The sequence below is a fragment of the Schistocerca cancellata genome, chromosome 2 (genome assembly GCF_023864275.1).
Source record: "Schistocerca cancellata isolate TAMUIC-IGC-003103 chromosome 2, iqSchCanc2.1, whole genome shotgun sequence".
In the NCBI taxonomy this organism is placed as follows: domain Eukaryota; kingdom Metazoa; phylum Arthropoda; class Insecta; order Orthoptera; family Acrididae; genus Schistocerca; species Schistocerca cancellata.
The window spans coordinates 666,158,113-666,435,815 of NC_064627.1; the positions used below are offsets into that span (position 1 = coordinate 666,158,113).

At 39.0% G+C, this 277,703-nt stretch overlaps 1 protein-coding gene across 2 annotated transcripts; it reads right to left on the reverse strand.

Moving 5' to 3' along the window:
* Positions 1–9,011: 9,011 nt before the first annotated feature.
* LOC126162372 (sorting nexin-14-like) lies at positions 9,012–226,562 on the reverse strand. 2 transcript variants are annotated; one of them, XM_049918827.1, is made up of 19 exons: positions 226,326–226,562; positions 216,934–217,002; positions 198,708–198,888; positions 160,138–160,269; positions 157,688–157,965; positions 155,469–155,676; positions 153,696–153,810; positions 148,991–149,146; positions 129,064–129,188; positions 112,429–112,487; positions 101,983–102,018; positions 94,545–94,689; positions 87,957–88,110; positions 74,699–74,865; positions 69,677–69,918; positions 59,065–59,246; positions 33,072–33,236; positions 27,072–27,256; positions 9,012–9,604 (listed from the first exon to the last, which is right to left on the reverse strand). In XM_049918827.1, the coding sequence occupies exons 1-19, from the start codon at positions 226,436–226,438 to the stop codon at positions 9,515–9,517; spliced, it is 2,802 nt and encodes a 933-aa protein (XP_049774784.1). In that variant the 5' UTR covers positions 226,439–226,562; the 3' UTR covers positions 9,012–9,514. The 2 variants fall into 2 exon arrangements, with proteins under 2 accessions (XP_049774784.1, XP_049774785.1); XM_049918828.1 differs by lacking the exon at positions 101,983–102,018 and having other exon boundaries at positions 9,013–9,604.
* Positions 226,563–277,703: the final 51,141 nt, after the last annotated feature.

The window sequence follows — 277,703 nt, forward strand, 5'->3', positions numbered from 1 at the left end:
TATGCCTTACATGTTGAAAGAACAGTGACTTTAAAATTTAGTGTTTTCTGTTCATTTTGGTTCACAAATGCTGTCTTGTTGCTTTGACAGCTTGACATTTACAGAGGCATATAATACCTTTGTAAATGGCAAGCTGTCAAAACAACAAGAAAGCACTTTTGAACCAATAAGAAACAAAAATATAAGGACCCTGACATTTCAGTCTTCTACTGTAGAACCACAAAATCACTTGAGAATGTCCTAGAAGGATGAAACTAGTCCTGACCAAATAAAATTAATACAGCAAAAGTGGGAAATGCCACCTTCTTTTAAGAAATTCATTGCTGTGGTACACACTATAGAAAAGAAAACAACTTTCATTTTAAGTTTGCTACTATACTCACCTTTTTTTACAACCATCCATAGCCTTTTGACTTACAAGGACAGTAATTGTAACTAAACTGAAAATATTATTTATGTGAATTGAAGAGTTTAAATATATTTAAATTTTATAATAATTATTTAACACTGTGAGGAATAAAATAAAATATGTTACATGCAATTTCAAAGAAAGATATAGACCTATTGCTGTGAGCAATGTAGCATTCATAGTGTCGGAAGGGGTGGCATCACATCAGAGAATATGCAATCAAAAACTCACAGCAGCATCTCTTCTCTGAGCTGATTGTAGTGCGGTTGACCATTCTCTCAGCACTCAAAACTGGTTTCTAGTTACCACAGAGAGTGCACTTGAAACATATTTCTATCCATTTTATTTGCATATCAGCACACAATCAAAGAGAAATGGCGTAATTTTAGCATGATTTTGGCTTGCATTCAAAAGAAATGGCGTAATTTTAGTGTGATTTTTGGACTGCATTAGAACAGGAATGGCATGTTTTTAGTGGGATATTTGCAGTATTGGCAAACAATAACCAGCCGCCACTGGAACAGAACATACAGCTACCTGAATTTTTGCCTACTGCATCCTAACTCTGTGCGCTTCTAGGTTTGCTTCCACTAGTGACCAACTTGCAATCATTGGGTGATTTCTTAATTTCTTGCTGTGTCACTGGGTGTTAAGAGAACTGAAAACCAGGAGTTATTCAGAAAACCTCAACTCTGTTCCACTGTCACAACTCCTGGTGATGAGCGGAGATGACCCTGCATACCAGCTGTTTACTGCCACCACTGCCAACTGCTTGCTGTCCTGTGATGGTTTGATTCTGCTTCCAGAAACTGTCAAATGCTGCCACCATCTGCCAGATGCTCAGGAACTATTGCTTGTTGACTACTAATAACACTGCGCCTTTCTCTTGTTACCTTAACACACTCCTGCACTATTTAGCCAGTTTGTAAAACAAACAAATCCCAGAAATGCGAGTAAACCCTTGTTAAATACTTGCCTTTCTTATAAACTTTTCGGTATTCTGTCAATTCAATGGTCTTAAGTGCATGACCAATTTAATGTTCATTAGTTATGATGGTGTTTAGGTGATGGTCACACACCTGTCATATGCCCCAGTAAATAGTTATGCTAAAAAAAAAAATTTAAAAAATCTATCAAACACCAGATGGTTAATATTAAGAAATAAAATATTTATTAAAACTTTAAGAATGGCAGACAAATTTACTTGCAATTATGAAAGTAATAAGTGCAACACACCTCACTACAGTTCAGTGTTAAAAGTCCTTGAAGCTTACTGATAAAATTTTTTACAAGTCCAGTGGTTCTGCTCAAAAGTTAAAGTTCACTACGCTAGCTACAGAAACCTTTACATGACCAAATGCATAGCTGTTCAGTGCTAGATACACAACAAACTATTAAGACTTACATATGGTTTCAGAGCTCCTGCACAAAATTTTACAAGTGCACAAAGCTGTCGTTCAAAGATTTCAATCACCTTAATCTGTGATGGACACACTGCTTATGCAACATACATCTATCATTGGTCAAATTTAAAAGTGAACTGCCAACAGTCATTATGGAAACCACCGCTAAGTAGACACGATCTGTCATAAAGAAATTCCAAAATTCACATTTAATTTCTTGCTACTATAGATATTACTCATGAAAAAAGGAAGGAATATTAGTGTTTAACACTCCATCAACAACAAAGTCGTTAAGAGATGGAGGCATTTGCTTTAAGTAATTTACAAAAGTCAAATAAATACTAAAGCTTGATGGTTGGATGGGGATTTGAACCATTGTCCTCCTGAATGCAAATCCATATTGCATAGAAATTAGGGCCTGAATTTCACCAGCTTTCCCTCACTGTCCATGTATCTTAGCTGGGTTCCTTAGTTTTGTTGATATTTTCATAATAATCAGTGAGCTAGCTTTATTTACTCTTATTTGCTATTAATTATTACTAAATGTAATGAAATATGCATGACTATATGGAGCTACTATATTGTGGCGTCTCATACTGTCATTACTTTTACTGATTTATAAGCCATTTGCATTAAGTTAAATTTTTAGTTCTAAGATTGAATGCTCCAACTCATAATTCAAAATGTATCTCATTAAGAGAAATTTTAAGATTATATTTTGATGACGCTGTCCAAGTGCTAGCGGTGCACATTTGGTTCTTTAAAACTGATTAAGGCATTTAGAAGTTATTAATTTACGAAGTTGGTAGATATTTTCAAACTTCACATGTATAATGCTGTTCTGTCTACCAAGTGAATGTTTAGACTCATTTTCTTGTCTCATTTTTCTCTATTATTCAGTGTTCCTGCAAGAGTTATAAGTATAAAGGTTTAGATTTTATGTATTTTGTGACTGTGAAAGGAATTTTCAGCCTCTGAGACTGCGCCATGTATGCACCTCACTCCACCAGATTTCTGCAATGACCAAACAGCCAGGTTTTACCTGCTGTTGTTAATTCTCCATTTATTAATTAATGCTGCCCTCCTGTTAAGGTGGTTTACTTCACAGCCTCTCATTCAGTCAATTGTAGAGTATGAAAGTGTCATCTGTTGGCAGCAGAAAGCTACAGTTGCTACCTCCTCACAAGCAATGCTTGCCTGTGTCAGAAATCGCATGCCACATCCTGGCATGTGTCAAACCAGTGCGCATCTAGGTTCATCAGTGTCTCAATTGGGCATAAACAACCTGACCACTGTGTTGCAGAGAGTGCTACAAAGTAAAAACATGGCTGTTTGTTTCATCAAAACTGTGACTGGGCTCTTGGCACTATGAACCTTTCAAGTAATAACTTGCTCTTAATGCGTGCTCACATCCCACAACAAAAGGAACCTTAACTTTCGCCAAGAAGCATATACAGGGTGTCCCGTTCAGCTTGATCATCCCAAATAACTTTTTGTCCAGAGGAAAAATTTTAAAAAATATGTATCAAGCAAATGTTATTTAGCTACCCGAAGGACATTACCCAGCATGACTGCTTTTCTTGTAACTTTGTTCATTATCATTTTCAAGAAACAAATAGCTATATGTGTTTTTTTTAAAACAGTATCCTCCCTCTACTCAACAACTGTTCAGTAATGTAGCTCAATGTACCATTCATGTAAAAATAACATTATTAATAATGTAATCCCAAACTGACTTTTGACTGTCTTGTACTACACACAGTGCTGATAATCAGGGAAAGATAACACATCTCCTTGCTGCAGTTGACAATAAATAGATGGAAATACATGGAAAATGCACACTGGTCATTCAGTCAACCTTCATTTGAATGTTTATGTGAGCACAATGTACAATTGTGAACTATTACTGATCACAAGAGTATTAAGTACACAAATATAGTGCAAGGAGCAATGAAACATTCAGGCGGTAATAGACCACTAACTCCTAAGTTAACAGCAGTAAAGTAAAGGGGCCTTATTAGCAAAATAGAATGTACTGTCTTGTTTAGCCTAAGGTCTTTACAGAGAGCGTGGTGACATGCATACTACAGTAAACTTGCAGGTTTTTCTTAAATTTTCTTATTGAATGGTAACAAATAGTTTTATACAGAGATATGTATACTTTACAGTGATGATTGATTAAACATGTGGTTGGGTTGGTACATAATCATAATTTTTAAGGGCGATAAGTGTAACCAGGAATGGAGTATACTCACTACCTACATATCTGTCTTACTTGTAGGGAAACAGTAGCAAGTAAGAGGTCAGTATGATTTTTGTAGTTTGAAGGTACCATGGAAATGTAATTGAAAGTAAACATGTAGCCCCTGGAGCGAGCATAAAAAGTTGAAGAGTAAAAGTTCAATTCTCTATATTCAGTTCGATACGTCCTGGATCATGACCCTTTGACCAGGATGTCAATTGTTTTCTGTCGCTAACATTGTTCGGGTTGACGTAAAGGGGTGTACAATTGTAGCTGCTTCTTTCTTGTCATTATTATTATTAAACATTTGTGTGTGCACATTTCTTAAGTCATGTTGTCATTGTTTTGACTTTCCTCCCAGACATTGGGTCACTAGGCAATAATTTACTTCTTGTTCTTTTGGTTAAACTTACTATCATCTTAACCGTATCTTCCTGATTTGGGATATTCTTTTCATTATTCATGCTATCTAGATTTTCCCCAAATGATAACTGGTTTTCAGTAGCCCAAACCCGGTACAAAATTTCTTTATGTACATAATAGAGTAGTTGTATCACTAATATTTTAGCTAAATGAACTGTGTCCTGTTGTTTGTCTAAATATTTAGATTGTGTTAAATGACACTCATTATACTTTTTAAAGCTTCCCCACGGAGTATTGTAGTGCTTTTGATCGAGTAATTCTGAAGTTTGTTTTTCTTGTATTGTTTGTGACCAGTATTTATGACTAAATTTCTATTGAAAATCCTTCCATGAAGTAAATTCTTCCAAGTGAGCATTCCTCCACTCAGCAGCATCCCCTACTAGGCAACTTCTATTTTCCAAGAATCCTCCCCCACTTTTGAGGTAAAGATCTCAAAAAAGAAACTTGTAAGAAGTATGTTGGGTATACATCTCTGTTAGGTTTAAGCTTTTTGGGAAATGCTTGTATAGATTCATGCTACTACATAATTGTAGTCCTTCTAAATAAAGTATTTGCATCTAAAGATTTCCCTCTACACTGACTTTCTGTGATTTCTTGTTTCATTTTAGCTAACTGATCCTACAATTGTTTAAATTCATTATTTGGATGAGTTACTTCAACCCCAGAAAGCTGTACACTATTTAAAGTTCATGCGCTCTTGAAATTTTTGATCTACTAAGGCCTGTACTTTTTCCTCCAAACCCACAAAGGTATCATGTGAAGAAATGGAATCTCCATTCTCCCTCCCTTGCTCTAAAAGTTCAATACGATTTTGCTCATCTGAGATCTGATCCTTTACAAGTTTACACTTCTTTACTGCAAATTCTTTGCAAACTGTCTAAATCAGTGTGAATTTCCTTAATTTGTTCTTGAATTTCATTATGTACAAGGTCACACTGTTGAAGCATTTCAGTATGAATTTCATTTTTTAAAACATTTAATTTATGATCTACTGTATTCACTAAACGTTTCTCCAAATGTTCAAGTTTCTCATCAAATTGAGTAAATCTGCATTATTATTGTTAAGTACCTCCTCCTTAGATGAATGTATTTTATTATTAATCTCTTTAAATCGATTCTGTATCTACTTAATAAATAAATAAAATAAATAAATTAATAAATTCATCGAATTTTTCCAAAATTGTTTCTAAATTCTTTTCTTCTGAGGTGGTCATCTTTCTTGTGATGACAGGCATAAACAATTATTTTATTTCTCATCTTAACACTCTTATTGTCTTAATTGTTTTCTACACTTGTCTTACTATAAAACTCACAACACACACAATTTTTTAAATTGGTTGCAAGCACAGCTCATTGTTAACTTTATACTGTGTGCTGCCAATTGACTGCATGTCGAATGCTAGTTGCTCACAGCTGTATGCTGCCAACGAACAGTGTGTACGCTGCAATGTGCCGATGACTGCATGTGCGCTGCATTCTTTTGATGACTGCTTGTAGCCTGCTTGCTGTCATTGGGTGAATATTGGTTCATTTCTCCCCAACAAAGTTCTTCATTCTTTTTCACTCAATTTTATTATTCATTTCTGATTCAGTTTGACGTCTGTACTGTAGAGGATGTCTTGTTGTTTTATTTCCACTGCCCTTGGCAATGCGTTTTCTCCTTGGCAATGCGTTTTCTCCTTGGCACTTTCTTACGAAATTTTCTTGAGAACTGGTTTTTTGTTAAATTTTATCTGTCTTTTAGGTGCTAAGGTCGCCACGTGAAGTGTTTCAGATTGCCTTGGGCTATGTGTTGGTATGTTATACTTCACCTCATGCACCAAACACTTAAATAAGTTGCCATCTGAACACTCCTTTTATATATCATGAATGTTGCTTACTATATGTTCAATCGCTGTTAAGTATTATTAAACGGGGTCCAGATTGTCTGTGTCCTGAATCTGTGTGCTTCTTCTGCCAACCTGGCTCAGACTTTGTATCCTTACAGGCTGCAGATAAAGCTGCTGAAAATTAACTTCTCATTCTCATTTACTTCACCACATAAATAAGAAGTGAGTGTCAATTCACCTTCTTATATTATCTTCAAAATTACAACTCAGTATATGATAAATGAGGACAGCTACCAACTTGTATACTGCCTCTCTGTACTACATATGTAACAGATCTGATATTCAACTTGATAATTAACAATTACAATACATTTCTTGTCTTTGACGTTTCATGTTCTTAGATTTCATGGAGCTCTTTCTTCTGCACCGCCCAGTCTGTAGAACTCCTATCTCCACCTCAGCAGGTAGGGTTGTCTGACTGCGACCCACTGCCATACAGTCACTGGATCGTTAGCTGTGGTATGAGCATCTACGATTTAAAACACCTCCCAACAGTGGGGTGCTCACCACTTATCAGCTACTCTTAATCAAGAACATTTCTCTGACATTTGTATTTCAGGAGGTGATACCTCTCATTCCAGAAATGGGATGTGTCACTACAGTGTTTATATGAATGGTATGCTCTGATACACTACAGAACAGTTCTTGGGAAGAGGAAGTACCAGGATGCTACTTTAAAAAGACTTGTTGTATGTTATATGTTAACCAGGGACCTAGAAACGACGGAGAGGCTCCATCTCCACCACAGCTGCAGTGGTCCACAACCCCACGACGACTACCACAGTCCACTTCACCCCTCGGCCGCCCCACACCAAATCCAGGGTTATTGTGGGGTTCGGCCCCCGGTGGACCCCCCCCCCCCCCCCAGGGAACGTCTCACACCAGACGAGTTTAACCACTATGTTTGCATGGTGGACTAATGGTGGTGTAGGTGTACGTGGAGAACTGGTTTTCGCACCAATCACTGACATCGTGTAGCTGAGACGGAATAAGGGGAACCACCCACATTCGCCGAGGCAGATGGAAAAGCACCTAAAAACCATCCACAGACTGGCCGGCTCACCAGACCTCGATACAAGTCTGCTGGGTGGATTCGTGCTGGGGACCAGGCGCTCCTTCCTGCTCCGGAAAGCCATGCATTACATCGCTCGGCTAACCGAGCAGACCTTAAAAAGATTTACTGCTGTTCATACCTTTCCAATGAAAATAGTTACAAGAAAGACAACCCTGGTGCTTAATGGTCTTCTGGTAGCTAAACAACATTTGCTTGATACATTTTTTTTAAATTTTACTTTTGGACAAAAAGTTATTCGAGGCGCCAAGATAAATGGGATACCCCATACAAAAGTGATGATATTATCCTAGCTTTTGAAACTATTAATTTCTTCCTTGGGGTCAGGTTAGGGAAAGTTAAAAACGGAGGTATGACCCTTGCCCCTTATTCTCATTGCTCATGGCATTTCACCGATTCCCTTAACGTTTCGAGTCTGGTGTGCATGTGCACTGAAGAGATCATTGGCCTTCCTCCTTGCTGTGTGTGTGTGTGTGTGTTCTTTTGTATGCGTCCAAAAGAACAGACACCACATATATACAATTACAGTGAAGATAGCCAATGATCTCTTCAGTGCGGATGCACACCAAGTAAGATTCCTTCCCGTCCGAGATTCCTTCAATGCCTGCAATGTATTTTACATGTGTTTGTTTACAGTAAAGCTTTTGCTGAATTTCCTTACTGTTCTGGTGACAGAACTCCATTAAATTCTGGTACTGTATTAGAAAATGAAGCTTTTAAATTGATCCATAAATTTTGTGCTAGCCAACCCTAATCACATTAATCGAATATCCATAGCCAATCACTGCAATGATTGGATTGTTCAGGTACAACTTTGGTTTAATGTCCCTCACACAGACAACACAATAGCTCAAATAATGCTGAACATACACATAACCATAGGGATGAAGTAACTTATCCACCTGGAAGTCTTTTCTTCCAATATTTCTATTTCATATAGGATTTTCCACTATTATATTTTCATATTAAGTTTTTTTCCTCAAAACTATTATTGCTGATTGCCTCTGTTTAAAATTATGTTGCATCTTACTATCATTAATGTATCTTTCTGGAACCAGAATTTTCTCTCACAATTCCAGAATTCTAGACATTTTATAACAGTCCACACTGTGATATCAGTGGAATAATGAATACCGGTACACCTGGTACACTAAACTTTCTCAATGGGTAATGTGGATGCTCTGAAGAGTTTCTGTTAGTCATTGAGGACACTATATATGTGATGTTGGGGTTGTTTAAGGAACATATCACATGGCAGAACCCATTAAACAAAAAATTCTGATTAAAGTACTCAAACACACACTAACCCTTATTCCTTCCTTTCTTTCCTATGTGTATATGCAAAATCTAATGTGGGAAATTAGAAAATAAAAATTGATCAGTAAAAAATAAAAGTTCATTTTTATTGAAGATAATTTTTTATATAACTACTTTCTAATTTCACAAAGTAGAAATGGCAAAATGCAGAAATAGCGGACTCAGGGTCAAAGGGTGACAAATATTTTAAAAAAAAAAATAACTTCCTATACAGTCAATAAATATCTGCGTGAAACAAAATGAGAGATTCATATAAAAACTATATAAAGAGCTAGATTTTCCAATAAACTGATTTTTTTTACGTAGGTAAGATGTGTACATAAAACAGTAATAAATAACAAATTTTGCATGTAAAAAGCTCAAACTTAATTCAATAGTATGCCTTTTACAACAATTTTTTTAAGATCAACAGTTTCTGGAACATTATGATTAACACTATTATAACAACAAATATTCTCTCTGCAAATATATAACAATAATAACAACCAGTCTGAAATATAAATGCTTCCAAAACTTTGGTGTGTAGGTACTTGTCAACAAAATAAACGTAAACTGATACTCATCCAAATGGCAAGGAACTACAGTATTTAATTATATGACAGCAAATGCAAAAGAACATTGTTTTCACATCATCTGAGTATTGTTTTGCATGGAAAATGCAACACTCCTGATTACCTTTCAAAGGTACATTTGTAGTCACCAGCAACAAAATGAGCAGTCTCAGAAAGTGGAATGTTTCATTCAATATACCTGTGATATTTATTTTTCCATAGGTTGAGGTGACAGCTCTCCAGTCAGGCATTCAGGAAAGAGCTCTAAAGCAACAATATCCAGAAGAGTATATGCAAGCTGCAATAAAATAATAGTTCATTATTTAAAACACTGTAGACTGACAGAGAGGATATAAACAATGGTTTTTGTAATTAAAAAAAGGGGGCGTGGATATATGGACACACATATCTACAAAAGTGATTGAGCAGAAAATGGGGAGAGAAAAATGTCTGCAGGTGAACTGTGAAAACAGTGTTCTGGAAAAATTTAATGCAAAGTAAAAGAGGAAAGAATCAAAGCTGGCAAACCAAGAGAAGTACAACAAACAGAAGGAAAAACAAGTAATGATGAAACGAAAAGATTTTGGAGTTAACACACTAGGAACTCCAACACGAGAAAATTGAGGAACTTAGATTCATATATAATGGGCATATGAAGAGAATGGGGGAGACAAGGAACAAGTAGCTAAAAGGAGTGGAAGGTAACATTCAGAAGAGAGGAGAAGACTGGACCAGAGTAGTAACAGAGGGGTGGTGTGCAAACTGGAGAAGATAGAGAGGCTTGTGTTTCAAGAATATGAATAAAAGGATGAAGAAGAAGAACATGAAGAATAAGGTGGTGGTGGTGATTAAGATTATTGTCAGCTTTCAGCATAAAGGTGTGCCCCGCTCTAGGTGAAATATATCTGGGATTACTGATCAACACAAAACATTTTCAGTATAGTACATTTATTTATTGATTTATGTGCTTGCTTTGTACATGACACGTTACACAAGCAGAAGGCCTGTTACTGAGTATTCACAGTTTTATGCTTTGTTTTGAAGCATTCAGTTTTAATATATGCAAAAAATCACAATTTTTATTATACTTATTGGTGTTAACATATTTGTAAGAGGTGCAGAAAAATTGTCTACTTCTACATACAGATTCTATTGTTCACAACTCTAGTGTACGAAAATATGGAAATATGTTAATTTTCTAGAAAGAGTGAGAAGATGGCGTGAAAAATTAATTAGGTGGAAAAATGACTTGGCTACATATATACTTGGGAACTGACCAAAGACTTATAACTAATTATAAATTTATGAACAATTAGATAAAAACTTTTGCTCTGCGGTGATGAGGGACTTCAAGTAAAGCTGCATGAGAAGTTAAAACTGTCTGTCGGTCTAGGACTTGAATCTGGTATCTGCCTTTAACAGGTAGTATGTTACTGTCTCGACCACTAGAGAGGTAACTGGTCCTTGAGGTGTTCCCGGACGTGATTCTGACAAGAGGCAAAGGTCTGGGTTTCCGCCCCAGTCCAGTACACAATTTTAACTTCTCAGGAAGGTTAACTTCAAGAACTCTGTAAAGAGTTGTATCTTTATAATAAATTAAAGCTTTGTTTTTAGGCAGGATTTCTGCTTGATCTCAGTTCTTCATATTTTATGCACTGTGAATTTGGAAAGCTTGACTAGTAAAATATAACTTTAAAAGTACTTTGGTCCCAATTCAGTGCACAGTTAGAATTTTTAAGAAAAGTACATTTCTTTAAACATTCCCTTAGGCTGGTATTAAACTATCAAATTTCTCTGAGAAAGACATTTGATTGAATGTTTACCATATTTCTTTTACTAAGATCTTTGTAGTGGAGGAAAAAGGGGTATTACGTTGTTATCAAATATTTTGTCATATTTCTTTTAGAATGGCCAATGAAGACTTGTTACCATGCTTTGCAGTTGTATTCACTACAACTACACTGTGTTTATACTGGGGAGGGGGGGGGGGGGGTGCAGAAAGCACTGTGCAGAAGCAAGTATGTTTCTGTCATTGTGTCCATACTTGTACGTTGGAGGCTGTGCTTTTTTGTGAGTGCTGTCATTTTTGTGTTGTTACTTTCATCTAGGGAGTGATTTGCAATTGGAAGTGTTTTTAGTGTGTGCACACAATGCCAGGTTGTACTGTCATTGGCTGTAATTCTAATAACTGCAACACAAAAGGAATGGAACTTATGCTTCATGTATTTCAACAGCATGCTTCATGATGCCGTGAATGTTGCATATCATAGAATATGTTCTCATCAATTTAAAGACACTGATTATGACACAGAATTGTGTTTGGAACTGCTAAATTTACCATGGAAATAAGTGCTGAAGAGTGATGCATTTCCATCATGTAATTTGCCTTGCATTAGTAATGCCAATTTTGAAGGATGTTTTAGTGATGATGAAATTGCAGGCTGGAATACTGATTGACAGGGAATGTATTTGTGTTTTGTCATTTGATGAAATAAACACTGATAGCAGAATTTGTTATGATCAGCAAGATGACAGGATACTTGGACCCCATAGAAATGTCCTCATTTTATGGTGCGAGTGTTGTTTGCGACCTGGAAGCATCCTATCAACTTCAATTTTGATATTCAAATGACAGTGGTACTCTTGACCAAAATAATTGTTTCCCTGGCCAGTATTTTCTTTGCTGTCATGGCTGTAGTAGCAGACATGGGTGCAAAGAATACTTCTGTCTGGAAAGAGTTTGGCATTACCCACAAAAACACTTGTTTTCTGCACCCAAGTGATCCTCTGAAGTGTTTGTGGGTCTTTGCTGGCATCCTACATTTGCTAAAACTCTTGAAGATCCATTTATTTGATCACGGCATTACGTTGGAAAACAAGGCAGTTACAAAATCCATGTTCGAGAAACTGTTAATTTTGGACAGTAGCAAGATAAAAATATAACCTTAGTTATCTCAGTAACAAATTACAGTGAAGGGCAGAGAACAACAGCAAGTGTGCCCAGCAGCTCAATTACTATCTCAAACAACTGAACAGGCAATTCGCTATTTAATGCCTGAAGAAGGACACACCAGTGATTTCATACTGATGGCAGATGAGTTCTTCAGTGTGCTCAGTTCAAGGAGTCACGAAAGTAATAAACCACTAGCCTATGGATTTGGTACGGGCCCAAGAACAATGCCTACATAAATTTTATAAATGCTGCAAGAACTTGCATGTTGGCTCTTCAAAGCATCTTCAAAACTGTTCGGTTACTTCTGGGCCTGTCTGGAGAATTTTTCCCTTCCAAGAGGCCCTGAACATTTTATGATCATCCATCACCAGTTGTGATAAAGAGCTGGATAAGACCGTTGTTGTTGGGAGTGGACACATGCTGTATACCTCTTTCAAATGCATTATCTGTTGAGCCAGGTGAGGAAGGAAGATTTGTGACTGCAACAGTGTTTGGCAGCATCCAGCCAGATATGTCTGAGGCGTTGGCAATGGCTGAAGGACAGAAGGAGAGCGAAGACCTAGATCTCGCAGTTGCAGATTGGCTTCTGACTGCAGTGTCGAAGGATTCAATTATCTTACTGGATACATAGCATACTGGAGCAGACAGCATGACAGATCACTGGCCATATCCACTGGCAAATTACTCACGAAGCCAGAGGACACATGAAGTGGATGGCTGGGCATAATTTCTTGCAGGGATTTCTTTGTACCCTCAAAAAATTGGCTTGAAACAGCTAGCAAACTTGAAGTAATTTTTTCCCAGATCCAAGGACACAACAATTTGTCCAGGAAAAGTGGCACCATTAAGGACCTGTGTGCTATACTTTCTGAGTGTTTCCCCACTGTTCACCCAGAAACAATAAAAATTTATGCCAGAATGAAAATTTTTATTTGATTATTCTGGCTGTCATCAAAAGACAAGGCAAAGAAGACAGAGGCAGCTCACCATTGCAAAGCAAAGAAGTGGCACTTGTTATCACCTTAGGGTACAAATCAACAGTATTTTCAGAAATTAAGTTTGCATGAACCTAGATTAGAGACAGAAGGTCCTCTGACAGCATTTGTTTGACAACTACCTAGCAAGATTTCAAGACTGATGGTGTCAAGGTTTGACTTATTTCCTAACTTTGTTGAATAGTAGGCATGGTAAGTAAAATCGTATTTTGCAGTGCTATCAAAAAGTTCTTGATCTAATGTACACGACAGTGTCTACCTATTAACTGAAGTTGTTTTAAGCTTGTGATGCACAAAAAATGAAAATGAGCATTAGCTGTATACCTCTGTTTATTTGTTAAAACTTTTCCTTTGAGGCAACTTGGAAAATTGCATTTATTTTGACAGAAAACTTTAAATGTAGACTATACTGTGCACTTATTTTCGGATGGTTTGATTCGATAGGGGCTTGAATCTTTTTAAGTCAGCAGTGTCTGTTTAAAATTTGTAGAAGTTACAGACTGTAGCAATAATGTTCTAGCAATATGGGAATAACAATTTACATTTCATTATTCCAGTAGAGACTAAAACATACCACAAATACATTGCATACATGCACGGCCTGCATGCTATAGCACTGTTTTTGAGGCAGACGCTGTTCAATAGTGGTGTCACAGCGTCAGTCAGCATCCCAGCTTCCCAGAATGCTTACTGCCTAACCTTATTTTCCTATGGACCTTGCGTTTACATTTGGAAGAAGAATGAAAAAAAAAAGGAAACATACTTGAGTGAAGCCTTGGGTGTCACAGTGAGATGATAAAAGCACTCAACAAATTTGTTACTGGGGTTCAACACAGAGAATGAAAAGTTGTATAAAAATTATCTGCATATGGCAAGAGTACATTCCACTATGCACTCAGCAAAGTGGTTCCTCACATTATGAAGCAGGATACGCACCTCAGAAATGCTATATCCATGTTTATAAACAGTACATTAAACCTATGGTAAAATATCTTACGTGGATATCAATCAACAGTGAGCTTCTGAAGCCCTTTGTTGTATTACTATTATGTCTTGAATTTATGTTTTGTACTGCATATACATTTAGCTGGCTAAATGGCCGTTAGCTGCTGGAGGCAAAATAAACAAATAAATAATAACATTTAACTAATGAAGTTAAGTTTGTCCTTGCAGTAAACAGAAGACGATCACTTTCATTGATCAAATTTGAGGTCAGAAGACAGATTTAATTAAATAATATTAGAGAAGGAAAGTTGCTACTCATCACACAGCAGAGACGCTGAGCTGTGATAGGCACAACAAAAAGATTCACACAATTATAGCTTTTCGCCACTACGGCCTTTGTCAACAGCAGACACATATACACACACGCATACACACACTCACATAAATGCAACAAGCACACATGTCTGCTGTCTCAGGCAACTGAAACCACACTGTGCAAATGCAACTCGCACTCACTTCTGCAGTCTCAGGCAACTGAAACCACACAGCAGTGTGGTTTCAGTTGCCTGAGACTGCAGACGTTTGTGTGAGTTGTGTTTGTGTGCACGTGTGTGTATGTGTATCTACTGCTGACTTAATGGCTGGAAGCTATAATTGTGTGAATCTTTTTGTTGTGGCTATTGCGACTCAGCATCTCCGATATATGGTGAGCAGCAACTTTCCTTCTCTAATATTGTTATATTCCATTCTGGATTTTCCATTGTTTAATTTAATTAAATGAATTTGACAAAAGGCAACATTTGACAGAAGTTTCCTATTATGTTATGTCAAATATACTGGGCAAACCAACATTGTCAAAAAATTTGATACGGTAATACTGGCTTTAAGTAAAAAAGCGTAATTTCGTACTTTCTACACATAGCAGTTATTTTAGTAATGATCAAAGTAGTTTTTCCCGAGTATTCAATTCATATGTTATAAAAGTTTCTGCTCAGTCTAGAGCTGGTGGCACACACAATTTTGTTTTTTTTGCATCACACATTCCTCTTCATAATGAGGATGGTTGTCTGCCACAAACTGCAGCTTTCACAAATTAGCAAGGGGGACTGGAATGAACCTCCCTGACAAGATACAGCTGAATGCTGGTTCAGATTTTATCATTAGTTCTAATGTTGAGTATCAACTTTGATCTGTCAGAATAAAACCTATGAAAAATCAGTTGAGTGAGCAACAAACAGTGCACATCTTATCCCTACCAACTGCAGCTTTTCCCACCACCTCCAATTTTTAATGGTCTTAGAAACAGCTGCCGATCTCATGTCTGTACTGAATATGGCAGCAGGTGTTATCATTCTCTGAAAGCTAATCACATTTTCCTATTGGGCACACACAAAGATTTCCACTATGTGGAAAATATCTTTAACTTCCATATTTGTTGAAACAATAATAGTAAGACTATGGCCATGGAAGAAGGAGAAACCTCTATTGCCAAACACATTTTTGATTCACTTACTTACACTGAACTCCTGCTCGAAATTGTACAAATTAGTGACGCAGGAATGATCTCGTTTCAGCTTCAAATATGTAAATAAGAGAACTCTATGATAGGTGAGATAAATGATTTTTTTTTTACTTCATAGAAATTTGAAACACTGATGAGATTGGTTGCTGCTGTTGGTGTCATTCTCTGAAGGTGACAACAAATCATTCTGAATAATCTCAAATTCAACTTCATACATAAATATAATGCTATCATCTGAGATATGCAGTATTCACAGTGAGTTGTTGTTGTTGTTGTTGATGATAATATCTTCAGTCTGAAGACTGGTTTGAGGCACCTCTCCATGCTAATCTATCCTGTACAATCCACTTACAGTTACCTACATCCATTTGAATCTATTTATCCTATTTGTCTCTCAGTCTGCCTTTACAATTTTTTAGCCCCCATGCTTCCCTCCAGAACCAAATTGATGATTCCTTGGTGTCTCAGAATGTGTCCTATCAGCTAATCCTTTCTTTTAGTCAAGTTGTGCCATACACTTATTTACTCTCAAATTAAATTCAGTGCCTCCTCATTAGTTATGCAATCTATTCCTTTAATTTTCAGCATTCTTCAATAGCACCACATTTCAAAAGCTTCTATTCTCTTCTGAACTGCTTCTATTCTCTTCTGAACTGCTAATCATTCACTTTTCACTTTTAAACAAGGCTACACTTCAAACAAATAACTTCATGAAAGACTTCCTACTAATTCAATGTGTTGATGATACGAACAGGATTCTCTCATCCAGCTGTCAACCTCACCTGCACAGGGTGCACACTGCCTAGCAGGTGAGGCTCTGTCGACCAAGTATTGGTCATATAACCATGGCATCAAGTGCACAGCAATGCTGTACCATACTCACCCAGTTGAGTTACAAGCAGTGGCCAGTAAAGTTCAGAGATAGCAGCCCCCTCACCAGTCCTAGATGTGATGGGCCTATGTCCCATTCAGGGACTCAATAAACATATTTACAGTACTCAATTATCCTCAGAAAGAGGAGACAGATTACTGTGATATGATATGGGCAATAATGGGAATAAGAGGAAATGGTTTAATGAAACTTGGAAAGTTGCAGCTGGTACATTAGGGGAATTGCTCTTAAGGACAGGACACTGAATTAGATAAACATTTGAATGAAAAGGAAACAGATTTTTTGGCAATTACAGACACAAAGGAGAAAATGTGGAAATATGTAGATGACTATATAATGACCTACAGTGGAGTACAACAGGAGCAAAGAGCAAGTAAAGGTGTTGCCGTCTATATTCGAAGAAAATTGTAAGATGAAATACTGACCAATGAATAAGTGAATGAAAGCAGGTTGCTGGTAGGAATGAAAGGTCCAAGAGGATTCTTAACAATAATAGTGTCATATGTCCCTGAAGAGTGCAAAACTGACAAGTGCAAAACCTTGGATAAACAATCACAAATGACATTAAACAGATACAATAAAAATCAATTGTACTCATGAGATATCTCAATGCTACAATTAGAAATATACCAATTCCAAAAATATTAGGCACATTTGGAGAAAACACATGTAAATAAAAAGCTACAAGATCTGCTTCCTTTAATCATCCAAATATGACCAATAGCTTATTTAGGAAGAAAGACATAATCAAATTTAGCTGACTAGCAACACTATATACATCTGTTATATGTTATACAATAATAAATGAGAAATTTCCTGAAAAGGTTAGAGATACCACAGTTTATCAAGAAGAAGATATTGGATTAGATTACTTCTTATCAGTGTCAATAACTGACATCTATGTGGAGAACATCAAAGAAAGCAACTGGGGAACTAAAGGAACAACAAGTTTTTAAGGTGTACCTTTTGGAAGATAGCAGTATGAGAGATCTATACCAAGCTCAGATGATAAAAACATTAGCAAATTTGGAAATGGTACAAGACTTGGAAGAAGAATCAAAAAACTTAAAACAACTGTAACTAATGAGGTACAGGGGAAGAAATGGAAACACAGGAAATAATGAGTAGTAAGAAATGGAATCAGCAATAAAAGAAAAACAAGAAGTTTTCAACCTGTACATAAATAATCTCACAAATGAAAGCTATAATGCATATAAGGAGGAAAGAATTAATGTGAAACACTTAACCTGTAAACTATACGCAGAATCGTGGGAATGCTTTATTAGCAATACAATCAGTTTAAAGTGATTAACAAACTCAGTGCAAAAGAAAAGGATAGTACATTTGTCAGTAATATAGGTGATGAGGGATGGATAGACTACTACAAAAAATTATGGTGTGATAAGAGTGCAATTCAGACATTAGCTGAACTAAATGACATGAAAGACCTGGATGATGGTGATATAAGTTAACTGACGGAAGCTCTGAAAGTTACAAAGAAGAAGAAAGACACTGGTTTATATTGTATTAAAATAGAACTGTGGAAATATAGAGTGTTATTTCTACATGATGAAACAGAGTGTTATTTCTAAGTGATGAGAGATGAAATAGAGAAGACAGCAGAGATCAAACAGGGAAAAAGACTAGGCCTAGTAGAAATTGTTGCATATCACAGGAGATATTGAATTTAATTGATTCAAGGAGAAAATACAAAAAGGAGCAAAAGAAGCAGGCAAAAATGAACAGAAATGTCTAAATAAGGAGAGTGATGGAAAGTGCACAATGGTTACACAGGAATGGCTAGAGAACAAATGTATTGTTGTAGATATGTGCGTGACTAGGGAAAGGCAGATGCTGCCTTTAGGGAAATTAGAGAGATCTTTTGGGAAAAGAGAAGTAGCTGTATGAATATCAAGATGCTCAGATGGAAAACCAATACTAAGCAAAGAAGGGAAGCTGCAAGGTGGAATGAATATTGTAACTTCAAGAAGAATGTAATAATTCTCATTCCAAAGGAGGCAGGTGTTGACCCGTGTGAATACTACCAACTATCAATTTAATAAGCCATGGTTGCAAACCACAGACACAGTTTATTTACAGAAGAATGGAGAAACTGGTAGAAGGGTAGAAGCCAACTTGTGAGAAGATCAGTTTAGATTCCAGAGAAATGATGGAACACGTGAGGCAATACTGACACCATGACTTACCTTAAAAGACAGGTTAAGGTAAGGCAAACCTACCTTTACAGTATTTATAGATTTGGAGAAAACTTTTGACAATGTTGACTGGCATATAATCTTTAAATATCTGAAGGCAGCAGGGGAAAAACACAGGGAGCAAAAGGCTATTTGCAGCTTGTAAAGAAGCTGAATGACAGTTATAAGTATTAAAGGACATGAAAGGGAAGCATTGGCTAACAAGGAAGTGAGGCAGTGTTGTAGCCTATCCTCAATATTATTCAATCTGTACATTGAGCTAGCCGCGGAGAAAAGCAATGAGAAATTTGGAAATGGAATTTAACTTCAGGGAGAAGAAATAAATACTTTGAGGTTTCCTGTTGACATTGTAATTCTGGCAGAGACGATAGCAGGCAGAGAGCTGTATTCCTCCAAATTTGCATCTTCTAAGAAGCCACCAGTAATAATTACATCACAAAGGTAAAACCAAAGAAAAATCTGTTGATTTTGTGTGCACAACATCGTAATGCAGGAGTAGAAGTTGATACGCCAAAAAAGAAAACACACATAAGCCTGTACTATAATTCCACCAAGGGAGGAGTGGATACCATAGATCAAATGGTTAGGACATACTCTACAGAAAGGGGTATGAGAAGATGACCACTGTCTATGTTCTACAGCCTACTTGATATAGCTGCAGTTAACTCACACACTGTTCGAGATGAATGCGCCTAAATGGAATGAAGGGAAACCAAACGCCGGAAAACTGTATCTCCATGAATTAGGCTATGAACTTTTGAAACCATATGTAGAAGAGCGTGCCATGGATTTGAAAGGACTCCAGTTGCCTATTATTTGCACGATGGGAGAGATCCTAGGAAAGAAACTAGAGGCAAACAAAATTGCTGCAAATGAAGAACCAACTAGGAAAGCAAGGTGCTACTTATGCTTGAAGAATGCAAGTTACCAGAGAGCAAGACACAACATCACAAAAACCAAGTTAACATGTGGAAGCTCTGGGCACCATCTGTGTAAGACTCATTCAGAATCAACCATTTTGTGAGCATGAGGTAAATGTCATCTGTAAGTGAAAATATTCTCTCCAAGTGAAAAGGGTCTTCCGAGAGTTTTCAATGTACAATAACATGTATTTTAGCAAGTGGTTTCATTTCTGTTTTTGAAACTTTCTCTCAATAACAAAGCTGTATTATTCAGTTAATAGATCAAAGAGTGCATAGAAACTTTAGACAGCCTTTGTATTCAATTACAAACCTTCTTATCTTCTTTACACAAACTTTCATTGACCAAGATTTGACCATTCTTGGTTGTTATATTCACCCTATGAGTGTTAAAAAATTAAGCTTTCAATTATGTTGTCACTATTTCCTGTTAAACTAATGTCTCAATGGAAACAGAATTACATAAAATAAATACATATTACAACACATTACAAGATTTACAACTTATTGTAACACGGGCAAAATTTGCCCTTGGTTGGTGCTCCGTGTAACCTAAAATACCTTGGTGTTTCTAGGGTTAAATAATGTTAGCAACAGGCTGCAGCCATATTTCAAACCCTTGCCAACTACTGCTTCCCTTCTCAGGCCCCTGTAGTCTCATAACTGCAGTCTAGTTGCTGTACAACATGTATTAACATTTCGTTCCCTGTATTTTATCCCTGCTACTTTCAGAATTTCATGAATGTCTTCCAGTCAAAACTGTCAAAAGCTTTCTTTAAATCTACAAATGCTGTAAATGTAGATTTGGATTTCTTTAACCTACCTTCTGAGAAAGGTAATAGGGTCACTATTGCTTCGTGTGTTCCTACATTTCTCCAGAACCCACAATTATCGTTCCCCAAGGCCAGCTTCTACCAGATTTTCCATTACTCTGTACATAAAATGTGTCAGTATTTTGCAACCAGGCCTTATTAAACAAATATTTCAATAATATTCACATCTGTCAACACCTGCTTTCTTTGGAACTGGAAATATAACATTCTTCTTGAAGTCTGAGGGTATTTTGGCTGTCTCAGATATTCAGAGTTGGTGGAATAGTTTTGTCATGGCTGGCTCTCCTAAGGATCTCAATATGTATGACGGAATCTTATCCACTTCACGGGCCTTATTTTGACTTAAATCTTCCAGTGCTCTGTCAAATTCTTCTCTCAGTATCACATCTCCCATTTCATCTTTGTCTACTTCCTCTACCATTCCTATAATATTGTCTTAAATTAATCACTTTTGTTGATGTCATCTATACACTCCTACGTTCCAGCTTTCCCTTTTCTGCTTAGTACTAGCTTTCCATCAGAGCTCTTGATATTCATAAAATTGCTTCTCATTTCCCCAAAGGTATCTTTAACTTTCCTTTGCATGGTATCTATGTTTCCCAGAATCTTATATGCTCCTGCAGCAGTGGTCGTTAAACCTTGTTGCTGAAGAGCCAATACTGACATTGTGCAGCAGCACCTTGGGCCATTTGTGTATTCATCTTATTATTAACTAGTAACCCACATAAACTGGAGTGTTATGAACCCCAACAGACTAGTATAGTAAGGAAGTGATAAGCTGGCCATTGGCCATCAAGTACTGATTGTTAAATGTCGTCACAGTTCAAAACACTTTGTATCAACCGTTCTCTGACACCAAAGTTGTGGTGTTGGCTACTTGAGTAGATGATTAATAACAATAATTGTTCTTATATTCAAATGCATTATGCAACATGAAACATGATCACAAATATCTACTAAGCATCCTGAATGTGTTTTCTTGTACTCAATGTGTTATATTACAACAGCCTTAAGTTAATTTCACATTTCTTGCATTTGAGGGTGACTGACTGTGCAACGCACATTCACAATTCCACGTTATTTTCGTGTGAAAATTTATACCACACCAGCTGCTCAGTACGAGTTGACAGTACTGGAAGACAAGCATTCTCATTCTCTAACCCAGAAGTGGTCATGCTACATATCCCTCTGACCCTGAGGTAAGCAGCCAACTTCACTTAACTCAGGGCAGAATTCACCAAAAATTAAGCCCATCTTTAAAAGTTACTGTCTCATTAAGTGCTTTCATTCATATGTTATAAGGGTGGTTCATAGAGTTCTCAGAATCACCATAAGAGGTCAGCACTAGTGCAACAAGTCATTCACATGATATTCATTGGACTGTTGCCTGTGAATACGAGCCACGTCAGTGCTCTTGGAAGAGACGTGGCTCTATTGTTGTTCCCATATAGTGATTTGCGAAGATGGAAAGAATAGAATGATTAAGTAGTGAAAGGTATGAAAGCAAAGGACACTCATGCTAATTTCCAGAATACACCGGTGGACTCTGCTCCTTCATATTCAACTGTTGCCAAGTAGACAAATGAATTTAAATTTGGTCGGGAGAGCTTAGATGATGATCCATGCAGTGGTCGGCCAAGATGTGTCACTATTCCAGAAATTATTGCAAAAGTGCACAAAATGGTCAAGGAAGATCGCCGACTGAAAGTGAGTGAAATTGGTCATGCTTGGCAGATGTCATCTGAAAAGACATATCACATTTTAACAAAGAATTACAAATGAAAAAATTATCCTCAAGATGGGCGTGGCTCTTGATGCTGGATCAAAAACACAGGAGAATGGACAAAGTAGAATTACACGAACTAAGGCATGGATTGTTGCCACACCTGCCTTATTCACCTGATATAACTCCATCAGACTTCCATCTCTTCCCAAAACTGATTTTTTTTTTTTTGTGGACAGATTTATTTCAAACAAAGAACTGATAGCTGGAGTTGACAATAATTTTACAGGCCTGGAGGAAAGTCATTTCCGATATGGCATCAAGGCACTGGAACACTGTTGGACAAAGTGCATTAATCTACAAGGAGACTATATTGAAAAATAAAAAAAGTTTCAGTGATGTAAGTGCATTTTTTTTCTATTCCATTCTGAGAACTTTTCAAACCACACTTTTATTTAATGATTTCTACTAGGCTTTGGTTTTTTACCTAATTGATTCTCTGTTGCCTCTCAAAGCTGTCCATCCATCTTCTACTGTTTTCCCTTCCTCTGTTTCAGTCAAACTTTGCCTAATGTTCCCTTTGAAACTCTCATATCTGTCCTACCATAAAACAACCAATCTAAAACCTTCCAGTATCCACAGGGTCTCTTCCATATGCAGACAAGCTTCTTACATAATTCAAAAACTAAGTGTCAGCAATGATTAAATTATGCTCTGCACAAAGTAGTGTCAGTGAGGTTTCTCTTTCATTCCTTTCCTCAGTCGACATTCTCCTACTATTTTTCCTTCTCTTCCTATCAAATTTCAGTCCCCCATCACAGTTAAGTTTTCTTATCTATTAACTATCTGAATAATTCCTTTTATAGCATCATAATTCTTTCAATCTCTTCAGCTAGTTGGCACATAAACTTGATGTGAGTTGGTTTTATGTCTATCTTGGCTACGATAATGCATTCACTATGCTGTTTATAACAGCTTACTTGTATTCCTATTTTGTTATTCATTATTAGACCTACTCCTGCATTACCTCTATTTAATTTGTATTTATAACACTTACCTGATCAGAAGTGCCATTCTTTCTGCCATCACACTTCACTAATTCCCTCTATATCTAATGTCAACCTATCAATCACACATTTTAAATTATCTAACCACCATACCCCAGTAAGTGATCTGTTCTGGCTTGTGGAATGTCACTTTTGTTTTTCCTGATGACAATATCCTCCTGCCAAGAGATCCAAATGAGGGACTATTTTCTCTGGAAAATTTCACCCAAGAGGACATCATCATCATATAACCAAAAAGAAAAACTACACACACTTGAAAAAAAAATGATGACTAGTTTACCCTCACTTTCAGCTGTTCACAGGTCCAGCACAGCAAGCCCATGTTGGCTAATTTTATAAAGCAAGTTCAGGCAATCATCCAGACTGCTGTCCTTGCAAATACTGATGAAGACTGTTCCCCCTCTTCGGGAACCACATGTTTGTCTGGCCTCCCTGCAGACACCTCTTCATTGTTGTTACACCTATGGTATGGGTATCTGAATCTCTGAGTTACCTGAGCCACCCCACCTCAGCACGGTCTATGGGGGGTGGGGGTCAAAATATGAGTATTAAACGCTTTGTACGACACAGTATGTCTGTAGTAATTCAAAGCACATTATGTTAACATTAAGTTATTAGCTTCTGTTTTGAGCACGAGTAAGAAAGATCCTTTCTTTTACAGACATCCCAATTCGACCACAAACTGATTATTAAAAAGACAGTAGAATTCTGATTGGCTCATTGTCATTTCTGTTGTTAAAGTATCTGAGATATACCTATCAATAACATAAAGTCATAGTGTTTTGAAGCAAAACTAATAGATTTAATAATGAAATCTACACTAATCGAAGAAAACACACAATAGTGACTAAAGTCTGGTTCGGAGTCACTATGTAATGTTTCAGTTCTTCTTCATCTTACATGCAATTGGGAATCACACTGATGTGATGTGAAAGCACTTATTCATATTTGACAGCACACATTTGCATGTATCATCATCATCATCATCATCATCATCATCATCATCATTGCCATCATCATCTGCTGCAATGAAGAGTTACAGCTAGCTGCTAAGCATAACACAAAATTTAGAAGTGCTCTCCCTTTCAGATCTTGCTCAACCACTCTTCATTCTGCACTATTCCCCATTCCAGGTTTCTACATCTCTCTTTCGCATCTTAAGAGCATGAACGCAGTTTGAACCACACTGTCTGTCAGGCTCATCACCAGGCATCAGCCAAAAAATTGACTGGCAGCTTAGGCATAGTAAATCCAGCATCCTTTTCTAGACATTAATGGACTGGATGGCACAATGATTTTGTGTTTAGAACTAAGCCCTGACAAAACAGTGAGCTATTTAGAGCATTCATACAAATTCTGTAGTGTGCATGAACATATCTACATAAGAAATATCTTAAATCTGCATATTATAATTACAAAAAGTACTTCTCTGTCTATCTTCAAGTCATAGCTGGGGGCAGCTATACAGTTATAACAGTCGATGAAGGAGCATATGGAAGATGGAATGACAGCAGTGTCTTTGAGGGTGCTGCCATCTTATTTACTCCTAGCCATTACAGCCCATGTAAGGCCTTGACCCTTCTAATGATTGCAACTCATACTTTATGACCTTCTGTTCATTTCCTCCATCTTCTAGCTCCCACCTTTCTCAAGTCATTCTCTACATCATCCAGCCATCATTTCTTTGGTCTCCCTTTCCACCTTCTGCCACCTGAATTTCCTCTGTAGACTTTGACAATCTATCCTTTGACATCTGTTCTACATGGCCCAACCATGTTAATCTTTTGCCCCTCCAATTCCTTATTTTACTGTATTCTCCATTGCTCTGCTTCACTCACTCCTCCAAAAATCTTTCTTAATATTTTCCTCTCCCAACGTCTCGGAATTTCTCTTCTGTCACAGTCACTGTCCATGCTTCTGAGCCATACATTACCACCAGTCTTATAACAATTCGATTGACACTCACCTCTGATTTTCTGGTTATTCAATCATCTTGGAGAGCACATGAAAAATGTGAAATATTTACATATCACAATCAGTGCTGCAGACTTTGTTATGATTGTATAATTGTGCTTGTCACTGACAAATTAAACTGTTTTTTGAAATCATATACTAGTCACATTTAAACATTGTGCAAGACCGTTACTTGAACCTAGAACCTTGTATTTCGTGGGCAACACAGTTACTAATTGAGCTATCTGGGCACTATTCATGACCTGCCCACATGGCTGTACTTCCACCAGTATCCCTGTCCTACCTCCCAATTTTGTAGATGTTCTCCTGAATATCTTTTGAGACTAGCACTGCTGTTGGAAAGAAGGATAGTACTGAAAGGAATACAGGAGACCTTCCATGAAGTCTGGATGGGAGGACAGGGATACTGGTACAAGTACGGCTGAAAAGCTGGGTTATAAGTAGTACATGGGTAGTTCCATCAGTAAGAGCATTGTCGACAAAAGGGCAAGGTTCATGGTTCAAGCCCCACTTCAGTACACAGTTTTAATCTGTCAGGGAGTTTCAAAACAGTGCAAACCTGCAGCAGCATGGAGGATTCATTCTGGATACAAAACTTTACTTACTTTAATTACAAAAACCTTTAGAATGAAAAAAAAAGTTCAAAATGGTATGCTCCTGCAAAATTAACAGTCCCTAATTAACATTTTAGAGCATATGTTGCAAGTCTTTGAAACATGCAAAAAATTGTGAACCGTTTAATATTCTGACAGACAGGTGTCACATATAGGCAGTCTTCATTGCATGGAATGTACATGAACCCATGTTGTGTTTCTGGAAAGGTATTGGTGGAAATCTTTCGCTGCTGAATTTCCCTGAATTGTATTAATAACCATCAGATGTAACACTGCATAGTATACATTAGCAGAATGAATGCTTCTGAAGTGCAGTGGTTTGTTTGTGTCTATACAGATGAACGTCTGCCACTCATGGTCTCGCAGTAGCGTTCTCGCTTCCCGAGCACGGGGTCCCAAATTTGATTCCCGGCGGGGTCAAGGATTTTCACCTGCCCTGAGATGACTGGATGTTGTTGTGTCATCTTCATAATCATCATTCATCTCCAATATGGTCAGAGGAAGGCAACGGCAAAACACTTCCATTAGGAGCTTGCCTAGTATGGTGGTGCGGGTCTCTCACATCGTTCCCCTATGCTCTGTCAAGAAGCATGGGACTTCATCATCATCATACAGATGAATATGAAAAAGAAGTAGACGATGTAGGTGAGACACACTGCTAAGCTTGTCATCTCCCTCTGACATATCATAAGCTTCAAAAATGTTTTGAATGTATCTTAACAGAAAGCACTGATCCATAATGCACTACAAGAAACTGAATTATTTTTGACCTATCTTCTGATATCTAAAATAGGAAAACAATTGAAAATTTAATATTTAAGAAATGTAAGTTTTTCAGAAGTCATTTATGTAATTCACTGAGAAATTTATGATTTTTTATCATTTTGAACAATATCTACTTTAATCTCAGATGTAATTATTCTTTAATTTATAATTCATGAGATCACAGCACATAACATTCTTATTAACAATTACCCTACTGAAAAGTCTGATATGATCATTAAATATTTATGTTTATTATACATAAATATTGGTTGTGTTCGTTATAATTCAGCACTATGACAAGATTATAACTTCAAGTTTTTTATCTTGATGTCTTTTTTTACGTTACCTGTTTGTTGAGAAGTGGGCTCTGAAGTGCAGTGAAAATTGTCAAAATCCCATCCTTGTATCTGCTGCCAAGCCATGAGTTGAGAACCCCTGGCAACAATGACTGAAGCTGACTAAGAGTAAAGGCGGCTCGTGCTTTTAATTCCAGTGCTGTCGGTGAGGAACCTTTATGGCCAAAGACAGCTCCTGTAAATGAATATTCTATATCTGAGTGACAAAATGAAATATGGGCTAAAAGGTAATGGACTGAAAGAACAGAACAACATGTCAATATACGCAGATTACATTGGCAACAGCAAAATGTATCTGAACTAAAAATAATAGTACTTTCATGCTTAACAACCACAAGTAATTTTGCGCTTATCTTGCATCTTATAGTGTTGTATCTTTTGGTGGTCAGTCCATGAAATCTAGAAGATTGTGAGGTGACAAAATTGTTGTAGCACACTACAGGCAAATGAATTGCCTAAACTTATTACGTATCATCATTTAGGTATCAACCTGGACTTTTCGTAGTTTTGTCTGTTAGATAGGTAATGATGGATAGTACTTTGAATTATTATTGTGTTATTGGTTTTGTGCACGAAAAAATGTTGTTGTAGAAAGACGATGTACACTGGGACTGCAGTCTGAGAATGTACATATGTTCTCCAGCCAGGCAGAGTGTTGCAATGCTGCACACCAGGGAGCAAGCAGCGAGAGTGGGCTGGCCACCAGAAACATTAAACAACAGTTGAATAATTGTTAAATGAAGTAATGATACTGTTCATTTGTACCTTTTAATGGCTCAGGATGATTTTAAAATAGTCTTATTGGACAGAATTAGTTTGACTGAGAAGTGGACTAGAGGTAGCACCAGTCTGGACAAATGGCTGAGAGAGCTGTTTGCTCCATGGATAGCCAGGTGTAAGACTATGAGGTGGTAAGTCAACTATCTAGTTTTACTTTGTGTAGTTTAACATCATAAAGGGAGACCAAGAGATGAATACACTAAGCAGATTCAGAAGGATGTAGGTTGCAGTACGTACTGGGAGATGAAGCAGCTTGCACAGGATAGAGTAGCATGGAGAGCTGCATCAAACCAGTCTCAGGACTGAAGACCACAACAACAACAACATTAGTTATTGTGTCTTGGGGAACCTGGGCCTTTGAACAAAACATCTTGTATGCAGATTACATTGGCAACAGCAAAATGTATCTGAACTAAAAATAATAGTACTTATTCAATCTGTATATTGAGCAAGCAGTAAAGGAAACAAAAGAAAAGTTCAGAGTAGGTATTAAAATCCAGGGAGAAGAAATAAAAACTTTGAGGTTCGCCGATGACATTGTAATTCTGTCAGAGACAGCACAGGACTTGGAAGAGCAGTTGAACGGAATGGACAGTGTCTTGAAAAGAGGGTATAAGATGAACATCAACAAAAGCAAAACGAGGATAATGGAATGTAGTCGAATTAAGTCGGGTGATGCTGAGGGAAATAGACTAGGAAATGAGAGTAGTAAAGGAGTTTTGCTATTTGGGGAGCAAAATAACTGATGATGGTCGAAGTAGAGAGGATATAAAATGTAGACTGGCAATGGCAAGGAAAGCGTTTCTGAAGAAGAGAAATTTGTTAACATCGAGTATAAACTTAAGTGTCAGGAAGTCGTTTCTGAAAGTATTTGTATGGAGTGTAGCCATGTAGGAAGTGAAAGATGGACAATAAATAGTTTGGACAAGAAGAGAATAGAAGCTTTCGAAATGTGGTGCTACGGAAGAATGTTGAAGATTAGGTGGGTAGATCACGTAACTAATGAGGAGGTATTGAATAGGATTGGGGAGAAGAGAAGTTTGTGGCACAACTTGACTAGAAGAAGGGATCAGTTGGTAGGACATGTCCTGAGGCATCAACGGATCACAAATTTAGCATTGGAGGGCAGCGTGGAGGGTAAAAATCGTAGAGGGAGACCAAGAGATGAATACACTAAGCAGATTCAGAAGGATGTAGGTTGCAGTACGTACTGGGAGATGAAGGAGCTTGCACAGGATAGAGTAGCATGGTGAGCTGCATCAAACCAGTCTCAGGACTGAAGACCATAACAACAACATTAGTCATTGTGTCTTGGGGAACCTGGGCCTTTGAACAGTTTGACTGAAAAAAATCTTAAGATCATAGTAATAGGAAAGAAAATGTAATCTAAGTAGTAAGTAAAGTGTCAAGCAAAAGACTAAGTGATCAAAGATTATAGTCAGCTTGCATAAATGACTGAATGTGTTTGATATTAATCTCCAAAACAGATAATGAAGCACAGAAGTAATGAATTTGTCCTGTAAAAATTATATTAATTTTAGTTATGGTATTGAAGGATGAGAAGAAGTAAGCAATACAAACAAAGCACAAGAAAAGTTCTTGGGTAATATGCTAAGCAATAGGCAATAGGATGGATTATCTCTCTCACTCCGTAATAGAAATATCTTTGTCCAGTTTTGCAGTAAATTTAACACAAGTCAGTGAAGCCTATTTAATATTAACACAAACCAGATAAATGCATTAGCTCATAATGGGTAAGTCTCTTCTTTTTTCTTGCTTAGTGAGACAGTAATATGACCATTATTTAATATTCATGGTAGCTAGCAAAATTTGTCTCTACTTATATTCACAGGCAATTTGCATGAAATCAGAACTCAACATTAATAATCATGTTATTAACATTAATAAAGTATGTTATTAATATTAATAAAGTATGTATACCAGCCATATCTAGTGCTGAGCTTTTGTGAAGTGGCAGTAGTAAATAGCTATTTTAGTGTCATACTGAACTGATCAAAACTAAAAGCAAATACTGTATCTTTAGAAACCTATACTAAGTTATCTTAGACTGAAATATGCAAACAGTTGAATAGAAAATTTGTGGATAGTTGTGGTTCATAAAGCAGGGTGTGATTAACTAAATTCACATAGAATTCAGGCCACCTCAAGGAGATGTGCAGTATGCAGCACACATGCTGTTCCTGTTAGAACAGTGTGGATGTGTTCTTCATGTAATGTGGTGGTGGTGGTGGTGGTGGTGAGAGGATGTATGGGACAGGTCTTGCATCTAGGTCTGTTACAGGGATATGAGCCATGAGGCAAAGGGCAGGGAGCACGAGTTGTGTAGGGATGGACGGGGATATTGTGTAGGCTTGGTGGCCAGTGGAATACCACTGTGGGAGGAGAGGGAAGGATGGTTGCTAGGATATTCCTCATTTCAGGCCACAACAAGCGGTAGTTGAAACCACAGTGGAGAATATGATTCCGTTGCTCCAGTCATGGGTGTTACTAAGTTACTAAGTCCTGAGGGGAATGCTCCTCTGTGGCCTTCTTAGTATAGAACAGGTGGCAGCTGTCGAGGGGAGAGGATTGATGATGGTTGGTGGGTTTGATTTGGGTGGAGGTACTGATGTGGCTATCTTTGAAATGGAGGTCAATATTGAGGAAGGTGGCTTGATGGGTGGAGGAGGACCAGGTGACGTGAATGGTGGAGAAGGTGTTGAGGTACTGGAGGAATGTGGACAGGGTATCCTCACCGTCGATCCAGATCACAAAGACGTCATCAGTGAATATGAACCAGGTGAGAGGTTTGCGATTCTGGGTGGGTTAGAAATAACTCCTCTAGATGATCCGTGAATAGGTTGGCACAGGATGGTGCTATGCGGAAGCCCATTGCCATAACCTGTATTTGTTTATGTCTTCAAAGGAAAAGATATTGTGGGTGAGGATATAGTTGGTCATGGTTATTTGGTTTACATACATAATACATACTAGTGCATAGAAACACTATTTTCTATGCATACGAAAACAACAAGATGTGTTTGATCTGACACCATCTTGTGGTAGGAATGTTAATAGAAATGGATAACCCACTTACTATACAGCACATCAAAATATAACATTAAATATTTTGGGAAGGCAGCTAGACAACACACAGAACTATAAAACCAGTACCACATGCTTCTCATTGTCATTTGAAACAATGGGAAGGCACACACCAGCTCTCAGGACAGAAATTAAAACATGCTCATTCCAAATAGAATGTATCAATACCTATGTTTTAGGTGCCCTCCTTCTCTATTTGGAAGACAAGGAGAGCATCAAGGATATTCTACACGATACAGTTTGCTCGATACAACTGTCCAGTGAAAAGATAGGCACTCTGAAAATGAGAGAAAATGAAGATTTTTTGCTAACATGTCTCACTTGCTCCAGTGCCCACATGACAGCAAAATAATTATACACAGCAGATAGGAAACTTCTGGTAGCCCCAGCATGAGAACACATTCGATGAAGCAACAGATTAATTGCCCCAGGTTATGCCCATCCATGCAGACATTAATAAAATCTAAGTGCCAATTTAAAAACTCATAAAATGATTTCTCATGTAATTTGGAGAAAAGAGCTTCTTACACACCATCAGTACTAAAATTAACCTATTCCTCTCTAGCAACCAGGGGGATCCCCTACTCCATTCCTGGCTTAGGCATTAGTCTAAAGGCTGTCCCTCACACAGATCCCAATGGCCCAAACACCTGTAGGTGGTTGTTGTACAAAGATTCTAGTGATGTTCAGCATACAAAGATGGACACTGACAATTTGGGAGCAAACTCTGCCCTACATGCAGTGGTATAACTAGGGTAACTGGTACCCAGAGCACTCTTTGAATTTGCAAGCCCCTTCCCCCTGCCAACAACTCCCGACTATTTTTTTTAGATCTCATTGCCACTTGGCCCATTTATTAAGATCAGCATGACCTTTCTGTTAAGCAAAAGGCGCACATTTTGATAATAATGATAAACTATAGCTGACATATTCATCCCAAGAGAATTAGAAACTGTATTGATATTTAAAACAATTCTCACTTATTCTTCATTCTCAACAGCACGTTTTTAATTACATTATGTGTTTCAGTCTCTCTGGTACATCTTCAGATCTAAAACAAAGTAAAACTTAATATGTGCAATCTAATATTTTACAATGAGTAGCAAAGAACTGTACATAAATGTAGAATTTACCTAAGCTGTAGTGTCAGCAACCCATCTTGGCTGTATCAGAACCTCATGCTAGAGTACTGTTTTAAATAGAAGATGATCCAGAGAGATCAAAATATGGCATAATGAAAAAGTGCAACTGAGAATGAAGAATAAATGAGAATTGTTTTAATAATGAAACAAGTCAAAGCATAAAACAACACAGAGTCAAAAGTAGAACTGCTTGCAACAATATTGCAGTTCATTTTTGATTGTTTCACTGTTGATAAATGCAAAGCAATAAAAAAGCAAACTTAAAATATAATCTTTACGCCTTGCTCCCTTGGCATAATGAAAGTGGCTCTATCTAGCATTCAGAAAGAAGAAACAAGCGCCTCTGAACCAGGGAGAGGTATGTACTATGGAACCTTTGCTCAACACAGTCCAATTCAGGTATGCTCTTGATTTCCTTTTACACATCCATTTCCTTTCCCATTTTAGTGGCTTAAACATAAAAACACCATTCCCTTCTCCACCTTCTTCTCCCTCCCTCTTCCAGCTGCAGCCCCATAGAAACAGTGCCCAATTTATGTATCCCAGTTGCCATACCGTAGTTCTACCATTGCTTATGTGCTTGGCAAACCATGGAAAGAATCCACTGTGAGAATAGTGATGGCTTCCAAGAGTGCTAGTTCCACAAGGTAAGCAGAATTTCTGTGGAGTCTGGAAAGTAGAAGAGAGGTACCTGCAGAAGTAAAGCTGTAAGTGCAGCTCAGAGCAATGCCTGAAATGAGTAGTTGGTAGAGTACTGCCCATGAAAGGCAAAGTTCCCAGTTCAGTTACACATTGGTTTAATCTGCCAGGACTGCCAGTTTCAAAACAGTAGACACCCCCTGGCAGAGTGAAAGATTCATTCAGGAAATATCTTATACGATGGAAGGGAGAGAAACTAATTATTAATGTCTAAAGTACTTCACAAATGATTAGTAAAATAAAATATTAGCAAGTAATACTTACCCTGAAGAAGTCGTATTAAATGCGCAACACGAGGGGGCACAAGAAGATTCCGAAGCTTGGAATCCAGGTACACACAACATAAAGAATTAATGGTATTGTGGCATAAGGAACGTACGCCTAATGCAAGTCGCAGTACAGACTGCGAGGCTCCAAACACACGTACAACTGAAACATATCATTTAATTTCTGTATTTCTTACTTACTGAGTTTAGAAAGACTACAAAACATATTCTGTGAACAAAACTTCATTAAAATATAACATATTTTCAAGAAATACACATCTAGGATAGTCGCCCATTTCAACCTTCAGATTTGCTCATAAGCTCATTGCGATGACGACACAGTCATAAGGTGCAAAGGGAATGGGCCACCGACTGACATACCGTGCAGCAAGCCTGCGAGTTCCCACTGCTCTTGTAAGACTCATGAGACTCATTGACACACATATGCTGTTTGTCACAATGTTATTACAATGAAGGAGAATGTTCTATAAAAGTTAAGAGGCTGGATGTACATTCTACTGGAGACACCCAGAATACACCGGGATGGTTCCAGATTGGACAATTTCAAGCTAGTAGTTGTTTAACTTTGTTATAAATTTGTAACATTTAATGTCAGATGAATGAGGTACACAAGCCAATGTTATCAAATTTTTTTCTAAAATTTTCCTATCACCCATTTGAAATGAAATGAGAGTGCCTAAGTTTGTTTTCACAACTCATGCAGTTTCTGAATACTGGCTTGTTAAAATTATGAAGACTGATGAATTTCGTTTGACCGTCAACTTTAAGTTATTTCAGTTCCATGTAACACTAAAAAGCTCAACTGCAAAGGTTTGGAGATATTGCCAGATTATCACATTAAAAAATAAGGTAAAACACAAGCAGAAACATAAAGTAAGTTTTGCTACAGGATTTAGGAAAAGTTTTCTTTACTTCACCAGAAAACGTGAATAATTTTCTTATTTACCAAAGCAACTGTCCACCACATTTCATGTAACCATGTCGCCAACAATCAATACGATATTAACGATATTACCGTCTTTGATTTTTTCTTGCCGTTTAGTTTTGAAAAGTTGCTTTTTATTTTGAAGTGGTAAGAGAATAAGATAGGGAATTGTATTTGACAGAATAAATATGTTACTGTTATTTTTAATTTCAGATCAAGATGAAAGAATATTGTGTTTTATTAGTTAGAACATTAGTAAGGTTTTATGTTAAAGGTATCCCCATAAGACTGTCAAAGTTGATTTTTGGGGGAGAAGAGCTTAAGTTTCATGACCACTTGGTAGGCATAAATGGAATAAAAGCATATTCACACAGGATATGAGCCATAAGAGAATGTCCAGAACCTAAAAGTACAAAAAAATTGAAACCATTTCTGGGATTAGCAGGATACTACAGGAAATATATCCACCGTCAACCTAAAAATGTTGTTGTTGTTGTCTTCAGTCCTGAGACTGGTTTGATGCAGCTCTCCATGCTACTCTATCCTGTGCAAGCTGCTTCATCTCCCAGTACCTACTGCAACCTACATCCTTCTGAATCTGTTTAGGGTATTCATCTCTTGGTCTCCCTCTACGATTTTTACTCTCCACGCTGCCCTCCAATACTAAATTGGTGATCCCTTGATGCCTCAGAACATGTCCTACCAACCAATCCCTTCTTCTAGTCAAGTTGTGCCAGAAACTTCTCTTCTCCCCAATCCTATTCAATACCTCCTCGTTAGTTATATGGTCTACCCATCTAATCTTCAGCATTCTTCTGTAGTACCACATTTCAAAAGCTTCTATTCTCTTTTTGTCCAAACTAGTTATCGTCCATGTTTCACTTCCATACATGGCTACACTCCATACAAATACTTTCAGAAATGACTTCCTGACACTTAAATCTATACTCGATGTTAACAAATTTCTCTTCTTCAGAAACGCTTTCCTTGCCGTTGCCAGTCTACATTTTATATCCTCTCTACTTCGACCATCATCAGTTATTTTGCTCCCCAAATAGTAAAACTCCTTTACTACTTTAAGTGTCTCATTTCCTAGTCTAATTCCCTCAGCATCACCCGACTTAATTCGACTACATTCCATTATCCTCGTTTTGCTTTTGTTGATGTTCATCTTATATCCTCCTTTCAAGACACTATCAATTCTGTTCAACTGCTCTTCCAGGTCCTTTGCTGTTTCTGACAGAATTACAATGTCATCAGCGAACCTCAAAGTTTTTATTTCTTCTCCATGGATTTTAATACCTACTGTGAATTCTTCTTTTGTTTCCTTCACTGCTTGCTCAATATACAGATTGAATAACATCGGGGATAGGCTACAACCCTGTCTCACTCCCTTCCCAACCGCTGCTTCCCTTCCATGCCCCTCGACTCTTATATCTGCCATCTTGTTTCTGTACAAATTGTAAATAGCTTTTCACTCCCTGTATTTTACCCCTGCCACCTTCAGGATTTGAAAGAGAGTATTCCAGTCAACATTGTCAAATGCTTTCTCTAAGTCTACAAATGCTAGAAACGTAGGTTTGCCTTTCCTTAATCTAGCTTCTAAGATAAGTCGTAGGGTCAGTATTGCCTCACATGTTCCAATATTTCTACGGAATACAAACTGATCTTCCCCGAGGCCAGCTTCTACCAGTTTTTCCATTCGTCTGTAAAGAATTCGCGTTAGTATTTTGCATCCGTGACTTATTAAACTGATTGTTCGGTAATTTTCACATCTGTCAGCACCTGCTTTCTTTGGGATTGGAATTATTATATTCTTCTTGAAGTCTGGGGAATTTTGCCTGTCTCATACATCTTGCTCACCAGATGGTAGAGTTTCGTCAGGACTGGCTCTCCCAAGGCTGTCAGTAGCTCTAATGGAATGTTGTCTACTCCCGGGGCCTTGTTTCGACTCAGGTCTTTCAGTGCTCTGTCAAACTCTTCATGCAGTATCGTATCTCCCATTTCATCTTCATCTACATCCTCTTCCATTTCCATAATATTGTCCACAAGAACATCGCCCTTGTATAGACCCTCTATATACTCCTTCCACCTTTCTGCTTTCCCTTCTTTGCTTAGAACTGGGTTTCCGTCTGAGCTCTTGATATTCATACAAGCGTTTATCTTTTTTCCAAAGGTCTCTTTAATTTTCCTGTAGGCTGTATCTATCTTACCCCTAGTGAGATAAGCCTCTACATCCTTACATTTGTCCTCTAGTCATCCCTGCTTAGCCACTTTGCACTTCCTGTCGATCTCATTTTTGAGACGTTTGTATTCCTTTTTGCCTGCTTCATTTACTGCATTTTTATATTTTCTCCTTTCATCAATTAAATTCAATATTTCTTCTGTTACCCAAGGATTTCTACTAGCCCTTGTCTTTTTACCTACTTGATCCTCTGCTGCCTTCACTACTTCATCCCTCAGAGCTACCCATTCTTCTTCTACTGTATTTCTTTCCCCCATTCCTGTCAATTGTTCCCTTATGCGCTCACTGAAACTCTGTACAACCTCTGGTTTATAGTCAGTTTATCCAGGTTCCATCTCCTTAAATTCCCACCTTTTTGCAGTTTCTTCAGGGGGTGAGGAACCTAAGAATAATCCAAAGTTATTAATCTTATTGAAGAAAAACACTAAATGGATTTGGGGTGACGAGAAGTCTGAGGCCTTTAATGAGATTAAAGTAGCCCTAGTAGAGGCACCCATTTTAAAATGCCCACAGATGGTCAAACTTTTTAAGTTAAGCACTGACACCTCAGAGTATGGAATAGCGTGTGCATTGTTCCAGGGAGAGTGGGATATTAGCAAGTGAGTGAGAAAATAATACGCTACCTTTTGCGAGTCAAGCTCTAACCAAACATGAGTTGAACTACAAAGACAAATAAATTACTTGCTGTAGTGTAGAGTATTAAGAAAATGGTGCGTGAATGATTAGGTACAAACAGAAGGATGTGGAGTTCCCTTCAACATTAATTTTTTACCAATAAGTAATACTAATAATGAAGTACGAAACCTAGCCTTAAGAATAAAGAAAGATATGACTGATGATCCATATTTTGGAGATAAGAGAAAAACCTTAGGCCAAGGAGGAACAATAGATAATGGTATTGTAGAATTGGCTAGGGTAAACCATGTTTTGTTTTGGAGAGTACAGAAAATTAGACTCAAATGGAGATTGTGTGTACCGAAACCCATAGGACTTCATTTAGTTATGTTTGTTCATCATGGTTATGGACGCTTAGGGGTAGAAAAATGTGTTCAGCGTATGGTAAAATTTTACTGCTTTAAGAATTGAAGTAAAAATGTACTGTCTGTACTACATACATGAGAAACTTGCCAAAAGCTGAAAGACAACAATCAAGCAATAATATGTAAGTTATATCCGCTAATACCTAAATGTTTGCATGGCTTCGTGGCTGCTGATTTCTTTGGCCAATTATCAACAAGAAGAGAAGGAGTAACTTTTGTATTTGTACGAGTTGAGTGTTTGTCTAAATATATTAAACTCTACCCTATTAAGTATACCAACACAGAGGTGGTGATTAGAACAGGAATATTCCTCAGAGATAGGAAAGCCATATAGATTGTTGACCATCAATGTTCCACAGTTTGTGAGTAAAGTCTTTAAAGAGTTTCTAACATGGGAAAATGTTAGACACACTGTATCTTGAAATACCACACAAAGTAACCCTTGTGAACTTATCATGAAAGAAATTGATAGGTTATGTAGGAAGTACTGTTCAGACAGACATACACCATGGGCACAGAAAATACCACAGTTATGAATAATACTTAATGAACAATATCTGCAGTTTATTTCTCCTAAAAAAATGCCAGATAAATTCATAGGCGAGCCACTGTTGAAACTGTTTAAATGGCCAGACAATGATGATAATGTACATGGAGACAACTTAAATGATGTTATAAAAGAAAATTTACAATGAACAGTAGATAAAGGCTGCATGAATATTATTAAAAAGTTATGACACCTACTTCTGATGTGGATGACTTGGTACTAATCAAGGAAGTACACTACAGCTCAAATTTGAAAAAGGAAACACACAAGTTTTTCACTCAGAATATTGGTCCTTACAGTTTTAAATGTACCACATCCCAAAGCAGTTTTCTTTGTCAATCCAGAAACCGGTCAAGGAAAGGGATTATATAATACTGATATGTTACAGCAGTATGGCGAAACAGGCGCTGTATCATTGGAGAAAAACAGAGGCGAACGAGTATGCCGGGATTTGCCCCAGTGCACTGCTAGTAGTTCCAAGTCACCACAACACATCTGTGCATAGCACACAAGTATTGCACCATAATTTAAGAATGGAATTAAATGTTAAAGTTGCTTTTACAAACTTTATTAGTATGTGCTTTAGTATATTAATTTGTAAACTGTCAAATCTCAGAATGACCAGATCAATATTTTTCCCAAAATACGTCATTTTAAGAAAAAAATAACTGCTGCTAAATAATAAAGCTAGAAACCCAAAAATTGGTCATAATGTGCAGATGTATGTCAAAATTAACTGGTACAAGACTCAATGCGATAAAAGAAACATTTTGCCCAGAATCCGCATTTTTAAGAAAAAATGAAGGTGCTAAATATTTGACTTAGAAATATGAAAATTTGTATGAAGCTTCAGTTAAACATAGAAACATTAATTATGTAACCCTATTGAGCTACCTCTAACAGTTTTCGTGTAATTTGCAGAAAACAAAATTTGGAACTAAAATGTCCTTATTTGTAGTAGGTTAAGTATCTGTTATATTAATGCTAGAATGTTTTGGTTACAGCATGTGATGAAACCTAGTAAATAACAGAGCTATAACAAGTTTCAAGACCTGGATGTAAATCATAACAATACAAGATCTCTTAAATTTGTAGTTCAGAGGTGAGGTTCTACTGTCAGTTCTGTTCTGAAAATGCTAGATGGTACAGTTTAAATGCAGGTGAGCTAAAACATTTTCTGTCATTTTAACCAACTTAACTACATGTGTACAAAAAATATGAAGATTCTAAATTAATAAACAACAGTGTTATGAAATATTATGTGTCCGAGAAAGTGGCCGTTTAGAGGCTGTTACCATGTGCATAGGGCGGATGACAGCAGGTGTTCCCTTGGCCATCTGCTGCGCTACATATATAAATACAGTCCAAGATGCAAGACTAGGCTTCACTGGATCACTTGGATTTCACAGAAGTAACTGTTAGTGTGCTACCCGCAAGGTTAACAAATCCACATGGCAAATGGTGATACTTATTTTCCAGTTTTGTGGTGAGCAATTAATTTGAGTATCAAAAGCCCCCTAGGGTGAAAGACAACCTAATAGGAACTTACTGTAGATGTCACCTCTGAACTGCTCATAGAGCTTTTTAGGATAGAGAGATTTATTGTCGATATTAACATTATGAATATTACAATGTTGAGCATGTGAAACTTTACCAAATACAGCTATCAATGAGAACTCAAAATCTTCATTTACCATCATAGTCCTGATCCCACTGAGCAAACAGAGAATAGAAACATCTCTTTCAGTGGACTGGACAAGAACGTGGACTTGCAGACTGGGAACTTTGGTCAGTACGTTCTCCATCGCTTTCTGGTTGACCACAGAAATAGTTTCCAGGCTCTCGTAAAAGATGGCGAACAATATTCTAATATTTCGAATATTATTTCCTATCACTTGTGAATTATTATTACTAGAAACTTATCGCCCCGCAAGCTATTAAATACAAAACAAAGTTACTGAAAATTCTAATTAGAGAATATGTATGTTTGAAGTGATTGCTTGTTAAGTGTATGATCACATCTTTTATCTTGGTAGAGGAATATGTAGTGGTCCATACCATTCATGGAAGGGCATATATCATGTATGTCAAATATAGAGCTCAGAGTAGTTTGTAAACATCAGGCCCATACTGTGGAAAAGTATTACTCAACAGGTGCAGAGTCTATCTGTTGGGGAACATTTGTAATCTCCATGGAGCAACGAGGAACAAATATGCTCTGGTACCATGGAAGATCTCCAGCACCAAGGAAGATGAATATGATGTATATAAGTGATTGTCATTGTACACTATTCACAGAATGTTAAAGAGAGGTCCTTGAGACAATAATGTTAGTTGGTTCCCATGTAACGAATAACCTTTTTGTGAAAGTTTGTGACAATATACAGAGGTAAATTGGAACCAATCTACAATTTATTTAAATCGGAATGCAGTGTTTCATTTTATAACCACTTCACTTACAGAAATCTGCGCAGAAGAAAGAAGATCGCTGCTGAGGAAGAACAAGGCACAGCATAGCAGGGCCTTTAGGTAACTCACAAGAGTTGCAAGGCTGAATATCTACTCCAATCTAATAAGGGACTGGTAAGGCAGCAGTGATAGGTGTAGCTGAATGGAGTAATAGGTCTAGAGCTTTGCTCCAGCAGTCAAAACACCACCACAATAGCTAAATGCAGCAGTCATCATCCACTAACAAACACTCTTTATCAAAGTGCACTCTTCCATACACTGCTAATTGCAGATCCAATGGCTCTATTTAAGTTTTTATCACACAGTCTAATTTCCACTGCTTGTCTAACTATAGAGCTCCAACAGTTCAATCCACAGGCCAGAATTCTCATACGTTTTAATATAATCTTGTGTTTATTTAACAAGCTGCTCTCACCCACAGCTGATTTTTCAAAATTCCTGTATTTACAATTATATTGATGTTCAACACAATGACTGGCAATAGTTTGTAGACTGCTCCACGTAACTGCTGCCACACCCATCAGGAGTATTATAAATCCATGGTACTCTCAGGCTGAGATCATCTTTAACAGGTTGCAACATAGCCTTAACCTTACTGGGAGGGTGAAAGACTGGTCTGAATAATTGCCTGTTTAGATCTCCAGCTATCTTACTATTATTACATTGCACAATGACAGTTGCATTGTGTGTTGGTTCTCTTGACTTTGTTGAACAGCGTTGCATCTTGGGCTTCCTCAACAGAGTCGACATAATACCACGAACTGAATACCTGATCCTTCTGAACACCAATATCACATAAACAATCACAGAATTGAGGTGCTACTTGTCCAAAATAGTCCTGGCTCTGTGTATTAGGGTGTTCGGCTTAGCTCTCTTTAAGTTAGATGGTGAAAGCATTGCTCGTTTTGATGCAAGCCTATATGCATTGGTTTTTGTACAAAGAATGGCTTAGCCATCTATCTGCTTCGCATTCGACCAACACATCTAAGAAAGGCAACTTTCTGTCTGTCTCCATCTCTGTCAGAAATCTTATGTTTGGATGCATATTGTTCATATGGTCAATGAAATGTTGCGGCAACTCACTGCCATGCAACCAGATGAAAAATTTATATGGTAGAAGCAACATGGATGGAGGAGGCATTATTCACCACCTGTTCCTTAAAATGGTCCATGAAAAAAATTAGCTGTGGTTGGTGTTGACAGCAGAGCACAGCCTGTTAAATTAACGTATGATTATGTTTCAGAATATGAGAATTCTGGCCCATGCATCATACTACTGGAGCTCCGTACATAGAAAAGCAGTGGAAATTAGACTATTTGATAACAACTTCAATAGACACACCAGTTACGCATTTAATAATGCATGACAGATGCATGCACTTTATGAAGAAAGAGCACAGAGGGAGAATTCTCATAGTTTACCACCTGACACTAGAGGTGGTGCTGCAAGTTATGCAGAGCACAGGTGAATGTACACAGGGTCACCTACCTCAGTACATGCCATTTCCATGATATTTACATTTACATACATACTCTGCAAGTTACTATACAGTGCGTGACAGTGTGTACCCTGTACCACTACTAGACATTCCCTTGACCATTCACTCACAACTGTAGCAAACAAAAAACAACTGTCTATATGTCTCCATATGTGCCCTTCTTTTCATCTTCATGGCCCTTAATTGAAATATTCATTGGTGGCAATAGAATCATATTACAGTCAGTGGTATTTGTTGGTTCTCTAAACTTTCTCTATAGTGTTTTGTAAAAAGAACATCCTCTTCTCTCCAGGTATTCCCATTTGAGTTCACAAAGCATCTCCATAACATCTGTATTCCTGTCGAACCTATGGGTAATAAATCTAGCAGTACACATTTGAATTGCTTAGACGTCTTCCAATAATCTGACCTGGCAGGGATCCTAAATGCTTGTGCAGTAATCAAGAATGAGTTGTACCAGTGTACTATAGTGACATCCTTTATAGATAAGCTACATTATCCTTGTATCTCCCAGTAAACTGAAGTAGACCATTCGCCTTTCCTACTGCTTATCTTACAATCTTATTCCATTCATGTCACTTTGCAATGGTATGGCCAGATATTTAATCAACATGACTGTGTCAAGCAGTAAACCACTAATTCTGCATTTGACACAACAGAATTGTTTTTCCTACTCATTCATTTCAACTTACATTTTCCTACATTTTGAACAAGCCGCCACTCATCACACCAAATATAAATTCTTTCAAAGTCAATCTATATCCTCCTACAACCATTATATGACAACACACTCCCACACACTAAAGCTTCATCAGCAAAAAGTCACAGATTGCTGCTCACCCTACCTGTTAGATCGTTTATGTATATAGAGAACAACAGTGATTCTATCACACTTCCCTAGAACAATCCTGATAATACCCTTGTCTCTGATGAACACTCACTGTAAAGGACAACACACTAGATTGTATAACTTATGAGGTCTATGAGCCACTCACATACCTGGGAAACTATTATGTATGCTCGGACCTTCATTAACAGCCTGCATTGGTGCACTGTGTCAAATGCTTCCCTCAAATCTAGGAACATTGAATCTGCCTGCTGCCCTTCATCCATGGTTTGCAGGATACTGTTGCAAGAAAAGGGAAATTACACAAGAGATGCTTTCAAAATCCACTCCGATTTGCGGACAGAAGTTTTTCCATCTGAAGCACATTTATTATATTCAAATTTAAAATATGCTCAAGAATTCTATAATAAACTGATGTTAAGAATATTAGTCTGTAATTATGTGGGTTCATTCTTTTACACTTCTAATATCCAGGCACTTTTTTCCAGTTGCTTGGGACCTGGTGCTGGGTGACAGATATGCAATTAATGCAAGCTAAGTAAGGCACCAATGCCAAAGAATACTGTCTGTAAAAGTGAACTGGGATTCCACTTGTATCTGGTAACTAGTTTTCAACTCTTTCAGTCGCTTCTCAATGCCAGCAATGCCTATTTCTATGTTATCCATAAGGCAGCCTATGCAATGATTATGACTGTGGAAGTTGTACAATTTGCACATCGATTTATAGACACACGATCTATATTAGCTTTTGTCTGTTAACATTTCCGCATTCTATTTTGAATCAAGAGTGTAACAATATCTGCTTCTTTAGCATTTTCTGAATTTTGTTATTGAACAGTGGTGGGCCTTTTCCATCCTTAATCCATTTACTTGACACAAACTCCACCAGAGAGCAATTTAAAATCAGTTTAACTTTGCCCACATTTCCGCTATATCTGTTATCCGAATTAATTGATCTCCATTCAGTGTTTAAGTGGGAGGCTAACTTCTGCTTCTCTGCTCTTCTGAACATAAAATCTCTTCTAACATTCTTGATGGACTGATTAATTTTGGTAACCACCGAGGATACAATGACATCATGATCACTAATTCCTGTCTCCATACTGACACTGTCAATAAGTCCTGCACTTTTGTAACTACAAGATCTAAAATTCTTCCACTGTGTGTGTGTTGTCAAACTAGCTGCTCCAGATAGTTTTCAAAAAATGTCTTCATTACTACTTCACAAAACTGTCTACCCACACCACATGCTATGAATCCATAGGTGTCCCTAGTCTATACTCTGTAGACTGAAGTCACTTGCAACTAATGTTGCATGATCATTGTATTTCCATGTTACTGAGTGTAAACTTTGTTTGGATGATTCTACAACTATTATGGCACAATTGGGTGACCAGCATAAATGTTTCATTACTAACTTGAGTTCACACAGGCTGGTTACTACAGTCAAACTTAATTTCAACTTCTACACACAAATTAATTTTGTTGGCTGCAATGAACACTTCTCCTCCTATGGCATTTAACCTACCTTTTCGAAATATGTTGCATGCATGCCTTGTTAAATATTTTGAAGCTTTCTATTTCAAATTTCCTGGAGAGCAATAAATTCAGGAACTTTGTTATAAATGATTTGGCAATTTATTGCTAAGATTTTGACATTCAAAGTGTCTTTATTTTGCACATAGTCCGATTTTGCTCTCCACATATCTATTAGCAAATGTTGATCAGACAACCTCAAGCAATCACATAGCCTAAAAAGTCCCTATGTGCAAGTACTTTTCTACCCCAATAGTTGCCTCCTTTGTGTAGTACACTGCTGACCTATTGAAGGGAGTCTTACAATTCTCCAGCTCATACAGAAAAAATCTGCAGGCACAACCATCCCAGAATCGATGGAGCTTCTGGTTGAGACCCTCCCCTTGGCTCCTAAGCAAAATACTCCAATCACTTCAGGGTACAATACTGAAAATAGTGAGCTCTGCTTGCATCCCGTGCGTGAGGCCAGCTGTCTTTTCCACTTCCATCAGCACCCCATATGAACTGAGGATGGCCTCAGAACCCAAGCAACAGGCTTCATTGGTGCCAACATGAGCCACAGTAAGACGATGACTACCATCTGCAACCTCAATAGCCACAGGCAGGACCACCTCTAAACCTTGGATGAGGTTCCCTGACAGACATTAGCATATACTGGACTTCTTTCCACCCTTGAACATTATTTCCCTAAAGTGCTCCTTAATACACCTAAGGAGCTCCCAATAACTAGTAAACGCCCTCCCTCCATGTGCCTACTCAAACTCTGCTGAAGGAGCGGCCATTTGTCCACACACAGGGTGAATGGCTGGGGCATTGAAATCAGCTGTAAATCTCAGATACCAGGCTGTGTAGTCGGTTTAGTGTCCCCAGTCTTGCTGAAGTTTACGAATGGTGCAAACTGACATTGACAGTGGTGATGACTCACTGACTATCTACTGGCAATATGTGATCTACATTAATGGTGGCAATCTATAGTGTAATGGGCTAAGTGACTATAATGTCTAAGTGTCACTGGCAGGTGACAAATCAACAACTGAGCTAACTGCTAACAGAAAGACTGTGAGATATAAAAGGAGTGTTCAAAAAGAAAGGAGCCGGAGGCATAATTACAGACACCAGTACCTGTATGTTAGAAGTATTGACCCTGGCTGTTGAGACACTTGTCCCACTGTGACACAAGGCGGTGAATGGCTGTCTCATAAAATTCCCAGGACTGCGATGTTGACCAGTTCCGCACGTACTGCTGTACATCGTCATCCGAGGCGAGTTTGCCCCTCAGAGCCTATTTAAGGGGACAAATAATGGCATAATCACGAGAAGAGAGGTCCGGATTGTCTGGAGGGTGGCCGAGAACCTCCCATTTGAATGTCTGCAGGAGTGCTGCGACTGTGTTGGCAATATGAGGCTTTGCTTTGTCGTGGAGCTGAATGACCCTACAGGTGAGATTGCCTGGTTGTTTTGACTTGAGTGCTTGACAAAGGGTGATCAAGGTTTGTGGGTAACACTGGGTATTCACTGTTGTCCTGTGCTGAAGGAAGTGAATCAGAAGGGGGCCATCTTGGTTCAAAAAAGAACATTAGCAAAATCTTTCCTGCACTCATTTGGATGGTCTTGGCTTTTTATTTTTTGTTGGAGGTGATCCTGGATGCTTCTACTGGAGACTTTGTCGTTTTGATTCTGGTTCGAAATGATGACACCATGACTCATCTCCAGCCACCACTCATACGAGGTACGCATTCCCTTCCCGAGCATAGCGCCGCAGGTGAGCAAGACAGTGGGCCATTCGACATGCTTCCTGGTGTGGTTGAAGACTGTGGGGCACCCATTGGGCACACACACTGTGCATGTGCAGTCGTTCCTTCATGATGGCGTGAACACTTCCAACGCTCAATCTGACCATGGCGCCTAGGGCTTTCACTGTCACTCGGCAGTCCTGGGAAATGATTGCATGTGCCAGCTGGACGATTCCATTGGTAATGTAGTGTGGTGCTCCAGACTGTGCATCATTAGCTAACGACACCTGTCCTTCCCTGAAGCGCTTGTGCCGCACCTTGACCCTTGAAAGGGACATGCAGTGTTCGCCGTACACTTGCGACATTTGTCGATGAATGTTCGTTCCTCCTACTCCTTCCGCTGTCAGAAAACGAATAAAACCTCTTTGCTCTTCTGCTGATGCCTCCATGTCACTGTTTGCAATGCGGCTGGCAGCGTTGGACAATTTATGCATGCTGCTGCTGGCTCTGTATAGTTACGTGATGTGCACACGTGCCCTCTAGTGATGGACTGTGAACTTCCATGCTCTGGTTGGAACCACACCTCATTACTCACGCCACGATATTAGCTTCCCATCACTGGTTTGCGCATTCCTGACACTGGCACATTTCTTTTCGAACGTCCGTTATACTTTGGTGCCAGGATGAAGCAGTATACAGAACTGTGTCTGTATAAAAAGCTCAAGTTCAGAGCCAAGTACTAGTTAGATTGTTGTTTACTTTTATGCATCGTAAATTATGGTCATTAATTTGTGATACCATGTGAAATGTATCATTGGGATTTAAAGAAATATTAGCTCATGTTTGATCAATTGTAAGAATAATGCACACTCTCTCTCTCTCTCTCTCTCTCTCTCTCTCTCTCTCTCTCTTTCTCTCTCTCTCACACACACACACACACACACACACACACGATATTTATGAGGTGGGAAGCAAACGTGATTTCAGTTTGGATGAAAAGTTCTCAATGAACTTGCCGCGTCTCATTCAGATAAAATCCCAAGCTTTCTATGACTGCCTCCATCATCATCATCACTGTCATCAACAGGGGTCAAATCTGACTCACGAGTCATGAAACTGAGGCTCCCACTTTTATGCCAGAGGATGGCATCAGATTGGCTACATTAAGTACAAAGCTCAGTCGGATGCCACATGCAGTTCTAGAATCAGCAGAGAGCATATTATATCACTCGCTCCTTGGTAGAAGAGAGTTTACTTATTTAGCTTTTTCTATGCCATTCTGTAGCTGAATTCTCAAATTCCTTGCATGCTTCTGTGTTTCAGAGGTGTAGTCTTGTGTTTTAGTAATAGTGTGGTACACATTTTCACTGTCCACATTGCCACTGTCGTGTTTTGTTTGAACAGCCAGTGACTATTGTAGAAATCTCAGTGAGGTGCCAGCCTCCATTCACAAACCAGCAAGAGAATAGACTGTTTGCGTCTGTCATTGTGGAGTGAACTAGCATTAGCTGACAGGCTCACTGTTTTTCTAGTAGCTTGTATTTGTGTTCTTGTCAAGTGTGGTAGTGCAAGTCTTGCCTAAAAGCCAACAAGGCTCATTTTAATCTTTTTTTTACTTGCCTATCGTTTCCAATATAATTTTAGTAATAGGATGGATAGGGAGGGTGCAAGCAGTTGTGGATGCAGGAGGAGCTGTCCACAATTTATGAGCAGCTGGAAATGCTGTCGGTTGTGGTCAGCCTTCCACAGGCCACTGCCTTGGGGTGTAGCAGTGGCAGAGAAACTGCTGTGTTGCATGGAGCAACTCAGGTTGCATTTGTTTTTCTTACAGGCGCTGTTGCTGAGACATGTACCAGCATAAAAGACAGAGGGCAACCACTCTCACAGCAGAGTGTGTGGCATGTTGTAATGTGCTCGCATTGCTTGAGGCAGAGATTCAACTTGCACTTAAAATCGTTGCAAATACCGTATTTACTCAAATCTAAGCCGCACTCGAATCTAAGCCACACCTGAAAAATTTGACTCAAAATCAAGGGGAAAAAATTTTTCCCGAATCTAAGCCGCACCTGAAATCTGAGACTCGAAATTCAAGGGGAGAGAAAAGTTTTAGGCCACACCTCCAAATCGAAACAAAGTTAGTCCATTGTAATATGAGACACAATTTAGGTCGAATGAATGACGATACAGCTACAGTAGTTTGGTTTGAGTTGTAAGCTTAGCAGTTAAGCTTTACCAAGTAGCCATTGCTATGTGTCAGACGCTCTGTCCGTATTTATACGGGTACCATTCCTTTTTCACGTGCTTTGTCTGGTTTGAATTGATTGATTATTTTTCTTTGAACCGATAGGTGCCGTTCTCTTTGTTATAGGTGTTTACGTCACTCTAAGCTGAAAATGCATTACTGTACTGTGTCATGCATTGTCGCATTCTGATGATGAGTGTTTATGGCCTGTCGCCCCTTGCGGCATGGCTTGCTTTTGTGCATGCTACCGCCGCTTACAATAAAAAAAGAGAGGAATTGTCTCATAAGTGAAACAATGGCAAGAGACTGCTATTTGTTGTTACTTACACTGCTGCTTTCTTTGATAATGATCAACAAGAACCAAATAATAGAGTGCGTATGATAGAAGATGTTCTGAACGAGAGTTTAGCGAAAATATTTCTCCGTTTGAAAATCTTTGCAGACGCCTCTAGTACATTACATTCTACACAGAAATTACAGTCATCTTGGATTTAAAAATCTAGTCAATTGCCGTGCTTAATTTCTTACAGTATCACTATTAGGCATAAGAATAATACGAATATAAACATGACATGATATGTATATGTATATTCTTCCGCATTTGCTGTTGTCTAGGCAGTAGTTCATTAGGCAGACAGGATTTAAATGAGATAGCAGCAAACACGAAAGAATACATGGCAAAACATTTATATTCGTATTATACTTACTGAGAAGAGAATACTGCATGTGATTCACAATTCATAAAAGTTCTTATTAGCAACCATCTCTTCTCACAGGTAGGAAAAAATTCAGAACGTAGAGTTGGCCGTATTGACAAACATCCCAAACAGTCCTGCCAGTCGGATTTTCGTAATACATTGAAATGCTGTGACATTCGAAGATGAACAATACGGAATTTGTATTTACTTCGTAGGATAATGTATGAAAATGCAGTGGTCGAAACTCGAGGCGGAGAAAAAAGCTCATCTTCCATCTTTTTCTTTTTTAATTTATTTACTTATGCAGAGGTTTTGGCACCAGTATTTATCTTTGTGCCTGCAAAATGCCTGTGTAGCGCTACGTATATTCGACGGCAGAAGTTAGTTGTGGCGGCACCTACCAACATTTTTCAGAACTTCCGCTTACTTTGCACTCGATTCTAAGCTGCAGGCGGGTTTTTAGATTACAAAAACAGGAAAAAAAGTGCGGCTTAGATTCGAGTAAATACGGTATTGGGGAGAGACAAATCAGTAAGTAGACATATTTTGCACATTTTCATTCAATAATGTCATACAGAATAATGTTCCAGTATGTCTCATCTTTAAGAAAGAAAGTCTTCATTGGGCAAAAATGTGCTGTGACACTAATTTCTTGTAGACTGCATCGGAGCACATTTATTCCCTCATGAAGTTTGTTGTTAATAGCCCACTGCAGTACAAGAGGAACAATGAGGTATGTAATTACAATACCAGAAGGACAAATGGCATTCATTACTCCACATTAAGATTGTCTTTAGCACAGAAAGGGATGCACAATGCTGTAAAAAAAATTTTTTATCATTTACGCAGTGATATAAAACACCTGACAGACAGCAAAATAAAATTTGATAACAAATTGAGAAATTTTCTCCTTGACAATTCCATCTATTCTGTACAAAAATTTCTGATACGGTAATGTGTAAAAAGAGGTGAGAGGTGAGTAGGAATTATTAACCCATTTTTTCTATTTGTAAATTATATGTTCAGAATATAACAGTATGTACATATTAATTTGCAATGTGAAATGTATAATGACTTGTTCTGCATCATTAGGATCTATCGTGCAAAATGATCCATGAAACATGTTACTAACTAACTAGCTAACTAATTAACTCAGAAAATATCCTTGAACAACCTATGAAATTTTGTTAATGTATTTTAGGCTCATTACGTAAATTTTTAAAAGGCTTCTTCATGAATTGAAAGATGAAGTTACAAAGCACAAGTTTTCAAGCAGATGTTGAAGATTTTTGTCTATAAAAACTCTGTCTATTATTTGCACTAATACTTACAGCCCATGTCACTGCAATTTTTGTTACTTTACCATATTAAACTGAATGGATTGTTGCTAATACTATTGTTATACAGTCGCACCAGCAATGTTACATGGTCCAGCCACTCTTATTTGAGTTTTATACAGAATTCTCAAATCACTGACTATTAGTAATCTTACACACACACACACACACACACACACACACACACACACACACACACAACCACCACCATCACCACCACCACCACCACAACACCATAATCATAATCATCATCATCATCATCATCATCACCATCAACAACAACTCAATGTATTTCAGGTTTTTTGTTTTGCTTCATGTACTGCCATGTTCCAACATTAAAAGATAATATTATAAATGTCTCAAAGGGTAAAAAATAAAATAAAAGCAATGAACTTCATATGATATCAATTGCTGACTCGCTTTTTCAAGTCATTTAATCATTCATTCACACATTGTGTTCCATATATCCCACCACGACAGAGATGCAGAATGGATAAAGTTATACACTAACAGGCAGAAGTAGGCAGTGCTAACTTCTGTAAAATATATCAACAGATTATGACTAGTACTAATCTGCTCATATGACAATTATTGGAATTACTTTTAGATTACTGCAAATATGTATATTAGGAAACTAATTGCTATTTTATTTACTTTTTTAAGGCACTGCTCCTCTGCTTTCACTATTCAGTTACTGTTTTCACCCAATAATTCAAGCAAAGCATTAACCTTACACAGAACACTATCAGCTGGCTATCTACTGAATGTTCAAGTTCTGTTTAATAGAAACTACATCTAGAAAAAATTACTTTTATTTCTGTCAATGATCACAAAACTTTTGGTCCTGAAACTAATGGTTTTGGTCAGCAATGACCATCTTCAGATCTGTTTTACAATGTGTCCTAATATTCTCCTGAATCCCCCAGGATCACTCTTTTAATCTGCGACAATGTCTCAGCTTTGGAAATTATATTTACATTCTTGAGTCCCACTTTTCCAATAAATTTTTAGAGGAGTGGCTAATGAGATATTCTAACAATGGAAAATCCAGGATGGAATGTAACAATATTATGAGAAGGGAAGTTGCCACTCACCATGTAGCGGAGATGCTGATTCACAGGTAGAAACAACACAAAGACTCTCACAATTAAAGCTTTTGGCCGTAGGCCTTCGTCAACAATAGACACACATACGCACACGTGCATGTGCACATGCACACTCACGCAAACACAACACACACACGATTGCAGACTCAGGCGGAGGCCTGCAGCCTATGGTCGAAACCACACTGGTTTCAGTTGCCTGAGACTGCAGTCATGTGTGTGAGTTATGTTGTGTGATTTTGTGTGTGCGCGTATGTGTGTCTATAGCTGATGAAGGTCTATGGCCAAAAGCTTTAATAGTGAGAGTCTTTGTGTTGTGCCTATCTGCGACTCAGCATCTCCGCTATATGGCGAGTGGCAGCGTTCCTTCTCATAATAATGAAATATTCTTTTATTCTGTTTTTAAATATCTGGAGATTTTCAATTTCCAATTTGACATCTAAGTGCAAACAAATACAGACTTTTGCACAAGAGTATAAAGCTCCATTCTGACCCGTATATGGTGATGCGCAGTATTTATTGTTATTCTAGTATTGCAGCCATGTCATTTTTATTTCTTTGGAACTGCCCAATATGAATTTTTGTAAGCTCAATGGAAAAATCATGCACATGTTAATATGAGAGAAAGCTAAAGCATCGTATGTGGTAGAGATGATGGAGGTGGAGGTGGGGGTGGGGGTGGGGGAGATAGACAGGTCAGAAAATAAAACATATAGAAATTGAAAAGGGAGTGAAGAATGGAAACTGAAACTGAAGAAATTAACGTAAATTAAGACCAGGTGGGTGGTGAGAACAAAGGAAATGCTGTAATGCCAGCTCCCACCTGCAGAGTTATGTGGAACTGGTCTCTGGGGGAAGAATCTAGATGGCACTTATGGTGGAGCAGGCACTGAGGTCATGAAAGTCATGTTGTATTACATTTTGTAAAACAGGATATTGCGTGTTGCCAGTGTACACCATCAGCCTACGCCCATTCATCGTAACTGATAACTTGGTGGTAGTGATGGCAATGTAAAAAGCTGAACAGAACAGTGCTTACAAAGCAGTTGGTATATAACCTATCATTTCACAGGTTGCTCTCCCTCTAATAGTATTACCGTATATACTCGAATAATTCGCACATATTTTTTCCCGAATTTTAGGATGAAAAACTGGGGTGCGCGGATTATTCGAAACATTGTTGGTGCTGCTCCGCCTTCAACAATACATCCCTTTATACTATTGCACTGTTGCGGCCTCAGTCTGTGACGCATCAGTAGCACGTTAGGAGTGAAGTATTAACGTCTTCAAACTTGTTAATTTTGGCTACAAGTTCTCGTTATCACTCGTACACTGCTAAAGAAAAAGTGAAGATTGTTGAAGAAGCCGAGAATATTGGAAACCATGCAGCGGGAAGAAAGTACGACGTGAGTGAGAGTCGTATTTGCGACTGGTGAAAAAATAAAACACAGCTTCAAGAAACTAATAGAAATCGCTGGGCATTTCACAACCAAAAAGCAAAGCATCCGGACCTCGAGAAAAGGCTCTGCCATTATGTAGATGAGAAGCGACAATACGGATGCGCAGTGACGAGTGAAATGTGCCAACTTAAAGCATTGTCTTTAGCCAAAGAACTAGGCATTACCAGTTTCAAAGCTAGCCGGGGCTGGGTATCAAGATTTTTCAACCGAAATGGTTTAGGATTCTGGAGGAAAACTACTATCGCTCAGCGACTTCCAGGTGATTACGAGGAAAAAATAGTGAATTTTCATCATTATGTGATAAATCTGCGCCGTAAACAGTCCTATATATTATTGCAAATTGGTAATGCGGATCAAACGCCAGTCTATTTTGAGATGCCGCTCGACAACACAGTGAAAAGGAAAGGAGAATCCAGCATCATGATACGAACTGGCGGCAGTGAGAAACAAAGATGTACAGTGATGTTGTGTGTAACTGGCGATGGACGAAAGCTACCACCTTACGTGATATTTAAAAGGAAAAATATTCCGAAAGTATCAGTAAAAGGCATACCAGTATTAGTGAGAGCGAATCCGAAAGGGTGGATGGACAATGAACTTATAATTGACTGGGTGACACATGTTTGGCAATGTCATCGTCGTCCTTTTTTTGCTATTGTAGGTACACGTAGAGTCCCGGCTGGCGGTGATCATGTTCCCCGGCCGCCCGCCCATCTAATGGGCCAGCTGGCCAGCTGCACGCCACTGAATCGGTTGAGTTTTAACAATGTATCAACCTGTACAGCAGCATTGCTTCAAACCAGTAGTTGTTATACATACTTTTGAACACATCATAACGTTGGAACAATTTTTTTTGTAAATAAAACAAATTAAAGCAAAATATATATATATTTTTTTCCTCTTCCTCAAAATTTGGGTGCGCGGATTATTCGAGTATATACGCTATATGTCTTGCCATTTACAGAACTGGTATAGGTGGTGGTAGGAGGGTGCATAGTGCGTGTCTTAAAGTGGAAACGGTCACAAGGGTAGGGAATTTGAGTGCAGAAGGAGCATAGGATATTATGGAGATGGGGAGGATAGCAAAGAGCTATTCCAGGCCTGCTTGGCAAAATCCCATACAGAATGGACCTCCTTTCAAGGCATCATTTTAGGAATCACAGCCTTGTCGATGTGGCTGATTAACGCTTTTAAAATCAGGGTAATACTGAGTGAGTAACACGAGGTGTACTCTTAAGTTGTTTTTTGGTGGGATCACCAGTACCAGGGCCACCACATCCAATCCTAGTTCTGCTGAGCCTTCCCAAAAACAACTTAGGAGTACATCTTTTGTCAATCAGTATTATTTTCATCTCGAATGTACTAATCAGTTACGTCGGCAAGGCTGTGACTTCCTAAAAACACGCCCTGAAATTAGGTCCACTCTGTCCAACATTTTGCCCACAACACCTGGAATAGCTTTTCGTCCCCTTTCCAACCTCTACAATATCCTTTTTTTTTTTTAAGGGGGGGAAAAGTGTTGTGACAGTGCCACGACATTTAACAGTGCCGCCACGACAGTACGCGCAAATGGCGATATAGGCGCTCCGCAACTCGGCTGAGCGCGGGAGCGCCATGTAGCTACGAACGGCACCGGCCGCATGTCACGGCACGGCAGTCGAATAAGAGATACTGAGTTGTTATCATGTAACGAGCTATTGTTTCTAAGTGAGTGTGTTTGAATATCCACGCAATTATTGGTGATTAAAGGTTATAACACTTTTTGGCGACGAGGTCGGATATTTTCACTGCGTTGTGGATTTGTGCGTTCGTGACGGGGCAGACATGGAACAGCTTATACAAGCGCTCATTGAACAACAAACACAGCTGACAGCTGCTATGCAGGCACAACAAACACAGCTGACAGCTGCTATTCAGGCGTTGTCAACGTCGCTTACTCATAGTCTGTCTTCCTCTTCTCCGCCTCCATTTGCTCCTTATGACGAGGCCGCCGAAGATTGGGAGGATTATGAGAAGCGTTTGCATCAACACTTCTTGGCTTTCGGCGTTGTCGACGCTCCTATGTGTAAGTCGTAATTTCTATCTTGGATTTCCCCACGGATCTATCAGCTGCTATCTCAGTTAGCCCCTCTGCGGGAACCAGCCTCTCTGTCCTTCCAAGAAATATGTGACTTATTGTCTAACTATTCCCGGAAAAACACCCACGTCATTGCCGCCCGTGTGGCGTTCTACCAGTGTCATAAACAGCCCCATCAATCTTACCGGGCTTGAGCGGCGGAACTACACGGTCTGAGTAGGAAATGTCAGTTTGTCACGGACACTCATCATGAGTCTTATGCTGATTCAATGGTTAGGGATGCTATTCTACGGCTTGCTCCTGATTAAGAAGTTCGGCAACGTGCCCTACAACTGCCGAACCCATCTTTGTCGGAAGTTCTAAGCATCGCTCAATCCTTTGAAGTGTCTCACGCTGCTGGTGCGCAAATAGGCACGTGGTGTGATGTAGGCGCTGTACAGTCAACTTTCGACATGGACAATTTGCCTGTTTCACAGGAGAACGAAGATGTGGCGGCGGTTCACTCGCGTAAACGTCGCGTTGGGCAGCAACGCTCACAGCGAAAACAGCAACCACAGAAGCAGGTTCGTTCCACACTTCCTTCTTGTCCACGTTGTTTCGTACAGCATGACAGGGCCGCGTGTCCAAAATGTTGGGCCACGTGTAATTCATGTAGGAAAAAAGGCCACATTGCTTCTGTGTGTCAGTCCCCTAAAGTTCCTGTCGACGAGGACGAGGCATCGGACATGGATGTTAACTGTGTGCTTTCTCAAACAAATAAGTTGTTTGTTACTGTTCGTGTTCTGGATACAGACATTTGCATGCAAGTGGACACTGGCTCTGCAGTAACTCTCATTAATTCTCGCACGTATTTGGAGTTGGGCTCCCCTCCCTTGTCTCCAGTTACGCGAAATCTGAGAACTTATAATAAACAGAAAATTCCTATCATTGGCCAGTTTGATGCTTCCACTGCCTACAAGTCTGTTGTTTGGCCCCTCACGTTTTATGTGGTGGATCATGCAGGCACTGAAAACCTGTTCAGTTATGATTCTTTCCAGTTGTTCGGATTCTCCATTGATGATGATGTGCACCTCATATCTGAGGATATTCTGTATCAACAGCTGGATGGATTGTGTTCTGAATTTTCGTCCGTGTTCTCTGATGGTCTGGGTGTGCCAAGGATTTTGAAGCCCACATTACTCTAAAACCTACAGCTCGCCCTACGTTTTTCCGGGCACGCCCTATTCCGGTGGCATTGCGTGCACCTGTCAAGGCTGAGATAGGCAGGTTAACAGCTTCAGGGATTCTCCTTCCTGTTACCTCCAGCGAATGGGCATTGCCAATCGTGGTGGTTTCTAAACCAAACGGGAGTCTGCAATTGTGTGGTGATTTAAAAGCCACTGTCAATGCTCAGAGCCTCATTGACACTTATCCTCTTCCCCATCCTGAGGAGTTATTTACCAAGCTCGCCAGTTCTTTTCCAAACTTGACTTATCGGTGGTGTACCATCAGTTGCCGTTGGATGCTTCTTCCAAGGAATTTCTCGTCATCAACACTCCTTGTGGGTTGTATCAGTACCAGCGGTTACCATTTGGCGTCGCTAGCGCACCGGCCATTTTTCAGCGGTTTTTGGAACAGCTCACGGCTTCCATTCCCGGCTGCATAAACTATCTGGATGACATTGTTGTCACGGGGGCCTCCACTGAGAAGCACCTTCGCAATTTGCGTTCACTGTTTCGGATTTTTCCACAGATGATGCTCTGCTGCAATTTCTGAGTTCTTATCGCTTCACGCCTCTGGATGATCGCAGCCCTGCATGGCCACCAACTGCGCACTCTACTGTACCTGCTTCACCCTGTCAGGCCTTGTGCTGTGTCCCCTAGTGGGGGAAAATACTCGGTGGTCGCCGACGTGTGGGCACGAGGGTATGGATCTCGCCCTAAATGGATTCCAGGGGTGGTCAAGGCTCTTCGCGGCCGCCGGCTTTGTGAAATACGTACGGACGACGGCATGGTTGTTCGCCATTACGACCAGATGCGCCCACGAGTGGAGGCCACGCCGGTGCCACCGCCCCTTCCTTCGCCACCACCAGCTCGAGAAGCCAGTCCTGTCGCTGCTGCCGATCTACCGTACGTGTTGATGCATCTGACGTCGCTACCGCTTCAGAGTATGCCGGAACCGGTCCCAGTCACGACGCCGCCTTCTTCGGGACCCATCTCGCTGAAGCACACCCCCACAGGTCCACGACACCTATGGATGCTGCTCCGGAGTTTTCACCCATCATCTCGTCCAGGAGGCACGTTCCACGCATGAGCTTCTGTCCTGGACATTTTCGACCATACTCTCGTCTCTCTCCGTGGGATCTTCTCGGGGCCTCACAAGAGGCCATGGATGTCTCCGCACTGTCCATGTCTCCAAGGAAGTGAGTGTTTTTTCTTTCTTTCAAGGGGGGGGGGGGGGGGAAGTGTTGTGACAGTTCCACGACATTTAACAGTGCCGCCACGACAGTACGCGCAAACGGCGATAGAGGTGCTCCGCAACTCGGCTGAGCGTGGGAGCGCCACCTAACTACGAACGGCGCCGGCCGCATGTCACGGCACGGCACGGCAGTCGAATAAGAGATACTGAGTTGTTATCATGTAACGAGCTATTGTTTCTAAGTGAGTGTGTTTGAATATCCACGCAATTATTGGTGATTAAAGGTTATAACATATGCTCCCTCTGCAACCATTTCCTACGCTCTACGCATCCTCCTACCATTGCCTATACGAGCCCTGTAACTGGCAAAACATATACTATCAAAAGGAGAGCCACCTGTAAATGACACACCATGTACCAGTCGTTATGCAAGCACTGTTCAGCTTTTTACATTGGCATGATTACCACCAAGTTATCAATTAGCATGAATGGGCATAGGCTGAGGGTATACACTTGCAACAAACAAAATCTACAACAAGACAGTCATGACCTTGGTGTCTGTTTCTCCGTAAGTGCCATCTGGATTCTTCCCTCAAACACCAGTTTCTCATAACTCTGCAGGTGGGAACCAGTATTACAACATGCCCTTGGTTCTCACCACCCACCTGGCCTTAACCTTGGTTCTCACCAGCCACCTGGCCTTAATTTACGTTAATACTTCCATCTCAGCATTCCATTCTTCACTTCCTTTTAGTTTTCTACAGCTTTTCTGACCTGTCTATTCGCCTCCCACTCCTGCCTCCCCCTCCCCAACCTGTATCACATACAATGTACTTAGCTTTCCGCTCTTATTAAATCGTATATGATTTTTTGTCAGTAATCTTTGTATTGCATATTTCCCTATCTTCCACCTTTAAGCTCTCCAATTTTTAAATCTTGTCCATTGCAGTCTTTCGTCTTTCCTTCTCATCCTGTCTAGTATGTCTCCTTGAACTGGTTCTGGAAGATTTTTCCAAAGTCTCCCCATTTCCTAAACTTGACCAGACCTTTTCCTTCAACCCTCTTCCTTCCCTGTCGACCCTTCTGCCAAAGAAGTAGCTACCGGCTCTGAAAGTTTGCAAATTTCTGTACCTTTATATGTGTGTTCTCCTCTTGCTGCTTGGTCGGTAGATCTTACATATATTTCCTAAGATTCTTTTAAATAGTTTGACTACCTGAAAAGTAATGTTACAACTCAGAAGATTGTGTCTTCACTTTTTGTCAAGCTTTCTAAAAGATCAATGACAACATCTTATTTTCGACGTGTCACCTTCGGCCCCCCTCATTCCTGCACTTCTTTCTTACGATGCCATGTATCTCACACAGAATAGTGCTTATTTCAGCAAACTATAAAATGCACTCAATCTCCATCAGCGGAATATGACAGACCACTTGGAGTTGCACAATTCACTTTGTACATAAACTGATATAACATTTAAATTTTGTGAGGTGAAGAGCAATACATCTTTTGAGAGTCCACCAATAATTACTACTTTTTATTTACTTGTCTGACAATCAGCACTTCATTGTAAAGATGAGGAGTGGTCTGTCATTTCAAATACCATTCATCTCTGAGTTTATGGATTTTATTTGACGAGCCAATGGCAGAAGAGAACAAATGTGTGTCACAGCACATGAAAAAGATGTGAGCAGTATGAATAAACATAGCTAGTTTTGTATATATTCAACAGCCAAGTGGCAGTGAATCAAGTATATAACACAATTACCTTAAGTTACACTTCACAAATCACATTAACTGCAAATACAGCAACTTACGAAGATAGAGCACACAGTCATAGAATCCTTGAATAGGCAATGCACTTCCACCCATTCCTGCCCCTGCCAGAGCAAATAGTGGTTGATGACGGTCTAACCCAAAGTTGTCCCCAAATACAGGATGAGTGAGACAACGTACTTTCTGAGGCTCTTTGGCATTAACATCTTTCCATTCGTACTTGCTGAAACAGGAAATACAGGCTTACACAATGTCAATTGAAAAAGCTTACTAATTTCATTTAACACTCAATAAATTAAGACTTGGGTGAATGAAACACACACAAAATACATCAAATATGTAACCAAAGCTACTTATTCTTCGAAAGAAAGTAACAAATATGATACTTTTATCTTCTTTTAGAAAGAGGCATGTTTAAGAACTGATTTCCAACTTGCATTTTGTTGTTGCAGTGTTCCATCAGAAGGCTGGTTTGATGGAGCTCTTCACGCTAGTCTATCCTGAGCAAGCCTCTTCACCTCTGCAGAACTACTGCAACCCACATCTATTTGAACCTCTTTACTACAGTCAAGCCTTTATGCCTGTCTGCAATTTTTTCCACTCAAACTGCCTTCCATTACCAAATTGATAATTGCTTGATGCTCCAGAGTATATCCTATTACCTAGTACTTTTTTTAGTCCAACTGTGTCATAGATTTCTTTTCTCCTTAAGATTGATTCAGTACTTCCTCATTAATGATTCATTCTCCCCACTGAATCTTCAGCATACTTTTGTAACATCACATTTCAAAAGCTTCTATTCTCTTCATGCCTGAACTGCTTATTGCCCATGTTTCACTTCTGTGCAAGGCTAAACACTACACAAATACCTTCAGAAAAGACTACCTAACATTTAAATTTATATTTGATGTTGACAAATTTCTCTTTTCAGGAATCATCTTTTGCCATTGCCAGTCAACATTTTATATCTGCTCTAGTTTCGTCATTGCCTGTTATTTTTTAGTCTAATTTCCTCAGTGCTATCTAATTTGATCGGAGTACATTCAATAACCCTTGTTTTTCTTTTGCGGATGTTCACCTTTAATCTGTTTTCAATACACTAATCACTCTAATGGTACTTCGCCTGTTTTACTTAACTTGTATGCCAGGTGGAATAGTTTTGTTATGGCCTGCTCTCTCAAGGATCTCAATAATTCTGAGGAAATGTCACCTTCTCTGGGAACCTTGTCTCCACTTACATCTTTTGTCACCCTGTCAAATTCTTCCCACAGTATCGTATCTCACATCTTGTTTTCACCTACTTTCTCTTCTCTTTCTATAATATTGCCTTCACGTTTGTTTCCCTTATACAGACATTCCATATTTCCATATATTCCTTCTACATGAAGATCAGATTGAAAGAAAGTATGGTGAGATAAAGGAAATTATTCAGATAGTTAAGGGAGATAAAAATTTAATTGTCATGGGTGACCAGAATCCAGCAATAGGAATATGAAGAGATGGAAAAGTACTAGGAGAACATGGACGAGAGGAAGGAATGACGTATGAAGCTGTCTCATAGAATTTTGCACAGAGCATAATTTAATCATTGCTAACACTTGGATTGAGAATCATGAAAGGAGACTGCATACTTGAAAGAAACCAAATGAATTTCGAAGGTTACAGACTGATTATATGTACAATGGTAAGACACACATTTCAAAATCAGATTTTATATGGTAAGACATTTCAAGAGGTATGTATATAAGACCATAAATATTGGTTATGAATTGCAGACTGAACTGAAGAAATTGCAAAAATGTAGAATAATAAGGAGATGGGACCTGGATAAATTGAAGGAACCAAAGGTCGTTGATAGTTTAAGAGGAATCATCAGGCAATGTTGGATTGAAACCGGGGGAAAAAACTACAATAGATGATGAATGGATAGCTTTGGGAGATGAAATACAAAAGGCAGCAGAGGATAACACAGGTAAAATGATAAAGCCTGGTAGACATCCTGGATAAAAATGGAGATACTGAATTAATTTGATGAAAGGAGAAAATATAAAATTGCTTCAAATGAAGCAGATAAAACGGAATACACATGACTAAAAAATGATACTGATGGGAAGTGTTATGCAACTTTCTGAATATCAACAAATTTTATGGCAAGACAGTATTAATCAAAAAAGGAAAGTTGGAAGGTGGAAGGAATATTTAGAGTACCTCTACAAGGATTATGAACTTTAAGACTATATTATACAAATGGAACAGGAATAGATGAAGATAATGTGGAAGATATGATAACTGCGAGAAGAATTTGACAGAACACTGAAACACCTAAACAGTACAAAGCCACTGGGATAGGTATATTTTCATGGAATTATTGAGATGTTTGGGAATGCTAGCCACGACAAAACTACTCCACCTAGAGTGCAAGATGTATGAGATGGGTGAAATGTGCTCAAATTTCACGGAGAATGTAATAATTCCAATTCTTAAGAAGGCACGTGTTGACAGGTGGACTACTACCGAACCATACATTTCGTAAGTCATGATTACAAAATGTTGATACTAATTATCTAGAGAAGAATGGAAAAACTGATAGAAGTCAACCTCGGGAAAAATCAGTTTGGATTCCTGAGAAACGGAGGAACACACAAAGCAATACTGATCCCATGACTTATTTTAGAAGACAGTTTATGGAAAGACAAACCTACATTTATAGCATCTATAGATTGCTAAAAACCTTTTGCCAAGCCCACAATCTGAAATTTAAAAAGTAGCAGGAATAAAATAGAGGGAGAGGAAAGTTATTTACAACTTGTATAGAAACCAGACCACAGTTATAGATGTCATAGGACATGAAATGGAAGGGAGTGATTAAGGGGTAGTCTATCCCCAATGTTATTCACTCTAAATATTGAGCAAAGGTAACCAAAAAGAAATTTAGAAAGAAAATGAGAATAAATAAAAACTTTAAGGTTTGTTGATGATAGTGTAATTGTATCAGTGATGGCAAAGGTTTTGAAAGGTCAATTGAACAGGATGGATAGTGTCTTGAAAGAAAATAAGATGAACACCAGTAAAACAAGGGTAATAGTGTGTCATTATTATCATCACCACCACTATCATCTTGCGCATGTTCCATGGCTGGCGATGCTCCTCGCTTCCTACATTCCACTTTCTCCAATCATGCCAGTCTCCTTCTTGCAGTCCTCTGGCATCCACTGTACCCCGGACCTCTGATTCCATCTCCTTCTAGGTTGTCAAAACATTCTTTTGTCTGCTGGTGTCCACTGCCACATTTTCTTTGGCCAGAGGTTGCTGTCCATCCTTTCTAGATGTCCATACCATTTCAGACATTTCACCTCTATGGTGAAATTGATTTAAATCACAGGTGATGCTGAGGTAATTAAATTAGGAAATGAGAAACTAATAGTTGTAGATACGTTCTGCTATTTGGGCAATAAAATATCTGATTGTGACCGAAGTAGAGGGGATGTAAAATGCAGACTAGCAATAGCAACAAAAGCACTCCTGGAAAAGAGGAATTTGTCATCATCTAATATCAATTTAAATGTTAGGAAGTCTTTTCTGAAGGTATTTGTCTGATACATAGCACTGTGCAGAAATGAAATGTGGACAACAAGCAGTACAGACAAGAAGAGAATAGAAGCTTTTGAAATGCAGTGCTATAGAAGAATATTGTAGAAGAGGGCAACACACACCTGAGAGAGATAGAGAGAGAGAGAGAGAGAGAGAGAGAGAGATGCTGCAGATATTAACTTTCTGTCTGCCATAATAATAATCAATGTAATCAAATGTGTTTTCATTACTAATGAAGACTGCAATGCAAACGAAAGAAATCTTCATCCCTGAACAGAATCTTTTATTAGAATTATTCATCTTTGTGCAAGTATGGAAGTTATTAGTTTAATAGAGCAACGGCGATATCTGTAATTTGTATGTGGTCAAGAGGAATGCTTGCCGTACATCTGGGATTAGCCCAGTCAGTCTTGGTTTTTTTTAGTTCTGTCTGGGGTTGTAAAAATGTCCAAGGTTTGAAAATTTTATTACTAATGAGGTTCTCTCTCTCTCTCTCTCTCTCTCTCTCTCTCTCTCTCTCTCTCTCTCTCCCCCTCCCCCCTCCTCCCCTTCTTCTTCTTTTTAATTATCTTCGATCTATATGTTCGACAGCACATTTTGAAACATTCTCTTATGGCCTCCCCCCACCCTGCGCCCTATAGCTGACCTAGAAGCAAGCACTGACTCAACAAGGACACATAGCTAATGATCCTTCCACAACTTTTCACCTGGTCATTTCGCAACACAACATTGACAACGTGTTTATCTCGTTCCCGTGTGTGAGGTATCTCATCTACACGTTTCTCGCCATTTTATCTCTATTTGACTTTTGTTTCATCACATAGCAATGTATAAAAGAAAGTGTTTGCTTAATGTCAAAATGCAACAGGAAAACAAATTTTTGAAACTGTTTAATGACAGTAACAATGAATGTGTTTACTGTACACTATGTGCCAGAGAATTTTCTGTTGTACATAAAGGAAAGGATGAAATTAACTACCACGTCGAAACAGCTGAGATCTTTTTAAGACTAAAGATGAGAATAACAATGATCTGGAGTGTGCTGCTAAAGAGTGTACATTTTCGTAGCATACTGTTAGGAATGAACACCATTTCTGAAAATAGTCACATCTAGTGATAAATACACTGACTAAATAAAATCAATAATTCAGTAAAATGTTATAACTAATTTCAAAAGTGTGCCCTGACTGGATTATTAAATTAAAAACAATGATTCAATCAGGGCTATTAGAAAAATCACAGGATGAACGCTGGTAGCAGATTTATAAAGCAAACAGGATGGTCAGAAAATTTTTGTCTTTCTTGAATATACTCCTACAGCACTGAATCTTGTTTTCCATAAACCAAGCAAGGGTACAACTGAAAAGAACTCACAGGATTAAACAATATTGTGCTAGGAAGAGAGACCTTCCTTATTCAGAGGACATGGTATAGTGAACTGTTGAAATTCCATTACTACCAGTATCATAAGAGCCTACAATCTGTCATTAAAAATAAAACTTATTCACTATGTTCCAAATATAAAACATCCAAGAATAAAACAAAAGCATTCTGAACTCCATTAAAAAAACAAATGAACAAAAACAGTAATTCAAATGGAATTGAGTACAAATGGTCACCCAAAAGAAATTGGTGCCCCGGAAAGCATCTCTGGCAGAAATGGTAAAGCATTCAAAACACTGGTGATGAAATTCAATTACTTCCTTACAGTGGCAGCAAATATTACACCTACTAATAAATAAAAAAGCCAAAATATAGGTGCAACAGATTTACTTTGGCAGACACTACATGGACCACCAAGTGACATTAATTTCAAAAATACTATCTCAAGCAGAATTACAAAATGCACCAAGTCCCTAAAAAGTAGTAATGCTTGCTGGCTATAATGGTGTTTCTAGTGTAATACTAAAATCTTGTTCTGACTTGATAGGACTACCCTTAAGCTATCTTTGTAACCAATCAACAATGTAGGGAGAAACATATATTGCTAGTCACTGCAAAGATGACAGGCTGAGATGCAGACAGGTACAATGGAAAGACTGTTACACATTTAAATCTTGGCCAAAGCCTTCTTCAGAAAAGGAAAAACACACACACATTCATTCGTACAAGCAAGCACACCTCACGCACACATGACCGCCATGTGTGCATAAGGTGTGCTTGCTTGTATGAATGAACGAACATGTGTGTGTGTGTGTGTGTGTGTGTGTGTGTGTGTGTGTGTGTGTTTGCTCGTTTTTCCTTTTCTGAAGAAGGCTTTGGACAAAAGCCAAATGTGTAACAGTCTTTTCATTGTGGCTGTCTGCAACTCAATGTGTCATCTTTATAGTGAGTAGCACTCCATTTTTCTCCTTACATTGTTAATATTGCAACTGGGAATTTACATTGTTTGTAATCAGCCAATGACTCCCAATTTCCTGGTATGCTTAAATATTGTGTATCAACATCCACCTATAAATGACAAACAAGTAGCTCTAATTACACTTCTATTTCAGTCTTTAATCTTCTCAAACATTTTTGAGAAAATTGCTGGATATAAAATACTGATTCAGTTATCTGAGCAGAATTTGCCAAGTGCCTGCGATTGTCTGTCATTTAGGGGTCTTCATACAGAAAGTACTACAGGACTTGAGCAATGAAATTTTGGCAAAGCTAAAAAAAAAAAAAAAATATATATATATATATATATATATATATAATAGAGGGAAACGTTCCACGTGGGAAAAATATATTTAAAAAGAAAGATGATGGGACTTACCAAACAAAAGCGCTGGCAGGTCGATAGACACACAGACAAACACAAACATACACACAAAATCTGCTTTCGCAACCAATGGTTGCCTCGTCAGGAAAGAGGGAAGGAGAGGGAAAGACAAAAGGATTTGGGTTTTAAGGGAGAGGGTAAGGAGTCATTCCAATCCCGGGAGCGGAAAGACTTACCTTAGGGGGAAAAAAGGAGGGAAAAAGGGACAGGTATACACTCGCACACACACACATATCCATCCTCATATACACAGACACAAGCAGACATTTGTAAAGGCAAAGAGTTTGGGCAGAGATGTCAGTCGGGGCGGATGTACAAAGGCAAAGATGATGTTGACAGACAGGGGAGGTACGAGCGGCGGCAAATTGAAATTAGAAATTAGCGGAGATTGAGGCCTGGCGGATAGCGAGAAGAGAGGATATGCTGAAGGGCAAGTTCCCATCTCCGGAGTTCTGACAGGTTGGTGTTAGTGGGAAGTATCCAGATAACCCGGACGGTGTAACACTGTGCCAAGATGTGCTGGCCGTGCACCAAGGCATGTTTAGCCACAGGGTGATCCTCATTACCAACAAACACTGTCTGCCTGTGTCCATTCATGCGAATGGACAGTTTGTTGCTGGTCATTCCCACATAGAACGCTTCACAGTGTAGGCAGGTCAGTTGGTAAATCACGTGGGTGCTTTCACACGTGGCTCTGCCTTTGATCGTGTACACCTTCCGGGTTACAGGACTGGAATAGGTGGTGGTGGGAGGGTGCATGGGACAGGTTTTACACCGGGGGCGGTTACAGGGGTAGGAGCCACCCTCTGGCTCCTACCCCTGTAACCGCCCCCGGTGTAAAACCTGTCCCATGCACCCTCCCACCACCACCTATTCCAGTCCTGTAACCCGGAAGGTGTACACGATCAAAGGCAGAGCCACGTGTGAAAGCACCCACGTGATTTACCAACTGACCTGCCTACACTGTGAAGCGTTCTATGTGGGAATGACCAGCAACAAACTGTCCATTCGCATGAATGGACACAGGCAGACAGTGTTTGTTGGTAATGAGGATCACCCTGTGGCTAAACATGCCTTGGTGCACGGCCAGCACATCTTGGCACAGTGTTACACCGTCCGGGTTATCTGGATACTTCCCACTAACACCAACCTGTCAGAACTCCGGAGATGGGAACTTGCCCTTCAGCATATCCTCTCTTCTCGCTATCCGCCAGGCCTCAATCTCCGCTAATTTCTAATTTCAATTTGCCGCCGCTCGTACCTCCCCTGTCTGTCAACATCATCTTTGCCTTTGTACATCCGCCCCGACTGACATCTCTGCCCAAACTCTTTGCCTTTACAAATGTCTGCTTGTGTCTGTGTATATGAGGATGGATATGTGTGTGTGTGCGAGTGTATACCTGTCCCTTTTTCCCTCCTTTTTTCCCCCTAAGGTAAGTCTTTCCGCTCCCGGGATTGGAATGACTCCTTACCCTCTCCCTTAAAACCCAAATCCTTTTGTCTTTCCCTCTCCTTCCCTCTTTCCTGACGAGGCAACCATTGGTTGCGAAAGCCAGATTTTGTGTGTATGTTTGTGTTTGTCTGTGTGTCTATCGACCTGCCAGCGCTTTTGTTTGGTAAGTCCCATCATCTTTCTTTTTAAATATATATATATATATATATATATATATATATGGCGTAAGAGAGAGCAGTTTGCACTGACAAACTGTGTCACAGGCATGAAACAAACCACAAAGTAGAGGATCATAACATGGGGGGTCCCACAATGATAGCATCTGGGCCTGTTCTTGTTAACCTTCAAATACGATTTTGCAATGACTTTAAAGATGAAGATGTTTTGTGGTGAAACAACCATCATAATTAAGGCTCAAACAGAACCTTAGTAGACATAGTGCAGATGATATGATTGCATAGATTTTCCCTGGGTGATGATTTGTACTATGTTAGTCAGACTTGCAGTCAGATCCTCAAATCAATTTTACATAATGTTTCACTATTACAACCGGGTGCCATCTTCAAATGTGAAGCTGAACTGGTGAGAAACCAGAGCCACTGCACATCTATAGGCTGTGGAAGGCTCATAGTGTGTGTGCGCCGCAAGCACCACTGGTTATGAGTGATGGGATGAGTCATATATTGCAATAAAGATGTATGGCTCTAAGATCTGCTGCTGACCTTGTCAAAGCACTGTGAGGTCATACATGTTAAATGTCCACAGTATGTATGATTAGTTTGAAATGTGTACATAAAAAGCACGCTAAGGTGGTCTGCACACAATGTGAAAATGACAACAAAGGATGAATGTTTTATACCATATGAGGATTCTGCCTTTAAAAGTTATTAAAGCTTCATATCAAAAAATCAGTTATGTGAAAATAAAAAATTATAAAAATGTCACTGACACTGTCATCAGCCTTTTAAAGGGGAATAAAAATGTATATTTTACATAATTATTTCATGGAATGATGGAGACCAGTTTTCTTCTGTGTGATTTAGTTTCTTGTCAAATAAACCCAATGAAAGTGTTTGCATATCAAAGTATCATGTGACTACTTAAGGGTTAAATCTCTTTAAAATGCTCTCAGTTTTAGAGATGCTCCCAGCACATGGACGGAAAGCAACTGGTTTACATCCACCTACTGGTACAAATTCCGAGGCATGACAAATTGTTTATTAGAGTAAACCCTCTGCTTGAAGACAGACCTCGGGTATTTTTCTTCTGACAAGCTGTCAGAATTGGAGATTGCCTAACCCTTTTGTGCCAGCATCCTAAAGACCCCACTGTGGTGATGCAATGGATGGCAGCTCACTGCATGAGGATACCTCACAATGTGTATGTGTACAGATTTGTGATAGAAACTGTGACCTCGAGTTCCATCATCTCTTTTATAAACCAACACATCCAACAAGGAAGCTTCATGACATCTTCAAGTTTCACTTACTGCTGGGACAAAGAGAATTAAAGAGTTACAGGAACAGCCCGAGTCATCCACATACCTACGAAAACAGGTTGCTTTCCAAGCTGTCATCTTCAGAGTCCTATTCACAAAATCTTCCACAAATAAGTTCACAACTATGAGTGATAAATGCTTCTTCACCGGCACTCCTTTACACTGTTCCAATGATAAATAAATAAAAAGTAAGCTGAAGTCAGCATATGATGGCAGACCTTTGTGGAAATGTCTCAACTACAATGTATTGCTCGGATCAGCACTCATCATCAATGGCATTTTCTTGGTTAAATTTAGCTGGCATAAGCAAAAATGGTATTAAGTAATATAGTGAATGTTTGTTGTTAAAGCAACATACGGATGGTCTGCTTGCCTTCTGTTACTGTGTACATAGACTTGTTCCACTTCGTGATGAGATCTATGGAGCACCGTAAATGACTGAATTAATTATGTAATTAACTAATTAATTCAGGCACACATATAAAGCTATTTATGATGGAAAAGCACCACAAATTCAAATTTTAGACACCATAAGTCATAAAGAACATTTACAGGCGTATTCACAAATCAACTGAGCGAACAGAACACTACTTTTCCTGAAAACAGTATCATACGGGATATGCTAAACGAAATTTCTCATTTTCCAAAAGTATTATGGATGCCATACAATTCTGTGAAGGGTTAGGGCTGTAGTTTGATTTGTGTGGGAATGATGTAAATCAGAATGCTTGTTACAGCTTTAAGAGCACCCTGTGTTTCTGTAAACATACATGAAATTAGCTATCCGAAAATGTGTAATTATAACCTAACAATGGAAAATCCAGGATGGAATACCAACAATATTATGAAAAGAACATATCACTGCACACCCTACAGATGAGATGTTGAGCTGCAGACAGGCACAACAAAAACACTGTCTGGGGTCACTGGCCAGAGACAGGAATCATGTGTGTGTGTGTTGTGCTTGTGTAAATCTGTGTCTGTTTTCTACGTTAGGAGCAAGACATTTAGCAGAAGCCTCAAAACGTACAGCAACTTTTTTTGTTGTACCTGTCTGTGACTCAACGTCTCCTCTATATGGCAAATAGCAATCTATCCTTTTCATAATATCATTGTAATTATAGTCATTTTGCAGCATAGTTCAAGTTATTCAATAATTTCTATTTTTATTGATCCATTTCTCATCTGAAAGGAGTAAAGCACAGCAAAATTTAAAAAGAAGCAGTTTTAGCTTCCAGGTTACACATATATAATACCACTATTCCCACTTCTGTGGAAATGTCTTTGCTGATTGGCACATGACATTGTCAGTCTAGAAATGGTTAATTTTAATTTAACATTCCTTACCTTGAACGATTTTTGCCTGTTTCACAGGTTGAAAGGAATGTAGCCAGGAAAGCATCAAGATGCTGACCTCTCTCTTTCCGTAACCTAATGGGAACTGTTCGACGAATCATTCGACCTAGACCTTCTGGTACTCCAACAGAAGCAGGAACAAATTCAGAAGGAGAACGCAGGAAAGCATGTAGTAAATCACTTCCACGCAGAGTTGGTTTCTGTAGCAGACGTTGCAAAAAGTCCTCAAATACCTGTGCAAATGGAAACCAGGCAGTTCATTATTCTGATAATCACTTACTTGGATTCAAGGCCATTACTTACTTGGATTCAAGACCAGTCAGGTCACTGCTAATAATAATAATAATAATAATAATAATAATAATAAAATCACCACAGTAACAGAGTATTTCTATTGTACAACAAAATGTGCATAATACTTCAAAATGACTACATAACAAACTCTCAAAACGCTTAAAAATTATTAGTTTTGAAATGAAATGTATACTACTCTGCTTTATAATGCCACTGAAAACACATGATGAAGTTCATAATAAGAGAAACAGTGGCACATAGCTGTCACAATTTACGTGTGTGTGTGTGTGTGTGTGTGTGTGTGTGTGTGTGTGTGTGTGTGTGTTGGTGGGGACGGGGGGGGCAGGGGGGGAGGAGGGGGGGTTGTATGCGTGTGCTCATGCACACTCAACTGAATGATGCATATATGATAACAGATTCAGTATGTGGATGGAAGTATTTACCCATTCACTCTTCCACAACTTCCCAGTCTGATTATTTGATCTAATCTTTCCATTTAGATTTCTCTCCAAATATGCTATGTCCACCAATAATGCTCTTGCCTGAAGTAAATTGGTACTGAAATCAATCACCATGTAAAAGTAATAATATGCTATGCTATACCATCATTCATACTGTTGCCAAAATGGGTCATATTTGCATGTCAGACACTGAAAGAACTTATGTACTGGACAGTACTATTAAACACCCTATTTAACAGTGTGGGTTACAATCTCATGCTATCTAATTGATGCTACTGTTCTGCAAGAGGAGCTACAGCCAAGAATTACATGGGTATTTTAGGTGTATCCTATGAATACAGGAGTTGTTTCCTACATGGAACGCTAAGTTTGAAGATTACAATGTCTCTATTCACATTTTTAACTCTGCTTGTACAGAGTTTAATGAAACATAATGAATTTTACTTTCACTTAATTTGTCCAGTTACCTAACTTGAAGACTATTCAGCATGTATGGTCAGTTTTAGAGCAGATTCACTCAACCCCTCCACCCACCCATTTGTTGCATTCATTGTACAAGTCACAGCTGTAAGACAGAGCATGGTCACTTGTTGCACTAACCATATTTGTTCAGCCTTTACAATATTATAATTATCTGTATTTGTTCTTAGCAGAAGGTTTTACCCTTCTCCTTTCTTCTATAAAGTAAGGGTAGTATCCTACAATTTTCTGCCACAAAAAACTTAATTTCAAGTTGCTTGCAGACAAGCACAATGAAAAGACTGTTGCACATAATAGCTTTTGGCCAAAGCCTTCTTCAGCAAACACACACACACACACACACACACACACACACACACACACAGAGAGAGAGAGAGAGAGAGAGAGAGAGAGAGAGAGAGAGAGACTTACACACAAGCAAGCTGACCTTATGCACATATGACTGCTACCACTGGCAGCTGTAGTGTACCACACTTGTTTTACTGTGCCTCTCTGCAAGGTGCCACCTTTATGGTGAGTAGCAATCTATCCTTTTCCTAACAGGTTGATATTCCAACCTGAGGTTTCCCATGTTTTGTTATAAGTTGAATACAGGAACTGTAAGTCATCTGTCAGCCTTTCTGACACAGTGTTAATATCATCTGAGTTACTCAGACAGTGAACATGATTCAGGAAGTGATATAAACCATAAAAATGGTTCAAATGGCTCTGAGCACTATGGGACTTAACATCTTAGGTCATCAGTCCCCCAGAACTTAGAACTACTTAAACCTAACTAACCTAAGGATATCACACACATCCATGCCCGAGGCAGGATTCGAACCTGCGACCATAGCAGTCCCGCGGTTCCGGACTGCAGCGCCTAGAACCGCATGGCCACCGCGGCTGGCTATAAACCATAAACCTACCATTATTTTTCTGAAGCATTTCACGAACAAGTATGTTGGAAAACTAACACAATGGACAAGAGAATAGTAATAGAATGCTGGACAGTGAAGTTTATTGAAGTAGGACAGGGGACAGGGGCAGAATGAAATCTGCTCTCACCTAGCAAGCAAGATGTGACAACATGGAGGGAACAGTAAATCAACTTGGAGCAAACCGTAAATACCATCAACGGTAGAAATCCATATTCTAGGACTAGAACAAGACATACTGTCATTTTAAGAGCTACAAGATTGTTTCTGTGTTTTGACACTTCTGACCACACGATTAAATGAACAACATGGTTGGAGTGAGAGTGAAAATGTTATTTGCATTCTGGTATAACATGAGAAATTACCAAGACTTGAAACAATCCATATTTGCATCACTTTTTAGATTCACTACTATGACCAATTTCTGGGGTTAATGTAGCAGGTATTTGCACAATGGCATATCTACTCTAGACATCACCCTCTCCTGAAATACTAAAATTGTTAATATACCTGTGCAACTTGTAGAAGGAATTCTTTGGCAGTTGGTTCTCATGGGAAAGGCCAATAGCTTGCATCTCTACACGTAAACAATACAGCATATGTTTTTAATTACCGTATTTACTCGAATCTAAGACGCACTCGAATCTAAGCCGTACCCGAAAAATGAGACTCGAAATCGAGGAAAAAAATTTTCCCGAATCTAAGCCGCACCTGAAATTTGAGACTCGAAATTCAAGGGGAGAGAAAAGTTTTAGGCCGCACCTCCAAATCAAAACAAAGTTGGTCCATTGTAATACGAGACACAATTTAGGTCGAATGAATGACGATACAGCTACAGGAGTTTGGTTCGAGTCGTAAGCTTAACAGTTAAGTTTTACCAGGTAGCCATTGCTATACGTCAGGCGCTCCGTCCGTATTTATACGGGTACCCTTCCTTTTCACGTGCTTCGTCTGGTTTGAATCGATTGCTTATTTTGCTTTGATCTGATAAGTGCCGTTTTCTTTGTTATAGGTGTTTACGCCACTCTGAGCTGAAAATGCATTACTGTACTGTGTCATGCACTGTTTGTCTAATTCTGATAGTGCGTGTTTACGGCCTGTCGCCGCGCGCGGCATGACTTGCTTTTGTGCGCGCTACCGCCGCTTACAATTAAAAAAAAAAAAGAAAAGAGAGGAATCGTCTCACTCGCGAAACAATGGCAAGAGAATGCTATTTGTTGTTACTTACACTGCTTTCTTTGATAATGATCAACAAGAACCAAATAATAGACTGCATATGATAGAATATGTTCTGAACGAGAGTTAGGCGAAAATTTTTCTCCGTTTGAAAATCTTTGCGGCCGCTTCTCTAGTACGTCAAATTCTGCACAGGAATTAGTCATCTTAGATTTAAAAATCTAATCAGTTGCCGTGCTTAATTTCTGACTGTATCACTATTAGGCATAAGAAAAATACGAATGTAAACATGACACGATACGTATATTCTTCCGCGTTTGCTGTTGTCTCACTCTAGTTTCGTAGTTTATTAGGCAGATAGGATTTAAATGAAATAGCAGCAAACACGAAAGAATACGTGGCATAATGTTTACATTCATATTATTCTTATGGTGAAGAGAATACTGCATGTGATTCACATTTCGTCAGGTTCCTATTAGCAACCACCTCTTCTCACAGGTAGTAAAAAATTCAACACGTAGAGTTGGCCATATTGACAAACATCCCAAACAGTCTTGCCAGTCGGATTTTCGTAGTACATTGTAATTCTGCTACATTCGAAGATGAAGAATACGGAATTTGTATTTGCTTCGTTGGATAATGTACGAAAATGCAGTGGTCGAAACTCGGGGCAGAGAAAAAAGCTCGTCTTCCACCTTTTTTTTTTTTTTTTTAGTTTATTTACTGACGCAGAGATTTTGGCGGCAGTATTTATCTCTGTGCCTACAAAGCATCCCCTTGTAGCGCTACATATATTCGACGGCAGAAGTTAGTTGTGGTGGCACCTACCAACATTTTTGCTTTGCACTCGATTCTAAGCCGCAGGCGGTTTTTTGGATTACAAAAACCGGAAAAAAAGTGCGGCTTAGATTCGAGTAAATACGGTAATCAATTTCATAGTAAAGTATTTTACAGTTGGGGTTTGGCTGACAGAGCAGGAGACCAATTGCTCTATTGGTTGCAGTGTGTGTGTGTGTGTGTGTGTGTGTGTGTGTGTGTGTGTGTGTGTGCGCGCGCGTGCGTGTGCATGCGCGTGTTGTGTGTGAATGTAAAATTACAAGTACATGGAATGTCACCTCCTGAAGATAAAGTACTGCCCAGCTACACTGTCTATTTGTAATAATTCTGAAGTTTTCTTAAGTGCATTTTTCTTCTGATGTGTAAATATGACATTGCACTTCATAATTAATTGGCTGTATGAGCACTCATTATGATCATGTCTTAAGTGCAAATTTAATGATGGTGATCTGAGGTAGTTAGCAAATACACACTAGTCTGTGAATGCAGATAATATTACATGTATTTGACAAACTCAAAGACAAGTGATGTAACAATGAGAAGAGATCCATTTTTACTTTTATTTTATTAGTTTGCAAGTATTATCACACCCACACTTTTATTTATATATGGGTACATGGTAAATAATGCATGGGAGAACTTTCCAATCAGATAGTGCACAGCACTTACACTTCTTTAACGTAACACAGATGATATGATGTAACTTAAATTTTTTGAGAGAGAGGATTGTTGGCTGGTGCTTACAAAGGTGAATTTTCTATTTGACACAATATCTTACAAATCACATTTGTTAACCTTCATCTCTGACTGTTTGTGGCAATCAGTTATTAAAATTTGTCTTCCATCACCTGTCGCTTTGACTCCATAAATTCCACACCCCGTGGTCCAGATATTACTCTCTTTGGTGGAAGGTGTATGTCAGTAAATTCACCATGAAATTCAGTCAGCTTTGATTCAAGTACATAAAAATCATTATATCTTCTATCCACAGTCCAATGATATGACTCCGGATCATCTAAAGAAAAAAAAAGAAGACTAGGATTTTAGCACCTACATTGAAAGAAGTACATATCAAACATGAAAAATACCAGGAAAAAGGCACTTTAAATCTGGATGGGACAAGTGGAGTATATCCACATGTGGGAGTAAATTAAGGTAGTAAGTGAATAGAACAATAAACAGAAATTAGCAATAATGGAACAGAGATTTTGAAAGACAAAAACAGTAATGTCTGAATAAAAATTGGTATCAAAGATCAGAGAATGTAGGCATTTTGTACACAGATGGGCAGCAGGCACTAGGCAAGGCATTCCTCTCCTACGAGCCTGGATAGGAAAGTCTGAAGGCTCTTATGAAGTGCTGCAGATATTTGCCTAACTTGCAAAAAAAACTTCAGAAATTTGGGACTAAAATCATTTCTGTAATAACAGAATTCTACAAGTCTTAGAAAGTAAGGATATCGTATTTTATAATCAATATGGATACATAACAAAACAGTACCGCATAATGAAAGGAGTAAAAGTAACCACACATTGTATAGTTGTAACGTAGAGCGCAACACTCATATAAGCAAAAGTGATACTGAGCTTTTGGGCAATGTCCCTTGAAGTTAACTAATATAAACACACAACACAAACATGGGTACACTGGCCTCGCTACCTATACTGTCTGAGTGCTGAGAAATAATTGGTGGATGGGTTGGTTGGTTGATTGGTTTGTGGTGTAGGTAGTCGTGGTGGCAGTGGTGTTTAAGGGTCTAAACAGTAAGGTCATCCAACTCTTGTCCAAAGGATAGTCCACCTGGAGTTGGTGCTTCAATTATGATGTTGGAGTGGTAAAATCAAGGCACTGAAAGCAATACCAATGCCAGAGATGAGATACAATTGTATCCCCACAAGCTTATTTGTACTGAGAGGTACCTTCCTCCCATCTGACCTCTCTCTGCCCTTGCCTGTCCAATGCAATGTAAGACAGCAGCAGAATAAGTGAAAAGGCTACAACAGTAATGAACACCCATAGCACTTCCAACAGTAAAACAAGGCATGAGAAATAATCAGGTCAGTAGGTGTGTAAACACAATCAAGTGACCCTGGGGATCAGCATGGGGTGGGAGGCATCCCTTCCACAACTGTCCCACCCCAATCTATTATAGTCAATGTGATAAAAGATGAAAACAGAACCCATTCTCAGAGGGAGCATACAATCCTGTTCATCTCTTCTTTTGCAACTAGTACCAAGGGCAAGGAATCCTTAAGGTCTTGCCTTCATCAGAGTGCCATATGAAGGAAACTCCCAAAAGTAAACTAGGGTGCAGCATAGGAAAGGGATATTCACATCTAAATGTAATTAAAGCAGTGTAAAAGAGGGATGACCATGGCAGCTGATGGGAAGGTAGAGTCCAAGTCCATCTTCATCCAGAAAGGAGTTAAACACATTATAACTGAGAATAACTACCACTTTCTCCCTGGAAATAAAGTATCAGTTCAACTGTAGAGGCAAGAAGTCCAGAAGACCACACATGAGGTGGACAGCCAGAAGGAGCAAGCATTTCACTAAGATGTGTGTCAAGCTCCACAACAACTACACGAGGGTGGCTAATTAGATAAGATAAAACTACTGGTTAATCTGGTGTGAAGATGATATAGGGTTTGCATGTCTTCTGGAAAAAACAGAAGCAGGATAGGACTGCAGCTACAATCTCCCCAATACTATGGAGTTTATTGGAGGGGACAGTTGCCCACTAGATCTGTTCCCTCTCCAAATGAGTAGACACCTTATCTGATCCCATAAATCTGCACCTGAGATCATCATAGTAAATGTTGGGTAAGTAACTGCTTGTCTAGCCAGACGGTTGGCCAGTTTGTTCCACAGGATACCTGCCTAACTTGTGGTGCACAGAAAGACAACTGAGCAGGTAGTATGACTAAGGTCAGAGAGAAGATTATGAATAGTGGATATTATAGGATGGCAAGAATAATATTTGTGTGTAGCCCGGAGGCAATCAACTGAGTCACTACAAATTAAAACACAGCTGAGGGCAGTCTGTTTAATACAATGTAGGGCTCTGTTAATGGCCATCAGCTCTGCCCTAAAAACATATTGTTCATGACCGATGGGAAATGTAAAAGCATACCATGTCTTATTCATGCTGTTACAGCTGTCAATGTAAATGATGGTAGCACCATGGTATTCCAGAGGAACTGAGAGCAACAGACGCCAAAAGGTATAGGGTGAATGAAATAATAGGTCCTTGAATTGGTCCTAGTTATGGAATGGGTACCAACCAAGGAGGAGAGCATGGGAGTACACTGGGAGCCCACTCTAGAGGGGGCTGGGGGGAGGGTTTCGAGTTGCATTCCAGTTGGAGAAACCAAGCCAAGGGGAATGTTGGTATTAACACTTCCTGTATGAAAAAAGAATTGATAAGGAGGATGAATAGGAAATTGTCATACAGTGATTCCATAGTAAGTGGGCAATAGTTGGTACCATAGGAACTGAATAAACAAGATCCCTGCCCTGGGTAGGATAGTGCCTACGGGACTTGTCCAGTAAGTGCCACTGGCCAGTCTACTCCACAATCGTGTACTGCATCAAAAAACATGGCAACCATAGTCCAGTTTGAAAGAGACCAAGACCTCATAAATACAGAGCAGTGTAGTGCAAACTGCACCCCATGATGAGTGGGCAAAGAAGCATTACACTTTTGCCTGTAGCTAGTATTATGTTAATGAATGTAGGGAAGCCGTGTCAGCTTTTTATCAAATCGGGACTGAGTAATACGTCCATGTGCTCAGTCCCAAAGCAGAGTTCTGGGTCAGAACAAATCCTGATCCAGTGTCAAAAATGCACAATTCACATTTATGCAGGAGAAAACTGGAAGCAATTGGAAAGGGTCCAAGTGGAGGTCCTTCAGATGACTCCTTGGAGCTGGTGTTCAGCCAAGCCTAAAGCCTGGAGGCTATACCAAACACAAAAGTCATCAAGATAGAGCGTGGTGATAACCATTGGCCTGATGGAGGTCACTAGCCCACTGATGGCGATAAGGAAGTGTGTGACTCAGTGCGGAGCCCTAAGGGATGCTACTCTCTTGGACCCATGGGGACTGCCTGTAACCTAAAACTAACAGTGATATAAAAACTGACAGATTAGATTAGATTAGATTAGATTAGATTAATACTAGTTCCATGGATCATGAATACGATATTTTGTAATGATGTGGAACGAGTCAAATTTTCCAATACATGACATAATTAAGTTAATTTAACAACATACTTAAGTTAATATAACAACTTTTTCATTTTTTGTGTTTTTTTATTTTTATTTTTTATTTTTTAAATTTATATCTAAAAATTCCTCTATGGAGTAGGAGGAGTTGCCATTCAGAAATTCTTTTAATTTCTTCTTAAATACTTGTTGGTTATCTGTCAGACTTTTGATACTATTTGGTAAGTGACCAAAGACTTTAGTGCCAGTATAATTCACCCCTTTCTGTGCCAAAGTTAGATTTAATCTTGAATAGTGAAGATCATCCTTTCTCCTAGTATTGTAGTTATGCACACTGCTATTACTTTTGAATTGGGTTTGGTTGTTAATAACAAATTTCATAAGAGAGTATATCTACTGAGAAGCTACTGTGAATGTCCCTAGATCCTTAAATAAATGTCTGCAGGATGATCTTGGGTGGACTCCAGCTATTATTCTGATTACACGCTTTTGTGCAATAAATACTTTATTCCTCAGTGATGAATTACCCCAAAATATGATGCCATATGAAAGCAACGAATGAAAATAGGCGTAGTAAGCTAATTTACTAGGATGTTTATCACCAAAATTTGTAATGACCCTAATTGCATAAGTAGCTGAACTCAAACGTTTCAGCAGATCATCACTGTGTTTCTTCCAATTTAATCACTCATCAATGGACACACCTAAAAATTTGGAATATTCTACCTTAGCTATATGCTTCTGATTAAGGTCTATATTTATTAATGGCGTCATACCATTCACTGTACGGAACTGTATGTACTGTGTCTTATCAAAATTCAGTGAGAGTCCGTTTACAAGGAACCACTTAGTAATTTTCTGAAAGACAGTATTGACAATTTCATCAGTTAATTCTTGTTTGTCAGGTGTGATTACTATACAAATTAATATAAGAAGGAGGCCTCGAAAGCTCCAGTCTTGAAGGGTAATTAAAATACAAAGGCACCAAGGTGTGTCTTATTGACTGTGTAGGTGATAAAAAAACTCAAATGAGAGGTTGATGTTTAGAAAAAGCCTGTTGGATTGTCTTTTCCAACCTAAGCAGATGGTTGGTTGTGGATCATCTTTTCCGGAAACCACACTGATGAGGACAAAAGACCCCACGATTGAAGAATCCATCACAAAGCATAGTTGTCAGACTACCATAATTCAAGCAGATCGTGGATGATGCTGGTGAGGCTAACCAGTTGGTAGCTGTCAATGAATGTTGGATTTCTCCTTGATTTAAGAATTAGGGTGATGAGACTATCTCATCACTGTGAAGGGTAGAAACACCTTCTAACCAAATACGGTTGAATATCCTGCGTAGATAGAGTCTGTGAGTAGCATTCAGATGTTGGAGCATCTGATTATGGATTGAATCAGGACCTGGAACCATATCATGTGATGAGTCGAAAGCTTAAAGTAATTCCCAGTCAGTAAAATGTTCATTATAAAATTCAGAGTTAAGGGGGCGATGTCTTCGACTTCTCATTTATGCGTTCAAAAGGTAGCTGGGAAGAAAGAAGACAGCAGTGTTGTTGAGACATTCAGCAAGAATAGACGCATCAGCAGAAATACCACCACAGCGCAGGAGAGACAGAACAATTGTCGATCTCTGGTGACTCAGTATGCTACAGAGCTTGACCCACATCTGCGATGAGGAGGCATATGTTCCCACAGAGGAGGCATAGCACTACTAACAGTATTTCTTACCACATTTAATTATGTAGCCTTTGCATGGGACTGGTTAAAAGTGTAGAGGGCGGTCTGTGAATGATGCCACTTAGGTAGCAGCAAAGGTACGCTAACTGCCAGTTGGCCCTTCAGAGATTATGTGGGTGGGGGCTGATCCACATACCATGGTTGTTAAGTAGGGACAATCACAGAGTGGCAACAAAATATTTTTACATCAAGTAAATATCCTGTAGCCCATAGTATGATATCCTTTAGCATTCTCGTTGCGCATCCTATCAAACAGCTTTCAACAATCACTCATATGTTTGTCTACTCTCTATGTCTGCTTTACACATTTATTTGGCATTTTTGCCATTAATATTTATGTCTCAGCTCTGTCTCCAGTCTTTCTTGCAAGGCTCCCCTCCAATGATTGTCCTTGACTCCATTTACATTCTTCTTCTCTTCATACAGCTACGTACCACTTGCAATTGACACTTTTGTCCACCTACCTACGTATGTGAAGTCATTTCAGAAAAGAATCTGCACCTCTACCCAAAACTCAGTTCCTCATCCTGTCCCTGGAATGCTGTTTTCATGGAATTTCCCCAAGGGCCTAATCATAAAAATTCCTTTCTATGTATACCAAACCATCTTCACCTTTTTCACAATTATCTACAAGTTTTCAGATTCCACCAGCCACATGTCACCAACCCAGTAATACAAAACCAAATTTCCATGCTAAATGCAATCATAATCACCCCATTACTCAAATGGTAGTCTTTGCTCTCCAATAACTGAAGGAGCACTCCAAACTACACGTCCAAACGTTATTCAATCTTTTGTTACCTGGGCCCATCTTGCAATGCCACTGTCCAACAGTACCTATCCTGCTCTCAGTGAACCTTCTCACCTCAATGTCAAAGCACCCAGACCATCCCTAGCTGACTTCTAACGTATGCCATATTGCCTGAGACTCCCAAACAACATTCCACAAAATTCAGATAAACCCTGAATACTGTTGTCAGCCTATCCATCAAGAATCCCAAAACTACAGCAGTTTTAGTCCTTTGCAAAGATCTCACACCTTCAGCCTCACTCTCAGATTCAGTTACACCAGACTGGTCGAAGATCTACTCCCCTTCACCTGTACCCTACAGTGGAAAAATTTTCTTGCAAACCAACCATCTGACCAAAATTGAGCAAAAGCTAACACTGAACATGTTTCTCCCAGTTCATACCCCATTCAACCATGATTTCTTGGCGGAAGAAAGAGTAACCATCCACTGTGTTAAAACACTCCCTAGTTTGATCATGCTTCCTACTACAGAGGCTCCATCATTGTTGTGTGTGTTTTTCGTTTAAGATTTTAACATAATTGTCTCAGTGCCAGCTAACAAAGAGGGCAGATCGGCAGGTACATTAAACTCGGACCTCTTAATTGAATATAAAAAACAGCCATTTAAATTGTGGTACACTGAAACTGCCACAACAAGCACTATACACTGGACGATCATCACACTGCAGAAGAAAGCAATGGCTCTCAGGACTGTGTTCTACATGTAGATAAAAGGGGAGCAGTTCAACTTGCCTTTTGGGTAGGAAAAGGAAAACAATGGTCACAATGTTGACTTTCTAGCTGAATACATTATTATCCATAATTTCTCGCATGATTCTGTGCCTGAGCAGTGATATTATCACATGCAGGGGGATGGCCACTGATCCACCTAATTATCACTGTAAGCCTCCCTGGTTTCCATGTTTACTAATTAATTTCTATGAATTCTACGTGCCCTTGTACCCAGCAGAATGAAACCTCTTTCCCCAACATTTGCAGGTTGAGAAGGGCTCCCTGAATAATGTGGACTACATCGGTTGGATACCATCATTTTAAAGACTGAAGAACTCTCGGGGAGTCAAAGTGTATGAGGAATTTTGCAGCCTGAATATATCTAAACTGCTGAGTAGTGAACTATCCTTTTCATTATAATGTTGTTATTCCATCTTGATTTTCCACTGATACAATTCTGTGATATGTGTACTGCTGAAATTTATATTTAAGATTCTGATTTAAAAGCTGCATAATTGCTTTAAAGATACTTCATTTGTACATTAAGATGACCATTAATTTTCATATTTTGATTGCTACTGTAATGTGCTATCACTGAGAAAGCCTATTCTACAATATGTGGTCAAAGGCATATAAAGAATGTGAATCTGACATTCACACATTTCAGTAAAGTGTCCCTGGAAAAGTTTAACCTATCATAAAGACAAAGGACAACACACCACACATTTATGTCCACTAACAGATGACCAGATACTTTTGATCAGAAGGTGTAACTGTAGAAACCAATATTAAGTGTTCAGATGGTTTTAGCCTGAGTCCTATATGTTATCAACTTTTTATTCCTTGCTTAACTATTGATGACGATTGTACTATTGTGCAGATGTCAGTATATCTGTCTTTATCTCTTCTTTGGGTGCACAAGGTTTACTATCCATTGTTACCAAGTATAGGTCTCTATAGCTCCTTAAGGAAGGTTTAGCTACTGCACTTCTACGAGTGCAATTTTTTTCCCACAACTGGTCTCAGTGTCAATACGTTTACTTTTTGTGTCAGCTTTTCACAGTGGTCACAAATGATATTGCACAGATAGGTGCCTGTTGCACCTTATATTTGTCTTTTCTTTCTTTAATTTTTCCTCCACTTTGCTGGAAGGTACTCAATGTGTTACTTTAATTTCTTGTATCTTTTACATCTTCAAGTGATGGGACAATCTTGAATCCGGACTGTATGACTCTCATCCCAATTAACGTACGAGGGTGGAGATGATGAAACTGTGCTGGGTGTTTGGACATCTTAGTCACAATTTCTGTACGTTGGCTGACCTTTACACACCAGTAAAGTGTCTCCAAAATTGCTGAAATTTTAAGCACATTAAAGCGTTTGATATACCAAATCAGACTTTGAAGCATGTATAACCTGCTTTGATATATTCGGGATAACTGAAAGTCAAAATAAATGCAGCTAGTTGTCCTTTGCAGTTCCTTAATTATTTTTTTCATGTTTTGTACATCAGTCACTCCATTGGCTCCCCACTGTTCTTTTTAATTCACTTTTGCTGAAATTTAGTGTGTGTTGGGTACTCATCAAGTTGTTTCAAATTCTTTAGCAGTGTTGTTTGATGTGAAGCAGCAATTTCCACTACAAATTTCCCATTTTGGAGGCATTTTATTGACTTTAGCAATTTTAGAATCCCATAAAAAGTCCTCTGAATATAGAGAGACAAAACTTTTCTAATGTATTGTTGTCTCTCTTTATGATTAGAAACATATTCTGGCAGTTGATCTACATTCTGTTACTATTACCTGTTGAATGTGTGTGTTGAGAAGATGTTGAGAAGAGCTGAACTCTTCACTACCTCTACTGAGTTCAGTGTTACTACTATCCAATGGCCCAGCTGATCCACTAGTAATATTTTTATTTGCTGTAGGCAACATGGGCATTCAGAGCAGCTGTAGATATACATACTAACTCAAGCAGAGCCCTGATTACCTGGGCAAGTGTTATACAACCCCACAGGTTGCCTTATAATGACTGTTTAACCACAACAACCTCCCACTGTCTTAGCATGTGGTACAACTTTTTCTGTGATATTCTATGGTCCACTGCTGCAACCAACAGTGGCCACTGAAGTATGTAACGAACTTAAAATTACAGAGGACCAGCTATTCTGAGTAGCACAAAGATCTGTATTCAACAGACATGAACTCAGTCACCTGAGATTGTGCTCTCTCAGGTGCTTACCATTTAGAACCACCTAAGGGGCACATATAACTTACAAGTAACTACAAATACAGCGATAATTATGCTCTCCCACTGTCATTATGAACCACAACATCACCTTGCATAAGGCATATGCAAATTTTATGACTCTTCCACCTACAGGCCTTGCCACAATTATCCCATCCCAGATGTCCAGTATAATCTCCAATAACATCAAATCTCAAGGTCCAACCCAGAACAGCTCTCCTGACACAGTCTTCCTATTCTCCGCATCTAGGACTCTGTCCTCTCCCTGCACCCCACGTATCCACCTTCTTTGTGCTTCCTAATATCTATAAACCAAACTGTCTGATATCAAACCTGCAGAATGTCCAAGGGCAGCCTCATATGCCAACCTGCTTATTGATCATCTGGAATACACATTTCTAGCTACCCATGTAGAAATATGTCTAGTTCTGGTCCAATGATGGTTCTTTGTGCTATGAACTGAAGATGAAGAGTCACCAGTCTCATCCTTACAAAGCCGCAACTACTCCTATACTTACCATTTCACCTGATCCTATCTGGCTCAGCATTCTACCTACTTAAATATCACACTCCACCTGTTAGGTAGCTCCATAAATATCTATGTCCTTATACAGTCCATCAGCCACCAGTACCCCCACTTCTTTTAGTGCCACCCATCCCACATTAAACACATTAAAAAAATCTGTCCTACACCATCCAGCCATCTGTTGTTCTCCTCTCCCACTGTTCTATAACCCCCACAAACAAACATGACCACTTCACTATATGCCAGACACTTTCACTGCCTGTGCTACAATGGGTATATATATTGCCACATTTCAACTGTTTCCCTGCTGCCTCTACCTCACAGACATCAGTATCCCTTTCTCCACCCTTCCCTTCCTCCTCCTTGTTCTTCCCACGTCATCTGATAACTCCTCACTCCTGTAGGATTACAGTTCCAATACAATGTAGCCAATCAGGACAAATTAGCTGTGTATGGGTCTGTTTAGTGTTGTTTGTTAGCTCTGAAGGTCATTGTCCAAATGCTCAACAAGCATATCAGTCTTGTTTGTGTGTCTGTCGACCACTTAAAAACTCAACTATGGGATAAGAGGTTATTTTTACTCCTTTCATTATTTGCATTCTACTCAGAAATCTCTGTCACATAAATAATATGTGATAACGGTTATTCTAAATAAAGTTCACAAACAACAGTTGACTAAAAAATGAGTAGCCAAGCTGATGAAAACGTGGGGTACTGACGTTAACAGCTGTAATTTAAGTAGATTAAATTCATGTTATGTGGTAGCAGCAGACATCCACCTGAACAAAATTTGTTGGAACATTTAGCTTCAGAATTAGAGCCCATAATTTGAGAATACAGAAAAAATATTTAGTGACCAAGTACATGAGTCTTCTAGGACCTCAGATTATTGGATAAACAATAGGATAGCGTAAAATGGAAAAAGACAGATGGGCAAAGGGGGGAAAGGAAAGAGTACTAAGATATTTGTTTAAATTGAGGTGTTTACAAATCAAGTGTGTCATCTACAATGTGTACCACTTATCAAAGATAAACCTTTGTAACCCAAAGTTGTGAAATAGCAGTGCTTCTGCAGCTGAAAATTTATGTCCTGGAGATCTGTTTTGTTAATGTTCTAGAAAAGCTTTTGCCTTAAATCATGTAATTTTGTTTCACTCTGATAATACAATATATGTGGTATTTAATTACCTTGCAACTTAAATTATAGCTAGTATCTGAACCATATTATGTAAAAAGTAGTCCCACAGAAATGATCAGCTGGGTATAAAAAGATCAAGCCTGCTAGAGGATGGGAGACAATTGGTGAGTGACATAATAGTGTGTACACAGACAAAGCAACACATTGAAACTGTGGCTGTAGAAAAGACTGTTACACTGATGGAAAAAATCACAACACCAAAAGATAATTAATGTAGAGTAATGAAAGTTTGGGAATGCATTTGTCCAGGTAATGCCTGAATTTCTCTAAGGCTATAGATATTGTGATAAGAAATAGCTCAGTAGGCAGTTCAGTTGAAGATGATTGAACATCCCTAGAAAGGGCAATAAGAGAAGTTGGAAAGAAAAACATAGCAGGTAACTGTGAAAAAACCATGGGTAACAGAAGAAATACTTCAGTTGATCGATGAAAGAAGGAAGTACAAAAATGTTCAGGGAAATTAAGGACTATAGAAATACAAGTCACTTAGGAATGAAATAAATAGGAAGTGCAAGGAAGCTGAGGTGAAATGACTGCAAGGAAAGCGCGGAGAAATCGAAAAAGAAATGATTGTCGGAAGGACTGATCCAGCATATAGAAAAGTCAAAGTAGCCTTCGGTGAAATTAAAACCAAGGGTGGTAACATTAAGAGTGAAATGGGAATTCCACTGTTAAGTGCAGAGGAGACAGCAGATAGGTGGAAAGAGTACACTAAAGACCTCTATCAGCAGGAAGACCTGTCTGAAGTGATATAAGAAGAAATAGGAGTCGATACTGAAGAGACAGGGTATACAGTATTAGAATCAGAATTTAGAAGAGCTCTGGGAGACTTAAATAAGGCAGAAGGGATAGATAACATTTCATCAGAATTTCTAAAATCATTTGGGGGAAGTGGCAACAAAATGAATATTCATATTGGTGTGTAGAATGTATGAAACTGGTGATACACTATTTGACTTTCAGAAAAAATATCATCCACACAATTCCAAAGACTGCTAGAGTTGACAAGTGCAAGAATTATTGCACAATCAGCTTAACAGCTCAGGCATCCAAGTTATTGACATAAATAATATACAGAAGAAATGAAAAGAAAACTGAGGGTGTGTTAGGTGATGATCAGTTTGGCTTTAGGAAAGGTAATGGCACCAGAGAGGCAGTTCTGACATTGTGGTGGATAATGAAAGTAAGGCTAAAGAAAAATCAAGACACATTCATAGGATTTGTCGTCCTGCGGCCTGGAGGGAGGGGGAGGGGGGGGGGGGGGGGGAAGGAGGAGGAGAAGGAGAAGAAGAAGAATAGAAAGAAAGCATTCGAAAATGCCAAACGGTGCTAGATGTTTGAAATTCTTAGAAAAATAAGGATAAGCCATAGGGACAGATGTATAATATACAACTCATACAACAGCCAGGAGGGAATAATAAGAGTGGAAGACCAAGAACGAAATGCTCAGATTAAAAATGATGTATGACAGGGATGTAGTCTTTCAAACCTACTGTTCAATCTATGCATCAAAGAAGCAATGATATAACAAATGAAAGGTTCAAGAGTGAAATTAAAATTGAAAAATTACAATTTAATTTCCTAAACATGAAACGGTCATTAGAGAATGTGGACAAACTCAAGTTGGGTACGGAAATAGATGTATCCTTTCCAAAGTGGCCATCCCAGCATTTTCTTTAAGTGATACAGGAAACCATACAAGTCCTCTGGACAACCATTCGGGATTGGAACTGCCATCCCCCCCCCCCCCTCCCCCCACCACCAAATGTGAGCACAGGTTTCTTAGGCATGGTACCATCTCACTCGGTCACAAGCTCTTGAAATATTGTCTAGTTGAAAACCAAACTAGTACAGTTGATGTCTTTTGTTATTGTTCTCTGTACTTCAGTTTGTCCAGCTTTCATGGGCTGAGTTCCCTTAAACTAAAAATATTTGAGTAGCAGGCAACAACATTAACAATTAGTTTGAAGAATCTTCTACGTTACTGTTAGAACTTATCTAGATCATTCACTACAGGACACAATAATGTCAGAGAAATACTGTGCAAGCAAACGAAATCAGTAATCCCATGAAGAGTGTAGATAAAGCAAAAAAGCAATTTTTGGGAGCAGTACAGCCTGACTCAATGTTTATTTGAGAGACTACACTATCTGAATTAATTGAGAAAGTGAATATTTTTTCTAGATTTGCTGGTAAGTGTGATGAGAGCCTCCATTTAGTGTACGCACCAAGCCACTTCTTAAAACCAGATATATTAATTTTTGACTAGATATAAGCTACATTTAACACACTTTAATAATTATTATTTTTATCTATTATGTAACAAGATTTTTCAAGTTCCATTGGTGTCTCTGTGTGTGGCATGAAAAAGGGGAACTTACGCCTGAAACAGGAAATGCTTTCACAATACTGACTTCTTTCACAATGTTATGATAGTACACAGAATGGAGCAAGAATCTAGTCATTAACTGTCAAGAAGCATGATCAATTAATAATGAGGGTTTCATGTTTTTCTAGAGCTTCGAGATGTTTATGCTGTATAAAATTCTCTAAAAATATCATGTATGGAATCAAACACTTAAATAATTTTCTAATTATGATAAGCAAGTATATTAACTTAAAACATAAAAAAGTGCATATACATACCTTCTTCTCGAACATCTATCCGCTGAACATCAATACGGAACACAGGAAAAGATTTGCTGTTAATGTCTGTCTGAGTTTCGACAGAGGGTATTGATATCCTCCATGCACTCAGGTCACGGTACGTAGAAACCTCTGAGAGCTGGAGTTCTTCTGCCTGCCAGTGAATAAAAACAATAAAAGTAATTCATTACCTACTTACATAAAAATTTCAAAGTATGTACTACATGATAGTCCACTGTATTCCATTAATGATTGGGCAACACATCCTCTGGAATTATCATGGAGCCAGTATTATGCAAGTGTTCTCTTTACTGTCACAGCTTCTCACTTTCTATGGAATTGTCTGCATGACTTGTTACAAGTGTCTGTTTTCTTCAATTCCTGCTGCAACTTGGTGAATGATACCTGATCCAGTTTAGTGATTTCGATCTAGTTACTGTTGTGACAGTGCCACGAGATTTAAAAGTGCCGCTACGTCAGTACGCCAACATGGCGATAGAGGCGCTCCGCAGCTCGGCTGAGTGCGGGAGCGCCACCTAGCTATGAACGGCGCCGGCCACATGTCACGGCACGGCAGCTGAGTGACAGATACGGAGTTGGTAGCATGAAACTCACTATTGTTTCTACGTTTGTATATCCACGCAAATTATTAGTGAATTAAAGGTTATAACACTTTTTGGCGACGAGGATGGGATATTTTTTTTCCTGCATTGGGGAACTGTGTGTTCGTGTCTGGGCAGACATGGAACAGCTTCTGCAAGCGCTCATTGAACAACAAACAAAGCTGACGGCTGCTATTCAGGCGTTGTCGATGTCGCTTACTCATCGTCTGTCTTCCTCTTCTCCGCCTCCGTTCCCTCCTTACGACGAGGCCGCTGAAGACTGGGAGGATTATGAGAAGCGTTTGCGGCAACACTTCTTGGCTTTCGGCATTGTCAACGCTCCTATGTGTAAGTCGTTATTTCTATCTTGGGTTTCCCGACGGATCTATCAGCTGCTATCTCAGTTAGCCCCTCTGCGGGAACCTGCCTCTCTGTCCTTCCAAGAAATGTGTGACTTATTGTCTAACTATTACCAAAAAAACACACACGTCGTTGCCGCCCGCATGGCGTTCTACTGGTATCGTAAACAGCCCCATCAATCTTACCGGGCTTGGGCGGCAGAACTACACGGTCTGAGTAGGAAATGTCAGTTTGTCACGGACACTCATCATGAGTCTTATGCTGATTCAATTTGTTAGGGATGCTATTCTACGGCTTGCTCCTGATAAAGAAGTTCGGCAACGTGCCTTACAACTGCCGAACCCGTCGTTGTCGGAAGTTCTGAGCATCGCTCAATCTTTTGAAGTGTCTCACGCTGCTGGTGCGCAAATAGACGCGTGGTGTGATGTAGGCACTATACAGACCACTTTCGACACGGACACTTTGCCTGTTTCCCAGGGGACCGAAGATGTGGCGGCGGTGCACTCACGTCAACGTCGCGTTGGGCCGCCACGCTCGCAGCGAAAACAGCAGCCACAGAAGCAGGTTCGTTCCGCACTTCCTTCTTGTCCACGTTGTTTCGTACAGCATGACAGGGCCGCGTGTCCAAAACGTTGGGCCACGTGTAATTCATGTAGGAAAAAAGGCCACATTGCTTCTGTGTGTCAGTCCCCTAAAGTTCCTGTCGACGAGGACGAGGCATCGGACATGGATGTTCACTGTGTGCTTTCTCAAACAAATAAGTTGTTTGTTACTGTTCGTGTTCTGGATAAAGACGTTCGCATGCAAGTGGACACTGGCTCTGCAGTAACTCTCATTAATTCTCGCACGTATTTGGAGTTGGGCTCCCCTCCCTTGTCTCCAGTTACGCGAAATCTGAGAACTTATAATAAACAGAAAATTCCTATCATTGGCCAGTTTGATGCTTCCACTGCCTACAAGTCTGTTGTTCGGCCCCTCACGTTTTATGTGGTGGATCATGCGGGCACTGAAAATCTGTTCGGTTATGACGCTTTCCAGTTGTTTGGGTTCTCCATTGATGATGATGTGCACTTCATATCTGAGGATATTCCGTATCAACAGCTGGATGGATTGTGTTCTGAATTCTCATCCGTGTTCTCTGCTGGTCTGGGTCGTGCCAAGGATTTTGAAGCCCACATTACTCTTAAACCTACAGCTCGCCCTAAGTTTTTTCGGGCACGCCCTATTCCGATGGCGTTGCTTGCACCTGTCAAGGCTGAGATAGACAGGTTAACAGCTTCAGGGATTCTCCTTCCTGTTACCTCCAGCGAATGGGCATCGCCAATCGTGGTGGTTTCTAAACCAAACGGGAGTCTGCGATTGTGTGGCGATTTTAAAGCCACTGTCAACGCTCAGAGCCTCATTGACACTTATCCTCTTCCCCGTCCTGAGGAGTTATTTACCAAGCTTGCTGGGGGCCAGTTCTTTTCCCAACTTGACTTATCGGAGGCATACCATCAGTTGCCGTTGGATGCGTCTTCCAAGGAATTTCTCGTCATCAACACTCCTTGTGGGTTGTATCAGTACCAGCGGTTACCATTTGGTGTCGCTAGCGGGCCGGCCATTTTTCAGCGGTTTTTGGAACAGCTCACAGCTTCCATTCCTGGCTGCATCAACTACCTGGATGACATTGTTGTCATGGGGGCCTCCACTGAGGAGCACCTTCGCAATTTGCGTTCACTGTTTCGGGTTTTGCATTTGGCTGGGTTCAAGTGCAATCTGGACAAGTCACAGTTCTTCCAACCCTCCATTGTGTATCTTGGTTTCCACTTGTTCCGTGAGGGTATACGTCCTCTGCGTCAGCACATTGCGGCCATTACCGCTCTACCCCGGCCATCTACGGTCAAAGAACTTCAATCGTTTCTAGACAAGATTGCTTATTATCACAAATTCATTCCATCCGCGGCGGCAGTGGCTCATCCTCTGCATCAGCTGTTACGCAAAAACGTTCCTTTCTGTTGGTCCGATGAGTGTGAGCAGGCTTTTGTCCGCCTGAAGGCTCATTTGCAGTCGGCGCCTTGTCTTGCCACATTCCGTCCGGGTCAGCACTTGGTTCTGGCGACTGACGCGTCACAGTATGGCCTAGGGGCTGTTCTCGCCCATCTGTATGAGGATGGGTCGGAACGATCCATCGCCTATGCTTCCAAGACCCTCAACGATGCCCAACGGCGTTACTCTCAAAAGCGAAAAGGAGGCGCTCACTATCATTCATGCTCTAAAAAAGTTCAGCGTTTTTTTGTATGGTTCTAAGTTTCACCTCATTACCGACCACAAGCCGCTGGTTCTCTGTTCAGCCCCTCGGCGTCGCTTCCGGATAAGGCAGCTCACCGCCTGCAACGGTGGGCCTTATACTTGTCTCGTTTTCACTATGAGATTCACTATCGCCCCACGGCCCAGCACGCCAACGCTGACGCGTTGTCGCGTTTGCCGATGGGCTCCGACCTGGTTTTCGATCGAGATGAACTACTCTGTTTCCACGTTGATGAGGAAGAACGTCGTGCTGTCGAGGGTTTTCCGCTTACAGGTTCGCAGGTTGCGTCGGTTACTGCGCGGGACCCGGTCCTGCATCAGGTGATCGGTTTTGTTCAACGGGGTTGGCCGGACAGGACCAAGGGCCAGGCATCGGATCCCCTTCGCAACTACCATGCCTTGCGCCTTCGTCTGTCTGTTCGTGAGGGTGTTGTTCTTCTGGACACGGATGGCGCATCTCCACGGGTCGTGGTGCCAGCTTCTCTTCGCAAAGATGCTCTCAAACTATTGCATGAAGGCCATTGGGGGATTTCTCGGACTAAGTCCCTGGCCCGCAGGCATGTTTATTGGCCCGGTATCGATTCGGACATCACCCACATGGTCGCTGCGTGTGGTCAGTGTTCTCAACAACTGGCTGCACCCCGTACAATTCCCTCTCCGTGGCCTGATCCGGCGCAGCCATGGGAACGGGTGCAAGCTGATTTTGCCAGCACCTTCCTCGGCACTTATTGGCTACTGTTGATTAATGCCTTCTCGAAGTTCCCGTTTGTTGTTCGATGTCCGTCACCCACCACTGCGGCGACGACGCTGGCTTTGTCCAAAATCTTTGCGCTAGAAGGTCTTCCATCCACGATTGTCAGGGACAACGGCCCTCAGTTCTCTTCGCAGGCCTTCCGTGATTTTTGTACTGGACAAGGGATTCGTCATGTTACAGCACCGCCGTTCCATCCCCAATCGAACGGGGAGGTCGAGCGCCTTGTCCACACTTTCAAAAGCCAGATGAAAAAATTCCTTACTGATTTTTCTACCGATGACGCTCTGTTGCAATTTCTGAGTTCTTATGGCTTCACGCCTCTGGGTAATCGCAGCCCTGCTGAACTCTTGCATGGCCGCCAACCGCGCACTCTACTGCACCTGCTTCACCCTGTCAGGCCTAGTACTGTGTCCCCTAGTGCGGGAAAATACTCGGTGGGCGCCGACGTGTGGGCGCGAGGGTATGGATCTCGCCCTAAATGGATTCCAGGGGTGGTCAAGGCTCTTCGCGGCCGCCGGCTTTGTGAAATACGTACGGACGACGGCACGGTTATTCGCCATTACGACCAGATGCGCCCACGAGTGGTGGCCACGCCGGTGCCACCGCCCCTTCTTTTGCCTCCACCAGCCCGAGAAGCCAGTCCTGTCGCTGCTGCCGATCCCCCGCGCGTGTTGCTGCAGCCAACGTCGCTGCCGCTTCCGAGTACGCCGGAACCAGCCCCAGTTGCGACGCCGCCTTCTCCGGGACCCATCACGCTGGAGCACAACCCCAGGTCCGCGACACCTATGGATGCTGCTCCGGAGTTTTCACCCATCATCTCATCCAGGATGCACGTTCCATGCACCAGCTTCCGTCCTGGACATTTTCGACCATATTCTCGTGTTTCTCCGCGGGATCTTCTCGGGGTCTCCCAAGAGGCCATGGATGTCTCCAAGGAAGTGAGTGTCTTTTTTTTTTTTTTTTTTTTTTTTTTTTCCAAGGGGGGAAAAGTGTTGTGACAGTGCCACGAGATTTAAAAGTGCCACTACGTCAGTACACGAACATGGCGATATAGGCGCTCCGCAGCTCGGCTGAGTGCGGGAGCGCCACCTACCTAAGAACGGCGCCGGCCGCATGTCACGGCACGGCAGTTGAGTGACAGATACGGAGTTGGTAGCATGAAACTCACTATTGTTTCTACGTTTGTATATCCACGCAAATTATTAGTGAATTAAAGGTTATAACAGTTACCATTTGAACTAAAAAGCTGACACCTATCCTTAACCTTGTGTGGCAAAATAAGGATCAAAATTCCCAACACCACCAAGATTGGAATGTGCTATCTCCATATCAAGCATTCCTGCACTAGTGTAATGCTGTGGAGATGGACACAATCAGTTGAGCCAACTGTTATTATAGCTGATTATATTTTCAATCATTTTTCTCTTATTTCAAAAAGAGTGGACCAAATGCTTAATGGCACCGTAACTCTACAATGCAAAAATGGTGATGACTCTAACTCTATAACCCCACTTGCATATGATAATATTTTTAGGTATACATGACAAATTTTTTCTCAGTGTTCTTTTAATATTGTAACATATACAGGGCAAGATGTTTCTCATTGTGCTTTAACAGCCTGTAACTTCAGCAATTGCATTGTGCTACCTGTTCTTTCTGGGAATCCACTCACTAGTATTGAAGACTGTTTGTCTTTGGTTTCTTACTTTAAAGAAACCAGCTGTTAATTAAACAACATGCAAGAGGGATTACAACTAAATTATGCTGTAACCACTTTGAGTTGCATGTTGGTATATACAAAATGTTTAACTATTTTATCGTAAATATCCATTAAAATTGTTGAGTAGACTGGTTTCAGTGAAAAGATGAAATAAAACTCTCACTCTCTCTTCAATAATGCAGCAACTGCCTTGGGTGATGTTAACAAATTGATTACAAGATAGATTTGGAGAAAAAATAAACAATGAAACTCCAGGTAGGAATATGAAGAACATAGGTAAAGACAGATCGCTACTTACTGTAAACAAGACACGTTAAGTTGCAGACAGGCACAATTAAAAGGCATAAAGCTTTCGGCCACAGCCTTCATCAGTAAAGGAGAAACACACACCATTCATATACACAGTCAAGCATTCCGGCCCGAGATACTGGAGTTGGTGGTCATCTGTGCATGAAGTGTGCTTGCTTGTGTGTATGAATGGTGTGTGTCTCTCTTTCACTGATGAAGGCTGAGGCCGAACGGTTTATGTAATTCTGCTCGTCTGCAACTTCATGTGTCTTCTTTACAGTTAGTAGCAATCTGTCGTTCCTTACAATACAGACTTAAAGAATGTAGACTTACAATTAATGTAGTTTTGGTTACAATAATGCTGTATTGAAGTACATATCATTGTGTAATGTGTGTGTTGGATGCTTCAAACATGCATTTTGGTCAATTGTCAATTGTGAAATTGTGTGCATACAATTAAACCTCAAACAGTTCTGCTGAATGCAAATGTTATCTAAGTATATTTGTTACATTTTTACTGAGCCCTGGTCATATTCTATGAACATTTACAAAACTTGTTCCATTTTTATACTTACAAATTCTGATTCACCCAAGTCTAATAACGCATCATTGTCAAATGTATGTCCTTCTACAGGCTGGGCTCTTAGTGCACCTTTGATCTTTCGAAGGTGGCTACGAACTTTCGCTACTGTATCTCCTTCAGCTGCTTTCTTGAATGCTCTGTTGATTAAAAACAGGATGTTATTATGCTCAGATCAATACAATCTGCCCATAGAGTGAGCTGGAATCAACAAAACTATTGCAGTTATGGTCTAATATCAAATAATCTCTCAGAAATACACCTTTGCTACATGGAGGAGCCAAAACATTACAACCACATGCTTAACTGGGAGTTGGTCCATCTTTGGAATGCAATACAGTAGCAATTCTGCACAACATGGACTCAAAAAGTCATTGATAGGTTCCAGAGGTATGTGGCACAAAACAACTATGCACAATACACATAATTCCAGCATAATAAGGGTCAGTCATTTGTGGCCATGGAGCTGGAACCCAATAGTGTCCCAAATGTGTTCAACCGAGTTCAGATCTGGCAAATTTGCTGGCTAATATTCAACATAAATTCACCATCATCTTCCTCAAACCAGTATAAATAGCACTACTTTGGCCTTCTGGCACAGATAGTCATGCAGCTGGAAGACATCACCAACACTGAGGAGATATCAAACTGAAGAGATGCAGATCGCCTGCAATAATTTCATGTAGCCTACAGTTGTCATCACACTTTCGATTACAACCACAGGTCCCACGGAAGCTCGTAGCATAATACTGCTCCCACCAGCCTGTGTCCATGGTGTAGTACAAGTTTCAAGCAGTCATTCATCTGGACGACAGAATCTCTGGACATGACCATTGACCTAGAGAAACAAGAATGTGATTCATCCAACAAAGCAATATGTTACTGCTAATCTACACTCCAATCTCAATAATCTGGTGCCCCACTGCAATTGTACCAATTAAGTCGACATGGGAACAAATAAGGGTTGTTTATCGCATACACACATCTTCAACCCTGTGCGCTGAATGGTGTGCTCTGAAACATTTGTACCAGCACCAAGGCTGTACTCTGCCACAGATTGGCACCTACCTTTCTTAGCAGAACAGGGAGGCCTCCGTTCTCCACGAGACGTGGATGTCCAACACACTGTCACCTACTTGTGGTTTCACTGCTCTTCAACCACTTTCCATAGGTGTTCTCACACAGAAACATGCAAACAGTTTGCAATTTCCAAGATGCTTATTCCCAGGTATCAGATGATAACAATCTGACCTTTGTTAAGGTCACACATGCCAGAGGATTTTATCATTTGCAGCCCATATCATCAATCATCACTAGAATTATTTCACGTTTGTCCCTGCTCTACTTTTTTACTTTCCTTTTCGCATCATATGCCAGCAGTGTCACCAGGCAACATTCAGTCTCATGATGGGCAGTGGTCATAATGTTCTGGCTCATCAGTATGTTGGTCTGCAGGAATTTAAGAAAATAAGTGCAAAGATTTATGTAATTTGTTTTGTGTCTGTTTCACAATTACCAGACCCTATGACAATGTATTGGCAGAATCCACAATACCAAATAGGAAATTAGTAACTTAAAAATTGCTGTAAAGCTGAACTGATTTACTTTATTTGTAACATTATGTAATTCCATGCAGTAAGTACCAGAGAATGAACTTACAATAGAACAGTTATATTCCTGACAAATGAGACAGTCATCTAGTAACAAGTAAGAAAATAAGAAAAACTGGAGCAGGGCAGATACACACACAAAAATTAGAATACGTAGAAAACAATCATACAACTTGGAGGCATGTTTAAGGAACACCATGAACTTAATTCCTAACATGAAAGATAAGGCAATATCAGCATTCTGTCTCCAAAACCCAAACTATCTTCCTTGATGTTGCAATCCACTCTTAAACACATCAATAAAACATACCTTTACCGTGTAACTCTTCTCTATATGAGTATTGATACTGTGAAACCTATTGTATGCTTCAGTTCACTAAATATAACACTTTTGAGTGTGAGTTAATCTGTTATAAAACTGTCATCATCAGCATATGTTCCAGTAAATCACTCTTGCCACTGTCACTGCAATTATGACTTAAGGCTGATATGATGTCATGGTCCATACATTTACATAAAGTCAATAAAATTGAGAGAGAACACCTCTGAGACCACGACTCCCATTTTCCACTGATTACTTTTATGTCAGAGATGGTCAATAAAAATTTTATTCTGCTCATTGTGCCACTGACTGTCCAATCTGGCTACTGTATTTGACCCTTACATGATTTTTTTTTCTTTTTCTTCCATCACCTAGAAGTTCACATCAACACATGTCATTGTGGAACGTAGGGCAATTGCAGGAGGCATTATGCTAATACAATGATTTTACTCTTCATGAGCCATAAATAAGTCTTATAAATTGTTTCAAAAGTGTCTCATTAATGAGGCCTAATACTTAAGTTATGTCCCTTTCAAAAGTGGTCCAAAAACATAGTATGTGTTTTAAATAAAATATTTTTTCCTTTCTTTACTGCCCTTCAAAATACAGAAGGCATTACACCAAATATAGCGAGATACATATTTCACTATTAAGGAGAGAAAAAAAACTGACCCGCACATTTTAACATATTTTCCATGTTGGCATTACCACAACAAAGTTTTCCAACTGAATGAATGGCACAGACAATGTGTCTCCACAAACAATATCCAATATTATCTTGCCGAACATGTTATGAAAGTGGTCAATTGTTTTTTTACACTGGTTTCTTGACTCTTCTTTTTCCCATTGCCTCCTGCAGTCTTCCTTTTTACCCTTTCATATTTAAATGAGCCAGATTCACTTTAATATATTTTATGTTTCTTTTGTCTCTCCCTCTTCCAACTTTGCCAGCCTTTCTTATGCTTATTGATATCTTTAATTCTCTTTTCTAAATAGTGTTTTCTTTGAAGAATCGCATTCATCCAAAACTGATCACTTACTACTAATTTGTAGCAGGTACAACAGTGTTTGAATCTTGGTTGTTACTCCAGTGTTAATGGTGAGTGGTTCTCTACATCTTCTCTCTCATCTGATCTGGATTTTTTGAGTGATTTTCTTTCTTCCCGTATCTGTATATCTCACCACTTGTTTCCATCCTTTCCTTTATATAAATAACTTTAAAAAGCTCCAATATGGAGAGAGACAACTATGCTTTCTAATTTACTCACTTTTGCCTTGATTAAGTATTAACTGTGAATGATTTAAGCATTTCTGAAACAAAATGTCCAGGAGAGCACATCTCACAAATATTAGCACAAACAAGATTGTATTTGAAACAACAAATTTAATATAACTGAGGAAGCAGCAACTACCCTGTTAGTTTGATTATGTTACATTTATCTTGAGTAAGTGCAGATAGTTTATATCAATTTAAAAATAATTAACATTAATGCATTTTCTAACAGATGTTTAACATAGGCTTTGGCATTTACTAACACCCCTAAAGGTTCTTTTTCACGATACAACCTATGGGACATGATGGATGAATGAAGGAAGGAAAGAAAGAAAGAAATAATGAATGAATCCTTGGAACAGCTACTGAATTATTTAAGCAAACTAAAAATAATGAAATGAAATGAAATGAAAGCCTGATCAAACAAGCACCATAGACAAAAGACACCCATCTGCCTTTCCGAGGTCAACATTTCTTTGTAAATACAAACTAAATACTATTTACCAGTGGACTGTGAAGTCTATCTATCTGTTTCATTACATTAAACTTACTACAGAGTTATTACTTTTTCTCTACAGTGAATCCTCACATTAATTTTTTCCTTGAAGTATTTAGAATACATTGCTGATGCAGCCACTAAATGTGAATGGAATGTTTGTTATTGAAGTTAATGTTAATGGTACCTTTAATTGTTTATACTATTTTAACAACATTATGCTAAAGTAATTTACAAACATCATACAGCAATTTGACTCACTTGGTCAAGAAGAAAATCAAAGTTTTCACCACACTGATGATGCAACAAAGAGTCACAAAAAATGTTCCCATAAAGCAACATTTGCAGCTGCAATTTCCCTGACAAAAGTGAGTTTTTTTTTATTTAAAACAACAATCATGCATATAGACACACACACACCAATGTGGCAACAACAATGATTGTTAACATGCATTTGGAAGGGCAGACTAGAGAGTGGTAACTCATGTAGAGAAAAGAGAGACTGGAAAAAAATTCAGAAACAGGTGAAGGGCAGACAGATTATTCTCAGATATCTCCTCCACCCTTCTGTCCTGATTCTGTCATTTTCCACACTATTTTTCTCCTGACCTGACAATATAACACACCTCCCCCCCCCCCACCAAAAAAGAGAGAGAGAGAGAGAGAGAGAGAGAGAGAGAGAGAGAATTTTTGTATTTGCACTAAAAAAAAAAGGGTGCACGGCAGTGTAATTTTCTGCACATTATATCATTCATGTGAAAGTGACTGATTACCTTGCACATCATATGCTCATTTCTTATTCTAAAAGTTACTACAACACTGCCATATAATTGCAAAGATTTAACTACAGTTAACTGCACATGCAGGATCACACAATTCAAATACGGCAGACAAATTATTACAAATGAACCTAAAAGCCTAACTAGAAATACAGCAAGAGACATTGATAAAACACACAATTATAAAAATGCATACAAGAAATAAATTTAAGTAAAGACTCCTTACACATTATTTTATTGGATGAGAATAAAAGAAGCAAGCAAGGGTAGACAGTGGGGACATTCCTTGCTAGAAGACATATGTTAGTATAAACAAAGGTCTTAATTTGTGGAAGAAATTGCTCAAACTGTACAGTTGGAGCACAATATCACACAGAAGTAAATATAGGACTGTGGGAAAACCAGAAAAAAGGAGGACAGCACATGTACCAGTAAATCAAAGACACAAAAGCCATTAATAAGTACTCTCGCTTATCAATTAAAGAAAATATAAGTGCCTAAGAATGAGATATAAAGCCAACAGTAAATTTCACTTAGGAATGAAATTAACTAGAACTGCAAACATACAAAAAAATCAACACTGCCTAGAGGAAATTTAAATATAACTTCAGAGAAGTAATAAGTGAAAGGTTTAATCTACTTTGAGTAGTTGTGAAACCTTTGTTAAATGTTCAAGAACAGGGACGAGCTTAATGTAAAACTGGAAATGACACAGCAGCAAAAGAAGTGAAAGAATTATTCCATCTAGTGAACAAGAACGTGCAGTACAACCTAACTGACAAAGATATCAGAATTACACCGGTACATGTGAAAACAACTTTCTTCACTAAAATACATTTCTGTGAGAGTACAACAGTAAAACATGTAAATAAAACACAAACTGTGATGAATGGAGAGGAGGAGAAATTAGAACATTTAATAGCGGTCCTATTTAAGAATGCTATATATTATGTCGACAGGTGAGGTATGAGAGACAGAAGTAAGGTACGAAGTCTATGGAATACCTTGACCAACAGAAAAGACTGGCAGAAGGAACATCAGTTATAGCATCCAGAGTTCACATTGTGGTGGAAAGAGATTCAGTGAAAAAGAAATTTAAGGGTGGGCAGAGATTGGAGGAAGCAATACAGATTACAGCCGTTTTTTTGTGTGAAGCAGTTGTGTAGAGATGATTAGCACAAGAAGGAAAAAAATTGAGGAGGCTCACCGGAGAAAAAGATCAGTCACCTGGTGCAATACAAAGATGAATCATTAAGCCTTTACAGATGGTACAGAACTGAGTTATGTGCTCAACTGCAGGCATAGTGCCTCTACGTGAGTATATGGAAGTAGTTGGATGTGGTGGTGTTTCGCGGTACACTGTTCAACCTGTCTACAAGCGGTGGTGTAGCCACATGGCCATGAGATATGGTGTCAGAATTGTGGACAGAAAAAGATCCTGACAGAGAGAGGGAGATAGGAGATGCATTTAATGGCTTGTGACACAAAATCACTTCCAAACCTGACAGGAATTGCTGCATGCAGTGAATAAAGGTCCAGCATCACCTGTTAGCAGTAGAACATTGAGACAGGAACTGCACACAATGAACATTTGTAGTCAATCACCTTGCAAGAGTACATTGCTCACACAGGCACATAAAGATGGTTCAAATGGGTCTGAGTACTATGGGACTTAACTTCTGAGGTCATCAGTCCCCTAGAACTTAGAACTACTTAAACCTAACTAACCTAAAGGCATCACACACATCCATGCCCAAGGCAGGATTCGAATCTGCGACCGTAGCGGTCACGCGGTTCCGGACTGTAGCGCCTAGAACCGCTTGGCCACTGCGGCCGGCACATAAAGATGGCAACAGTAAAGTTCATCAGGCTGCAAGAATATGTGACTGGAATTCGGAACACTCCCCCTCCCTATTACATCGTGATGACCTGCAAAAGTATCTGATTTCAACTCCATAGAAAATTTGTGGGACATCTTAGAACAGCAGGTAAAATGCTGATATCAGCATCCCAACAATTTTGTGGAATTGTGCGATCAAATCCCCAGCGAGTGGCTTAACCTGGATGTGATTTACTTGCACAACCCTGTGGACTCACTTCCTAACTGAATCCAGGTTGTTATAAAGTTCAGAGGTGGAGTTACAAGATATTAAATGGCGCTTGTAATGATTTCTCTAGGGGTGACTTTTTTTTTTGTCAGGTGAGCTTCAATAAAACATTGTTTTAATGGATGCCGGACACAGTGTACATTCAGCACTAGTAGTAATTGCGGAAAATTAAAGACATTTTGAGTTTTACAAACTTCAGACTGAGGATGAGCACTTCACAGTGATTTTAATGACAATCAAAATATATTTTTATGGAACTTTTGAGAATAATTACAATGTTTCTGATGGTAAATAGAAAAATTAGTACAATAATGGAAATTTCACAATAGAAATGATGATAAAAAATATGGAAGGCCACTATTCACTTACAGATAAATGATGTGTAACGCACAGAAAAGCAAAACTTATTTTTTTCTTCTTCAGCACTGCTGTAACACCTTTCAAGAGAAATGATCTTAGGATCAAGTGTAGTGCAAGTGCATGAAGAACACGCAAAGCTTGAACATGGTCAGGTACATGCATATAATTTAGGCTATCGCTTGCAGGTGAGGGTCACACAGATCACTCATAATTGAACAAACTACATAATTTGGCTCATTGTTTTGAACAGATTTTATATACAGTAAAGCATGTTCATGGTTTTTCTGACAGTTTTCAGATACTCATCTTTTATTCCAATACAATTTGGATGTATCTAGTGATAAGCAACAAAACTAGTAACAGCTCATAAAAAACTGCAAGGACAAAACAGCATGCATAACTGTAATACACCATTTATAACATCAAAAATTCATCTAAATATTGAAATGAGGTGTATTTCATTGTACATTATAGCTTCGCAGTACCTTCCCTTTGCTGGTGATCCTTGCTGCATTGGGGAACTGAATAAAAAATGATGGTTAAGACAAAATATACTGCCTATATTAAATAAGGTAATAATGGAGATCAGATAGTACAATGACATATCACAAAGTATAGTGAATATATTTGTTTTTAAGCACAGGGATATTAAGACACATAATATACTGACGAAAGGCTTAAAACCAAATCACATTGTCAACAAAAAACATAAACTTTGGAGAGCACTATGCAAGAATTGTATGGTCGATCAAAATGTGAAAAGTGTGAGAGAGGGAATGAAGGCAGCTGACAGATTCCTCATGTTTTCTGTACACTCCTCCAATAGTTATCTAGCTTAACAAACACATCTGTCTCTCAGTTTCACAGATGGATGAGAAGTAATGTATATCGAAAACACTTTTGCCAACCACTACAACTTGATTATTAAGATTGAATTTCACTTGTTCTGTTGGGAATTAATACCGTGCCAGTTGTCCAACTGGGAAGTATGCACAGTTCAATGAGCTATCTGGTTTTCTCCTTGTAACTGAATGACTGTATGTGTACAGGTTTTCAGCTGAGTTTACAATCTCATTTTTGCATGTATTTCAAGACTGACAGAGTGAACAGTAAAAGTAACTACACACAATACAGTTGAGGTGCCCCAAGATGGGTTGCAGTGCTGGGGTAACACAGCTATGTGTGTTTAGGTTATTTACTACAATATAATTTAAACTAGTTGTCACTTAATGTTTAAGGTCCAAAGCTACGGCATTGTCATATCAAGTACTGTCTGCAGGCAGCTGCAACAGTGCTTCACTCTCCACTGTGATAGGAAACTGCTTTAAAGCCTTTAGTTTCTAAAAAAAATCAAGTAAAAAATGTCTAATCCACATAAGATGTATATCTCTATAGTGTCTCTCATCATGTCAAATCTCTGCTCTTAGTTTTAATTAGAGCAAAAGTTACATTAATTGTTCTGAAACAGATTAAATTTTCCCATCAGCTTGAAACTTATCATGTCATATCTCAAAAACTATTGCCTCCATAGCAATACTTCCCCCATCACTGATGATTACCAAAATATCTCACTCAGCAATGAATCTTTTAAAATTTTTGTGTGCAATGAGTTTTTTATAAACATGCTTCTGAAAACCGCATTTTTATGCAATTGCATCAGTATCTCACGTATAACAAGTATGAAGTTTAATGTCTCTATCTCCCACAAAACACTATAAAAGTTCTGAAATTTAAGTACAGTATCAATCTCCGTGGTATCTCTAAGCACATCAATTTTTTTTAATACTCATTAGGGCCAGAGTTACATTGGTTATTGAAATAGGAGAAATTTTTTAAACTGTGTCCCAGATTCACCCAAGTTTCATCAAGCCAAACAATATTTTCAAAATGTGTTGTCAGTAATTCCCTACGAAAGCAGCAATGCTAGGCAGCAACATCTTGGCATCATATATCTGGGTGGGGACTAGTCAGGAAGATGTCATAATCAGGAAAAACAAAACTGGCATTTAGGAGTTTGCAGCATGGAATGTTAGATCCCCAGGCGGATAGGTTAGAGAATTTAGAGAGGGAAATGGAAACGTTGATATAAGATATAACGGAAATAAGTGAAATGTGGTGGCAGAACAGAGCTTCTGGTCAGGTCAGAACAGAATGAATGCACAGAGGCATTCAAACAATCATTTTTCCCAAATTCCACACAAGGATGGAACAGGAAGAAACCCTAAAAACTGATACAACAGAACATACTCTTGCCATGCACTTCATGGTGGTTTGCAGAGTATAAATGTAGATGTAGAAATCAAACAATGGAAAATCCACAATGGAAGCTAACAGTATTATGAGAAGGAAAGTTGCTACTCACCATACAGTGCACATGCCGAGTCACAGATAGGCACACAAAAAGGCTCTCACAATTAAAGTGTGGTTTCAGTTGCATGAGACTGCAGCCTTGTGTGCGAGTTGTATTTGAGTGTGTGTGTGTGTGTGGGGGGGGGGGGGGGGGGGGGGGAGCGGCATGTGCGCGCCCTCATGAGTCTATTGTTGATGAAGGCCTTACTGGCTGAAAGCTTTAATTGTCAAATTATTTTGTGTTGTGCCTATCTGCAACTTAGCATCCCCGATATGGTGAGTAGCAACTTTCCTTCTCATAATAACATAGATGTAGATAGACCAGCAAGGAGAGCTGCATCAAACCAGTCTTCAGACTGAAGACCACAACTACTAAATGAAGGCTACTGTCCAAAACCTAAGCTTTAAGTCTCAAATCTTATTTACGTATCTGCCGACTGACAAATCCATCAACTTTAAGGTTTATAAATTATAGAGTGCAGGAATCAGTCTTCCTTTTTTGCAGCTTTTATCTGGCAAATCCACATTTTGGCTAGTGTCCAGCCAGTATCAATGCACTATTTTCTAGTTTCAATGCATGTCCTTTCAAAGAACTGTCACCGACGCCCGAACAGCAGGGAATGGACATGCATTGAGACTAGAAAATAGTGCATTGATAATGGCTGGGCAGTAGCCAAAATCTGGATTTGCCGGAGAAAAGTCTCAATGCATGTCCATTCTCTGCTGTTCGGGCGTCAGTGACAGTTCTTTGAAAGGACATGCATTGAAACTAGAAAACAGTGCATTGATAATGGCAAAGCACTAGCTAAAATCTGGATTTGCCAAATAAAAGCTGCAAAAAAGGATGACTGAATGCCGTGCTCTATAATTTATAAGTCAGATCACAGTCGCTGAGTGCACCCACACTCCTAATGGGAGGTAACCTGATAAACTTTAAGGTTAGTGTTAGGTTTCGCTCTTTATGATCTGTCTACAACTTTCAAAATGAATGTCCCAGTAATGCTGATATTTACAGCCATTCTTCCTCAGTTGCTACTTCAATTACATTTATCATCTAGATGAGGACAGATTTATCAGTCTTCTGCAAGTGAATGCAAATTTTTTTTACAAAACATGCTTATTCATGTTACGCATTTTTTTTTTATTTATTTTTTATTTTTTTATTCTTTTGGTGTGTCCACAGACTCTTCTGTAGGCACTGACTGCACACAGTAAAGGTTTCATTTAATAGTATGCCATACTTATGCATTTCAGTTCGCCCTCCTTGTACCACACTGCACTTGGCCTTGCTAACTTGCTGTAATCAACCCTGCAGCAATTTAACAAGGCCACAGTGAGGGATCTGAAATAATAGATTCATATAGGGAATAATTCACAGCGGAAACTCCAGGTTGGAATATCAACAGTATTCAGAAAAGGACAGATTGCTACCGTAAAGATGACATACTGAGTTGCAGACAGGCACAATGAAAAGACTGCAGCAGTCTTTTTATTGTATCTGTCTGCAACTCAGTATGCTATCTTTAAGGTGAGTATCAATCTACCCTTTCCCTAACATTGTTGAATAATTCACAGCATCATTTATATTGTATAAAAGTTATGCTCAGAGGCACTGCTATGGTCGGTGAAAGAAGTTGATAAATGTATGTACTCTTACAATCTAATTACTCCCTGTACATAAATAATTTAAGTTCCACACTGTAAAAATTCAGAAAATACTCGAGCCTAGAGATCATAAACACATAAAACTAGGATTACTCTTTGTAATAATTATGAAAACTGCAATTCTGCTGAATGAATGATTTGTTGTTGTTGTTGTGGTCTTCAGTCCTGAGACTGGTTTGATGCAGCTCTCCATGCTACTCTATCCTGTGCAAGCTTCTTCATCTCCCAGTATCTACTGCAACCTACATCCTTCTGAATCTGCTTAGTGTATTCATCTCTTGGTCTCCCTCTACGATTTTTACCCTCCACACTGCCCTCCAATGCTAAATTTGTGATCCCTTGATGCCTCAAAACATGTCCTACCAACTGATCCCTTCTTCTAGTCAAGTTGTGCCACAAACTTCTCTTCTCCCCAATCCTATTCAATACCTCCTCATTAGTTACGTGATCTACCCACCTTATCTTCAGCATTCTTCTGTAGCACCACATTTCGAAAGCTTCTATTCTCTTCTTGTCCAAACTAGTTATCGTCCATGTTTCACTTCCATACATGGCTACACTCCATACAAATACTTTCAGAAACGACTTCCTGACACCTAAATCTATACTCGATGTTAACAAATTCCTCTTCTTGAGAAACGCTTTCCTTGCCATTGCCAGTCTACATTTTATATCCTCTCTACTTCGACCATCATCGGTTATTTTACTCCCTAAATAGCAAAACTCCTTTACTACTTTAAGTGTCTCATTTCCTAATCTAATTCCCTCAGCATCACCCGACTTAATTTGACTACATTCCATTATCCTCGTTTTGCTTTTGTTGATGTTCATCTTATATCCTCCTTTCAAGACACTGTCCATTCCATTCAACTGCTCTTCCAAGTCCTTTGCTGTCTCTGACAGAATTACAATGTCATCGGCGAACCTCAAAGTTTTTACTTCTTCTCCATGAATTTTAATACCTACTCCGAATTTTTCTTTTGTTTCCTTTACTGCTTGCTCAATATACAGATTGAATAACATCGGGGAGAGGCTACAACCCTGTCTTACTCCTTTCCCAACCACTGCTTCCCTTTCATGCCCCTCGACTCTTATAACTGCCATCTGGTTTCTGTACAAACTGTAAATAGCCTTTCGCTCCCTGTATTTTACCCCTGCTACCTTCAGAATTTGAAAGAGAGTATTCCAGTTAACATTGTCAAAAGCTTTCTCTCAGTCTACAAATGCTAGAAACGTAGGTTTGCCTTTTCTTAATCTTTCTTCTAAGATAAGTCGTAAGGTCAGTATTGCCTCACGTGTTCCAACATTTCTACGGAATCCAAACTGATCTTCCCCGAGGTCGGCTTCTACCAGTTTTTCCATTCGTCTGTAAAGAATTCGTGTTAGTATTTTGCAGCTGTGACTTATTAAACTGATAGTTCGGTAATTTTCACATCTGTCAACACCTGCTTTCTTTGGGATTGGAATTATTATATTCTTCTTGAAGTCTGAGGGTATTTCGCCTGTCTCATACATCGTGCTCACCAGATGGTAGAGTTTTGTCATGACTGGCTCTCCCGAGGCCATCAGTAGTTCAAATGGAATGTTGTCTACTCCCGGGGCCTTGTTTCGACTCAGGTCTTTCAGTGCTCTGTCAAACTCTTCACGCAGTATCTTATCTCTCATTTCGTCTTCATCTACATCCTCTTCCATTTCCATAATATTGTCCTCAAGTACATCGCCCTTGTATAAACCCTCTATATACTCCTTCCACCTTTCTGCCTTCCCTTCTTTGCTTAGAACTGGGTTGCCATCTGAGCTCTTGATATTCATACAAGTGGTTCTCTTCTCTCCAAAGGTCTCTTTCATTTTCCTGTAGGCAGTATCTATCTTACCCCTAGTGAGACAAGCCTCTACATCCTTACATTTGTCCTCTAGCCATCCCTGCTTAGCCATTTTGCACTTCCTGTCGATATCATTTTTGAGACGTCTGTATTCCTTTTTGCCTGCTTCCCTTACTGCATTTTTGTATTTTCTCCTTTCATCAATTAAATTCAATATTTCTTCTGTTATCCAAGGATTTCGATTAGCCCTCGTCTTTTTACCTACTTGATCCTCTGCTGCCTTCACTACTTCATCCCTCAGAGCTACCCATTCTTCTTCTACTGTATTTCTTTCCCCCATTCCTGTCAATTGTTCCCTTATGCTCTCCCTGAAACTCTCTACAACCTCTGGTTCTTTCAGTTTATCCAGGTCCCATCTCCTTAAATTCCCACCTTTTTGCAGTTTCTTCAGTTTCAATCTGCAGTTCATAACCAATAGATTGTGGTCAGAATCCACATCTGCCCCAGGAAATGTCTTACAATTTAAAACCTGGTTCCTAAATCTCTGTCTTACCATTATATAATCTATCTGATACCTACTAGTATCTCCAGGATTCTTCCAGGTATACAACCTTCTTTTATGATTCTTGAACCAAGTGTTGGCTATGATTAAGTTATGCTCTGTGCAAAATTCTACCAGGCGGCTTCCTCTTTCATTCCTTCCCCCCAATCCATATTCACCTACTATGTTTCCTTCTCTCCCTTTTCCTACTGACGAATTCCAGTCACCCATGACTATTAAATTTTCGTCTCCTTTCACTACTTGAATAATTTCTTTTATCTCGTCATACATTTCATCTATTTCTTCATCATCTGCAGAGGTAGTTGGCATATAAACTTGTACTACTGTAGTAGGCATGGGCTTTGTGTCTATCTTGGCCACAATAATGCGTTCACTATGCTGTTTGTAGTAGCTAACCCGCACTCCTATTTTTTTATTCATTATTAAACCTACTCCTGCATTACCCCTATTTGATTTTGTATTTATAACCCTGTAATCACCTGACCAAAAGTCTTGTTCCTCCTGCCACCGAACTTCACTGATTCCCACTATATCTAACTTTAACCTATCCATTTCCTTTTTTAAATTTTCTAACCTACCTGCCCGATTAAGGGATCTGACATTCCACGCTCCGATCCGTAGAACGCCAGTTTTCTTTCTCCTGATAACGACGTCCTCCTGAGTAGTCCCCGCCCGGAGATCCGAATGGGGGACTATTTTACCTCCGGAATATTTTACCCAAGAGGACGCCATCATCATTTAATCATACAGTAGAGCTGCATGTCCTCGGGAAAAATTACGGCTGTAGTTTCCCCTTGCTTTCAGCCATTCGCAGTACCAGCACAGCAAGGCCGTTTTGGTTAATGTTACAAGGCCAGATCAGTCAATCATCCAGACTGTTGCCCCTGCAACTACTGAAAAGGCTGCTGCCCCTCTTCAGGAACCACATGTTTGTCTGGCCTCTCAACAGATACCCCTCCGTTGTGGTTGCACCTACGGTACGGCCATCTGTATCGCTGAGGCACGCAAGCCTCCCCACCAGCGGCAAGGTCCATGGTTAATGGGGGGATGAATGATTTACTTATCTATAATTAGTTCTGAAACCAAGCAACACTTGACAGAAGAAATACACGTTGCCAATTGAAGGTGTTTTTGAGATCTAAAACTAATTATGTATAAATAAATTATTCACTGAACACAACTGTAAGTAGTAACAATGTTTTTCATATTGCTCTACTTCTAAATATTTGTGGCAATGGCACTATGAAGAAATTGTTCATTAATTTTGCTCCCTCTAAGGAAATCTGTAAAATATTTTACTCGTTACAAGCTGAATAGTATTTGTTAACAAAACTAATAATTATCTATCATGTTGCCCCAATTACGGGACACAATATTTGTTACCTAAAAAATAGAAAGAGCTAAACAAACAGCAACTTAAAATTCTTTATATTATACATAACTGCCACAGAAGTTTGAATAAAAGTAATTCTGCAAGAAAATAAGAAATGGTAGACAGTACAAACAAAGCAATGCAGAAAATTTTCTCTCACGCTTCTGATACAGAAAAATTATAGGACACTGATTTGGGATAGCCAAGTAACTAGTTAGATACTAGTTTAGTTGACAGCTGCAAAGATAATGATTAACAATTAATGAGTAATAAAATGACATTTGGCATACAACAGTGATCAAAACATTTACAACAGTTTTCAAAACATTTAACAAGAAAATTTCTGAAAGTAATGACACACATTTAAAAAGAAAAGTAACAAAGGCTGAAAATATCTTCCACAGAGTATATGTTCACCTCCAGCTGTTACATGCACTTACAAGTGACCTAGCATGTTCTCTATGATGAGGTTCTGTAGCTCTTTCGGCAACTCATCCCATTCTTGAGACATAATTTGACAAAAGCTTGGAGATTCTTTGGGCCATAGTTCCTCAACTCAATACATCCCTGACCTGCCCTCTACTAATCAGATGTAGAAGACTTGTCTGGTCAGTATATGGTACATAACTTCATTTGTGAGAAATTAAACACCCAAGCAGCTCAATGTGCAGATGTTTTTCAGTCCATGAAAATGAAGTTTGTACAAATACCACCTATGAAAAATCTTACATGTGGTTGCAGTACCTCAGAGCTGTAAAACTGAATGATAGCAATACATGTCCAATCACCAATGAAGATATGAAGTATCATTTGCTCATCTAATATGATGTCTTCCTACATCAGAACCCACTCAACAGCAAACTGGTGCTCCTGTGATTTTACTTTTAGAGGCACCACCCAATGTCACTATGGAAACTAAGTAGCTGGTGTAACATTACTGTTGGTCATAATGGTGCCACTACCTAGATGACGCGCATCATCAGAATTGCCCTCTGATGAGGCCACGTCGGACTTCTGCATATAACATGGCCCGTGGCCAGTTGGAGTCCATTGTAATATCATCTGTAGAGCATGTGGCAAGTGTGCTTTTGGTTTGGCTAAGATATTTATATTGTGGAATCTATTTGTCACAAGCAGAACGTTGACATGGTATGGACAGGACTTTGCAAGGAGTGAGTACTACTTTCCCACCAAGCAAATGAGCACAATTCTGCAAAGTGATCGGTGAAGAACAGCTTTATCCCTTCATTTATAGTCCAGTCTTAATTTTGTTCAACCTTATCAGTCCAGCATTGTGAGTGGGACTCATACTGTCAGGTTTTTAGTATTCAGAGCCACTGCTGGGAGCTCCTGACATACAGCGTGCCAAAAAACTAGAACTACTGAGGCAGCTAAAGGATATGCAGATAATTGTATTGCAGGCATCATTGGATTTAAGTGAGAAATTAGTGTCAGGTACGTGTCTTTTTGTGAACTGGTTATTCTTAGTTGCACTGGGCTATTACAAACATTTCATGTGCTTAACAACAGTCTTCAAAGATTGGAAATATGTTTGGGGCACATTCTGTGCTTTTGAGATAGCAAAAACATCATCAAACTCTTGAAATGACATGTTTTGTACATTCAATGCTGTTGAGATGGCATCTGTGTGTGACCCACTTCAAGGCATCCAAAGATCCTATCTTTTGTAGGGGATCATTGCAGCATGACACTGCACTTCACTAACTTATGACACACTGTTTACAAAGAAAGTGCAAACATTATAGATTGAATGCACTGCTTTTCACTACATCTGAATCATAAGTTATTCAAAAAAGGGGGAACCCCTCTGCAATAGAAACAGTACATTCCCATTTATAGAGACATCTTGTGGCTCATTTTTCTCATTTTCCCATTTTCCTCTTTCCTTGATTATGCTTAACTTTTGGAATCATAAGTTATTCAAAAAAGGGGGAACCCCTCTGCAATAGAAACAGTACATTCCCATTTATAGAGACATCTTGTGGCTCATTTTTCTCATTTTCCCATTTTCCTCTTTCCTTGATTATGCTTAACTTTTGGATACTAGAACATGATGGCAGAGAAAAACTATGATCATCATTTACAGTAAGGTAGTGCCAGTTTAGTATAACACAAGAACTGTAAATAAACTGTTCAGTAATTGAATTAACAAGAAACTTTAACGGAGGCCAATTGTTACTGTGAAAGATACAATAAAAGCAGACACTAAAAATATAATGGGAGTAAGCTTTACCAACTATAATGTGCAGATGGTGTGGAGAGAGATTCAACAACTGAAACAGTCTGGCTGGTAGCAATACATTGCTGGACAATGCTTTTTTCTATAACTTGACTGGGCGGAATGCAGAAAATGATTATTGATAGCATGGAAGAAATATACATTTTAATCTCATGTCTCAATTTGTGTTCCTCTGGTAAAAGCAGGTTTTAGATCTGATTTTTTAACTTCTTGTTGAAAAATATTTACTGCTGATTTCAAATTTTTAATGATATATGAATTATGAGAAGCTACGGTATGGAAATTCCAGAATGAGATTTTCACTCTGCAGTGGAGTGTGCACTGATATGAAATTTCCTGGCAGATTAAAACTGTGTGCCGGACCGAGACTCGAACTCGGAACCTTTGCCTTTCGCGGGCAAGTGCTCTACTACTTGAGCACTTGCCCGAGAAAGGCAAAGGTCCCGAGTTCGAGTCTCAGTCCAGCACAGAGTTTTAATCTGCCAGGAAGTTTCATATCAGCACACACTCCACTGCAGAGTGAAAATCTCATTTTGGAAACATCCTCCAGGCTGTGGCTAAGCCATGTCTCTGCAATATCCTTTCTTTCAGGAGTGCTAGTTCTGCATGGTTTGCAGGAGAGCTTCTATAAAGTTTGGAAGGTAGGAGACAAGGTAATGGCAGAAGTAAGGCTGTGAGGATGGGGCGTGAGTCATGCTTGGGTAGCTCAGATGGTAGAGCACTTGCCCCTGCCCGCGAAATGCAAAGGTCCCGAGTTCGAGTCTCGGTCTGGCACACAGTTTTAATCTGCCAGGAAGGTACGGAAATCGTTAACAATGAGAAGATTTATATATTTGTGATGGCAACACTGTCTCCTACAAGCATAGTTTTTATGAAGATGGATGCCATAATTCTACATACCTTGAGCCACTCTTTGAGAAACCACTGGGAAGTCTTTGGCCACACAACAGAACGAAGTACTGAAAAAAAGAGTTATTTTAAATGAATAAGTTGATGATGTCTATATACACTACAATTTGTGAATGTTGCAGCACCATAAAATTACAATCTCAGATTAAATACAGTTGGCCCAGGAATTATGCAAAATACTGAATAGGGAAGCAAATTACAGGTGCAAAATCCATATTGTGGGAGGCACCAAGCACTATTACTTGTTCAGTAGGTGTCATGTCAAGTCAATGAACAGACAACTAAATTATTGTCTTTCCAACTGAAAATTATTCCTCACTTTTCCGTGGAAAATGTGAAATACAGTGAAAAGGTGGGCCATGTAGCGCTCTCTCTCTCTCTCTCTCTCTCTCTCTCTCTCTCTCTCTCTACGACTCTCTCTTTCTTTCAACTATAGCAACTGTTGCTGTGAGTAGCCACAATTTGTATTATCTGTGAACATCCACATAATATCCAATTACATCCAACCCCTCACATCATGTATTGTATAATGTCAGATAATACACATTTTTTAGTACTGCCGATTAGTCTAGGGCTCTTATCAGAGTGGCGTGTTTCATCATGGTTTTATGTAGTAAGTTTGAGAGCATTACAGTACTGCTGATTAAAATTCAGTGGTTGTTTCTGTAAGTAACACATTGTGAATTACAGTCAGGTTTATTGTTAAAATTCAGACAGCATATAATGAAAGAAGAATGGGCAACATATTACTACTTCTCAATATATGCCTCTCAAAATGGTACTGATACGCAAATCATAAAAAAATTTGAAGTAGTCGTATTTGTCATGCTCCTTTTCTGAATGGAATAGGGAAGGGGGTTACATTAGTGGTGCCAAAAGTACATCTCATCACACACTGTTAGATAATTTGTGGAGTAGAGATGTATATGTTAGATTCATGTGCTATCCTACAGTTTCTACTACTTTACTATATGATGTATAAGGCATATTACTCCACCATCATAGAGGAGACGTTAAGAAGTTCAGGAAATGAGCACAAGGTATTGAAGTTAGTGCAATAATAGCATTACCATATCATTACTGAAATGAAGTTCTTAAGTCACCCTTGGTTTCCGAATGTGTGATAATCCTTAGGCACAATGCAACCAAAGTTCAGGGTGAAACTAAATTCCCTTTACAGACTTTGACGACATGTTCCTTACATCAAAAGCAGAAAAAATGTCAGTAAAAATGGGCTCTAAAATGCATACCTTAAGAGCTATGAGCATTGTTCAATAGGAGAGATGTTTTTCTCACTAGCAAAAATGAGTGAGAGCTCATACCGCTTGAAGTACTTTAGAGCTCACGTTTACTGGACAATTTTTTCTTGCTTTGGTCCAGAGCACCTCATGCCATAATATGAAAAGCAAAGAGCTTGTAGTAGAAGAGATGTGTTTCGCAATATTGAACATGAACAAGTGCTTATAGCTCTTAAAGCACGCATTTTACAGCCCATGTTTACTAGACTTCTTTATTATTTCTGTGTAAGGAACCTGTCCTTATAGTCTGTAAAGGGATTTTAGTTACACTCTGTAATGTAACAATTTTGTATAAACCACGTTTTATCACATATGGTAAATGGGAAAAATGAAAAGAAAGGTTTAACTCTATGTCCCTCAGAGTGAAAGACAGTGCAAAAGAGAAGGGACATTCCTATAGACTCTTATCTGATGGACAGAAATAATAACCAATAGGTGCTACTATGTTTCACAAAAATGTGTGTACTTCAAAGAACCAGTGAGATCTTTTATAGGGTATTCCTCAGTTCTGTAGAACTAATTACATCATCGCACGATCACTTATAGAAGTAATACCGGTTCACAAATGATATCTTCTTGCTGAGGTCTTAACAGTGAGGAAGTCTCCAAGTAAGATAAATTCATGCAACAGTGTTCTGTAAATCTCACAACAAATAAATTTCATGGACGTCAAACCAAGCAAGGTGTACATTAACAAAAAGAAGCAACTGTCTGTAGCTTACTCTGTACACGGTATTAATAATGGCTTAGCATTAGACTGCTAAATTCTATTTCTGATTACGTGGTTTAATGACACTGTTTTGAAAAAAGCTTACAATTTATCACATGTTCTTAGCAACAGTTCTTTATCCATTGCTGTTTACTAACTGCATAAACATTTGTGAGCCATCTGATAGCAAATACTTCATACATTGTGATCAGTAGATAACAGACCAAGGAACATGCACACCAGTGTCCTAAACAATGCCAAGCTGGCTAGAGCCATAAGAATAGAAGTCATGCTGCAGTGTTTACGAAGTATGGCCCTTAGCTATTACATCATAATCAGGCTACTACAGGGTGGTACAGAATAACAGGACTGTTTGAAATGAGTAGTGGCAGCCATGGGCAGGTGGCAGCACAGTGGTTCTGTGACAGTTAGCGAGTAAACAGTCCACCATTTCAGTAATCATGGATCACTGGAACGGACAACAGCATGCTTTAGCCATAAAAATGTTTTATAAAAACAATGATAGTTTGATAGTGGCACAGAGGGAGTTTCAACATTTTTGTAATTTAGGACATCATGATGCCATTCCGTCGAAACAACAAATAACTTTGAAGAGACTGGATCTGCCCTCAAGAAGAAACCAACAAGGACGACCAAGAAGAGTGTGTTCTCCAGGGAACATTGATTATATATGTGAGTCTGTCTTACGGAGTCCACGGCATTCAATTCATACGCAAGCAGCAGTGGTTGGAATGTCCCAGGAGAGTGTTCACAGAATTCTACAACTTGATTTAAAATTCCATCCATACAAACTACAGATGGAGCAACAATTGAAGGACAACGATTACCTGTTACGATTAGGATTCTGTCAACCAATGGTAACAAAAATAAACAGTGACAATGAATGTCTAAACAAGTTGTGGATGTCAGATGAAGCACATTTTCATCTCACAGGTTGTGTGAATAAACAGAACTACCATTACTGGGCAAAAAAAAAAATTATAATGACATTCATGAGCAACCTTTACACACTAGTAAAGTGACAGTATGGTGTGGTGTTTCATCATATGGGATTACCGGACACTATTTTTTCGCAAATGAACAGGGAAACACAATAACTGTCAATGCTGATCATTACGTGGAGATGTTACGAACTTTCATTAAACCTGCATTGAACAACTTTCCAAATGTCCAAGAAGCCTGGTTTCAACAGGATGGAGCCACATCACATACTTCATAGCAATCAATGGCATATGTGCAAGAATTGTTCTTCAAAGAATAACATATAGCACAACTTCCTTGGTCTACATTCTCCCTTAACACATCACTCATTCAACATGTCTGGGATGTAATTAGCTGGCAAGTTATGTGTCATGACTGTACAGCAACCATTACTGATGTTTTGTGAACAAACTTACAAACCATACGCACAGAGATGCACAAAAGATATATAGAGGTTCTCTATTATTGCATCCCAAAAAGTGTAGAACTCTAATTAAAGAATGTTTGATCTTTAGAGTCTCAAAGCATTCCTGTAATCCTGATCACTTGTATAAGGAAACAATTTGTTTTTTTTTTTTTTTTTTTTTTTTTTTTTACACTTCATCAGTGTATGATGCTGCTGTTGTCTTCAGTCCTTAGAGTGGTTTGACAAAGCTCTCCATGCTACTCTACCCTGTGAAAGTCTCTTCATCTCCAAATAACTATGCAACCTACACCCTTTCGAACCTGCTTACTATATTCATCTCTTGGTCTCCCTGTACAATTCCCCCCCCCCCCCCCCCACACCAATCCAACACACACACTTCCCTCCAACACTAAATTGGCAACCTCTTGATGTCTCACAATGGGTCCTATTAACTGATCCCTTCTCTTAGTCCAATTTCTTTTCTCCACGTTTCTATTCAGTACCTTCCTCATTGGTACATGATCTAGCCAACTAATACTCAGTTTCTATTCTTTTCTCCCTGAACTGTTTATTGTCCATGTTTCACTTCCATACAAGACTACACTCTAGACAAATACCTTCAGAAAAAACTTCCCCGACACTTAAATCTGTGTTCACTGTTAAAAGATTTCTCATCTTCAGAAACACTGCCAGTCTCTGTTTTATGTCCTCTCTACTTCGGCCATTATCAGTTATTTTACTGTCCAAATAGCAAAACTCATCTATTACTATATATACGCTATAGCTGTAATGAACATTTGTGTTTGGTAAGTCTCATCATCTTTCTTTTTAAATATATTTTTCCCACGTGGAATGTTTCCCTCTATTATATATATATATATATATACCTAAAAACAAAGATGATGTGACTTACCAAATGAAAGTGCTGGCAGGTCGACAGACACACAAACGAACACAAACATACACACAAAATTCAAGCTTTCGCAACAAACTGTTGCCTCATCAGGAAAGAGGGAAGGAGAGGGAAAGACGAAAGGATGTGGGTTTTAAGGGAGAGGGTAAGGAGTCATTCCAGTCCCGGGAGCGGAAAGACTTACCTTATGGGGAAAAAAAGAACGGGTATACATTCGCACACACACACATATCCATCCACACATATACAGACACAAGCAGACATATTTAAAGACAAAGAGTTTGGGCAGAGATGTCAGTCGAGGCAGAAGTGCAGAGGCAAAGATGTTGTTGAATGACAGGTGAGGTATGAGTGGCGGCAACTTGAAATTAGCGGAGATTGAGGCCTGGTGGATAACGGGAAGAGAGGGATATATTGAAGAGCAAGTTCCCATCTCCGGAGTTCGGATAGGTTGGTGTTAGTAGGAAGTATCCAGATAACCCGGACGGTGTAACACTGCGCCAAGATGTGCTGGTCGTGCACCAAGGCATGTTTAGCCACAGGGTGATCCTCATTAACAACAAACACTGTCTGCCTGTGTCCATTCATGCGAATGGACAGTTTGTTGCTGGTCATTCCCACATAGAATGCATCACAGTGTAGGCAGGTCAAATGGTAGATCATGTGGGTGCTTTCACACGGGGCTCTGCCTTTGATTGTGTACACCTTCCGGGTTACAGGGCTGGAGTAGGTGGTGGTGGGAGGGTGCATGGGACAGGTTTTAAACCGGGGGCAGTTACAAGGGTAGGAGCCAGAGGGTAGGGAAGGTGGTTTGGGGATTTCATAGGGATGTACTAAGTGGTTACGAAGGTTAGGTGGACGGCGGAAAGACACTCTTGGTGGAGTGGGGAGGATTTCATGAAGGATGGATCTCATTTCAGGGCAGGATTTGAGGAAGTCGTATCCCTGCTGGAGAGCCACATTCAGAATCTGATCCAGTCCCGGAAAGTATCCTGTCACAAGTGGGGCACTTTTGTGGTTCTTCTGTGGGAGGTTCTGGGTTTGAGAGGATGAGGAAGTGGCTCTGTTTATTTGCTTCTGTACCAGGTCGGGAGGGTAGTTGCGGGATGCGAAAGCTGTTGTCAGGTTGTTGGTGTAATGCTTCAGGGATTCCGGACTGGAGCAGATTCGTTTGCCACGAAGACCTAGGCTGTAGGGAAGGGACCGTTTGATGTGGAATGGGTGGCAGCTGTCGTAATGGAGGTACTGTTGCTTGTTGGTGGGTTTGATGTGGACAGACGTGTGAAGCTGGCCATTGGACAGGTGAAGGTCAACATCAAGGAAAGTGGCATGGGATTTGGAGTAGGACCAGGTGAATCTGATGGAACCAAAGGAGCTGAGGTTGGAGAGGAAATTCTGGAGTTCTTCTTCACTGTGAGTCCAGATCATGAAGATGTCATCAATAAATCTATACCAAACTTTGGGTTGGCAGGCCTGGGTAACCAAGAAGGCTTCCTCTAAGCGACCCATGAATAGGTTGGCATACGAGGGGGCCATCCTGGTACCCATGGCTGTTCCCTTTAATTGTTGGTAAGTCTGGTTTTCAAAAGTGAAGAAGTTGTGGGTCAGGATGAAGCTGGCTAAGGTAATGAGGAAAGAGGTTTTAGGTAGGGTGGCAGGTGATCGGCGTGAAAGGAAGTGCTCCATCGCAGCGAGGCCCTGGAGACGAGAAAGACACCAACCACTTTCTCGAATGCCTGGAATCCTTACCCAATCCGTTACCCCCAGAAACCATCCTTGTAACCATTGATGCCACTTCCTTATACACAAATATCCCACACGTCCAGGGCCTCGCTGCGATGGAGCACTTCCTTTCACGCCAATCACCTGCCACCCTACCTAAAACCTCTTTCCTCATTACCTTAGCCAGCTTCATCCTGACCCACAACTTCTTCACTTTTGAAAACCAGACATACCAACAATTAAAGGGAACAGCCATGGGTACCAGGATGGCCCCCTTGTATGCCAACCTATTCATGGGTCGCTTAGAGGAAGCCTTCTTGGTTACCCAGGCCTGCCAACCCAAAGTTTGGTACAGATTTATTGATGACATCTTCATGATCTGGACTCACAGTGAAGAAGAACTCCAGAATTTCCTCTCCAACCTCAACTCCTTTGGTTCCATCAGATTCACCTGGTCCTACTCCAAATCCCATGCCACTTTCCTTGATGTTGACCTTCACCTGTCCAATGGCCAGCTTCACACGTCTGTCCACATCAAACCCACCAACAAGCAACAGTACCTCCATTACGACAGCTGCCACCCATTCCACATCAAACGGTCCCTTCCCTACAGCCTAGGTCTTCGTGGCAAACGAATCTGCTCCAGTCCGGAATCCCTGAAGCATTACACTAACAACCTGACAACAGCTTTCGCATCCCGCAACTACCCTCCCGACCTGGTACAGAAGCAAATAAACAGAGCCACTTCCTCATCCTCTCAAACCCAGAACTTCCCACAGAAGAACCACAAAAGTGCCCCACTTGTGACAGGATACTTTCCGGGACTGGATCAGATTCTGAATGTGGCTCTCCAGCAGGGATACGACTTCCTCAAATCCTGCCCTGAAATGAGATCCATCCTTCATGAAATCCTCCCCACTCCACCAAGAGTGTCTTTCCGCCGTCCACCTAACCTTCGTAACCTCTTAGTACATCCCTATGAAATCCCCAAACCACCTTCCCTACCCTCTGGCTCCTACCCTTGTAACCGCCCCCGGTTTAAAACCTGTCCCATGCACCCTCCCACCACCACCTACTCCAGCCCTGTAACCCGGAAGGTGTACACAATCAAAGGCAGAGCCACGTGTGAAAGCACCCACGTGATCTACCAACTGACCTGCCTACACTGTGATGCATTCTATGTGGGAATGACCAGCAACAAACTGTCCATTCGCATGAATGGACACAGGCAGACAGTGTTTGTTGTTAATGAGGATCACCCTGTGGCTAAACATGCCTTGGTGCACGACCAGCACATCTTGGCGCAGTGTTACACCGTCCGGGTTATCTGGATACTTCCTACTAACACCAACCTATCCGAACTCCGGAGATGGGAACTTGCCCTTCAATATATCCCTCTCTTCCCGTTATCCACCAGGCCTCAATCTCCGCTAATTTCAAGTTGCCGCCACTCATACCTCACCTGTCATTCAACAACATCTTTGCCTCTGCACTTCTGCCTCGACTGACATCTCTGCCCAAACTCTTTGTCTTTAAATATGTCTGCTTGTGTCTGTATATGTGTGGATGGATATGTGTGTGTGTGCGAGTGTATACCCGTTCTTTTTTCCCCATAAGGTAAGTCTTTCCGCTCCCGGGACTGGAATGACTCCTTACCCTCTCCCTTAAAACCCACATCCTTTCGTCTTTCCCTCTCCTTCCCTCTTTCCTGATGAGGCAACAGTTTGTTGCGAAAGCTTGAATTTTGTGTGTATGTTTGTGTTCGTTTGTGTGTCTGTCGACCTGCCAGCACTTTCATTTGGTAAGTCACATCATCTTTGTTTTTAGGTATATTTTTCCTTCATGGAATGTTTTCTTCTATTATAACTATATATATATATATATATATCTCTGTGTGTGTGTCATCAGAGCCAGGCTTAGGTTATTAATATGTCACTATGGCCACCAAACATTGTTTCCAAACTTAGCAGAGGTTTCTCATGACAGTGTGGGACAAGTACCCCTGGTGGAGAGGATAAAGTGCAGAGTTTGAATTAACCCCAATTTTAAGGAGTTTTTTTTTTTTTTCATGTGTAGCACAACATATTTCAGAGATTTATTTCCATTATCAAGTACTGTGGGAGTTCAGATAAGTGTTGGATGTGGGGTGTGCTTGTGTATTGTTCTGCCTACACTTCCCTGAAGTTGCCTTTTTACGTCCTCCAGATGACTGCTGGGAAAGAGGGGTGGAACGAAATACACAAGCATACATCACACCCTTTACTTACATAAACTCCCGCAGCACATGAAAATGGGAATATTTCTGAAATGCATCATGCTACACATGCTGTCTTATTATTTAAATCATATCTGACTCAGCTGAAGGCTTCCTAAAATCATCATTTATGACTGATCTGATTAGTTCAGAGAGGTTACTGAGATGATTTCCTTTTCTAATTTTTTACAAGGTAATATACACAATGAAAAATTGGCATGCTACAACTGTCTGCCAGTGTGTGACACGACACTAGATTCTGGGCTTTCAGGATCAGTACCTTATCTCTAGTGATGATACTGCGTTGATATTTTGACTAAGAAAAGACACTGTAAATACTATACACTTCAACATGATTTGTGTGAACAAAATTAGATTTTAGATTAGAAAGTGTTTCTAAGAAACAACGATAATCTCTTGTTACTAAGTAAATTCAACATTTGTAAACTTTTTATGAAGGACTGTACTGCAAGAGACAATTCAGGTGGCAACTACTTGATGTCTCCTGGGAAAAAATTTATGTAGACATATACACTTCAGTGTGATGGGAAACTGCTTCATAATAAGTGCAACATACTGGAGAGAACAAAATAAAGTGCACTGTAAGGGAAAATAAAGTGCACTGTAAGGGAACAGAATTACACAAAATTTTAAATATAGAAATTATTTAACAACACTGCACCTTCCCTTATGGTGCCTGGGAAAAAAGACAACAAAATCATATAAAAAAATAACTTGGTGAGATGCATTGTGAAGCAATGGAAGGAAGATTAAAAGTTTAATGTCCGATCAACAATGAGGTCATTAGGCAGGTGGACATGCCCATATTAAGGAAGGTTGGGGAAGGAGATCAGTCACACTCTTTCAAATAACCATCCCAGCATTTGCCTTAAGTGATTTAGGGAAATCATGGAAAACAAATCAGGATGGCCGGATTCAGATTTGAACTGTTGTCCTTCCAAATACAGGGTGTATACGGGGACAAGGAAAAAAAATTCCCGGATTATTCCCGGATTTCTCCCGGATATCCCGTTTAAAAAATATGCTTTTTACCGGGCGAAAATACACTTTTTCTGTGCTAAGTGACAGTAGGTTTTCCATAGATTTTCCCTCAGAACTGTAAAACTTATCAATCCTTTGAATGGTTAACGTTTTATACAATCGCGCAGAACTTCCCGGAAAAAAAAGAAAAGACGGGGCAGAGAAGTTTTGGAGAGACTTTTAATTAAAAAAAAAAAAAGAGAGAAGTTTTGGAAAGACCTTTGATCTGCAGCAACATATACGCTGCATATTTTCGTATTACGAAAGTATTAATTCGAATTGCACCAAACACAGAGCGTTAGTTTCCGGAGCGTTGAAACGGAGGTTGCGATGTCCTTTTGTAAGCGAGTCATATCTCAAGCCACGAGATCCCGCCAGCCGATGACAGCAGCTATTCAGAGCATAGGACACGTGTTATAGTCAGCCAATAGCAAGATCATTGGTCACATTGCGCGAACACGCAAGAGGAAAAGTTAACGGTTTACATTAATGTACACAGTACCGTATATCTACAAGAAAAGCTAAGCTTTCACATATAATTTTGGTCCCTAAGATTAACACGCTACAACAGAAGCTAAGTTTTCAAATGTAATTTTTTTTTTTTTTTTTTTTTTTTTTTTGCGTGTGTTATACTTTAAGATACATCACACAAATGTGCCAGTAAATTTAAAATTCTGACATAAATGTCTCGGCTCGAAATTCTTGTAAGTGGCTGGTCCTCAAACTGTTCAGTTTCGAATGCTCTGATTTAGATATCCATCCCACTTTCTCACTCGTAACATAATTCATCTTGCGTAAAAAGAAATTTACTTTGAAAGTAACGCTTTTCTAACCACCGTTCGCAATACTATCCGGAGACTGTTAGAAATAGATTCGATTTACCAGTTACCAGAGAGCGCCAGAAAAACAGGCAGCGTGTGCACTGTATTGGTGTAGGAAGCCCGCATGTTCGTGTGTATTAAGCTTGTCAGTGTGGTTTTTGGGATGTAAATTTTCTTGGAGTACCAGTACTCTGCGATCTCATTTTTGGTTCTTTATTATGGCAAAATGCCATATATGGCAGAAGATGATAACGTGCACTTGAAATTAGCTTCGATTGGAACTAGGCAATACTGTAGAATGAAACACTTCATTTCAAATAAAATGACTGCCTCAGCGGAAAGATTAATAAAGCCAAACTTCTTTAGTATACTTGCAAAATTAACTTCACTGTTCTGCTATGCGATTAATGCTTGACTGCTACAAACTTGGAAATAAAATAAAATCAGAAAACTGAAATTAATAATATATTTTTGCCCTCCGTAATTATGTGAATGTATTTTAATTCACTTGATAACTTCCGGCCAAAGAAATCCGTTTTGTTTTCATTTGATGTGGGAGCTGTACACGAAGAGAAGCAGCGAAATCACTTAACGCAAACACGGGTCACGTGGAGAACCCCCTCCCCAATACAACTCTGTGCAAGCGTGAATCTGGCAGCTAGGGCGCGGGAGAAAAATTTTTCTCGTTTGCATCTGGCTCCTTGCTGCTACTACCGATACAGCTAACAGCCAAACTTCAAGTAGCAGGAGAAGGTACTGCTTATACGCGAGTCAAATGCGCATGCGTAACAGACCGCTGGCAATTGGTCAAACGAACCCTACGTGGGCGGCCGCGGTGGTCTAGCGGTTCTGGCGCTGCAGTCCGGAACCGCGGGACTGCTACGGTTGCAGCTTTGAATCCTGCCTCGGGCATGGGTGTGTGTGCTGTCCTTAGGTTAGTTCGGTTTAAGTAGTTCTAAGTTCTAGGGGACTTATGACCTAAGATGTTGAGTCCCATAGTGCTCAGAGCCATCTGAACCATTTTGAACGTTACGTGAACAGTTGTGACGTCATGCTCATAGCAAGCCGTTTATTGTTACGAAGAATTACAGTCTGCGCCCTACGGCCTTTGACATATTTTTGCTATTTGCAGACGCTTGTGCGTGCATGGTGTTTTGTTGTTGTAAATTGCACATTTCCTTTGCCACTAAAGTTTTATTTTTTTCCCTCTCGTTTATATTTTCTTGCTGCAGTATCATTCTCCAGTAGCAGGATACAATAACAATCTTTGCTAGAGAATCAATTCTGCAGTCAAAATTACAAAAATTTAACTGTTGGCAGGGCAAGAATATACTTCACATCATTTGACATTCAAAGCTACTGTGGAAAGACTATGAAGTACTGGAAATTTGGAAGTATGTATTTTCTGTTTGTGTTATTATTTTCTCAAGGGTATTATGTACATATAGTAAAGTGTTTTATCTTATATGCACAGGTAATCCACTCTTGATAGAGCTCTTGATTCTGAAGAGGACAATTTGATACTGTATGAAATGGACTTATCCACTAGCATTAGTGATGTCACAATAGTAAATGACACATGTCACACATTCATGTGGCACATAGTTTGTGAACAGCAGCTATACCCATTCCATCTGTAGAAAGTCCAGGCACATAAGAAAATATCACCTATGAACAGTACAGCTTTCCCGTAACGCAACTTAAAAATTTCCCCCACTCTTTCTGTAATATTTGAAGGTAATGTTGAATGATGAGAAAGCAAAGTTCTAAAAAATGCAAAGTTAAGAAAAATATAATACACTCCTGGAAATGGAAAAAAGAACACATTGACACCGGTGTGTCAGACCCACCATACTTGCTCCGGACACTGCGAGAGGGCTGTACAAGCAATGATCACACGCACGGCACAGCAGACACACCAGGAACCGCGGTGTTGGCCGTCGAATGGCGCTAGCTGCGCAGCATTTGTGCACCGCCGCCGTCAGTGTCAGCCAGTTTGCCGTGGCATACGGAGCTCCATCGCAGTCTTTAACACTGGTAGCATGCCGCGACAGCGTGGACGTGAACCGTATGTGCAGTTGACGGACTTTGAGCGAGGGCGTATAGTGGGCATGCGGGAGGCCGGGTGGACGTACCGCCGAATTGCTCAACACGTGGGGCGTGAGGTCTCCACAGTACATCGATGTTGTCGCCAGTGGTCGGCGGAAGGTGCACGTGCCCGTCGACCTGGCACCGGACCGCAGCGACGCACGGATGCACGCCAAGACCGTAGGATCCTACGCAGTGCCGTAGGGGACCGCACCGCCACTTCCCAGCAAATTAGGGACACTGTTGCTCCTGGGGTATCGGCGAGGACCATTCGCAACCGTCTCCATGAAGCTGGGCTACGGTCCCGCACACCGTTAGGCCATCTTCCGCTCACGCCCCAACATCGTGCAGCCCGCCTCCAGTGGTGTCGCGACAGGCGTGAATGGAGGGACGAATGGAGACGTGTCGTCTTCAGCGATGAGAGTCGCTTCTGCCTTGGTGCCAATGATGGTCGTATGCGTGTTTGGCGCCGTGCAGGTGAGCGCCACAATCAGGACTGCATACGACCGAGGCACACAGGGCCAACACCCGGCATCATGGTGTGGGGAGCGATCTCCTACACTGGCCGTACACCACTGGTGATCGTCGAGGGGACACTGAATAGTGCACGGTACATCCAAACCGTCATCGAACCCATCGTTCTACCATTCCTAGACCGGCAAGGGAACTTGCTGTTCCAACAGGACAATGCACGTCCGCATGTATCCCGTGCCACCCAACGTGCTCTAGAAGGTGTAAGTCAACTACCCTGGCCAGCAAGATCTCCGGATCTGTCCCCCATTGAGCATGTTTGGGACTGGATGAAGCATCATCTCACGCGGTCTGCACGTCCAGCACGAACGCTGGTCCAACTGAGGCGCCAGGTGGAAATGGCATGGCAAGCCGTTCCACAGGACTACATCCAGCATCTCTACGATCGTCTCCATGGGAGAATAGCAGCCTGCATTGCTGCGAAAGGTGGATATACACTGTACTAGTGCCGACATTGTGCATGCTCTGTTGCCTGTGTCTATGTGCCTGTGGTTCTGTCAGTGTGATCATGTGATGTATCTGACCCCAGGAATGTGTCAATAAAGTTTCCCCTTCCTGGGACAATGAATTCACGGTGTTCTTATTTCAATTTCCAGGAGTGTACTTCAGAGGCTTCTGACTGATGCAGACCAAAATTATTCCATGATCACACTAAAATAGTTTTCACGATTGTTCTAAATTATTTTTACATTACCCTCTTTTTTGGTATGATAATCCCATAAATACAATGGCAGCTTTTTTTGAAAAGCTAAACAAGATGTAGGGGACAGTTAGGTTAACTGGACCACTTTTGCTTTAAAATTGATCTGAATCATTATCTATGTAACTTACCTCCATAAAATTTCATAGGAAGTCAAGGTTACAAGTTTTCTTTACAATGAGATGTTCAAGGACCGTGTAGTACTTTCAAATTTTGTGAAATCTGAACTAATTAACTCTTTTGCAAAGTGGCCACTTAACCTAACTGGTAAGATTAACTAATCCAGGTAGAAAAATCACTGAAAATTCACTTAGAAATTTTAATTTTAACTTCAGAACACTGTAAAGGTGTATTGCAAAAACATTTAAATGTTAGTTGTTGATACATCAAATACAACTAATCAAAATTTTAAATAATAACAGTCTTAGTAAAGGCTGTATTCAGACACATCAATGTTGAAATAAATCATGTCTTCAAATCTTTGGCATAAGTGTTTAAGCAGATTAGGAAGTTTTGTAATAATATCAGCAGTGCTAACAAATGCATTTTCATCCACTATGGAAAATCTATTCGAAGGTATGTATTGGGAATTTGTGGCAAGTTCCTATGGGACCAAACTGCGAAGGTCATCAGTCCCTAGGCTTACACACTACTTCATCTAACTTAAACTAACCTACGCTAAGGACAACACCACACACACCCATGCCCCAAAGAGGACTCGAACCTCCGCGGAATCCATGGCAAGGCGCCTCAGACCACTCAGCTACCCAGCGTGGCTCAAAGGTATGTGCTGCTTACAGATAGTCACTTGAACATCTGAATGAAGAGACTACTGTTGTGAAGAAGTCTCTTCACAGCAGTTATAAAGTTGTAACCTTAGTCTTTTCTTACTCCATGCACTTTTAACAATTATGAAGTCACTGTCTTTAATCCTCAAAAAATTCTTATCTGCTTCAATGTCTTTGTGCCAAGAGCAGTCAGATTCTTCTGATACCCAAGAGTGCATTTTCATCGGACAACAAATCTGATTCTTCTAGAGTAGATTTCTTATTTTTATTTTTATTTTTTATTTTATTTATTTTTTTATTTATTTCCTAACAAAGGCCTCTTCATCCACGTGGGCCATAACAGGTGAAATTACAAGGATAAGAGTTCTCCTTTCTTTCAGCCATGATTATCTCTTTCAAGGGGAACCACACTGCGGGAAGCAAGGCTTCAGGAAGCACAAATAATTCTGTTTGGAGATTTTTTCATGAGGACAAGAAGAAAAGAGTTTATGAACCAAGGTACCAGAAACTGAAGGAACTGGATCACAGAAGGTGCCAGACAGGATGGAGGAACTGGACCTGGAACTGTGGTAGGGAAATTAATATTTTCCTAAACAATTCCTTCCTTCTCAGATTGCTCAAAAGACCAGTCTGTCACAGACGAACAGAAAATCTGCTTCACCAAATGTTTCATCATAGAGAGGCATTATTCCTACAGGTTAGTGAACTTTGCTGATATTAGAGGAAGTTGAAGCACATGGAAATGTTTCACGCACTAAGCCTGAAACGTCATTGATACAAAGTGCCTGAGCAGGATGATTTAGTAGCCACCTATCACAAGCTCAGCCATTTTCTTTGGAGAATATTATTTCTCTTATTGACATGTGGCTTTCGGGATTGTCAATGATGAGCTGTTTTGACTTTTCTTTGCTTGGTCATTCGTGTTCAACAAACTGTGCCAATCCATCCATAAATATGCCTCCAGTCATCCATCCTGAGGTGTGAGCTCTCCCTGCACTTTCAGAAGAGCTGTTGTGGAACATATGATCTTGAAACTGGATACATGGGAAGACAAGAAATCGAGGAACTACTTTTCCAGTGCTTCTGATAATGCCACACATGGTTTCAAGTGTGCCTCTCTCTGCTGAAGTTATCTTCCTCACTTGCTTCTAGCCACATGGAGACACTATCCTCCCAGCTTCTGTACCATTGTGAGGCTTCTTTCAAATTGATATAAAATTTACCAAAATTTGACATATTGAAACTAGTTGTATGATGCAGACTAGTAAGATATTATGCCTCCCATAAAAAAATGAAGCCATTCCTTACCAACCATTTTCTTCTTGCCAGTTTGGCAGAAGTTCCCTCTTGTTAGTTGCCGCAAATTCATATGCTAACTTCCTTGTAAGTGTGAAAGATAAACCACAATGCATACCAGCAACTTCTTTAATGAACAAAAACAAGTTCTTCTGCTGGTGTGAACAACTTTTTGTATCCATTTCAAGGCCTAAAGTTTACTTCATACTGACCAATACATTGCTGAGAACATGTTTTTAGCATTATTTGACGAATTTGAAACTGATTAGATGCTGCATGAATATTAGTTCCTTCTTGGATATCTTCCACTGATAGTTTCAAATCTTCCATTGAATATGATCAGTGGTTGGTCGTGTGATTATGAGCTCATGACATCTGAAAGAAAAACTTATAATTCAACAAACATATGTCTACAGTACACTTCATCACAATTTGTACAAAGTATGATGCAAAATGCTTCTGGAACTAAATTTTTTTTTAAATTATCAAAGTCAATTATTACATTGGGATTAAATGGGCCAGTCCACACAACCTTAATCGAACCACATAATTTTTCTTTCTAAGTCACTAAAACAATTGCTTAAAATGGGTTAATAAAAATCAAAACAATCTGCTGTATAGAGCAAACACTTAAATTTTTTGTGGCTTTTCCAGTACTTTTCTTGAAATAACAAATAAACAATAAACAGAATGAGTGGGACAACAGTTTCTGGCCTCTGGAAATGAACAAAGCCACTTAAGACAATTGCTTGTTGCTTTTCAACTGTTTCTAATAGTGTATGTTGTATGCTCCAAGAAGTTTCTTGAGCCATCTGGTGGAAGACAGAGGAAACAACTTCCCCTACAATATACATAATTCTTGCGTAGCAACATTTTCTGTGCAAAGGGGGGGGGGGGGGGGGGTGGCTAAGCAAGCAAGGAGAGGGGGGGGGGGAGGAGGGGTGCAAGAAAGAGAAAGAGAGAGAGAGAGAGAAGATTATTTTTACATATAATGCAGAGATATGCACACACTTTATTTGTAACAATAGTAACATACAGATCATTGCCTCACACTTACATCATCACTCTGATGGAAAAGTGGGCCCAATGTGTTCTCCAAATGACTGTATGCAAATTCATATGCCTGAAAAAGAGGTGGTGTTGTGCGTAGTTTAACAATATTTCGTGCTGGCTCTTGTAGAACTGCAACATAAAATACCATATGCTACAAAAAGATATTTAAATGTACAGTGCTGTAATAGTTTCATAAATGTATAATTCAACAAGAAACTAAAAACAGTTATGACTGTGCATGTTTCACCCCAACATTTCTCTCAACAAAAGCCTGTTCCTCTTTTTAGACTTTTTTGTTTTCATATTTTAATTCTAATAATAACTATTGATACACAAAAATTAATACAAAAATGCAGAACAAACACATCTGAATTACAAAACAAAATAACAGAAAAACAACACAAGTTTGAGTGAGCACACAAAGCTCACTGAAGAGTAATTCCCTGAAAAGTATTGAGAAGTCAAGCTTGAAGTCATTAAACTGAAATGTACATGACTGAATTAGCAAGGCCAGCTTCCTTTAGCGGGTGAATGATGTTTCATTCTTTGAAAATATGTTTCAAAATGTTACTTGTACATCTACATCCATACTACTCAACCAACCATACAATCATGGCAGAGGGTATCTTGTACTACTGCTGCTCATTCGCTCTCCTGTTCCACACACAAATGGAGCAAGAGAAAAATAACAATCTCTCACCTCTGTACCAGCCCTATTCCTTGTATTTTGTCTTTGTGGTTCTTACACATGATGTATGTTGATGGCAGTACAATTGTTCTACAGTCCATCACAAATGTAAGTGCTTTAAACATTTGCAGTAATACGTAGCAAAAAGAATGTCTCCTTCACTCCAGGGATTCCAATTAGAGTTCATGGAGCATTTCTGTAAAACTCGCATGTTGATCGAACCTACTGGCAACAAATCTAGCAACATGCCTTTGAATTGCTTCAATATCTTTCATTAAACCGACCTAGTGGCGATCCCAAACATTTGAGAAGTACTCAAGAATTGGTTGCACAAGTAGTCTGTACAGAGTCTCCTTTGCAGATGAGCTACACTTTCCTAAAATTTTCCTCCTAAACTGAAATCTCTATCATTCACCTATCTACAACTTACCATAAGTGGTCATTCCATTTCATGTTGCTGCACAACATTGCACCTACATATTTAACAGATGTGACTGTGTCAAGCAGCATATAAATAACACTGTAGTAGAACGTGATTGATTTTCTTACTCGTCTGTATTAACTCACTTTTCTACACATAGAGAAAGTTGCCATTCATTGTGCCAAATACAAGTTACGAGCCGGCCGGTGTGGCCGTGCAGTTAAAGGTGCTTCAGTCTGGAACCGCATGACTGCTACGGTCGCAGGTTCGAATCCTGCCTCGGGCATGGATGTGTGTGATGTCCTTAGGTTAGTTAGGTTTAAATAGTTCTAAGTTCTAGGGGACTGATGACCACTGATGTTAAGTCCCATAGTGCTCAGAGCCATTTGAACCAATTTTACAAGTTACGTATCCCTCTACAGTCACTCAACTACTCTGCAGAATCGACAACAAACAGTCGTAGTTTGCTGCTTATCCTATGTATCATATTGTTTATGTATACAGAGACCAAGACCTGTCCTATCAAAATCCCTGGCTACTCCTGGCAGTAAATTTTTCTATGTTGAACATTCACCAGTCAGGGCAATGTAATGGGTTCTAGTAGTTAAAAAGTTTTTGAGCCATTCACATACCTAGTCCGTATGCTTGGAACTTTCTTAGCAGTCTGCAGTGTGGCACTGTATCTAGTGCTTTCTGGAAGTCTAGAAATATGGAAACTGTCTGTTCGCCCTTCATCTGCACGTTCATTTTTATCCAGTCACTTGTGACTTTGTGGTGGGCATGAGGTTTGTGATAAAGGAAAGTTAAGTAAGGAGCCACAGCCAATGCCTCTATGAAACTGAACTACAATTCCATCTGGTACTAGCCACTTGTTTGTTTTCAGCTCTTTCAGTTGTTTTTCAATGTGAGGGATGCCTATTTCGATGTCCTCCAAACAGGAGTTTGTGCAGTAGCATATGGTAGTGTGTCTATATGATTCTCCTGTGTGAATGATTTTTTTTAACATAAAATTTAAAACCTCAGCTTTTCTTTTGCCGGTCAAGAAGTGCCTGAATAGAAATCTTCAACCCACCTGGTGATTTTTACACAAGACGAATTAGTACACAGCAAGCTCATGGAATAAATTACCTCACCCAGCAGGTCAACCCAAGGAACAGACTCAAACAATTCAACTACAAAATTATATGGGTGTATACAAACAAAATCTTCTCATCATAATCGTATGTGTAATTCTTGTAAAATGCATAAAAATGTATTTTTTATTTGATGTGTGCTTTTCTGTTTTTCTGTGGTGTACAAAAGCTCATTAACGCCAGCAGTCTAACAGTAAAGACGGAAATCAAGATTGAGACACTCGTGTGATTTAATCACTATGCAACTAACCTGAAACAATTCAGCCATGTGTTACTTTTTTCATTCTAAAGTTACATACAGAGAAGGTAATCTATAGCCTTTTGATTTCCTTTCATAGGAACATAGACATTAAAGCCTGATCTTTCAGATTGTATTTCAGTTCAAAAATGAGTCAATGTAAACACAAATACAATTTTCATGTGATTTGATTAGACTTTTTCATAAGTGTTACATAACCAAACAAACAACATACACAGATCCAAAACTAGAGATCATTCATATTGACTCGTCAAGTGCCTAAAGCATATCTCCCCCGCCCCCAGTATGTGTGTGCGTGTGTGTGTGTGTGTGTGTCCTATGACAAACACTGAAGCAAAATCCTTACAAACGTTAAAAGCATTTGACTAAAAATAATCAGTTATCACATACTACTTTTACATACTCTTAATCAGCAAGAACATTATGACCACCACCCTACTACCAACATAAAATCATCCAGGAAACAGCAGCATCACATGGAGAGGAATGACTGCTAGTCAGACACACGCATGGTGCATGTAGTATCAGCGAGCATGCTGTCTGAGTGGAGAATGAGGAGGCCACACAATCTGTATGTGTTTGACCAATTGACAGGTAACTGTGATGACCCAGAGGCTCAGCACAGGCATTTCAGAAAGAGCACAACTTGTTGGGTGTTGGAAGAGTGCTATGGTGAGTGCCTTCAACACATGGTGGAACCACGGTGAATCTATGTCCACATGTCATCGAGTTTGGGCATCCACCCCTCATTATAGATGTCGGAGATTGTAGGGTGTGCAGACTGGTAAAACAGGACAGGCAATGAACTGCAGCGGAACTAACATCAGATTTTAATGCTGCAGGGTACAAGTGGGTCTGAACACACAGTGCATTGAGCATTCCTAATGACAGGTCTCCACAGCCAACAAACCACGTACATTCAAATGTTTACAGCATGACATCGGCAATTCCGAATGAAATGCACATGTGACCATCGGCACTGGATGCTGGGGCAGTGACAGAGCAATGATGAATCCCAATACCTTCTTCTTGCCAATGGGAAGACACAGACCTGTCATCTTCCAGGGGAAGAGCTCGTTGACACCTGCACTGAAGTGTGGATACAAGCTGGCGGTGACTCCATTATGCTGTGGGGGAACATTCATATGGAGATCCACAGGTGCAGTGGAGCTCACGCAAGGCACCATGACAGCCAAGGAGTATCACATACTGGTTGTAGAGCACTTACACTTCTTCATGAGGATCTTGCTTCCCAACAGTAGTGACATTTTTCAACACGATAATGTGCCATGTCACAAGTCCAGGAGGAACACAGTGGCGAGTTCCAATCGAATTACTGGCCCCCCATTCACCAGATCTAAACTCGATCGAACACATCTGCGATGTGAATGAATGTGGTGTTAGAGCTCGGCGGCCCCACTCCACGAAATGTACAGGAATGGCATGGGTTTTCAAAGCATTCATTGAAATTAAGCAAGATGCACTCAGCAACATGTCTTGCCACAGTTTCGTGGTGGCCATTCATTCAGGTGAGCAGCTAGTTGTTTGTCATGCATACATAAAATGTTGTGCAGAAATTGTACCAAGTGTATGACATGACTGCTTTCACAGGTATCCTGCCTCTGATAGGATAAGATTTGGATATGCATTAGGTTGGTATATTGGAGAGGTCTTGCATATCGGTCTTCCACAGTGATACGACCCATGTGGCAAGGCTTTGAGAGTAAGTGTGGCATAAATATAAACTAGGATATTTTCTAGATTGTTCAGAGGAGTGAGAAGGACTGCTGATAGAATGTTTCTCAGTCCTGGGCACAGTGACAAATAGTCAGAGTGAGAAGGACTGCTGATAGAATGTTTCTCAGTCCTGGGCACAGTGACAAATAGTCAAAGGCTTGACGAAAGATGTAGTTCAGTTGTTCCAGTCCAGGATAGTAATGAGTGATGAGGGGGATCCTCCTTTGCTTCTTGAGGTGGTCATAGCATTATGGATGTGTGAGGATATAGCACAGTAAATTTGCCTGTGGACTATGTTTGGGGCATAGGGCCAATCATAGGAAAACCTTCAGCAAAGTAGGTTACAGATCTCTTGTCACTGCAAATGCACTGTCATCATTTTTATCAAAAGTAGAGTTCGATTTCACATAACTGATCTGAAACACACATTATGATGAATGAAACCATGTATGCAATACTAGTTGTTGCAGAGCAACCTGTTGGTTTCCTATGTGATGTACATCATCCACATGCCACAAATGTACTTAATGGTTCAAGTAAAGTAAGTGTCATAATGTCACAATAGATCACATTAAAAACACGTTATTGTAATTCAGTTGTTGCAAATTTTGTGTCACACTTTCATAAAAAAGTTAGTTCTTGAATTGATGGTTAACATGAGCATGTGCGTGTGTGCGCGCGCGCGCGTGTGTGTGTGTGTGTGTGTGTGTGTGTGTGTGTGTTAGTTTTTTACATTTGTTGGATACCTAACTGTTGCACACCCAATCATTGCTCATGCGATGTAATACAGTCGTGTATTTTTTATGCCTTCCTACAACTATTACAGGAAAAACACATTTTAACAAGAGTTGTTTTACGGTCCTGAGATCGTTTTCATGTGATTCCATGCTACCATTATTCGACAGACTATAAATCCAAACTCGAAGATCTTGTTCATCTGTGTATGATCATATTACTTATGGAGGATTCAATCTTACAGAAGATGATGCTAATAATGCAATCACATCTATGCCAATGATAAAACTGTAAAACCATCATCTCTGTCTATTTGAACACGCTAATTTCCAAAACTTCTAGATGAATTTTCATGAGGCTTTTACAGGTAACTTTTATCATACCTTAGGGCAACATATAGGCTTTATTTCATCAAAATTGGATACATAAAAATCGTAATTTAAAGTTTTACCTCAAATTGTGTGGTTAGCGTAGTGGTTCAGGTGATTATATCACCAAGACATAGAACCAAAGGAGGGCACTGCGAGATTTGTAGTACACCAAAGAACCAATAGATGGTGCTGTTAGGTTTTTTTTTCTTTTAAATCTGAGTGACAGATGTATTTTCATAAGTTTATCTCAGTAATAAAATTAAGTGCCACAATCTTTCCTTCACGAATACAAACTAGCAGCGAATTTATGGAGTTAGGATTCACAGATTTAGCGATTTTGCATTGTGTATTAAAAACTTGACAACATTGCTTAGCTTCTTTCGATATGTTTTATTTATATTTGACTGTTTTACTAGAAAAGTTATTTTATTTCAGTGACAGGAGTATTTTTGGAAGTTTACGTCAGTGACAGAATTAAGCACTGCAGACTTATCTTTAAGAATACTGACTAGCATTGAATTTACTTGGTTAGGAATAAGGAGTTACTGAAGTTGCTTTGTGTACTAAAAACTTAGCAACTTTGCTTTGCTTCTTTCAAAAGGTTTCATTTATATTCTTTGCCAGGAAAAACAAATTTGTTAAGTTCATTTTGTGATTTGGGTGCCTATGCACTACATTTTGATTTCATTTTGTTTATGTATAAAAATGCCTAGAAAGTGGTCAAGTCTTTCGAAATACACCAGAATGGCTAAAAGACAGATCTATGTGGTCTCAAGAAGCCAATTAAGATCATGATGCGAGACTTGCTGTGACTCAAGAACATCATCAAGCCTTAACTTGCTATCTGAAAACTCCTTCCGAAAGCGAGATGAGATATAACTCTGATGGGGAGCATCATGCATTATCCCACTCCTCAGAACCCTCCACTCACAGTGGCTTAAAGTTAGTAGCCAATGTTTGGATCTTGTACTATGGAAAGTTTCGAGAAGCTGTGACAAATTGTGTGATGTCTTGGTAACTGTGGAAGATTTCTCAAATATAATTCTGGAATCCACAAAAAGGAAAACCGTGTATGCAGATGTTTGGCCACCATCTGCTGTCGACAAGATGAATCCAAATCCAAAAGATCAGCAGCTGATGCAAACGTGTTCCGACCCCATGAGCTGCAATGGCAAAATCTTTGGAACATTTCATTTCAAGGAAAGTTATGACTGAGTCCAGAAAACTGGCTGAAGTACTGAATGCACAGAGCTAAATTATGGACAAAAGATGGTCAGTTCTGCAGGGCAACATGAAGTGGCTCGAAAAGTTTGAGACTAATTTTTATACGCAACGATAATGTGTGAACTATTCAAAGGACTGGTAATGTCCAACAGAATCCAAATTTTAATGCAGCCAGAATGAAATGTTCTGCATATTTTTCAAAAGCAGCTCCTGTGAAATAGGACTGCAGAATCATTTGATATGCTGTTAGAGAAAGCCAAAAATTATTCTAAGAACCTATATCTGAAGGGGTCAATTATCTAAAATCTAAGAAAAATTGATTTAAACGCACAGAAATATTGTCTGTTCCTGAATAATTGACTCATGAATGAAGATTTACGAAAGGTGTGTTTTAAATTGTTGGCCTTTTTCCAGTGAAGACTGAGCAAAGGTTTAAATTAACAAATGACAAAGCTGATCCTCCTTGGTAAACAAAACGGGTCTGAACACTGTTGCAGAAACAACAAAATAAACATGCCAAATTTAAACAGATGCAAAATCTCCAAGATTGGTGATCTTTTATAGTCAAAATTTAGCATGGACTTCAATGTGAGAAACTTATAATAGTTTCCACAACGAGACTTTGTCTTGAAACCTGGCAGAAGATCCAAAGAGATCCTCGTCGTATCTGAAGTATGCTAGTGGCAAGACACAATCAGTGCCTTCTTTGCACGATAGCAATGGCAATACTATCGAAGACAATGCTGCCAAAGCAGAATTACTAAACACAGCCTTCCAAAATGCCTTCACAAAAGAAGACAAAGTAAATATTCCAGAATTCGAATCAAGGACACTAAAGAAGGTAATATTATTCTCAATAACCAGTATGGGTTTAGGAAGGGACAAAACACTTTACAAGCTGTAAATGAACTAATCTCTAAAGTAAAAGCCTCAACAACAAACAAAGTGTATCTGGTATTTTTTGTGACCTCTCAAAGGCATTTGACACAGTAAACCATAAGCTGCTGCTCCAAAAATTGGGTACCTATGGCTTCCATAGAAAATCTATAAGATGGTTTTCATCTTATCTCAAAAACAGACACCAAAGGGTGGTGATACATCAAAAGGGAGAGAAAACTTGCTCTAGCTGGAAAGAAATTCAAGCAGGCGTGCCCCAGGGCTTGATATTAGGACCACTTCTGCTCTTATATTACATAAATGACATGCCTAGCAAAGTAAATACAGATACAATACTTTACGCAGATGACTCAACTGCTCTAGTCTGCTGCAAAAACACTGATGAATTAGTACGGACCATGAAACAAACTCTACAAGAACTTGAACAATGGCTAAAAATAATGCTATGAAATTAAATCTTGAAAAAACCCAAATCATACACTTCAGGACCAAACAAACTACTGAATGTATATCGCAAATAGAATATTCAGGTAAAGAACTGATCACAGTTGATTCTGTAAAATTTCTTGGGATAACTTTAAATAAAAACTTGCAATGGACCGGCCATGTGGACAGTTTACTAAAGAGATTAAATAATTTAGTTTATGCAATGAGGGTACTACACAAAGTAACGGATTTAATGGTGAAGAAAACTGTATACCACGCATATTTCATAACAGTTATAAGATATGGAATAATTTTTTGGGGTGCAGAAAAGACAAACCTGCTTCGAATCTTCAAAATACAAAAAAAAAAAAAAAAAAAAAAAAAAAAAAAAAAAAAAATCAGAGCACTGACAGGAACCAATAGTAGACATTCATGCAGACCACTATTCGAAAGCCTGGATTTCATGACAGTCCCTGCCATCTTCATATATAAAATACTTCTCTTTGAACAGAAAAACTCGCATCTGTTTGAAGGAAATACATTCACACCAGCCTATGAAACTAGACATAAATTGAAATACATGCTACCTTGTCACCGACTCACATTATATGAAAATACTCTATATTACATGGCTCTGAAGATCAGAAACAAGATAAGGTCAATATTTGGGGAATCCACATTGGAGACCACCGGCACATACTTAAAAATCAAATGTTATTATAGTCTAGAAGAATTTCTAAATGAATAAATAGCAAATGTTATACGAGGTGCATTCAAGTTCTAAGGCCTCCGATTTTTTTTTCTCCCGACTGGAAAGAGCGCATTGTTTTAAAATGAGGCTGCGTTCATTGTCAATACGTCCCAGAGATGGCAGCACCGTACGGCAGATGGAATTTTACCGCCAGCGGCGAGAATGAGAACTGATATAAATACTTAAAATGGCGATGTTTTCCTTACTTGAACAGTGTGCAATCATTCGTTTTCTGAATTTGCGTGGTGTGAAACCAATTGAAATTCATCGACAGTTGAAGGAGACATGTGGTGATGGAGTTATGGATGTGTCGAAAGTGCGTTCGTGGGTGCGACAGTTTAATGAAGGCATAACCTCGTGTGACAACAAACTGAAACAACCTTGGGCTCGCACAAGCTGGTCTGACGACATGATCAAGAAAGTGGAGAGAATTGTTTTGGGGGATCGCCGAATGACTGTTGAACAGATCGCCTCCAGAGTTGGCATTTCTGTGCACACAATCCTGCATGACGACCTAAAAATGCGAAAAGTGTCATCCAGGTGGGTGCCACGAATGCTGACGGACGACCACATGGCTGCCCGTGTGGCATGTTGCCAAGCAATGTTGATGCGCAACGACAGCATGAATGGGACTTTCTTTTCGTCGGTTGTGACAATGGATGAGACGTGGATGCCATTTTTCAATCCAGAAACAAAGCACCAGTCAGCTCAATGGAAGCACACAGATTCACCGCCACTAAAAAAATTTCGGGTAACCGCCAGTGCTGAAAAAATGATGGTGTCCATGTTCTGGGACAGCAAGGACGTAATCCTTACCCATTGCGTTCCAAAGGGTACTACGGTAACAGGTGCATCCTACGAAAATGTTTTGAAGAACAAATTCCTTCCTGAACTGCAACAAAAACGTTCGGGAAGGGCTGCGCGTGTGCTGTTTCACCAAGACAATGCGCCCGCACATCGAGCTAACGTTCGCAACAGTTTCTTCGTGATAACAACTTTGAAGTGATTCCTCATGCTCCCTACTCACCTGACCTGGCTCCTAGTGACTTTTGGCTTTTTCCAACAATGAAAGACACTCTCCGTGGCCGCACATTCACCAGCCGTGCTGCTATTGCCTCAGCGATTTTCCAGTGGTCAAAACAGACTCCTAAAGAAGCCTTCGCCGCTGCCATGGAATCATGGCGTCAGCGTTGTGAAAAATGTGTACGTCTGCAGGGCGATTACGTCGAGAGTAACACCAGTTTCATGGATTTCGGGTGAGTAGTTAATTAGAGAAAAAAATCGGAGGCCTTAGAACTTGAATGCACCTCGTAGTTTAGAGGAATTTATAAATAGGAATAGGGAGTAAGGATACAAGTACAAATGGTATACTTTTGAAGTCATATAGATACAAAGTAAACACATTCACTGTATATTCATGTTTATATATAGAATTATAGTTTGAATGGCAGTTTGTATTCCGTTCAGTACATCCATATTTCAAATAGGTGTGTGAAGTCTACGGTAATGATTCGATGAGCTATAAAAAGATTTAAAATGCAGTGTTGTATTTTCATTATAATAAGCAATGTGTGTATTACGTATTTCCTGTAGTATATAAAATACTGTAACAACTTAGGTTAAAGACTGACGAGTCACCAAGTTCTCAATCGAATGATTGTATAAAAACATGTTATGTGACAATAAAGTATCTTATCTTATCTTATCTTATCTACCACCATGGGTAATGTAGAAGTAGATATCCTGGGAGTAGTGACGTAACTTAAATCACTTAATAAAAGCAAGTCTTCTGGTCCAGACTGTATACCAATTAGGTTCCTTGCAGAATATGCTGATGCAATGGCTCCATACTTAACAATCATATACAACCGTTTGCTTGACGAAATATTGGTACCCAAAGACTGGAAAGTTGCACAGATCACACTAACATTCAAGAAAGTTCGTATGAGTAATCTGCTAAATTACAGGCCCATATCATTAATGTCAATAAGCAGCAGGATTTTGGAAGATATATTGTGTTCGAACATTATGAATTACCTTGAAGAAAACGATCTATTGACAGACAGTCAACACAGATTTAGAAAACATCGTTCTTGCGAAACACAACTAGCTCTTTACTCGCAAAAAGTGTTGAGTGCTATCGACAAGGGATTTCAAATTGATTCCGTATTTATGGATTTCTGGAAGGCTTTTGACACTTTACCAGACAAGTGGACTCTAGTGAAATTGTGTGCCTACAGAATATCATCTCAGTTGTGTGACTGGACTTCACAGATGCCACATTTTTGTAGTAGTTGACGAAAAGTCATCGAGTAAAACAGAAGTGAGAGGGCACCACAACTGCAGAACTTCTATTCAGGACACATGACAATTAATAGTAACCTGTAACGAAGCAGGGTTGCCCACTGCTATCCTGTTTTGGTTTTACACTCCTTCAGTAACTTAGTTAAGCAATGAACTTTTATTTTTTTTCATTTTAACTACTCAGATTCCGACTACAGATTCTGTGGCCTTCAACCTCATAGTACAGAATTCAGAAATAGTTTAAATAAAATTCCCCTAGTAAAATCTATTATTTCAGTACATTCTAATGTCTATTCTGAAAGTAATGAGCTAATCAGTTTTATTGGAAATGCATACTATTAACAGTTATGGACAATGACGTATATTGTGCAATACATATTAAGTAAAATTCGAGTGAGCTAATAGATCAAATTCAGCTATAAGACTGCATCCAAAAGAAAGCCTAAATTTTACTGATTCCAACAAAGTGTTTAAATTAACCTAAAGTCTATTAGTTAAATAGATATTAAGACTTAAAATCTGTAGACTGTATGATTTTCAGTGCCAATTGTGACCAAACTACCAAATAATTCCGAGATCTGTTTCGATACTTTTGCTACCTTTATTTTTCTACTAAAATAACTCCAGTCTCAACTTTGTAAGTGCATTAATTAAGAATTTTTGAATATGTAAAAATTATTGTTCAAAAGGGCTGCCGTGATTATAAGTTGGGAATTCCCACAGCGGATGCATAAGTCAGTTCCGCGTATTTAAATTGATAGAGCTCACTCATGTTATTTAAATAATAAAACCCAATAGTTAACTTCAAAACCAGTTAGAAAGGATCATTTTAACCCTGGGAAATTATAAACTATAATATATTAACAGAAATAGTAAAATATTCAAGCGCTCGTCTATATGAGGTCCGAGCTGGTGCAGATTTCAGTTAGTTCTCAGTCAGATTCTCTTGGAGCAGAAATGCGCCAAGTTGGTTAATTTTTCGGTAATTGTAATTGTGAACTTTGTTAAAGACTGGAAGTTTTTGACCTACGTAATGTGACGATTAAGTGTAAGAGGCCTGGTCACACGAATATTGTGTGAGCGAGTGATAACAAATAAATCGCACTGTGGTTGACATAAATGTTCAACAATGAATACGATCCTGACTTTTGATTTTGGAAAACTTAACCTAGGATCCTGGCTTCTTAATTTCAGTGTGATTTAGGTGAGACGGACGCAGCTACCGGGAAGACAATATTGAATAAGCAAAGCAAGGTAGGTCGAGAACACTGGGCACTATCTACTGGGTGAGGAAATGTTTCAGTACTGGTACATCCGGTTGTGGCATGAACTTTAAGTGGCACTAATAAAAGGACATGTCCCGGCACGTTACATGTGGTGCCCTGGGAGAGGAGACATGTCACGACACGTTACATGTGGTGCCCTGGGAGAGGAAACCCCCTGGCACGTTACATGTGGTGCCCATTTGGCTGAGAATATCGAACTTACGATCCTTAAGACTATATTTGGAAGACTGATTTCGAGTGAGAGTGAAATCAGTGGCAACAACGGCAGAAGTGAGAACCGTGCACGTATAACTACATCCGACGCAGTTTAAGAATAGCCGCAACAGTAGCAGCCAATCAACGCGGCGCGTTTGCAGCAGCGGCGGCCATGATGGAAGCAGCAGCCAACCCACGCAAGCCGGACAAAGCTGACCAGGGTCAGTGACAGCAGGCGCCGAATACGAATGGGAGCAGTTTGGCAGATTGCGAGTTTGCAGCAACAGCAGCAGTAACAGACCACAGACATCATAAACAAGACACTGGCTGACGACCGACAGAGAAGGCACCTGGAACTTTGAGGTATATATATATTGTAACTTTTGTCAAAGTGGAAAGTAAGGAAAACATTAGTGACAATGCGAGTGGAATGACAGGGAGTGATACTTTACGGGGTAGAAAAGTTGAAGTATTAAAATTCAAAGATGACAGTGGGTATAGGTCAGAATTAAATTTGACCATAACTTACAGTGAGGTAAGTGGTATTCAGGGCGAGGAAATTAAGGCTTTGTTCACTGCAATTAGAGACAAAGTGGGAAGAGAGGGGAGTAGTGCTGATGGAAAGGACTTCAGTGAGGAAAAGAACACTGATAGTGATGTTCAAAGCGCACAGGCTTCGTCAAATGAAAATAATTTACAGGATATGCTCATGCAAATCATGGGGGCTGTGAATAATATGGGTAATGATATAAGTAGTGAAATTAGAAATGAACTTGGTAAGGTGAGGAGTGACATGATTATCATGGGTACCAGAATGACCATACTAGCTAATGACATTAAAAAGGAAGTTAGTTTCATTCAGGAAAAAGTGTCTGGATTAGAACAACATGTGAATGAAGTAGAAAAGAGCTGCGATAGTAATATGATAAAAGTAAGGGAAGAGACTGATAACAAACTTAAAAATTAAGTACTAATTGCGTTGAGGGGAGAAGGAAGTAGAATACAGTACAGGCTATTGAGAAAAAGGGTAAGGCCGACATTATAAGCAGTGCAGATGAAATTATTGTTGATGGAGAGGTGTTTTGTGGTTCTGATGCAGAAGGGTCTGGTAGGAATTTTGCATGGTTATCTGAAACTGATAGTAAAGGAAACAGTGAAATGAAGGTTATCAATGTATATGACGATTATACTAAGTATGAAGTTAACACTGAAATCATTCAAAGTGATACAACAGAAGTGCCTGCGTGTGCAAACGATGTGCAATGTGTAGAAAATAATTCAGAAAACAAAGTAGCTGAAACATCTAGTGACAATCTGCTCCACTGTCTAAAAGTTGCTTTCCTGCTAGAATCTGATGACAAAAATGATATCGGTGATAGTTCAGATGATGAAGGGTATATGAGTACAGATAAGGTGTAAAAGGAAGTGAATATACTTTTACTGAAAGAGGGCATGAAAAAATTAATGACATTTTACCAAAGCAAGATACAGAAAGTAGAGGAGAAATGCGTACCATCACATTTCCGACTTTGATAAAGGTCGGATTGTAGCCAATCGCGATTGCAGTTTATTGTATCGCGACATTGCTGCTCGCGTTGGTCGAGATCCAATGACTGTTAGCAGAATACGGAATCGGTGGGTTCAGAAGGGAATACAGAACACCGTGAGCTGGATCTGGGGTGATTACACCCTATCCACATTCCTCCAGAACCTCAATATCTTCTCCCTCAATGGCCTCGTATCACTAGCAGTCGAAATGACAGGCATCTTATCCGCACGGCTGTAATGGATCGTGCAGCCACGTCTCGATCCCTGAGTCAACAGATGGGGACGTTTGCAAGACAACATGACAGGCATCTTATCCGCATGGCTGTAATGGATCGTGAAGCCACGTCTCGATCCCTGAGTCAACAGATGGGGACGTTTGCAAGACAACAACCATCTGCACAAACAGTTCGACGATGTTTGCAGCAGCATGGACTATCAGCTCAGAGACCATGGCTGCGGTTACCCTCGACGCTGAAGCACAGACAGGAGCACCTGCGATTGTGTACTCAACGATGAACCTGGGTGCACGAACAGCAAAACGTCATTTTTTCAGATGACTCCAGGTTCTGCTTAAAGCATCGTGATGGTCGCATCCGTGTTTGGTGACATCACGGTGAACACACATTGGAAGCGTGTATTCGTTATTGCCATACTGGCGTATCACCCGGCGTGATGGTATGGGGTGCCACTGGTTACACGTCTCTGTCACCTCTTGTTCGCATTGACAGCACTTTGAACAGTGGACGTTACGTTTCAGATGTTTTACGACCCGTGGCTCTACCCTTCATTCCATCCCTGCGAAACCCTACATTTCAGCAGGATAATGCACATGAACCATGGACCTTGCCGTTGGTGGGGAGGCTTGCGTGCCTCAGCGATACAGATAGCCGTACTGTAGGTACAACCACAACGGAGGGGTATCTGTTGAGAGGCCAGACAAACGTGTGGTTCCTGAAGAGGGGCAGTAGCCTTTTCAGTAGTTGCAAGGGCAACAGTCTGGATGATTGACTGATCTGGCCTTGTAACAATAACCAAAACGGCCTCGCTGTGCTGGTACTGCGAACGGCTGAAAGCAAGGGGAAACTACGGCTGTAATTTTTCCCGAGGGCATGCAGCTTTACTGTATGATTAAAGGATGATGGCATCCTCTTGGGTAAAATATTCTGGAGGTAAAATAGTCCCCCATTCGGATCTCCAGGCGGGGACTACTCAAGAGGATGTCGTTATCAGGAGAATGAAAACTGGCATTCTACGAATCGGAGTGTGGAATGTCAGATCCCTTAATCCGGCAGGTAGGTTAGAAAATTTAAAAAGGGAAATGGGGAGGTTAAAGTTAGATATAGTGGGAATTAGTGAAGTTCGGTGGCACGAGGAACAAGACTTCTGGTCAGGTGACTACAGGGTTATAAACACAAAGTCAAATAGGGGTAATGCAGGAGTAGGTTTAATAATGAATAGGAAAATAGGAATTCAGGTAAGCTACTACAAACAGCATAGTGAACGCATTATTGTGGCCAAGATAGATACGAAGCCCACACCTACTACAGTAGTACAAGTTTATATGCCAACTAGCTCTGCAGATGACGAAGAAATTGAAGAAATGTATGATGAAATAAAAGAAATTATTCAGATAGTGAAGGGAGACGAAAATTTAATAGTCATGGGTGACTGGAATTCGAGTATAGGAAAAGGAAGAGAAGTAAACGTAGTAGGTGAATATGGATTGGAGCTAAGAAATGAAAGAGGAAGCTGCCTGGTAGAATTTTGCACAGAGCACAACTTAATCATAGCTAACACTTGGTTTAAGAATCATGATAGAAGGTTGTATACATGGAAGAACCCTGGAGATACTAAAAGGTATCAGATAGATTATATAATGGTAAGACAGAGATTTAGGAACCAGGTTTTAAATTGTAAGACATTTCCAGTGGCAGATGTGGACTCTGACCACAATCTATTGGTCATGACCTGTAGATTAAAACTGAAGAAACTCCAAAAAGGTGGGAATTTAAGGAAATGGGACCTGGATAAATTGAAAGAACCAGAGGTCGTACAGAGTTTCAGGGAACAATTGACAGGAATGGGGGAAAGAAATACAGTAGAGTAAGAATGGGTAGCTTTGAGGGATGAAGTAGTGAAGGCAGCAGAGGATCAAGTAGGTAAAAAGACAAGGGCTAGTAGAAATCCTTGGGTAACAGAAGAAATATTGAATTTAATTGATGACAGGAGAAAATATAAAAATGCAGTAAATGAAGCAGGCAAAAAGGAATACAAACGTCTCAAAAATGAGATCGACAGGAAGTGCAAAATGGCTAATCAGGGATGGCTAGAGGACAAATGTAAGGAGGCTTATCTCATTAGGGGTAAGATAGATACTGCCTACAGGAAAATTAAAGAGACCTTTGGAGAAAAGAGAGCCACTTGTATGAATATCAAGAGCTCAGATGGAAACCCAGTTCTAAGCAAAGAAGGGAAAGCAGAAAGGTGGAAGGAGTATATAGAGGGTCTATACAAGGGCGATGTACTTGAGGACAATATTATGGAAATGGAAGAGGATGTAGATGAAGATGAAATGGGAGATACGATACTGCGTGAAGAGTTTGACATAGCACTGAAAGACCTGGGTCGAAACAAGGCCCCCAGAGTAGACAACATTCCATTGGAACTACTGACGGCCTTCGGAGAGCCAGTCCTGACAAAACTCTACCACCTGGTGAGCAAGATGTATGAAACATGCGAAATACCCTCAGACTTCAAGAATAATATAATAATTCCAATCCCAAAGAAAGCAGGTGTTGACAGATGTGAAAATTACCGAACAATCAGTTTAATAAGCCACAGCTGCAAAATACTAACACGAATTCTTTACAGACGAATGGAAAAACTAGTAAAAGCCAACCTCGGGGAAGATCAGTTTGGATTCCGTAGAAACACTGGAACACGTGAGGCAATACTGACCTTACGACTTATCTTAGAAGAAAGATTAAGGAAAGGCAAACCTACGTTTCTAGCATTTGTAGATTTGGAGAAAGCTTTTGACAATGTTGACTGGAATACTCTCTTTCAAATTCTAAAGGTGGCAGGGGTAAAATACAGGGAGCGAATGGCTATTTACAATTTGTACAGAAACCAGATGGCAGTTATAAGAGTCGAGGGACATGAAAGGGAAGCAGTGGTTGGGAAGGGAGTAAGACAGGGTTGTAGCCTCTCCCCGATGTTATTCAATCTGTATATTGAACAAGCAGTAAGGGAAACAAAAGAAAAATTCGGAGTAGGTATTAAACTCCATGGAGAAGAAATAAAGACTTTGAGGTTCGCCGATGACATTGTAATTCTGTCAGAGGCAGCAAAGGACTTGGAAGAGCAGTTGAACGGAATGGATGGTGTCTTGAAGGGAGGATATAAGATGAACGTCAACAAAAGCAAAACGAGGATAATGGACTGTAGTCGAATTAAGTCGGGTGATGTTGAGGGTATTAGATTAGGAAATGAGACACTTAAAGTAGTAAAGGACTTTTGCTATTTGGGGAGCAAAATAACTGATGATGGTCGAAGTAGAGAGGATATAAAATGTAGACTGGCAATGGCAAGGAAAGCGTTTCTGAAGAAGAGAAATTTGTTAACATCGAGTATAGATTTAGGTGTCAGGAAGTCATTTCTGAAAGTATTTGTATGGAGTGTAGCCATGTATGGAAGTGAAACATGGACGGTAAATAGTTTGGACAAGAAGAGAATAGAAGCTTTCGAAATGTGGTGCTACAGAAGAATGCTGAAGATTAGATGGGTAGATCACATAACTAATGAGGAAGTATTGAATAGGATTGGGGAGAAGAGAAGTTTGTGGCACAACTTGACTAGAAGAAGGGATCGGTTGGTAGGACATGTTCTGAGGCATCAAGGGATCACCAATTTAGTATTGGAGGGCAGCGTGGAGGGTAAAAATCGTAGGGGGAGACCAAGAGATGAATACACTAAGCAGATTCAGAAGGATGTAGGTTGCAGTAGGTACTGGGAGATGAAGCAGCTTGCACAGGATAGAGTAGCATGGAGAGCTGCATCAAACCAGTCTCAGAACTGAAGACCACAACAACAACAAATGCACAACCGCATGTTGCAGGTCCTGTACGGGCCTTTCTGGAGACAGAAAATGTTTGACTGCTGACCTGGCAAGCACATTCTCCAGATCTCTCACCAATTGAAAATGTCCGGTCAATGGTGGCCGAGCAACTGGCTCGTCACAATACGCCAGTCACTACTCTTGATGAATTGTGGTATCGTGTTGAAACTGCATCGGCAGCTGTACCTGTACACGCCATCCAAGCTCTGTTTGACTCAATGCCCAGGCGTATCAAAGCCGTTATTATGGCCAGAGGTGGTTGTTCTGGGTAATGATTTCTCAGGATCTATGCACCCAAACTGCATGAAAATGTAATCACATGTCAGTTCTAGTATAATATATTTGTCCATTGAATATCTGTTTATCATCTGCATTTCTTCTTGGTGTAGCAATTTTAATGGCCAGTAGTGTAGTTTGAAGAACTGTTTCAGAAACTTATTCGCCTGATAATTCTGATTATGCCATAATCATGCTGATTATGAAAGTTACAGTATCACAAGAATACTCTCACAGATGTCATTCAGAAACCTGCACCAACTTAAAACTTGAATCAGGTAAACAGTGACACATATGAGACTTGCCCATCTACTTTTCCTTCATGTTTATCAAGCCTATGCTGGAAAAAACAATCTTATGGATGTCATGAAAGAAGCTATTTCCAGAACTGAGGAAAGGAAAGCTACGTTTGAAAACTGTATGTAAGAACTGTGGAATCCAAAATGTAAGAAATAAATGCCTTCTTGTTCACAGAAATTATGATTCCTCTCTTCCGTTAAGATGTGATCCACAGTGTTTCTAAAATAATAATAATAATAATAATAATAATAATAATAATAATTCTCAAAGAAAAGTACTGTAAAATTAATGTCTTCCCAGCTGTGTGATATCTTTCTCAAGCCTATAGGAAGGAAATTATTACCAAGAAGCAGGACCTATAAAGTTGGGCCCATATTGATGACTCTGAACACTGAATTGTTTCTCTTTGTAGAATGACATAGTACTCACTGCTTAATACCTTCACACACAGTCAATATTATATTTTTGCCTAACGTTTTTGGTGACAGGTTATTTCTAATTTATATTAGACAAAAATCAGTGATTAAGTTTTCATGCCCCCCCCCCCCCCCCCTCCCTTAACCAACAAACAGTAAATTGGTTTGTGAAAGTAGGCTTTCCTGGTATATACTGCTGATGAAATCTTCTTGGGCTTCCATCTGGGTAGCTGCATCCAGATGGAAGCACGAGAAGATTTCATCAGTAAACTGGTTTTCTTGCATCCCCACCTCCCACTTTTAAACTGTTGTTTTGCCACTGTTCACATATCATGTTCCATAAATCTCATTACAGATAAGAACATTCAAGAATGTGAAATGCATTAAGTTGTGTAGCTCTTCAGAAACTCAAATCTGCCCTCAAGGGCAGGATTTAGAGCATATTGAATCAAGTCCACAAAATAAGATGGTGATTCTGAAGAGCACTGCAGTCATTGCATGATCGATGATATGACTGAGTGGCAATAAGAAGGGAAGTACATTGGAAATTAATGCTCAATGTTGAGGCAGTTCGAGAACTTACTGAACCTACGGTGCATTTATTTTTTCGTGTCACGCATGGCATTACCAACATGTCAACTCTTGCTGTATTGTACTAAATAATTCTCTACAGCATCTATATCATTTTTTTCTAATTTTAGTACAAATCTGAGAGAAGGAGTGAGAGGGGAGGGAGGGAGAGAGAGAGAGAGAGAGAGAGAGAGTTGGTTTTAGCTCCTAACTCTACTGAATTAGTTAATTACCAGTATTAAAATAAGTGCATGATACCAAATTAAGAATTTCTTACTTGAGAACATTTCCTCCACTACAGAAGGGCTGAACTCAATATGATCAGGTGATGCTGGACTGAAGTATACTGAATATAGATCCCAAGCCTCTCTGTACAAATTTTCAAGATCCTCGTCACTCAAGTCAGGTGTTATCATTTTGCGGTTGAATTCTTCTACAACACAGAATGGGGAAAAACTTCCTTTACATACAATATTTCAGACATCAAAAAAGTGAATATAACATAATGACCACAAAAACTAAACATGCATCACAACAAAGTCTAAAAGTTAAACTAAAGATGCATTTACACTGAGCTCAAAACACGTTCTGCAACAATGATCACAACATTGTTTGCAGCTAGTACTGGACTACCTACATTTGCAACATGTTGCAAACACGAAAATGTCTTCCACTGTGGTATCGATACAGATAAAAGGAATGTTGTTTCGGGATCTGCTACCACTAAATGCTCCTATTCAATGGTAATGTTTGTTTATACTCTGTCCCACTTTGTGTAGTATTGCATTTTTTCTTCAGCTGCAGTGTGTGTTCCTTTTCAAAACAGAAGTGGACAAAAAACAAAATTTACAAATTTGTCACAGTGTTGAGATAGAGGAATACCTTTGGAATGTTCGAAGTTCCAGTTACAGAAATACTACATTTAAGCATAATTCTCTTCAAAAAACAGCTACACTGCTTGGCACCAGTAGCAATGGTGTAGATAAAAAAACTGATGCCTCTTGTATCACAGTACCGATGTGAGAAACAAAAAACTGAAGACACCAAGAGATATTGAAGTGTGACAGATTCTTTGTATCAACTGAAGTTACTTGGTTTCAATTGTCTATGGTTCTGCATGATACTTAGAAACCAAATGAAACAAGGGATACAAGGGATAAAGAGGTAAGCAAAGTTATGCTTGCTTACTTATATTTATTTGTATTCAATATTAAACAACAATACTCAGCTGTAATTATTCTGCCATGGTAAAAGTCCTTATGGGCTTACAAAATAATTGCAATCCATCAGAAATTTCTTTGTATATGTTTGAACTTTCCGTGATATATTTGGAAGTGCAGTAATAAATGATTCAGCAGCACCTCTTCTCCATGTTCCTGGGATCACTTCCCCTGTATGTAGGAAATAAAAATCAAAGCTTCGTTGTGGGCTGTAATGGCTCCTCGACTAGGCATTTTTCCTTAAGAATATACAGAAACACACTGTTGTCATGGTCTTCTCTGGTTGCAACAACCTTGGTTTTTGAAATACATAAAACACTGAGGCTCTAACACCAAATGTATTTTCTACAACTTTCCTTGCTCTAGGAAACTGGTAGTTAGAAAAATCTTTCTTTTGAGCCTTGGTTGTCCTTTCACAGGTATGGCTTCAAGATGTTTTCCTGTAATGGAAAAGCATCTGCCATGAATTTGTGTGGTAGTGGCTTTGTTCCTCCAGGTAAACATTTACAACATGGCAAGTTTGTTTGTTTTTGTGAAATAGGTCACTTATAGAGGCATTCTTAAAAACACTTCCTTGGCACATAACACAGGCACATAAAAAGTTGTAATTGGTGTCAACAACAGTATGCAACACAATGCTGAATGACCCTTTGTAATTGTAAAATTCACTCCCACTAGCAACAAGACACTTTAGAAAATATGCCTCCGGTCAGTTGCTCCCACACAATGAAGGAAGTGGAATATCTGGCTCAATACACTTTCTTTTGCCTGCCATTCACCTTCAGTCACCAGCAACTGAAACAAGTAAATTTGACTTATGGTTACGCAACAGCTACCTGCAGAGGGCGCAGAAGATGCCGCAGGTCCAGGTGAACTGACAACAAGTATGTCTCCTCCACAAAAACAGATGGAAAGAGTGAGTGAAAGAAGTGACCCTTTAAAACAAGTCATGTCAGTGTTGCAGACTGATCTGCATAAACAACAAAAATGAGAACAGGATTCATTAAGTGAATTTGGGTCACATGTCATCAACAAATTACATGAGTTGCCACACTATGAAAGGGCAGTGTCAACATTTATGATACTCTCTATGAAGCAGAAATGCATTCCTTTAGAAGGGAGCAGTCACTATTGAATGTGGATGTGGCAGATGGATCATCAAATCCAGATTCCTCCATCACCTTCACTAGAAGTGCCAGTGACATTAGAGTTGAAGGAGCATTATTTGTTAAAAATAATAACGATGGTGGTGGTGATGATATAACTGTGAAATAATTATGCAAGGCTATGATAGGAATTTCCTGTAGCCAAAAATAGAAGAGTAACAATAATTATTGGCTTCATTGGAACTACTCTACTGAAAATTGTGTCTTTCTTTTAAGTAACTCGTCCTATTATATACATTAGAATTTCAAAATCAGACAATGACATCCTCATGAAGTTATGAAAACCAGAACAGTCTTCCAAATTCAGCTCATGTCATTCTTGCAATGTCTTCTATAATATTCGATGGCTACATATTTTTCTTTATCTGCTTTTTTTGTCGAGTAGCTGCAGCACATATCCTTAATTATTCCTCCTCACTTGTCACAGTCTTGCTCTTGTTGCTAATACATAATGTGAAATGTTTTCTGGCAGTTCAGTGCAGCAGAAGATGTGATGCAAACAATAAACACTGTTGCTGACTTTGGTGGAACAATGTTGGGAACAGAAATGTTTTTAAACTCAGTGTAAACATGGCTTAATTAGTAAAAGTAGTGCCCGGGAGAGTTAGGTCAGTTCTCCTACCTGTTGTCTTTCCCTCATTTTTAAGTGTCAATGAGAAACTTTTGGCCTAGAATGGATTGGTCCATGACTCTAAGCACACACAGTAGCCACAGTGATATTTCTGCTACAGGTGCTATCTAGGGTAGCATCATAAGCAGAAATGATTACTGGATGAACACTTATCATTAATGGGGTTAATGTGGCAATATTGTGCAATAATCATTCTTCATTTGGCTTTGGAATAGTTTGCTTAGCTGGGTTCAAAAAGCGAGTGGCAAAGGCTTCCAATTTGTGACCACTGAGCTGTTAGGCAAGAACACTATTGTGGAAATGTGCAGAAAAGTGGAGAGGTAGCTTCTACACTTGCCACTTCTGCAGTCAGTTTTGCTGCTCCTTAATATAATGCTTTTTAATGTCACAGTAGCACAGACTTTCCACTTCTTTGCAGACTTTATCAGCAGTCATAATTTTTTTTAAATCAAACATATTTTGTGGAGACGGTTTTCTCTATTTGGAAAGTATTAAAAAACAGATGTCCAAAAGATGCTTGTCTGCTGTGAGTATCTAGAGTTAAGCTAGTTAATTCTGCCAATCTATGAGTACTAACTAATATTTGCCATCTTAACACTGAAAGGCCATGCTTTAGATCATCTATTCCTTTATTTAGTAACATTGTAGTTCAATGCAATTTGTCCAATGCTTTCAGTGAATAGATTCCATCAGTGAAATGTGATTCAAGGAAGTCGTCAGTACAATAACCATCTATGGCTGACAATGGGCATAAAATTTTATTCAGCTGCAAATTCCTTTAGGTGCATGGCAAAGGGGAAAGCAAAGTGTGCAAATTCTGGTGAATAGGGGGCTGTTCCAACAGCTTGTACTTCAGAACACTCAAGTTTTCCATTGCCAAAGTACCTCTACAGGCAGATATACACTCTCTCTCTCTCTCTCTCTCTCTCTCTCTCTCTCTCTCTCTCTCTCTAAATTTTTATATCCACGCCTCTTATCAAACAATTTTTCTATGCCTTTCGTCTTGGGCCAGTCCTTCCTTTGCTCTTCGGAAGGTAATCAGTTTGAAGAACACCTTTTATTACCCAATTATCACAGACAAAACTAATTTCCCCAATCCTTAAATAGTGCCACAATTTTCCAAAGATTACTTTGCTATTACATTTCTGGCGTGAAGGGGAGATCATGTCTCACCTCTAGTAGGAAAACGGAGTAGGAAATCAATTTCTTTTCAAAATCGCTTAGACATTGCTGAGAAATCTGGTTTTGCATTCAAAAATGGATTATTCTTCTTGCACAAAACTATCTTGTGGTTATTTATTCTTATCAATTATAAACTCCGTTTCTTCAAAGGATGACATGGTGCTTTCGTACAGATCTTTCAGCCTATTATCTGATCTTTTGTCATTCATTTTTGTCAGTTCTTTGTGGAAAATCATTTGAAGTGAATTGAATTTCCCTGCAGTTGGGCAGGAACTGGTGTATAGTGTGCAATACTGCCCTTAGGCCTTACTGTAAACTGAACGAGTGTCAATACTTTTAAAGTTTTTCAGTCTTTTTCAGTATAGCTCATATGGTGAACATTATTGCACAATACTCATGAATATGCAATAAATACTGAATGTGTGAGAGAAGTGGGGGTAAATCTTGTTGTTAAGTTCATCAGTTAAGGTAGAATGTTCTTTTCATTTCAGATCATTATTCTTCACAACAAACTTTTCATAACTTTTATCTGATGTAAGACAACGTCTCACACCACATATAGTAAGAGTTATTTTCTCGAAATTCTTATTTATAACTACATTACATGCTGCCCACAGAAGATCAACATCCAATTTTGTTTGCTGACCGGTTCTGCAGTAAATTCAGCTTTTGGTGCTCATGCTTCTTCATCTGTTATCCTTGAAAATGAGGAGTGTCAGAAGAGAATGATATAGGTGTGTTACATACAGAATCAAGGATTTTTTTCCCATTATCCAAGCGTACCTACATCCAAACAGAACTGTAGAATGTTGACTGATCCCACTCCTTTTAGGAACTGAATAAAAGGATAAAGTAAACTCTGGTCCTTCAGCACCCCTGCCATATCAAAACGTAATGCCTGGAAATAAAAATCCACAAGCTGTAAATATCATCATATAAATGTAATAACTGTAAAAAAATTAATTACATTTCTTAATCATTAAATTTTAAGATCAGAGAAGGAAAATACAGTCAATGAATGAAATATTCAACAGCCAAAAATTATCAGCAAAGCTTTAGTTTCGGGACATCTGCTTTTTTTATAATGGAATTTGCAGACATCTTAAACATGAACATTACCATCATCAACTTCTACTTAGTTAGCACTTTAATGTAAATGTAACAAAAACTGATTTTTTTCAAATGCATACAAATACAAAACAATTTAAAGGAATCTACAGGGTGTGTTCATAAAGTAATGCAAGTATCATCACAAAAAAATATTCAAGACGTAGTTTAAAATGTTTATAAATCTTAGAAGAACTTGGTAGATCGTGCATCTACACGTTTTTACAGAGTGTTCCCAAGGCACGTGCCTGGAAGGTCTCTGTGAGAATCTTGTTCAGAGTATTTATCAAAGCTGCTTTGATTGCTTCAATGCCATCAAAGTGGTGTCCTTCGAGGGCAGCCTTAATCCTTGAATAACAAAAGAAGTCTGCCAGAGCCAAGTCTGAATTTTTAGGAAACTGAGACAGAACTGCCAGACTGTGCTTTGCCAGGAACTTGTGGATGCACAGAGCAGCAGGACTTGAAAGATTGTCAAGATGGAGCACCCACATAGTAGCCGTCTCCTTTCGCATGCAAAAGGACCCTTTTTCTAAATCTTTCAAGAACATCCATACAGTATGCAATGATAATGATCTGTCCTGGATGTAGAAACTCCTGGTGGACCAGACCCTTAGTGTCAAAGAAGTCAACCAGCAATGACATGCTCATTCTTACCTTCTTTTGATGCTCATTCTTGCCTTCTTTTGCTTGTGAGATGACTGTGTGTGCTGTTCAGCACTCTGGTGCTTTGTCTCCTGGTCATACTAAAATGCATGTTTCACCCCCAATAATACACTGCCTGAAAAAAATCATGCTCAGTTTGAACATGTTCTGGAAGTTCACTCATGATTGTTATTCAATTGGCCTTTTGCTCACACGTCAACACTTACACAGGGGACCAGCTTGGCCCACATCTTTTATCACATGTTTATGACATTTGAATGAAATGCAGAGCAGTTACTTGAAGGATCAATGTCAATGCAATCATTGTAGCACTTGTTCAATGGTCAGAGTTCAACAAATCATGCACGCAAGTCACATTTTCATTAGTACGGCTAACTGTTGGCTGTTCAGAGTGGGGTTGCCCTGTTTGGTGCATGACTTGATCATATTCCACAGTTTGATCATTTTCTCCACTGCACAACAGACACCTTTTAAGGTGAGTTAACAAAATCAACAGTGCTGATGCAACCACTGCTTGGAGCCAACTGACCTTGGGCCGGTTGTGAAGCCAAGTGTCTCCCAATCTAGCCCAAGGTCCAAACACAATGTCACATTCAGTAGCTTCCCAATAAAATCACTTGTGTTACTTTATGAACACACTCTGTATATGACAAATTAAAGGAATAGTAATGTGCTGAAGCAAAGTTTAGCTCTCCCACACTAATGTTAATAAGCTGAATGGGAACTAGGCTAAATCTGTTTCAAATATGTCACATCAAAAGAAGTTCTATAAATAACTGATCTTACTGATGCATGTTTTGGAGGTGCCACAGAGGAAACAAAGTGTGCCAGAAATGGAACAGTATCAGGCACTACAGCTGGATATTGTGTTAGAGGCTGTTTATCCACCAAAAGTAGTAGCAGACTGTTAACAATGGCTGGATCAGCCAGTACATCCATTGTAGGTAAAAGCACCCATCCTGACAGAATCTCTCGTATTAAGACATTAAAATTTCTGTAAACAGAAAATATAATTATTAATTACACACAGTGCCGTACAGGTTCAGTGTGGAAAAAAAACCTATTGTTTAATATGTGCCACAAATGTTTTAGATTTTCACAGATTCGGTAAGCTGTGGACATTCTGTTTACAGCCCTAATCTAAATAATGACGTCCATACTCCTTTAGATGACCTGTATATGTCATTTTGGACTTACTAATTTCTTCTTTCTGCTCCTTTTTCAGGCTGCCAACTGACAGTTCAGATCAGTATACAACACTGCTCATTGAGAGTACAGTAAGTAAATGTTTATATTACTTGATGTTTTGGAACTGCAGCTGGATGACATCAACTTCACACTGTGATATTTCAGCTGACAACCAGACAGTTATCTTGAGGTTGAGTTAACACAAAATTCACAAAATGCTTATCTGTTATGATGGAGGTAGTGATTTTTGTGTGGTAGTGATTTTTGTGTTCATGTCTTAATCACCATGGAGTACTGTACGAACATAGTCAAGGCTCATTTCATATTCATTCTCTGGAAGTGAAATTTCTATCCAGAAAAGAAGACGAAACAGAGTTTAATATCCAATTGATGCAGACAAAATCTGAGACAGACCAAAGCTAGAATTGATAACTATGGAAAAGGAAATCAGCTACTATCTTGTTCATCACCATGTCATCTCCCTCAAGCGATTTGGGGAAACTGACAACAACCTTAATCAGGAGGGCTGGAGGAATCCAAACTTTTCTTCAAATTGAGGCCATGTTAACTTTTTGTTGTGTCATATGACGCTATATCATATAAAGCTGTATTATAGATCAATACCTGTGTTTCTTTAAGTTGTTCTGTCAGTTTTGTCACTGTTGCAGAGTTTTGTAATGCAGTATAACAATCAATTTAAGAATTATCATTTACTTTTGTTTAAAATAACTATATTCTTGTTTGAAATACAAATCACTGCCATAAATATTTCCTGTGAGTTATCTAAGCTAGAAACAAATCCATCATTTTATGTTTCTATGAGCAATTTTTAATTTCATGCAGTCCCTAATTTTTGCAAACTCAATGTGCCTCTAACTTCTTGGCTTAAAAACAAGACAAATGATTGAGGAGTCTCAACTGAGTGTTTTAAATAAATAGTCAAAGCTCAAAAATAGTGGAAGAAAAAGCCTTAACTTGCATCGAATATTAGCAATTGCCACTCAAGAAAATGAGTAAGGTATAAAGAGAAGATTCCAAATATACGTAATTTGGATTTTCTAGCCAATAATAAGAACTTTGAGTAAAGTGGATGACTATAAACAATGACAGACAACCAGTGTATATTGTACATATTAAGCTCAGAGGTGACTGCACAATATTTTGTGGATGAAATGACAACCCCCCCATGTTTTGACATATCTCCTGTGCTCTAATCAAATGATTAGCACATCTATGGTACGAGAAAAATAAATCACAATTCATCATTCATAGCATTCATTATATGCATTTGAAATATTAGTTTCTGATCTGTGCCTTGAGGCAGGCTTTACATCACGGTCACAAAAGATAGAGCACCAGCTCAGTCTCACAAGTACAGGGATATGAATCTGGCATGGTCTTGCTGAAGGAATCATTCTGACATTCACCTAAATGGATTTACAGAAATGACTGTAAAACTTAAAATTATGATACTTTAAGTTACAACAACAATATGGTGATCTGAGCTCCATTCCCCCTGAATATGAATTCAATATTTTAACAAATGCATCACCTTACCCAGTCTTGATTTGTAGACCTTAAGCTGTTTGTTTTTGTCAAGACAGATATAATGCTGTTTGGGTTTGTTTTACCATCACATTCTTAATTCAGAATCATACTGCACCGAGGCAAATGTTTCTGACTTTTGCCTTCGCATGTAAAAGTACTCGGGTTGCACTGCTCTATCACTTGTCTGATGATAATATAGGTTGGAGGCCACATTGCATTATTGAAAAAAGGGAAGAGAACATGCACAATAATAAATCAAACTGACACACCTGCAGTTAAGCTGCTGCTGCTGAACAAGTTGTGGTAAGAGCAAACATGTGAGTTGACGCAGGTACATAAGCTCAGCTTCTCTACTGTGCACTGCTGGGTGAAGACGTGGGCCCAAATAACGTAGAGCAGCACGTTCTAACACAGCTCTGTCTAGATCTTCCAATATTCCACTTGTGGCTTGTGTTCCACCAGCTAGACGAATACTACCTAGGAAGTCATCTAGGTGACGCAATCCTACTGGCAGTAACTTGTATAGTATAACACGAGCAACATCCACCTGCCAAAAACACATATTTAAAAAACTGTTACAGCTACAAAGGCCCAACCTTCAGTTGCACAACTCAGCTAATTATACGCATTACAATGGAAAAATATTAATAATATAATAAGATAAGAAATGGTGACCCATTATTCCATGTTAAGTCACTTACTGCTAATGGGTATTACACATCCAGAACAGAGCTGAAGTATTTTATAGTACACAAGAGTTTACACCCTCTATCTCCTTAAGTGCACAGAAATTTACATATTAATGTATGTATTAATAAAGAACATTTTGTGGTGATATACACCATTCCAGAGGAGTGCTGAGAGATGATGGACGTCTTCAAGATGGAACAGTGATAACATACATGTTTGAATGCGAATACTGTGTATGTGAGGTCCAGGGATCACTGACCTATTTTGAAGAGGTACAGAGGTCCTAAGGAGATATATAAATAATTTTGACGTTTGGTTATTATATAGGATAAAGAGACAAATGAAGTGTTCTTTTAATATTAATGCCATGCTGAGAGTCTGTGTTGGGATGTCATGATTAACAGGGCTATTGATGTATTAACTTTAATGATGTAAATATTTCATGTAAATATACAGTTTATAAATGGAAATGGAATTCTGATATTCCTTGAAAGAAGTTAACATTGTGGTACTGAGTTTTCTTACAAGCAATAACAATGCAGTTGGAGAAGAATTCCTGCACAGCCTTTCAAGAGATCATGGTCAAGAATAAAATGATAATACTAACCATATATTAAACATGTCATGTTCCATCCATTTCATTGTACATGATTTAATTAATGATGATTTAGTGTTGTTTCTTTGTTACCAGTTAGTTGCTCAACGGTGGCTTTGTGTAACTTCATAGACTGTACAATTATTGCTGTAAGGAAATTCAATACTACTACTCTAACTTCCTTGAATGATACACAAAGATCATTTGTATTTATAATCTGCAATTGTCCATAAATATATACATCAAATGGATAAGATCAAACTTCTGTCAAATCATAATGTCTGTGGTGTTGTCCGAAGAGCAAGGTGCCAAAGCAAGGTTGGTACCTCACAACGCAACCACAAGAAAAGATAAGTCGCCAAGTTGCATCGATAAATGAGTGATACTGGTGTAGCCACGCCCAGAAAAATTACGCTACGCCATCACAACGCCTCTTCTACTTAGGCTGAACACAGCACCGCTCAGCCCAGTCCATGATCATCAACTAAGATGACAGCATTGTCTTCTAGTAAGCCACCTGTGTGGTCACCGTTGTCTTCTAGTAAGCCACCTGTGTGGTCACCGTATTATACAGAATACTAAGTGAAAATTATTGTGAAATGTACTCTGAGTGAGAGATTTGTATTTTGTCTGTATCAAGCGATATGTTAATGTTCAGATACAGTTGGGAATACTCATGACATTCCTGTGGCAGTGAATGTACAAAGTTAAGTTATTCTTGTTATCTATGTTGTAATAAAGTGAACTAATTTTCGGTGTTATAGTATCCATTTGGTCTCCTCTCAGAGCACGATAAAGAATCCACCTTTGTACTGATGAGTGTATTTTCATCTGGTAAAACACTGTCCAACACGAAATCTCTACACAGAAATCTATCCAATGAAAGAAAGAATATGGATGACACACTTCATTTTCTGATCAAAATCATAACTATTATCAAAAATTTACATTCTTGAAGGACTCTTTTCTGAAGTAGGAGGCCAATGTTAGGAGCTTCTATATTTACATCAATGCACATACTTCCTGTCATGGAGTTACTGTGATAGCTGTCCCATCTTGAAGACATGTCCATCGGCATGCTTCTCAACATGCAAATAAAATAACAGATCTGCACAGTATTTGCACTCTCCTCTATGATAATTTATTTTATGATTTTCCTTCACGAGTAGTCATTTGTCAGTAAGAATGCACAGGGATACATATCACTTCTCTGAGTGGTACGTAACAGCACAAACAAAATTCTTAAAAGTGTAAATTCAGTTTAAAATGTAAAGGTGCATATTTGGTTGGATACATACACCTCTTTAATTTGGAATATAGGAGTAGAGAAGTAGGGTGTTAATAATTTTGGGAGATACTAAATACAGTTATATAGTTTTAATGAGTATGAACATCCACAATCAGAATCCTGACTTGTGTTCAAGTCATACTTACCTGAAGTATTCTACGCAGTAATACTGATGAAGAATAGCGTATTGCATGTTTAAGCTCTTGAATGAAGCTCTCATCTGTTGACAATTCTTTATACCAGGCATACACAAATTCTTGCAGAGTTCTGTCCAGAAACTAAAAAAGGAAAAAAGTAGCACTTTTATTACTATGTTGGTGTTACTTTATTAATTTCAGTTCTATATGCACGAAAAACTCAAATACTTCAATTGTTTCTGTTAAGCTATATGGGCATTAAACACAGGGACAGGGAATTACTTATTTTCACACAATTCATCTCGTGTTTTGATCAAACTGCTATTTTCTTTGTCTCGTTCTTTGTCTCTTATGGGGGAAAAGTAGGAACAATGCCCACAAAAAAGAAGCTATTAAACAACACTACTGTAAACATAAACCTCAAAGACATATGTAGTCATCCCGTTGTCACATGATAGAGAAGGAGGTGAAATAAGAATCTAGTCCACATTCTGCACAACAATTGTAGTTCAGACTCTCAGAACAAAGGAGAGAATGGGACAAGGGTGTCTGGGGAAGAGACAGCAAGAGAAGAAAGCTATACAACAGATGTTCAGGTTATGAGGATGAAAGATAACATGAATGGTGAGACAAAACCACATGATAGGGAGAGGGTTTACATCATGTTTGACAAAACAATTCAAATGTTTTGTGAAATCATTTATCTAAAAGTAAGAAATAAAACAGTTTAGAGAAACATTTGATGTGGCTTCAAATGATGCTCTAAATCATCTCCTTTTTATTAGGAAAAGAAAGAACAATAACGATGACAGCACTCGTACAGGAGACATTACTTCTTGCACCACATATATTCTCTTTCCTGATATTTGAAGGATTCTCTATTCAAACATTTTTGAGACTGGAAACAGTAGGAACTTTTTTATACGTTCAGATATATGTGATAGAGGGCAACACAACAGCACACTGCACAGTCTGCATAAACTATCAGATAAATACGAACTAGTACTCTTTAAAATTTTAAGGTTATAAATTAAACACTTAACTTTAAATTCTTGATTGGCGCCTCATTTGCTGTACATGATTTCAAGTATCATTCAAAGGCACATTAAATGCTTCTCTATTCCAAGTTATTTCTTACTTTTTGGCATATGGTTTCAGAAAACATCTGTCCTTTTTTCCATTTTCTTTTATTTTCTAGTTTTCTTCAGAAAGCATAAAACACAACACATTCAAATACTGATCCTAATTCTATAATTCTTAAGGGCGTATAGATCAAAAGAAAGCAGTAATAGTTTCAATTTTGTTTTGATTTGATATTTATTGTATTTTTCAACAAAAAGAAAGAAATCTACAATTTCAAAAGTGATGAGAAGTGGAACTCTTATAGCCCCTTCAAGCTCTTCAGACGGTCAACCTTCATCAAAGAGTTGTCTGATCATATTGGTAGGAACTCCTTACATTCTAAAGTGTTGCTCTGCATCAAACAGGGGAAGGCCTCTCAGATGTGCCTTTGACAATATCTGGGGAAGTGCAGTCATAGAACAGTCAATCTTTCTCAGTGTGTACAGGCTGCAGAAAAATATTTTGACCAAAAGAGTAGGGTAGAAAGACAGCATCAGAAAAAGAATTTGAGTTTTTGTTGTTACAGAACATAACTGAAATCTGATGTGTTGATGTCTTTATTCAAAATGAAGAGTAATTAAGAGAAAATTTATATGGTAACAAAATGTTTGGAATAACCAATCATCATGAACACAATCAGATGACCATATTTCAGATTTCAATATGTCCTAAAAAGGTCAAAGTAAAAGAAAAATGAGCACACTCTTGTACACAGCCTTGCCATCACTTAATTAGCCAAAATATGTCATAGCAAATGTTCAAACTGACCACTGTTTTCACACTGGCGTGGCGCAATATAATTATAGATGTAAATATTCAATTGTGATCCCTAGTTCCTACACTCAAATTCCTTCATTTCTACACTTTTGGTAAAATTATTTTTCTGTGCCAAGAAGCAGCAGAGAAAGAGTGAGACAGAGCAACTGAGAGAGAGAGAGAGAGAGAGAGAGAGAGAGAGAGAGTGCAAAGATTGAGACCACAACTGGAGGCAAAGTAAGCCCTATCGCTTGTGTGCAGTTATCGCTCAGCTCAATGTCAAAGGCAGATGAAGTCATTGAATTTTCATGCTGATTCTGTTCACGTAATTGACAGCTAATGGCTGAATAGCATAAAGATGTTTATCATTAGTTAAAATGTTGAGAAGATAATTGAAGTAAACGAGAACTTCAAGTGGTTGTTGAGCTTCGTGAAGCTGATCTTGCTGTATCCACTGAATCTCAACAATTTCACCCAATGCACCATTGACGAGATCAGCGCTACTGAAATAATTACCCTCAACATACCTCAAGCACTGTGATGCTGATTTTCATTTCAGTCTTCCATAGCCATTGGTACATTGTTCATGGTGATTTTTCAGTGCTGGCTTTCTGTGTATTCTGACATTTCAGAGTACATACTTATGGCACAAACTTTATGAACTTCTGCAGCCTGTTCTGCAAGTCGTTGCTTGTTCCAGGCAATACACTGTGCATTTGTTGGATTGTTATAAAGCAACTGGTTCACTCTCTCTGATTTCAAATCAACTTCTGATATAGTTCTGCTATAGAGAACATCCATATCATCAGAAGTGAAGTTGCCTTTGCGAAGTCAGTTAAGCAATTCAGTCATTATCTTGCAGTCGCAAACTCTGAGTTCCACTAAACTGAAAAGGTGCCACAGATTAAAAATATGCTCTTAAGACTCTGGCTGCTTGAAAATCTAAGAGCCAAGAACTAGACGCTATTAAAACAGGTCTTCGATGAGAAGAATGTTTAAACTACCAAATTCCCCACTTGGTCGTATTTTGACTTCTCTGAGTCACCTGTCAATCACAGGTAACATTTCATGTGAATAATTGAGTGTTCATCCATTATAATCCATGAATATTACTGAATTTAGCAAATGGCACATAAGTGATTTAGTGTTGTTGGTCATTTTGAAGGGTAAAAACACAATGGCAAGTCATTCCATTTACGTTCTCAGTAGCAACACCACTTGGAGCACCGCAAAGAATACTGTCAGCCTTGATGTACGCTATTTGCAATTTGTATCAATTTGTGCATCACTCTAGGCATGAAGCTTCTGACAGTTCCACCACCTCCATAAATGAATAGACTTAGAGGTAGAACGTCTGCACTATTCATGTGCAAGTCAATTTGACATTTGACAAATTTGTGGATTTTTCTTTGCTTGATTGCGAGTGCATGGTGCCTGACTGTTTGTTCATCATAAACAATGAATTTTGCTAGAATGTTGTACACAAAGCCCATACTAAAGTCAGGCTCTGCAGCAGTCATAACTTTTCTCATTTCAAACCTGAAGTGACAATCTATGGCTCACAATATACTAAGAGCTTCATGAGCATTCAACAGCTCACAACACCTATTCTCAAGATCTTTTTTACCTGCAAGCAATGCCGACTGCAAAGAATCTCTTTTTGAATCAAGTGCTTCCTGAGCACTCCCAAAAATTCAGCATTGTTGCTATATATAAGATTTTCTCCGTTTCAAAAAGGACAGTACAAAAGTAACTGTTTGTATGCAGTGTTTTAAGCACTGATGAAAGCTTTCTTTTCCAAATCTTGATTTTGCAACCTAAAAATCGTGATTTTGCCCCCTTCAGTGTCACCTGCAATATCAACCTCATCATCATTGGACTCCGTGTCATGGGATTTATTTACTGGCTTATAATTTGCTGCAAACTCTGGCAGGCAAAATGAAAATGACCGAGTCCAAAAGGTTTGCATCCAACACTTCCCAAAACAAAGCAGCCTTGGCCTTCCTTATTTTTCTGAATAATGCTGAACAGTACATTCTGTCTACTTTAGAGACATGACTTCAGATTGTGCAGCATCACAACATTACTGCTTCTTGCTTTGACATCCCTCGACTATTGATAATGCTGTGTGCCATCAAATGAAGAGTTACTTTTTGTTGCCTCCTTTCCACCATTTCTACATGCACATATTTTTGTTGATCATGTCTCTAAGCTTTGGCAATTTATTTCAAAATATAAATGGCAATTTCAATGTAAGAACCAAATGGTTGAATGTCCATATTGGTTGGCCATATCTTGAGACTGTTAAGATTGCAGTAACTGAACAGTAGTAATTGGCCACTGACTCGTCTGCTTCTCATCTGCAACTGACAAATCAAGTACTATTTTTTTTTATGTCCACCATTTTCAGAACTTGTGTTCTCACAAGGTTCATGAGGAAAATCAAATCTGTACAGTTTCTTCCCTTTCCTGTAAGTCTTTTACCATTTTTGTACATGATATTTCTGTCCCAGTTGGTGCAATTGCTCATCAAGCTTTGGAACATTGCAATGCACTACCTGTTCAATGTACATGATTCCAGAAGCTGAACCCATGTCAGGAGCATCTCCATCCAGAGCAGAATTTGAGTATACACAGGACTCCTCTTCTGAAATTGAAAGCACATGAAGTAGTGAATGACACAGCTTCTTTCAATACATTTCTCTTCAAAATTACATCATATAAGTGCTTGGAAAAGTGATGATAAAAATAGTGCCATACAGGAAACTAATGGCCCCCTTTCATCCAATGTCAGATTCTAATGCATTTTGTCGTTGACACTGCAGTACAGCACCAACAGAATACTCATCACCTCAGGCCACAAAAAGTCATTAGACCTGACAGTGAGGAACCAGGGACGAAGTTCTAACCATCTGACCATTATGACGAGATTGCTTGATACATTTCTCCAATAACATAGATAGGAACGTATATTCTTGAAATGAAGGTTCAGATCTGTGACCTTCACCACATTTGATGTTCCATAAACTGATATTAGTATTCATGCACTCTTCCTCTGCTCTACTGTGAGGATAAATAAGTTATTCACTGAACCAGAATCTTTTATCATTAGCCACTGCAAGCTACTAGAAATACTCATATAGGTATGTCATTAAGAAAGTTTTGCATTTTTCTGCAAATCCATTTCTACCAACTGGATAAAGATACCAGACATCATATTCTTCCGAATATTTTTGGCATGATGGACAGCAGGTTCTTTTCAGTTTTAAATTGTATGACAAAGTGTCTGTTATCTCCCTCTTTCTTCAAACACTTTGTTTATTAGTGTTGGCTGGAATTCTTTATTCACCAGCAGAACATGATGTCAACCACATTTCTGCCTTTGTCAGAACCAGACATTCCAAACACTTGGGTATCTGTTTCAGTTTCAGCAGAGTCTGAAACAGCATCCCAATGAGCAGCTATTAGTGAAATACTTCAATTTTCCTTTACAACTAATTAAGTTTTTCTTAATCACCCTGATTCCTTTCAAGAATTTTCCCCCCAAAACTACACCTTACACTGGCCCATTTGATATCCCATTAGTCAATTTCGCACTCTTCACTTGACTATGAAAATATGGACTAAAATCAGTAATTAAAAATGTTTAATTGCCTTGATTACATTCAACTCATTAAAACCTTTTTTGCAAAATTATACCCTACACTGGTCAACCCATTTACTTGTTTCCCACTTGTCATTTGGCTGAATATGCAGACAAAAATAATGTAATTTATTATTAATCTAATGCAATTTATAGGGAGTTTTGTTTTCATTACAGTTCAACATTTGACCAAAAACAGTCTCACCACTGTCAAACACTGTTAATAGTTTCAAAAAGAATAATAAGAAGAAGGTATTAAATGAAGCACACTGATAATACGGATTGTGATCAAAAATTTCCAATTTTTTTTCTAAATAGTTAGCATTTCAATGCTCATTGTTAAGAAACTAAATGAAAATAAAACAGCAATTTTTATATGCTGTTACACTTCTAGTGCATCCAATCAGTAGCAGTGTTACCACATTAGTGGCTTTCCAGTTACAAATTTTATGGAACACAAATTTCACTGTTGTAACAGGAGAAAAATTCTTCAGCCAACTCTATCTGTTCTTGAAGGCAAGTTATACTAAAAATCAGACGTCAAAGAGAGAGCTGCAGTAAATTATCTCCAACAGTTACATAGACAATCTAGTCAATATGATTGGCAACAAAAGGAAATGTCTTCTTAGATAGTGTAGGTGAGGGAATATGAAACTGCGAGACTATTTACATAAGTTATAGTGAAGCATAAAAAAAATTTTTGTTACCAATGCAAAAAATGGTTGTTCAAAATGCGAGTGCAGCTAGCAGCAAAACATTCAATCATGAGCAGGAATATGCTGAAGATTTAACCTCAAACTCATATTGTAAGATGTATGCTTAGTACTGAACATACAAGGAAGAGAAATTTTTGTCTTTGTGATGGCACTTTTGAAGACAGTGTAAAGGGACATCCTCCTCTAGCATTACTTTTCCTCAACCGTACTAGTCAATATCAGAAATATTTTTCAAATTTTTGACAGGTCAATATTATAAAGGCTGCTTTTCTGAAAAGTTGCATATAATTTTACTTACACTATATTATATTTCAAGCTAAAATTTATGAAAAGGAATTACTTTATTTTCACTGTCACAAGCGATATGTACTAGCTCTAAATGCACAGTTAAAAAAAATTTTTTTAGGAACATTTGACACTACGAAATATTTAGTACACTTAAAATTTCTATTATTTATTACAAAATCTAGTACTGTTTATTATGTTTATTTCTGGATTCATCTATAAAATAATAATCTAAACTAATAGAAATTCATTTGTCGAGAAAAACTGTAAACCCTTTGGAATATTGTTATTAGTGTAGAGTGGGCATGCTTCTGATGTAATCGGGTGTATTTTTGTATTTTGAACGAACAATGTAATTTCAGCTATTTTAATGTGAAAATTCAATAGACAGTGTGATATAGTGAAGTGTGAGACAATAAATTATTGTAATAACAAAAATTCTGCAAAGGCGTTCTTCAAAATTATTTAGATCAACTGAACCATGAGAACCTAAAATGTGAGAATTCCAGCTCCAGGAATCAGACCCCTAGACAGGAAGAACTGACGTCAACTGCATGAGAAAAGATAACTAAAAAGTTTATTGTAAATCTTACTACTGTCCAACTTTACCATAGTGGACAGTAACAACAAGAAAGAAGGAGGGGTGGATAACTACAGTTAAATTTGTATAAAGGATTCCACAAACTATGATTGTGTGAAATAAAGCTCATATTCATGAGGGCTGGAGGCCATAGGCAGAACACATAATGCAGATGCTCCACTCCCACCATGTAAATGGTGTAATCTCGATAATTTCAAGTTTGCTGTCAAGTTTTTGATATTATTTTCTCATATTATTTAGACAGCTTTTGCAGGCTTCCCTTCATGCATATCCAGCACAGACATATTGGTTGCTGACTGCTTCCCTTCATGCATATCCAGCACAGACATATTGGTTGCTGACTGCCTGAACTACAAACAAATTGTCCACAGGCCAGGCTGCTATCTATCCTTTTATAACAATGATCTTCTCAACAATAACAATGATATTCCATTTCAAGTCCACTACCAAGGCATTTCCAATCAGAGATTCATATCACTTCTCGTGAGATCCAAGCACTATGAGAACTGATCCCAAAGTTAATTTAATCTAAATACTTTGCCCTTTTTTATTAAATTACCTAGTGTCTCAATATATCAATTGCGTCCTTCAATGTATTATGGTGCAGGCACCAAGTCAGTCTAATCTAACGACCGTAAATTCAACTGAATACGTAGGAATTACAATTATGGCAGAATGTCAACAGCGAGAGATCATTGTGGAAGAAGTGATTGCACCCAGAGCTGGGTAATTTGATTATATGGCTATTTGGGGGGGATTACATGAGCTGGGCAACAATACAGGAACAGTATGTGGGACTGGGTTCTGACTACGGAAAAGAAAACTTTTCTGTATTGGCATAGATCGGAGGAGCAAGAATCCATAATGAAGATAAAAGCACCTGAAAATATGCAAATTACATAAAAATATGTGAGAAATGTCTTAAAAATACATAGAAAAACTAAACTACACCTGAACAGGCCATGAAGGTCTAATGGTACCAACCGGCTGCTGTGTCATCTTCAGCTCATAGGCACCACTGGTTACGAATATGGAGGGGCATGTGGTCAGCACACCGCTCTCCCGGCCGTATGTCAGTTTACAGCAAAAAACGTGAAAAAGACAGAACAAATGAAGAATAGGGGAAAAATGTGAAACCTGAGGGAGTAGAGGCAATAGTGAAAGGCGAAAATGAACTAAATTGACGTGAAAAAGCAATGGGGGCCGGGGGTATTGATAGGTTGACGTTCAGCAAGTTTGTGCGGCACAGAAAGGTAAGGAAAATAACACACGAAAATGCACAAGAGTGAGGCATGAAGAATGATCTGTTCAAAGGACTAAGATAAATTAAATTGACAGGAATAATGTGGGACAAGAGATGCTGCACCAATAATAAGTGCAATCACATCGCTGTGTTTCATATCGAGACAGTTGATACCATGTGGCTCATAACTCACAACATATGCAGTTTAGAAGGCAACAGGTAACACATTGGAAAAAAGACAAAGAAATTAGAGACACTGAGTAAAGCATGAAAAGGAAAACAGCAGTGTGCTGCAGGATGGAAGACAATCCGCTAGGCGACATCAAACAAGGGAAAATCCAGGGGGGATGACGATTATATTATGAAAAGGATAGATTGCCTTTCACCACACAAAGGAGATGTAGAGTTGCAGACAGGCATAACAAGAAGACTGCTATGTATTTAAGCTTTTGGCCACAGACACAGGTCATGTGTGAGAGTTGCGCTTGCATGAACATGTGTATATTTTCTACTTTAGAAGAAGGCCTTTTGGCTACAAGCTTAATTGTATAGCAGTCTTTTTGTTGTGCCTGTATGGAACTCAACATCTCCTCTAGATGGTGAATAGCAATCTATCCTTTTCAGAACCCTGTTGTTATTCCATCTTGGACTTTTCATTGTTTGTTTAACAAAACCTAAAGTATGTGTAACACGAGTGTGCCTAAACTGGCTTGTATTAGTAAGTCATTAAACACTTTGGACTTTGATGTGGTCTGTGTTTATGTGCTGTCCAATATCATACTCAAGTAGCATAGAACTGAAGCAATTGGAGTGAACCCATAAAGAAACCCAATTCACAAATTATTTAGTGACACTGAAATTGTGTATTTACAAAACCAAAAGTAATGCCTGCAGAAGCAGGTAAAGGCATTATGAAGTGTGCCGTACCATAAGTTTTTCACCCTCACATTATGGGGTACTGCAAGTAGTGAAGGGCTTATGGTAAAAAGGTTTTCTTAAGAATTCCTTATTGATTTTCAATCTGGTTCTTGTAGCTTAGTCAATGAATATGTACAACACTAGCCCCCATTGAGATTGGATCCATAAGCCTATGCATCCTTAACTTGACAGCATAATCCCGTTATCCAGATGCCCCGGCACCGCTGCAGGAGGCTCAATGGTAAACAATTCAGTGACTCTTCTACTGACAACCAACCTCCAAGGCAAGGCAAGAGCCACAACTGGCTTGCGAGGCATATCCATAAGTGTGGCTGCTCAATATGCAGGGGTGCAGCCCTGCATACACCACAGTTTTTCTTACACTGCAACTGAAAGATATCTCAGTTGTTGGCAACAAATGCCAGCTGTGGTTGACACACCCCTGGAGAGGAATTCATAATGCATTGCATCCTTTTTGTGCTGCCAGATGTAAAATATTATCTGTTAATACTACCCACTGTATTAATTTCTTCTTAAGAAATTAGCATAAAAAAATAATATCTCACCACCAGTAACACTATTGATTAGGAATGCTCAATAAGGAAGTGACGATATTCAAACAAAAATAAAGTGACCACCACCCCTTTGACTTATTTTGCTTTGCAACAAAGCATGCACTACTCCTACATCTGACTTCCAAATCTTGCCTATTGAATGCAAATGTCATACAAAGGTTAAATGGTTACAGTTCATTACAAATGTAAATTACAAAAACTTCTTGAAAGTGGAAAATTAGTTGTGAGAGAGATCTTTCTTGAAGCAGGAAAATCTGTTTCCAGTGTGATCTGTTTGGTGACACTTGCCCATACCTGACACAAGGGTTTCAAGCTGCAGCTGCTGCCTTCACCTCCCTATTAAATCCAAAGCGAACAATACATCACAAACATTTGACCTTTTCCCATTTGCGATTCTATTTTATAACACTTAAACAATCTTCAAAAGTTTTGAGTATTTAATATGTAATTTTTAACTGCAAATTCAAATAAGAACATCACAACTGATAAATACAATCAGCAACCTACACATGTTGTAATTCATGGTGTCCATTAGGTTTATCGAGAATTTAGGCCTATCAATGCAGAAGCAGAAATACATCCAAGGTGCGCTGCACTGCTTTCACCTGGTTAGACAGTGGCCACTGCAGGGCAATGCAGCCCCAAGCTCTATTACTTGTGGGTTAGAAAGTGAAGCAAATTATATTTGAGGTGCCCAGAACTACCTTTAGCAGACAGCCTAAATGCGGTTTGAAAAATAAAGGAATGTTTGGATTTGAACTCACGACTTTGCACCTATATTGCATGACATTTACTGCAAGATCATGGGCAGGTACTGCTCTGTAACAGCTGGAGACAGTTCCTCCAGTTTCACATCCTACAGTGCTGCCAGATATGCAGAGGGCTGGACTTAGAATTCTCTGTGTGACTGGGACTTAATCTCTACAGCAGTCACAATTTATATCAAAGAGTGCACATAAGAAATGCACTGATGCAACCAAGATTTACCAGTTTTGTTGTCATTACAAACATCTGATCTAACATAAAATAGATGATGATGATTAATAAGGAAAAGTTGTCATCACAATGACGGCTGGTATCAAACCACTGTGTTCTACTAGGCATGGTACTGTTCAAGGTGGTACATCCTTGTCTTCTCCTAACCTTAAGGCCCACTTACAGAGCCAGTTGTGGGGAACCTACAGTATATCATGGATCCCCGAACCAATCTAAAAGCTGTTTGCCCACCACAACCATTACACAAAACTGAATTCCATCCAGGAACAAATTCTGCATTTATTGGAAATCCTATCGTAATCCATGCCATCTTATACCAGTTGTGAACTATTAAGAATCTGTTACTTAACGGTAGTTTACCAGGATGCATAAGCTTATGGCCCTCTCCTGTAGTGCTTATACCTAAGAAACACACAGATGGAACCAAGACTTATCAATTCTGTTGTCATTACAGATATCTAATTTAACATAAAGTAAGTGATGATTAATAAAGTAAAGCTGTCATCAACACAAGGATTGGTTTAAACACCACAATGTTTTACTAGACATGATTCTGTTGGAGGTCAAGTGCTCTTGCCTTCCTTTGACCTCCAAACTAACTTGCACAATCAGTTGTTTGTGGACCTAAAAAATACACTCCTGGAAATTGAAATAAGAACACCGTGAATTCATTGTCCCAGGAAGGGGAAACTTTATTGACACATTCCTGGGGTCAGATACATCACATGATCACACTGACAGAACCACAGGCACATAGACACAGGCAACAGAGCATGCACAATGTCGGCACTAGTACAGTGTATATCCACCTTTCGCAGCAATGCAGGCTGCTATTCTCCCATGGAGACGATCGTAGAGATGCTGGATGTAGTCCTGTGGAACGGCTTGCCATGCCATTCCCACCTGGCGCCTCAGTTGGACCAGCATTCGTGCTGGACGTTGTAATGGATCTGGGAGATGTAATTTTTTTACCGTATTTGTCGATACCGAATTGTAAATGTTTTCTTATATTTTTGTCAGGATTTATTATAATTTGTCTTATTATATGTTAATTTACTTCTGTTTTTGAGAGTAAAAGCATATTGATTATTATTAGAAAATGTATCGAAGAATAGCAAAGAGACTGATTACAACTGGAAGATTGTGTGTGGTGTAAAACATCTTTGACGTTGGAGTCGTCTTTGACTGTACTTAGTCGGCAGCTAACTCTTGTGTGTGTTGACGGAAGAACAATGTGAAGGTCACCGTCATAAATAATTTTGAAGTATGTTACTATTATTTTTGTATTAACTAAAAAGAAGAAACTACATTTGAAGAAACTGTATTTGAAACACCAAAATGAGAGAAACACGTTGAACCACGTCAATTCTGCAACCAATAAAGATGCATTGTGGAATCATACTTAGACAACTGAAGCCAAGACTATATCGCCGTGTAAACGTCTAATAAAAAAGGTACTGTCACGAAATATGGCAAATTTAAGTAAATAAGAAAAAATAGTGATCATATTTTCAACTTGTGTCTCAGCCGGGATAACATTTGCCGCATTTCAACTGGGGCCTCAGCAGCCGGGATATCGTGTTCACGAGATTTTCAACAGTGCTACGAGGAAGAAAATTTTTGTGTTAATACCAGTTTCTTCAGAATGTGTGTTACAGTGTTTGTGTTCATCGGGAAGTGAAAGTTTTGATGAAGAAATGTTTCGGCGAAAAATATAATTTTCGACAGAAGAAGTAATTTCAAGAATTTTGGTCAACAATCACACAGATGGAAAATGTGGTTTTGCAACAGTAGAAGAGTGTTCCAGATAAGTCACGAAACCATTGTATTTTGTTAAAACAATCTTTTTATCTTGTTCTGTATTGTTGTGTATAAATTTTTGTTCTTCACAATGACTTATGAGATTTTCGAGAGTGTTGTGCCTAAAGTAGAAAGTAGTAATTTAATAGACTTCGAACATCAGGACAGGTCAAATGAAAGTGAAAGAACCGATAAGTTTGATTTTAAAAGTTTTCTTGTAAATTTCACGAAAGAAATTAAACAAACACTTGACGACAATAAGACTTACTGGGATGAAAAAATTGATAACATTTTGTTGCAAGTCCAAGCAGTCAATACCCAAGTGGGTGATCTTTCGAACAGAGTTGGCAATGCTGAGGAAAAAATTGAATCTGTGGAAGCAAAAGTAGATGAAATTGATGCTAAATTGAGCGGTGAAATTAGTACTGTAAAAAATGAGTTACTGGCAGATAGGGAAATAAATTTAATTGATTTTAATGACATAAAAGGGGAAATTAAAAATTTGGATGAGAATACAAAAGTTTTAGTAAAAAATGTAGAACAAAAAACTGACAATCGTTTGGTTACTTTAGAAGAAAAAGTAGAATGCAATGATTTAGAAAACAAAAAATCTGCCAAAGAACTTAGCGAAAAAATTGAAAGTTTTAACATTGAATTTCAAAGCAAAAATTACAATTTCAACACATGTAATCTTGTATCTAATATTCCAGTGAAGCACTTTTCGGTAGATGGACCCTTACATCCCGTTGATTTTATGCAGTATTGTAAGGATTGCTTTTTACCTCACTCACCAGATGAAATAAAAATTAAATTTGTGAAAAAATTCTTGGAAGGGGAAGCTTTGACTTGGGCAAACCAGATTGTAACTATGGGGATGAGATTTTCAGAATTTGAATCAAAATTTCTGGAAAATTTTTGGGATGATCTTAAACAAACTAGAATCAAAAGTGAATTTTTGAATGGGCGAAACTATAGAGAATCAGATGGGAGCATGAAACAATTTTGCAAAAGTGAACTCCAAAAACTTATTCATTTAACAAAACCTTTGGATGACTTGATCAAAATTGATACCTTAAAGAGAAGATTGCCATCAGCAATGCAGTTGAGTTTAGTTCATTGTCCTGATAGTAATGTAGAGCAGTTTCTCAATTATATTGAAAAGTTGGATAGGGTAACAACAAGAACACACAGTGGGTTTACTCAGAAAGGTAACGGTCAAAATTGGGGAAATGATAACTTTCAAAAAAGGGAACAAAACAATTATCATGGTGTCGGTCAAAATTCAGGGGGATATAACAATTTTCAGAAGAAGGACCATAATTTTTATCCAACACAAGAACATGATTTTTGCGGTAATAATCAACAAAATAGAGAACACTTTAGGGATCAAAATCACGGAAATTTTGATAGAGATCAGTACGACAGAAACTACCGACAATCAGGTAATGTTTGGCAAAGGAATGGGAACAGAAATGTTGATCAGAGACATTGGCAGAACCACAATCAGCAGTTCAAGCAGGAACAAGTTGTAATTCAGGAAACAAAAAACGAGTAGACGCCCCCTTGAAGGTCCGCAAGGTTGAGGCAGAAGGTGAGCATGTTGAAAGGACCAATGGATGTGACTATCATAAACCCAAACATGACAGTTCCAAACCTAAGCTATCACATGAGGTTATTAGTTGTTACTTATTGAAAAAATTTCAAGAGGAAAATAATATTGATAAAGATAAAATTTTCAGTACACAAGAACATACAGTAGATAAAAGTAATTGTGATTCATTTAATTTAACAGAGTTTTACACTTGGGCAGAAAAGAACAACACTTTGTCAGATGATGTAATTTGTAGTAGTTCAGAGATGTGTGTGAATGAAAGAGAGAATGCATGCTGTGAGAATGAAAATATTGGTGAAAGGGACCTGGTAACTTTAGAAAGGAGAAATAATATTTTGGGGGATAATTTGAATGTGTATGACTTGAATATTTATAATGATAATGATGTTGATGATAAAGTTAATGATAGTAATGGTATTGATGATGATGATGTTGAGGAAAGGTGTTTCATTAGTTTAAATAGGGAGTTGGGTATACACATGGTTGAAAATGGATTAAATAGTGAGAATATTATAGAAATTCCCAGGGATGTTACCAGGATGAATAAGACTCACAAGCTGGGTGTATGTAAAAGTGTGAATTTAGATGTTGTTGGTAAAGAATCTGACTACACAAATAACGATGACACATGTATAACTTCTAGCCTAAGTGAAACTTTTACAGATACTAATGATACACACACATTTCTTAATAATCTATGGCTGAACAGTGAAACTATTTCTTTTGACAAGAACTTTAGAAAGATGCTTATTAATGTATGTGAAACTGTATGTCCTGAGTGGTGGAAAAAGATGAGATATTTTATTTTTGAAAAACTGAAGGATAAGTACTTCAATAGTATACAATGTGATTTGGATGAAAATTCTTGGCTATTTGAGATAATAGAGAGTACTAATGACAATTTTGTATCTTGTGCAAATTTTATAACTGTGACAAATAATACATGTAATGATATACCATATGATTCTGATAAGTATAGGTTTGGGGAAATTGAAAGTGATTTGTTACATGAGGATACAGGTTCTGAGAAAAGTGATCAATTTTGCAGTCCTTATATAAAAGTTCAAATTGCGTCATGGATTGGTAAATGTTTAATTGATACAGGAAGTGAGATCTCGGGAATATCTGAAAGGTTAAGCAAGAAATTGAAAGCGGGGAAAGATTTTGTTGAAATGCCAGTTGTTGGGGTAAAGATAAAAGGTGCTACTGGGAAGAGCAGTAAATTGGTAAAAAGCCAGGCTTTAGTGACATTTTTAATTGAAGGCAAGTTGTTCACACATGGATGTTTTGTAATTCAGGAATTTAATGAGGATTTTCTTTTGGGTATGAATTGGATAGTAAAAGTAAATACAGCATTTGATTGGGTTGGAAGAAAACTTTTGATAGAAACTAGTGAAAGGGAATACATTCAGACAAATTTTGTGAACACACTTGATGATCAGAGTAATGGAAATTTTGACAGTATCAATTTACTAAAAGAAAATAGATTGGAGAATATTGAAACTCATAGATTTGATACTGATGAAGTTGAATTTGGGAATTTAGTAAATTTGAAAATTTCAGAAACACAAAATTTATCTGGGGAGCAAAAACAACAGTTAGAAAATCTGCTGTGGGAATACAGTGATGTTTTCAGTGACATACCTGGTAGGGTAAAGGGTTATCAGTGTGAGCTTCAGGTAAAACCTCATGAACCATTTTTCATAAAACCATACAGTATTGCAATATCAAAAAGACCTCCTGTTGAGAAAGAGCTGAAAAAGATGAAAGGATGTAATATAATAGAAAGGAGTATCAGTGCATATAATAATCCTCTAGTAGTGGTTTCGAAAAAAACAAAAAAAAAAAAAAACAAAAGAATCAAAATTTAAATAACCTATTATCATCTAAAACAAAAGTCCTCCACTGGAATACGCTTGTTAGAACAAAACTGCCTGTACAACCAAGTATGTATATTTGCATGTATAAATTAATAATTTGAAGTCACGTGTTAATTGAAACTGATGAAAAAACACTGTTGTAACAAAGAATGAGAGAAAGATTTATTTTTACTTTTTTTACAAAAAAAAAGTCTCCATAGTGAGCATTTCTGAATTTTTCTAATTTTTGGAAGCCAAGTCTTCCCTATGGGTGAAGGCATGCATGTGAGGACATGCATGCAAAGGTATAAGTTTCAAAACCAATTTTAGATAAAGCCTCATGATATATGAGCAGTTTATTGTTGTTTATACTGATGTTGTGGGCAGCAAAAGTACTCTTCATAAGAATGTGATTTGTAGTAATATTGTAGTAGAGGAAAGTGTACATAAATAATTGCAAAAAAAAAATTTAGATAATACTGATGTATCTTTAACTGTACTAAAAGAAGAAAATCACAAAAAAATATATAAAAAAACATGAGTTAAAAAAAATTTAAAAAGAAAATCATAAGCAAAAAAAATACAAAAAACAAAAAAACCATGGCTAATAAAAAAATATAAAAATTAAGAAAATCAGAAGTTAAATAAATATATATATATATATATATATATTTCCCACGTGGAATGTTTCCCTCTATTTTATATATATATATATATATATATATATATATATATATATATATATATATATATATTTAAAAACAAAGATGATGTGACTTACCAAATGAAAGTGCTGGCAGGTCGACAGACACACAAACAAACACAAATATATATATATATATATATATATATATATATATATATATATATATAAAAAGAAAGATGATGAGACTTACCCAACAAAAGCGCTGGCAGGTCGATAGACACACAAACAAAGAAATATCCAACATTTGTACACAACATCACACTCTGGAAAAGTGAAAGAGGCTGCATTTGGAGTATCCTCTTCAGCCTTAGTGTTGTTTTCTTCTAAACGAACAACCTTCTGTTTGTTTGTGTGTCTATCGACCTGCCAGCGCTTTTGTTGGGTAAGTCTCATCATCTTTCTTTTTAAATATATTTTTCCCACGTGGAATGTTTCCCTCTATTATATATATATATATATATATATATATATATATATATATAAGGCAAATATAGAGAAAAACACATTACACTATATATATCCAGTATCGTTTTTACTGTACAATATGTAAGCATAATGAAATTAACATTAATATTTAAAAAAAAAAATTGAATCTTATTCCAGGAAATGAGTTTTACCTTTCTATTATTTTCAATCTGTATGCTGTATGTTAGAATATTTCTCATGTATGATTTATACCATGTATATTTGTCATGTTAAATAATTTTTTTACTTGAAATTTTTGTGTATGAGATTGATGGGGAAGTATCATTGCAACAACAGCCAGTAACAAGTCCACAGATTCAAAGAGTCCAAATTTGGAAGAGGTTGTCAGACTGCATCATTAATGTACTAATTGTGTAATACAGATCCATTACTGAGTGTGGTCGGGATTTTGTCCAAAAACAAAAGCCCTGGGGAGCAGTTGTAATGGATCTGGGAGATGTAATTTTTTTACCGTATTTGTCGATACCGAATTGTAAATGTTTTCTTATATTTTTGTCAGGATTTATTATAATTTGTCTTATTATATGTTAATTTACTTCTGTTTTTGAGAGTAAAAGCATATTGATTACTATTAGAAAATGTATCGAAGAATAGCAAAGAGACTGATTACAACTGGAAGATTGTGTGTGGTGTAAAACGATCTTTGACGTTGGAGTCGTCTTTGACTGTACTTAGTCGGCAGCTAACTCTTGTGTGTGTTGACGGAAGAACAATGTGAAGGTCACCGTCATAAATAATTTTGAAGTATGTTACTATTATTTTTGTATTAACTAAAAAGAAGAAACTACATTTGAAGAAACTGTATTTGAAACACCAAAATGAGAGAAACACGTTGAACCACGTCAATTCTGCAACCAACAAAGATGCATTGTGGAATCATACTTAGACAACTGAAGCCAAGACTATATCGCCGTGTAAACGTCTAATAAAAAAGGTACTGTCACGAAATATGGCAAATTTAAGTAAATAAGAAAAAATAGTGATCATATTTTCAACTTGTGTCTCAGCCGGGATAACATTTGCTGCATTTCAACGTGCAGAGCGCGTGAGACGACGCTTCATCCAGTCCCAAACATGCTCAATGGGGGACAGATCCGGAGATTTTGCTGGCCAGGGTAGTTGACTTACACCTTCTAGAGCACGTTGGGTGGCACGGGATACATGCGGACGTGCATTGTCCCGTTGGAACAGCAAGTTCCCTTGCCGGTCTAGGAATGGTAGAACGATGGGTTCAATGACAGTTTGGATGTACCGTGCACTATTCAGTGTCCTCTCGACGATCACCAGTGGTGTACGGCCAGTGTAGGAGATCTCTCCCCACACCATGATGCCGGGTGTTGGCCCTGTGTGCCTCGGTCGTGTGCAGTCCTGATTGTGGCGCTCACCTGCACGGCGCCAAACACGCATACGACCATCATTGGCACCAAGGCAGAAGCGACTCTCATCGCTGAAGACGACACGTCTCCATTCATCCCTCCATTTACGCCTGTCGCGACACCACTGGAGGCGGGCTGCACGATGTTGGGGCGTGAGCGGAAGACGGCCTAACGGTGTGCGAGACCGTAGCCCAGCTTCATGGAGACGGTTGCGAATGGTCCTCGCCGATACCCCAGGAGCAACAGTGTCCCTAATTTGCTGGGAAGTGGCGGTGCGGTCCCCTACGGCACTGCGTAGGATCCTACGGTCTTGGCGTGCATCCGTGCGTCGCTGCGGTCCGGTCCCACGTTGACGGGCACGTGCACCTTCCGCCGACCACTGGCGACAACATCGATGTACTGTGAAGACCTCACGCCCCACGTGTTGAGCAATTCGGCGGTACGTCCACCCGGCCTCCCGCATGCCCACTATACGCCCTCGCTCAAAGTCCGTCAACTGCACATACGGTTCACGTCCACGCTGTCGCGGCATGCTACCAGTGTTAAAGACTGCGATGGAGCTCCCTATGCCACGGCAAACTGGCTGACACTGACGGCGGCAGTGCACAAATGCTGCGCATCTAGCGCCATTCGACGGCCAACACCGCGGTTCCTGGTGTGTCCGCTGTGCCGTGCGTGTGATCATTGCTTGTACAGCCCTCTCGCAGTGTCCGGAGCAAGTATGGTGGGTCTGACACACCGGTGTCAATGTGTTCTTTTTTCCATTTCCAGGAGTGTAAAATAAACTCCCAAACTATGGTGCATTTCGGCACTGCATTGTCTATCTGGGCAATATAATTTTGTTCTCCAGGCGTACTTAAGAATTTTTAATATGGTTGTTCAATAACCTGAAAAGGCCAGAAATTGAATACATCTACAACTTTGTCTGCAGAATGTCACTTTGAGCCCATGGAAGTTCAATATACAGGAAAAATCATCAGAAAGGCCAGAATTCAAACATATGCCCAGTTACTAGAAGCTGTATGTAAATTTTCTGTGCAACATATATGGTTAGCAAATTATTAACATAGGTTTGTTCCTGATCCTCTGATGCACTTGTCAAAGAAAAAGATTAAAATTCCAATGGATAATACGGACTACGAGGAAGCCCTAAGGTGTGAGGACCCTCATGGAGGACAGGTCCTGCCTTGGCCTACATCTATTACAGCAAGCTCTTTATTCTGTTGTACTCTTCAAATGACTCTACCTCAAGACGTGTCTTAAAATGAGGAACCAGAAGGATACAAGCTTATAACTGAACAGTGTTGAGTATAACTACACATCATCAAAGATGGAGGGGCTACGTCTGATCTACGGTGTGACATAGTTCTGGTGTCACCTGCATTATTGCCACCTGCAGCCACTGATCTACAAACTTAGTACCTCAGTCCACAGGGTCAAGAGTGAGATGGCCATTCCTGACAAGCTAGTCAAATGTGACACGTAACATACTGTTAGCTGCGGAATACACAAGTAGATGCAGCTTCTCACAAATCAGCCATGTAACACATGAAGTAAAAGCTGTCAATGTTCCTCATAGATTTCAATTATTTTTCACTGAAACTAAAACAGATTTTTTTTTTCAGGTCTCTTAATTGGTTCACTCAGAACCTAAGTTTGCAAAGGACAGGTGTCAATGAGTTTAGGTGGGAGTGAAGCAATTCCAGGTGAAGGGTACTGCACAATGTGAAGGATAGATTTCTCTTACAAGCATCATGCTCAAACTGACCTTGGCAAATGCATGATAGAGCTCTAGAGAACACTGATCTATTGGGAGGGGGGGGGGGGGGGGGGGGGGGGTAAACAGATGTCAGTGACATACAGCCACAAGGATCGTCTCTCATTAAGACAAACCAATTAAGCTCTGTGCAAGATCACTAAGGTTAGTTCATATGATAATGTACCACAAGGTACAGGGGAACTACTTTGGATGAAGGTGGAAACAGAACTATCTGTAAACATCATTTGTGTGGTGGAACCACTGGAAGAAAACAACAAGCTAGATAAAACATGGTGTTCTGGGTACAAGAGTATTACATATGTGTAGGAAATTGACTGTTGACAAGTAGTGCCCAATGCCGAAGACCTGAGTTCGTCTAAGGGATTATTAGTCACAATTTAGATATTCTAAATGAAGATCATTTAGACAGGTCAAGTTTGGACCCTAGCCATGAGCAAGCTGTCAGTATAACTGCACTGTATGTAAAAGTAGAGTATTTAGAGGAAACAGAGGGAGAGTAGCAACGGAGAACTTACTCTTGGAATTTGAGGACCATCTAATCCTGATGGCTTGTTACCAGCAACCCCAGCAAACACATTACAGGATCCCAGCTGGGAAACAATCACCATAAGGCAAATAGGGTGCCACATCACCTACAACAGGTAATCAATGAATTCATTAACCAGAAGTTACATGATAATATCACTGAGGAAAGTACTAGCCCATGGGGTACATGTTTGGTAATAATACTGAAAAAAGCTTGGGTGGTACAAAGTAGAATCAATTCTACTGTGATTGCAGATACTTCAACAGTCATATGATTACAGACATGTATCCAATACTGAATATAACAAACACCCTTGGGATAATGTAGGTACTTTCTGCTATAGATTTAACAAGTGGTCATCATCAATTGGAAGTAGCACCAGAGGACTGACTAAAAGCTGCATTTACAGTTCCTTTAGGTCATTACAGTATCAATTAATGATGTTTGGTTTGAAAAATGCACCAGCCATGTTTCAGCAGTTGTTGGAGGGAGTTTTGAGGGAACTGGAGTTGAAACAGTGCTGCAGGCGGCACTGAGGATGAAGATATCGACTTCGTCTCACTCAATTGCCAGCCGAGTACAATCCACCAATGACTGGATGACAACGGACAGAAGCCTACTCGTAAGATGGAAGAGCAGCTCTTACCCAGTTGGTTATAGATCATCGTCTAGGGCTGACTTAGACAGGGAACATCATTTAGTAAACTCTTCAAAGTGGGCAGACAGTTGTTGTAAACTGCATTTGCTATGTACTGTGAAGTTTACCTACAATTACTTGCAGTTATGCATTGAGGGCCTATTTTGTGTTATGTTACATGCAGTATTGCAGACTTAATCATTCAACAAGTCACAAAGATAAGTAAACCTTTTTAACTCATCTGTGCAAGTTTATTATTAATTTGTTGGAGTGTTGTAGAACCCTCATTCTCCTACCCTGTTACCTGACCCTGGGGCATAGCTTGTGTAGTAGTGGCAGGGAGAAACTGTCGTAGCAGTGTACTGCACCAGAAGCCGTTTCACGACCTCACAAACTCAACCTCCACGGCAGTAGCGACATGGCCTTTCAAAACTAGCGACGATGGTTTACAAAAATATTGCTACGTTTGTGAAGAATATGAAGAAGCGTGTACATCAGCTGAGGGAAATTTTGAGAGACTTGTTCAGCACGTCTAACTCTTAGCATAGAGAATTGTCATTTTGCACTATAAGAAGTGAATTTCCTGGGACATGTAATTCGCAAGGATAGAGTATGAACAGATCCGAGATTAGTGAATGCTTAGTGAAGTTTCACAAAAACCTCGGATGAGTAAGAAATTACAGTCATTTCTGGCACAAGCAAACTGCTATAGGAAGTTTGTCCAAGGATTTGCAAATATAGTACAACCTCTCAGATTATTAACAACTAGCCTCTTATTGATCTTTCTGGATTATGAAAGTAACTTCACTTTGTGATATGAAGCTAGCAATCCAGCGGTAGGTTGCGTTTTAAGTCAAGCAACATCCAGTCACTTAGGCATTATGACAACTGAACAAAGCAGAGAGGAAATAGTCCATCACTGAGAAGGAGACATTAAGGTTAATACACACCATGACATATTTCTGTAGCTATTAGTTATATCAAAAAATTTAAGGTGTTAACAGCTCACACAGCACTGAAATGGCTGGTGGCATTAAAAGATCTGTTGAGCATACTTACATGATGGGCATTACAATTAGGCAAGTTTAATTTCAATGTAGTTCACAAACTCAGTAAGAAAAACAGTAAAGTGGAAAAACTGGTGTAGTGTGATGGTGGATCAAAACACTGCAGAGTGCCGAAGAGCATAAGCTGCTGATATGGATTGCAAACTATTTGTAATACGGCCATAGTTGGTCATTCCTGGTGGTTGTGTTGAGTCAGAAACTATGCTTAGGCCTCACACTGTGCTCCCTGTCACTCAAGGGGAAGAAGTATTGAAACATGTACGCTACCATGTATTGTCTGGACATGAAAGGTGTAGAACCACAGACCAAAGAATAGCCAAACATTACTTACAAGAGCATGCGTTGACAAAACATAGAACAATATGTGGAAAACTATATGCCATTTGTACAAAATGTGGAATTTAGCCATCATCGTGTGGCACTACAGAGGTTGTCAGAAACTACTAAGCCTTTCGAAATGATCAAGATGGTTATTTTATGACCTTTTAGTCAGACACCAGTGGGAAACTGCTACAATCAGATCATTTCTCATGATACATAGGGATAATTGCTATCCTGAGCCAGCAGGTGGACACTGTACCATATGCACTGGTAAATAACAGACTACCGAAGTTTGGTATTCCAGAAATGATGATCACAGACCAGGGCACAAATTTTATAAGTCATCTGTTATGTATTTGCAAAATGAGAACAAGCCCATTACATCTGCAGGCCAACAGAAGAACTGAGTGTGTACATCGAATGCTAGGGAAGATATTAAGGCCTATGTGAAAACCCATCACAGTTATTTGGAAACTTTCTTGTGGTACACAGTAGTGACTTATAATTCAATAACCCATGAAAGCACAAGTCTATCACTATATGAGATGGTGTATAGTCAAAAAATGTCTTTGCCATTTGAGATAATCAAACCAAAGGCAGGGAAAAATGGTGAACCATACAAAATATCATGAGAACATTGAAAGAAGTGTTGAAAGGGTGCAAAGATCTAATACCAAGGACCTTGAGCATCACAAAAGAGTGGACAATGCAATGTCATATTACCAGAATATCACATAGGTCAATAGGTGATGCTAACAAGTCTGTATTCTCCAAAGGATAAAACAAAAAATTAGGCACCCAGTACAAAGGTCCTTATCACCTCACCAGTGAATGTCAAACAGCAGTTACCAATGGGTATGACATTCATGCATGTCAGGTGCATTCATCCTTTTAGGAGTGCACCAGATTTGTTGCCACCAGTAATGGTAGCATTCCCTCAAAATGAGGGAAGGCATAGAAAGAAAAAGGAGAAACCAGATGCTCTCGCGCAGACCACACACACAATTTTGTATGCTTCAAGAGCACACACACAAGAGTGATATATTAAGATGTTTATGTTCTTGTGTGATTTATGATGTCACGATAATTCAGGGATTGTTATGTCACAAAAAGAATGTGGGACAACAGGAGTACAGCTTTTTTGTTATGTTGTGGGGAATATAGTAATAGGCTTTATTTGTAGACAATGGATCTAGATCAAGGAAGGTGAATCGTTATAGCTTCTTTCGTTGAGGTAACATCACAAGCAAAAATGACCATGGGGTGATCACAGTTCTGGCAGTGCCGTGCCTCAACAGCTGCAAAAGGGTGAGTGCATTGCAGGACCAACCAATGGAGGAAGGAGTACTCTAATTCAGGCAGAGAGACGTCATCCTAACCAGACACCACTGAATATTGCATGGGAAGTGAGAACAAGGTACAGGGGGAGGATGAGGCTTCCTCGGAGCTGCACCTTAGGGACAGGAAAAAGGGAGTATTGATGAGACACATGGAGAGTACCAAATACTGTATGTCCCCTATGAACATCTCTGAGAGCAACTGCAGCAAGCTGTGGATTTACTGCCACACACATTGCAATGAAAGAAGTAGCGGTAGTTAGATACGGGATGTAGTTTACTGAAAATAGTATTTGGCACCAGAAACACTGATGACACATAGGGACCTCAATGACACTCAAAGTGCAGGGGAATGTACTAATGCTTTGATAGAATGGCACATGGCAAACTAACAGATCTAGGGCAAGGAGTTCTGATTGACACCAGAATGCTGCAAGGGTAACAGCAGACCTAATGTGTTATGTAGAAACTGGCACCAGTACAGTGAACTGGGATTTAGATACAATGTAGATCCAGTTAGACCTACTGAATAGCTGGTTAGCTGTAGTGAGACTTTCATGAACACTGGCCGACAGTGTAGGGGAAGCCTGATTTGAGATAGCAGAATTGCAGGAAGCTATACACCATATAGCGCATTGGCAGTTAACCCCTATCCTGCTGTCACCAAACAGTTTCTGGCTGGCCTGTGTAAGATGCAAACAGATACATTGGAATTTATTACTCCTCTGGACAAGAAAGCCTTATCACTATCCTACCATCTCATGACAGTAAAGGACCCGTTCCCAGCAGCAAACACCAATGCTCAGTATAACTACTATATAATTCACCCTTAATTGGTGAGATAGGAGTCTGGGCAAAGATGTCCACGACAGAAAAATTAAGTTGCACCGGGAGCAGTATATTGGTAAATGGCATAACTTCTGATATTTTACAGCCAACTTTACATCTTCCAGCTACCATAGCAGAAGCTATGATAAACAGAACACATTATCTATGATGTTGGCCTGACAAACATTTAGATAAACTTAGTGCTCAAAATCTGAGTTCTCTATACAGTGCCTTAGAACCCAACTTCCTTAACTCCCTGGACAAATTCATAGCAGCACAGAAAGGACGTATTTCTGCCAAGCAAATGCAACAATATCTTAATGAATACAACCACAAAGTCATGGTAATAAGCTTATAAGTCTTGGGTACAAGATTAGTTTGGACTTTCATCTGGGTGGCTTATATCAATTAAAGACAGGGAAGTTCCCACCCTGTTAACTCCCTGATAACTGAGTACTGATTGAGTGGGTCACCCTTAGCAAATAATTATTGATTAAGTATACCAGCCCATCCATTGGACATTGTATTTCAGGCTGGCTTAGCATAAGAGAAAACTGAAAGGAATGTTCATAAATGTAAAAATGTAAGCATATTGTTGAGGGACTTCCAAAGCGTGATCCAGTGGACCGGATCTTCCAAAGAGGGAAAGCATGTTGTGCCACTGCCTTTCAAACTGGTGGCTGTAACTTTTGGCCAAGCAAACAGAAAGCTGTCTCTGTGTTCTGATAAAAGAGAATCTGTAGAGAGGCCACGCAGACATGACAGAAGCCTCTGCCTTGTCCCTAGAGTCACACCAGTTGCCACATATTCAGCCCCTGTTGCTGCAGCTGGGGCTGGGACACTGCTGACGCAGCACAGTGCAGGGGTCAGGCCTGCAAAAGTGACCCGGATTTCTCCACAATCAAGCCTGGGCCAGCAACACTTCCATGGTCTGCACAATCGATAAAGATGTCCTGTCACATCAGGACTGGGACAAACAACAGTAAATAACAACCACCCACCATGCAGTATCTGTCATTGTCTGCAGCCAGCTCTGAGAAGTACTCCATGAAAGTCATCAACCTCATATGGGTCATCCAAATTACAGCTACTACATCCAGCTCACACTAGCTGCAAGACTATGGCATGCACCTTGTATTGATAATGCTGGGAGACAGACTGGTGTCTTCCAGCTGGTATCCATGTGCTGGCTGGCTTCAAGTAAGTTTAAGACACCTACCTCGAAGCTCATAGTTCACAGATGCACCCAACTCACTGCTGAGGTGCTGCCTGCAGTGCATGCTCATACTCAGCTACTGCAGACTTGTGTTCACTGGGCATTGTGCTGTATCCTACAGTGGGGTCCTCGGCCGACTGCAGTGCTCAGGTGATCCCTGTACTAGGCTCACTCCACACAGTTAGCTGGTCATGCATCTGCACCAAATGGTGTGACCGACTTACTACGGAGCTTGCCATCACTGCGTGCCAACTGTCTACCTGAGCTGATGCAATCCTGCACTCAACGAGTTGCTGAGAACATTCCACCACTGACGTCATCTGCTTGGCTTGGCAACTCCGTGAGACAACCACCTCCTGAGGCTGTGTACCAAGTTAAGCACACACCCCTGGCCATCACTTGTCTCTTACTGCATTTAATAAATTGAGTATGGTTTTCTCATTGCTTTTATGACTTTACAGCTGCTGTCCATCTGGCTCTACATACCTGCTGCCCTGCTAAACATCCTGTATCATCACCATGGCCTGCAACGAGGTCAATAAACACTTGAACCATCCTGACTTCATTGCCAATGGGATGGTCTGGCTTGTACAGAATAAACAATTTGAATCATTAAGACACACTAATTTGAGTATGAGCAATGGATAATTACACTCATTTCAACAATTTGCTGTCGCTAAGAACTCCATTCCCTGGGTCATATAAGGATGGATCTAAAAATCAGCTAAAATTCTATTAAACAGTTGGACATTTTGCAGAGTAACAGGACTACTAAAACACATATAGATTTACTACATCTTCTAAACAGATGTGAAATGTTGTTTATTGGTAGCTATCACAAGTGATTGAAACTGGATGTTTCATAGAAATGGACGAAAGTAAGTCTTGTGCAGTGACAAAGTATTTTTTTCATGCATACGGACTGCAAATAAACACAAATTTGAGATAAGTTTACAGCAACTTTGCATCAGTAATCAAGGCAGTCCATTTCTGGATTAATGAAAGTACAAGTGCACATGCCAGCATTGCTTTTGTGTATCCATATTTTGCAAACCACCTTGACATATACCACGGAGGATACTTCCCATTGTACAACCTATTAGAGGGTCTTCTCTTACGGACATTGGGATGGATGACTGCTCAGTTTCTCTATGAGTGCTGAATATTGGTTCTCAAACTTTGTTCAGTAGGCTTTCACAAGATAGATGGCATCTTGTTTGAAGCACTGACCATTTCAACTTTTTTGGCATTTCTGAAATACCCTCCCATGATTCAAACAAATCTGTAACCATTCATACTGCCCTGTATACATTCAGTATCCTCTGTAAGTACGATATGATATTGATCCCACACCCTTGAGCAATATTCTGTACTCTGTTCATCATAAGAATAAACCTGATGTAAACAAACACAAATGTGAAGATTAGTCAGTATTAAACCCCGTGGAGGCCCAGGAAAAGAATAGGCCTCCGGTATGTTCTGCCAGTCGTAAAAGGCGACGAAAAGAACAAACCACTAATAGGGCTAACCCCCCTTTTAGTGTGATTACTTGGTTCAGGACAGAACTAAAGAAGCCTCGGACAAGCGCCGTCATGGTCGGGGACGACGCTTGAACCCTATGCCCGCCCACAATGGTAATTACACTGCTAGCCAACTGGAAAATGATTTAAATCCAAATAGAGGTGTTTTGCAGGATATGCTTCCTGCAACCACCCTAGAAGGAAAACAAAGACAGAGGATGAGATGGTCAGATGAAGTTAATCGACACCTCATGTTCTGTTATTACCAAGCAACAAACCTAGGAACCAACACAACTTGATACAGATCACAAGTATACACAACATTTATTACCAGATACCCGGAATTAAACGACTAGCTGATCAGATCCGTGTAATAATAAAAAATAACAGGATACCCCAGTCAGAATTAGAAAACATCAAACAACAAGTACAACAAATACTGGAACAAAATAATGTGCAATTAGAAGAAGAAGAAAATACAGTAATTGACTCAAACATCCCAGAGAAAACAAACAAAGAACAAAACGCGTCAATTAAACAATCAGAGGAAAACGAAATCTTAAGACAGCCACCAGAACAAGCACAAATAGAACATGAAGTGACAGACATGTTAGATATAGAAGAAAAATTTCAGTTGACATATATAGAATACAAAGACACAAATACAGACATTAGATCATTCTTGCATAGACCACCAAATAACCCACAAGTCAAAACAACAATAACAACTATCAACACAATCATACACAACAAAATAAATGAAAATACAACTATGGAAGAGTTACAACTACTGGTTTATGTAGGAGCACTCACTACACTAAATATACACACTAGGCAGAGATCAGAACCAACCAACACACAGAAGAAACCCACAAAACCAGCATGGCAACACAGGCTACAGATCAGAATAGAAAAACTGAGAAAAGACATCAGACAGCTAACACAATTTATAAGAAATGAAATGTCAGACAAAAAACGAAAAAGGTTAGGTAAAATCTCACAACAAGAAGCAATAGAGCAATTAGATGAAAAGAAGCAGAAATTACAAGCACTGGCCAAACGACTTAGAAGATACAAAAAAAGTGAAAATAGAAGGAAACAAAACCAAACATTCAACACAAACCAAAAGAAATTTTACCAGACAATATATAACACACACATTAAAATAGACAATCCACCAAACATAACAGACATGGAACACTTCTGGAGCAACATATGGTCAAACCCGGTACAACATAACAGGCATGCACGGTGGATACAAGCAGAAACAGACTCACACAAGATGATACCACAAATGCCTGAAGTGATAATTTTGCAACATGAAGTCACCCGAGCAATTAATTCTACGCACAATTGGAAAGCCCCTGGAAATGATAAAATAGCAAATTTCTGGCTAAAGAAGTTCACCTCAACACATTCACATCTAACTAAATTATTTAACATATACCCATATATTTAACAGTTACATTGATGACCCATACACATTCCCTGATACACTTACATATGGAATAACTTATCTGAAACCTAAAGATCAAGCAGACACAGCAAACCCAGCTAAATATCACCCCATAACATGCCTACCAACAATATACAAAATATTAACTTCAGTCATTACACAGAAATTAATGACACATACAACACAGAACAAAATTATAAATGAAGAACAAAAAGGCTGTTGCAAAGGACCACGAGGATGTAAAGAGCAACTGATAATAGATGCAGAGGTGACATATCAAGCTAAAACTAAACAAAGGTCGCTACACTACGCATACACTGATTGCCAAAAAGCTTTTGATAGTGTACCCCACTCATGGTTACTACAGATATTGGAAATATACAAAGTAGATCCTAAATTGATACAGTTCCTAAACATAGTAATGAAAAACTGGAAAACCACACTTAATATCCAAACAAATTCAGATAATATCACATCACAGCCAATACAGATTAAGCGTGGAATATACCAAGGAGACTCATTAAGTCCTTTCTGGTTCTGTCTTGCTCTGAACCCACTGTCCAACATGCTAAATAATACAAATTATGGATATAATATTACTGGAACATACCCACACAAAATCACACATTTGCTATACATGGATGATCTAAAACTATTGGCAGCAACAAATCAACAACTCAGCCAATTACTAAAGATAACAGAAGTATTCAGCAATGATATAAATATGGCTTTTGGAACAGACAAATGTAAGAAAAATAGCATAGTCAAGGGAAAACACACTAAACAAGAAGATTACATATTGAATAACCACAGTGACTCCATAGAAGCAATGGAAAAAAACAGATGCCTATAAATATCTAGGATACAGACAAAAAATAGGAATAGATAATACGAATATTAAAGAAGAACTAAAAGAAAAATATAGACAAAGACTAACAAAAATACTGAAAACAGAATTGACAGCAAGAAACAAGACAAAAGCTATAAATACTTATGCTATACCAATATTGACCTACTCATTTGGAGTAGTGAAATGGAGTAACACAGACCGAGAAGCACTCAATACACTTACACGTTCACAATGCCACAAATATAGAATACATCACATACATTCAGCAACAGAAAGATTCACATTAAGCAGAAAGGAAGGAAGAAGGGGATTCATCGACATAAAAAACCTACGTTATGGACAGGTAGACAATTTAAGAAAATTCTTTCTAGAACGAGCAGAAACTAGCAAAATACACAAAGCAATCACTCATATAAATACATCGGCTATACCACTGCAATTGCATAACCACTTCTACAACCCTTTAGATCACATAACATCAACAGATATGAAGAAAGTAAATTGGAAAAAGAAAACACTACATGGTAAGCACCCGTATCATCTAACACAGCCACACATCGATCAAGACACATCCAACACATGGCTAAGAAAGGGCAATATATACAGTGAGACGGAAGGATTCATGATTGCAATACAGGATCAAACAATAAACACCAGATATTACAGCAAGCATATTATTAAAGATCCCAATACCACAACAGATAAATGCAGACTTTGCAAACAACAAATAGAAACAGTAGATCACATCACAAGTGGATGTACAATACTAGCAAATACAGAATACCCAGAAGACATGACAATGTAGCAAAAATAATACATCAACAACTTGCCATAAAACATAAACTAATAAAACAACATGTTCCCACATACAAGTATGCACCACAAAATGTACTGGAGAATGATGAATACAAATTATACTGGAACAGAACCATTATAACAGATAAAACACCACCACATAACAAACCTGACATCATACTCACCAATAAAAAGAAGAAATTAACACAACTAATCGAAATATCCATACCCAATACAACAAATATACAGAAGAAAACAGGAGAAAAAATTGAAAAATACATCCAACTGGCTGAGGAAGTCAAGGACATGTGGCATCAGGATAAAGTTGACATTATACCGATTATACTATCAACTACAGGAGTCATACCACACAATATCCACCAGTACATCAATGCAATACAGCTACATCCAAACGTATATATACAACTACAGAAATCCGTAATTATTGATATGTGTTCAATAACCCAAAAGTTCCTAAATACAATGTAACATATACCGTACAGTTAAAAGGAAGTCACGCTTGATGAAGGTCCACGTCACTTTCCATTTTTAACCAGACCTAAGGTCTGAGAAAAATAGAAATAATAATAATAAAAAAAAAACTGAGTGAACAGATCAACACTAAAGTTGAACGGGTGTCATGGGGTGACCACCCTGAACAAAGGCAACAAACAATAAAGAACAAAATAAGATTCACAAAAAAGAAAAAAAAAGAAAGAGTACATTGATAAACTGGTGCAGTTCATGGATCGCTGGTTCATGAGTCGCCTTGGCCATTCTTCCCCTCCCCCCCCCCCCCCCAATTTGAATTACCTGCATCTCATAATCATAATTGTAAAATTCATCATCATTTTTGTGAATAATGCTTCTCTTCTTATTTCTAATTAACTATTGCACACGAAATTCCTGCTTTCACTTCAAATATAAGTTCTTAGTTACCTATATTTTATGAAAGATTGTTAATAAATGTTGCTTAAATTAAGAAAACATAATAATTTATTGTTTCAGGACAAAATGAAAACCCAAATACTCTCTATTTGGACTATGTCCATTGTTTAATACCACAGATGTAGTCTCACACGAACCACAGCAATAAGTATCATAGAAACATGAAAAACAATCATTTTCAGAGCATCGAGCAAACCACATGTATGCTGCATTTTTACATTTTGCTTTGTACCATTACAATGTGAACCCAACAGAACTGGTCTGGTGCCGAGTTAAGGGATTTGTTGGGAAAAATAACAACACTGTTAAGGTGCCTGACGTACTGGAGTTAACGCAGGCATTTTTTCTACATGTCACTGCTGGACGCTGGAGGGATACGAACAGCACATTATACAAGAAAAGGAGAAAAAGTTATGGATGGCTTTCTGGATTCTGTCATTGATTGGCTCATTATCAATGTAGCAGATGACAGTTACAGAACTGAAATATATTTATCAGACATTAATAAGGAAGAAGCTAAGACATTACCAGACAACTGACTATAATTAATACCTTCAGTGGCTTCAGTACTCAACATTACAATGAAATCCCTGCAGTATGCTTCTGGATCACAAATAGCTCACTCATAAAAATTACCCTGTGATTAAATTAGAAATTTTCATCACTCTTGTTCACGATTAGAATACTATGTTAGGTGAGGATGAGAGCATTTTATGCTTTCCGTCTGGTCACATAAGAAGTGGGCGGTTTTGCTAGAGTTTTCACAAATATTATTTCATTGTTGTTGTAGTCTTCAGTCCTGAGACTGATTTGATGCAGCTCTCCATGCTACTCTATCCTGTGCAAGCTTCTTCATCTCCCAGTACCAACTACAACCTACATACTTCTGAATCTGTTTAGTGTATTCATCTCTTGGTCTCCCTCTACAATTTTTACCCTCCACGCTGCCCTCTAGTACTAAATTGGTGATCCCGCAATGTCTCAGAACATGTCCTACCAACCGATCCCTTCTTCTAGTCAAGTTGTGCCACAAACTCCTCTTCTCCCCAATTCTATTCAATACTTCCTCATTAGTTATGTGATCTACCCATCTAATCTTCACCATTCTTCTGTAGCACCACATTTCGAAAGCTTCTATTCTCTTCTTGTCTAAACTATTTATCGTCCATGTTTCACTTCTATACATGGCTACCCTCCATAAAAATACTTTCAGAAACGACTTTCTGACAGTTAAATCTATACTCAATGTTAACAAATTTCTCTTCTTCAGAAACGCTTTCCTTGCCATTGCCAGTCTACATTTTATATCCTCTCTACTTCGACTATCACCAGTTATTATGCTCCCCAAATAGCAAAATTCCTTTACTACTTTAAGTGTCTCATTTCCTAATCTAATTACCTCAGCATCACCCGACTTAATTCGACTACATTCCATTATCCTCATTTTGTTTTTGTTGATGTTACTCTTATATCCTCCTTTCAAGACACTATCCATTCCGTTCAACTGCTCTTCTAAGTGCTTTGCTGTCTCTGACAGAATTACAATGTCATCAGCGAACCTCAAAGTCTTTATTTCTTCTTCGTGGATTTTAATACCTACTCCTAATTTTTCTTTTGTTTCCTTCACTGCTTGCTCAATATACAGATTGAATAACATCGTGGATAGGCTACAAACCTGTCTCACTCCCTTCCCAACCACTGCTTCTCTTTCATGTCCCTCAACTCTTATAACTGCCATCTGGTTTCTGTACAAATTGTAAATAGCCTTTCGCTCCCTGTATTTTACCCCTGCCACCTTCAGAATTTGAAAGAGAGTATTCCAGTCAACATTGCCAAAAGCTTTCTCTAAGTCTACAAATGCTAGAAATGTAGGTTTGCCTTTCCTTAATCTAGCTTCTAAGATAAGTCGTAGGGTCAGTATTGCCTCACATGTTCCAATATTTCTACGGATTACAAACTGATCTTCCCCGAGACCGGCTTCTACCAGTTTTTCGATTCGTCTGTAAAGAATTCGCGTTAGTGTTTTGCATCCGTGACTTATTAAACTGATTGTTTGGTAATTTTCACATCTGTCAGCACCTGCTTTCTTTGGGATTGGAATTACTATATTCTTCTTGAAGTATGTGGGTATTTAGCCTGTCTCATACATCTTGCTCACCAGATGGTAGAGTTTTGTCAGGACTGGCTTCCCCAAAGCCGTCAGTAGTTCTAATGGAATGTTGCCTACTCCTGGGGCCTTGTTTTGACTCAGGTCTTTCAGTGCTATGTCAAACTCTTCACACAGTATCATATCTCCCATTTCATCTTCATCTACATCCTCTTCCATTTCCATAATATTGTCCTCAAATACATTGCCCTTGTATAGACCCTCTATATACTCCTTCCACCTTTCTGCTTTCCCTTCTTTGCTTAGAACTGGGTTTCCATCTGAGCTCTTGATATTCATACAAGTGGTTCTCTTTTCTCCATAGGTCTCATTAGTTTTCCTGTAGGCAGTATCTATCTTACCCCTAGTGAGATAAGCCTCTACATCCTTACATTTGTCTTCTAGCCATCCCTGCTTAGCCATTTTGCACTTCCTGTCAATCTCATTTTTGAGACGTTTGTATTCCCTTTTGCCTGATTCATTTACTGTGTTTTTATATTTTCTCCTTTCATCAATTAAATTCAATATTTCTCCTGTTACCCAAGGATTTCTACTGGCCCTTGTCTTCTTACCTACTAGGTCCTCTGCTGCCTATTATTTCATTATTTTTCCAATTTAAGTGACATTCAAAGCTATACCGTTTCTCTGCTCATCTCTTTTTATATCTTAACTGCAACTGCTCATATCACAACTTGACGAAAAGAAGGGACCGGTTAGTAGGACATGTTCTGAGGCATCAAGGGTTCACAAATTTAGCATTGGAGGGCATCATGGAGGGTAAAAATCGTAGAGGAAGAACAAGAGATGAATACACTAGGCAGATTCAGAAGGATGTAGGTTGCAGTAAGTACTGGGAGATGAAGAAGCTTGCACAGGATAGGGTAGTATGGAGAGCTGCATCAAATCAGTCTCAGGACTGAAGACCACAACAACAACAACATGATTGTATTCACTGTACTGGTCACAGCTTGGCTTCCGCTTTACGTGAAACAAAATCCAATGAGATTCAAGCAAATACAGAAGCATACATGGTATAATGTTTACGTCAGGTTTGTCCTTATGATGTACACAGTATAGTGTGTGTTGTGTGACAGTTCTGTAAACCACCCCATTTGTACAGTTGCTACATTTTTGCAGTATCCCAGCAATAAGCTCTAGCTACATCTAAGCCAATGGTAGTTAATTCCAAATGTGACTCATTGATATTTTTCATACTTTTCAAATATTTTAAACCACGTTGCCAATCTTTGCATTATTTTAAAATTTTATGAAGATCTCAATGGATATTTGCTCAATGCCTTGCAGATATTACTACATTATATGTAACTGCATTATCTGCAAAAAGTCTGAGGTTAATATTAACATTATCTGCTAGGTCATTAACATACAACACGAATAGCAGTGGTCCCAACATACTTCTCTGGGAATGTCTGAAGTTACTTCCACATCTGTCTATGGCTCTCCATCTGTGAAAACTTGCTACATCCTCCATAAGAAGCAATCCCCAAACCAGTCAAATATTTTGTTTTCTTTGGCAGTTTCTTTAGTGACTGCATAACATGGAGCATCCCTCCCATCATGAACTATCAGCTATTCTTTTGGGCTTTAGTCATACTTCCTCTACATGCTCATGCCCACAGCTACATGTTTTGAGTTCCTGTGAAAATGCTGACGATAGATGACCTCAAAATTTGAGGCATATCTTTTTTGTAGCCAAGGTCACATTCAAAACTGTTTTTTATTAATGGGTTTCGACAGGTAAGACTATCATCTTCAGATGTCAGTTCTTAAAATATTGATGTTCCTCATACTGAGAATGAGAAGGAGTGTATGTTGTTTAAAGAATTTCTTTGTAGCCAATATCACATGCAAACCTGTTTTTTTATTAACTGATTTAACAGGTAAGACTGTTATCTTCTGACTGAAGATGACGGTCTTACCTGTTGGAGCTAGTCAATAAAAAGAGTTTCGAATGTGATTTTGGGAACAGAAAATTCGTTACAGTATATTATAATCACTCCCCCCTTTCTCATTATGAGAAACTTCAGTACCTTAAGAAAGTTCATAAATTGTGAACCAATGTCTCACACACAGAATTTTGTCAAAATGTTTATAGGTGCCATGTCATTGCTTATTTTTAGTAGCCAATCGAAGGTTAATTTATGAATAGCCCTCATATCTCATAAGCAGCTTCAGTCTGAGTGATGAACTCACCTCCTCTATTTTATTTGCCGTTAGCCTATCCTTTACTACAAACTTAAGATTTATGTCCAAAAATCTCAGTACTGTCAATTTCATGTTGCAACTACCTTTCTGTACCCAGTATTATGTAAGATCGACTGCTTTTTAGGAGTACTTCAAACTACTTACTTCACGGGGAATGCTTCAACAACAGATAACAGGAATTGTGATAGTCTCATCTATGGGGGACATTTATTTGTGTCTTATACTAAGTCTTCAGGGTCTCATACAGTTACCATTATCTGCAATCGATGGCGAGTCAACTAATCTAAAAATCCTTGCTTGCACCCCATACACAGGTGATTACCCGGTTAGCAGTCTCTGATGTGTAGTGCATTGTAAGGGAACACTAAAGTCTCAAAACTAAGGTGCGAGTCTAGAACATCCAGTCTAGGTTCTCACAGACCTCTGGATGTCTTTGGTTTAAGCCTTTCATGTCAAGAACCAGAGAGACACGTTTGGTTCTGAGAACGACACTGCACATTTTGAGGCTTTGATGGAATTTTGTGTGCAAGACTTGTGATTTCAACCTTCTCTGCCAGTCACTGGAATGATCCCAGTATGTCCTCCGAGCCCAGGCAATACATATTGTCCATTCCAATGAGCACCTTAATATGTAGCTGCTTGCATCTTGTTCCTTCAATGCCTGTTGGAATAGCCTCTTCAACATTGGACATCCAGCCAAGGTTCTTTCTGCAGAATTTGTCTGTAACATTCATGTCACCGTCACAGAAGTCCATAAAGGTTTGTGAGATTTTAAAGATGAAATGTAGTTCATATGATGTGATCTGATTTAATAATGATGCAATGTACTGAATGAAGTCTTGCACAAGAGGTGATCGAGTGTATAGTGAGTGAAGATTTGTTAATTTCACTTCAAAACATTAGAGGGAACACATTTCAAAACTGTATGGGTCAGTTGTGGCGTAATCTGAAGGACTTGTGTAATACATATTATGTGACTAAAGACAAAATGAGTATTCACCATTACGTCTTGGAAGCAGATTCACTATCAAATAGTTGGTTTGCATAAGTAAAAGCACATGAAAACAGTGACAAACATTTTTTTTTTTTTTTTTGCAATAAAAGTACTCACCACTGCTTATTTTGATTTAAAGGGCATAATCACGATTGACAATCTGTAAAACAGTTAGATACTGGTTCTTATCACACAGTGTTGCAGAATATTTTCATACCAAACAATCAAGATCAGCATCCAAATAGGTCGTCTTGCGACTGAGCAAAGTGTCTGCATAAACTTTGGATATTGGAATGGCTGATATACAAGGACTGGGCTTCAATACAGTACCTCATCAGTTACCTGTTTGTTCCATGTTACTTTCCCTTTTTCCTAACCTCAGTCAATGAGTTTGTTGGAAGACCATTTTGCCAAATGAATAGGATCGCTATGGTGGAAAAAGGCACTATTCGATGAGAGAAACGCATTTCTTTTCTGAGTAATGAAATAACTGGAACTTCATGGGGTCAGAAGTATTGAGCTTTTTAAAAAAATTATCAATCCACACTTGTACCAGAAGAAAATTTTATTTTAAGTTTTGGGACTGTCAGAAAAGGAACAATCGAAATCTCTTTAACAGATAACATCAAAAAAACCTCAGCACTTCTACATAATATCTGAATTTTCTCCTGTCTATCCTGCATATACAGTATTGGTAATGACCAACATATGGTGATGTGAAATTAGATGAAATATTTGGACCACTCAGTGCACTATCACTGCTTATAATCCAGAACCTTATACGAATATGAATTAAATGCACCACTATTTACTTTCGTATGTCTTCCTTTCTGCTTCAGGGTGTCACAAATCTATCTTCTCCACCTGCACATAGTGTGAAACTAAACAACTTGATACAATGCGAGCAATACAACATTACAAAGAGCCTACATGAAGTGGAAAGCTTACATACAATGTTGTTTATTTTCATAAATGACTTAACATAGACTATATGAAAATGAACTAAAAACAAGATTCAATAATGTTGCTACAAATTAATGTCTGCCCAAACCTTTTCTTTTCCAATAAGTTACCATTAAGAATTTTCAAATAGTTAAATCATTCAATGGAGATATTCTAATGCTACAATAGGATGGCTTCGACATAACAGTAGCATAAAAGAGTAGTCATGTTTGTGGGGGAAGAGCAACACAATTACGCAAGTACAGAGAAATAGATAATTCTGCCATAATCCTGACCTCTTCCAGGGCTGTATCAATCTCCCTCGGTACATCGAGGCCAAGCCAGGGCTGCTGTGTGGCAGGCTGATGTCGTTTGCATTGTCCTCGGCCACACACAGCACATCGTTGGGACTGTGATTTCAGCATCCCTGCTTTTCCACGCACCACAGCGACAATGTCTGGTAGTTCCTGCCATTGGCTAAAAAGAATCAAACAGAACAATTAGCACTAAGATTCTTGTTGCTGAAAATTAAATGTCAGCCCACTTTTTAAAATCTGTACAATATGTTTCAATATGTTTGATCAGATGTTTACCTCATAGTGAATGTTATACATCATGTATCAAATCTGATAACTGGACATGTGGAAACTTACACAGTTTAGTGAGTGTCAGTAGTAGATTTTTGCATGCATGGGTAGCACTACTGTCACACACTTATACCAAGTTAAGCAAGAACAGGTCCGAATGCAGACGTAACATAGCCAAAAATAATGTGATCATAGTCAATACTACAAAGGTAGATTAAGAAGGTAAAATTTAAAAAACAAACAATGGAAACTCCTGGTAGGAATATTAGAAATGTAGGAAGAGACAGACTGCTGCTTACCATAAGGAAGACACATTAAGTTGCAGACAGGCACAATTAAATGACACTTAAATATAGCTTTCGACCACAGCCTTCATCAGCAAAAGCCACCAGAGTTCACAGTCATGTAGGTGTGTACAATTGATGTGTGTTTTTCTTTTGTTGATGAAGGCTGCAGCTGAAAGCTTTACTCAAGTGTCTTTTAATTATACCTGTGTGCAACTTAATGTGTCTTTTTTACGGTAAGCAGTAATCTACCTTTTCCTACATTGAATATAATAGAGGGAAACATTCCACGTGGGAAAAATATATCTAAAAAGAAAGATGATGAGACTTACCAAACAAAAGCGCTGGCAGGTCAATAGACACACAAACAAACAAACACAAACATACACACAAAATTCAAACTTTCACAACCAACGGTTGCCTCATCAGGAAAGAGGGAAGGAGAGGGAAAGACGAAAGGATTTGGGTTTTAAGGGAGAGGGTAAGAAGTCATTCCAATCCCGGGAGTGGAAAGACTTACCTTAGGGGGGAAAAAAAGGACAGGTATACACTCGCACACACACACATATCCATCCGCATATACACAGACACAAGCAGACATTTGTAAAGGCAAAGAGTTTGGGGCAGAGATCCTACATTGATGAAGATAAAGTTTCATTTATTTTCTTATTTGAATTTGAAAGCAAACATGCAAAAGCTATACACAATTAATAAATTTAATGAAATTATTAATCATCATGGTGAAAATAAGCCCAAAGATAATTGTTTTATATTTCAATATTTTCACCCATTTCTCGTCATTATTTAAGTACCGTAGCTGAACGTAATTCTCATGTTCTATTGGTCACAGCATTTTGTTCTTTTCAAAACTGATACCAATATCGCAATTTTCAGTAATGATTTGCACTTGTTACATTGACATTTTCGTCATAGTAAGGTCATTATTTTTATTGACAGAAATCTCACAACTCTTAAAACTTTTTGAACCTTCCAAACATTTTGTTACATTTCACAAAGTAACAAATGTCAATTCATAAACTGTAGTAGTAGTAGCAGCAGCAGCAGAAGAAGAAGAAGAAGAAGAAGAAGATCCATTAACACAAACAGTGGACAAACAGTTTCCTTTATATTATAATTCACTGTGAAGAATAAGTTTTCCAGAATAGTGTTTCAGCTTTCTTTATCCTTACTTATAAAACTGAAATGGAATGAATAACAAGAAAATCATTAAGAAAAGCAATTTTTCAAAATAATTTGATCTTTAAATTAAAATTGTTTTCTAATCCATAAGTATGAAATTAGCACTAATACTCTGTTCCTTTCATTACCTAAAATGACTACACATAAAAATAAAATCATATAATGCTACACCAGAAGATTAGTTAAAAATCTGAAATCTTTCTCTAGGACCACAACTAACTCAAGGAGTGATCCTTAAGTTTTTATGATTATGCATTTTTATCTGCTGGTAAACAGAGGGAAAATATTACATTTTAAAATTGGAACATGGAACAACCACCATTTGCATTAGGATATGAGACAGAGACAGCAAAACTCTGTGAAATGGGAAGTAACAATGCAGGGTGTATGGACAAAAAACTGACATACCAGGATCGGAGTCAAAATGAAGATGATGTGTGATTACATTTCAATAAGTGTCTCCTACTTTCTGTATTTTAAGATTTGACCCAGTTGAACTTATTCACATTTCTTTAATGCATTCCTCCAAAGACTGCAGATTCACTCCTCAACATTTTTAAAAAGTTAAAAAACTCTCCTTTAAACAAAATGAATTAATTATCTGCAGTCAGTATTTGCTATTAAGAACTTCCAACTTTTTAAAAATAACAGTTAGCTTATGTTACTTGAGAGTACAGGCATACGACATGAACAAATGCTAACCTTGAATCCAACTAATAGCTTTACAAAAGTTTTATTCTCTTCTCTTTTTCCAAAAATATTGTTGTGTTACATCTTCACTGAAGGCTCTTATGATGCAGTATTCTGAGGTCTCCCTGGCACTCTCCACATTCCGTTGGTAGCTCCACACAGCACTTGCTAGGATGTAGGGAGCAAGGACGCATGTACTCAGGGGCAAGGAGGGGGGGGGGGGGGGTTGGCACTCTGCCCCTTCCTCCCAGCTTTTAGGGAAAGTAAGAAAAAAAAGTAGTGTAATCAGGTGCTTTTCTTTCAATAAAATGATTTAAAACTTGGTATTGTGTAGGTTTTTAACAGGGTCAGAAATAGAACTTTTTAATGGCTACTTACAAGTCGCCATTCGTCTTCCAAAATATTAAAAATACTCCATATCCCAAGTCCTGTCCCCCCCCCCCCTCCCACATACACACACATACAAATCATCATATGGGCATTCTTTGTAGGGAGTTCTGCTGCTGAACTCCATCTGTCACACAAAGAGTACCCATGACAAACAACAGAATAGGAAACAAATATCTAAATGTAAACAAAGAACCACATATCTATATAGACCACCTTTTGGGAGTACTCTGATCTCATTTCATTATTATTAGAACTATAACAAAACTAACTGTATACATGTTTTTCACTGATAGACAAAAAGGGAATCGAAAATTTTGCAAATCTTTGTATAAGGCAATTGAACCAGACTACAAAATGGATTGACTGACTAATTAGTGGCACCTGCAGACCATTCTTAAATTCACTAGATATGGCAAAATAAGAATAAGGTTAACTATCTATACCGGCAACAGCCTTGCCGCAATGGATACACCGGTTCCCGTCAGATCACTGAAGTTAAGCGCTGTCGGGTGTGGCCAGCACATGGATGGGTGACCATCCAGGCCGCCATGCACTGTTGCCATTTTTCGGGGTGCACTCAGCCTTGTGATGCCAAGTGAGGAGCTACTCGAATGAATAGTAGCAGCTCCAAAAACCATCATAACAACCGGGAGAGCGGTGTGCTGACCACATGCCCCTCCTATCCGCATCCTCATTGAGGATGACACGGCGGTCGGATGGTCCCGATGGACCACATGTGGCCTGAAGACTGAGTGCTTTTTATCTATACCACATTTAGATAATTATACAAACCCAATTACATTATTAAAATGAAAAGACACAACTTAAGAGACTTTGCTGGTCACTTTCAGATATGTTTTTATGTATACAGACTGCAGCAGTGAGTGAAAATTTGTAACAAGGCCAGGAATTGAACCTGGGTCTCTTGCTTACTAGGCAGGTGCGTTAGCCCCTAAGCCACATTGGAATAGCGGTTCACACAACTGCTCACATTACCTTGGCACACCTCCCTCCTCGATCCAAATTCTCACTGTCACCGTTACCATATTATCATTCAAAAAATTTCAAACAGTACAAATTCCATTTTTACACAACCTACACCCTGGTTGTCACTGTTTAATAAATATCATCTACAAAACCAACCTACAGAAATGAATAAAATTATACACCAGTAACCCAAATGTAGAAACTCATCAAGGGATTGACACAATCATTAATTTACAGCATGCCTCTCATAGCAGAAGACTTTCAAAGGATGTTTTCCTTTTTTCAGTATTGCCATACAATCATTACCAATACTGGTGGGATCTCCTATATGAGCTAAATTTCAACCAGAAAACTGGTACCGTCCCGAACAAGGGAAAAAAAAGGCAATACTCTCCACAGAGAACAAAGAGTATTAAAATGACAGTAATCATTTATACTCTCTACACATGTCTCCACCCACTCACAATACATCAACATAAACCACGATCTGTGTCCTCCCCTTAAAGGGTGAAAGAAAATGATTCCAAGACCATAATATTGAATGATGCTACAACTCTTCATGACTCTCTAGCAAGATTGGAAGAGGTCCTCAGATCACAATACATTTATATTCATGCTGATGCCACACACCTTCACTTCACTTTGCACTAGTCAGCTTTCCTGCTCTTCATGCTATAATCACACATTCATTTTTTATTCTCTAATAATGATGTACAGTTAATAGAAAAAACAGATGTGATTGTCTGAGAGACTACCTCAATAATATCCAATCAGATTGTGACAGTGCCAAACACGTGCTTCTCCAAAGTGACCACCCATGGTTTGAATATTACAAACATACGTGAATGCTCAAAATTTTGAAACTGTGCACAAAGGTCCCATGATCCCACCTTTCCTTAGGTTTCTCTCCCTCCTTGCTTAAATATTTCTTAATATTTATTACCTGTATTACTACGCCACATTCTGCAATATTTGCTGTTGGTATTTCTGTCACACATTCTGTAATATTTTTTGTTTGCGTTTTTGTGTCTATTACAAAAATGTATGCCAGTTCTCCGCAGCCAAGAGACAGTGGATGAAAAAGATATACAACCACAAGATTCTGAAAGCCATCTGGTATTACTGAACGTAAAATATTATGCACACCTGAAGTAAATATTTTCACTTTATGACTTACGTTACAGGTTCTCAGAAGTTTCTTTACAATTCTAAATATAATCTCAAAGAAACATTTTTTTTCATATGCAGAACTAAAATGTAAACATTTTAATTGTTTGCTTATCTCTTGTTTGACATAATCAGAGTTTTGGTAGTTAGTGCTGTGTGTACCCAGTAGAGTAGATGATGTATCCCCATCATTATGTAATGAGTTCCTACCTCAGCTTGTACAGCAGTAATAGAAAATAATGTTTTATCATCTATCAAATTTCTAGTGCTATCAGTTCCTTCATTGTCTTCCCAGTTGGGGTTCTATTTAATTTCTAAATCCTGCAAGAACTTACACATTCTAATTTGTGACTTGTTCTATACTACCTTTTGTCTCTATAACTTCTTCTTCTACTATTTGCACTTTATTCATTGGAATATCCTGTACTGGTTTGATGGTATGTAACTGATTAACTCTGTTTTCTAATTTTCCTTTCAATAAACCTAAACAGTCACTGAAATCTTGTACATGTTTGATAGCATTCCATTCACAATCCAAAATCAAGCAGTTTATCAACCATATTATAAAATCTTTCATCCATTTTAGGAAATCTGTTGTCTATTTGAGAAAATCTTTCAACTACCTGAGAAAATTTTTTTGTTCATAAATTGAACAATACTTTCTAAATGCCTCCTCTTCTATCGTGAAAGTCATGGTCATAAATCTCCACACAAATATAATTAAAAAGAGTTACAGAAATGGTACTGACAATAATTAAGAAGGTACTAATAATGGCGATATATATTTATTTATCTACATCATTGAGAAACCAATTAAATTCACTGAATACATTCACCATCTGTATTGAAATACATCAAACACTTCCACTATATACATTTTCATTTACCTAACTAGATCAGTGTAAAAATTAAAAATTAACTGAAGAATAATTGATAACTTACTTAAATCGCACCCACCAGATTTTGATAAAGTTCGTAGAGATTGCACCAACTGCTCACCAGCATGTGCTCGATCGTCATTGGTAGCCCACTGCACTGGCTGCTGGTTGTCCCTAATATGTGGAACTGTTGGCAGTGAAGACCGGGTACGAATTGCCGCTAGACAACTATAGCATGCCAACTGCACTCTCTTTCACCGCTGTCTCAAAGCATTCGTCCCGAAAAAGGAGCTTGATGCCCATCATGCATATACTGCACGCATTGCTTCCATTTGTATTGTTGACTTCCAACTTGTGATTCTTTGTTGCTGAAGACTATTCAAAACTGTATTAAATTTCCAGAACATCATCTTGTTACTTACAAGTGCCCACTAGTCCAGTCCAGCTGATAGAAAAAAAAACTATACCTTCCAAAAGGTAGAGTAGAAGATTTAATTTTTTTAACTTAGTCAAACAATGGATAATCCAGGATGGAATAAAAATAATGTTATAAAAATGATAGCCTGCAGTTGCCACATAGAGGATACGTTGGGTCGCAGGCAGGTACACAAAAAGACTATGGAGGGTACCTTACACACAAAGTAACTTGGTTTTGAAATGGTTCATTCAAATCAATAGCTCAAAGTTATGCTTCTCACCTGCAATTTTATTTTGGATCTCAATTTGCTATTGTATTTGGTGGGTACCCATGCAAGGGAGGAAAATGTAACACAAAGAGTGCTGAGGGAATTTGTAGGTCTACAAAACATTCTTCAGTTGAAAACGTCGTTGAGTTACAGAAGATAAACCAGGTCCCTCAGGACAAGTTTTCGTATAATAAACAAAACAAAAATTGCATGACTACACTTCTTAAAATGGAATTTCAAGAGTTTAGCATTGAGGTGGGCCATAGACAAGATGTTGACATTATGATTGTTAACATCAGCTGTTTCAAGAACCGATGATTTTGGAAGTATGGTCATAGTGGGAGAAGATGCTGACCTCTTTATCTGATGACTTGTTGAGGACGAGGCATCAAAAACTTATTTTCTCTGAAGCCAGGAAGAGGAAGTGCAGGAAGCAAGTGGTTTTGCATTGAATCTTAAAAGTTTGACAGTGAACATATCCTCTTTGCTCATGCCGTTATTGGACGTCATACAAGACTCGCTTTTTTCAATCAACGAAAAATGAAGTTTTGCAACATTATTAAGAAACATGAACACAAATGCAGAACATGATACACTCTTAATCGCATTGTATAGTGAAGGTGTCAGTAGTTCCCAGATTCTAGATGATTTCCGGTACCAGCTATTCACCAAGTCTGCCACAAAAAGCCAATTTAATCTTGCAAGGTTGCCACCCAGAAAATATGCTGTGCAACTGCATTTGTTACAGAGTTCCAGCAAGTTCAACATTAGATGGGTAACTGGAAACCTCGTGGGCTTAACAGCAACCACAGTCTGAAGCCCATTGTAATGAGTCAAGATCCAGCACCTGAGTCAGTTCTCTACACTGTTTCGTGCTCACGAAGCTGGGCTGTGTTGAACTACACTTATGCAGAAAATCAGGCTTGAAATGTTCTTCCATTTGCAAGAACTGCAGTGGAGTCAGAATTTTTATATGAAGAAAGTGAAAAAGCATACGTAAAATTAGGGAAAGGCAACAACTTGCAATCATTGCAATAAAGGTGTTTTTTTCATTGCAGTCAGACCTTTTCACAAAATTTCAATCACAACTTTCTCCTCTGAATGCCATAATATTTTGTTGACTCCCAACCAAAAGGGAGAAATGTCAATCATAATAAAATAATAGACATCACAGCTCTCATGAAGAGATCTACATCTGCATCTACATTGTTACTCTGCAATTCACACTTAAGTGCCTGGCAGAGGGTTCATCAAACCATTTTCATACTAATTCTCTACCATTCCACTCTCGAATGGCGTGTGGGAAAAAGGAACACGAAGCTGGGCTGTATTGAACTACACTTCTGCAGAAAATCAGGCTTGAAATGTTTCAGTGACTGCCACCCCAACTCGTGTATCATATCAGTGACACTCTCACCCCTATTGCACAATAACATAAAACGAGCTGCCCTTCTTTGCACTTTTTTGATGTCCTCCGTCAATCCTACCTGGTAAGGATCCCACACCGTGCAGCAATATTCTGACAGAGGACGGACAAGTGTAATGTAGGGTGTCGTGGGTTTGTCACATGTTCTAAGTGTTCTGCCAACAAAGCGCAGTCTCTGTTTCACCTTCCCCACAATATTATCTATGTGGTATTTCCAATTTAAGTTGCTCCTAATTGTATTTCCTAGGTATTTAGTTAAACTGACAGCCCTTAGATTTGTGCGATTAATAGTATACCCAAAATTTATAGGATTTCTTTTAGTATCCATGTGGATGACCTCGCTTTTCTTTGTTTCGTGCCAATTGCCACTTTTCGCACCATACAGAAATTCTCTCTAGATCATTTTGTAATTGGAATTGAGTGTCTGAAGATTTTACTAGACGGTAAATTACAGCGTCATCTGCAAACAATCTAAGGGGGCTGCTCAGATTATCACCTATATCATTTATGTAAATCAGGAACAGCAGAGGGCCTATGACACAACCTAGCGGAATGCCAGATATCACTTCTGTTCTATTTGATGATTTACCATCTATCACTACGAACTGTGACCTCTCTGAGAGGAAATCATGAATCCAGTCACACAACTGAGATGATACTCCATACGCACACAATTTGATTAATAGTCACTTGTGAGGAACGGTATCAAAAGTCTTCTGGAAATCTAGGAATATGGAATCCATCTGAGATTCCCTGTCAACAGCACTAATTACTTCATGGGAATAAAGAAGATGAATGATATTGTGTGCTCATTTTTTCCACTTGCTCTTTGGGAGTGGAAAAGTCAAGAAATAGTCTAAGAGTGTTTTTATCAACCCTTTGACAAATGCTTAAGTGTGAACTACAGAGTAGTCATGAGATGTAAAGATACTTGCCTTTTGCTTACAAGGTGCTGTTGAGAAGTTGTACGTGCTGTTTTTATGTTACAAACTTTTTACCCCTTGGAACCAACAACACTTCTCCCCAACAGATAGGGGTTTCCTTTCTTCCCTATCTTCTTTCTTTTTAACCTATTTCCACAAAACTACCTTTCCTATATTCTTCTGTTGTTATTGGTAGGTCTGGACATTCCTCTTTCTGCACTCACATGTAGTGTTGCAGCCCACTTTCTACATCCAAAATACGTAAATGTTCTAACCCAAGAACACTGTAATCTATTGCTCGAACAGTACACATAAGTGGAAGACAAGGTACAATCAGATTAGGAACGCACAAGTGGCAAATAGGGCCTAGAACTTCGGCCTATAGAAACATCAGTTCTCAGGAGGCGCAGCCAGCAGGCTGCACACACAGTTGCTGTTGTCTTAGCAGGCTGGGTAGCCTCTAGTGACTAAATCAAGCAAAAACTTCAAGCGCGAACTATGAAGCAATGTACACACAAAATTTGTAGTTACAGCACTCCTCTTCCTCTGTGAAGAAGTGAGAACTGTGCTCATGTCCATTTCTTCTGCGGTTGATGCAACTGGTGTGTAGTGTTGGAAATGGCATGAGCACAGATAGGTGTGGCGACCCCCCCCCCCCCTCCCTCTGAGAGGCCATACAGTAGGACAGGCAATGCTGGTGCAGCTTCCATGTCCGAGTCCAAAACCCAGGGAAGGAAGTGGCAGCAAAAGCAGCAGAAAAGGTATAACTGGCTGTGATGGAGACGGCAGTGTCAAATGTATCAGCTGTGACAGTGCACGAACTGGCGTCCCACTGTGGCTGACAGCTGAAGTGGGCACCCATAGCAGAGGAGACAGTTGTGAAAATGTCAGCAGCAGCGGCAGAGAAGGTGAGGGCACCAGCTGAGATGTAGGAGATGACTGGGCATATGGAGGACGTGAGAGCGGCGGAGGTGCACCCATAGCGCAGCCGCCTAGGCAATGTTGTGGCTGGTCAACGTGTTGCGACGTCCTCCCCTCAGCAGTGCGATTGATGGGGAGGCTTCAGCCATTTGTACTCTCAATTACAGTTGGCACCTGTTTCAGCTGGCAGCCAAACCAGCGAGCTCAAAGGGCTGTGCCAGGCCAGGAGCGTTGTGCCAATGGATGGCCTCACATCGGTCAAAGCAGATGTGGCAGAGTTCTGGGCTGACGACCATGCAACAACTCTGTCAGACTCTTATCGCTAAAGAGGGGTGAACCTATAAGAACTAGGGAATCAATCAAGAGCTACTTCCAGTGACATACCCAAAATGTATTGTTTCATCTGAGTCTTAAATGTCCATACGAGTCATTCTGCTTCCCCATTCAATTTAGGGTGAAAAGGAGGAGCCGTCATACGAAGAGCACTTCTTCTACATAAAACTTCAAACTCCTGAGGTATGAACTGGGGGCCATTATCTGTAACTAACACAGACTGAAGACTTCCCACAGCAAAAATTTTTGACAAAGCTGAAATTGTTGTCACCACAAAAGTGGACAGACAATGCACCACATACATAAACTTAGAATAATTAAGACAAGCCAGTAGAAATTCAAAAGAGGTATCACAAAATCTACATGAACTCCTTCCCAAGGCTGCTGTGGATCTGGCAACGGAGACAAAGCAGCATGGGGAGCAGCCTGCTGGGTGACACACTATGGGTAGACCCCAACACCCACACTATTTTCCCATCCATGCCTGGCCAGAAAACATGTCTGAGTGCTAACGCTTTTGTACATGACACACACCAGTGGTTCACATGTAATAAATGCCTAACTTCATGTCAAAGGGTGGACAGGACTACAACCTGGGGAGCAGTGTCCTGCATAGCTAACAGCAGCACACTGCCCAAGATGATTTTGTAATTAAAAATAATTTCACAAAGGACCAGAAGCACAGCCCAGAGATCTGTCCAGCCAGTCATGTTGTGCAAAAGAAACAGTTTTACTTAAAACACGATCTGCAGCTTCAATTTCAGTGCTAGTAATTGAAAAACTATCAACAACATTTTGAGGTTGAACATCTAAATGAAAACAAAGTAATTTCTCCTTATCAAACTCTGGATTCAGATCAACCGGCAAATGTGATATGACGTCAGCATTTGCACGTTGATTGAAAATTTATCTCATAATTGCATTGTGACAGGGAAAGCACCCACCGCTGTAACTGGTATGCAGCTTTGTCTGGCAAGGATGCCAAAGGGTTAAAAAGAAACACCAGTGATTTGTGGTGTGTGAACAGGTGAAACTTACACATGTATAAAAAAAAAAAAAAAAAAACATGAAAGTTTTTTAGAGCATATAAGATCACCAAAGTCTCTTTCTCTATCTGAGAATAATGCTGTTGTGCTGAATTTAAGAGTTTAGAGGCATATGCAATAGAGTGTTCAGATACATTTGCATACTTATGAACAAGGATGGTGCCAAGGCCAAACTCAGACACATCCTTCACTAACATGGGGCCTGGCCCGACTGAAAAGTTACCAAACAGGGGACCGACTGCAGCTTACAATTCAATAACTTGAATGCCTAGTCGCAATCCGGGGACCAGTGGAAAGGAACATCTTTATGTGATAATGTCTGGAGTGGTTGTGCCACAGAAGCAGCATATGGTACGAATTTGTAGTGGTACGAATTTGTAGTAGTACACAATTTTGCGTAAAATGCCTGTAATTCCTTAATAGACGTGGAGTGTGGCAACATCGCAATAGCATCAATATACTGGCGCAATTGTTTAATGCTAGCACGCAACACTACAAAACCCAAATAAATATTAGATGGTTGAAAAAACTATGTCTTGTCCAAATTGCACTTTAACCCTGCAGACTGTAAAACAGAAAATGGAGCATGAATGTTCTGCAAATGTTCCTCTGTAGAGGCATCAGACACTACTATGTCATCTAAATAGTTGATGGATCCTGGACCTGATGCAATAAGTTGCTCTAAATAGCATTGAAAAATAGCAGATGCACTTACCACACCAAAACGCAAATGCTGGTACTGATAGGACTGGGGCATTGATAACTAGAAGGCGTTTAGGTTCCTCATCATGTGGGAGCTGTAAATATGCCTCTGCCAACTCAGTCTTTGAAAAATAATAACCCCCTGATAATTTTCCTGACAGCTACTCAGAGCGCAGCAAAAGATAGATATCACTGATGGACTGTGCATTAATTCAGTTTTACTTCATCCCGTTAAGTTATGGGTTCTGGGTGGACCCGGAAAAAACGGCACCAGACAGACTGTTTCATCATAATAAGAGCCTGAAATTCTGTTGCACAACCCAGTCCTGGGAAAAGAGAGACAAAACCAAATGCACTTAATCATCAATGGAGAATCCAAACAGTTTAGAAGTGTCCAAACAAAACAGATTTTCAGTGTAAGCATTGTCCACAATTAGGAACATTAATGAACGAAAGTCACAGGGGGCAGAAAATTTTCCCAGGATGGAAATCTGTTGTTCATTATAACTCATCAGCCTCCGTGGCACTGGAGTCAGATGGGGAGAACGCAAACTCACACAAGTCTGAGAACTGACCAACATTGCTGCTGGACCTGTGTCCACCTGTATTCTCAGTGGTCTCTTAAACATAAAAACAAACTTCAATGTATCACTTGCTTTGAGACACCATCACTGCTGATACACTGCTCGCATCCATGTCCATTTCAACCTCAATGAAGTTTGGAAAGGAGTTACATACAGAAGCACTGTGTCCTTTCTTATGCCACCTATTACACGTTGCCCGGCACTAGGGACACATGGTCCATTTGTGTCAAATGAAGCAGTATGGACATGAAGCAGCAGAGCACGAGGCTGTCACTGTTGTGAGGCAGAATGTTGTTGGGGTTAATACTTATTACCTATATGATGCTGAGATGTCTGCTGGACTTGTGCAATAGCATCTGCATTTCCTTGCAAACTGAGGTGGGGTCAGAGCAACTGATTTCTGAAAATTCTGACCAGGCTTCTATCTGAATGCCTGTAGCTGTGAAACTTCAAATGACTGAGCTACGTTCAATACAATTGTAAGTGCAGAATTTTTACACCGTAGAGCTCATTCTCAAACTTCCCTACCAGGAAAGAAACATATTATGGCATCATGATTCATTCCTTATGGATACTTGTCACAAAATTACAATTATGGCCAAGTCCATGTAGTTCTGCTGCCTGTGCCATGTTTGACTGTTTTGACTGCTTTTCGCTGTGGTAAAACTCTGCATGAACTGCATTAATATGAGTATGTTTACAGTGGTAGGTACAAAGTACCTCACAGATCTAATCGAAAGAAAAACTTGAAGGTTCTTGTAAGGAGGCGAGCTGACACAACTGAATTTGAGAAGAAGGATGTATAAGTTCTTTGGATCTTAGGTTAACTAAAAGAGATGAAAGACATAAGATTAGCATATTTAGGGAGATAACAGCCACTGACACAATTATAACTGCGAAATCCTGTCACTCTGGGAAGCATAAATGGGCATATTTCAGGGTTATGATCAACAGGATGCTAAAACTGCCACTTACCCTTAATGACGAGGTAGAAGAATTAAGCGCAATTAGACAAGTAGCTAAGGCAAATGAATATAAAGATCGTGATGCAATGAAACTTTATTACAAACTAAACTCAAAAATATGTGACAGGAAGGTGTCAAGAAAACCAGAGGGCAAGAAGTTTGTTGGTATGAAGTACAATGGTGCATTTTCCGACAGAATTGTGCAGACCTTCAGAAAAACGAAAATGAAAATTGGGTGTCAAATGGTAGGTACAATTGGTTGTAAGCTACGGCATATAGTTGACAACAACAGCAATAAATATATGGGGTTTGGTGTTTATAAGATCAGCTGCCAAGACCGTGACAGTATTTATATTGGTCAGACAGGAAGGAATGTCCAGACTCGTTTTAGAGAAATACGTATAATCAGAACAAGAGTGCTTTCGGTACACATTTAGACAAAGAAAGACATTCAGTAGGAAGCACAGACAATAATATGAAAGTGTTGCATAGGGCGCCAAAGGGACAGTTACTGAACTTACTCGAAGAAATGGAGATTTATGTGCACAGGAAATGACAAACGGAATTACTGCTGAATGAACAGAATGGGTTTAATCTAAATACTTATTTTGATATATTCAGAGACCTACTAGTTTGAGTAACGTAGAGCACCCTAGCAGATTGATGTGCGCCAGCTGCCGTCAACAAAGAGACTGGGCCTTCCTCTGAAAGCTCCACCACAGGAAAAGAAAGATACCATGACATGTCGCCACTGAGACAAGACACTGGATAGAATATCAACTATCGATTTTTGACTTTAATGTAGAGTTACTATTTTATTAATTGTATTACAATTACATTTATGGTAACTGATATGTTAGGCTGGAAGATTTTTAGATATTTTATTTTATTGTTGCACATTTTATACTAGCTTAAGTATGACTCCAATTTCACATCAGCATGCATTTTATCGTCAGACACTCATTTTGTTATGGGAAGTAATTTCAAAAAATAATTTTTAATGAATGGCTGTGCATACCACAATTTAATCATCACATTGGTGACACTGGTTTAGTATGCACTCTAGCTAAAGTGCCCTCTGCTGGCATATGTAAATACCAGGTGCAAACTGAGTATTATCAGCTTGTACCATGTACTCACATGTTTAACTTGACGATGATTTACATCAGAATATTTTAATCATATGTATGGCGGCTATACATGCCTATAAACATTTTATACTATTATATTTTGTGTATCACTAGGACTTGTTAGATTTAGCGTTAACTAATTGAACCTGTTGCTTGCACAATACTTATTTTTGTAACAGATCTGAAGATGGCAGTAGCCAAAACCGGTAATAAAATGTAAGAAATCTGTATGATTAAGACGGACTTGTAAAAATAAAGTGCCAAAAAATGATTGACAAATAATTTATAGACTTTATGTCTTCAATGAATATATGAGTGACAGTAGGTTGAGTCCCTCAACCTATTTAGGATCAATATCCAACACCTGTTCTATATTTCTTACATAAAAAGATTAATTATTACAATGATGTATTTGACTACCAAGTAACTGAAACAGAATACAGACTGGACAGAAACAAATAATTCTACAGCATGTACTTGGTCTCAATGCATGTCATTTTGTAAAGTAGGTAAAATTACCAGAGAATGGTGCAGTCAAGGTGACTTAGATTTTCAATATCATAGTAAAGCATTCTATGCTCACTTTATCTCAACACTTGTATTATAGTGCCTATTAAAGCTATAATTACAAAACAGTAATAACATACACGCATACATATTAACATGTTGCAAACAAATCTACAACTTTTAATGAATATAATTTCAAGATGCGCAAGTTCTTTGGTGTGATTTGAGGTTCGTCCATTTCAAGGACAACACAACTGCAGATAAAAGTGATTGTATATTCATGATGCGAAAACTCTTTGATATGATCCAGAGTAAATTTTGCTCACAATATGGACTGGGAGAGATGCTAGCAGTGAACGAGTCGATGGTGCCCTTTTGAGAATGACTTTTATTTCGTCAGTACATCCACAGCAAGACCCAAAGATATGGAATCAAGGTATTCAAACTTTGTAACCAAGCCGGTTATACACTTAGAATGATTGTTTACACAGGATAGTTGTACAATGTCAGCAAAAATCTTGCAGAAACAGTAGTTTTAGACTTAATGGAAAAACATACAGATAAGGGACATACAATTGTTACTGACAACTATTACACAAGTGTGTCATTAGCTGGACATTTGCTGGATGGAAATACCAACATTGTAGGTACCCGGAGAAAAACAGAAAGCATTTGGTCCCCACCATTACAGGACAAATAAGAAAAGGCAAACTCATTGGAAGAGAACCTAATGGAATAGTAGGGAAATGGCACAAGAAAAGAGATGTGATGTTTCTTACTACTAACCATGGCATCGAAATGCACATCACTGGGAAGAAAAGCAAGAAAACCAGTGAGGAAATATTTAAGCCTGCTGCCATTTTGGATTATAATGCAGCATAGCAAGGAATCGATGTGTCAGACCAGATGTCAAGTTATTTTTCACTACTGAGGAAAACAATAAGATGGTTCCACACTGTGGCGTCTGAATTTATGTTCAACATAGCAGTTGTAAGCACTCACTTTTTGTAAAAAATATTTACCAAGACAAATATTCCTATAAAGAATTTTAGGGAGGAAATAATCATGAGCCTTTTGGAGAACACTGTTGATACACCGACTTCCAATCAATCTTCTAAAAGTTTCAAGAGCCACAACCTAGTAGAAAGCATGCAAAGAGACAAGTAAAATACAAAAATCTGGAAGAGATACAGAAGTTGCTACTTAAAGATTTCAAGAGACAAAGGAAGAAATGAAGGGCATAAGCTTGTAGTAAAAACAAACACAATCTGTAAGGAATGTCATGAATTTTTTTGCATTTCCTGTTTTCCAAAAACACACAAATTGTAAGAAAAACAATTTTTGTTCCTATGTTTGTATACTGTTTATTACATACAGCTAATAAATAACAGTCAATTGGGTGCATTTTCATATAAATTGTTCCCTGTTTCTTTATCACGTCCTGTATGAAAGTGAGATAGCCAGTGTTCTCATGGCTCACTGTGACAACCTCTTTGAAACTGGTTTCACTTCTGGGCCATGAGGATGCTGGCTACCTAACAATTTAAGCCCTCTTTTGCCGCTTTTTGAGCTTTCATACATTCGAGGTGCACTTCACATTATTAGAACATATGTTAATACTCACACAAACCTAAGACAACGTATTAGTGACTGTGAAACCATACCGTATGTACTGACACAGTTGTGACACGAATATTCATGACTGAATATTCATGACATACTGTCATTAAAAGATGACAAAAAGATGGAAGGATACTTTTCTAACATGTGTTTAAGTGTCAATGTGTAAGATTGACTATGATTAAAAAAATAAAATAAAAACTACTTTGAGATTGTTACCTTAACTATTCTCTTGGAGTATTAAGGTTATTATTTATTAGGTGTTGTGTAATTAATGTAATGTTTTGCTGCACCTCACACCACCTGCATTTCAATAAATTTCCCTTACATACTTAAATATAAACAAGCAAGTTTTCAATTGAACATCCATTCTCTTTTGTTTGGCAATGTTCACTGTGTTACATTACACATGAAGTCTGGAGTGGCAAGGTCATTATTTTACTTTGGATGAAACTGCTATTGTTGGGGCATTGTCCAACTATGACAGAGGATCTTCAGTCATAAGCAGGGAGAAAACATTTGTCAAATAATAGCTTTGAGTCTTAGCTGTTATACAATAATGTAAATACAATAATGTAAATCTTTGTTTCAGTCAGATAGGCCAGTAACTGATAGTAACAGTATTCAAGTTTGCTTTGTATGAATGCAACTAAATAACTGATGTGCTTTTATGGCATACAGTTGAGCTATGAAGCAGTTGTTCAGTAACAGAATATTCTGGAGACATTAATGGATGGAAAATGTACTGGAATTGTAAGGAACTTGGTAAATATGCAGTGGTACTAAATCAATGGTGTACACTCTCCTGGGAGAAATTGTAAGAGGTCTGCTCTAGTCAAGAAACTTTGGGTTGAGTCCACTGAGTCCAGGTAATTATGACAATTTATTCTGGGAACTATCAGACCTTTTCCTTTTCTGAAAACAACTTCATTCCATCAAGCAGCTTGAGAAATTATAGTTGCCTGAGGCAGAACACTGCATTCCTTAGTAAGTCTAAAGCAGCTGCTGTTTAGCTGGTGCCCCAAGGGTTGCTTACAACTGTTCTTACTGCCTCAAGAACAACTCACTTCATCTATGCATGGCACATTGAGGTTTAGTGTCTTTTTTATAAATAATTCTACCCTCATTTAAGCTAAGACTACTATTTGCTGTGGCGTATGACATTCCATTGTTGTGCTGAATACTTTAATGGCTGTTGAAGCTTGTCAGCAAATTAGGGATAAAGAGAATTGGTTGTGTTGGCCATCCCACATCCCTCAGTTCATGAAACTCAGCTTTGGCAAGTCTGAGTCCAACTGATGTTGTGCCAGCTTCCCATGCTGCTCACCATTTAGCACTACACAGTAAGAATGGCTGACATAATGCTACAGAAACAGTGAGCAACAATGATGTAGGAGCACTTGGAAGGCTCAACACTAAAATATAGATAGGAGATAATGCAATTTAACAATGTGAACTACAAATCTATTAAAGTAAAGAAAAGTCTTTACTCTTACCTGAAAACTGAGCTAAAAGCAATGAAACCTCCTATATACGCTCCAAGAACTAGTAGACCAGAAAGAAAACTGAAATAAACAGAAAACAATGACAAGCATTCATAACACAAACAGATAAATGAAGTTAAATATTCAAGTACTTAAAATGTCTACCAAGGAAACGTACTGTAGAATGTTAATGTAAAGCCCTTGGTGAAATATGAATAATTTAAGCAGTAAAGATAACATATTACCAAACATTTTCATGCAAACATGTGTGCGCGCACACACACGCACACACACACACAAATGCACAGGTACAGGTACACACACACACACACACACACACACACACACACACACACACACACACACACACACACACACACAAAGTAAGACTACACTGTTCTAATTGACTGCATCATACCAGTTTGACTGAGGTGAGAATTAGTGTCAGGTGGAATGGGCAACAGGGGAAAGGATGTGAGAAAGGATTAGAGACAGGTGGTTCATGGCTGGGAGGGAGACAACAGGTCTACAGCATAGGAACAGAGCACCCGTGAGCTTGCTCAGACCACTAGAAAGGTGGAACTGGGTGCTAAATTTATGTATTTATCACCATAGCTCTGAAGGATCATTTGCCTGAAAGAGAGCAATATCTTATTTATGAGTCTACCGACAACTCAGCACTTCAACTATTCAATGAGTTGTAATTAAATTACTTGTGCAGAAATATATAAAACAGTACAGCAAACTATTTAAGCAGACAAGTGCAAATATAGAATTTTACTTTTTCTTCAATTTTGCCTTAATATTAATAGCAAAGTATAAAGGTATATTTTTACATTAAAAATTATATTCACAAGTCTAGCTCTAGATTCAAGCAATAAATTGAAGTAACAGCCATAGCTTGTCATCGACACAACATTAAGATCAAGTCTTGAAGTACAATGAATCAGCGACAAAAAGCAGATGAAAAAGATAATGAAGAAAAGAAGAAAGCTGGTACTAAATCTCCATGAATGTAAGACAGAAGCAGCAGGAAAACGTGATAGACAGGAGAAGAAAGAAGAAATAGTAGTAGGATAAACAAAAGTGGCAGAAGAAAGAGGAAAAAGAAACAGGGAGTTAAGTGCAGAAAGAAGAGGAGTGCGAAAAAGAATAAATCATCAGATCCATGTAACAGATTTTTTTTTGGGGGGGGGGGGGGGGGGGGCTGCACTTGGACTACCTGCTCATATATCTGGTACTGGAACTTGTGCTACAGACTGGTCTTATTTTGAACGTTCCTACACCAGATTTCTCTTTAGCCTGATCCTTGGAGCTTCTAGGGTGCTACTGTAATAAATATATGTAGTTCAGTTATGAAACCAAGTTCTGAGCTATGCTACAGACCCTGTTTCTGTCTGGACACACTTAGATTTGAACATGTGCTAAAGACTTAAACTTTCTTGAAACATTCTTAAACCAGAGTGTGAGCTGGATAAGCTTCATCATGTAAGTGTGCATATAAAGTACATTCCATGGAGCTGCTGAAGAGCTAAACAAAGCTGTATAGTAATAATACACCAATAACAACAATGTAATAAATGAAAAATATAGCACTTCCTTATTTATCCAGTAGTGATTTCGAAGTTCAAGATAGAATTGGAATTTTTTAAGCTGTCATTGGGGAACAGCTACCACCATAAGAAAAAGCTGCATGAACATCAAGAATGATAACATCAGGAAGAGATGATGGCGGAACAGGAACAGCCAGTTGCATGGCAAATGCAGAATATAAAATTCTTTGAAAACAAGCAACAGCTGTTAAAGCAGATCCTACAGCACTAAGTCCAGGGATTGGACAAAGATATTTAAACACTGGAAGAAATGCATGCTTGAACATAAATGTAGATGATAGCCAAGCCCACATGTTGTGCTTTTGTATTTGACCACAGATGGCATCTGTGCAATGTCCTCAATACACTGCAAGTGTCAACTGTGGTGAGAACAGTGTTCTGTGTAGCTGAGAGTGCACTATGTTGGAGCTAAGGTAACTGAAATCATCTGCTAAGTCCAACACAAATGAAAGTGTCTGCTGAGTGATAGTGACAGACAGCCATTGAAGAGGATTGTAAGGAAAAATAAGGGGCTGACAGCTTCAAAAGTCACTGCAGAATTGAATGTCACACTCATGAACTCTGTCAACACCAAAACAAAAAGAAGGAAGCTCTACAAGCAGGGAATCACAGGGAGAGCTGGAATTCCAGAATGACACATAAGTGATGCAAATGCCCATAGCAGGAAAACGTGATGCCAAAGTCATAAAACCTGGACCTCAGGTCAATAGGAGAAAGTTATTTGGTCAGCTGAGTCTTGTTTCATATGGTTTCCAAGTTCTGGCCCACTTTAAGTCCCAAGAGTGAAACAAAGCAGAGGCTTGGCGATACTATTTGGGCAGCCATATCAAGGTACTCCGAGGCCCCCATGGTTACTGTGCAAGGCTGTGTTACTGCCAAAGGTTATGTGACCATTCTGGCTGATCAGTTGGGCAGCCATATCAAGGTACTCCGAGGCCCCCATGGTTACTGTGCAAGGCTGTGTTACTGCCAAAGGTTATGTGACCTTTCTGGCAATGTCCTCTGTGTAATGTTTGCCCCAAGGCTGATGCTATGTTACAAGATGACAGAGCCACTGTCCACACAGCTCTCATAGTCCAGGACTGGTTTTGTGAGTACAATGATGAATTGTTATATCTCTCCTGGTCACCGCAGTCATGAGATCTTAATATTATTGAGACGACCTTTCCATTTTTTCGGAAAAACTCACTATAACACGTGAAAGAACAACATGGATCAACTCTCTACACCAGAGACAATGCGACATACACTAAAATGCCAAAGAAACTGGTATTTTCATGTGTATTCAAATTACAGAGATATATAAACAGACAGAATATGGTGTTGCAGGCGGCAACGCCTATATTATTGAGACTTTGTGGTTTACTTTAGTTAGAAGGTGCAGAATTGCATCTAACTCCATTGGTGTTACCTGAACTTCCCACCACAAAGAACCTGTATTTATTCATTCTCAAATGAATGAAAGCCATTTCGAAACCAACAGTTTCCTTGACCATATTTGGCACGGTAATGTGTTGTGTACTCGGTGTTCCCATATCTTTATCCAACCCCGTATATTCAAAAAATTAAATCAAATAGTTGCTACAATTTCTAATATTTAGTGAGAAAAGTAGTGACTTAGACTCTTATTAGCAGTAGCTGAGTTTTCAGTCGGAGGTTGTTTGGGGACATTTCCTGAGATTTCTGAAAATGGAACACTGCTTTCTGATGGCCCATTACAGAGTAATTGCATTCAGTACTGCTCAGTTCTGTCTTGGATTTGTTTATATGACAGTGTTACTTGTATATTACTAGTGACATACAGTCATTTGGATAGGTTTACTGATGAACTGGTTGATATGCACCTCATGTAAGAGGTTGCCGAATGCAATGGAAGACCAACATCATGATGCTATGCTGAGCTGCTGTCACAGTGATGACAACCACATCACATTACTTTTGCATCTGTACATAGGCTGTGGGTTGCTGCACTACTTAGTGTTTTGATCTGTTTATTTTGTTGCCTGCATGTTATAAGCTTTTCAGCTGTTGTGAAGGTGGGTAATTAACATAAAAAATTAAATAAAACACAATTACATTATTACTTGCCCTGAGCTACTGAAGACCACAGGTCCGTTATACCAAAATACCCAGAAAATATCTATGAACAACATCTGAGATTTTATGGAATTCAGGTTCACCTTGTATATTTGAAGATTTACAATGTGATTGCCAGTTGTCTTCCAATACAACACTCAACAAGCTGATTCAGAAACTAAATCTTCTTTTAGAAGACCATTTTAGCATGTTACCTAGTAATCTCCACACACATATACAGAAATGGCCACGTTGAAATTCATGCAGTGCCAGAAAAAGGATAGCAATCACCCTCATTTTACTGTGATACGAAAGAACTTTGATGGTGTTGCCACTGCTTATCTCTCATCTAAAAGTACAGTTATCAGACTTTAAAGTTGTCTAGTCTGTCACTGGAGAAAGACCTCACTATTCCAACAACTCACAAAGTCTCTGCAGCAACTCAAAGAACATTGACTGTGACACAGTAAGTGGCTGAAGTGTGAGAAAGCAAAAATCTATAACTAAGCTATTATGACTGTCTTCTTCATCCTCTAATGCTTCATTCTTTTAACATGTTACTCCATCATAATAAAGTTATAGGAAAATTGCAAGTTAGTGTCATACGTAAATTACTTGGGGGTTACCCACTCAGCTAAATCTCGCATAGATTATTTTAAGATTCACACTTGTCTTTGTCTATTATCAATGAAGATGTGTATCAGTCTACTGCATCTCCAATGCAGCAATTAATGAAGTTCAGGCAAGTTACATAAAGCTATTACCCCTTACAAAGCAAACTGTTATTTCAGCCAGTTATATAGAAGTTAAATGAGAATTAACATTATGTGCTAGTTGAAATAATTTTTAAGTTTTCCAATACACTGAGGTGACAAGTCATGGGGTAGCAATGTCCACATAAACAGATGGCGGTAGTATTGTGTACACAAAGTATAAAAGGGCAGTTCATTGGCACAACTGTCATTTGTACTCAGATGATTCATGTGAAACTGTTTCCTACATAATTATAGCCATGTGACAGGAATTAACAGACTCTGAATGCAGACTGGTAGTTGGAGCCAGATGCATGGGACATTCCATTTCAGAAATAGTTAGGGAATTCAATATCCCAAGCTCAAGTGTCAACAGTGTACTGACAATACCAAATTTCAGGCATTACCTATCACCACGGACCGTGCAGTGGCCAACAGCCTTCAGTTAATGACCAAGAGCAGCGGCATTTGTGTATACTTGTCAGTGCTAAGAAACAAAGAACATTGGACAAAACAACTGCAAAAATCAATGTGGGATATACGACAAACATACCCGTTAGGACAGTGCAGCGAAATTTGGCATTAATGGGCTACGGCAGCAGACAACCGACTCGAGTGCCTCTGCTACCGGCACAACATCACTTACAGTGTCTCTCCTGGGTTTGTTACCATATCAGTTGGACTCTAGATGACTGGAAAACTGTGGCCTGGTGGGATGAGTCCCAATTTCAGTTGGTAAGAGCTGACAGTAGGGTTCAACTGTGGTGCAGACTTCACGAAGCCATGGACCCAAAATGTCAACAAGGCACTTTGCAAGCTGGTGGTGGCTCCATAATGGTGTGGGTTGGATTTACAAGGAATTGATTGTGTCCTCTGGTCCAGCTGAACTGATCACTGACTGGAAATGGTTATGTTCATCTACTTGGGAGACCATTCACAGTCATCCATGGAGTTCATGTTCACAAACAATGTCATGTCACCGAGCCACACTTGTTCATGACTGGTGTGAAGACCATTCTCGGCAATTTGAGTGAATGATTTGGCTACTCAAATCGCCTGACATGAATCGCACCGACATTTACGGGACATAAACCATGCACCAGCAACACATTTGCAATTGTGGATGGCTGTAGAGGCAACATGGCTCAATATTTCTGCAGGAGAATTCCAAAGACTTGTTGAGTCCAAGCCATGAGTTGCTGCACTAGGAAAACAGGTGTCTGACATAATATTAGGAGATATCCCATTACTTCTGCACCTCAGTAACATGTGTTACTTAAACATCAAATTTGTGAAGTTTTTAGCGTAGTTTCAGAGATCTCCCTCTTGAAGGTTTGAATTCTATGGCACGATCACAATGCCCCCCCCCCCCCCCCCATAAAAAGTTGTACAACTACTTAAAATGTCACATCATAATGAAATCATCCACATTATCATGTTCTGTTATCGCTGAACTAGATTTATTTGTTCAGCAGACAATATAAAGAAGGAATTAGATTGACTGCGCCAATAAGTGGTTATATGTGTTTCATCACGCCAATGGGTCACATCACTGGTCACCAAGCATAACCTCAAAGAGTCATTATCGCCCTTTGGCACACTCAGATTTTTGGTCATTGCCCAATCTGAAGATGTTACCTCCCAAATTCCATGATCAGAGAAATTAATTGCTGGATTACCAGGAGGGACATATATTTCAAAGATAGGTAGACGTCTATCTGCAATTCCACCCACAATAACAGACAAAGAAGATAATGGTTATTAATATGCCTTTTGGGCTCTTCTTCGAATACAACTGCTTACCATGTGGAACCAGATGTGATTCTATAACATTTTAGCACAATTTTGAGCAATCAGTATATCACTTTTTCAGAGCACAAAATATACTGATGACATCATCACAACAGGTGCAATCTAAACACTCATATGATGAACCTGCAAACATTACTTCACACTTTATAAAGGAATAGTCTCAAATGTCACTACACGAGATCCACTTTCTTTCTATCTGCACTAAAATTCTTACAACACTGCAAATCAGCAACAACTAGACAAGAATGGTCCCAGAGCAACTCAACAGCACATACAAACAATCAACAAACTGCCTGCTTCTAACAGTCTCAAAAAATTACAGTCCTTTATTAGCAATGTGAGTTATTGCACTGTTTTGGTATCAGCATGAGCAGGCCACAGCAGGCAGTCTACTGGGTGACCAGTTATGAAACTCCACTTGTATGCACCCTTAATACTGCTACCTCAGCATCCTGCACTCCACAAGCTGTCCTATAATGGGCCAGGTTGCCTGATGACAGTGCCTGAACAGCGCTTTTCAAACCTACATGTCAACAAGCAAGGCTTTTTGCCAAAATGACAATGCCTGGACGAGTATACCTAGGCCTCCATACAACCGAAGTTCACTTGGACTGGAGACTTGTCTCTCATCATGCAATGTTGGACCTGTCCTGTTCTGACATCACACTATGCTTCTGACATGTTTCCTACATGACTATGGCCACATGACAGGAATTAATAGACTCTGATGGTGCCATGCTGCGCTTCCACTCTGATCCTGACTTCAACTCCAATCTCAGCACAAGTGGGTGGCTCCTTTGTCCACACCAGCTACTATATGCAGTCACAGGCCTGCTACTTGCCAGAGCTAGCTCGATGCTATCAGATTTGGAATTGGGTTCACTCTACTGGAGCCATTAAGTGCATGCCAGTGCTTCATGCTATGCTGAGTCCAACTTGCTGCTTCCTCTGCTGCAGCACTGCCAACATCACAGTCCACCTCCTCAGTGGTTTCTGTATATGGACACTTTCTGACTTTGCTATCACCACAAACCCAACATTACCCATTGCTTGAGGTCACCCAAGCTCAACATCCTGCTATCCTTGGTTAACTACATAACAGTCAGAAACCTGGACTGCTACAACACAGAGTTAATAACCAACGTTGTTAAGCACTGTAATCCATTAAATCAACTAAAGATGGAAGGTATGACATTTGTAGAGCCTCTGAACTGTCAGGAGATGTTTATTAGATTGAAAGCTAATCTGAAATCAGCTCTTTATAAAGCAATGTCTAACCCCAAAAAATGTTTGATCATGTTGACAAATTTTGTCCCAGAAGGGCTCTGAAGTATGTTTTTTGGACAAAAATGAGAAAATCTCAGGGCAATCAACAGCATACATGTCAAAGACAACAATAGCCCCCTCAATGAATAAAGATATTGCTATCTCTAACATGCAGAAGTTCACTGTCTTCCAAACCTACCTTCACCCATTCTGTAAAAAGGATGTGTGTGATGTCATTTGAATTGAATCAGGAAGAGGGAAATACGGAAGCGTCCGATCCCGCCCGTCTGCTTTGACCCATGACGTCACAAATATGGCGGAAACAAAAACAAACACACACACTTTCCACAAGAAGCCTAATGACACTAACGGGACAAGCGTGGGAAATGGGGTGTTTTGGGTGGGTGGGGGGGGGGGGGGGGCAAACTAAATATAAACAAATTTAGACGCCTTGCGTAGCTGCAACGTGTAAGTGAAGACAGCCATGCATGAATACCCACCCACCTCCCCAGGGGTCGTAACCCCTGCAACCCATAGAAGATAAAGATGCTTCAGTAGCTGATTAGTGTTTTTTGTCTTTTTTAAAAAAAAAAATCTCACGGGATAGAACGAACAGATCAGAAAGATAAATATAATAAACTAAAACAGAAATTGGAGGAAACAGATAATTAAAATAAGTAATAAGCGTTTTTAAATTAAAAAAAAGAAAAAATCTCACGAGATAGAACGAACAGATCAGAAAAGTAAACAAAATAAGATAAAACAGAACTGGAAACAGCCACACTCAAACCAAACTCCGCGCCGTCATGACGTCACACACGACAACACCCTTACGTCACGGGTCAAAGCCGACGCGTGGGATCGGACGCTTCTGTCGACCCAGGAAGAGAATACAACAATTACAATACTTTGTTCGCATCAATAGTTCTTTTATTTTTTATATATTTTTAAATGTAGATTGTGGTAATGAACTTCTGAGATTACTTACTGCCAGACCACCAATCACTGCAGCTGGCACAATTCAAGAGTTTGTTTTTCTCCACTGAGACACAGGTTCGAGCACAGACATTTTGGGTCATTTCATATTTGACAATAAGAGAAGGTCATGACTAGCTGGGCCATGGACATACACTGTAGCAGTGACTTGACATGGCTTGGAGCTCAGATAGTGTGCAGAAAAGAATCCCTATGGTGCTGGGTGAGATGGATACAATCACCACCTTCAAGGATGTCAGATGTTCTCTTTTACAGCCCAAGGCCGTTGTGCACTGCTCAACTTTAAAATACAGGATTTTGACTATGGGTAACACCCATAATCAGAATGGGCTCCAATGAAGATCGCGTTTTGTCTTAGATTCCCGTACAACAAAGACCCAGCTGATACAAACGATCTATCATATGTCACAATGCCAGTCTCGCAGAACCATGCTTTTCACTGATAATAATGCAAAACGAATTGTCATTATATCCAATACATATAACGTAATATCTCCGAAGCTTGTAACGAAATGGAGGAATTATGGTTGGTCAATGTTTAACGCCCAGGCGAGGAGAATGTCATTAGAGACGGGGCATCACCTCGAACTGGGTTGTTAGCCGTGTCCTTTTCCTAGGTACCACACCAATATTCACTTTAATCGATTTACGAAAATCATGGAAAACGTAGATCAGCGTGGCTAGAACGGGATTTGTACTTCAACACTGCTGAATGTGAGTAGAATGTATTAAGCAGTGCGCCTCCTCGCTCTGTATAGTTAAAGGGGGCTTGTGGATAAACGCTAATGGTATCACGACAGATGTCCAGCGGTGTTTACTGAAGCTACGCAAAGCTTATATAAATGAGTTTACGTCATGCAATTTTGTGACAAAAGGTCTAACAGCTTACCTTAAAGATAGGATAACAATTAAGGCAAGAGTAAAGATGGATAAAACTGAGGTGCGAGCAAATCTGTCGTTCCACAAGAGAAATATAATAGTTTTCACATGTGATTCATCCATTTTCTTAGAACAACAATACAACGTAACGAGAAAGAAATGACATCACGGCGCATTACAACAATGCAAACTTCGTATATTTGACACAACTGCCCCCATGTTTACACACAAATCAGAGTTCTTATACTATTGACCGTCAAAGACATCAAGGTAAAAATTAGTAGAGTTGTCATGACGCACGGCCGCCTATTATAGAGGTGGCCGTGTATGACGTCAAAAACTTGAAGCAGACGTCCGCCATCTTCATTGCCCCAGACTCTACCAGTAGATGATTTGATTGTTACGAGTCGTGAAAGCTGTTTAATTCACGATACTTGCTTGTGTTGTTTATAAAGGTACTACTCACTCTGTTGGAATGCGTGTTTCGTCATATGTATAAAATACAGATTTCTCAGAAGAAAGCGAATGAATATTGAATGAATAGAATGAGAAATGCCTGTGTTAATATGTTTCATTGGCTGAAACATCAGGAAGAAGCAGATTATTATGGTAAAATCCAATTCAAACTGGCTGTCACAGCACAATCACATCTTGGCACCGTCACATCAATGTGTATTCACACTGTCCATCACACAATGTCAACTCGCATGGCTATGATCAAGTGTGTTTTGCGATCTTCACAACATGATTTTCAACTGGAATTTTATTTCCAATTCTTTTTACTCGTGAATTGCACACTCACTATGCGATATCTCATATATGTGGGTGCTGGAGCCCACTTTTGCACAAAAATGACATTCATTGGGCTCATATGGTTTGTATCTGATCTACTTTTCGCACTCCAAGTTACAGCCATATTGCAGTCGGTATTGGTATGTTTAAAAATCTACCTAAATGCAGTAGATGCCAATGTGGTACACTCATGTCGTATAATTCAGACTGCTACCTCATTGCTTCAATTACTTTCGTCATTTACCATAAAATTACGAAATGTAACAAAAGAAACAATAAAAAAGCAATTTAGAACAAATAATAAAAAACAAACAACAAGCAACTGTTATCAACCACGAAAACCACGGCGAATCGAAATAGGGATATGTGTGCATGGCCATGTTTGAGGAGAAAATGAGCTTAAGGGTCAAACGATCAACAATGGATGGATGCCATCAGCCATCAAAACTATCTTCCCAATAAACCTTGACAATGCTGTAATATGATGTGACGTGACATCCACTGTGGATGCTAACATGTGAAATGAATGATTATGCATTACTTAGTTGCTACAGTACATTACTTACATGGTGGTGTAGCAATATATGTAAAAACACGTAGTAATTGAGAGTATTAAGCTAGTATTCATAGTAGTGTATAGGTCACTCAGTAATGACCCACATACCTTCCCTGAGAAACTTGAGGGGCTCTTAACGTACTTTAGTATACCAAAATGGGAGAAATATAATATTGCCTTTGGAGGAGACGTCAATTTTCGTTTTGATGTTCTGCAGAACAAAGCACTGTGATGGAGCTCATATACTTGCTTCAACAATTTAATGTATACTACGTTAACTGTAACCTACAAGGGGTTCAGCCTGTCTAGACAATATATTTACAAATATTAAGAGAACTTGCATATACACTAATATAATTAGTTTCCATTTCTCAGATCATGATGCAGTATTTATCAGTCTTACTAATGTACCTTCAGATTGCGCTGACCCAAAAGCCAAAATTGTGACTACTAGACCAATGAGTACAAAGAGGATGGACAGGTTTAGACATGCCCTCACTTGTTTGAGTTGGGACTCCCTTTTTAGGATGTTTCAACATTGTTCCTCTGATATAGTTTTTACTGAGATTTTCTGTGTATTTTTAAGTATATTCGAAAGTAGCATCCCTTTAACAAATGTACAGTAAATGTTACTTGTAATTACAAAAAAAGAAAAACATGGAATGGCATACTCCACAGTCAGGGCAATTGAAAAATACTGTTATTCTGCATTCTGGGCTGTATAAAATTGTAAATCAGAAGTGTACAAAGAATTGTATGCTAGAGTTAAGTATAAATACAGACTGGCAATCAATGAAGCAACGAAACTACATAAACAAATACAAAAAAGCTTGGAATGTAATTAACTCTATTGCTAACTAAACAAAGAGATGACATTGTCATAACTCCAGAAGCATTTAATAAATATTGTATCAAATCCATTGAAGAAATTAGTAGTTTGATAAGTAAACCTCCTGAAACTGCACCTAATATAATGGACAATTGCTATAAAAAGCCTTTCCCGAGGACTTTCACGTTCACAGCAGGTGTCCAAATACTATCCTGAAAATAGTGAAAAATTTCAAATCTTCAGCTAGTGTTGATTATTATGATTTGTCATGTAATTTGTTGAAAGATGTTATAGACTTATATATAATTTATACTTTAACTATTGTGTAAATGTCTAGTTGAAAGTAAGCTCCATGATAAACTAAAAATATCTAGAAATGTCCTTATATATAAAAAAGAGGTTAGAAGAACTGTCCCACTAGCTATAGACCCATATCCATAACACCTGTTTTTTTCTAAAAATTTTCAAACAATAATGTACAATCAAGTTTGTGTTTACTTGGGCAAATCAAATATAATCAGCGATAAACAATTAGGATTTAGGAAAGGTAAATCTACAACTGACACAATGGATTCCCTAGTAAAATTGTCCTAGTTTTGTGACCAGAGCAGAGCATTTGATTGTGTAGAGAATAATATTTTGTTGAATAAGCTACTGTATTACGGTTCTGATGGCAACAGTATAAATATGTTTAAATCTTTCGTACAGAATCGCCAACAAGTTGTCTGCATTGGTAGAGAGAATTTGGTTTGTTAGGTCTGGAGTGCCACAAGAGGCGATGCTCAGACATTTACTGTTTATGTTAACAATTAATGATCTGCCTTAAGTCAGAAATTCCCACACAATAATGTAAACCGATGACACAACTTTTCTAAATTAAAGATCAGATCTAGCCACATTGAAAACATTGATCGAAAATACCTTTGCTCAGTCTTGATTATGGTTCAAAGTGAATGATTTCTAGCTAAATGTAAGTAAAACCCAGCAACTTTACTTTAGGTTGAAGGCGATGCCTAACTGCCATAAAGTAGAAACCGTTAAATTTTTACATGTTACTATTGACAACAAATTGACTTGGGAACAAGTCATCAAAAATATCTCAGGTAGGCTTTCAAGAGTTATTTATTTAATTAGAAATTTAAAAAGACATGTTCGAGATAACTATGTAAGATCAGCATACTTTCCTTTCTTCCAAAGCATTATATCATACTGAATTTTCTTGTGGGTAGTAGTTGTCACAAAAAGGACATAGCAGTTTGACAGAATAAAAGTGTTAAGATTAATCACTGATTTCAATAAATCAGAACACTGTAAACCTCTGTACATTAAATTTCAATTTCTGACAGTAATAAACCTATTTATTTATAATATTCTGTTGTACATTAGAAACAATTTTCAAAATTTAATTTGAGAATTGATATTCTATTAATCATGTGTAGGCATGCCACATCATTGACTACACATCATTGACTATATAAGTGACAGAACTCCAACCTAGTCCTAGCACTAAGGATGTTTAACAGACTAAGCAAAGATTTCAAAGAATTCCCTGTAAATGTTTTTGTAGCCAAATTGTATAAGCTACTAGTAAACAATCTTTTTTACACTTTGGACGATTTTTTTGGGATGAACACACTGCTTTGTAATATTTGGTTTCTTCTTTTAACCATTTCATACAAACTAAAGTACATGGCGAAATGTATGCTCTTAACTTTGTCTGTTACTGTAACATGCTGAATGACAGTAAATTATTATTATTTTTATTATTATTATTATCATACAAATAAATTCCATTTAGTAATCGATCTGATCCTACCCACAGTGCTTTTTTCAGTTCAAGCTGCAGCCAGATTGTAATCCTTTTCATTGTAAAATATTAAATACAGGACTGGTATGTATAAAAATCCACTTTATACTTGAAATGAATGGCAAGTAATTTAGTAAGCCCATTTCATAGAATTCAGAGTGCCACCTCACTGCTTCAATTAATATTTCATCATTTATTACAAAATTATATATTTTAACAAAAGAAATAACGAAAGCAAACAATTTATAACAAATAACAAAAAGATCAAACAACAAACAACTGATATCAATCCCGGAAACCATGATGAAACGAAATATGGAGAAATGTGCATGGCCATGTACTAGGAGGCAACATGCTTGGGGGTCACATGATCAACAATGGACAGATGACAGTAGACACCAGACATTCTTTCCAAGAAACGTTATTTGATGGAATGGCCACCGTGGATGCAGCTATTGGAAATACATTGCAGAATGTCCTGATGGGACGTGACGTGATGGGCAGTGTGAATTGGCCATAAACCATATTTATGGTTTTCTTAATAATAGATTTTCTGGGGTTCAAACGTTCAGAACATTTAATCTTGTAACCATGTCTTCTTTCCTCCTGCATAGGTCATGTTAAGTCGATAGAGGCTGTTGCTGCATGTTGAAAGTTTGTATCTGAGTTACATATTTCCTGTTGTTTATCAATAAATCAATTTCAGTACAGTCAATTCCAGATATGTCTCACACTGAACATGGGTCATCTCTGGGGCACCCAAAACCTGTATTGTAGTTAGTCATCAAAATCAGTAGCTATTTTTGTGTGAGACAGGTTCTGGAGGATTTTTCTCTGAATCTAAACAGGTGCACCCTCCGAATATTAAGTTACTCTTGTAAATATAAAGGTTTACATGAATATCGTAAACCCACAATCTGACATCATCACAGTTTCCCGATCTCAGACGTATGCCCTATGACTTTTTTCGCTCCGAATTAGGTTTTAGAACAAACGCTAGTGTCTCAGTACTGTCTTGTACTCTCTTCTGTGTTAGTGAATGAATGGATGTTTCCAGAATGAGATTTTCACTCTGCAGCGGAGTGTGCGCTGATATGAAACTTCCTGGCAGATTAAAACTGTGTGCTGGACCGAGACTGGAACTCGGGACCTTTGCCTTTCGTGGGCAAGTGCTCAAGTTCTTCCCTAAGCAGCTGACTCCTACCCCCTCCTCTCCCCGCATCCCGTTTTACCGCTTCAAAACTGACGCTACCTGTTAGAATGTGAGAAGACTTCTTACAAATAATAATATTAAGAACAATTTGATATAACGGTACCACCCTCACAGTAACATAGTTGCACACATGTTCAGAGAATTCAATCGGTTGATAAGAACTTATGCTGGTACACAACACACACAATGGATAGAATTTCTTGAACGACTCGAAAATATTGTAAAATATTTACCTATTTACACAGCGCCTTACACATCTGCAGAATTACTTAATAACAGAATTACTTAATAACCATTAAGAAACCAACGAAATAATTAATCTATTGCCTCGCCTGCCTAAAGAACCTCCTCTGGAAGAAAAGATAAGGAATACACTTGCTGCACTCACTGATCATGCCAGAATTAGAAAAAAAAACATATGGCAAAAGATTAGGTCATGTCCACAAATATTTAGTTGGAGAAACAGTGCTACTCAAATCTCATTTAAAATCATTTGCTTTGCATAAAAGGAACAGAAAGTGGCAATTACTCTATACATGATCCTATCAAATAGTCAACATACATCATCCATGGAGCTATCTTTCGGACTTTCTTAAATCTCGCAAAACTAGGCAACTTTATTGTCAGCAGGTTCTGAAAAAATATCTACATGTGTACCAATAATTATCTTGTTCTCTGATCTGAGAAAGCTTTAGATGCACTAGCGTTTTTTACGAATGACTTGTATGAAAACTGAAGTAAACGAAGAACGACACTGACACTTTTATACAGTGAATTTTAGATTATACAAATTTGTGTAAATAAGGTACAAATGAACGAAAAAATGGTTCAAATGGCTCTGAGCACTATGAGACTTAACTGCTGAGGTCATCAGTCCCCTAGAACTTAGAACTACTTAAACCTAACTAACCTAAGGACATCACACATATCCATGCCCGAGGCGGGATTGGAACCTGCGACCATAGCAGTGGCTCGGTTCCAGACTGTAGCACCTAGAACTGCTCGGCAACATCGGCTGGCTACAAAGGATACTTGTGCTGTAATTTGTGCAGATTTTGTTAACTATAGCGAATACTGCTTTTATTTATTTAACAAATTGCTGTGACGAAATACTATATTTGGAACTAAATTGGTTTTGATTTGATTTGATTTTATCAGGGAAGCAAAAACAACATTGGGCAAGCCCGCTGCTGCCTGCACCGAAAAACAGAGTTTATTGTGCGGTATCGCTTCCTGTGTCTCTAGTAAAGCCAACCAATGCCCTTGAACAGTGCAAGGAGATCCTTTACCAGTGTTTTGCTAGACAAAATTACTTCAGGTTTCTTTAATCTGAATATTCTGTGTCTTTTAATCTTCAGTGCCTCGCATTCGAAGATCAAATGTGATGTGGTTTCCTCTCCCACACCACACATCCTACACTTGGGGTCTTTTTCTATTATCCCCATTGTATGTACGTGTTTTTTGAAATTCGCATGGCCTGTCAATAGTCTAGCCATGAGTTTCATTTCTCTCCTGTTCAAGCCCAGGATTGAGAGACTTCTCTTAGAACATGGCTTCAGCATCAATATCTTGCCATATCTTTGCTTCTGGACCTTAGCCCAATATTCTACACCCTGTCTCCTTGTCCAGTCTCGTAGTTTTATTTCGACCATCGCCTTAGTGATTGTCAGGACAGGTTCTAGTCCAATAAATGGTGTCATCGCCCCTATCCTGGCCAACTACCGGTTTGCTCATTACAACTAATCAGGGACCCACAATAGTTTTACCCTACTGCTTTCTCCTAGCTCCACAAGAACTTTGTGGCAGTCTGCCACGATCTCTGATCTTGTTGCAGAGGCTGCCAGTGCTTTCAGGGATGCTTGGCTGTCTGAATAAATGAAAATGCTATGACCTCTGTAGCACCTCCTCAAATTCTCCTCCACGCACAGCCTGATAGCGGATATTTCTGCTTGAAACACAGTGGCCATCATCCCTAGAGAGAGTGCACTCTCCAGCCTTTTCTGCACTCCATATGTCCCGGTCCCAACACCTTGGTCTGTTTTCAAATCGTCAGTGAACCAGACTATGTGCACAGTATGATATCGAAATTTGTTCTCCCAGGCCTCTCTACTTCCAATTACTACATTGAAAAGATTGTTGGGAGTTATTATAAAGTCGGCCACAGTTCCCCAACCAAATCTATGTCTACCTCACTTAGTATTTTAGTGTGAGATCCTCGATACCCCAGTGAGTTCCCGTTTTTGTGAGTTTTTAACCTGTGTGCTCCAGCTGCTGCCTCCATCTTTACCCACAGGTGTAATGGGGGCATGTTTAGCATGGTTCCCATCCCATTAGTGGGTGTGCTGCTAATTCCGCCTGTAATGGCTAAGCAGGCGCTTCTTATGTGAGGGGTCCACGATAGTTTCTCATCCAGGGTCACGATAGATGTTTCCCTATCCCCTTCACTGATAGAGTTTCATCGAGCAGCTTGAGATTCCAATATGTGTGTTGAATCTGCTTCCTTGTAAATAGTACTACAACAGTCTTCTTAGGACTGACCCTTAGAATCTGTTTCCTGCACCAATTTTGCACAATTTTCAATGCTCCTTGTGCCATAGTTCCGACTGTGCTTGAAAATTTGCCAAATATTACTATGACAAGATCGTCTGCAAGTCCCTGGCAAGAGTACATTCTAGAGTTTAATTCTACAATGAGTTCATTCATCACAAGGTTCCACAATAGAGGTGACAGGACCCCTCCTTGTGGACAGCCTCTGGTGGTGTTGATTATCATTTTTTCTTGCATCGTGGTGGCTTCTACTTTTCTACCACTAAGCATGGCTCTAATCCGCCTGCAAATGGTGGTCTCCAAGCTATGCACCTCTGCTGCCTTAACCATGGATTCGAAGGTCGTGTTGTAAAAGCCCCTTCAATCTCCAAGAAGATGCACAGGGCTATTTCCTGAAAGTGTAGTGCTTTCTCCATCTTGCCAACAAGTTGATAGAGTGCAGTTTCACACTAACATGTACGTTAACCAGTTTGCCTAATGTTTTAAGAAGAAAGGAGGCCAGCCAGACTGATTGATCTCATACCCTTGGCCTTGGTATGATCAATTCTCCCTGGCTTTGGAATGAAGTCAACCTTCACTGCCCTCCAGACGTTAGGAAAGATTCTTGCTACTAGGCTAACCCTAAATAACCTGCATAGGAATTTCATTAAGTTCACTCCTGCTTGTTGTAGGAGTGCGGGAAAAATTCTATCTGGGCCAGGTGACTTGAACAGTTGGAATGTTCCCATCGCCCATTGGATTTTACTGTGGTCAACAAATTCTCTGGCAGATTCCCAGTTCTCCCTTCGAATACCTGAAAACCGATATCTCACAGGGATCTCGTCCTGGTCTATGTTGTCTGTCAGAGTACATTGAGGAAAATGAGTCTTGAGGAGTAGTTCCAGCGTTTCATGTGCTGTACTTGTATACTCCCCTCCTATACACCTCCCAGTCCATTTTCCTGGGATTCCTATAGGACATGGTCTGTCTGATGCCCATTTCAACCTCGAATGTGACATACATGTTTTCTGATGAGAATGGCTCTAAAGCCACATGCCATTGTTTGACACAACTACTCATCAAAGTGGAACCAAAAGTTATGTCAATTACCTCTTCCCTTGTTATATTCCTAAATGTAGGTTCCTTGCCCCTATTGAGGATCTCTAACTTATTAGCTAGAAGAAATTCTAGAAGGTTCTCACCTCTACTGTTGGTGTCAGTGCTGCCCCACGCTAAGTTGTGGGCATTAGCGTCGCATCCAACCAATAGTTGGTCGCCCTGTTGTGCACAGGCTTCCGTCAGTCTCCTCACCTCCTGAGAAGGAGGCGCACTGTCCTTGTAAGGAAGGTATGCCGAGGCCATTAGAAACTTCCTTGTGGTACCTTCCTCACGTTGTCGCATCCTGATGGTCACTAAATCCCTAGAACAAAAGTCCGCCATTGGCATGAAGGGGATTCCATTTTTTACATAAATGCACGTTCTGGAGTTTCTTACATTTCTAGTGTAAACAAGCTTAACTCCAGTGCCACTGAGGCCCGATACACTGCATTTATATAAATAGGGTTCCTAAATCAGCGCCATATCCATTTCTTATTTTCCCAGAAGACGACTCAGGGCAGCAGTGGCCCCTTCACTGTGTTTCAGTTTTGTCTACAGCACATTCAGTCTCCATCTTGCCGTCATTGTCGCTTCTTATGTCTTTGATTACCCTGATAGCAACCTCCAAGAACCCCAAGAAGTCCTGTTCCCGCATTGCCTTCAGGGACTTCACCCAACTTCAACCACAAAGGTTTGGACGTTTGGTGCAACCTTAAGGTTGATTACCTTCCAATCCTCTGTCGAGACTTTCGGGTTTTAAGCCCTGTTTCCTCAATCAGAGTCTCTGTAGAGGTATCTTTAAGGAGTTTTGACACCCAGATTAATATATTTGCGGTCTTAAAGAGCTCAGCCACTGTCTTTACCAGTAGCTTTGCATCCTCCCATGGCGATATTAGGGGCACCTTTTCCTTAAGCCAGTCCATTTTATCTACCCCCATACAGACAAAGATAAGAGTGCCGTGATAGACTCTCCTGAATTTGGGTCCTGGACCAGCCCCATTTTCTCAAAGAGAGCCATCTGCACGAGCTCCTCCTGCTGTGAGGTGACCTTAATCAGTGGATAGCATTGCTGGATAACCTCCATCCTAAAAACTGGGACTGCAGTACTGTTGCTCTGTTTCCCTATTTCTTGCTTTGGCTTTTTCTGGGTATGCTTATCCTGAGAAGTGGGAGTCTTAAATTCCTCCCTTGTTTTCTTACTGTTTTCCCTCGATGTAGAAAGGGGTTGTATAAACCCTTCGCCCTGGGGCAGTCTTTTCTTGGAGGTCTTGGGCTCAAGCCCTTTCAGTTTCCTCCACTATTTTTTAGGAAGTCACTCTTTTCCTTCATTTACCTTTTGTTCTCTAAGAAGTTTCCTCTTCTGAACCCCAGACAAATCTCTGATCTTAATCTGGTCCAACTTCTTAGCAACAATTCCCACTTCTTGAATGGGTGTTCCCCCATTTTCAGCTGAGGTGATTTTTTCCATCGGTTTCAGCCCCAATGTTTCGGTGTCTGAGGTCTCAACTTGCCCCTCAGTACTGCTATTTTCTTTTTGTCTCCACTTTGGTTTTATTTTATTTTTTTATTTATTCATTTATTGTTCCACGGGACCAAATTAAGGAGAAGTCTCCATGGTCATGGAACGAGTCAATACATGAAATTATAACACGATATTAGAAACAGATGAAATGAAATATAAAAAAATCATATTCAGGTTACAAGTCGTAAGTTTAAATAAAGAAAATCAACAATGTAACACTGGAATTTGCTTAATTTTTTAGCTCTTCCAGGAGCTCCTCGACAGAATAGAAGGAGTAGGCCATGAGGAAACTCTTCAGTTTAGACGTAAAAGAGTTTGAGCAACTGCTAAGATTTTTGAGTTCTTGTGGTAGCTTATTGAAAATGGATGCAGCAGAATACTGCACTCCTTTCTGCACAAGAGTTAGGGAAGTGCATTCCACATGCAGATTGGATTTCTGCCTAGTATTAACTGAGTGAAAGCTGCTAACTCTTGGAAATAGGCTAATATTGCTAACAACAAACGACATGAAAGAAAATATATACTGTGAGGGCAATGTCAGAATTCCCAGACTGTTGAATAGGGGTCGACAAGAGGTTCTCGAACATACACCACATATAGCTCGAACAGCCCGTTTTGGAGCCAAAAATACCCTTTTTGAATCAGAAGAATTACCCCAAAAAATAATACCATACGATATAAGCGTATGAAAATATGTGAAGTAGACTACTTTTCATGTTGAAGTGTCACTTATTTCAGATACTGTTCTAATGGTAAATAAAGCAGCATTTAGTTTCTGAACAAGATCCTAGACATGGGCTTACTAAGACAGCTTACTATCTATCCGAACGCCTAGGAACTTGAACTGTTCTGTCTCGCTTATAATATGCCCATTCTGTCTGATCAAAATATCGGTTCTTGTTGAATTGTGAGTTATAAACTGTAAAAACTGCGTCTTACTGTGATTTAGCATCAAATTATTTTCCACAAGCCACGAACTTATTTCATGAACTACATTATTTGATATTGTTTCAATATTACACACAAGATCCTTCACTACCAAGCTGGTGTCATCAGCAAACAGAAATATTTTTGAATCACCTGTAATACTAGAAGCCATATCATTTATATAAATAAGAAACAGCAGTGGCCTCAGCACCGACCCTTGGGGAACGCCCCACTTAACAGTGCCCCATTGGGACTGAACATCACTACCACTCTCAATACTGCAGAGAATTACCTTCTGCTTTCTGTTCTTAAAGTAAGAGGCGAACCAATTGTAAGTTACTTCCCTTACTCCATAATGGTCCAACTTCTAAAGTAATATTTTGTGGTCAACACAGTCAAAAGCCTTCGTTAAATCAAAGAAAACACCTACCGTTCGCAACCTTTTATTTAATCCATCCAAAATCTCACAGAGAAAAGAGAATATAGCATTTTCAGTTTTTGAACCATTTCTGAAAACCAAACTGAACATTTGACAGCAAATTATGTGAATTTAAATGCTCCAGTAACCTTGTATATACATCCTTCTCGATAACTTTAGCAAACACCGATGGTATAGAAATAGGTCTAAAATTGTCAACATTATCAATGTCTCCCTTTTTATAAAGTGGCTTCACTACCGAGTACTTTAATCAGTCAGGAAACCGACCACTCCTAAAGGAAAAGTTACAGATATGGCTAAGTACTGGGCTAATATACATAGAACAATACTTCAGTATTCTGTTAGATACCCCGTCATATCCATGAGAGTTCTTGGTCTTTAGTGATTTAATTATTAACTCAATCTCCCTCTTGTCAGTACCATGGAGGAGCATTTCAGGCAACAGTCTCGGAACACTTTTTTCTAAGAGTGCTATATGATTCCCTGTTGGGACTACGTTTCTATTTAGTTCACCTGTTATATTCAGAAAGTGATTTTTAAATACTGTACATATATGTGACTTATCAGTAACATGGACATTCCCACTACGCACTGATTCTATATCCTTGACCTCTCTCTGCAGACCACAAGAGTTCAGGATCTAATTGGTCCACACCACTGAAACCACATGTGGTGCAAGGCTAATTACTCAGGGAGGTCGCCCGGTATCCGTGAGGCTTCCACTCACGACACATCCTCCCACGTGCCATGCACCCCTCAGAATGGATTGCATCACACCTTGGGTTGGATATTGAGGAGTTGGGAAAAGACAAGGAATGGATGTGGGATGACAGGTAGTTGTGGGACACACTTAATCTGCCCCACAGCCGGTATAGCCCTCAGTTTCACACAAACACACAAGCCTCTCCACCCGCACAGACAGTGCTACTTCAAGGTGGTGACCCCCAGAGAGGTGGAACTAAATTACTTTATGATTCATCTTACTGCAGATACAGTTTGCTTACATGCGCAATTAACAGAAAACTGAAATGAAGACACTGATGTGTCGAGCTGGAACATGTATTTATGAAAGGACTCATGTTTTCTTCAGGAAAGGTCTAATAAGTAACCCTCATATTTCACTTACTGGACAGTGGGAGTTTCACTAGATGTGTTTGCCTCTGTAAGTTACGAAGTAATAGGTGAAGGAAATATTTATTGTGGTAGGTCACCATAAGAAACGTTACACTGTCTGCGGAGCTATGGACATAGTTTATTTTGTTATTTTCCAAAGAGCTACAGCGAAAAAATACACCAGCTGTGTATACATTATACATTTCTATCACCTTTAGCTTGGGAGCTACAACCCTTCAAAGCTTCTGGGGCAGATACCACACACGCTGTACATAACGCAATGCGCCTTCTAATTGTGGTGCGGCCGAGCTGTAAAGTCGCTGGTGTCATGGAGCGAGATGCTTCCTTGATGCGCTGTTAGACTGCCAACTGTCGCTGCACACGACCTTATACCCGACAGTTCGAGCCACACAAACAAATGGGGCTCAATAAACCACAGTTACTGACATCACATGACGATTGCATACACGAACAGTGAGTACGTTGACATGTTGCTGATGCTCGGCAAGTGCCGACACGATGCCACTGAAGCAGCCAAGACATACGCAGTGAGATATTCTAGGCGAAGAGCTCCGGCAGCTATTACGTTCTTATGTGCTGTACAGCGACTTAAACAGGCAGCTCGGTAATGCGCTGCAGTAACAGACGAAGAACTGCAAGAAGTGAGGAGATGGAGGTGTTTGTTTTAGCTGCAGTACACCGCTATCCTCATGTCAACTTACGAGCCGTTGCTGTAGTTGCTGGTGTCAGTCTCACATCTGTGTGGCATATAGTACACAGCCACATGTTTCGCCCGTACCGCCTGTCACTGACCCAGGAGCTTCATGGGAACGATTTCCATGTGAGAGTTACATTCAATGGGCCAAGCGTAATTTCACGCTGGAGTCTTTACAAAGTGTTATGTCCTCTGATGAGACCATGTTCACAAATTATGGTGCAGTGAATTGCCATAACGTGCACTACTGGGCTGCAGACAATCCTTGATGTGTATGACCTGTCGACCATCAACGTAGGTGGTCTATTAATGCATGGTGTGGAAATCTTGGGGATGAAATCATCAGTCCACATTGCTTCCCAGGTACACTGACAGGTGAGATATCGCGCTTTTATAGTCGACAGTTTGGGTGGTCTCCTTGAACATGAGTGTCTACACACGAGAGTCCGTATGTGGATGCAGCACGATGGTCACCCAGCTCATTCTGCATGTGCTGTTGTGGAGGAACTAAACAACAGTTTTGCAGGAAGGTGATTGGGGCGCCATGGTCCTCATTCATGGCCTGCAAGGTCACGCGATTTAACACCATTAGATTTCTTTTTGTGAGGATATCTAAAGGATTGTGTTTATGTCAGTGAGCCCACGTCCCCAGATGATCTAAAACGGCGCATCGAGGGCACATGTTGCTCTGTGACACCGGCGATGTTACATCTCGTCCGCAGATCCTTTAGAAGGCGCATTGCATTATGCATTCAGGAATATGGACACACATTTGAAAACTCATTTAAATCAACTTCCCACCACCAGAACATCCGTCACCCACCACACAGCCATGTATTATGTACAGTGTGTGGTATCTGCCCCTGAAACTTTGAAGGGTTGTAGCTTCCAAACTAAAAGTGATAGGAATTAATTTAAATTGATTTATACACAGCTGATGTTACTGATTCCACTGCATGATAAAAACAACTATTGTTCCATTTAAAAAATTGTATCTTCTTGCTGTAACTCTTTGGATAAAAAAGCAATAAACTATGTTCATAGCTCTGCAGACAGTGTAACATTTCCTATGGTGATCTACCGCAATAAATATTTCCGTTATGCTAAGGAATGGTCACTTATGAGCCTGCCAACAGTGAGGTAACTTTTCGATTCCGCAACTGTGAAATCCACGTGGTTTTGAGGTAAAAAGCTCGTCAAGCCATGATCAGAGGGCATTTTCATCTGGAAAGAGAGTCCCTTAGAAGGTTGTTCGATACAGAGCGGAAAAGGTAAGAACCTCATGATGCAAGATGAGGTGAATAAGGTGGGTGTGTAATGACTTCCCAACCCAAGTCTAGAATGGTATTTTTTTCAGTCTAGCAAAATGGGGGCAGGCGTTATCTTGGAGTAGCATCACTTCATGGAGTCTCTCTGGTCGTTGTTCTGGGATTGCGTCTACAAGACATCTCAGTTTTGACAATAATTAGTGTCATCAGTGATGGTTACACCTTAGGAACTAATTCGTAGCACACCACACCATCAGTGTTGCACCAGATGCATAACTATATCTTTTGTGGATGCACTCCGGTCTTCGTATTAGGATTTGGTGCTTTGTTTCGGCTTAAGCATTCCTTTCTTTTCGTTATATTAACGTAAATACGTCAATTATTATTACCAGAAGTGATACAGGATAGTAACGGTTGGTGTTGTTCACGAACTAATTGATGATGACCAAGTAGAGATGCAAATTAACCAGTTGATGACGAGCAAGTGAAGATGCACATTAGGCGACCCACTGATTCTTGTGATTTTGGCTTAGAGCATGAGGTACCCATACGCCCGATTTTTGAACCTTCCCCATCACAAGCAACTGTTGCACAATGGTAGAGTGATACCAGTTCATTATATTTGCCAGTTCTCCAGTACACTGATGAGGTTCCCTGTCAAATAAAGCGTTTAAACGATCTTCATGAAACCTCAAAAGTCTTCCTGAACGTGGAGAGTCACTAATGCCAAAATGTTCCTCGTTAAAATGAGAAAACCATTTTCTTGCCATGGTCTGTCAATTGGCATTATCCTCATACATGGCACAAACGTTTATAGCTGCCTCCACTGCTGTCACCCCTCTATTGAAATTGTTGGTGCAAGCTGTGCAGACTGTTGTTCAACTATTAGAACCAGTCAGTGCTTAATATGATAGAACCAGACTACCCAAAGTTCCCTCAATTAACTTACCTTTATTGGTTGGTTGGTTGGTTAGTTTGAGGGAGGGGCCAAAACAGCAAGGTCATTGGTCCCATCAGTTTAGGGAAAGATGGGGAAGGAAATCAGCCATGCCCTTTCACAGGAAGGATCGCGGCATTTACCTGTAGCGATTTTCCTGAATGTGAGTCCACTGTGCTAACGACTTCACTACTTCACTTGGTTTACCTTTATTGATCGCAGCCGCAGGAGACAGCGAAAAATATACGATTTGTCTGATCGTTCTGAGCTTACAGTTCCAAATCATGGAACTGCACATACTCCGTACATGCATGCAAGATACAAGACATAACAAGCATAATCAAAGAATAACAAACCCAAAACGCACATATATAAAACACTACATAACTGCATGATATCATCACATTGGCCGTCGTGATGGATGCAGGGCTGGAAAGTGGACACAGCAACCAGATCCAGAGGTACGTGTTGGCAGTTCCACTGATACTGTAGCCTGCATCGGTGGCTGTGATGGTGGCGATGAAGCAGTTGTTGTGTGAGGTCGTGGTTTTGGAAGCTCTGGATTTTTGCTGCTTGGAAGATGTAAGCTGGTTTAACCCTATCCACAAAAACAGTGGTAGCCTTGCCGTTCATTGAAATTGCAATTGTTTTGTTTCCCGTTGTAACTACAACGTACACCCCTGAGCATGGCAGCTGCAATGATGGTTTGATGCCTTCTGTGCACAACACGAATTCTCCTGGAAGCCTCAATGCCTCGCCGTACACCAGTTCCACCGAAGAAGCGCCTAGATCTGGTTTGAAAGTGATTCTGAGGGAGAATAGCACCACGGGGAGGGCCTTGGTCCATTCAGTGTTGCGACACATTGGTGCTGCCTCAACTGACCGATGCAAGCCGGGTGATAGTTCGTCGTTTTGTGGGTAGCTGCACTGCAAAACTTCGTGAGTTGGCTGAAGCGGTCAGATTCCAGTTGTCGTCCTCTGTCTGTTGTGATGTGTAACGGACAGCCAAAGTGTGGCACCCAATACGACACAAAAGGAAAGCAAGTGTTTCTGCTGTAATGTCTACCAATGCAGCTTCTGGCCAGCAGCTGTGATGATATATCATCGTAAGTATGTAACGTTGGCTATGGGATGATGGCAATGGGCCAAAGACGTCGTTGTGGACGTTATTGTAATAGGCCATCGTGATTGGAAAGTCTCCTATCAATGTTTCCATATGGCACTGTATCTTCATGCGTTGGCATTTAAAACATCTCGTCCATTCACGGCAGTCTTTCTGTATTCCCAGCCACATGTAACGATTTGTCACTCAGCGAATAATCGATCGAGTACTGGGGTGATATAAATTGTGTAGAATATTGAAGACATCCCTACTGAAGGCCATAGTCAGGAACGGCCGCGCTTTTGAAGTGGCCAAGGCACAATACAGCTTGACATCACTCCCTGGAATTTGGAAAAACTGGACATTCAACGTCGATATTCTTGTTGACAAAAGTCTTTGTAGTTCGCAGTCTGATGTTCAGCGGCCGCGAGTTTGGCGTAATCGTTCGTGTTAGTAACGCTTCCGACCTAAGACAAACAATTAGCCGCTATATTGTCGATGGCGGAGATGTGCCTGACGTCCATGCTGAACTACGAGATGAATAGTAGGTGATATGTGTTGCCTAGCTTAACAGGTCGTATTGTTCTTGGGAAAGGCGTAAGTTGGTCGGTGTAGGTAATAAAGTCTCTGCTTGTAGGTGAGGTCTGAAGTGTTTGATGGACTCATAAATCGTCAGAACTTCTCTGTCATATGCGCTCCACAGTTTATGTGAGAGCGATAGTTCGCGTGAGAAAAACGATAGTGGTTGCCATGTGTTGCTACATCGTTCTTGCAACGCTGCAGCGATTGTCATCTGGTTGGTTTTAATTACCAGTGTCAAAGATGCAATAGGCTCAGGAAGAGCCAGAAGTGTGGCGTCTGCGATGCTCTTTTGGGCTGGTTCAAACGCAACACATATGCCATCAGCCCTTGCTATGGGAGTTACCCTTGTTCTTTGGGCCGGTGAGTGGTGCAATTAACGGCTTCTGTAACTCGGCAGAGTGTGGCAACTGACGGTGCTAAAAAAGTAACATGCCGAGAAATCGACGCAATTCCATAGTCGTATTTGGGCATAAAATCCGTAATATGGCTTCCACCTTTTCTGGCTGTGGCAGCGATCCTGCCACATGCTATAATCTAGGCAGTCCACTTGGGGCTGCCCAAAGACACATTTAGAGGCGTTTATGTCTTCCAACCTCTTGGACACTTCCGTTAAATGCTGCCGATGTTAGTCTGTTGATAACGAAAAAGTTTAAATATAGTCCAGGTAAGCGATAGAAAAAGTTAGGCCGTGCAGCACTGAGTCTATGAAGTGAAGTCCTGTTTGAGTTGTGTTCCCGAGTCTGCAAGCTATAAATTTGTTCTCAAGCAGGCCGAAATGAATGGCTTCCACTTGTCTCCAGTGGTCAGATATTTCAAGTTTGGTTGTATTTAACGCGAGCTGGCACAACGACTCGCATACTTGTATTAGACTTCAGTGAATAGTCAGATATATGGGTCAAAATTATTTAGAAATTGATTTTACACTTTCGTCCGCGTCGGTCAACTCTCTTATTAGCATATTTGATGTCCCAAAATGATTCCTATGAGATGCCCATTTACCTGCACAGCATCTGTAGGTCCGTTTTCTCTTCATGAACGTCTCTATGAACTCTTCAGCTGAAAGCTGCGCAACTCCCGATGAATAGTTGCATTTATCGCGCAAGTAGCGTTTCAACTCAGGTGTGTGGAAACTCTAACATGCGTGTAAAGGTAGTGGTGGGGGAAGCACATATAAGAAATTCAGGCTTGTGGTAACCCAGCTTTATAATCTTGTCACATTCTGTGAGACAGAGGAGTGTATCTGGAATGGTCGAAGTCATAGTTGTAAAAACATTAAACAGACGCATGACTCCCTAGATGGAAAAAATGGGAGTGAACACCATAAGACTGTCAAAACGCGCATTGGGAGCAACAAGCTGGATTCATGACTTCAAGATCGCGTACTCGGCTCCTCAAGGGAGCGAATTTACTTAGCGTCTGAATGATGACTGTGCCTGCAATGAAGGCCGCTCTTACCAGAACATGCGGAGGGTGAATAAAGTAGCTGGCAGCAGTAGAGGCTGAAGAAGATGATTTCCACACTCTCTCTGTACTTAGGAATTAAGTACAGGTATCCTCTAGAGGCAGCAAGATTCGTCTCATCGTCGCTCCTATCCTAATGTGATGTCTTAACTCTGCAAAAGCCTAATATGGAGTGTATATTTTGCAGAAGTCTCAAACCAAGTATTCTCTTTCTAGTTGTTCTGGAACTTTGTTGTTTTTCGTCAGGGCACGAACTTGCTAGCTTAGTGGCGGATTTAAAAATTTTGCTCTCCTAGGCACACCATATTATATGCCCCCTCGCATAAAAGCATGTTTTAAATAATATTACCCAATCACTTCACAATTGCCGTTTTGGGTGGGAGCACTGTGAGTTGTTTCCGTATTCTGCTATTCGTTGTTCTGAAGGACGCGTCAGCGGTCTAGTCGCGCTCAATCAAAGGCACTATGATTCCTGAACTGTACTTGGTGTACCGCAGCGGATGAAATTAACTTAAAACTGCATTGTGTTAACATATTCTTCTGTCGAAAGACATCAGAAACGAACACAAGGAAAATCACTTTTCTCTTATGGCCTAAAAAGTCAGCAAAACGTATATAAGACAAAGGATTTTTGTTATACATTCACTTTTAATATGTTCTTTTACACGAAACCGTTGAAAATGAAAATAAAAAAGTTGTGTTACGATCTAAAAATAGAAGCGAACGTGTCAGTTTTACTGAGATGCGTTCAAAATTAAAATTAAACTGTCGTTTTATGATCCTTGACTGTGTAGTAGATAAAAAAAACCTGTTCGGTATTAATACATGAATCTATAGGAAAGCGTAAGAAATGAAAGTGAAATAGAGATTTCGGTGCACGAACTAATAACTAAATACAGACGAACAAACACTGAACTGGATTTGCTATTACATAGTTTTACAGACTAGTGTGGAAAAATCAAATTTGTTTTATAATCTAATAGTTAACGTGTAAAGCATTAGGGTCTGTGTAGCTAGATGCTGCATAATAAGTGTACACAATACCTTTAATCCATGTAAGAGCTGAACAGTTTTGTACTGCAGCTACTGCTCTCATCATAGCTCCTTCTAACGGTATTAGAAAAGCTTGTACGTATTTATCGACAGAGTTGAACTACAGTACATTATTTATTAGCACTTTTTTATCTGAGCGTACTCACCGATAACGTATATTTCCGCGATAACTATACATCGCAGCAGACGCCAAGAATACGCATCAGTCGTAATATACTACAATATCAGTATGACTTGACTGTACAGCGCCGAGCGGCTGGGTCATTCGGGTATTGCTTAGTATTGTCGGGAACCTTTGGTCACGTCTGCAGGTAAACAAGGTTTAGTTCTGCGTTCTGCCATCGGCTATTGTAAAATAAACAGGTAATAATTAGTTTGTAAATCTAATGACTGTGCTCTAAGTTATAATAAAAATCTCATTATAATCTCAAATTTTTAAAACTAATATGAATAAATAAACAAACTCACCAGTCAGCAAAGTTTGCGCCTGGATCAAAAATGGGTCAAATCACTCTGAGCGCAATGGGACTTAACTTCTGAGGTCATCAGTCCCGTAGAACTTAGAACTAGGGTCGAGGCCCCATGTATGGCCACATTAAGGGCAATTCGAGATACATCACATTTTTAGTATAGGAAGAAAGTATACAAATTACTTCAAAAAATCGTGTCTATTGCTTCAAAGTCTACACATTACAACCATGTAAAAACAAATATTCTAAATTGTATAACAAAAGCAGAAATAATATTGAAAAATAAATGGCGCATTTCCCCAGTTTTGGCCATGTTAACCCTACCTATGGCCAGTTGTTTCCCCACTTATGGCCACTTCATATTATAATACAACTATGGCTAGAATAATTGTCAATCCATGTGCCAGAAAGTAATTTGTGCTTTATACAAGTATATAAGACAACAGACAACATACATCAAATAGGTAAAAGGTACAGAAACTGAATGAACAGAAAAAAAAATCATTAGGCAAAGTATGGTCCCAGTAATTACTTAAATCAACTTCCAGACAAGTTTATTTCTCACGAGTATCAATAGAACCAGGGAACATTGTTTTAATGAACGTCCTTCTCGCATCAAGACTGGATCTGGCAGTTTCCTTATAATATCTTCACCCGTTATAGTCGAAACATCATTTTCAATGTATTCGAAACAAGTTTTCTGAACATTAGAACTTTTTAAGCACTGAATTTCATATTCAGAGTCAGAAATCACTTTCAAAATTACAGATACATACTTAAAAATTGCAGGTCTTGTTCTTCTATTTCCTGTTAAACTAGATTTTACCAAAATAAAGCCCCCTACTTTCAAATTCTCACTCCAAGATAGTTTGACGTTTTCTGGTATTTCATCTTCATCTTCATCTCCTTCTATGTAGTCATCTAAACTGCTTCCACTGTCCGTCCATTCTTCTTCCTTGGAAGAACTTGTTGGCCTATTACTTAACTCTTGTCTGTTTCTTGTTTTCCCCTTTTTTACATGAGATAATGCCAAGTGCTGCTCTTTGGACTTTAACAACTTCATAGCTTTTCTCTTCCTTTTTTTCCTGCTCCTTCTCCTGCTTCTCTTTCTCATTCAGTTCATGATATTCCACCCACTTGTCACTAGTCACAACAGTGGGTGTATGTTCTTTCTTTCTCTTTGTGCCTCGTTGTTTGGGTTCTGGCCAAGTGATGACACTTTCAAAAACTGTTGCTAATGATTTTGGTGGTGTCAATTGGATATGCACTGAAGATGGACTATGGTTGGATGTTGGAATACCTGAATTATGTGAAATACTATTGGGGGTTGTTGATATATCTGCAGGAATAAGAGTGTTGATGGGTGTTGAAGGAATACCTGAATTCTGTAAAATGCTGCTGTGTGTTGAAGATATGTCAATATTATCAACATTTTGAATGGATGAAGGATTAAGTCTGTCAGTGTTTTGTGAAAGATCCTCTGTTTGATTGTCTTCAGAGGGAGGCGCTATGCTATCTGTCAGAATGTCATCAGTGTTACCACTAGCACCATGCATTACAACCTCATCAGCTATTTTTCTCCAGAACTTGAAAAGTAATAATGCTTCTTGATTTCCTACCCACTCATGATTCCTTCTCTTGGTTGCTCTGAACTTATCTAGAAGGACAGGATCAATTTGCATTTCTATATATGCGAAATGTCTCTGAAGTTCCTCATTTGTCTGAACTGTGGTTGAGGCTGGTATACTACGAACAACTGTATTGCTGTAATCTACATTGTTCACATTAAATGGAAACAGACCAGTTGCCCTGAAACCAGCACGAATATTTGCCACCATTTTAGATTCTGTAATAATTTGTGACAGAACAGAAGGTACATCAGATTTTGAAATTTCAGTGCCATTATTTCAAAACGCCATTTCTAAACAATCTTCTTCCACATTTTTTTCATAGGTCCAAAGACAGCTACATCTAATGGTTGCAAGATGTGTGTAGAATTGGGATGGAGAGCAACTAGAATGATCTGATTTTCCCTACAATATCTGCTCAAATGAAGTGTCAAATGAGAGCAGTGCCCACTTAAAAATATTACTACAGGCCGGGGAATTTCAGCTTCTTTCAACAATGGATCAAATACATTTGTTATATACTCAAAAAAACTTTCACCCATCATCCACCCATTTTCTTTTTTTCCAATGCCGCAGTTTGGCGGAGCTGCTTTCACCAATGATGCTGGAATCCTTGCATATTTGAACAGTGTTAAGGGAGGAGCAAATTTTCCAGCAGCATTAACAGCAAACAATGTAGTAACGTTATCTTTGTCAGAGTTACATGACTCATCATAAACATGGTGACCACGAGGACCTATGATTAATTCCCCTTTAGGACCCAGAAAAAAAGAAGTTTCATCCATATTAAAAATTCTATTTGTGTCATTTAACACATCCATATCATTTAAAGTGATGGATACTTCGTGAAACCAGTTTCTTATGTTCTCTTCTGTAACAGAACCTCTAGCCCTATTGACATATTCTGCATGTTTTGTAACAGAACCTTGTGTCTCTTAAGAAATCCATAATACCACTTTTTTCCAGGTCGATTGTTAGTATATGTAGCCTTACAACTTTCCATATCTGCACTCTCAATAAGTTTTTGCACTGATGTACAGAGATTTTCTTTGGTAACTGGAAATCCCATGCTAGAACAGTCCAAAACCCAGTCCACCAATTTTTTTTCAATTTGTTCTCCTAAGACAGAATGTGGACCACAGTGCCCTGTACATTCTTTTGGAGATACACCAGAAATTTTGTTTCTTAATGTTGTCCTTGGAACTTTGTACAACTTGCTTGAAGTAGCAACCTTCATTCCCTCATCAATAGCCTTTAGAGCATCTTTAACTTTGCTGGGAGAATACTGAAACTTATTATTCTTTGGTTGACTCATTTTTCCTATAAATAATGCACAAAGATGGAGTTAAAGAATGTTGCATATTTGAATAGTGCCTATTGCATATTTTGTATCTTACAAGCATCGGTAAATTAATACAATATGCCAAGACAATACCAACAATGAGGTATATATTGATATAAAAATACCAAAAATATTTTAATAAGCCTATTTAAATAAAACTAGCCTAGTGTAATGTAGGACAGAACACAAATATTTATGTTTTTGTATCAGTTTTTAGAAGTGGCCAAAACAGGATACATATATGTCTCCACTTACGGCCACATGCATGGCCATAACATGGAACCAGGACTAAATATGGAACTGTTAATGGCCACATACTTTTGATAACATGTTTTTAGGCTGAGCGATATAAAACTTAAAAGAAATGAAAATATAATGTCCTATCTTACCTCTGAACAGATTAAGTTTCTTCTGATGTTTTATTTAAACATGTAAAATACAAAAAAAAAAACAGATCATGTGTTGCTTAAAGAAAAATTCTGCAAAACCCAGCTTCTGCAGCACTGATCATTTCACAAAATGGTGTCTCCAAACAAAAACAGACAAAAGAATGATTATGTAGATAAATGAATGGAGCCTTTCACAGAGTTTATAATAATCTATAGTAGAACTGGCTGGTATTCCAGATAAGCTTAAAAATTAACCTTTGACATCAAGGTGGCCATAAGTGGGGTAGTGGCCAAAACTAGAGCCTTCACCCTACTTAAACCTAACTAACCTAAGGACATCACACACATCCATGCCCGAGGCAGGATTCGAACCGGCGATCGTAGCGGCCGCGCGGTTCCAGATTGTATCGCCTAGAACCGCTCGGCCACCACGGCCACCCCGGCCGGCTTTGCGTCTGGTTTTGACGGCAGAAAACTTGTTGATCATATCTTCATAGTTCAGACGGTTATCAATTAGGAGGTCGGCTTCGAAGTGAAGAATGGACAAGGCGTTCAATCTCTCCTCAGTTCAACGTAGAATGTAGGTACGATTTCAGTCTTTTAAGAGCCGAAAGCGAGCATTCTGCTGAACAATTTGTAGGTGCCATACACAGAAATATTCTAAGAGCAATGTCAACAGTCGGAAACACGTACTATAACCTCCCTTTTCGTAAAAATTAACTCATTTCGACTAGTATATCACTAATCTCAGAAGACTTCAAAAGTTCCGCGAAATGTACACAATCACTAGGGAAGACAGGGTCTTAATCTGTCGTATGACGCTTGGAGTACTGCTGCACGTTCAGCAGTGTCGTCAAGTGAACTGTTCTTAATGTTACTGAAAACTGTGAAGGAGTCCAGCAGTATTCTATAGCTTTTCTTCCTCCTCACTATGTCGGCGTACAAGTTGTCGAGTACTGGGAGAAATGTTTCAACTCTAAATTTTTCCCTTCCAGTCAGAAAAACTTCTTCAGAGTCTGCTTCTTCGTCATCATGAAGTTGTTTTCGTGATCTTTTATTGAAAAATGTACATGCTTCCCGACAACAGCTTACAGCACTAGTGCCGACTAAATTCAAAGAATGTGCTGCACATGGCACATAATGCGATTTCGGATTTAGTTTTTTAATGTGTGCCTGCAAACCAGTGTAGGTTGCTGACATATTGCTTGTGTTGTCATATGTCTCGCCTCTACGGCCCGTAATATCTATGGAATTTGTAGACAGGACCTTTAGTACGGCTTCAGCTAAGTTTTTGGACTTGTGTCGCGGGTTTGATAAAAACAGAAGGAAACGTACAACAGGTTCACCATTCTCGTTAACATATCTAAATATGAAAGATAATTGATCAATATGTGAAATGTACGCAGTAGAATCTACTACTATAGAGAAATATTTGGCCTATTTTATTTCACTTATGATAATCCTTTTTATTCATTCAGAAAGAAGCTCTATATTTCGTCAGAGATTGTTGAAGAAAGATAATTTGCATGTTCCTGCCCTGTATTTCCATATCATTCAGTGTGCTCTGTGAGAAAAGGATCAAACTCGGCTGTAAGTTCAAGAGACATCGTAAATTGACCTTTATGTAATGAATGGAATCTTTCAACGTGTCCACGTAGTGGAAGTCCACGACTTGTTAGATTCTTCACTACTGCATGGATTCTCGTTCTCGCCTTTCCTTCGACAATTTCCTAAATGCCGACCCACTTAAAATTGCGCGTTTGCTTTTTCACTGTTGTTCATGCTAAGGCACTTACCAAATTGTCAACCAACAGTCAAAACAAAAGAAAGAAATTGTAAAACGAAAGAAAGAAAGACTGTACGCAGTTCCAATCCCACTACACTGCACATGAGCGCAAAGCTATTTACTTTGAACACGGCACACGAGCACAAGGATTTTTCCTTTAAACACGGAGCGATGAACTGAGCCACTCAGTTTACTCGACATAAGTGTGCTATGAAAGAACGACAATGCAGAATAATTTAATTTCATTGTCGCCTGTTTCTCTGTTGTCAGTGAACAGTAGAAGTACACTTGCCAGCTGGAATTCATCACAAAAAGAAAACAGGACAGACCCTTATTTGGCTTCTGTTTCCCGCGTCGCCAGAATTTTAGCTGGGACGCAAATATCTTCTGAATATTCTTGACATTGTCTTTCTAATTTAAAAAACAAATAATTTTAGCAATTTCTTACAGTGAAGTGTGCTGGATCGACTCTTATTCCACTTATTCTTGTAACATTTTAGCGCCTTCTACGGGCAAAGAAGACAGACTACAAAGTTTAAGTAGTCTTTTTGGCAGTTGATGTGGTGTGTTGTCATTTTTGTGAACACTGCTGTTATGTCTACACACAAACGCACCTTTTGTTCCAACATAAAACAAACATAACCTTTCCTCGAAGGAAAAAAGCTTAGTTAAGAAGTTTAATATAATACTAGCAATGCCACGTACTATTCAATTGCATGGAGTAGAAACTCTGATATTGTGCAGGCTACAGCACAATAAATGAGACAAACGAAAGTTGGTTTCTTCTTCTTTTTTCGCTAAAAGTAAACTAAATAAATAAATAAATAAAATTACTAAACTGTTGTGAAATGTATTTCACACATTATTAGATTTTCTGGTTACGTTCTTTTCGTTAAACAAGTGTTTAAAAATGTAAAACCTTCCCAGTATCAACATGTTTTGTTAAACGGGTGTCATTAAATCAAAAGCTCAGATATTGAAGACCATAGAGCTTTCACATTAATTACAGCAATTTAGGGTTGACTTGATACTTTCCTGTAATTTCTACAAGAAATTTAAATACAGTCAGTTTTTACAAACTGAAGCTCACACTTGTTACAGTATTAAAGAAACTGCTGATTAGTTTATCGCAGCTTTTCAGGGGCCCCAGTATTTTCATGAGAAAAATATGGTAGGGTTAAGTAGAAGCTGACAACATTCTTGGAATAATAACATTTCAAACATTGTATTGTAGAGTGCTGTCCTGACACCTTACTTCAAAATATTTTGAACAATCATGAAGATGATACCAGACAGAAACCCAGTGTCAAATTTCCATTAAGTCACCAAGTAAACTATTTATATTTCCAGGCTTGTATTGTCGAATTTAGTTCTTAAGGCTTATTTAAACTAGTAAGTTGTTTAATAATATTAAAAATTTTTGTCGTCTGTAAGTGCAGTTATTCTAAAATGTAAAAGTTTAAAATGAGTGCAGTGTAAAAAATGCCGCCCCCTCCCCCCTTAAGGTGCCACCCCAGACTTGTGCCTAGTGGGCCTATACGTAAATCCGCCACTGAGCTAGCCCAATGATGGCAAAGATTCTGAGTGCCAACCAGTACTACTAAAATAAGACGATAAACAAGTTCCCACTCCCATATATTTTTTCTGTGTTGAACCAATTTAATTCTTACGAGTGGAGGAAATCAGAAAATCTCTCCCACTCCATGGCACAATTCTGAATAGAGCCTATCCGATGTCTGCACCTAGGCACAATGAAAAAGAAAGGGTTCTTACGAAATTAACAGTATGACCCAATCAGAAAGCTGGATTCTGAAATTTTAAACCATATGTTATACCAAAGAATTGTAAGAAAAATTCACACGGTGTGAGGGAATCCACACATACCAAGAGATCTCTTTATCTGACAGACAGCTTTCTGTGAAGAATTCCATGTTTCTTTCAACTGAAAAAAGCGTGTCCCGTAACGCTCCTGGAGAACAAGCTGGGGAACAAGAGTGGATGGGAATGCCAATCTACCTAACTGCGACAGCGACTCTGCCCCAGTGCTCAACATTTTTATGTGAGAAAATTCCCCTTAAAAGGATTCCTATCTTGGGCAGCCAGCTTGTAAGCTTATAACACATGGAAAATTCCAGCATACTACATAGTAAGAGCAAAGAAACAAACAGTCAAATGAAAACAGCCACTGGCCATACTAATCCATATATGCAATTATAGAGCAGTGTAAGTGAATGCTTACTTGATCAAGGGAGTTTGCAGATCATCCTCTGAAATATGTTAGTGGACAGTTTGAGAGAAAAACTGCCATTTTACAGAGTGTTATCTCGGTAACAGATTTACGGCAGGGGGTGTTATGGTGATATACAAGTCTTTGATCCAGCATTACCAAGTCTCCACTCTGCAGCTCACCAATATAGAAGTTATTGCTGTGGCGGTGGAAGCTACGAATACTCAAGGACTTGGTACCTTTGTAGCAGTTAGCCAACCATCCAGAAAACATCAGTATTGGAAATGCCATAGGGCTGTTCCAGTTTTGACGAAAGCTATTTATAGTTGGTGACATCAATGTGAAGAACCCAGAGTGGAACTCGTGCATCGTAACTATCAGTGGCCAGCAGTTCATCTGTGCCGTGGAAAGAGATCAGAGGAAACTCTATGGGCCAGCAGATCCCAGAAGATATATGTACTTGAGAAGCCTCTCTGATGTCATTGACATTGGAATAACTAAAGACCTCAACTGGTAGATTGCTGCAGAGGTCATATCAGCTTTGCCTTATGATCACTGGCCAGCTTCCTTCCGCCTACCCCCTGATCCAATTTCAACACGACTGGGCCTTAATACGAGAAAAATGGCCTGGCACCAAAATGAACAGAGCAACACACATCACCTCAAGGGTGCCCAACTTGCTGTCCATGCCAGTGTCGATGATGCTGCACTGCTCTTCCACGAAGTAGTCGCTGGGCCACTGCATTCCATATGTTGGTTAGAAGAAGGCCAGTTGAAAACCTGGAACCAACCTTTTTGCATGCCAGACACATTAGACCTACACCTGGAATTATGGTCTGGGGTGCAATTTAATATAACAGCAGGAACACTCTCATGCTTATCCCATGCACCCTGAATGCAAATTTACATGCCAGTCTGGTGATTAGACCTGTCGTGCTGCCATTCATAAACAGCATTGTAGGGTGTGTTTTGAAACGGGGTAATGCTCACCCATAGACCTGTTGTAGTCCAGTGTGCTCGACAGAGTATCGATATGTTGTCTTGTTCTGTTCAATCACCGGATCTGTCTCCAATAGAGCACAAATATGACATCATTTGACGTTAACTCCAATGTTATCCACAAACAGCATTAACAGTCCTTGTATTGACTGAAAAAGTGCAACAGGCGTGGAATTCTATCCCACAAACTGACATCTGGCAACCATAAAACACAATGCAAGCTCGTTTGCATGGCTGCATTCAACATTCTAATGTACCAGCATTTCATATTAGCAGAGGCTTATATCATGCTTACACAAAACTGTGATCTTGCAATTTTTATCACTTAAATACGTTACCTGGAAAACGTATTCTCGAATTTTCATTACTGTACATGAATTACCTTTTGGTTTTGCGTTTTTTACGATCACTTCAAGTGAGCAGTAGCCTGCTGTTTAGAAATGTCTGCGTTTAAATATCGAGGAAATTTAATACATAGCTTTGATAATATAAGAAGCTAACTGGCACTGTGGTGTAATGGTTATGATACTAAATTGTTAGATGTAGGATCGTGAGTTAAAACGCACCTGGACTGTACAATTTTAATTTATATATTCGGATCGAGTACATTCTAGAAGTATCTACAAATTTCAAGAATCATTGTACTGGAATGTTCTGTAGCTCTATATATACTGCATGTATTCTCGCCGGAGGCAGTTCGCTCCGCGCTCTTGTATGTGCAAGTGCTGAATAAACCTTCTTTAAGTGAAGTTAGTGTTCGTCATTCATCTAATTACACCTTCTTCTATGTGACAATATCAATAATAGAAAATTAGCATTTTGGTGTGCTACCTTCAAATGCAGCAGCCAGTCATAGTGGTGGACTACAATTCAGGTTGTCTTTTCCATGAAAGGGGTACTGGTCATACCATCTGCTACAGTTACCTCACACATCTGATTATGTCAGCGGCAGTCTCAGCTGCTCTGAGGAGAGTTTGGATCTAGACATTATGGCTGCTAAAGCTCTTGTATTTTAAACTTCGCTGACTGTAAGTCATTGTGTCAATTGTTTTGTCATGTAGCATTATTTGTCTGCTTTGCTAATCGTTTCTAAAGTACCTTTTATCCCATTTTAAAGATCGTATTATTTCGTCACATATATTATATAAAGTCTCTACATAGTTTGGTCCACTGTAAAACTTTACTTTCCTTGGAAGCAAAATTATTAGAAGTACAAATATATAATGAGAGTATACTTCTGATGCTTTATCCCTGTGAAACATAATTTAATACTTGATTATAAAAAAATTGCTTCACCTAACACTAAAGAGAATTCCCAGACATATCATTTTAACCTCTGAGCCGTGGGACGCAGCTACATGGAAACAGAATGCCACAGCCGTCTTTCTTGATGTTGTCAATGTATATGATACTGTACATATATGTGCATTGCTACAGAAATTGAAACTGCTGTAATCCTATCACAGCTGATTCGTGGAACTAACTCTTTTATCACTGTAAGATGCACCTGGGTTCACTTTCGGAATAAATTAATTCGACCACATCTTCCACAAAGCGCAATTCTCAGCCCATATTCTTTGCACTCTATGCTTCCGAGACAGAGAGCTACCCCTCCTCCTGTGAAAATTCCCCAATATGTTGATGATATTTGTTTGCACATGTCAACTAACAGTCTGGATCAGGTAGTGTGTGATTTGGCAACTGGTGTACTTGATAAAACATTCCACAGCCATGGGTTGTGATATCTCTGCAGTATCAGTCATTATATCTTTTGTGAAACACTCTTTATCGGGCTGTTTGCATGATGTCCAAGTTTCTCCTCATAAAATATCAGTCAAATCACTAGCAAGATTTCTTGCTGTTCTCTTTGATTCTAGAATGAGCGGGACCCCATATTCAAACAGTCATCAGTAGATGTGAGATAAAAATGAACATCATTAGATCAGTGATGAGGGTTTGGTCAGTAGCTCACCCCAACATTATACTTATCTTATTTTACATGTTGATATGCTCCCATATAGATTAGGGAGGTAATGCTGCTAAGAAGTATCTCATGCTGATAGGTAAACTACAGTACAAAAGTCTATGCATCTGCCTCGGAGCAAAAATTTCCTTCCTCACTAGCCTGCTTCTTCTGGAAACAACAGAAATGTTTTTATATCTTCTCAGGACAATACCGTGTGTTTGTTAAGTTTTATGGAGAATGGTAGATCCACTGATCAAAAAGTAGCAGTAGTAGTAGTAGCTTTATTCATCTGTAGATCTCTTTTTACAAGGATATAGGACATGTCAAAGTATTAACAAATTTAGATCAATTTAAAATAAACTAATTCGTATACACATATATTTACAGACTTCTAGTTAAAGACAATTATTAGATTTACTCCTGGTATACAATACTTTTTTTACAAATAACTTACTAAAGAATGTGTGTATATATATATATATATATATATATAGAGGGTGGTCCATTGATAGTGACCAGGCCAAATATCTCACAAAATAAGTGTCAAACGAAAAAACTACAAAGAACGAAACTCGTCTAGCTTGAAGGGGGAAACCAGATGGCGCTATGGTTGGCCCTCTAGATGGCGCTGCCATAGGTCAAACGGATATCAACTCCGTTTTTTAAAATAGGAGCCCCCATTTTTATTACATATTCGTGTAGTACGTACAGAAACATGAATGTTTTAGTTGGACCATTTTTTTCGCTTTGTGATAGATGGCGCTGTAATTGTCACATATGTATAAGTACGTGATATCACGTAACATTTCGCCAGTGCGGACGGTATTTGCTTCGTGATACCTTCCCCGTGTTAAAATGGGCCGTTTACCAATAGCGAAAAAGGTCGATATCGTGTTGAAGTATGGCTATTGTGATGAAAATGCCCAACAGGCGTGTTCTATGTATACTGCTCAGTATCCTGGTCATCATCCAAGTGTCCAGACCGTTCGCTGGATAGTTAAGTTATTTAAAAAAACAGGAAGTATTCAGCCACATGTGAAACGTCAGCCATGACCTGCAAAAAAATGGCTCTGAGCACTATGGGACTCAACTGCTGTGGTCATCAGTCCCCTAGAACTTAGAACTACTTAAACCTAACTAACCTAAGGACATCACACACACCCATGCCCGAGACAGGATTCGAACCTGCGACCATAGCAGCAGCGCGGCTCCGGACTGGAGCGCCTAGAACCACATGGCCACCGCGGCCAGCGACCTGCAACAAATGATGATGCCCAAGTAGGTGTTTTAGCTGCTGTTGTGGCTAATCCGCACATCAGTAGCAGACAAATTGCGCGAGAATCGGGAATCTCAAAAACGTCGGTGTAGAGAATGCTACATCAACATCGATTGCACCCATACCATATTTCTATGCACCAGGAATTGCATGGCGACGACTTTGAACGTCGTGCACAGTTCTGCCACAGGGCAAAAGAGAAATCACGGGACGATGACAGATTTTTTGCACGCGTTCTATTTGGCGACAAAGCGTCATTCACCAACAGCAGTAACGTAAACTGGCATAATATGCACTATTGGGCAACGAAAAATCCACGATGGCTGCAACAAGTGGAACATCAGCGACCTTGGTGGATTAATGTATGGCGCGGCATTATGGGAGGAAGGATAATTGGCCCCCATTTTATCGATGGCAATCTAAATTGTGCAACGTATGCTGATTTCTTACTAATGTTCTACCGATGTTACTACAAGTTGTTTCCCCGCATGACAGAATGGCAACGTACTTTGCGAACGAACGGCCGAATCTTTCCATCAGTAAATGGGGTATGTTCTCAACTGACTCGGTTGTTTTAACCCCCTCCACTGACGGAATGACCCGCTTCCTAATTCAGTATGTATAAAACCAATACGGACTTGTAGCTGTCACGCCTTTGCGCTTACTGCTACGTATTTTAACCGCAAATAGCTCAGTCCTAATGGTAAGAGGTAGTAGTGAATTCACGTTGTTAATATTTGAATACAGCACAGCTGCCACAAGCTCAATTCACTTTTACTCAACTCCTACCCTCGCCATTGCACCACATTAACTATGTGCTACGTGGACCTTGCTAAATTCACTTGCGTGTACATTTTGACCGTTACTCGCCAGTATTTACCTAATGATTAGCACACTCCTAACCGGACTATTTCCCAAAGAGCTGTGATGATTGAACGGGTTCGATCCACGGCCTACAGTGCCCTACAGTTCACACGGTAACACTGCCTACCTGACCCACTTAACTTGGTAGTGAGCTTATGTATCCAATCACCACTGCTAGCAGCAGTGGATAATCCTATCAGCACGATGAGAGCAGCAGACTTACCGTCGAATGCTCCTGAAAATACTTATAACTACGGTCGCCAGCTCTGAAGGAGCAAAAGAATAAATCAATATTTGGCTCGTTTCAAAGTGAAACGGCTTAAGTTGAATTTAAACTTAATTCTGAATATTACTATTTCTGGTCATTCGAGGTGATTCTACAAAGCAAATACTCTTTCAATTTCTGTGAGTTGGCTTGGTAATTACTACCAAGACTATTTATGCAACTTGGGTTAACAAAATTCTATCCTTCAACTTTATGTAATGATTTTGGATATTACTCTTGGGACAATTGATATAGAATTAATTTAAGTGACTTTACTTGAAAGGTTACTAAGAAAAATTTAAGTAACTATAAATAGGCGACTCATTCTGGTGTGACCATTGCTCTTTTCAACATTCTTATACGCTAAAGTATTCTACAACAAAAAGAATTGTAAATGAAAGAGGCGATGGTGGCCTCAGTCTGATTTCACTGTACTATGTTTGAGTTTACTACACTTTACAATGAACAACATGCGTCGTAATTTTACTCATTACTATATTCTGTCCTCTGTACTTGCATAAAAGAAAACTGGTATTCTCCTTTTACATTTATACAAAGTTCGAATTAACAATTGCAAGCAGTCTTGCCTTGGGTAGACGTGTCGGTGCTGGTGGTGAGATGCATGTGGCTAACGCAGCTCTTCACGCCTCATGCCCTTAATGGCGGCTGGAACTACGAGCCGTAGCACTCGTATAAGCTACTGCACGTCCGCCATAAAATCTGGGCGCAGGAACTCTTACAATCAGCCCCAGTGGCATAGAGGCGGCTTCGATAACCATTCGCCGCGTTTTACTCCACAAACGGCGACGATATTCGCCTCTTCGCTGTTGCACAATCACTTTTGCGTGAGCACAGTTACACACGTCCGATCACGTCAACACTCCCCAGGCCATTCCATTGTTCAGTCCCTGTGTCTCCAGCTACCCCTAGCTACGCTCGTATCACCAAGAGTGGGGGCGTTCCCCTACCACCTTTTTACCGAAATCATTTAGTATTTAAGAATATTTATATTTATTACCCTGGAGTTCATACCAGTCAAAATAATTTACTACTAGTGCTTTACAACATTAAATTATACAGTAATAACTTATAATTACCAGGAAAAAGAATACATTTGACTCCGAGAGCTTAGTGCATTGTCTGACAGGTAGCGCTAATTCCCAGTTTCGCCGATAGATGGCATCAGGGTGCACTCCCTGGCAGTCTCACACCAGCGCGCCCGTTTCTGACGCGCGGGCTCCAAATTACTGGCAGCCTACCAACATTTCCGTTCCGTTACAACTTCCAACATGATGGATGTCCAGCACATAGCTCGCGTGCGGTTGAAGCGGTATTGAATAGCATATTTCATGACAGGTGGATTGACTGGGGTATCCTGTTATTTTTTATTATTACACGGATCTGATCAGCTAGTCGTTGTTCAGTTAAAAATTTTAATTCTGGGTATCTGATAATAAATGTTGTATATACTTGTGATATGTATCCAGTTGTGTTGGTTCGTAGGTTTGTCGCTTGGTAATAACAGAACATGAGGTGTCGATTAACTTCATCTGACCATCTCATCCTCTGTCTTTGTTTTCCTACTAGGGTGGTTGCTGGAAACATATCCTGCAAAACACCTCTATTTGGATTTAAATCATTTTCCAGTTGGCTAGCAGTGTAATTACCATTGTGGGCGGGCATAGGGTTCAAACGTCGTCCCTGACCATGACGGCACTTGTCCGAGGCTTCTTTAGTTCTGCCCTGAACCAACTAATCACACTAAAAGGGGGGTTAGCCCTATTAGTGGTTTGTTCTTTTCGTCGCCTTTTACGACTGGCAGAACATAGCAGAGGCCTATTCTTTTCCCGGGCCTCCATGGGGTCTATTATTATTATTATTATTATTGTTATTATCATTATTTATTTGTATAGCATTTTTATCAAACCCCTACTCTGTTTTAGCTAAGTAATCCTTCAATGTATAAAATGTATTGCATAACAGGTACTTTTTAGCTGCCTTTTTAAATAAGTGTATTTTTGCAATTTCTTTAATCTCTTTTGGTAATTTATTGTACAGTTTTATTTCTTGGTTGAAAATGCTGTTTTGAGTTTTATGTTTATTTTTTCTTGGTAAATGTAAGTTGAGTCTATCTCTAGTTGCTTGGTCATGGACAGAGCTGTTTGTGCAGTAATTACCAATGTTATTTTTGAGGTGTACAACTGACTGGTCAATGTAGTCACATGGAGCAGTTAAAATCCCCAGTGTTCTGAACAGATCTTTATAATGAGCTCGACAAGGGTTTTTGGTTATTATTCTTATGGCTCTTTTCTGGAGTTCGAAAATTGTGTTCATATTTTGTGCATTTGCTCCCCACAAAACAATGCCATAACTAAGAATTGAGTGTACATATGAATAATATGCAACTAAATGACACTGCATGTTACATACTGATGATAGGATTCTAAGGGCACAACATATTGATGACATTCTGTTTGCAAGTACCTTTGTGTGTTCACACCAGTTCAACTGAGAATCAATATTCATTCCCAGAAATTTTGCATTTGTTACACAGTCTATAGAGGTGCCATCTACATTTAATTTAAAATTGTCATTTTTCCTCTTCAAACTGAAATTCATGGCATTAGTTTTCTTTATGTTCAATGTCACCTTATTACTTATTGACCAATCATAAACTTCCGTAAGAATTTCGTTTGCCTTCTTGGCAAAGAGTTCTCTTGTTTTCTCAGTGACTATAATATTGTTGTCATCAGTGAAGAGGATATTTTCACCATGAGTAACACCGCTGGGAAAGTCATTGATGTATATCAGGAACAGTATTGGTCCTAATATGCTAATTTGCAGAACCCTTATATTAATGTATTTTGGTTCTGATAAGTGTTATACTAAATGTTTAGATCTGTTTGAAGTATGTGTTATCTCTACTCTTTGTACCCTATCTGTTAATTATGATCAAAACCGATCATTAGCTACCCCTCTTAGAAAGATCCGAAAATATACCTGTGACACATTCATCCTTATCAAGAGCATCAAGTACAACTTTTGTGAATTCTGCTATGGCTGACTCCGTATTTTTGAGACTTCAGAAACCAAACTGTGATTTGTTTAAAAGACTGTATTTAATCACATAATTCATTAAACTGTCTTTCATAACTGCTTCTATTATTTTTGAGAATGCTGACAGCAGGGAAATCGGCTGGTAATTTTTTATGTCTTCTGCTTACCTTTCTTAAGCAAAGGTACAACTCTTGCCTGTTTTAACTGCTCTGGAAATGTCCCTGATGTGAAGGATTCATTTATTTTATTTGTTAAGGAGCTTTGTATAATCCCTATGCATTGTTACAGTGCACACATTGGTACTTCATCTAAGCCTACTATCAATTTATTTTTTAGGTTTTGAATTGTTTCACTGAATTCATTATCTGTTGTTGGAAGTAACATCATTGTATTTAGTGCGACATTATTTGCAGGTGTTATATTTGTTTGGGGGAATTTTTGCTGTAACTTATCTGCAATACTTGAATAATGCTCATTTGCATAGTTTGCTAAGTGCTGTGTATCATTTATTACTTTATCCCCCACCCTTAGCAGTATGTTATTCTGTGTTTGTTTGCCTCTCCCCATTTCCTTTTTAATAACACCCCAGACTGCTTTGCTTTTTCTTCTCTGCATTGTATATTACTTTGTCATTAAACCACCTTTTTTGCAGCAATCAGCACCTTCCTGTACTTCTTTCTGTATCTATGATAGAAATTTAAGAATTCTGGGCCAATGCGAATCTTTTTCATGGAACTTAAAGTGTTTAAGTGTTTGGGAGGACTTGTTAATACCTGCTGGTATCCATCTGTTTTGTGAGATGTTGATACAGACATGCATACTTTTGGAAATCCCTTTTCAAAGTTGAATTTAAACAACGTGGAGAATTTAGAGAATTTCATATTCACATTGGTTTCCTTACACACTTCATCCCAGCTTTGTTTTTCTAGTTCTTTTGAAAAATCTTTTATTTTTATTTCTGATAGATGTAGTTTGTAGGCTTATAGTTTAGGGAATGATTCGATGCCTGATTTTACTGTTGTTATTTGACAGATATGGTCTGATAGTCCGAGATCTGTTACTGCTACATCACATTTTTCACTGTCCGTATTTATGGCCACATGGTCAATTACTGATGAAGTCATTGTGTTAACCCTTATTTCACTTATGACCAATAGGGACATGCCAAAACTTTGAAGGATGTTTATGAAGGTGCTGCTGGATTCATTTATATTAGTGCTGATGTTAATGCCCCCACACATAATTATGTTGACCTTTGTACTTGAGACTTTATCTAGAACTTCTGTTTACTTATTGAAAAAAGTGTCCACACTGCCACTGGGAGGTCTATACACACACAAAATGATCAATTTCTTGGTGATATCAAGCCCTGTTAATTCAATAGCTGATATTTCAAAGTATTTGTCTTCACTTACGGTACTGAGGTCACATCTTGATTTGAACTATGTTCCTTTTCTAATATAAATGCATGATCCTCCACCTCTTAAGTAGTTCTGCAGTAAGAGTTTGCCTTTTCATGCAATGATAATACTATATGTTGGATTTCTTTGTGTCTACACCAGTGCTCATTAAAACAGACTACTGTGCAGTTCAAAGATTGGAGCTGAATTTCTAATAGTTGTATTTTATTTTTTATTGATTGCATGTTTTGATGGAGAATTGTTAAGTCTGTGGAATGCCCCATGTTACTCTTTCCAATGGTTTGTTTTTCTTTGTGACATCTGGTATATGTGATATTTGAGGTGATAAAATCTGTCTTGTGAGTGAGTGTTTCAGTATTTTTTAAAGTGCTGGATATACTATTTAGGCAGGGGAACCTGTTGTCTGGATTTATCCTAAAGAAGACCCACTTTTCCTACCCATGACATCAGGTATTTCACCATGAGTGGCCCATGGTCCACCCCCTATATTTTCATGTATCAGCTGTACCAATCTTCCCTTCCCAGTCCTGTTTAGGTGTAGGCCAAGCCTAGCGAAACCCCATCTGTTGATAGCCCCGACAGGCACCAGAGAAACATGAGCAAAGTTGGCTGTCCTCAGAGCCATCCCTAACCCCACATTGATTAGCCTCACAGCTCCATCAAGGTGTGGTCGATCATGACGCTGGAACAGTTCAACGAAGTGTACGTTGTGCCATGAGTCAGGGAAGCTATCTTGTCCAGGTCACCACCTGTGTCATATGCCCCATCCCTGTCCAAACTGTTTCCTGTCCACCCTCTATCACTACACGGTCCTCTTTTGTAAAGTTCTTACATAAAGACCCTAGGTCCTCTATAACATGACTTAGCCTTGCATTTGGCTTGAAGATACTGGTGGCATGGTACGCTGCCCCTAAACTCTCCTGTAACTGAGGGCCTACACTTCGCCCATGGCTACTACCTAGCAGCAGCACTTCCTTCTTCCTAACACTTTGTACATTCCTAGGCTTCTTGGCCTCGGCTGAAGTGTGCTGCACATTTCCTGCTCCTCATTCTACATGTGGCTCTTCTCCTCTTAACTCTGGCAGTGGTAGATACCTGTTTTCGGTGTTGATGATAAAACTATCAGATCTCGTTCTCTTTCTACCTATCCTCCTACCAGCTGCCAGTTCCCAACCACCCTCCTCCCACGTATCTCTCTTGATCCTTATGAATTCCTTCCTCCAACTGTGCCTGAAAGGTAGAGATTTTCCTTTCCTGTTCCCCAATCAGAATATTCCAACTGCATACTCTTCAGTTCCAGGAGAGAGCCTTTATGTTCTCCCTATATTCTCCCCACTGCATCCTTCCCCAGTGAAAATATTTCCTACAAGATTGGCAACAAATCCCTCTACTCCCTAACCTATAACAGCTCCCATATTTCTCACTCACGGTCATTTTCGAAAGAATAATTAAGTTTAAAATTTTTTTTTATTTTGTCAAGGACGCGAGATTGGCTGTGTAAACAAAAAATGACACAAAGGTCTTATGTGCGGTGTTTATTTTCCTACTGGTTTAGAGATACAGTGACAGAAGAATGAATTTGTAATTAATTTGCTTTTAGTGAATGTTCGTAATCAGGCGTGTTTGGTCAGGTTTTTAAACGTTTATAACTCGGAAAATTTAGGTCTAGATCGGTTCTATCTAGCTAGTTAATAGGAAATGTATTAATTAAATACGATTTAGAAACATTTAATTACACTTTTATTGCCACAATAGACACTGATGAAACTAGTAGCAGTACGAATTTGCACTATCAAGAAAACTTGAATTGAATTTTTTGTGTTTATGTCACGCAAAATTTCGGGTTATGTCGCGATTATTGGGACTTCAGCTAAAGGACAAGTTTTTTCAAGAACAAGCGCTGCTGGGACGCTAATATTCAGTTGTGTAACAAAGACAGAGACTACAGCAAGTATACAAAACAAAGAAAATTTAAATTTGACTCTATTTCCTCTCAAATAAGTTCTTCTTGCGGACAAAGAAAATACCTGTGATCTTACTCGGCGGCCATCTTGCACAAGAAACACTCTGACATTAGGAATAAAATGCATCCAAGGGAAACGCAGTACCTTCTGTATGAATAGTACGAATACCTGGAAGTACTTGCAAACTAGAATTCACCACACTGAGCTCCTTCCAATGTTCCAATATGACTATCACGGCTCCTCTCAATAAGTTCCTGTAACATTAGTTAGTTGCTTGTTCCAGCAATGGAAACAGAGAAGTTGGCCAGATGCACTCAAATTTATAGCGAAAGCTCAAAAAAGGATATGGAACACGATATGGGATGGCATTTTTCTGCTCACAAACTGCTGAAGACAGGAAGTTCCTACTGCTGGATGATGTTTCCATATTATCGTTGAAACAGGCAGTAAAATATGCATGCTCTTTACTTGTGTCCTAAGTAGTAATGATCACTGACTCACAAAAGATACTAAAATCACTACCATCAAGCTAAAAATGACTGGTCACATTAGAGAATTTGTTAGGAGCAACCCACATTCTGGCATTGTACATAATGACAAAGCAGACTAACTAGCAAGAGAGGCTATTAGCAGCAGAAGACCTCTGATCAAACGACAAGCGATTTTTTTGTGACAGGTAGAATGATCTGATAGTCAACAAATAGGAGGTAAAAGATACACCAGTATATAGCGAAATATGCCAAGACAGCTGTAGTTTCTGAAGTTCAAACACTCAAGGAACATAATATGTAATGTGCAGATATGTCTCAATCATGGATCCTTCTACACCTACTTACATTGTATCCGCATATCAGGGACACCTTACTGCCAATGTGATTACTTCACAATTTGTGATGGAATCACATTCTCTTTCAGTGTAAACATTACAAGACCCTGGCTGAGTCAACTTTTTACAGGAGCTATAGACACTTGATCAGTGTCAACCCCTCTGTACTACTCCAGTTCTAAAAATAAAAAACTTATTCTATGGTTAGACCTCAAGTGATGTGAAAGCATAGAACACACTTTGATGAACATATAGCACCACACATTATTGGCAGTGCTAGGAACAAATGAGTTGTTATTATAGTAACTGCTGCTTCTCAGTAGCAAGTTATTTCCATCAGTTAAGTTATTTTTTGCCACCTCTAGTGTGCAACATATCACACGCAGACCAGTAGTAGCCACAAAACAATAAATGAAAAGCGCAAGGTCCACGTTAAAATATCGAAAAACGGAGCAACGGCAGTGCCCCAAGTGGTATGGAGACAAACTATGAAAATATAAACAGGGCAGGTTGAGTTCCCTATACCTTATACAGTACTTTTTGTGGTTTTGCTTCTACTAATAACAATTTTTGGAATGTTTTTTGGTAGCACCAGAGTAAAAAATTTAAGTGTTAACGGTATTTTATGCATAATTCAAGAAACTTGCACTAGCAACCAACGACTCCTTGTAAAACGCTCCTGCATCTTAAAAGAAGTGTAAATGCGTCAATACAGAAGCAGACCCAACATCAAGATTAAGAGATAAGTATCACAAACAGGAAATAGGAATAAAACCAGTGAAATGAAAACAAAATGAATTACTGCTTTTTTATTTCTTAAGCACGCAGATGACACTTGCACACATTAAGATTTACCTCTAAGCTGCCAAAAAAACTTTGAAATTTTGACTCAGTTTCTCTTTAACCATATTAATTCTTTTTATTACAGATGGTGTGTTTCCCAGTACCCAAAGCCCAGATAAGACTGTGTAGCCATGATCTGTAGATTCATTTTGCTAGAGAACAAAAAATTTACGAAGTGTAACACTCATAAAATTACTCCAAACCAGTTTCACTTGATTCATTTCTAATATTACTAGCTGCATAAGAAACACTTGTCAGTTGTTTTGGAAACACACCCGTTTAGCCCATGCCCAGCTTTAATCATGACTTTTTTCCCGAAAAATCGCCCTCACAGACAAACACATTACCACAGTTCACATTAAATGACAATTCAAAAACACTTTTCCACTTCAGAAGGAACAATTGAGGTCGTCTGGGAAATCTGTATAAACTCTTGTTGTTAACTTTCTCAGTTGAACCTACATAGAATCAAGATGAACAGCTCATGAATTTACAGGAGTATTTTGATATCTGTTTTATTTCTAAAGAGCAGAAATTTCTTCATTACATTCACTAGAAGAACCATTAATGATAATCTAACTTATTTAAATAAAGAAACTAAACCACACAGTTTAATTCATGATAGGAAATAATACATTTCATTTATAGTTAAAATACTGCAAGTTAAATATCTTATCTTAATATTAGTTGTGAATATTCTTCCAAAGGGAATTATCTCCTGTTCCACAGTAAAGGTTATGAAATTTTGAGTACGTAATCTTACGTTAAGAAAGATATAGCCAAATACAATTCGCATTATGTGGACACAAAATGAGAAAGATCATAAAAGTGACCACAACCAGAGACTGCAGTACGGAACTATACAATTGAATGAGCCGCTATAGGATAACTTTCAGTGGACAGTTGTGTAATCTGCAGTCAGCCCACTAGGCAGCTTCATAAACCCTTCTAGGCCCTCTATTGATCTGGACATGAACTATTTGGGGTGTTTCCAGTTTTTCATAGAGCTTTCACCTTTGTGGTATTAGCTGCAAACATTCTTTTATTTGTCATAGATAATCATGCATAGGAAATGGGACATGAAAGAATTTCGATTATTTGTCAGCTAATAAGATATTTTTATGTGTAACAAGGAACCATTCACAAAAAATAGTCATGATATACATAATTCGAATAATAAATGAATACAGATTACTTTTCGAATGAGTACTTGGATCACTATGTTGAAAGAAATAAGTTACTCTATTGTGCATGCTGATTTCTCAGGTATTCCTTGACACTATATAAACTCTTGCCAGTTGGGATTTCTTTGAGTTCTTTTTTGAATACGTGGAATTTTGAGATGCTTTTACTTTTGTTTGGTAGTTCAGTAAACAGAATTTTAGGCTGATAAAGAGCACTTTTTTGATACAATGCTTTTTTCCGTTTCTCTACGAAAATCGTCTTTGTTTCTTGTTTTGTAGTTGTGGCCTAGATTATTTAACAGATAATATTCCTTGTATGCCTCAGAAAACATATACTTTCATAAACAGAGACACATTGTTGCAAAACTCCTAAAATCTCAATCTTAATGCATCTTAAGGGAATAAAATTTCGACATTCATTTCGAGGGGAAAAGGTGACAGCGGCGTGGTCTGTCAGGATCTTAAGTTAACCTATTTTGTCGCGCTCACTCATCTTACAGTATTGGGTTTCCTAATTTTGCATCTTATTATCTTTATTTTATTATTCTGTTTTTGTTTTCGTCATACACTACATACGTTCCATGCTGACTTTGATATTTTTCCCATGAGAGTTCTTCCACGAGAGGTATCTGAAAGCTGAAAATGATTTAGATTTTGCAATACCTGCACAGAATAAAGACCTGCACTATGCATAAATAAGAACACATATTCATGAAGCAATTTTGATTAAATCGTTTTTTAACAGTGAAAAAGTTAGCTCTATTGAGGGAGAAAAGAAGTTGTTGCTAATGGTATTTCGTGCTTAAAAACAAAAACCACCCAAAGGATAAGATAAAAAATCCAGTATGTGTGCAATTTTTAAACATTTTGATTGGCTGTGATTCAGCTGCCGTACGATATTTAACTACAGGAGGTATATACAGCCACTTTGGTTACACAAAACTTTGTCAAAACCATGGTTTTGACTGGACTAGAGCAGTCTTCATCAGAATAAAAAGTTACCATAGAATCTGTGTAAACACACCATGGTCGAAGTCCACCCCCGGTAGCTGAGTGCTCAGCACAACAGAATGTCAATCCTAAAGGCCCGTGTTCGATTCCCGGCTGGGTCGGAGATTTTCTCCGCTTAGTGACTGGGTGTTGTTTTGTCCTAATCATCATCATTTCATCCCCGTCGACGCGCAATTCGCCGAAGTGGCGTCAACGCGAAAGACTTGTACCCAACGAATGGTCTACCCGATGGGAGGCCCTAGTCACACGACATTTATTTACCATGGTCGAAAACGTCTGAGCAAAAGGGCTCTTGTCAAACACAAATGTCATAAGTATAAAATCAGCAAGGTCGCTTTTGGTCCTAAGCGTTCTTGCAGTCGTCATTATATTACTTGCAGTGTTTTATGAAGTTGACTATCATATAATATTTTTACATTTTAGATTTTTGACATTTCTGTTTGAGGAGAGAACTTTTGTCCAGACGTTTTCAACTATGGTGTGATTACATGTATCCTGTTGTTGTTGTTGTAGTAGTGGTCTTCAGTCCTGAGACTGGTTTGATGCAGCTCTCCATGCTACTCTATCCTGTGCAAGCTTCTTCATCTCCCAGTACCTTCTGCAGACTACATCCCTCTGAATCTGCTTAGTGTATTCATCTCTTGGTCTCCCTCTACGATTTTTACCCTCCACGCTGCCCTCCAATACTAAATTGGTGATCCCTTGATGCCTTAGAACATGTTCTACCAACCGATCCCTTCTTCTAGTCAAGCTGTGCCACAAACTCCTCTTCTCCCCAACCCTATTCAGTACCACCTCATTAGTTATGTGATCTACCCATGATGAAATAAAAGAAATTATTCAGATAGTGAAGGGAGATGAAAATTTAATAGTCATGGGTGACTGGAATTCGATAGTAGGAAAAGGGAGAGAAGGAAACACAGTAGGTGAATATGGATTGGGGATAAGAAATGAAAGAGGAAGCTGCCTGGTGGAATTTTGCACAGAGCACAACTTAATCATAGCTAACACTTGGTTTAAGAATCATAAGAGAAGGTTGTATACATGGAAGAAGCTTGGAGATACTGACAGGTTTCAGATAGATTATATAATGGTAAGACAGAGATTTAGGAACAAGGTTTTAAATTGTAAGACATTTCCAGGGGCAGATGTGGACTCTGACCACAATCTATTGGTTATGAACTGTAGATTAAAACTGAAGAAACTGCAAAAAGGTGGGAATTTAAGGAGATGAGACCTGGATAAACTGATTAAATCAGAGGTTGTACAGAGTTTCAGGGAGAGCATAAGGGAACAACTGACAAGAATGGGGGAAAGAAATACAGTAGAAGAAGAATGGTAGCTTTGAGGGATGAAGTAGTGAAGGCAGCAGAGGATCAAGTAGGTAAAAAGACGAGGGCTAGTAGAAATCCTTGGGTGACAGAAGAAATATTGAACTTAATTGACGAAAGGAGAAAATATAAAAAAGCAGTAAATGAAGCAGGCAAAAAGGAATACAAACGTCTCAAAAATGAGATTGACAGGAAGTGCAAAATGGCTAAGCAGGGATGGCTAGAGGACAAATGTAAGGATGTAGAGGCTTATCTCACTAGTGGTAAGATAGATACTGTCTACAGGAAAATTAAAGAGACCTTCGGAGAAAAGAGAACCACTTGTATGAATATCAAGAGCTCAGATGGAAACCCAGTTCTAAGCAAAGAAGGGAAAGCAGAAAGGTGGAAGGAGTATATAGAGGGTCTATACAAGGGAGATGTACTTGAGGGATATGTTATAGAAATGGAAGAACATGTATCCTATGGTAACTTTTTATTCGGATGAAGACTGCCCTAGTGCAGTCGAAACCATGGTCAATTTGACAAAAGTTTGAGCAACCAAAGTGGCTATACATATGTCCTGTAATTAACTATGTATTAAGCATTGATTTGTTTGTATACATTATATTTGCCATGAAAAAAGTCTATGTTTTGTTACATTTGCACACCATTTTTTCCATTATTTGTTCCCAGTGAATATTGCCTCTTTGGTGACAATAATGTCACATGGATTTTTCCACACTTCTGCGCATCCATGGTCATAGAGGCTGGTTCATAATATTTAATAACTCACAATAATCATGGAGAAACTAAACCGTTTTGTGTATTCAAAAATGGTTGGTAATACCTATGGTGGCGATTTTGAAACAAAAATCGTTTTAAAAACGATGATGATAAGATATCAAAAAGTGCAGATGGCAACAGCACGAATTAAGAAACTTTTACGAAAATCTACCAGTCAGACCCAGGATGGTAAGGCATTTAAAACATTATACAAATTGTTTCCTTTTACAGATCGTGAATTTAGGGATTTCCCACCCTCTGTCTACTGATATGAGCCTGAGGCAAGAGACTTACTATTACTACAAGATTGTAGTGATACTCGATGAAACTATTTTCACCTCACTATTTGCTACTGATGAGCATAAGGGATATAATATACAGAAATAAGACATACTAATGTTCACAGGCCCAGAGCAGGATGCAGGTCAGGCACCCTTCAGGATAGAATATTTTATTTGTTTGTTACGTATTCCATTAATCTGTATTGTGATAAATCATAAGGATGTGGAACAAGTCATGGATATGAATATTTCGCCGCCTTGCATCATAACACTAGAATACATAGGTTGCAGCATCTGATCACTATCATGATCTGGGAACTATAGAAAGTCCCATGGTGCTAAAAAATATGAAACTGGTGTGAAACACTGGAAGTTCAAATTGTTTGTCCAAAATTGTTTGGGCACCCATCGTACAAATGTGTGGTTGTGTTACAAGACATAGATGTGGTGTATATTTAACTATGCATATTGGGATTACTTGCAACACTTCCTAACTTTGAAGCTATTATGCATCACAACAGTAAATGGAAACACAATAACATGTTTTACAAACTTTGAGGAATGGACCCAGTTGAGTTGTCCAAGTAGTAATAACATTATAGGACAATATTTAACATCACAAAAATAGGAAAATTTGGATGTTCCACGTTACATCTTGGTAGGGTAGATCTTGAAACTCTTCCGTTTCTGATGTTAGATCATGTGGTAAAAACGTCAGGTGTAAGTAGTAATACTGTAGAAACTTTTTTTTTAAACTGACAAAAACAATTTTGCTGTAAAATTATTAATTAGTGTACTAGAAAGTTTGAGAAATGTAACAATGTAGCGATTGGACACCTTAATTATTATCAAACGCAGTGGCAGCTGTTGTTCTGTAAATTCCTTCATGGCATTGAAGAATAAACAAAGTCGCTAGTCACCAAAGTTTTTCTTTTTATCTGAGCAATAAGCCTCTTTGAAGCTTCCCTTTTGAGCCTTCATCGCAGTTGAGAGACACAACAATAAAATAATTCCGATGTAGATTGTGAAATTCTGAAATATTTTTTCTGCCATTTTTTCGTCAGCGATATTTAACCTAAATTATAGACTGTTACTTTATTGTAGTCATCAATGAAACACTGATCACCTTCATCATTGCTGGCCTCAGTTCTTTTTAAGTGAGTATAAAATATTTATAGTAGTTGTAAATTATCCTATATTAGACATGGACCTATATAAAAAAAAGAAATTTTAATAAGCCTGGTGAGATAACAAAGAATTATTAATGACATCATCAGCAACAAGATACTATTCACGCAAACTAAGTTAACACCTGGAGTGGTAGTTGATGGGACGAATGGTAAATGATAAAAACCGTTCTGGCTACTCACATGAGCCAGTGTCAACTTAGTTTGCACAAACGACCATGCTTGTGTTTTCATGAAATTACTGGGATTTCATATATTGACCTGTAGAAAAGAAGCTTTCATTAGGCATTTTTTCCATTCCATTCAAGCATAGAGCATGGGAAAAATGATTGTTTAAATTCCTCTGTATGTGCTGTAATTAATCTAATCTTATCCTCAGAGTTGTATGGGAGCAATATGTAGGGGGTTATCGTATATTCCCAGAGTCATCATTTCAAGCAGATTCTTGAAACTTTCATGGGATACGAGGGGTGCTTGAAAAGTCCTCACAAAAATAGGAACTACTTATGTGTTTAGGGTAAACCTTTTTTATTTTTTGACGGTCTCCTTTTAGACTTATACACTTCGTCCAACGCTGTTCTAATTTGTTGATCTCTTCCGAATCGTGGGAATTGTCCAAGTCTGCAAAATAGCTATAGTTGCTGCAATCATCTCCAGGTTTGAATAAAATCTTTGTCCCACCAGCCATTCCTTCAAATTGGGGACAAAGAGCAGTCTGAGGGAGCCAAGTCTGGAGAATAGGTGGGATGTGAGACGAGTTGGAATCCTATTTCCATTAATTTTGCGACCAAACCTGTTGAGGTGTGTGCTGCTGTATTGACGTGATGGAAAAGAACATTCTTGGGGTCCAATTGCCTGAATTTTTCTTGCATCTCGGTTTTCAGACAGTCCAATAACGATGAATAATATGCACCTGTAATAGTTGTACCCTTTTCCAGATAGTCGATGAGGATTATCCCTTGCGAATCCCAAAAGACAGTCACCATAACCTTTCCGGCCAAAGGTCTGGTCTTCACCTTTTCTTGGTGCAGATTCTCCCTTGGTAATGCATTATTTAGATTGTTCTTTGGTTTCAGAAGTATAGTAGTGTATCCATATTTCATCCACAGTGACAAAACGACGCTTTAAGACCTGCACATTTTTCATGAACAGCTGCAAACCATCCCTGCAACACTTCACACAATTCAGTTTTTGGCCAAGTGTGAGTAATCACAGAACCTATCTTGTGGATAGCTTTGTCATGTCCAAATGCTTATGCAAAATATGATGTACCCATTCATTCACCATAGCACTAGCAATCTCACGCACCTTAACTCTTCTGTCATCCATCACCATATCACGGATTTTTTAAATGATTTCTGGAGTCGTAACCTCCATAGGGCGTCCAGAACGTTCGGCATCACTTGTGCCCATATGGCCACTCCGAAAATTTTGAAACCACTTATAAACTGTTCTAATCGAAGGTGCAGAGTCACCATAGTGTTTATTAAGCTTCTCTTTAGTCTCCTGGGACGTTTTGCCTTTCATATAGTAATGTTTAATTACCACATGAAATTCTTCTTTGTCCAATTTTTGACAATCACTCGACTTCCTTGATCCACACGTATGCCAAACACAAATAGATAGACCAATATGGCTGAAACTTGGCGTGCGTTCTTTCCAAAGATGCTACTAACTAAACATAACATCGATACATGCCGATTGTGAAATCGCTAGGACTTTGCATGGACTTTTCAAACGCCCATCGTAGTTTCCATCTATCTTCAGGAGTCTGCTAGTTCAGTTCTTTCAACATCTCAGTTACTTATCGCGAGTCAGACAAACTGTGACCATTTGTGCTGCCCTTCTCTGTATATATTCAATATACCCTGCTATTGTCAGTGATTGTTGATGTCCTCTGGCCCCAAAGCTCACAAGGAGTGCTGCATTGTCATCTTGGCTGGAAGTGCAGAAATAGTCACTATCGTACGTTACGCTCCTGCACCTTAGCAACGGTGCGGATTGGCTCACTTTAAAAATAAGGTCCGTTGCCTGTTTATGTAACACTTAGTATCTTCTAGGTGTTTCAGATATTATGAGAAAACTCCAAAATGTTACAGAAATCAGTCAACTGTAGTTTCACACAAGTAAAACATAATAGAATGCTCAAATATGACAGAAGTTTACACAGTAATGAATGTGGAGAAAGACTGAGCACTGATTAGCTATCTGCATAGCTGTCTACTGTGCATCCCAGGCCCAGAGGCCATAAACACTCTTGCAGATAATAGACCTGTTACATTTCATTAATACTTGTTCCATAGATCATGAATATGACATTTCATAATGATATGGAGTGTGTCACTTTAACATAAGGTTCTTTTAATGATTTTTTTCCCAATTACTAACTCACATCTAGAAATTCATAATTGAGTAGAACGAGTAGTCATTCAAAACTTCTTTTAATTTGTTTTTAAATGTTGTTTGGCTACCTGTCAGACTTTTAAAGCTATTTGGTAAATGCCCAAAGACTTTTATGGCAGCATAATTCATCCCTTTCATTGCCAAAGTCAGATGTAACCCAGAATAGTGAAGATAATCTTTTCTTCTAGTGTTGTAGCTATGTGCTTTACTATTCTTTTTTAATCAGGATGGGTTATTACTTGTAAGTTTCGTAAGTGAAAATCTGTATTGTAAACATAGTGTGAATATCCCGAGTTCCTTAAATAAATGTCTGCAAGGTGATCTTGGGTGGGCTCCATCTATTATTATGATTACTAGCTGTTGTGCAATGAATATTTGAGAAAAGACGAATTACCCTAAAATATGATGCCACATGGAAGTAGTGAACGAAAGTAAACGTAGGCCAATTTACTGATAAACTTTATCACCAAAACTTCCATTAACCGTGAGAGCATAGGTACCTGAACTCAAAATTTCAGCAAATCATCAATGTGTTTCTTGCAATTCAATTTCTCATCAATGCACACATCCAAAAATTTTGAATATTCAACAGACTTCTGTTCAAAGTCCATAGTTTTCAATGTTATTAAGCCATTTACTTTACAGAACTGTATATATTGTAGTTTCTCAAAATGTAGTGAAAGTCCATTTGCACAGAACTACTTAATAATTTTCTGAAAGAAAATATTTACAATTTCCACATGTGATAACTATACTTGTATCAGCAGCTAAAAGAACTAGCTTTTCTTCTTCATGAATACAGAGTGGCAAGTCATTAACATACATTAAGAACAACAAGGCACCCAAGATTGAACCCTGAGGGACACCAATCTTGATACCTTCCTAGTTAGAGGACTCTGCTGATTTTTGGGAACTGTCTGTAGTGTTAGTTACAACCTTCTACGTTCTCCCAGTTGAATGTAAATTAAATCATTTGTGCACTGTCCCACTTATACCACAATACTTAAACATATCTAGAAAACATTTCATGATTCACAACTCAAAAGCCTTTGAGATCACAAAAAATCCCAATGGGTGATGTTCGGTTATTCAGAGCATTTAATATTTTATCAGTGAAGCATGTATAGCATTTTCTGTTGAAAAGCCTTTGAAATCTGATGTAACATCGTAAAAACTGTAATGTATTTTTGATATTTCGTCCATTTGAAAAAATCGTAAGTAGGAACAATTTTCATTACAAATCCCATAGTTAAATTCAGTAATAACATTGCCATTATATGAACGGGAAATGCACTTAAAAGTAATTTTAAGTTCATAGGGGGTGTGTAACGCAGCAAGTTATTACGAGATAATATTCGTTGCAGTAAGGCACGCAGCCATCTAGTACAGTGGCTGCTGGATGGCTATGTTTGTTTTCGCACTGATCACAGTACAGCTGACACTGCCTGCCACGAGAACTGCATAGCGGAACATTCAGTCGATATGGAAGATTCATACCCTCTATAAATCTAAATAATCCATATTAGTTATTATTAGATTTTGTTCAAATTTGGTACACAGCCTTTTGTTATTAATGGAATGATGCTGTCAAAATATCAGATTTATATTTATGATTGTTTCAGAGATAAAGAGAATTACCTAAAAGTCCTCAAACCTATGCCTGTTTTTTAAAACCAAGTTAGGAACAATAACAGATTGACTCATTATCATTTGAAGCCATTACAAAGTTGTCAGTGCATAAAAATCAATTAATTAGAATTTTCTTTTTAAAACTTTAGTCACTTTGCATTACGTACTACAAAAATCGGTCAAAATTATTATTTGATTATATTTTGTTGTGCGAGTGTGTGAGAATGATTGAGAGAGTGTACGTGAGGCATATGTTAAAATTTAATATTTCATTTCACGTAAAACCTTGTACAAACGAACCCTGGGAAAGATATGTTTCAACCATGATTGACGT

Bases quoted from the DNA above. Each gene is read 5' to 3' on its own strand.
- LOC126162372 (XM_049918827.1), bottom strand. From the start codon at position 226,438: ATGGATGAATCACATGTGAAAACTATTATATTTCTCTTGTGGAACGAC. The intron at 155,677-157,687 runs GTGTGTCAGTTT...TTCTGTTTACAG, and splicing joins CAGCAGCAGCTTAACTGCAG to AAATTTTAATGTCTTAATAC. The intron at 149,147-153,695 runs GTACGCTTGGAT...TCTGTGTTGTAG, and splicing joins ACAGTTCTGTTTGGATGTAG to AAGAATTCAACCGCAAAATG.